The 288,358-nt window shown below is 36.4% G+C and overlaps 1 protein-coding gene across 7 annotated transcripts; it reads left to right on the top strand.

Annotated features, from left to right (window-relative positions):
• Positions 1 to 156,430: 156,430 nt before the first annotated feature.
• PRKD1 (protein kinase D1) lies at positions 156,431 to 272,611 on the top strand. 7 transcript variants are annotated; one of them, XM_030950542.1, is made up of 20 exons: positions 161,241 to 164,035; positions 164,937 to 165,009; positions 214,066 to 214,204; positions 229,837 to 229,968; positions 230,673 to 230,833; positions 233,539 to 233,562; positions 242,740 to 242,950; positions 244,619 to 244,696; positions 247,442 to 247,646; positions 250,101 to 250,224; positions 250,991 to 251,068; positions 251,641 to 251,920; positions 254,227 to 254,279; positions 255,351 to 255,423; positions 256,345 to 256,451; positions 256,879 to 257,040; positions 258,387 to 258,485; positions 259,522 to 259,789; positions 269,333 to 269,418; positions 271,618 to 272,611. In XM_030950542.1, exons 3-20 carry the CDS (start codon positions 214,090 to 214,092, stop codon positions 271,834 to 271,836), a joined length of 2,475 nt encoding a protein of 824 aa, XP_030806402.1. In that variant the 5' UTR covers positions 161,241 to 164,035; positions 164,937 to 165,009; positions 214,066 to 214,089; the 3' UTR covers positions 271,837 to 272,611. The 7 variants fall into 7 exon arrangements, with proteins under 7 accessions (XP_030806399.1, XP_030806400.1, XP_030806402.1 ...); XM_030950543.1 differs by lacking the exon at positions 161,241 to 164,035 and adding an exon at positions 164,084 to 164,150; XM_030950539.1 differs by lacking the exons at positions 161,241 to 164,035; positions 164,937 to 165,009 and adding an exon at positions 156,431 to 156,811.
• Positions 272,612 to 288,358: the final 15,747 nt, after the last annotated feature.

Here is a 288,358-nt window from a genome sequence, read left to right as displayed (position 1 = left end):
CTGTAGACCTCTAAAAGGTCTGAGATTTTGTTGCTCTTCCCGTTTGTGTAAATGGGATTAAAGACAATCCCTGTCACCTACCTAGGCTTTAACAGTCTTTGACTGCATAGCAGGCTTACTCATGGACTTTTGGAAAATAGGATAAGATCATAAGTCTATGGTGGATAGTGCTGCAAGCCCTGTGAGGGCAATATAAATTAACTCTCTTATTATATTTGCATATAAACAAGTTTACACATTTTAAATATGCATTAGTGTGGATATATTCAAGCAACGTATTTTTTCTGTAACAGAAGTTACAGAATGTAAATTAATACAAATATTTCAGATTAATAAGCATTACTTTGCTCAAAAGTACAGTTAAATTCATGTTTATCTCTTGATACTAGAAAGGCTTCTCAGGAAAAAAAAGTGTATGAAAATCTCCATTGAAATCATCTTCAGTGCCTTAACAGTCCATAGATAACCAAATAGGCCTCAAGGTTTCTGACAGAAAATGGCAAGTTTTCCACCTCTCCAGCTGGTTTTCTCTATGGCATTGCTATTTTTCTTTGCACCTTCAGCTCATGAAGATATGAGTGCTGAAATCCCTTGAGTCTGTTACTCTTCTAGAACTGACTGACCCAAAATAATTTATTTAGACGGGCAGCAAAATTTCAATCCTGGATGTAAGGAACCAGCTGTGGTCCTGACTTTAACAAAAATGATTTCTGTCCTTAATGACTGTGTGATGCATTGTGCAGTGTCATTCATTCTAAAAGGTTTGCTAAAAAGTTCTGCAGTCAGATAATCATCAAAAATGAAATATTTGAATTGATTTGAGCAGATAGCTAAAGGACATCTTCCTATGTCTATGAAAGAACACTGATGATGAAAATATATAGCAGACTAAATACCTTTGTAAGTCACTCTGTCTGGGATTATTCAGTGATTTTGCTTTTGAAATCTTTGTAATTCCTATGACCTATACAGTTAAAAAACCCCACCAATTCACAGTTATAGTTTTCCAAAAGCAGAACAAAGAGAAGAAATTACATACTTTTCACAAGGGACTTGGTATTATCTGAAACCCTATAATAAAAATCTCATTCTGTTTCTTCAATTAGTTGATTGATTTCAGTAGGCGTGCCTGCAATCCAACCAATTTTAAAACTGCTGTAAAAATAGATTTCATTCTTTGAAGGATATCCTACTCATGGATCAACAGCAAAGTTAGTAAACATAAAAGAGAATGTGATGAATTAAAAATCTTCTGGTAGTACCATGCAATTTACCCCAAGACTGTGATTTGTCAGTGATATTTGGGGTAACTGCTCCTTTGGAAACCACCAGTATAGCTGAGGAATAATATATATTAAAAATCTTGCTTTATCTAGCAGAAGATAGAGGTTTCTTGGCAAAAAAGATCTTGTGAAACACCATAATAACTGGTTAACACTCATCCGTAAGTTTTAAAGGGGTGTTTACATAAATAAAATATAATAATTTTAGACATACAGAATGTTATAGTTGAGATCAGCTATGGTAGCCTTGCTAATACTTTGATCTATGTGTGTGTTCTTGGGAATAAAGGATGTTTTTGTTGAAACTAGTTCTCAGAATATGAGAGACAACTGAATGGCAACAGCAGTTATTCACGGTGCCATATTAATAATAAGAAGAATGTTGCCATAAGAATGTTGTTTCTGATGACAATAAATTACATTTCTCACCTTTAAGGCATGGTGATTATGAAAGGGTTGAGAGTGGGGGAGGCCCAACACGAAACACCCAAAGAGAAGCACTGAAGTGTTTTGCAGCACATTTCCATTTTCAATAACAAAATATTAGTATTTATCTCCGTGTTACAGTGAACACAGAAAAAGCAGTACCTAAAGAGGAAAAAAATTGCCAAGCAGGAAAATTCAGCAAATTTCTTGATTTCATGTTTCCAAAGGCAGAGAGATCAGAAACAGAGAGGATGCAAAAAGACTTCCACTTTGCAAACAAATTCCCTGGGACTGTTCTCTCCTTCTTCCTTAGTCTAAATATGCATAAGAGGTTACCTATAAATCCTCAGGCAATTATAAGAAACTTCTGCTTCTATTTGTGATAATAGGTAACAGTTTTAGGAACCACTTATTGCAATTGATGATGTTCTAATCCCAAGTATCACAAGATACAGGGGGAATTGTCCTTATATCTGCCACAGGGTTAGTTACTGTTACTACTCAAACCCATACCGAAGGTCCAGCAACTTCTTGTCTGCACTGCTCTGAGAATGATGTGTTCTGAGGATACTTGCAGAATCCTTTCTAATATAGCCTACTTGTAGAATGCATTATGTTATGCTCCTCTGCTTACTCAAATGAGCACAGAGAAATGATGGCTGTTGGGGGATGTTTGTTCTAGGCCCATCACAAATGCCATCCCCTACTTAAAGGTCCCTTGCCTTTGACCAGAGGAGCACAGGGGCTCAAAACCAGGTGAAAAATGCAAATCAAAGATGGGAAGGAAGAAGCATTCTATCAAACCTGTTCTGGGACAGACTGAGCCTCATTTTCCAGGTATGAAACCCATCAAGAAGAGTCAGTGCTGGAGCACCTCATATTTACTGCCTAAAGGTAGGGGACATATTATGAGATGAAGCAGAAGTACATTTCAGGATTGGACAGGATTTACTATCGGATGTTTAGGGGAGGAACTAACAGCAGAAAAAGGGAAGAATTTGGGTTATTTGAGGAAGTGTGGGAAAAAAGGATGAATAAGGGGATAAAAAGGGCCTGTAACATGAACAATTACTTGTGGGTATGCTTGTGTGGGTATGCCTTGTACCTGAAAAAAACCAGTTTTTTATTAAATCCCTTCCCTACTCTTCCTCGGATGAGGGACTCTATTCTGTGTGCATGTGTGTGTGCATGGGGTCTGGGTGCACCAACGGGAGGCAGACTGTGGGTTGGAGGTCTGTGGGCCTGTGGTGCCAATAACTGGAGGACGTGCAGCCACCAGAAGAGCGTGTGAGCAGTAGCAAAGGCCACCCCAGACTGACCTGCCAGAGAGCCACGTGTGTGCATGTCTGCCTGTTTGTCTGTCTGAGGGGGAGATCACAGGAGGAGGGAGCAGGGGACTTTAACCTGATCCAGAGAATAACCAGAAAGACTGAGGGGTCTGCTGGTCTCCAGAAGCGAGAGCTGATGTTTGTGTAATGCATGGGGGGCTGTGAACAGTGTCATTACTCATGGAAACTCTACTAAAATATTCCACTGCCCCTCTTCTGACTTCCCCCCTAATCACAGACAATGAACATTTCACTTAAAAGGTCACTTTATGTCTTTCCAGTACATAAGCTGATGAAATAAAGTATTCTGCATCAGTATAATTTCAAGTCCCAGGCTAATGAAGGAAAAAATATTACCAGATATATGCACAAGCATGCCTCTGTCTTGCAAATGGAAACCAGACGCAATTCTGCTGAAAATAAACATATAATAAATAACAGACATATGTTATCAATTATATCCTATATATAATCTACAGTTGGCTCACAATTCAGAGAATGATTTTTTTCTTCACAATTGTTTCTGCAGAGTTACAGCAGGCTGAAGATACAGGGAACTGTCAGTAGAATGGCTATTGCTTTGACAGACACTGAAGACTTTCTCATGTGAGGGTGATGATGGAAAAGCTAAACCTGTAGCCAATTACAGGATCACCTTTACATTCACGGCTGTCTGCAAACAAATGGCTTTTCCTTTATGCACTCTCTACATTCAGTCGCTGTTAGAGTGCGGGTAATTAAAGTGATTAAAAATAACCTTAAAAGCTATTTATTAATTTCCAATACTTTTGTGGGTCATTTTCAAAGTGTTTGATACAGACAGTCTGAGATTTCATTCAGGTTTTGAAATTAGAGACTTGCCTAGCAACAACAAAGTATCAGTGCTTTCTTGGCAATGCTGGTATCAGAGCATTAATGTTGTTTTAAGACTCTGCCTGTGAGTATAGCATATAGTTTATATTTAGAAAGAAAATCCTACAGGGATTCTGTAAATCTGCAAAATGGTTAGACTTTCATGCTCTTAACAGTCCACTGCACAGCAGCATTTTTGTGTATGACTCAGGAATAAAAAATGCTAGGTCAACAAGCCAGAAACGTTAACAAGCCAGAAATTTACTTTAAATGTGGGTTTTTTTCTTTATTATGGATGAATTTTTAATTTTTGATACTGCTTATTGATCTACCTTAATTTGTTCTTTTTTATGATAGCGACTTTTACATAGTAACAAAGGAAAATCACCCTGCTTTTCTTTTAATGAAAAAATTATTCAGCATACAGGCACATATGTACATGCACAGAGCCAGAGAGGAGAGTCTTGATATCTTGGTTGAAAGGCATCTTGATCATTTGGGTAGCTTTTGTTATAATTATTTATGCTATTCTGCAACACCAGCCTGCTAACCACAAAGGAATTCAGGTGCATGCATAACAAGCATGCGTAAACAATCCGCTGCTGCCATCTAGAAAGTGCAGACCTTGCACTCTTTTGAAACAGAACACCAGCATTCTGTTCTCTTACTGTGTTCTTGAACATATTCTGGGGCTTTAGAAACCCAGAAAAGAACTGTCCTGTCCTTAGATAAGACCCATCTTTTTGCAGTCTTCAAGTGTTAAATGAATTTTTTTCAAAGTATTTGATTCATTAATATATGCATATATACTTATTTTATATATACTGCATATATCTGTTATTCCTGGTTTCAGTTAGAAACAACATTCTGAAAAACTGCATCAGAAAAATCTATATGCTTGGATTTGGTACTCCTTACTTTCAAAACAATTTTTCCGATTTAAATTTATTTACTGACTGACTAAGCTGAATGGAAAATGCAAACTGGGCTGCTTCAGTATGACACAAATCTCAATGTGTCTTTCATGTTCCAATATCACATTTAGAGAGTTTGTATTCATCTAACCGATGAATACAACTGATTTACAAAGTCCACAAATGATACAGAGCAGTATGAGCATAAAAACTACTTACTGTATTTCTTAGAAGTTTGCAGGATCTGAAAACTAGATTGCAACTTTTAAAATTGCATTTCATGACACTAGCTATAGTATCTGTATCTGAGTTTTGGTTTTGGCTTTTTATTATGATAGGTATACAAAAAATGGAAAGGCCATTCATGAAAATGCAGTTTAATTTTAGGTAAAGAGGAAATTCACAAACTGCAAAAAAATAATGGCTGCAGAGATAAATTAAACACAATTTTGGGCAAAATGGTAATCTTACTTTCATATAGGTAATCTCCCCTGTATTAAAACATTCTTAGATATGGGATTCTGAATGATGAGAAACAAAACCTCTCATACACTTAATAGAGTGTGCTTGAGGTTTGTGCCAAAGCTTGCTTTAATTTAAAAGTCTCAGCTTATTTCTATGTACATGGAGCAAGCTAGGACATAAACAGTATGAATGAGGATGTCCATTTTGCTCTACTGCAGTTCTGTGACTCTAAGCTAAGCTTCTATAGCAAGAATCAAGACACTGTTCATGCTACGTCAATATTACTTGCTCTGATTTACATGTATGATGAGATAGAGAAAATGCACCTTCGCTGCTACTACCCTGTCTAGAAATGTATTATTTGCACTCAGAGGTTTACTCTTATATATTTAATTTCAAATAAATCTATTTAAATGAGAGTAAAAGCATATGAAAAGACTAGGATGTCAAAGTAGTTAGAGTTTCACCTGAGTCTCATTAAAAGCACTATTTACGAACATCTCCATTCATGGGGCTGCAAAATTTTAATGGCACTAATGGCACAAAAGAAATGCATATCACAAAGGAAACCCTGTGTTCCACAGAAGCTGAACACTAAGGCTAAACAGGGTTATCATCTTCAGATTGTTTCCTTATTCCAGCAGCCGTCAAATTCATACTGGGCTCTGAGAGAGAAGGAGCAGCAGCAGGATGCTGTTCTCAGGTGTGGTGAGCCAGGCCAAGGGCAGCAGGGCTATGGCCTGACAGACACATCCTGCACTACCTGAACAAGGAGGGCAGAGCAGCCTGGGGACTGTCAGCTGAGCTGGACAGCAGGCAAGTACAGAAACACTAAGGCTGGTGTAAGGTCAAGCCAGGCAGTGCTGGCCAGTGGGTCAGGTTCAGATCAGTGAGCTATGGATGCAGTGTGCCCCAGAAAGGGGACAAGGGCAATTGCTCAGATTAAATGCAGCTCCTGAGTACAAGGGAATGGCCTCTGCTAAGGCTTCCCACAGCTCCTCCTCAAACAGCTCTCTGAATCCAGGCTGCACAGCTGCGCTGCTGTCAGTGCTGGCCCTGAGTCCAAGCAGCCAAAACCCCACGAAGGGGCTCTGGCACCAGCTTCCTCCAGTTCATCTTTTCTCATTCCCTGATTGCAGCCAGGAAGTGGGAAACCACAGATCTTGCAGATTTGGGCACTGTTCAGAGAGTGACTTGTTGCCCCATTGAAGCGAGCATTCACACTGTCGTTTTTTCCCTTAGTGACCTCACATACCTATCAAATAGGATGCAACACTTGATGGGGTCTGTGCACGTGCATCACATAGCATGAGAATATATTTTAGTCTCTTTATTATCTCTCTATGAATGTCTAGCGGTTGTGCTGGTTTTGGCTGACATAGAGTTAATTTTCTTCATGATGGCAATGTTTTGGATTTGTGCTGAACACTGTGAAGATAATATAGAGATGTATTTGTTATTGCTGTGCAGAGCTTACACAGAGCCAATTTTCTGCTTTTTGTACTGCCAGGCTGGAGAGGAAGTTGGGGGTGCCTGGAAGGTTGGGAGGAGATACAGCAGGGACAGGTGATCCCAACTGATCAAATGGATATTCCAGACCATGTGACATCATGCTCAGATTATAAGGTGACGGGAAGAAGCAGGAAAGGGGGGACATTCGGAGTGACAGTGTTTGTTTTCCCAAGTCACCATTACATGCGATGGGGCCCCATTCTCCCAGAGATGGCTGACCACCTGCCTGCCCACGGAAAACGGGGAACTTGTTCTGCTTTTGCTTTTTGTGTGTGCAGCTTTTGCTTCCCCTCTTAATCAGTCTTTAACTCAACCTATGAGTTTTCTAGGTTTTACCCTTCAGATTTGCTTCCCAATACCACTGGTGGGGGAGTGAGTGAGCAGCTGCTTGAGGCTTGGTTCCTGGCAGGGTTAAACCACAACACTATTGAACTGGCTATCTCTAGACCAAAGGTTCAACTTCATTTCAAGCTGAGAGATGGCATTAGCTGCATACAAATCCTGTGCTCACTTTTGTCAGTCTTATTTCCCTCCTAAAGTGTACATAAATTAAAAAAAAAGGTAAATATGTGTAATACCCACCTATTTCTTTAGTGCTCAGTATTTTTTAAGAATAGGTGTGTAGTCTGTGCATCCTAAAAGCTCTTATTTTAAATGTGGTGTGCACATTGGTAAAATGTTATGATGAATTTGTATATAGCCTATTCTGTAAAATCTACACTGTCTCTAAAATTCGAGAAGTCCTATATTAATATTTCAGTCATGACAAAGTTACTACAGCCAGTCTCTTAATTTCTGTATGAGATACTGAAACTCTGGAGTAATTATGATTTTATTGTAAGTGTTCCTATATAAGTAATTTCACTCCTCTCTGCAGCCTATTAATAGTATCTAGATTTTACAAATCAGTAAAACACTAAGTGTACTAGGGTCAAATTCACCTGAAAAAGGCAGATATAAGTATCACATAAATCTTGTAAATTTGAAGTGACACCCATAGCTCAGGGCATTAGCACTGGATTAGAGTTACTATACAATATAAATGTTTATGCTGTTTTGCACTGTAATGCAGACAAGAGAACACAATCAAAGCTTTCACAGACATAAACAGACATCACACACTGTAATTATATTTGTCTGCAAGATTATAATAATCATAGATGGCAGGTATTATAAGGCAGTTCTTTTTTTTCTGGTTAACCCATTCAGTATACTCATCCTACTCCAAAAGAAATTACCATAAATGGTATATTATGTATATTTATATTTATAATTATATTTATATATTGGAAGTTTGGGGTAGGGAAGCCATTGTCTACTTGTCCCCTTTTCCAACCTCCATGCAAAAGACAAGATGGTGAAAAGAATCACAAGGCATTCATGCAGTAGTCAGTGTGTATTTATGTCCTTGCCAGCCCGGACTGCTTCCATCATGCTGCTGAATATGGGGCAGATCCTCATCACCTGAATCCCTGTGAGAGGAATGTCTCTAGCAGAGGACATGATACACAGAAGAGCTTGTTTCCCCTTCCAGTTCATATTGAAGATTAATCATCTCTCCAAACTTAATGTCAGAGGTTGGCTATTTTGTTTGAGCAGCAAATTAGTCAGGAGACTGATTAAAGCCTCTGTTTGTTGTGGATGAATTGTTAAAAGGCAAATCAGTGTCTTTTAAAGGCCATTTCCTGCCCTGAGTCATTTACATAGGACTCACATTGAATTCAAGGAGAATTCAACACACTCCTCCAAGGGCAGAATTCATCCTGCAGCTTAAAGACTGTGAACCTTGTATAACCTTAAAAACAGCTTATATGCAGAAGGAACTGTACTCACCTCAATATAATGCCTACAGTCTTACACATTAGTCTATGAATCTTACATGTTGAATTTTGATTGAAAACTTAGAAAAAAGAAATTTACATTTTAAGTTTTACTGATGTATAAATAGAGCATTAAAAAAAACTTTTTCAAAAAAGGAATTCTTAACAATAGTCAAGTGCTAATACTAAAAATTTTTGAGTATAATGAAAGGCATTTGTTTTTGTCACTGATAAAGTATGCAGAAAGTTTCAACAGGACATGTTATGTTATCAAAGTTATCAGGTTGAACAAGTATACATAATATTATTTTATTTTGGATGTGCAAGACTGGTTACTTGTCATCCTGAAAAGGAAAACAAAACATATATTTTCCTGAGCATAACAGCCAGGGCTCAGTGCATACTTTTAAGACAAAACAGATTGTTTACTCCATGTACATGAAGCAGAGAACATAATTATCATTGCAAGTATTAATACGGCTTCATACTTTAAAAAGTGGGTAACAAATACTTCTTCAAAATTGTTTCATCACTCAGTGATTTAACACAGTGCTATTATTAAGGAACTTCAATTTTTTATATTTTCCAATTGATCTGTTTCTTTTCATGTCCTTAGTTCACACTGAGGCATAACAAGAACACAAGAACTTGTCTATAGACATGTCTGTAGACATGCTCTTTTCAAGAGATTATTTTTACGGGTTTCAGGTGAAAAGGGATTCCGTATCAAGAAACATATGTATCAAGATACGAGTGGAAAACAGCAGAAGTAGCTCTTAAGGTCGGGAAGTAGTGGTTAAGATTTCTCTTAGTCAGTCTTTCTCTTAGAACCAAGTCCAATTGTGTGCCAGTATGAAAGGCTTCTTAGAGATCACTCCTGTTAAAATCCCTTTCAGAGCAAATAACTTGCCATCTGAGCCAAGCTGTATTCCTTTCTTGCACTGCTGGCCTCCCTGGCAGTCCTTACATTGAGGGCAGGCAGCTGCTATTATCTGTTCAACTCATGGAGGACAAGTTAACCCTGTCCTCATTCGGCATTTACAAATTATCACAGAATGAAAAGAAAGACTGGATCTCAGCTATTGCTCCATTGTGAGGTTCTGAGATCACCACCCAAAGCGAATATCCCATGCTTCTCTGAAAACTCAGTATTATGTAACTGATTACCCCTTGGTAAAAATATGTGGATGATTCATATCCATACATAATTGAAATTTATCTGAGTTCCAAATATGTGATCCTGTGTTTCAGAACTACTGCAAGGATAGAGATCAGCTGTGCTGAAACTCTGAATCTGAAATTTTCACAAATCTAACTTTGATTTGAGTTGTTATTCTAAGCAATCTTTCTGCGTTACTCACTTGTCTGTACTCTCCACCCTAGTGGTTGAATGTCAGCCCTCTTTCTGCTTGTGTTCTGTACAGAAGTAAAGTGGTGCTTCTGGTTACCTTCTACAGTTATGGTATAGAAAACTGTAAGAAACACACTGCTAGGAAAAATAGAATTTTCATTCTATTCCATTTCCATTCCACTTCTATCATTTCTGCTTATGGAATTGCACTTATTACCACTGTTGTAATGTTTTATTTACATCTAAAACTTGCAGATCTTGTATGCACTAATATTTGCCAGACTTCTATTTCATCCATGTTGTTTATTTGCATAATCATAGTATTTTACAGCACATGAACTACTTAACTGTGTTTTAATGGAAGTATTTAACTGTACAGAAGAGCTTCTCATAACTATGCCTGAACATAAGATAACATTGAAAAATTATAAGAATATTTCAAAATAGCAAAGAAAATTTCACTTTCAGCTAAAATACAAGATGCTTAAATTAATATTTGTCCTTCTGCTTAATTTTCTCTTATATTATGACAGTTTGTGATAAGTAAATACAGGTATTTTCTCTCAAACCTAAGGCTTTGATCCTTAAAGAAATGAAGTATTGTCAGGTACAAAGATTATAAAAACAGAGTACAGTTTTCTGCTCTTGAGATAGACCTGCCTACCAAGAATAAATATCTGTGCAGTAGAAATTGGACCAGACAATAAAAAGGTGCAGTGACCCTGAAAAATATTTAGCAAACTGCAACTGTAAGTAAAACATGCCACACATTCATCAAGTCAGTAAATACAAAATAAGCTTTTATGATTCAGCCTTATTTCACTGCAAAAGAGACTGATAAGAATGAACAGACCTTGAAAAAACTAAGAAGAATCTTATGAAGTTCAACAAGGACAGATGTAAGTTCTTAAGCCTGGGGAAACATAATCCAGAAGTGCAGCACAGGCTGGGATCTACTGGTCTGGGAAGCAGCTCAGTGAAAAACGTTCAGTGTTCTGGCGGGCAACAAATTCAATGTGAGTGAACAGTGAGCTGCTCTGTAAAAGAAAGCCAACGGGATGCTGGGTTGAATCAAAAAGTACACCACCATCAGAGATAAAGAAGTAGTTATCCCCTTCTGCTCAGTGATTTTCATGCCACATTTGGAATACTGAGTTTAGTTTTGGTCCCTGCTATATAAAAAACGTGTGGACTGGCTGGAGATGTTCAGGAGAAGGGCCACAAAGATGGGGAGCCTGTCATGAGGAAAAGGCTGAGAGAAGTGAAGTTGTTCAGCCTCGAGAAGAGGCACAGGGAAGACTTTATCACCATGTTTCAGTATTTAAGAGGTGGCTAAAAAGAAGACAGAGACTCCTTTTTTTTTTACAAGGAGTTGAATGGAAAAGTCATGGAAGTTACTCCTAGGGAGATCTCCATTTCACACAAGCAAAATTTTTCACCATGAGAAAATTCAGTCATTAGAATAATCTCCCCAGGGAAGTGATGGATTCCCTGGCACTGGACAGTTTTAAAATTTCCCTGGGCAAGATGTTGGGCCATCTTGTCTACACTGCAGCTCTGTCAAGAAAGGCTGGACCATATGATCCTCAATGTTCATTCCAACCTGGTATTCTATGATTCTTTTAATGAGTTACAGATGTGTATGGAAAAGCTGCATAATATTTCTTTCTAAGTAATTCCAAGAGCTACTGCTGAAATACCCTTCCAACCAGAAAAGCCTGGACGGAGATTGTGGAAGAAGCAACTGGATTTCTGAACAGCAAATTATGAGTTTTCTCAGAAAAGTATAAAGGCCTCAACACCAAAATTCTGGTTGGTATACAACACTTTGCAACTTATTTCTGAAAATGAAAATAGCATGTTTGATTTATTTCTCAAGGTATTAAAGGAGACATTCTCACAACATTCAGTAATGTACTTCCCGGTTCATCATATTTTTGGCTATAATCCTAATTTGCATCTGTTTAACCTAGATCATGGGTTTAGCCTTCCAAGTCCTGAAAAATGCAACATGACATGAATAGGAGAGACTCCAAATTGAATATATATCAATGTTTATCATAATCATACGTAATTTGATGAAAACATCTTGATATTATTACATATATTATTTCATTGCTAATAAAAATGTATTTCTGACTTGTTTGTAAAAAAATAAAAATGAATGCAAGTGCAGTGGAAGGCAGTGTTAGCTACACCTAAATTAATGAAAAACAGAACACAAGGCTATTATTGTATTTGTCTTGGATGTTGCTACATGACTTCTGATTAAGTTACACTACTCAAAACAAGGCAAAACATCAAAACATCTAAATGCTTGAATATATCCAATGACATTTAATAAGGCTTTCAAGGATGCAGCTAACTTTAGCACACTACACAAAGCCAAGAAGACTGGAGTAGCAAAACAAGACTTGGTTAGACAACACTTGAGGGATTCAATGGGACCTGAGAATAATGCACTATCTATATTTTCAGCTGTGTTTTGATATCCCTCCTATCTTACTCAGATATTAGTCCTTCAAGAAAAATGTTTTTATCCTGTCATTACAAATTCTAACAATCCCTCTGAAGCAGGCCCCAGCGGAGACATACAAATTTAAAGTCTCTCATGTCTCCCTGCTGATGCATTTAGGGAGAAAGAATGTCTGTGGGGCAAAATATGAAGATATGGTGGTAGCAATAGATGGACAGACCAAGAAATGGGGGAATGGTCATCAAAAAGATCTAGAACCATCCTCTGTCTTCTGCTTATATAAGAATGATATTAACAAATTCCTGTTACAAAGTTGCAGACTCTGAGGCAGTAAGGGGCACATATAACCAGTATTTTGATATCTGGCTTTATGCTGAAAGGGCATTTCCTGAAGCTGCTGGTCAGTAGAAATCTGTTGACCATGGTCTCAGTTTGTTCTTTCTCCAGTGACAAAGGATGCATGGCTTGTATAGCTGAACCTCTAATGTAACCCCACTAAAACCCAAACTTAATAAAACATTCCTTGTTTTATTAGAACTGGTGCCTCCAATTTTGAGGTCTCTGTACCAGATTCCCTTCCAGCAGCAATCATTACGTGAACAGCTGTTTACTCCACTGCGGCCTGAGTACTTGGCCTGCATGTTCTGTCCTGACTGAAGCGTCAGTTCTAGGAAGAAGTTTCATGCAAAACCTAAAACAGAGATGCAGTTAAAATACATTGGAATATTTTCCATACTATCATCTTGCTAGGTAGCAAAACAAATTCCCACCAAGAACAAACATACAAATTAAATCGCAAAATTGGGGCACACAATTACAAACAGAAAATACATTAAAATAAAAGAATAAATAAAGAATTTTAAATCCAAAGAAACAGAAATATGGTGAAGAAAGAGAAATGGTAGTTTGTGTGAGTGGCTCTAAGAAGCAGCAAAAAAAAGTTTATACCCATGGATGTTCTGATTGCAGGAAAAGCAAGTCCCAATGCACAAAGCAAAACTCTCCATGAACTGATGATTTCCCAACAGCCTTGGGATGAAAGCAGGATGTAACCTTAGGAGTCATTCTTGAAATGGAGATAGCCAACATGCAAACATGTAGTTGATCCATACAAGATAATAATTTTTGTAGCTTTAGTACACTAGATTTACAAAACACAGCAACGGTTTTACATTCCCATTTTAAAACTTAATGCCCTGAAACATTAGAAAATATGTTTGTTTTCTCTTTGTGAAGAAAAGAGATAATTTTTTGCCTGACAGATCCTAGCTTTCCTTCTCATCCCTTCACTAGTGTCTTTCAAGCAGAACAAATGCTGAAGTCAGAGCTGACTGACACTCAAGATTTGCCCCTAAATGATGAAGACAGCATTGCAACTGAACTATATGGCTATAGCATTGTTGAGGTAATCACTGTGTTTAAATTTATCTTTGCTAATGAATAAAGACAATAGCATGGCAGATGGAACAAATCCACTTCATCATTTAATGAGAAAATGCACATATATATATATATATATACATAACCCGATGTTAAAAATGCTGAAATGCATCCACATGTGTATTACTGAAGCATGTCTAGGAAAAGCTGGTCAAATAATTCAAAAGACCCTCTATAAGCCTTTGGTTAATTTTTGAACAGCTACCCGGATAAACTGTGCTTATGCGCCTCATTATGCACTGTTTATGAGAGCTCATGTTCCTACCAACATCCTGGAAGTTCTACTCTTGAGAAAAGTATAAAGAAAAGAAGGGCGAATAGCTAGTGGTTTAATGTACTTTCTTTTAAGTTATTTCTGTTAAAAATGTAGGTATTCAATAGTAGCCTAGAAACAAGTTATTTTTAAAGTATTTTTGCCACACACCCCAAAGTATAAACAATTCATTAGTAGCCTTAGCCTGAACTTTGCTAGCATATATTGTTTTCCAAGTCTTTTTAATGGCAAATAAATTTGAACACCTTAATATGCAGTCTAAAGAACTGTCTAGGCTGTGCTCAGTTGAGCAACAAGAAAAAAATAGCAAGAATAACTACGCCACTATTGTGCTAACAAAGCCCTCGGGTTAATAGAGACTATTTTGACCTTATGGCACAAATTAACACTACCTTAGGGTTCCTTTAATTTAGGCCACCCTGCAATAGCCTCTGGCAGTCAGGGATTATTGGATGAAAGCAAACTGGTTTGTTGTGAACAGAGGTTCAGGACACTTTCATTCAATTCTTGATGACACCATAGACTTTTTGGGTGATATTAGGAAGTATTAAACTTTCTGTGTCTCCAGCAGCTGCATGATGAAGTAGCAGTAGCATTTACATACTTTATAAATGTGCTACTTAATTAATTTAACACATTTTTGGAAACTTTGTGCACAAATCCCTAGAAGTCCACTAACAGCTTTGTCAGTCTTTGGTTATCTGTGGTGGAACAGTCCCTAAATGACATCTGACTGCTTGGGCTTCAGTACATGAAGGGTTTTTTTTGTTTCTACATGTTTTTTTAGCATGCAAAATATAAGAAGACACCCACAACCACCCATAAAAACCAGCTTTGTTAAAAACCCCTGGAGCATATGCTTTCTTGAAATAATACATATACTTGAATAATAGCAAAAAAAAATTTCTGTGAATGGATTTGCATGTATGCATGGATTTTTGTGGAATGAGACATCTCCAAAGTCCAGCTTTTCAGATGTGTTGTAATCAATACCCTGTTCAAGGAAAATTTCTGTATGAAAGAACTTTGATATAATGGGTTGTGTGCAAATTCTGAAATCTGTATTTGAACAGTTTTGTCATTCAGATATTTATTTGGCTACAAAACTGTCAGTTTTAGCATACGGAATTTTGTATTACTCTGTAGAGAACTAATTGTTTTACTTCTAGTAATACAATAATTAATTACAAAGTTTCAAATTTCATTGTTCTTCATTGAGTTTCAAAGCAAATCCTCACTGATATTTCATCACACCTTGTAGGCATGAATTCCATAAAAACTGAATGAAAAATTAGCTAACTGCTGTTTTTTTTCTACGGATCAAGAAGTTATCCTTACTTAATTAGCACATACCCTATTAAATATTCTGAAGATAATATAAATTAGCAATTTTCTTACTATCTATATTGTCTGAGTTTAGTAGCACATCATAGTATGTAGAGAGAGAAGTATTATCTGAGTTCTAAATAAATTAGAGAAGATACATTGTATACCTAATGCAAAGGAAACAGAAGAGGTGGTGTTCTCAGGTATATCAAATATTTATGGACTGATTCTAACATTGGCAATAGCGAGAGGTTGCACTCAAAATGCTTTAGACTTCCTTTGATTATTTCGTTGACAAATGTCCAGAATTCTGTTCACTGGCATCCAGTGTGGAAATTTTAACTTTAACATAACATTGGGAATCCTGTTGTCTTTTTATTTTGGTGAGAAATACATAAATCATTTGCTGGGGCTATTTCCACACAGTGTCTCTCTCATGGTTAAGAAGTAGGAGAATGGATGCCAAAGGAAAAATTGAAATCTTGAAATATTAGAGTTTGATTTGCAGATTTTGAGCCTGTTATCAGTTTATGAATACTTATGCAAATAATTACACAAAATAATGACCTTGTCTATCCAAAGTCATGTTTGCCGGATTTCACCAAAAATAGTCTAATCTCCAGTACAAATAGGAAGGGTAGATATGCGCATACCTGCATTCACATGAAAGTTGCTTTCAGTTTTATGTTTCAAATTTCCTCCCTGCAACAACTGAAATCACGGATGTTGCTTTGTAGCAACCACTCCCTCTTTCTTCAGTTACTAAAGCTCAGCAATATTATTTATGAACTCTCGCAGATTTTACACTGGAATGACGTATATTTTATGAAAATAGCTTAAAACAAACCTCAAACTGTCATATATACCCTAAGCAGAGCAATAAAACAAATGAAAAAGCTTGATAGCGCAGCTACATGAATAATGTTCTATAAGCAGCCATATATGCTCTATATCAAGAATAACAACCTCTTTATTATTTATATGTTGCCATAAGTGTACATAGGCATCAAAGTCAAGGCTTGTAGAATAACTAATGAACCAAACAATAAATATTTTCAAAATGCTCAGAAGACCTAAGCTAACTCAGGTCCCAGCTGAGGAGGAAGGCAAGATCAGAGCAACTGGGGAGCAATGAGAAATCAAACATGCTATGAATGGGGCAGATATAGCCTAAGTACACAGCTGTTCCATGTGCTCACAAAAAGCTAATGCATTAAATAGTTAATCTTTCATTAAGAGTGTGTAATCAGTTGGCATGATTTGCTCAACACACAAGAAAACTGGTCTGTTCCCTTGAGAGTGTAATTCCAAGCTTCAGCACTATCAGTCTTTGAGGAAACCTCACCTCCCAGTTTTAGATACAAAATATGGCGAGTGCAATTTTGTTCAAAAGCATCAAGTAAAACATGGAAAGACAGAAAAAAGGGACAACATTGAGACAAACTCTTCACCTTTGTTGGGATTGAGTGAGGATCAATACTGAGTTATGAAAAGACTTTGCAGATTAATCTGTAGATTAATACACTCCATCAGCAGCACCTGCCATTTCAAAGGAGCAATAAGAGGTTAAGGGAACAAGATCAAGCAAGATTATTCTTCAGCTGTGATTCCTCCTTTGGAAAGATGCCTTTATTTGCTCACTAAAGGAGTGGAGTCCAGCTTCTGGTGTTGGTGTTGATGGTAAAAGGAGGAACAAGGAGGAGTGAGGTGGGGGATGGGACTCCAGGAAGTCTCTTCCACTAGTTACAGCCACTGGGGTTTAATGCGATCTATAAACTCATCTGTCTGTTTACATACCAGCAAATGATACGTCTCTCTGATCCACTTACATTTTCAAGCCTAATGTATACACAGGGCACTGACGTTGTGTATACAAGACACAGAGATAGCTGGGGGCTGTGTGCTATCCCTGCTTTCACAGCACACTGTCACTCTTATAAATAAAGCATTCGCTCGGGAAAAGAGTCTGAGAGCTGGAGAGCCACATTGCGTGCAAATCCAGCTCACTGCCTGAGCTTCCTCGAGGTTGAAGCTAATCCTAACTGACATGTTACAGTAAAAGTACTTTATAAAATCAATATTAAATTCACAGCCTTTGACATCCTGGGACATCAAAGATAAAGGGGAAATAAGCTGTGGAGTAAACAGTCCTGCAGCTATGCCAGTTGCTCAAGGAGAGAGGCAAAGGAAGACACAGGAGACCATGGGGTAAATTAGTACAGTGCTAGTCTTGTTTTCATACCAAGGTCTTGACATCAATGAAAACATTATAAAAACAGCACGCGAACTCTTACAAACAAGAAAAAAAAATATTAGCAAAGACTCCCTCAGTTACAAATTCATACAGCCTTTTCAGGTTAAAGGGATATTATGCCCCCTATGCAAGACATATTTTTAGCTTTCTCTTTCAATAAATTATACCTGAGAGTGATAGGATAATAAAAATCTAATAATAAAACAATGTACCACAGAACTAAAGAACTGGGCTAGAACTTGACTGCACAGTCCTAACATGATATGATCATTCCAGCTTTCTGTGATGTACACCCGTGTATATTCTACAGTCATCTAGGCTGACATACAGTCAGCCATCACAGTGTTTGTACTATGGGTGTGAAGTGCAAATTCTATTGAGTCAAGGGGAGAGGAGCTTGAATGATGGTGGAGCTACTTGCCTACTTGCCTGCTCAATCCCAAATTCTGTCTTTCATATGCAGAACGACAGCCAAAATTTATACTTTAAATGGTAACACTGGTCTTGATCAAGGGTAAAAGAAAGACCTGAATCAGCTCAAAAGTGGAAAATCTCCCTTCTTCACCCCTCACTATACTCCTCAAGCCTTTTCATATCGATGAACAAAAACAGTATGTACTCTTGATGCAAGGTAGTAGTGTAAGTCAAGGTGGTGAGTTGACAAGTCCTTACTGGAGATTTGCATTGTGTGAATTAATAATATTCCTTGACATTTTGTGGTTCTTGTGTAGTAAAGTTTGTAGCTCTAATGGCTCTTGGTGGTACCTGCGTCAGTCTTAAGAACAGACATTTGATATACAAACACTTCCACTAAGAATAGGCATTGAAAGAGTAGAAAAATTAAATCTTTTGCACAATGAAATTTGCTAAAACTGTAATTAAAAAACAACAATACTTGATTTTTCTCAGGAAACCACTAATGAATTTCTACTCATAATAAACTAAGACACGAGCTTGCTGTACCACATAATATTGCTACCAACCATTACCCTCGTGTTAGTATTTACGATGAGATAACTGTTATGGTTTAGGCAAGAGAAAATTAATATGTTTGCTAAAATTGAATATGGAAGAGAAGGCACAGTAACAACTGTTTTTATTTAGTTAATGTGTCTTCAAGAAGGAAATTTCTCTCCTGATGCTTAGGAAAATGTAATTTCAACAGTGTTCAACCCTAAAGTTAGCAAGCACTAGATACCTAAAATTATTCTGAATAGCCTGATTGCAAATATTTGAGGGCAACAGACTAAACTTAAGGGGAAAGGACTGAAGGAGTGATGCAGGGAAATTGATAGATCTGATAGGACTGATAAAGGAAGAAGACACCTCACCTCTCTACAGAACACACACATTTTCAGATATGCAAATGAATATGTTTTTCTAGCCTTTAGACTGACATCAACATTTAGGAAATGATAATTAGGGGGTGAGGTGTGATGTAGTGTGGGAATCCTATTAGAACCAAAAGAAAAAAAAAGAAAAAAATCAAAAAAAGAAAACACATCCAAACAAAACCCAATCCAAAACAAAAACACTCATAGTAAAGAAAATACCAGAAAGGTCAATTCTAACATCTTTTTTTAGCACATGTCTCTGATGCACAACTGATTTTACTAGGATGAATAAAATCTTTGTCAGCAAACAGGATGGAACCATTTTAACAGCCATTATAAAGACCAAACCAACATTTAGCCTAAGGCTAGTGTCTTCATTTGGGAAATAAAGAAACCCTCTCTACCTCTTCTAAATATACTACTGGGTTTCAGTGACCAACAACTGGTAATGGCATCTATGGCTGCCCTTTTGGAGTGTTCATTTGCTTGGCAGCATGCCAATTTTAGAGTTAGGCAAGTCAAAAGCTGAGTTAAACAATTCCTTTATGCATTATTTTATCCTTGTAGAATAAAAAAGCAAATATACTGATTGTCAGAAACCAATGCTTTTCAGCTTGCTTTTTTCAAGGACATAGAGGATTTGGTTCAAAGCAACTTGATACTTCAGAAGGCAGTGAATACATCTGGCCCTGTAGAAGACCCATGATGAGAGATTTGAGGATGACACATAACTTGAAAAGTACTCTTCACATCAAAAGGAAACAAGCAAAAAAAAGGAATTTTTGACAACAGAAATGAAAGTAGGTATTTATTAAACCAGTTCAAGATTCAATGAAGTAATCTGAGTTTTGAGAAAGATTTTCTTCATGTTTCTTAATGTAACTACTCTCCACATGAAAAAGCATTCCTACTGTTGTATTAAGGACTCAGCTTTTTTTGAATTCTATGTGATGTTTTGTGTGTTGTTATAGAAATGAAAAACCCAATTATTTTCGTGTAAAAAAATAATATAAAATGTATGAGACATTTGATTTTCTTGAGGTGTCAGCACTGTTTATCTTACTGAGTGCTATAGCTTATATAAGAAATATTTTTATCATGTTCTGTATATATTTGCACACTGCACCAATAATTACATCTTAACAGCTCAGAGCAATGTACTAAGCAACAAGAGTATCATCCATTACAGATTATTTGCATTTTCATTCCCCCAAAAGAGGAAGCATATACAGTCAGTACCTCATTTTTGTAAGGCGGATTGGAGACTTTTTGGTGTTTTTTTTGCTAGGATATTTTTGGATGAATCTTTTTGTTGGATATATTTGCTTTCTTTTACAAATTTCCATTGTGCTGTACACTTAGGTTAGAGATGGAAGTGTAAGAATCATAGATCTTCTCTTTGGATGGAAGTTTTCTACAGCTACTGGTTTTTTTCCTTTTTCAATCATTCCATGACAGATCAACTCTTTAGGATATTTTGGTAGTTTTGATGAAGATACATTGATGGTAATTTAATAGATTGCAGCATGCCCAAGTGGTTGAAGGTTAAATATTTCCCCACAGTGAAGAATAGTTTGTATAAGGTAAGCTCTAACAGCCCTGTTTTACAGTCATTCTGAGGCAAATGTGATGTAGAAGTCTGTTCTTTTAGGTCCAGGGTCAGATTTGATCAATATACAATCATACTCCCTACCTGTACTTTGAAGACTGTAAAACAATGATTGTGTGTCAGAGAAAACATTTTAAATACAAAGTACTTACACCATCACTAGCTGGAGTTACCACATTCATGCCTGATAAGAGTTTGATTTTAATTGGGCAAATGGTTGTCTAGAAAACATCTTTGACTATGTAGCAGAGAGGGCTACCATTACATGCTGAAGTAATAGAGTAGAATTATACTTCTGCTTGTTCCTTTAGGAAGTAACACTTCAAATTAAATATCTTGCAAAATATCCTGGAGGGTATAACAATATGCTCAACTTAAAATAGATATGAAATAAATATTCAAAACATTACACAACATTACGAATTCATATCATCACAAATGCTTAATTGAATGGTTCACAAATAATTTATTATGGCTTCTGAAACTGTTTTTGTTAGACTTAGGTAAAACCTTAAGACAGTAAATCCATAAAATAAAGACTATAACACAAAATGCTAAACGTGCTTAATATGATATTTCATTATTCCTTCTGTAATATTCAAATGTGCTGGGCTCTGTCTCCTATCTTACAAACAAGTTTTGAATTAATATCTTAAAGTAATCTCTTTACCAGCAGGAAATTATCAAATTTAAAATTCCTGTAGCAGAAAAATCATATCTGCTTCTGCTTTGCATGCCCACTTCCTTGTCTGTACTAGTAACAAAAGAGGAGACAAGAGATTCAAATAAAGGATTTTGCTTTATATTGCATATTGCTGTTTTTAGCTCACCAAGCCATGGTTATTTATGGTTCATTTCCAGGTAGTCATGCGTAAGAATCTCAGCTATAAAGTCTATGAACTGCAGCGGACTATTGTGCTAACATAATTCTTCAAATTCCAATAAGAACACAGATAGAACCAAAGTGTAATTTTTCATTACTACAAATTGATACACAGAAGCGGCCCAAATTAGGTGACACATTATGACAGCAGTTATTAAAATGTCAAAATTTGCATATCATCATTACACATCCGTTATTCAAAAATATGTAAGATAGTGAGGCTATACATAGGGCATCACAACTGTACTTCACTATTACTGAGTTCTAATTAAATAATGGGGATTTGAACAGAAATTCTTTGCTTGAGCTGTGTGTAGAACGCCCATATTAACAATTATAATCTTAAATAACAGTTATCTACTTCTACTTATAGAAAAGCTTGTTTCTTCCTGCAAGGGATGAAATAAATACAAATAAGAAAACATTTTTTCTTTTTGACTGAAATAGCCTCTGTTTTTATCATGCTATTTTTTTAAATAGCACGTTTTCTGACTGTAAGGGAAATATTATCGCTTCATCACTGATGACTGGTTAAGTCATAAGTCTCTACTCTGCAGATTGTTAATTGATGAAATATTAATGTGACCTCAAATATACTGGAAAATTTAATCTATTTGTGAATGGCTAACAATGAATCTCATTCTAAATAACATAGTCTCTATGGTATCTGTACTTCTATAAACCACAAATTAGCTAACAGTCAACTTTTTTGGTCTAATAATCATAATCAAATATGTCAAATGCAGCTATGCCATAGCATCTTGCCTATTTCAGTCTGATATTCAATTAATAAAATAAATAAATCAAACATATATGCTCACTCTGTGTTTAAAAAGTGTTCACAGCTTCAGATCACAAAATCACTGTTTAATCCATTTTCCTCTCCATGTTTCTTTTTTCATTTCAGGATTCCTTCCGCATAACCAAAGAATATGAAGTGGAGAAGTCTAGAAAGCTCCTTTCACAATGCACATCATTGTGAGCATATTGTAGCAGTGAATGCTGTTCACTCACATGGGCAGCATGATCAAAAACATTTGCTGGAGCAAGTGCTGTTGAATTTGCATGAAGGCTGTAACTTCCTTCTAAAAAATTAATGCTTTTGAAACAGTACAAAGATGAAGGGTTTTTTAAACAAAAACTCAAAAGCATTATGGAAATATTAAGTCTAAACTATAAAGGTCAAAATGTCCTCCATGCAAGTAGTACAGTTTTTTTCTTTCATTTGCTTTCATAAAAAAAACACAAAAACACAACACAGAAAGCAAAATAGTCTGCCCTCCCATAATTATCTCAAAAGCAAAAGAAATATAAATACTTTTAAGGAGGCAAGTTCTAAGAAACCTAGGCATGGATTGCAGCCTCCAGAATTAGCAAATGCCAGTCTTGGGTTGCAATCCAGCCTGCATCAGCAGATGAAGCGAACTACTGCTTTACCTCTGTCTAGTGAAGATGGTTTCCATGCAGTTTGTTAGAAAATGATGGTCACAAAGAATACTGATTAGGCCTCATATTTGCTTAACACCCTCCCCCCTCAACCCCAGTTTTTCTTAAATGTTTTGTTAAGCACTATAATGTAAACTGTACTGGAGAAAGATGCAACCCCCTCGAACTCTCCAAATCTGAATCACCCAGGGTCATGTTGAAACCTGCACTGACATTTCCTTTGCTTTCACTGTTACGCATACAAACCTTGCTGGTTTTAGATGCTTTTAGAGCTGTCTGTATGATGTTCTCATACTCATCAATCCCTAACTGGACTAAAGTCTCATATGGGTATGTACACCTGCAGACAGCCTAGTCTTTTGTACCACATCCCCTTGTTTATGAGTGTTATTTTGATTTTGCTTGAAATAGATTGTTACACTTTTCAGTGGTAATCAAACTTTACTCATTTTAGTGCAATAAAAATGCTGAGAAAATAGTTTTAAGGAGTAGAATTAGTCCTGCCTTATTCATGGACCACCAGGAAACATCATGTAAAGACTGAACTATGGACCGGTCTTCCCTACTCAGACTACCACTGTGCCAGTTTCACAAAGGAGCTTTCTCATTTGGTTTCTTAGTCACTGTCTTAAGGAGAAAGGGAGATCAAAGCACTTCCTCAGAAGAAGCTTCCTACATAAGTATTTCAAGGTCTTTATAATTTTCCAGAAAAAAAATTGGTACAGCTGACCTCCAGTAAAATATTTGTCTGGAAGCATTACTGAGTACCAGAGTTTAAGTGAATAGTCTTAAACTAAATCAATACCAAATAGTTCTGAATCCTGATGAATTTTTACACAGGAGTCTTAATCAACAGAAAATTTGAGTCTCGGGAAGCTTGGATCTTACTTCTGTGTCGTGGGTTTACAGGAAGCAGGTTTTCTGGGAATGGAGTGGCCAGAGGCCAATAGGTGTTCAGATTTTAAATTGACACCAGGCTTGGCCACTGAGGGTGGATGTGCCTCTGAGAACACAGGGGTTAGAAGCAGAGCACTCCCTTGGGCTCCCTCTTTGATTTCCGGCCAGCAAAGAGGCAAGGCCTCCCCTGCCCGGCTTCGAGCTGGGCGGGGGAGGGCAAAACCTGCGGCCCGGCAGAGGTAGGCCTGACCCCTCAGGATGGAAGGGTGGTGGGGGCACCAGGAGGCGTTCGGCAGCCCCCCCCCAGGAGAGACAGAGGGAGAGAGGCCCCGAGAAGATTTGGGCAGCCCCCGCCCCCAGCTAGAAGATGAGAGAGAGAAAGCTGGTACAGGCCTGTGGCCTTGAAGTGATATCGGCCTGCGAAGAAGGAGGGGGAAGGGGGGAGTGCAGCAGGGAAGGAGCCTGGCCGCGTGCAGAAGTTTGTTAACCCCTTTCTGGACAATGAAGACCTCACAGAGCATTTGGACCTTTCCCGGAGGGGAGATGGAGTGGATGATAAAGAGGAAATGGGCAAGTGAATGACAGTCGGAGCAGTGAGTGAGGCTGGGAGAGTAAAGAAGAGGCCGGAAAGAGATGATGGAGTAGCTGGTTGCTGGACTCTTTTTGGTACAGCCATGGACAGAACCATGCTTCCTCGCGACACAGAGGCTGCATGCAGGGGGGAGGCGATGGCTCAGAACTGAGAGGGTTCAGTTTTGGCGACCCCCCGGCCCCAGGGGGTAGACAAGTATGGGGGGGGACAAGAGGTCCCGAGATGAGAGAAAACTGTGCTTTTTTTGGAACTGGTCAAAGCACCCTTAAAAGGATAACCCTTGAAGCAGCTCTGTTCCTTGTCCAGTGGTGGGAGCGCTGGGCATGCAAGGAAGAGGTCACCATGGCCCCAAGAAGGACTCCTCTCCTCTTGATGGACTGGAATTGAGTATTTACAGGGTGATGGATGGAGACTTGAAATTTGGAAGATGTATTGGAAATGTGGTGGGGGGAGGAGGAAATGCTTTTTGTGGAGTTTTCATTTTCCAGGTGTGTGTGTGCGTGTGTGTGTGTGTGTTTTTTTCTTTTTTGTAGTTTAGTTAATAAACTTTTTTTCTAAGGTAGAGGCCTGCTTTGCTTATTTCCTGGTCACATCTCACAGCAAACACCAGGGAAGTATATTTTCATGGGGCACTGGCATTGTGCCAGTGTCAAACCATGACACTTCTGTCTCTGCCATTTATCTGCTCAGTTTGATTCCAAGTCACTTTGCATCTCTTGTGAATTCTCATATGTGTGGCCTACCTTGTCTGTTTAAATGGAAAGATCTTTGGGAAGAGATCTTGCTAAATTTCAGTTCTGTGGCTAAGCCAGCAAGGCTTTATGTTCAACTGCGATTTCTAATCTCTCTTGACATAAGAAAATGTAAAAATGCAATGCTTGCCAGAACGAGGAAGTTGAATGTTAGCCTCAGATTTATTCCTTTAAGAAGAACTCTACTGCAAAGAGCAATTATTTTAATTAAAATTCAATCTTAATATTATTATTTTTGACACATAGACTTAAATCAGCTATTAACTGGTGGAAATACTCTGTGAGGTGTCAAGCGCATTATTGCCAAAGAATCATTTAGGTTGAAAAAGAACTCTGAGATAACTAAGTCCAACCTTAGACCATATCAACTAGACCATGGCACTAAGCGCTACGTCCAGTCATTTTTTGAACTCCTCCAGAGATGGCGGCTCCACCATCTTCCTTCGGCAGTCCATTCCTGAGTTTAACAACCCTTTCCACGATGAAATTCCTCCTGACGCCCAATCTACATCTCCCTTGGCACAGCTTGTGACTATGCCTTCTTGTCCTGTTAGCAGTTGCCTGGGAGAAGAGGCCGACCCTCACATCTCATTTCAGGCAGTTGTAGGGAGTGCTAAGGTCATGCCTCAGCCTCCTCTTCTCCAGGCTAAACAGCCCCAGCCCCCTCAGCTGCTCCTCCTCTGACTTACCCTCTAAATCTTAATCTTATTATTTAATTTGAAATATTGATATCATGTCATCTTCATTTGTAATATTTCTGTTCTCATCTGTTTTTTCTTGTGGCAACTTACAGTAAACTCTTCCACCATCAGCTTTTAAAACATTAAATACAGAAAATCATTAGAATTACTGCCATTCCAGGTAATTAACTGAAGAACAACTTATTTGTTTTATTTGGTTTAAAACCACATCAGTAATGTATTAATTTAGAATTTGGACATTAAGAAAGGCAGTTATGCATATAAAAAGGACAAAATCTCTTCTATTAGCATTATATGATAGAATCTCTCTTCACATATGCAGGTGTCGATTATTTATGTAGGTAATTAACAACAGGTGTTATTAAACAGCTGTATCTGCAGGAAACAAACCCACAGATTTAACCCTACCTACAGACTGATGCAATTTTGATTTAATACTGATAATATTTTGATATAATAGTAGCTTGTAGTCTTCAGAAACAGAAAAAAAACCTGCCAAGGCACTTTAGGGTATTTTAACACAGACATTCCTTTTTGAGAAGTACTTGCAGCAATTTAATTTAGAATGTGTTGATATTATGCATAAAATCATCTTTGCTATTTGAAGAACAACTTCAAAGTATTTCGGTTCACTAGAAAAGAAGGACAGTCCATTGTAATTCCTGCAGTGCATCAGAAAGAGCATTGCCAGCAGATCAAGGGGGGCAATCCTTCCCCTTTACTCAGTTCTCTTCAGGTAAAGAGAGACATGGAGGTCATGGAGCAGGTCCAATGGAGGGCAACAAAGGTGATTAAGGGACTGGAGCATCTCTGCTGTGTGGAAAGGCTGAGGGAGCTGGGCCTATTCAGCCTCAGAAGAGACACTGAGAGGGGACCTCATCAATGTCTCTGAGTATCTAAAGGGAGGTGCCAAGAGGACAGATCCAGGCTCTTCTCAGTGTGGCCAACCAGTAGGACAAGAGGCAACTGGCAGAAACTGATGCACAGGAAGTTCCACCTGAATGTGAGGAAAAGCTTTACTGGGTGACCATGCACTGGAAAAGGTTGCCCAGAGAGGCTGTCAAATCTCCCTCCATGGAGATATCCAAGAACCATCTCAACACAAACCCGTGCCATGTGCTCTAGGACAACCCCGACTGAGCAGAGAGGTTGGACCACATGACCCACTGTGGTCCCTTTCAACCCTACCTACTCTGTGATTCTGTATAGATTTTAGTGTTCAAGATCTTTCTAATCTTTATTGATCATATAATTTAGTTTCTGGGTTTTTCAATTATTTTTCAGATCTCAGGTATATTAAAGTTTTCTATGAATTTGTGTAGCATTGAATTCTAAGTGGCAGGCTTACCTATTATGTGAATTTCCTGAAACTTCACATTATAATACAATTTCTCCATGGCTAATCACTCTGAATCTCTATTTGTCTTTGAGCTACATTTTTTATATGAATGGAGTTTGTATTGTGATATTTTGTTTAATTTTATTTTAAAATTTAATCACTAGATGAAATTAGAATGATGATGAATAGAACACTAAAACTTTGTAAGAAAGAGCCTATCTGTTATATGTAGCTGTTGTATTTTAGAGCTCCTCATTTACGCAATGCCATTTGTTGAATAATACTCCTTCTGCTACCCCTACAAATATCTGCCCAAATGTGACACTGTTATAAAAGACTCAAATAAACTTGCCTGTTGTCTGTAATGTTAATAGAACTAAATTTCTACTATTTTACAATTGATGTTCACTGAACATGCAGCATGTTGGGAACATGGTGTATAGCACTTGCTGCAATTGCTATCATTAATTGCTTAATGGAGGAATGGGGTTAAGCTCTGGTACAATATAGACATTATTTTATTTGTGCTTCAGCGAATTACCTAACCACATGGATGACAAAGAGGTAGAGATAAAGGTCAGACAAAGTACTAAATAAGAAACCTGAGGAGCTGGTGCTGAAGAAGCTTAAAACTGCTAAGGGAAGTGAAAGTGACCAAATAGGCATACTGAGGTTAGAAACTATAAAGATGTCTAAGAATTAAGCTATTCAGAGCAAAGAAAAACTGACAAGAAAAATATAATAATGTACACCATACAAAGCCCAGTCCCTGAAGCCTCTTCTTGGAACTGGTGCTCTTCCAGACATTTGACAATGTAGACAGTGGAATTAAGTACACCCTCAGCAACATTGCAGATGACACAAAGCTCAGTGGATACCCAATCAAGGCCAGGTAGTGTGAGGCCCTGAGCAAACTCGTCTAGTAGGTGGCATCCCTGCTCGTGGCAAGGAGACTGGAATTAGATGATCTTTAAGGTCCTTTCCAACACAAAACATTCTATGATTCTATGATACAATATCATTATAACAGCATATTATAATGGCTAGAAACTGGAGAGCAGGGGACGAGTAAGGTCTGGAGGATATAGGAAGAAATATAGAACAAATATAATTTTCAGAGTGTGCAATTAAATTAATTGTTAGTCTGCATACTGTATAGTATGTTGATAAGCATGTCTTGTGTGCTGTCAGTCTTTGGAGTAGTTCAGTTACTTCAATGGCTTAAGTAGCCAACAAATTTTCAGGGGATTAAAAAGAAGAGATTTATCTTCATCCTAGGAGACTGATCTGCTTGAATAGCAAGTATTTACATTTGCAGTAGAAGAATTTGGGCAATAAAAATATAAATTATACTATAAATAATTCTATACAACAAATTACATATACCATATATACTATAATAAATATAAATTATTATACAGATGAGAATTGAATATGAGTTCCTCCGATTTGGGACTTTTATTTTAAAAGATGAATTTCCGTTTTCTCTCTGCCCCTGCCAATTTCCCACCTGCAAAATGAGGACTTGACCCCCAGGGTCAAAAGGACCAAATGAATATAAATTAACTACTGCATGAAATAGCCAAACAGCACAGTAATGAATGCTACAGAAAAGAAGTTAATGAATTCTGTCTTCTAAGTAAAGTTTAAATAATGAAGAGTAAGAGAGTCATAAGGCCACACCTTGAACAATGAACAGAAAACAAAATCCTAAATAAGTGCTCATTAAGAGAGTATTGTCCATCCTCTGCAGGGAATGTGACAAGAATCCTGTGAAAATCCTGTTTGTGAGCTTTAATTAAGCAAAATATTACCATGAGATGCAAGGAGAATGATGGTCAAGAATTAGGTTTCTTCAGGCACCTATACAGCAGCCATATTAAAAGTTTTGACTGCCTGAGTTTGAATCTCCATGTATTTTGAAATATTTTTTATAGTTTAATATTACAGGGTATCAACGTAAAAGATAATAGATGATGGGAAATTGCCTTAAATAGCACAGTTCCATTTCAACTTAAAATACATGTTTTGATAATTGTAAACATATTCTGTTGTTTGTATACTGTTATATTAAGTAAAATTGGCAAGCATCAGTACTAAAAGGTCTTTTTTTTTTTTCCCAAAAATGTCTGTGTTAGAGTGTTTTAGAGTGCCAAGAAGAGACTACATCCTCTGTGGCGGCTTCCAGCTCAATTTCCTGAACATCTATTGGAACTCATCTTTGGGCCCTTTCTTAAGCTACCAATGCATGTGATAGCTGACCTACTTTTGGGAATTTTCTAAGACATGGAACCCTTCAAGACTCACAAAATACTTAAAAGCTCTAATTCTAATATAATCACAAATCTCAAAGAAATGCCAGTAAAAGGATTCAGCTCAGGTCTTGCTTTGAAACAGAGCTGCAGACAGGGGCAAGAAGCAGCAGTGATCTGCACATATCATCTGTTCAGCATTCACATTGTTTGGCATTTAAAATGTGTAGACTACTGCAGACGCACTGACCTGGAGGTTAGTGTATAGCACAGGGATGTGGAAAGAAAGAAAGAAAAATCTCCATATAGAATCAATTATAAGGCAACTGGAATTTTATATGCAATACTAGCTGCTTGCTTGTGTTAACACAATGGCTAAAATATGATAATTTAGCAGTATCTAAAAGTAATAATGAAGAAAATGACTCATCTACATATTCCAGTGTTATTTTTATTACTGGTTCTATATAGAGGAAAGATATTACAAAAAAAATTCTGAATAGCAGATCTGTTATTTCAATAAATTCCAGGTGCTCCAGATGTTAATTATAATTTAATTTTCACAAATAGCGTTACTTAAGTTTGAATGTATTTTCTGAGTACTATTTATTCTTTCTAAAAAATATATCATGAACATTTAATCCACAAATGTTCTGGATAAATAATTTGAATTTTGGAAGACTGAATATTTGCCCTTTAATTTTGACTGGTGAAAACTATGTGTTTTGTGATTTTTGTGAGGATGGATCACCTAATACGATTCATAAAAAGAGTGATCACATTTGAAAGGATTGAAGATATATTTGAAAAAGAATAGTCACTGTTATGTGGTAAGATACCGACTTAAAAATAAAAGCATATTTACTCCACAATGTCCACCTTTAACTCAGAAAATAATACCCTAATGAATAAATGTATCAAAATTGGGCTCTATGGGATTTCTTGCAATCTCCTGTTAAGCATCTGTTACTAGCCATTACAGGAAACGGGATACTGAACCAGATGGACCATCAGTCTGTTTTGAGGGAATTGGTTTCTGATGCAATACCAACACTTAAAGTAAGTACACCAGCACAAATTTGCTCTGCAGACCCAGTAAAAAAAAAAAAAAATTAAATACATAAGTATATGCTTATTAGGAAAAAAAGGCAGGAAGATAATTACACAGAAAATCAGAAAATGAGAAAAGAAACTGTAAAAAAATCTTAAAATGAACAAACAAATGCAGAGAGTAGCATATTTTCCCCTTACTCTGCTGCTGGGCAAAATAATTACACCTCTTCTACAAAAGGACCACCCAAAAAAAATTCCTTTAACAAGTGACTTTTCCTCAGAAATAACAACCCAGATTAAAATGTAACTTTTGTTTTCATAATTTTGTCATGTTTCTGAGAAGACTTAGTGGAAGTGAGCTTTACTCATGTTAGCTATGGTCTCCACACAGATCTTAAAGTGGGATCTTGCTTATTTGAGGCCCATGTTATTGAGCTTATTGCAAGACTGCTATCTTAAACCATGGTATTTATTAAGAAAATAAGAAGAAAACTGCATATTAATTTGAAGATGAATTGCAGTGTCTCATAAAAATTGAACTGTTAGCATCTTAATTGCAAGCCTTCTCTTTGAGTTCATTTTTCTGTGCTCAAGGCCAGCTTGCTGATAAAACACAATATGAGGAAACAGGTGGAAGGAGCCTCTGTCAAAGGGCTCCCCAAAAGAATTCTAAAGAGTTTCAGCAGGGCTCTCTGCTGAGTTTCTCACTGTCTGCTTAGGTTACCCTGGAGTGGGGTAGAAGTTATGCCCATGTCTATACCCAGAGGTACCCCATTAAGCCAAATCTTAATCCTGACCTGTGGTCTGACTTCCTGGCTTGACCTGTGAGTTCTGCAGACTTGGCTGGAGGCACTGACCTGTGTCTAACTGAGGACAATGTATATGGATCTGATCACCTCCCCAGACTGACCTTGGACCTGCTTCATCATCAAGAACTTTGAGATTTGGATCCTTAGTTGCAACTGATTACTCTTGCCAGAGCTTCTCTGCTTATCTTGTTTCGGTGCTGTGAGACCCTTGTCTGTGAGACCCCTGCCTGCCTTGTTATTACTCTCACTTCTGACTTCCCTGTCCTTGCAGGCAGGGCAGCCTCCTCTTGCTGCTCCCTGATATGGAGTTTCTAATAATTTCCTGTAACAGATATGTTAACGGAATCTGGAGAAAGGAGAACAATGCTAAATACAACAGAAGTCTGACCAACACTTATCTGGAATGGACACAGTCTCCTTGACAACTGGATACACAAGAAAGTCTAATATGTAAGCAGTATCTGTTTATTTACATATGGGGGAATATTTGCAGGCACACCAGAGCTTATTCCATCAACACTGCTCTAGCCAGATGTGAGCTGTTTGCTCTGAAAAGTGACAATAGCTTTAGCTTTTTAACCCATTAAGCCCAGATTGAAAGCAAAACGTATTTTCTTCAGCACTGTACTATGCTAAGTCATCCAGGACCATAATAGAGCAAGCTTTAGTCTGTCCACAAAACATATGTAAACATATTAATAAAAAGTCTTGACCTCTGGGCTTAAATCTGATGAAGGAGACAAAAGTAAAGTTACAAATTCTACTCTATTCTACTCTAGAGAGACTCTATTCTCTGCCCATAGCACTAGCCTTGTCTTGCTTGCATTCAGATCCAGTTACATGTTCTGTTTAGTCTGAACATCGGATCACAGTGGAAACAAGGTGTATGCATGATGTGGTGGTAGGCAAGTAGATCTGTATATTATTTTCACATCAGTCTTGTACCTACTGGCTGCAACATTGTGCTGACAAGAGCTGGTGAAAGTATTGATCTCAGGGAGACCTGACATTGAGATATCATTGAGATGAAATTATCAGTGAAACAAGGATGTTTCCCCTGAAGGCAAACCATGCCTTATCAACCCAGTGGCTTTCTATGATAGAGTGACTGCAGTGGTTGACCAGGGAAGACCAAACAAAATCACCTAGAGAAATTGTGGATACCCCATCCTTCAAAAGTGTTCAAGGCCAGGTTTGACGGGGCACTGAGCAACTGATCTAGCAAGCGGCATGTCTACCCATAGGAAATGGATTTGAACTAGATGATCTTTAAGGTCCCTTCCAAACCATTCTGTGATTCTATGATTTTATTTTACTGATCCAAATACGGAAGGTATAAAGTCTATTTCCAATACTTCTGAAAAGTAGTAGTACTGCTTTTATACCTGTAAATTTTAGTAAAAGGAAGCTTAAATAGGATATGAAAACCACCATGAAACTTTTCATTAGCAAGTTTCTGCTGATGAACACTGTTAATATTTGTTTGCATGACAGGTTCCCCACGCCTTAGAACTAATTGAATTTCAAAATGGTATTAAAAAGCCCCAGTAGTCTAAAGGAGTTTTGCAGATAATGATCTACAAGCATCTGTGTCTGCAAACATCCTGTTTTCTTGTGACATCCTGGCATCTTTAATGGATTCAGCTAAGGTTATTATAAATCTGCTAATGAATCCTTTGCCCATCTTCCAAGGTCATTACCATGTTTGTCAATGTATCTAATTCATTCTACTGATTATTGGTATCAAGTTAACGTTTACAGAAAAATCTTGAAATTGTATGTTTCCCTAGAAATACAAGTTATGATTAAGTTCATTTGCCTGAGATTTGCCATTTTCCCATAAACTGTAGCTCATGATATTTACTGTACAACATTCTTACAGCAACAGTGCAGCATTAATACAAAATAAGACCTCAGCTTTCAAGATTAAATAAACTTTCCATGGTAATATCAGTCCTGTGCATGCAATAAGTGTTCATAAAAGTCCTGTGAACTTTTATTCTATACTCATATTTAACACAATAAAACTTTCACATCTATTTTACACTTATAAATGATTCACAGAAATATTTAAGATGTAAAATGAGAAAAAATAATATATGAGAACATATATGAACGGATGGATTTCCCTGTCTTATGTGCTGGTGTTAACACTAGCAGTTAATAAACTCCAAATAAGCCACTCCCCTTCCTCAGTCCCTTCCATTAAAAGACCCTTATGGGTTGAAATAACAACTTACTAAAAGCACAAAGCAATGGAATAAGACATGCACAATAGCAATATTAATAGCAGTATTAACAGCAAAAGTATGTAAAAGGAAAAGGTGTTTTACCCCCAAAAAGAATGATGATAGAATGAAGATGATTACATCATCTTAGAGGAACTTATTCCTGGATTGTAGATGCTAAGGGAAATTGAAATCATAAACCCCATTTTTTCAGGTCAGAAAGCAGCAGGAGTAGGCTGCTCTGCAAGGAAAGGTGAGCTGAGATTGGTAGCAGGTACAGGACTGCGACTTCTGTCACAGGGGCTGCAGTTACCCCTGTAGCTGAGCCAAAACAGCAGAGCAGATCTGGTGATGTTATCCAGAGTTCGTCAACAGTTGAGTGACAAATCCCATTATGATGAAGAGGGTTTAATGTCAAGCCAAAAATTAAAGTCTTCCACGTGCAGGCTTACCGCAATGTAGTGCTGCAAAATCCAAGTGGGAAGTCCTCACTTAAATGTAGCTCTTAAGCAAAGTGGGAGGATGAGGCTTCTCACAACTCTTTCTCATATTGCACTTTTCCCAGCAGGTTGTTCCAAGGCCATACAGCTGCATTGCATCAAAGATGATGTTGAATGCAGGCAATTAAACCTCTGAGCTGGGCACAGGGCAGGGGTAAGTAATTGTCATTTTTTGGTGCACACAGGACCCTGACATTTCTGGACCTAACTTTGTCTCACCAGTACTCTGAACATTGGTCAGTGATTCTGGTTGCTTTCTTTCTCAGTCAGTCTCTTGATACTGTCTTAGTATCATAACAATTGTATGATCTTAGAATGAGAAAGAATGAAGAACTACTGTAACACTGGGGACCTAATTCTTCCTGCTCTTCTTTTTCTCTCCTAATCTTCATTAGACATTGAGTAATTGAAACATTGAGAAAAATTTCTGCAGGTTAAGAAAAGTTCAAAGGTAGAAAAGCAAACTGTTTAGAAATAAACATTTTCTAGGCTATACATTAGTAAATTGGCATAATAATAAATGGTGTGGAATATTGATTTTGAAATATTTATATGTGCTCTTTAAGGCTATTCAGATCTATTTAGTTCTTAATAGTGAGTGTTTCATGTACTTTGTCATTTTGTAGTAATTTTTTTTTTACTTTATTCTGTGCCAGTCTGACATCTCACATAGCCTTTCTATCTTGAAACTACTCCTGAGGGTTTCAAGAGGTCTCAAATTAGCCATGTAATTACCATGGATATGGGCACAACTAGCTTTGTTTGAGCGACTTATTAATTTTTTCCCTATATTTGCTTGTTTCCATATATTTTCTTGATTTTCCCTTATATTCCATTTTTAAAGCCACTTTATTATTTTTATGAAGTTAGGGGGTTAACACTGCTACTGACCAACATCGGTTTCTTTTCTTCATACAGTACTACTATTTTTCAGCTAAACGTAGCCTTGTGAATTGGAATTCACTGCACATGAGGTAGATCTTAAGTATACTAAGCAATTTCATATTTAAAGAACATCCTCCTTAGTTTTTGGAGGAAAACTGAAATTATGCAGCAGAGATAAGTAAGTTTTTATTTTTATAAATCCACTAAATCTTCCTTCTTCAAGTTTGTAATTGGAACAATTACACCAAAACAGAACATGGGAATGTCTAAGAACTCAACACGTGTCAGACTAATGTCCAGCTGGTGTCAGAGCAATGGCCTCCTTGGAAGTCAAAATCTGTCTTTTTCTTTTTCCACCTCCAGTTTTTATTGCTGAATGTGAGGTTGTATTGTAAGAGATATATTTGTTTGGCCAATTTGGGTCAGCTGTCCCAGCCACGTCTCCTTCCAACTTCTTGCCCATTCCTATTTGTAGACAAGCAGAATGCTGCACTGTTCAGCCAAAACATTGACATATTACTAACACTGTTTTACCCACAAATCCAAAAAACAGCACCAAAGAGCTGCTCTGAAGAAAGCTAACTCTACCCCAACCAGATACAGTACAGATAGGAGTTAAAATAAAGTTTATTTAAAAATCTTTAAAAGATCTCTTACACAGAAAGGCCCCTTTCACCATTAAGCTACAGGTTATATTTCAACCTTAAACTGCCACAATGCATGCTAGAATGGGGCAAGAAATTGTCAGTGATGAGCAATGTAGCGAGACAGAGCAAAATAGTTTGTGGAATAGGAGCCCTTAGAAAAGATCTGTTGAAATTGGTTTGGAGCAGTAGCTGCAACAATGTGGGAGGTAATAACTTTCCTATTTAAATGATATTTTGTGCTTAATGAGATATCCATTAATGGAATTTGATACATTTTTGAAGCTGCTTTTTTTAGGATAAGCCTTTATTTAACAAACTGAACAATTTGTTTATTTTAAAATATTGATGTTGTCATTATTTCCACAAAATGCTGAGTAATAATTCACACATAGAAAGTGATATTTGAATGTGCCAGTTTACTATCAATTACCACAAGAAGTATCTCAGTTTGATAGGTTAAAGAGAAAGATGTGAAAAAAAGTGGCATCATGGTCTGAATATAGGCCTTAGAGCAAGAAATTGCATCTCACTTCAAAATACAGGCTCCTTCAACTATCTCAGGGAGATCACAACTTTCTTCTTTGTTTCCCCACACCTAACAGAGGATAACACTGCCTACTAATCTGTATGGATGTGCGTTTATTTTCAATAATGCTGATCCTGATGGTAACTCTCTCTGGGACTACTACTTGCAAAGCAATAAACAGAGCAGCAGCAGATACTCTAGGAGCCAGCCAAAAACTATGTTACAGAGCTTTCTGAACAGTGGTAAAGGAAACTCATTAAGATACATTAACATGGATACCTCCTCAGAAGATGTAAATTTCTAAGTCAAGGTCAAGACAAAGTTTTAAAGCAAAGACTCTGAATCTGAAGTTACTGGAATGTTGAACAGATTTTAATATTCAAGGTAAATAAAGCATGAATATTTGTACAGAATTGCTTCTGTAATCTCCACCCTTTTTTTTTCTGTTGCATGCCATATGACAGCCAATCCCACTTCATTCTTTAAAGTTTGAGAGTAATTTTAATTACGTGCTTTGGAGTCCCCAGATCAGTCTGAAAACAGGCATTCTTATGACATCGCTCTCTTACCCATCACTCACTGCTCTACTACATCTTGAAGCCCTACCACCAGACACTGCAAAACAGAGAAAAGCAAGGCACTACTTTTGGACCATGTAGTTGGCATGAAAACAGTTTGGGTGGGTCTATTCCCATTGTAGAAGGCAATGAAGGTTGTGCCCTTGGAATAGTGTTCAATGACAAAAACAGTACTCAGTTTCTCAGTTCCCATGTCAAAAGTATTTCCATGGATAATGGAAATGAATTATGAATAATATGAGTTAGATGGGAAAAACCATTTAGATAAATACCCATCAGTTATCTGCTGTAATGGCAACCAGTTAAATAGGTACATTCCTCTTATCTAGTCTTTCCTTTCTTATTAGCTCATCACCCAACTAACTCCGCTCTAAATATAGAATTGATACCTGCACAAAATGTACCCTATAATCTGCCTTGTGTTATTACTGATTTTAGCTCCTTAATTAGTGCTATTGCCTCCTAGGTTTTGCATGCACCAAGTAAAATAGTATTAACTGAAAATTCATACTAGACTTTCTGTTAAAATCATTTGATCTTTAAATTCCACATTTTAAAAAATAATCCCTCCAGATAAATAAATTGCTTTATACATACTACATTGTTTTTGTTTTTTTTTTTTTGTTTCCTATCATATTTATAACATTTGCTCTTGGAAATCATAATGCCATCTGTATATATAACGACATGCTGCAAATCCTTCATTTGGGAGTATCAATAGCTAATTTAAGACCTAAACCCTATTTCTTTTCCTGCGTTTTTGCTGCAGAATTCTAACAAGGGTCATTACATACCTAATAAGATTTCATGCAGAATTTTGCATTTAATAAATGGTTTAATGACAGTAAAAACATATAGATTCAACTGAAATATCTTTAATATTAGATAGATTAGAATATCTTAATATTTTTAGCCAAATATCATTATTTGGCTAAAAAAGCAGTTAAGTTAGAAATAATTTGCTTTGAGAAAATGAATTCTTTATATTGCTTGTAGTTCAATTAGCAATTGAAATATTTTTTTGAATACTTGATTTTTATTATAAATTAGCATAATACTCAATTATTTCTGGCAATTACTGCCAGGATTACTGTTTGTTTCCAAACAGGATTACTGTTTGTTTCCAAACCCACTCTATAGCAGAAATTAGCGAAAGGGATTAACAGAGACCAAAAGTTATATTCTTTTCCATGCATTTGGAAGACAATTTTTTGTTAACACGTCTGGTCTGTGAAATCTAGTCACTTTTCTGAAAGTATGTAGATCATGAAGCCTTCAGAATCTGTGAAAAATAACTGACTAACCGAATTCACTTACTACTTCAGACCACTCCACCTTCCTAGACAGCCCAATTTTCCGTCTCTTGCATTTTTCCAGCATCTTAATGACTTGTTGGCTCTTTTGATCTTGTAAACAAATCCAGTAGAACACTTAAAGGCCCAGAAACTTTCAAGCCCAACCTAATTTATTAGTAGATTTACTTCTGTATTACATCCTTCTCTGTGGTATATTTGCAGTAACTCTTTATATCCTTTAAAGCTCAATTAATTCCACTTTGAGGTATGATAGGAGAAAATGAAGCAGATATTTACAGAAATAAAGCAAGCTTCATAATTCTGATTCTGCTTTGGATAATACCCCTAAGGGAAAAACTGAAATGGGAAGGGAATGGGAAGTGAAAGAGAGAAAAGGAAGGTAAAGGAGAAGAGAACAGAGAAAGGAGAGGAAGAAAATAAAGAAGAGCAGGGATGAGAAGAGAAATGCAGAGTTCTATAATTCTAGCAAATGTTCTTCTTCCTATGCCACCAATTAAAGTGACATCATCATCACTTGTTTCTATACCATCCAATAAAGTGAAATTTGTTGCAATACTTACTGTGATCAGTCACATTAGTAGAGCATTAAACCTTGCTTTGGACAGAGTTTGGGCCATACAGGAGTAACTACAGAAAAAAATGTACCTGTAAGGTAGCATGGATTGAGCCAACTACTTTCACATTATGCTAGCTAGGATGGGAAACAGTAGTGAAAATCAGGTACACCAGGGAAAGCCCCTCAGCAGGATCTAGCTACAGAAAAGAACTCTGGAAATCTACAGTGCATACTACAATATCTTCTTTGCTCTTTATTCCCTATGTTGATTAGATGAAACAAGCACCTATATGTTAACTACTTCTACTTTTTCTCCATTCATGTGTACAAAGGCTATGGCTCTCATACTGCAGTCCAATCCACAGCACTTGCTTCTACTACTACAGCAGAGATAACCTTTTCCTATTGAATCAGTTTTGTTCATCTTATGGGAGAATGATCTGCAGGAAAAATGAATTGTGACAGGCATTCAGACCACATAGCTATGAAATGTGAAAGAGAAAATTCATACAATCAACATTGCAAAGAGGCATCACAGGTTTTTGGATTAAGTACCCACATAGCTTGTTCTGTAAGGACAGGTTAGTCTGTTTCCTCTGTTCTGTTGCTCAGGTTACATGCAAGAACATTCTTAGAACTAGAACTGAACAAGTGCTAGAAATAGAATGGTCTAATATTACTTTTCATTTTAGAACATTCTCAAAATGACTGCATACTGACACGTTAAGTATAGGAAACTTTAGGAAATTATTCCAGTGAGTCATCAGTACTGTACTGCTTACCATATGAGCTCCTCTTGTCTGTTAAGCCTACTTGCTAGATAGCTTTAGAAACCAAATTAGATAGTTCATTTCACTTGTATTACTGCAAGGTTTGATCTTGAACCCTGTTTTCCAAATGCTGTGCCTCAACTTTGATTTCCTGACTTTTCATCATTGTCTACACATATTCCATGGCTGCACTTTCTTAAACTTTTCAATCTCAACAGAATTGCATGTAGTCTACTGAAGAAGCCACACCCAACAGTCCAATGGACAGGGCAACTGACAGTCTCTGAGACATCAGGATTTAATCTTCCACAGTACTAAAGACTGCCTGTGTGCCAGACCTATATTTGACAGAGACCTTTGGGGTCCCACACCACTCTGCAGAATTCAGTGTTGCTAGTTCTAATTAATTCCATCTAGTTGATGAAATCTTCATTAGGAGAGAAGCTAGTTTGGAAATTATGTGAGAAACTTCAGCTTTCTCCTCAGTTTTAGACAGACTTGTAAGAAAATTCTTTCTGAGTGTCTTCTAGCCATGCTTGTTTTTCTATGGGACTTTAATGATGGAGACTTTGAGTATGATGTGAGAATTCTAGGAACCTAAATGTTAAGTTTAGTTGCCTAAAGACTCCTTGTGACTAATACTTTACCTGCCTGTCCATCATTTACTTTGTCTGAAAAATAATAGATTTCAAAATAATTTTATTTTTATGAAGTGTCCTGTGAATTATAATTAAAGCAAAAAGAAAAGGTAATCATACATATGATTGTTTCAATACAGAGACTCTTAGATCCCCTTTCATGTCGCTGGATCCCAACACCTTGAGCATAGAAAGTATCTGTACAGAATGAATGTCTAAGAAAGCTAGGCTGAAGTCTATGTCACTATTTAATAGACTGTTATTATTGTAACATATGGCGGCTAGAACAACATATTTGAAATGAAAATACTAAGGGATGGGAGGGGGCTCCTTATTTGAAAATATTAGTGCCTTTATGTTGTATTTCTAAAGCTGAGCAAATGTTATATTTAGACCTAAGAAGAACAGGGCATGAATTATTGCACACTAATTCACAACTAATGTGTTGCTGCGAATGAAGCTAAAGGCTGAGTGCAATCAACTCCATTCCATCAGTACAACATTAATTCGCACACTAGAAGATCTTATTGCACTTATAAAAATATTATTCCAAAAGGTCACAGAATCTAAAAATAAATGGTAATGTAACCAGGGTCAAGTTCCAAGAATTATTATCAAGCACCAGTTTGATCTATATATTTTAAAAATAAACACATGTATTACAGAGAACTTGCATGCACATTAGCCAAACCTAAGCATACTCCTGATTTCAGAAATAAAATTGCATGTAAAATCACTGAATATGGAGTTCATGGCCATACATGGAAAATAAAATATGTCTGCTGCATCTGTTCAGAAAAACTGGTATAATCAAATGGATACAACACAGCATTTTATTAAGATGTGGTATTTGTGAAGGACACATCTGGATGTACTTCATTATGGACTACTCAACTTGCACATGTCTAGGCCTAAGGAAAATCCTGGTTTTGTCTGGTATTCCATATTCCATCTACAGTTTTGGAGTTTAAATACCTGGTGACTTTTTCAGAAAAGTGTTTTGTTGTATTTTATATATTTATGTATTTTATGTATGTTTGTTTATGCTGTATTAATTAGGCTACACAAACTAAATATTTTATGAGGATTAAGTGTGGTTTTAGGGAACTTAATGTAACATTCTTGTAATGTTTAAATAGAATGTATTGATTATGGCATTTTCTAGTATTTACATATTTTTAAATAGGATTGAAGAATATTTTCAGGTCTTTATTTGACCATGTAATGGTTTCTGTTATGGAATAGACCAGGAATAGGTTAAAAACAAGCTGTGAGGGACCTTTTACCAAAGGGTAACTGGGCTTATGACTTTCCTGTGGCTGGAGAGGCTGTCTTGTCTTTCTTCTTTTATTGGGACTGACAAGAAACAGAGCAACAGAGAAAGGCTGTGCATTTGTTCCATTTGGAGATCCATCCTAAGAAATGATAGCTTTAAAAAATCGCCTATAGGGAGAGAAATTTTTGAATAAGCTTAGGGTCTTCAGGTTAGTGCTGAAGAAAACAAAGATTTGAAAAAGTACAATTCAGCAATTAAAAGGAGATTTCAGATTCTAGAATTTAGCTTTGCCTGGGAAAGAAAATTAGTTACTCCAGAACTCATGTTAAGATTTCTATACATTCCACTTCAATATATTTGCACTTCAATATATCTTCATTGCACACTGATGTGAATCTAAATACTAATCCAAAGACTAATCCAATTTTTAATATTTCATTCTAAGGCCAAATGTCTCCCAATGATATTTTATTTTTCATTAATAAAACTATATCTGCTGAGAAGTATTTGAAAAATTTTGTGTGTGCTGGAATTTCATTAAGAATATTAGGATAATTACACTGATTTAAAATTAATCAGATTTATCCTATCAGAGGAAAATGTTAAATTTTAAGCAGTTCTTAAAAGGAATTTTGATTTATCAAAATAAAGTTTATACCCTACATCCTCACCACCAAGATTCACACAATGTAAAATGAAAATTACTTTTCTATGGACATTAGATTTACACTGAAATTCATCTACACAATATTTGATTTATTTCATTACATTTCTTTAATAAGATTAAACAAATTAATGCCAAACATAAATAATTTAAGAAATTTATGTACTCTTTTAAGAGTGAGATAGGGTAGTAGGAAATAACATAATACTCTTGCGGTAATTCGGCTATTGTACTAATATTTGTGAAAGGTTTCTTATGAGTCATTTAGTGTGATAGAGAAACCAACTGTTGTACTCATTTAAAACACATCTCTTATGTAGAGACTAACTATATCCATTCTCCATTAAAAATGTTTTGTTGTGTACTATTAAATAGGAAAGAAATTCCTAAAGAGAAAATACAGACAAAATATTATTGGTATTACCCTAAAGAAAATGACTGTATTCCTGACAAGAGAAAGATATGTCAGAAGATGGCAGAGCTGTGCCACATGAGTCAAAGGGCTGAAATGTTGTCTAGGGCCCTCAGGGAGCTAATATCAGGTCTCTTCAGAGATGAAAAATAATAATTAAACACTGCTTATCAATTAATGCCAACTTATAGAAAAGTCCTACACTTAGATTAAGTGAGGAGATTGGGTTGCTTGAAAACAGCAAGAAAGGAGAAAGAAAAGGACTATGGAATAATGAAAGATGCAAGGAAAAAGCAAAAATAATTAAACAGACGTGCATTTACACAGAGTTGGAGCACTCATATTTCTAATTAGAATTCCAGTGCAGGAGCCCAATTTAACCTTAGGGACCCTTACAGTGATGCACGTCACTCAATCTAATATTGATATACCAGCTTAAATTTTCATAATACATTTAGAAGGAAGATGTAATTTATACACATAATATATTTCAATTTTAGGGGCATTGTAGCGGCTGTCTATAATATCTGCTTGTGAGAAGGGTTTTTTATTGAAAACCTCTAAACTGACAGTTAATTGCTTTTTTCTCATTCTTACATCATTATAAATGCATGTGTTTGGTTCCATTATCACTTGAATTGACAAAGATCTCATATTTTTGAGGTATTACACAGTATTGTCATTATTTCAGAGGCAAGTTTTTTTCAATATATAACATATCCAGAGGAAGTACAAAACCACTTAAGCATTTAACAGGTGAAGAATGTGCCCCAGTGAAATGGCCATAATGATACTACAAAACTTGCATCCTCTACCAGTTTCCAACCTTGGATGAAGCCTGTAAATTGAATGTTTTAAAGAGCAGTCAGTAGATCAGGAAGATAATTAGACAAATGAAAAAGTTCTGGAAAATATTCTATTCCACAGAATATTTCCTCAGAAATTGTAGCTAAAAACAGGAGCTGAAATATTTTAAATATAGCTGAAAATGTAAATTTCACAAACAATGTTTGGGTTTTATCTCAATTTAGATTGACAACATCTTTACTTCCTCTTGTATTGTCTAAACTGTCATGTATATATAACTCCCTTTGAGCAAAATTCCTCCTAGTTACTTCACTACTTAGGCAAATTTTAGTCAAGTTTCATGGATGGCAAGTAGGGTTGTGCTGGAAGGGTTAATTTTCCATTTCCCCACCACCAATGCTCAATGGGGCATATGTGCTGCTGGTCATGTGATGCAATTACAGCTGACAGCCTGTCCTGTCCCCTGAACAGCTGGGTCTGATCCTCAGATTAATGTATTTAAAGCCGTAAAATCTCGGTAAGTTGTAATGATCAAGAATGACAACACTTTTTAGAGTATCTCCCATATTCCTATTGACCAATGCTTTTCATGGGAAATTACTGGCTTATGCTCAAACAAAACAGAGAAAAGTAACTATTCAATTGCTTATTACCTGTGAATTTTATAAAAATATTTGGTTTGCAATTTCATGTGTCTTTATTCCTACTGATGAATTTTTAAAATTACCCTTCTTTAAGCCCCCAGAATGTTTACACGGTCCTTGCACACTAACATCTGCTAAGCTTTTTTTTGTTCAAGAGGAATAATTCATGCCTCTTGAGTTTGCACACGTTTCCCATATGTCTAGAAAATCATATGCTATCACTCCTTTCTTGTCAAAGGTTTTAATTCTCCATACATTTATCATGGAAGAAAAACTGCAAACGCACTTTATTTTCACAAGTTTTTCACCAACCACTTTACATTTTGAATCCCTATACATTTACAAAACTGTTCCCATGGAAACCAGAAGGAAATTTTCTCTACAATATTCTTGATGGATGAAATGCAAGTAAAAATGTACTTAATAATTTTAGTGAAAACTTTCAGTGTTTCAGTTCTAGCTCAGATTTTTAAGAATATATTTTGAGTGTGATGTGGGGATTTGAGTGTGGTGTAGGGAGCTCTTTCAACATCCATGAAAAGATTCAGATGCTAGCATACTTCTGCGGGCTCAACACAACCTCACCATGACTTTTCTGCCAGTGGTATGGTGGTGACAATAAAACTTCAGAAGTTCTGGTTTAGACCATAGACCTTATGTTTTTGAAACAAGAGCTGCCTTCTACATTGCTAGCTTGGATCAGAGGAAAATTCATACAGTTTGCTTTACAGGAGAAACTCTAGTGACATCATGTAGGCCCTTACTCATGAGAAAGAAGTGGCATCCTATCACTTTTGATTTTTTCAACTTTCAAGTTCTATGGACTCAAGAAGTTACATATGACTAGCATGGTAGGTGGGGCGAGAGCAATAGAGGTTTTACATAGACTTCAGCAATACTTTTGGCACTATCTCCCACAGGATTCTCCTTGAGACACTGGTGAAGTATAGGCTGGATAAGCAGATAGAGAAGTGGATTAAAAACTGACTGAACGAGTTCAGAGACACAACATCTTGTGTGAGGCCAGTATCTAGTGGTGTACCCCATGGATCTATACTAGACCTGATTTTTTCAGCATCTTTGCCAATAAGCTGGATGATGGAGTAGAGTCTACCCTCAGAAAGTGCGCTGATGATACAGAATTGGGAAGAACGGCTGATACACCAGAGCTGTGCTGCTATTCAGAGGGACGTTCACAGGCTGGAGAAATGGGCTGATAGAAAGTCACTGACCTTGTGCAGTTCAACAAAGGGAAATGCTGTGAGGAGCAACCCCATGCACCAGTATTATGCTGGGGACCAATTAACTGAAAAGCAGCTGCGTGGAAAACGACATCCAAGACCCAGTGAATACAACACTGAATTGTGAGGCAGCAATGCACCCTTGAGGCAAAGATGGTATCATGGTTAATGGTATTATGGACTGCATGAGGACAACTGTCATTACCAGGTTGAGGCAGGTAATCTTTCCTCTTAATTCAATACTGTTGAGGGCTTCTCTGAAGTGTTGTATCCGTTTCTAGGCTACTCAGTACAACAGAGACCTGGAGCTACTAGAGAGCATCAGTGCAGGGCCATTAAGATGGTTAAGGCACTGGAGCATCTCTTCTAAGACACAAAGCTGAGCAAGATGAGACTCTTTAGCTGGAGAAGAGATGGCTTGGGGGGATCTTATAAATGTATTTAAATACTTGAAGGAGGGTTCAAAGAAAACAGATCCAGGCTCTATTCAGTAGTGCCTGGTGACAGGAAAGTGGGCACAAACTGAAACACAGGATGTTCCATATGAGTACAACAGCACATCTGTTTGTTTGTTTGTTTGTTTTTTACTGTGGGGGTGACTGAACAATGGGACAGTTTGCCCATGGACATTGTGGAATCTCCATTCCTGAATGTGGTCAAAAATCAAAAAAAACAAAAAAAAAAAAAAGCAAAAGCATTTTGGGCGTGGTCCTGGGCATCCTGTTCTTGTTGGCCCATCTCAAGCAGGGCAGTTAGACCAGATGACCTCTATAGATCCCTTCCAAAATCATTTGTCCTCTGATTCCGTAAATGTGACCTTAATTACTAAAACCTGCCTTTTGGCTTTTGCGAGTGTACATACAACTTGGTTCAGAAATAGCTTTAACAAAAACTTTCTATTAAGAAGTCAACTCTACCTAACTTTTGCTCCTAAGATCCCATTCTTCAAAATAGGTCAACCTAGATACATGATAGAAAGGTACTGGTATGACATGATATGTGAACATGTAGTCAAGAGAAGATGCTAATTTTATATGTATTTTACATATGTAAAGTATAACTAAGTCTGACCTCTCTGTAGATTTTTTTAAAGGTACAAACCATAAATGGCTTCTGATAAAAAAAAGGCAAGAGTAGGAGATCAGAAGGAAGCGTAAGATATGTAAAAGAGTACTCATTTATAAAAGAAAAAAGCAATGTCAGTAACATATTCTATCAAAAAGGCTTTTGAAAAGCTTCATCCTCTATTGTAACATTTCTTTTTTCCCAACAAATCTATGATTTCTCAGGTTGCAATGAGTCATGTCATGTAACTGAATGTGTCACATCCAACTGCGATATGATGAGAAACAACATAGCAAAAAGTGACAAGATTTAACATGACAAGTAAGAATGAGATGCTACAGTGGTAAACACCAGTTTTCAGCAATTTGGTATGTCATGTTTTTTAAAAAGGACACCTAACAGTATGGTTCTCATAAAATAATCACAGCTCCTGACAAACAGAATTACTTTGTTTTCCATGATTCATGTTTTCACACACCCCAATGGTGATTATATTTTGATATGTAGTCGAAAGATGGATTTTTGGCTCAATTAACACTGATATACCCAAGAAAATTAACCATCATTATGAGCTAAAAACAAAGGTGTTTACTGTAATCAGCTGAAATGGGACAAACTTGTTTAACCAATAATTGCAATTTATATTATTGATAAGGAGAACTGCTTAGAAGAATAATGTCACTGCTCATTTCACAGTAGCTTGTAACAGCATATGATTTCCTAGTGATATCAGCTATCATCTGCTGGGCAAATTTCCAGGTAAAGAAAAAGTAAAAATAATTTCAAATTCATCAGTGCAGAGATTGAAAATTTAAAATTTTAATTTAGACTGGAACTGAAAAGACAAAACCATTAAATCTGGGAGGCAGAAAGGGAAAAACCAAATTGGGAAGAATCAACAAACTTATAGGAAAGAAGAAGATAAGTCTTACCATAGAAATTTTTATTTTGAAAAGTTTCAAAATAATGCTTTAAAATTAGTATTTCTTATTTTTGTAGCATAAAAGTATATGAAATATAGGTTACATAGTAAACAACAATATTTCTGCTGATATGTCATAGCATGAAACTGTAGTTGAAATAAAGAAGGAAGTTTGTTAGTGCTCTGAATTAAACGTTTTCTGGATCACAGTGTCCTTGTTTTAGTGAGACAATTTCTTTTATGACATTGAAAGTATAAGACAAAGACTTTGTTATTAGAAACAGAGGACTAAGTAATTCCCTCAAAATGGTTGGAAATATTTTAAGTCATCTAGTTAATGATACAGAAATCTACGTAAACACTCTCTATCCCAAGCTTGTTCTGCAATTTTTTTTTTCATTCTTAAGGACTTGATATTCTAAAAATAAACAATGATTTTCACTACAGGGTACTTAGTAGATTGCAAGAAGCAAATATATCTTAAAATGTAAGTAGGTCTAGTTCTCCTCTGATTGTTTCAAGATCAAGTTTTCAACCTCTGGTGTTTAGCAAAGTTTGTTATAAATAGATGTAGTAATTTCAAGGATTTCTGATTTTCAAAATCCTGAAAAGAATATTCTTTCTTTCTTTCTTGATTTTTAAATTTTATTTAATAGTAAACTCACTTGAAACTACCAAAACTTCTGTATTCTGTAAACTTTTTTGCTACCAAATGGTAGAGGCAAAGAAGCTAGAAAAATACCCAAGAATCACTACTGCAATTTAATTGCATCCTTGGTGTCTCTGGGTATGATGCATGTATCACCCTCAGTGAACAAGCATCTGTCTGGTTTTTTTTCTATTTTGCAGTTGCAATCAATGATATGGAAGTCTACAAAAGTTTTCATCGCAGTGTAATAACTTATTTGAGTATGGTCACTGGTGAAATGTGCAAAAACAAATTCACAAATAAAAAGGGAATTGATTCAAACTTCAGATCATCATAATGAAGTTTACATCCACTACCAGAAAGGAGCTAATGAAGCCTTTGAACATCAAGAATTATCAGGACACAAACAATTTTACTTATATCCTGACTATGATTTTTCCCGTAGATGATCACAAAATACTGCAACTGTGTGCCTAATTTACAACAGAACAACGTTACACAAACCATAGGGACAGGAACTTTGGCCAAAGTGCCTAATGACAGTCTTAGTAGAGAAAAGTGAGCAGATGTCCCTTGGGAATCTAAACATTAGTAAATTGAGACAATAATTTCCATTGTGTGTGGCTTTTAAAGTTCTGACATTACACCCTTTGTCTGGAAAGAAAATAAATGCAGACTAGAAGTTTGCCAGACTTAGACAGAAGTAAATACAAACCACTACTCCTTCCTTCTATTACACATTTAGGATTGCAGAAGCTCCCTTAGGCTTACTGAAGGTAAAGTGTGTCAGAATTATCAACCAGAGCTCTCACATTTTGAGAAATGCCTGTGTTTTACAGCTAGGCAGTCACACTTGCAGGCAACAGTATTACTGCTGTGATTACAATACACTGCAGTGTTACAGGTCACTAAGCCAAAAGGTATTCAAGCTTTTTTCCCTTCAGTTTGATTGTATATATCTAGGAGAGACACATGCTGGAATTAAATCTAATTCTGATCCACCAGTCTGTGAGCAATGTTTAGGTCTAAAAAAGATGTTCCATTTAGGTGCCATAATTGTCAAGTACTGATAGCGCCTACCACAGATGGGGAGCTGGTATGGCCATAGCTCCTATCAGCTGCAGCCTTCGGTGCTGCTTCCCCATGCTCATTGCCAGGATTGCCTCTGCTGACGCACCACAGTTGTGTTGTTACTGCTGCTTTTCAGACTCTGCGTTTGGAGCAAGAGCTCACATCGGAGCACTTATCTGGTTCTCTTCTTGAGAAAAGGTCTAGCATGTGTTGTCAGTATCTGTTCATTTCTTAGAGGTTTTCCAAAGAATTATGGTTAAGTTCCTCTATCTATCCATAATTTCCTTGAGCTGCCAGAAAGTTTTTGGCACTCCCCCAGAAATATGCTTCCACAAGTTCTGCTAAGATTCTCAGAGCAGATTTGCCTACCTAGAGCAGAATATCAGAAGATGAGCTGAAGCTGTACAGCTAATGTGGAAACAGTGTACCACTGGCTCCTAAATACGAAAGCACACCAATGTTAAAGGCTCTGCAACACAAGTCCAAGGCAGCTTAGCTTTTGATCATATCTTTCAGGGAATATTTCCCAACTTTTCCTAAAGCCATGCTGCCATACAGGAAAGATTACAAAATTAAATGTATCTAGAAGAACAGGAAAATAGGAATGCGGTTCTTTGCCCCAGAGTTTGCTTTTGTGGGAAGAAGGACTTTTGGACTCTGACATCTATAGTTAGGCTCTTGTATTTTCCATGGACTTGTCATTAATTAAAATGTACGGAGGAAAGGGGAGGTAGCAGACTATTTAAATTAATTTTTAAATGTGAATTGAAGTTTCAACATTAGTGTGCTCATCATGAAAAGTATTATTTTGATACTCGGTAGCAAATTAATAACAGAGTTTAAAAAATTGTATGTATTTTAACTTTTGAATCTCCAGACATGTTTTACTGTCTTGGAATTTGAAATTTGATGTAGACTACAGAAGTATAAGGCCATGAAATGGTCAGTTCTTTGATGGAATGGTCAGTTCTTTGATGGATTTTTGCTTGGGTTTTCAGCATTCTTTTAATAGTTCTCAAAAAAAAAAAAAAAAAAGCAAAAAAGCACTTTCAAGGGGCTTAGAAGGACACTTCATAGAAGGCTTCATTTATCATTATCCTTTTCTGTCTAGCACTTTCCATGCAGATAGGAAGGTAATGCAGAATGGAGATGAGATCATTCTACTAAGTAGTCATACCGTATTGCATGAAAACTTTTTATTGCCTGTATTTGCTCAATTCCGACAGTAAAAGTAAAGCAGTGATCAATAGAATTTCTAAGCTTAACCCAGCCATATGAGATTCAGAAAGAGTTCCTCAGGCAAGCCTGTTCTAAATGAAAATTCTATGCAGGCAAGGGTAGCATAATTAGCATGCTGCATATGTACCTATAAAATAATTTACTTCTTAGGATTTATGAATTAGAATTCCTAATCATAAATTTCTCAGCAATATCTGTAAATGTAGTGTTTTATTAGAAGAAGGTATGTTGATTCTTTTTCTGATGTGGATGTTAATTTGGAATTGAAATGCTGTAAAACATGAAAACTATGATCTCAGAAGTACCAAAAAAGTACCAATGAAAACATTCCCAAATGACTGAAGAAAATTAAAGTGAACCTTCTTGTTAACTGTGCACACTTTTGATCCCTTTATTTATCCTTCAGCAACAGATTTGCAAAATGAGGATACCAAGTGATGTTCATTACAGGTTAGATTATTCTTTTTTCTATGTAGGCTGATTCTGAGACCCACATTTTATAAGCCCACTGTCACACAAAAAGGAAAAACAATTTTAATGACTCAAATTCAATACTGATTGTTTGAAATGCCAATTATAATGCATAAGATATGGGCATGATTTCTAGTTGTTTGAATAGTATTTTGGGTTCTTCTAGATCGCTAATCCTCCTGTCCTATATACTTGAATAGTGCTTAGAAAAATACGAATCTGTGAGAATTTATTTTTCTTTTTTTCATCTTATAACCTCTATTGACAAGAATGCTTTTAAATAATAAAAAATACAAAAAATTCTTAATTGCTTTTATTTTGATATCTCATTAAACGCTTTAAACAATTGGGCTACTTTCAAAAAAATGTTTGAAGTGGCTAAAGCTCATGTAATACATATAATACATTTTTTTCCCCAAGATGTTTCTTCTCATCTCTATTTCATGAGGTTTTTTTTTTTAGTTTTATACTGGTGATCTGAACACATTCACACTGTTGGGTAACTTATGTCTGATTCATGGACAGGGAGAAAACTAGAAAATTCCAAGTCATAATTCTGGCTTAAAACAGTTACAAAAATATATCTATATTTTTTGTCCTTTTATATATTGTAATAACTATAAAATGAAATATATATATTTTTATTAATCTTTATTGTTTATACATCAAGTCCACAGGACCTTAACAAGAGAGAATATAAATCTAATTTTGTTCAGTCCTTTAATTATGACAACGCTTTCATATTTTGTGTCTCAACTGGACTGCCTAAGCATTTTTTATGATTATTTAAAACTTGAACTTTTCTTTTTGAGTCACGCACATAATTTTTAATCACTAACTGTAGCTCATGCAAAAAAAGTAACAGCTTGCTACTTGTATGAGTCAGAATCTAAACAGAGCTATTTAAAAATCATTTGGAAAATGTGTTATTAGCTAATTAGCATAATGTAGTTATAGAGAAGATATACAATCTAACATGTTTCACTGAATCAGTTCATAAACAAAAACTGCAATTAGCTACCATTTCCTTTGCATTATTATTTTCCATGAGATCCTATCATATGGCCAAGCGAACTTAACAGTGTTGTCAAACAGATTTCAGATCTGAAATGCCATGCTGCAGCAAGAGCACACCTTTCATTTTTCATGTATTACATTCCAACACTTTCTACTGAAACGTTTGCACCAAATTTATGCTTCATGTCTTAATATCTTTATAATTACTTATATGCATAAGAAAAGATATCTTATTCTAGCTTACTATTTCCACCTAAATTGCCTAGGTTAAAAATCTGAAACAGTAGAACTGAGCAAGAAAGAACAATTTTTTTTTTTCTAGACTCAATGTTGAGTTGAATTTCTGTTGAATTAAAAACACACTGAAACAGGATAATTAACTGACTTTTTACGGCTATTTTAATTAGTTGTTAGAATTTTGCTCCAAAACGGATTCGTTGTAACCATTTGATCATCATATGGACTCCATGTGAAGTAATAAAAGATAACAGTCCATAACTCAGGCCTGACTGGTCTCTGAAATTTTCATTCATCTGTGAACTTTAGCATATCTTACAAAGCTGGGCCACATTCTTCTTGAAGTCAGCAGAGATTGCAAGGTATGCACCTTCTACTAGAATCCCTAAGCTCACCTGTAAAACAGTAAGGCCTGAGAGATTTCTGGGATCATTTCTTGACATTCATAGACTATCTCTACATCCTAGTTACACTATGTTTCCTGGGCCCCTAGAGAAAAAGAATGAAAGGCTTTTAGCCACCATCTAAAATTTCCCTGATTTACGCAGACTTCTGATATAGTCACATAAGAACCAGCACAGAAACCAGGACAGGGGAGGAAAATGAAAGAAACGATAGTTACATTATAAATGTAAAATAATTTTGGATTTTGAAAAGAAATTTTATAACAGTGTAAAAAAGTGATACCATCTGTGTTCAGAGGGAATATCATATTTATTTCCAAGAAAAAGGACAAATTTATATTTAAAAAACTCTTGAGGCCACACTGACTGATGTGTTAGTGATACTTAATATGCTACTGGTGAGGCCAAATTTTAAATGATTTTAGACTATAGAAGCATCAGGAACATCAAACAACATTTGTCTGAGCTTTGTAAAGCAAAAAGCAGTATTTTTCAAAAAATGTAGTATAATTGTAAAGTTATTTTAGAGGAGAATACTACCTGTCACTGGGCATCTGTGGTTATTAAACTGTTCCCAACATGTCATCTTTTGCAACTCTGGCTTATGAAGACAGAAAATAATTAGGGCTTTTTTTTATCAGAGTTCCCAAGTATTTAATCTTGCAAATATCTAGATTTCCTGGTCTTGTGCCTTGTGTTCAGTGACAGTGCTACAGATGGTCTGGGTAACCTCAGAGACAATCTTCTAACTGAGATCTTATCCTGATTCTTCAGATTCCTTCCCAAGGCACATGCTAATGGTTTTTCATGACTGCCTTTCAATATTTTCTAGCAGACAGACAACATCCTGCATTAAGTTGATTGCAGTAAAAATGAAACTCAAGATTCATTTTCCTTGCTGCTTAGGTTAAGTTTTAAGATGAAATGATGAAACCTTAGACATTAGTAGTAATGGACATTATAAACAAGAAGAAAAATGCGGAATGTACATCCAATTAAAATAAACAAATGTATTTAATTAAAAAAAAATCAAAAAAACCAACAAGCCATATAGGCAAAGGAAAATACCAACAGCTGTTTAGGAGGACTCAAAATTGTAAATTGAACTGAGAGGGAAGGATTGAGGGAATATTAGGGTAAACTCCAAGACTAGTGTTTAATACTCATCATCATCATCTTCCTTTTGCAATGTTGAAATAAACATTCTGAAGAAGGAAGATCTCATTCATCAGTGGATACTCTGCTCTTGTCAGTACCTGACCTTCAAATTTGGTCTGCATGGTCATGCACTAGTTCAGAGAACTGCACAGGACTTTGGTTTGCTGGTATGAAAGGCCAATTGGACAGTTCCTTGGCAAAATCATGGACATTCTTATGTTGCTCCAAACAGTATTCCCCCAAGGGGTGCTACAGAACTTTCACTGGTAAAGCACTAGTACTGTCAAAATCAAACTTACTGTTATCCAAAAGGCCATCTTCCTCTGAGACAAAAATACTGGATCTGAGGAGATGAATATGTAAATCACCTTATTAGTAACATACTAGTTATAGTGAACATCCCCAAACTATATACAAAGTTAATAAAAATGTTACTACAGTTTTTCTGGGATATTCAGAGTTTCAGCTTGGACACACCATCAGTTTTACCTCTTTCATAGCACAGAAACTTTATCTCCAACAGGAATCACCTTCTAGGTTTAGTCTGCCAACCTAGCCACACAATGTATTTTTTTCATAGTCTCTTTGTGAGGAACAGATTTTAAATGATTTAATGAGTAAGGCTATGTTGTGCACATGACTGGAAACATAGATTCCCTCAGCAATTTCCATCAAAATGCAAAGAATCACTGCTTTCTCACCCAGTTCCTGTGTAATTACCAATTCATTTGGCATCATTGTAATAATTATCACAGTAATTAAAAAATTGGAATTTGTATGAAGACCACAAATCCATGCACCTAATCCTATAAAATTATCAACAGTCCAAATGAAACATACCAGACAAACTAGTTTCCAGGTAATACTGTGTTTTGAAGATCCTCATGATACCATAACAATATAAATATATTTTCTAAGAGAGGAAGACATCACTTTTTAAAATACCAATTGAATACTATGTAAAAATGTATATGAAAGAAACATCAAACTCTGCTTGATGTCTAGAAACTCTTGCTTATGTCCTAAAAAATCATTAAAATTATTGATTATATTCTGAAAGATGAACAGAAGGTCATACTTTGCACCTCAAATCATCAAAATTAGGAAGCCAGTCTCCATCAATTTCCTTGTATAGGCAATGGAGAGAGCTTGTCCCCTGTGAGAATTCCTAACAGTTCTCTGAGATATACTTTGAAAGAATCTCTCCTACATTTGCAATTGCACAGAACATATGGAAACTGTCCTACTAAAGCAGGAACTGTAAGTAGTAATTTTGTCATCAGATAGAATAGCCCACTTGCCTGTTTCCAGATAAGTAAATCCCTCAGCAGTATGTTATGAAGAAATCACTGGCAGTGATGATTTTTAATTATTGGTTTCTTCCACTTTTATCTGCAACCATGTTGCACAATTGTATTTCACTGAGAGGGCGTGGATGGGACACTACTGCTATTACTGCTGTAACTGCTCTTCAGGAGCTCATTACCTCCACGTGCAAGGAAAACCAGTCTCAAAGCCCAGTTTGTGACCCATGGAAGACTGGTATTATCTGCACCCACAGCTTCAGAAAAAGTTAATTTCAATGTGATCCCTCCAGCCCTTCAGATCCTGTGTTCCACTGGACCTGAGAATCAGGACTTTATATAAACTGAAGATGTACTTGAAGAGGTGTTGGGGTTTAGGATTCTTCCTTTTGTTTCCTTCTCTCAGGGAATTTTCTCCCATATGTGTTTGCAGGAGACAATAATGACTGGGTACTTGAGAGAGACAAAAGAAGCTGCCAAGCTCAGGGGTGGAGGGCACTTAGCTGCACTCCTCTTATCTGAGGATTCCTCTCAGAGAGTGGAGATGCTGTGGGAATTGGGCTGGGAAAAAAGGGGCTGGGGCAGCTGCTCCCTCCTTCTTGCTCACTTGGCATTTGGAAGGGAAGGAGGTTGTAATTGCTGTGGGAAGAATTCACCACCACTGCGGGGTTCTGTCTCCTGCTGCCTTCTACGGTGAGTGGAGCTCTGCTTGTAAGAGCGGCCCTTGCACTGGGACCTTATTAACACCCTATCTCACCAAACAAAGGACTCACCATCTGCTACAGCTGTGGGGTTTCTGCTACCTCTTGCCTGCTACCCCGGGCGAGTTCCCCATGCTGCTCCAAGGCTCCTGCTGCAGCCTATTTCCGCCCTTCGGCCCGCCCGCCATGACCGCGCGCTCCCTCAGCTCCCGCCGCAGCGCCCCCTGCAGGCGCGGGGGAATCACCGCACCTGCCCCGCCCACCGGGAGCCAGCAGCGCCCCTGCTGGCCGGGCCCGGGAACTGCACCAATGGGAAAAGCTCCTGTTGGGCTTGAGTTCTGTTTGGGGTTAATGCCAGAGCTGCTGTTGTTTGTTTGCTTTATCATACATACGAGTAAAGAACTGTTTTCCCTATTCTTATATCTTTGCCCTCAATTTCAAAGCTATAGTTACTTGGAGGGAAAGGGGTTATATTTTCCATCCCAAGGGAGGCTTCTGCTTTCCTCAGCAGACATCTGTCTTTCAAACCAAGACAAGAGGAAATACTTTCTCACAATCTAGGAAACCAAAGTAAGAGCTCTTTACTCTTTGCAAATGTTTAAAAATAATTCAGACCTAAATTACTGTGTGGGTCAAGTTATTTTGCACAGGAGCTCTCCAGCTCCATATGGCTAATGCTTTTCAAATACAGCTGCTTTTGAATCTGAATTGATTATGACTGGATATGTTCCTTATCCAAATTAAAAATTTTTAATGCTTCATTTTTGCTTAGAGAAGGAAATAAAAAAGAGTTACAGCAATAAAAATAATTAGTGGAAAATTTCAAATATCTATGACCTAGAAAAGATGAAGCCATTTTGACATTAGGGAAGTATGAGACCTGACAAGATAATGGGAATAGATATTCTCACCACCTACACAACAGGAGATGAGGATGGAGTGGCTGATAGCAGAAATACTGAAATATATTTTGTAGCATGTTTGCTTCCTTCCAAGTTAGTAAAATCATCACAAAAATAGAAGAATACTTATAGCAGATAGGTAAGCAAGACTGAAGTATAACAATGATGAGAAAAAATAATTAGGTTCAGACTGCCCTTTATGGATCAGAAATAAGGTAATTTGATTAGTAGTTTTTTTCTTTAGACCGCATTTATTCATTGCATATATATTGACTTCTCTGATTATGTTGAAGGGCTGTAAAGAAGAAGCAAACAATAAAAATATAAATTGGGAGTTCTTTGGAAGGTATTTGTTGGGGGGATGCTGTGCCATTCAGGAAGAAAGTTACACTTTGGAAGAAGCGTTAATTAGCTTTTTCTATAACTCACCTGAGATCATTCTGTCTAAACTCACTAAATACATATTGCCTTGCCTACAATCTACAAAGCTTCTTTCCTGTTCTAGTCCATTAATTTCTGTTAAGGATTGGGACTGGGTTTTTTTTCATTAACTGCATGAGGGGCCCCAAATCTGTTATCCAGGTTTTTCAGGTGGAAAAGCCATGTTCCTCTGTCAATGTTGCCAACAAACCTGCTCACACACACAAACTCAGGCCTGAGTGTGTTACTGGGAGAAGTCTGTCTACTCATTCCTAAATTATTCAAGAACATCTTAGTTCTGTTTCTGGTAGCTGCTTAGAGGGTGACCCCTTCATACTCCTGGCCTGCAGCATTAGCAAGTACAAGAGAAGAAGGAAGCTTAAAGGACCATTTTTTAATCTTGGTGAAAGAGCACCTGATGGAAGAGGCAATGAAGGACTTAACTGCAGGATTTCTATCTCGTAATAGGGTAAAATAAGATATTCTCAAATAGATACTACCTTGTCTAGTAGTAAAATCTTAGACACTATTCCGTACACATGAAACAAGAACTATTATTGCAGAAAATCCTCTAGATTTGGAAATCTGAGGAAATAATTGCTTAAGTTTAGATATGACTTCAAGGGAAAGGATTATACACACTTCAGTGAAGTTTTTGACTACACATTTCTGTCTGGAAAATAAATCATGTTTTGCTTTTCTCAACAACACACATTTGTTTATTTTCCTCTTTGCACTTTCACATCTAGAGGTTATTTTTCTTGGATATCTTTTGAAATGAAACTAATATTTTGCAAAAGAAATTCCCAGTTTCCTAAGGATTTTCATTTCTTGATGAAGGCAGTCATACTGGATATGTTGCATAATAAATGGCAATGCTGTGACAAGAAGATGTAATCAGGGTCAAACAATCATGTCTAAGTTCATACATGCACATAAATATATGCATTAATAATATTTACTTGCATACATAAACAAAGCTTTTATAAAGTAGTGTGCTTATTGAATTGCACATTGAATCTGAACTTGCAAGTGTAATGCAAACAATGGATCAAAACTCTGCTTGAAAATACATAATGGAGGGTGAAAAAATAAGCTGAGCCTAAAAAAAAATCCTGCTATTTTAATTATTATATAAGACATAAATTGGGATTTAGATTATGCTCTACACATTGATTCAACATAGCCTGAAACTAAAGTTTTTGAGATTTAATTTTCCGTTGCTGTTAATGAATATTACAACAGTAGCTGCCCCCTGTGGCTTGGTATAAACAGCAGTGTATATACCTAGCACAACATTTGCAGACCTCCTCAGTTTTCTGTTTTTAATGTGATGAAAAATTGTACAAGTAACAAAGGAAAATGTCATGGTAACTAAAACATTTCCTATACATGTATTTTAGAGGGAAGCTAAATCAAAGGTCTTCAAAGAATTACTAGGGTTCTTTCTAGGAGGTTATTGACAAATATGTAGTTTGTCTTCTGAGTTTGTGCCTCTTTCACAGATTGGTGTATTTGTGATCCCACAGGCAGGAATAAGTGTCTGTAATTCATTTCTCCTTGTTAACTAGTGTGCTTTTGTGTGTAGGATGATTGACAGCAAACTCGGCTTAGTCCCAACGATGAGCTTGTTAGCAAAACCCTAGCATCCTATCTCTAATAAAGCATATCAGCAGTACATTTTGTCCTATCTATTAGCCTCTCTGTTTCTTTTTTGTGAAAAGCTGAGTGTCCCTTTGAAGCAATGACAAATAAACCCCTGAACTGAAGTGCTAGGCTGCCTTATGGACAGCTGGATAGTAAATGTCACACCGTGTATAGAATGCCTATTATCAGAGTGAGCCATTTGTTCCATTCCTTTCAGTATCTTAATGTAATACAAAATTGCTAAATCAAGCCCCATGTCTGTGACAGAACATAATTAATGAGAAAGCAGGAGCCAATTCAACACTCTTTATTGGGACCTAATTGGCTCAGGCAACAGAGTTGTCACTCAACAAGAGACTTCCTTTAAAGCAATTTTGTTCTTGGTTGTATTACAGAGCCTATTAAATTGTCCCCTCCTTGATCACACAAAGAAGTATCTGCATGCAATAATTAGCTTTTCCAAGGGGATTTTTTTTAACTCTTTCAATAATAGCACATTTTCAAGCACTGCTGGAGGAAACACAGCACAGGGATATGTGCAGCCTCTGGACTGAATAATTGTAATGCATTCATTTTGGGAAAGCCTGTGAGGATTGCATCAAAGCTCTGGCCGTAATGGGGTGGCCTGATTTCAGAGAAGGTTGCAGGTCAAGCTGGACATCTGATATTGCACTCTGTGCAAACTGTTCAGCTAAAGGAGCAAGTGAAAATGTAGAGGTATGGATTGTTTAACTGAGTGCCTGCTTTCTGACAAAGTATTAAGCCACCATGAGAAACGAGAGGTCCTATTTCCCAGTGCCAGTATCTGCAGATTCTAATACCACCATCAGCAGCCATTTATTTTGAGTAAGAATCAAAGTCTGTGAATCTTTTTTCAGTAATTATGCATCAGAATTTCCTATTTCCTGGGCTTTGTCTCTTAATCAGTAGATTATGGGGGCATAAACTGGGAAATCTGTTAGTTTTAAGAGAGATTATTTTTCTGCCACCCAAAGAACAAATTGGAATCACGCTTTGGAGTAAAGCAATACATAAATTGTGCCTGAGGAAGAAGGAATTCTAGAGCCTGGTTCTGTAAACTCCAAAAGCATAGATTTCTACAACTAGTCAAAAGGCAACTTACTCAAACACAAAATATATCACTGATTAAAGTTCAGTGATTTAACCACCATCAAAAATGTTCAGAAATGTTCACTATGTCTGTAGAAAAATTGAACATATTTTCCAGAAAATTTCAGCTGCAGCTACTAAGCCTCGTAAGAACTTATTTGAAAACCAGACAACAAAATGGGAGGGATCCTGAATCAGTTGAATATCTATGTGTTTAGAAAGGCTTATCTTAAGTTGAACTTCACATTTTCTGTTCAGTTTGGATTTAAAGATAGTATTGAAGTGGAGGGCATGGCCTATGTTTTTTCTCAAAACTGTCACATAACATCCTGCATAACATATTAATAGATATGCAAATTGCTATATTAGTTGTTAGTCCTGGAGAAATCTAAGTACAAGAAATCAGTGTATTTGGAGTTCAGCAATCAGGACATTTTAGTTCTTCCCTCTTATGTCTCCCAAAGACTAGAATGATGTGACTAATCCTATAAATAATAGTGTATTATCACTTCTTATTTTCTTCAGGGTAAAAATTCCAGGGATTTCAAAGGGAATTACAAACACAGAATTAAAAGAATGCAAGATGTTGTTTAATTCCCAAAGAAATGTGTGTTTAATGTTTAATGTTTTATCTGCAGTTATATTAAGCAATTGTGATGAACATGTTTTGATTTGCACATTTTATGTAGCTTTTTTAGTGGTAGGAGTTAATTTACATCTGCTCTAATATGCAAACTACAACATAGCCACTGCTTTGAAGGCTCAGCTAGAAGACAATACATGAATATATTACAAAATAATTTTTTTCAAATTTAATAATGCGCAAGACAAGATCCTAAACGCAAATGCTAATCAGCAATGTCCTTTCACAGGTGATTCATGAAGTCTCTGAAACCATATATTCTGAGTACAGTTTTATTAGCTTATTCTAGTAACAACTAAAAATGATTACAAAGATTTACAAGATCTAATTTTCTTTAATTAATCACATTCAATCAATATTATAAAAATAACATTGTATGTTATGATTAATTCTACATGGTATAGAATACTAATGGGTACTGAAGAATTAAAAAAATTACAGCTTGGGCATCTACTGAGAAGAATTTGACAAGTCAAATTAGAATGTTAAAAAATAAACATTTAAATTGAAATATTTTACCACACAAATATTATGTGGAAAAATAGTCATGGAAAAGATATTTTGGGAATATATTCAAAACAGCACTGATTGAAATATTTTATCTAATGAAACAGTTCTCTGGTGTTTAATTTTCATTCAAAAAGTACTTGAGCTCCTAAGTGAATTGCCAAGCTTCTGTAGTTTTGGGCATCATAACTGTATAACATGAGTTGGATGCCATGCTGTTTGAATATAACACAAGACCAAAAGGCTGTTTCTCATTTCAGAAAATCCTGGGATCCAGATATTAGTAACAGTCTCCTGACAACACATAGGCTCAAGTTAGATATCTCCGCATGTCTGTGCTTGAAAGGTCATTGTCACTGATGACATAAAAATGAGGTCTAATCAAGAGAGAAATATGACATCATTTGGTTGTCAGTGCAAACAGAACTAGGATGTGTGATTCCAGGACTGGTGGTTATTAATACTTCAACAACTGAAAAAAAGACAATCCATATTAGTATTGTGTCTCTATTGAATGCATAAGGACAACATCTTGCATCTACATTAGCTGACAGTGGCTAAGAATAGACCAGAATTAGATGTGTGTTTTTGTGAATTATATAAACAAAGTTATTATGATGCATAAAAACCTATTGTTTAGGTCTGTAAGTTTTTCCTCCTTACATATGCGAGGACCTCACAACAGATGTCTCAATAAGGACTGGTTTACATAGTGGCTTTGAACTGTTTCCTTGTTTAGATAAACAAAGCATTGTTGTAATTAGTAAATTAGGCAAGAAAGTCTGAGTCAGGACAGAAATCCTTCCATCATTTTTTGTGTCTACTATTATCCTGTAATAGTCCACAACGTTACCCTAGGAAAATGATGACAAATTCCTTAGCATACAGTTTTCCAGAATATTAAGAAAATGTCATCTTTTTCATGTAAATACTGTCTTCTTTCTTCATCTCATATTAATACTTGTCCTAGTATCTTGGTCCCCAGTTGCATAATTTTACATAGGTCATTATATTTCAGGAACAAAAATATTGAACACTCTAAGCAGTCTTGGATTTCCAGGCACTAACTCTGAGGGAGTCTGCAACCTCTGAATCTGTCATGTAACCAGACTTTTCTTCAGCACAAAGTATGATTAAAAGTAATAACACATGTCATACCACTGTGGCAATGCCAACACAGAGGATGCGTTTCTACAGAACAGATGGTACTTGCAATGCTAAGAAGTCTATTCTCTTCATTTTACCTCATTGTTTCTTGGCTTCTGTGCCTTCTCACACACGTCACACATTTGAAAGTGTGCACAATGTCCTCTTTCTAAAGGGCGTGAACATATGAACTCATATAAACAAGATCAGAATGCAGATTAATTTATCACGAGCATAATTCAATATAGATTTAAAAACAATATTTTAGCAGCTGAACCCTATAGCTATTATTTTAATATCTAAGGAATTTATAATTTTGCAAAACTGGAAAAGGTAGTACTCATTAAAAAAAACTAGCAGGAATCAGTTCACCTACTATATACAGATACTAGTGTGAAATGTAGCAGTTTCAAGAAGTGCTGAGTAAACTACATTACAATTTAAGACTGAGCATTATGAAAAATAATTTGAACAACAAAAGAGGTGTGAGGCATGCAGAATTCTGTCAGACCTTCATCCAAAATTGATACTCTTGTGAAAAAATCGTGGGACAAAATGACTGTAAGAGTTTTTTAAGTATCATTCACAAATTGGCATATCTGGTATTTCAGTAACTGAGAGTAAGATAGCAAGGCAAAAGTTCCACCTATAAGGGACCTAAGGACATAGCACCATATATTATATGATCAGTAAAATATCTTCAAGGCCTTCAATTTCCTTTGGAGATATGTAAAACCTCCAAATTCATGTTTTTGCAGATTTTGCAGATCACAAACTGAGGAAGAAAGACTTCAATGTGTACAGAAGGAAGGTACTGTTCTGGGTTATGACTCAGTAAGTCTGTGTCCTGCTCCAGCAGTTGTTCTGCTTGTTTATTTCTCAGCACACAAAGTGATGTTCAGTCCATGAGTCTAATACTCTCAGATATTGTATGAAGAATCAGGAAGAGTTAGAACTACTTCAGGGAGCAAGCAGCAATGGTCTGCTGTGTATGCACCAAAACAAGGTCTATTAGGGAGTGAATCTGTATATGGTGTAATAATAAAATGTGGTTCCTTTCTTGATCAGCAAGGGTGTGAATAATGGCTCTGAAAGCCAGTTTATGCGTACTTTTGGCAGACTGAAAATTACATAAATGACCTGAAAATAGGGCAAAATTAATTGCCATGATCTATCTGCGTGTTATCTGAAAAATTCTGACACCCTGCTTAATCCTCTTCTATGGCTGCCTGTGGGGTCCCCTGTACTAAGAGATATGTGATATTCAGCCTGAATAAGTATTGGAAAAATGCTAGCATATGTAGCATCTATATTTTAATGCCATCTTCAACATTCTCCATAATTTTTTCTGCAATCAGTCTAGTCTAAAGAGACCTGTTATAATAAAGTGGTCAGCCTGTTACATCTGCTTATCTTGATGGCTAGACAGAGAAAGCCTGTTACATCTGCTTATCTGATGGCTAGACAGAGAATATTGTTAATTGTATGGTATATGATTGAGTTTTCACAATGGCTGGTGCAGCATAGTGACTCACAAATTATCCAAATATTTTCCTTCATTTTTTTTCCTGCCAATTGACTTTGTTTTCTTTCTCTTTGACTCATATTCTCAGGAAGAAAACATCTTGTAAATCACTGGCCTTTATTGTATTATGTCTGAAATTTAGGCAGGACACAAAAAGTGGGCCAAAAATATTATTCTGCCCTTTTTTATCTACTCACTCAAGGGATCTTGACTTTTTTGAATGTTGCTTCTGTTGTAAAGGCAAGACTTGCTAAGAGAATAAGTAGCAATTTGTATGAATATTTCAGGGTAAAAGAATAACTTCTTTTTAGTCTCAAGCCCTTGGATCATTCAAAGTTGCAGCAGCAGAAATCCTTGAGGTTTACTATGGTCTATCTCAGTGTTGAACCTGTATATTACAAGTTATGATCCCTGTAAACAGAAGGCACTTTGTCATGTTCTCCCCAATTGTTTTTCTTACTATGACATTCTAAACAGACTTCTGGGATCTCTTGGAAAATTCAGTGCATTATTGGTGATCTCTTTCTGGTAGACACTTCCTGTCAGCCCAGGGAACAAAAAAAAAAAATATTATGAGGAACATGAATAAAACTCCTTCAAAAGCTGACATAGGCATTGACTGTGGGTTAAAGTTCTTCACACAGCTCATCAGTGGGGAAGAAAATGACGTAAGCATTGCACTTCTTTCGACCTTTGGGTACATTTTTCATTTTGGCTAGGAATTCTATGTGAAAAGTATTTTATCATCTCAACAGTTTTTAAAATAACTATAAAAACAGTTCGCCCTCAGACAACACATAAGGCTTTATTTGGGAAAGAGAATTAGTACGATAAAGCTGACAGTCACTCTTTATTCAGGAGAGATTCAGCAAGCTGTTACTACTTCTGTTTTGAACAAGAAAGATTAAAAAATTGTTATTTCACTGAAATACAAAGTTACAAGGTAGACATTGAAGAGTAAGGAGTTTCTATGGTGCTAATAAGTGAATGTGAGCATATCTGTGTGCAAATCACCTGGCAAAAGACAAACAAAGTCAGAGAAACAGTCAAAATGCCATAGAGACAATAAGGTAAAATGACCCTGAAGAAAGACTGAAAATGCATCTGAGGAGAGGAATCCTGGGAAAATGCTGAGAAATGTGAGAAGACAAATTGTCTCCAGCTATTTGATTCACGCTGTGTTCTTAGAAAGAAGGTTTTGTGAATTCTTTGTAAATGAACGTGGTCTAGCAAATAATTTCTCTCTCCTCTAATGGAAATAGTTCAAAGCATTTCACTGGTTATGTGTTAATATCAAAGGGATGCAACTGCTATTGGATTCTGTATTGCTCTTCCAGAAAAGCCACACATGAAACTGTTTAGTGAAAACAGCTTGAGGGTAGAGCCTCAGCTAATCCCATTTACACAGATATTTAAAAAGGAATTTACATTATAAGACTCTGAACATTTCAATGCTCACTAAATGATATTTGTCCATGAAGATGTAATAAAGGGTATGTAAATTTCTAGGCCAAACTCTCAAATAGTTGTGGACTGAGGAGGCATTGTGACAAAAAATTCATATGACACAAAGAAAAATGTTAGAAAATTATATTTCCTATAATTTCTGATTAATATTTAGGAAAAAAGCCCTCTGATTACGTATTTTTAAGAGGTTTAAGTTGCCTTAGAATTCCCACTAAGTTTTATCACTTCTCCAGACAAGAGTAAGAAATAAATTGATTTGTAGAAAATAAATTTAAAAAAACCCCTCAGTCACAGCAATATTTTGATTTATATGGGAATGGAATCCCCAGACAGCCGTCATGCTATATACAGATATGTACTTTATTATTCTGTATACATTACCGAGATTTATTGACCTGACATATTTTTGTATTTATTTTTAAAAACCATGCTATTTTATTAAAATTAATTAGATCTACTGAGCTATTAAATATGGAACATAGACCATCATATAATGTCATATAGCTAGAGTATTTTAGGTTCTCAGATGTGGTTAGTGAGTAATATAGCACATGGAATTTATGAAATAACAAAGTTGAGCTGTACGTTTATAACAGGATCCTGTCCACCAACTTTTCATCCCATTCTCTATGATGACTGCTGAAGAAAAAAATTATCTTCAACATTTTGTAAAATCCAGGCTCTTTATTAAACACTATTACATGTGTGTGAATTAAATTTTGAGTACTGAAAATTCTTCAAATGAAGAGTCTTAAGACACAGAGAAAAACGGAAGAACCTTAGTCCAGGACTTGAAACTGCTGTAATAAGAGCACCAAGAATTCCAAATGCTGTTATGTTCATTAGAGAGGGATTGAGAGATGTTTATAGTTTAGATAAAATAAGATAATATAATTAGTAGACTAACGAATCTAATGTAGATATGACACACATGTTATCAATGTCAAATACATAAAGTCTTACAAAGAATTAAGCAATCTTAGTAGTCCATTTTGCTAATGCAAGGCTAAAACACTTCCAAGTTTATTCAAGAAGCAGCCAAAAAATTAAATATTTTTTTTCAAATGCTGTGTCCTTCACATTTTTCTATCCTAGCATTTGTGATAACTGGAACTGAAACCTGCGGATTTCTTGGTATTTCAGAGTATTAGTACAAAGGAGAACATGACTGTGTTATGACTAAGAAAAATTGTCATTTGATCAGGGAAAAGTTTATACAAAGAAGAGAAACATGAAATTTTTAAATTATACTGGATAGTCTACTCTTAAGTGTCTTAGTATAAATCAGGGTATTAAAAATACTTACATAATTTTAATGTGCAGTTATATTGACAATTATTATTTAAGCAGGCATTAGAACAAAAAGAATTCAGAAAATTCACAAGGAACATGAAATATGCCCATATAAAACTGGTGATTAAGAAATCAACAAAGCCACTGACTTCAGTTTCTCATTAATTTCTTACTCTGTTTCCCTCAAATTGTGCTTCTTTTATTTTATGTTGGCCACTCCTTTTATACATACTGTCTTTATCTTCAAACTAAATTAATTTTAGGATTTTAAAAATCTCATTGACATGTAGTTATTGCAAAGATGTACTTCCAAATACCACTTAGGGACCCTGATGGCAAATACAGCGATCCAAATAACTATTATGGCATTACAGCATTGCCATTCCAAACTGCATCAAGGCACACAGTTTCCCATCTTTCTTAGTATGTATTAGTAATAGTATTATTAATCTCAAAGACTTGTGGTTTGCTATAGTGTCTTTTAATCTATTTCTAGACTTTAAATTAGAATTTTCAAAGTAGTATTTTTTTTTGTACCTTCTCATTTGAATGCATTGCATCCACAGACATTTGAAAAAGGACACAAGCCCTTTTCAACAACTTATATCAAAACCAGTATATGGCAGCGTAACTTTCAAATGAGCCCTAGAATGACACATTTGTCAATGGCACCTCTTGAGACACCGTTTAGTCTTTCTCATACCACTAATTTACACAGCCATTATGACTTGAGACATGCAAATTAGCAGCCAAGAAAGAATGGAGATTAACTGCTGAGATTGCAAGTAATATCCTCTAAAAATTAATTAGTATTTTGGCTTAACTTTATTCTTAAATTCAAAAAAGTCAAGATCAAAATGTTTACTATCTTTTTTCAAGTGAAAGTCAATACTTGACATAAACAGCCAAATTTTCATAAAAGTTTGATTTCCTCTGAAAATCAGACCACCTTGTTGTAATGCACCTTCATTGGGTCCTGATTTAATGGCAAATGAGCCATTTGAGCCACGAGCTTTTTGCCTCTTGCTTTTTCCCTTCATGTTAGGATTGCTTTCTCCCTTATTGGGAACTTGCATCCATTGTCCTATTGTTTCTACCAGTATCTATTGTACTGCTCCTTGCATTTTTATGCATTTCCTACAATGAAGCATAGTGGCATTTCAGAATTTTTCTAAAATAAAAATTAAGTAGTAGATACCATCTTTCAATTTTTACATTGTCAGCTAAATAAGGCTTCAAAATTAAAAACCTGAAAATCCAATATTATGTCCTAATTTATAAAAATAAATATTACATATATATAAGTAAAAAATACACAGTTTATGACCGTCAGTATACAAACATGGAACAAGTTTCTTAAATAAAAATACCAAGAACATTTTTATGTAAACATGTGAGTCTTCAATGAGGATCATCAGTTATCTGTTATAATGACATAATAAGGGAATTACTTCTATTGTTATTTTCACAGTGCAATGCAAAGTGCACTGTGAAAAGCTGTCCTTTCTTCTGGAGAGCTTCCCATGGAAAAACAGACTCAAAAGTGCAATATCCATACTGCCTGAATTTGGAGTAAAGTATTAATGCATTTCTGCCAGTCTACAATAGCGATAATCACTCTCTAGAAAGCTTGCAGGGCTGAGTTGTAGGACTGAAAATGTGCTTTCTTACCTGGTCTAGTCACCAGTACAGTCTTACATACATAATCACCTTCATCTTAATATCTTTACTTCCAAAGAGCTTTTCTATAGTCAAACCCACTTCTGACTTCCACGTTATTTCCTGAACCTGATTTTTCTTTGAATCAGTCAAGTGCCTTATAGAATCTAATTCAGACTTTGCCAAACTGTACATCGAGGGCTACAATCTATGTTTACTTTTAAGAGCTATTACATAGGCTTTTAAGCAAATTGCCAGGTGGAAAAAAATGAAAGTATAAGGTACAATATACAGTTTTATCGCAAAGATTTTTTAATTTGATGAAAAAAGAAAAAGCATAGATCTTGAACAGGAACAATTATGTTAGATGATTGCTCTCACAGTATTACTATCATGTTGTGTGATGAAATCTTACCACTGAATCTTCAGTGGTTGCTGCAGTTCTATTTAGGAAATAGTAACACAACTGTCTAATCTACTGTAAGTCTTAGATCCTTATGTAATTTTCATTTCTCTGAGGACAACACTGTGTAAACATAGGTGAAATAACATCAATAAAGTCTTCTGTGAAGTACTTAGTGCTCAGAGAATTAACAGAAAATTAGCTAATGATAGTGAAAGCGGAAGTCAGTGAAGAATCATAAGGTATTCAGAACAAAACTAGGGTTACATTCTGATAACTATTTTATTTCTAGATGTATGTATTATGAAATATTTTTATTGGAATCACTTTGAGGTAATAGAGTTTACCTTGTTTCTTCTTTCTGATTGGCCCAGAATGCGTGACATTAACCCATTTTTTCTGATCAAATGACACTGCTTAAAAACCCCATCATTGATTGTGTGCCATCACTGAGGAGATCAGAAAAAAATCATGTGGATGAGTCATAAAATACAAAAGCATATGTAAAAATACTTCAATGAACCATCAACCATCATACTTTAATAGCATATTATTCTGTGTGTTATCTGGAAATGACTGAAGAAAAATCCCATGAAGTAAACTGCCCACCATTTGACAAAAACATTTTCACCTTCTGATTGTGGAGGTTAGTCAAAACTGCAAGAATAAATTGGCTTGTGTGGTTTATGCATGTGATAAAACACTATTTTATAACATTAGGAATGATAAATCATACAGATTTTCCAAGGTCAATTCTCCACAGTATTAAGCAGAATTACTGGACCCTCTCAAAACTTTATGTCAACTTTCATGGAAAAACTTTCAAATTAGTTGATATTTATTCTTTTTTTGCTCTTTTGTACTGCTTTTACAGACCATGAAATTATTTGCTGAGGGGTTTCTTTAAATACATGATTAAGTCATCTTTTCTGATCTTTTACCAGCATTATCAATGAATTCTGGAACAATCCTGTAACAACAAATTTACTGGATTTGCATGATGAATAGTAATAACATACTACAGAAAATGTCAGACTTTTTACAGACTTCCACTAAGTGGACAAAAACATTACAATTACAGCGGCTTTCATAAACTCAGCTATTTCAGCAAATAATATTAAAAAAATAGAATCTAGTTGCTTCCTAAAGTCGTTCCTACTGCAAGTCCATCTGAAAGACACAGACCTCTTCTCTTTGGAGACTAGTGATGGCTCAAGTGAATGGCATGAAGCCGTTTCAGAGGGGGTTTAGGTCGGATACCAGCATAAGATGCTTCCCTCAGAGGGTGGCTGGGCACTGGAACAGGGTCCCCAGGGAAGGGGTCACAGCACCAGCCTGACAGAGTTCAAGAAGTGTTTGAACAGTGCTCTCAGGCACAGGGTGTGACTCTTGGGGTGTCCTGTGCAGGGCCAGGAGTTGGACTCGATGATCCTTTTAGGTGCCTTCCAACTCAGAATATTTTATGATTCAGTGATTATATGAAAGATGCTGCACTGAAACACACAGGCAGAAATAAATTGAATCAGATGATTTACTAAAATACATTTAGAAGAGTCCCTGTCACAGTTCCCATTCCTGGGAATTTCAGGTTCTGAGACCTGTTGTATTTTCTAATATGGCACCTCATTTTAAAAAGAAAAAAAAAGCCCTTTCTGAAAACTGATTAGTAGAAAACACTGACATCCTAAGTTGAAAAATTCTTTCAACAATAAAAACTGAAGATTGCTCAAATAAGTGAGCTGTATTTTTAAAGCATACATTTTTGTTGAAAAAATTCTTACTATGCAAATAGAGAAGCAGGTTAAAATCAAAATATGGTAAATTTCAAAGCTGCTGTTCTGGAGTAGAAGAAGACAGATCTTTCTCTGCCAAGAAAAATGTGCAGTAATCTATGCATCAGCTTTCACAGACCTTCCATCTTCATAAGAAAAGTTCTGCAGACACCAGTTCAAACTCTGACCTAAATTTTGAGGGAGCTGTACTGAAATCCACCATGGATCAATCCATAAATTTCTAACTGTTTTGAAGAACAATGTATGGCCACTGTGTACTGTATACAAATAGACTCCACTTTCTAGCTCTGTAATCTGAGCTATTGAAAAATTATTTATATTGCTCAAGAAAAGTAGAATCCATGCTCACAGTTTGAGAGGATGTCAGTAACAGCTTGTCTTGAATTTCAATGCTGTTTGGACAAAGCCTTAAGCACTTTTCTGAAGAAAGCACAAAAATTTTTTTGTTTCAATTTATAATTTTTTTTAAATTCAAGCTGTAACTTCAGTGACCTTAATCTTGAATTTAGCAATATAAGTGTCTTATAGGGAAGTTCCAGCTAAAAAGAAATCAATGTTCCAGGATAATAGAGTTATTTCTAACTCCTGTTCTCTGATAAAATGCCATCTTTCTGACAGCCAGTCATCTATATTACATCTGCTATCAAGAGCTAGAATTAGCATCTTGCTGGGAATATCAAGGCAAGCCTTCACTGACACAAAGGTAAGCAGATCATACATGCTAGATAATATTTACCCACATTCAAACATGAATTTGGTTTATCTCTATTTGATTTCCTATTGGGCCTGTTTTCTGTGAATACATAGGTATTCTAGATACACTGTGTAAAACCTTCTTGGCACAGCTTATATCTGAAAGGAACCTCACCATAAAGCCATTTTACAACCAACTAAACAAGATTAAGATATCAGCAAGAACTTTTATCTTCCCCTTATTGGTCTACACAATGTTATGAAATCTTAAACTTGGTCATAAGGTAGGAAAAAATGTTCCTGAAAATTAAGTTTACTGTAATGCTGACATGACGTATTAATCACAAATCAAGAGATTAATTTATTACTGAGTACTATGCATTATACAGGTATTGTCACCAAAAATTTGTGCACAGAACTAGAGTCAGAAAATTTGAATGAGAAATTTGAGGATACTTTGAGATTATTTTGTCAGATGTTTCATTCCATAGAAATCATGCAGACTCAGAATCTTAGAATAACCCAGGCTGGGAGGTATCTCTGGAGGTCATGTATTCCAGTCCTCTATGCAAAGCAGGGTCAACTTTGAAGTCAGAGCCAAATTCTAAAGTAAACTTCCAGTTGAATTTTTAAATATATGCGAGCATGGACATGTCACAATTTCTCTGCCAACTTTGCATGCCATAATTCTGATGTGGCAGCTATCAGCCATTTGCATGAAAAGTAGCATTGAGTGATCTTATAAATGTTCACCTCCTCAGCTCAGTGAGTAGAAAGAAAAAGAAAGACTGCTCTGACAATGGACAGCTCTCTGTGGACATAAAATTATTTTTCTTATAAATTATGCTTTTGGAATCTCCCCTGATACAGGAAATATACCTTTGACAGTTACTGAAAACTCAAAACAGAAATGATGATTAAAAATGGGCTATAGCTGCTGCTGATTTTAAGCTGTGTTTTATCAGAAATAGCTGTCCTTTGGTGAATTTCTGTAACGGGAGTCGGCAATTAGATTATTGACTCTTTGAAATGCACAGAATTTAATAGTTTAAATTATGTCTTCTTTTTTTTTATTCTATATTCTCTAGGCTACAGATGCCTTCCTTTATGAAAATCATGTCAACATCAAATAGGCCCTTTATCCTTTCACTGTTCCCACTGTAAAATAAACTATAGGAGCTTATCCCCCTGGCCAAAACTGATTTAACATATGTGCTACCATAACAAGCACTTCTCATCACCTGTTAAAAAATTGAAAATTATTCAATAAAAACACTTTTAAAAAGTCCACAGAAATGAAAGCTATTATTTCTTGTTTTCTTCAAATTCGATGCAAATGTAACCGTGGAAAACTCCTCAGCTTCTTACTGAAAATTAACTGTGAATTCATCCCTAAATAGATGCCACGATTTTCCTCTTTGGCCTCATATGACTGTCCCAAAGTGCTCTTTTTAGAGCACACCTGTGTTGCAGTAATGATATACATCGTATATAAAATTCAAAATGGGATCTGTAATAAAATACATTTAAACATCTGCCTTTGCACTTTGCTTGCACTGTTTTACTGCATCTCTTTACAAGCACTTCAGAGAAAACATTCAAAATCACATTGTACTAGTACTGTCAATCTTGTAAATTATCTTTGGTTTCAATTTGAAAAAATGTTGGTGGTGGACTCTGAGTCATTTTCTGTATCATCAGTAGAGATAAAATTAAAGGGAATGAAGCAGAATCATGAACAAAATTTAGCAAGAGCTATAAAGAAATAGGACCTACCCTTAGGTATATTGCAATATTAGAATGCAAAAGATCTTATTATAACACAGGTAAATGAGTCACACAAAACTGTAAGCTTATAACTATAGTTGAAACTTAGAATCATGTGGATATACATCAAAGACTGAATGTGTGGTTACTAAGAAAGTCCAAAGGAGTAAGAGACTCTATTATATTTCTGATAATAATTTTTAAAATGAAAAATTGCAGAAAAGCAATTCCAAACTAATCTATTAGAGGAAAAGAAGGAAAACAAAGGTTGTTACTAACAAAAATTACCAACAGAAAGCTTGAACAAAATTTTCCTCTATACATAGCTTTCAGAAATGTGCAAACAAAATTAGTCCAAAGCAGGTTTGACACATGAAGAAAATAATAAACCTCCAACATATATATGTAGATTTGCTCTAGAGTGGTCACAGTCTCTACAGATGGAGAAAAATTAGGATAATCATGAAACATCAGCTGTAAATCCAAGAGTGTTCCAACTTTTGTTTTCAACATATGCTTGTAAAGTGCCAGTAAATTTTAGTGGAAAAGACAAACCATGATACTTAGGTCTTTGTCCTGTATAAAAGCTAATTTGGTTTAATAAAAATTCATTGCTTCAAGAACAGGATTTAAAAATAAATATATTCACACACTACCCAGTAATCTTAAAAAATGCTACCCTAGATTTTTGGTTGTGACATCAGTAATCCTGTCTATATTTTCCCTGGCAAATGGCAGGCTAAAAGCCCAAACTTTTTTGCATTCATTTAAACATTCTGTAGCATTTGAAAATTGGCAGACTGCAACTCACCTTGAATTTTGGTGATTATGAATCAAGGCAATACACTGTTGTATTGGCTAAGCTGATATAAGAAAGGATAGAATCACAGAAATTCTTCAGATTCTATGAGCCATTGCTAGACAGTCGCTGGGTACAGTGCCTGAGTGGCACTATATTAAAGACTGAGGCTGGCTATATTTTACCTAAGCCAAGAAATAGAAAGAAAGTATTAAAGGTAATCTGGCTACCAAAATTATTCCATCTATTACCTTTGAGAAGGGCACAACTCAAAAAAGGGTATACTAAGAGAGAAGTCATCCTCAGTGAGAAAATGCTAAGCAATATGAGGAGCAAAAGTAGTGGAGGAACTTACAGTGAAATCCAATTCAAGAACAGAATTTCAGTGCTCAAACATCTGGGGAAAGGTATTTCTACCTAAAAAGGAGTAGGATGCTAAATGGTTTGGGCTGAGAGGCCAAGTACCAAATGCTTGGCTTTCTGGATAACTGCCAAGAAAATGCTTTTCTTAGAATAATTACCAGGCTTGTCCTAGTACCGTGAATTTATTAAAGGCTCAAGTATATTGTCATAACTGAGATTTTAAAAGGATGCATAGGCAGTAATTCCAAAATGGGTAAGATTACCAAAGAAATGGTAATAGTAGCTGTTCTTTCTCCTAAAGAGTATTTGGATTAAAAAATGCAATTGGGCCTCAATAATGGTGTCAGTTCAGAAGTGAATCTGATGTATTAGATCAAGGAATGCAACCGGGGCTTCAGAAATGTCCTTGCTTTTATTTCAGACTGTAGTATAAATTCTGAGATATTTTCATTGCCATTCATCTATACTCCTACTAAAAAATTTCTGGTGAAGTCAAGCCTTTAATTTAACTTTCATGACTGCATGATTAACATACTTGAAATGATCTTATTCTTGTGCTAATAAAAGTAGAGTAGCACACAGTACTGGGAAGAATGTAGGTCATGGTAGAAGAACCTGGAGTTCTTCCACAAAGGAGGAACAAGAGATGATATAGGTACCAACATAATACTTTGAAACTATATTCAAATGATTTCTAAGGTGACACTTATACTAATTTCCAAAAGTTCTTATCACAAACCCACTACTCAGCTGGCATGAGTCCTTGTTGACAAACCTGGGACTGACTAGGAGGGATAACACAACTATCCTTGCAGAACTAGTATTGAGAAGTATTGGCAGAATTGAGGAAGTCTGCCTGCAACTGTCTCGAGACAGTGCTTCTCTTTATTTTATTATCACATTATCTAGCATGATTATATAACCTAAAGAAAATCCCATACAGCTTTGTAGTAGCACAACCCAAATGAGTAAAACTGAAAATATGCCAACCTGCTATTAATAACTGACAGACTTGGATAGTAACTGCTGTTAGTAGTTTCTCAGATTGTTTTGGGAAGAAGACAGCATGTCACCAAGCTTCTAGGTAAGGCTAGTTTACAAGACAAGCTAAACAGAAGGCTTGTTCTGTAGAAGCAATACACAACACTGTCATTACAAAAGCTTCATGTTTGGCAGAACAATCATTCTCCCCTTTGATCCTGGGATCTGTAAGACCCTGCAATTTTCAGACAGCAATGGCACAAGATCAAGGTCAATAGTATTTTTTTAAGATAACATTTTCTAACAAAAGGATAGAAGCACAGAAACAGCCAGGCAGCAGTTGCACATGTGGCATTCATGTTTTGTAATAATTTCAGTTTGAATCTTGCCAATATCACTTCATCTCAAGCCACTTGCTGGGACGCTGAGCACATCCATCCTCTCCTGTAGGCGTTATTTCTACCCAACAAAGAGGCTGTGCTTGGCTCCAGAGACTGTTAGTCTTCAGTTTCATGGGCACAAAAACAATCTAAAATGTACTATGAATAGTGAATAGGAAAAAACAAACCCTTAGCTCTCAGTAGCAGGCACAGCATCATGGAGGGCCTCTCCATTAGTAGATAGCTGTCTTGTAAAAAAAATCCTTGACAGAAACAGGACTTGGAGCACGTTCAAGGAAGTAAATTTTCTAGAAAGATTTCATGGTTTTTCAGAGACTATACTGAGATTTTTACCTAATCTCCAATCATTTTTGGTGGGCTCACTTACATTTTACAAAATTTCATAGACTTTCTACCAGCAGCTTTGGTGGTATAATGGTTATCATCATAAACATTTATAAAACACAAGATAGTATTTCTGAGTAGGCAAGTACACTGGATAAACCAGCTTCTGTTCTTAAAAAAACAAACTCTGTATGCATAAAGAAATGCAGATTTTAAAAAGTCTATAATAAAAATGCAGCTAAATGAGAGTGGGAAAATATTTTGGAATATATCTTAACTACACTTTTTGCTTCACATTTGTATAGCACAGGGTTCATGCCTAATGCTGCTGTGGCTGATATTGCTGTAACACAATTGCAGAGCTTGCAGAACATTGTGTGTCATGGAAGATCTACATGGGCCTTCATGTACACAGATCACTCAAATGCTCAATCTTACACTGTGTGCATCAGATATCCTATTTTTTTCTGAGATCATGTGTAATTTAAGAATTGTTTTTAGCCTTTTAAAGAGCAGTCTGCATGTTCCCCGTACCTAGGGACCAGCATATGACATGATACCCTTCTGGAAACTCCCTCAGCACAGGTAGGAAGAGGAGGAGCCTCTGCAGCACCCTGAGTGCACTGACAAGTCTCGATGGCCCTGAGGAGACGACTCTGCCTCCACCACCCAAAGCCCCTCCCATGTCCCAGGGGCCCTGTTCAAACCCCGAGTGCTCTCACTCCCCGCAGCTGGGCGGTTCCTGACCGCGGTTATCCTGGCCAGCCCTCGTCCTGGCCTGCGGATTGCCATCCCAGCTTGGCCTTGCGCCTGCCCTGCCTGTGGGCATGGCCTGGCCTCTGGCTGCCGCTCTGCCACCGCGGGTCTGGGCCCTGCCGCCTGTGGCTGTGCGTGGCCACGTGTCGCACAGGTGGTGTGGCGGGACCTCCAATATGCCTCTGAAACCATAGAAAACAAACAACAAACTGTTTTAAAAGTACAGTTTCAGCTGTTTGGGGATTCTTTGATTTTTAAGAACCACCACATAACACCTGTTCCTTCTAAGTATAATGAACTGGAGCAGCAGGTTGTACTTCCCAGAGACAAAATATTCCTTTGTCTGATGTGAAGCTTAACGTAAATTGTGAAGAAAGATTTCTCTCTCTCCAAAAAACAGCATGGAGGGGGCAATGTTTTTCAATTTGAACAGAAGCTTGTCTTCATCTTTATTACTTGTATTTCACTGTATTCCTGGGAAGAACACACAGGAGAAAAACACCTGAAAAGAAGCCATATAGCAGCATGTGATAGGCTATGTCTCCAGAATATATGATGTGTGTCAGTTTAGGGGCAGGGTGTGCATTGAGGCAACAAAAAAAAAATCACTTCAAGACTGATCATTGCACCTCTGCTTGTACTCAACATTTGGTAAATTGAGAGGACAACCACAATGTCCTATGAGCTACTACAGCAACAGATGTCCTAAGTACTGCACTCTCAGTACAATCTGGATACAAAGGACTGAGATAGCTTTCAGCACTGTAGAAAAGAAAAGGTTATACATTTGTTTAAATTTATTCTCAGATCCACAAATAATATATTGTTGGCATACACTTCATCAATATGCATATCCTTCTACAGAAGAAATCCTTCCAAGGACTTTTGACAATATATATCTTGCTGATGGATTACTTGGTCAAAAACCTGATATTACTTTTCTGCGCAGTGATACAATGCAGTATGCTCAATATAATAATGGGCCATTATCTCTTGTTTTCTAAAAGATGCCTTGAACTGCAGATAGAAACTTACATCTGATTAGAGCCTTTGCTATGTTAATGTAAAATCCAAAACACTGCTGCCTCTGCTGGAAAGTGGATTTTTCATTTTAGGTTTTTACACTTTGTAAAGCACTACTAAAAGCAAACATTTTTTTTGTTTAAAGGAGATCTACTGACATGGTTGACAGATTATACCTAAGCTTCTACCAATGAAGGTGTCATATCTTATATACAAGTACCATCCATGCACTTGTGTCCCAGTAACACTGAATTTCCTTCTAGATTTTAGGTTTCTTCCCATGCTGCCCACTGATTATCCAAATTATTGAGTAGTTAACAGTGAACTGAACTGTTCTAGCAATAATGGTGCATTTTACTTCTAGTCTGAGATAAAAAACTTGTGAACAAGAGAATTTTTAAATGAAGGGGTTAACGAGGAACATATGTCAAATCCAAAATAATTCAGCCAGTAATTCTGTGACATTGGTTTGGGTATTTATTCTATTGTTTAGTCAATTCCTTTGGCATGCAAACCAGGAAATCAAAATGACATGTCTACATAGAGTATTATAGGGCAACTCATGAAGATGTGGCTTTTTACAGCATGTAGGAAGTGAGCTTTTTCTCCTACAGGTATCACCATTGAGAACCTTTCTTACTCCATTTTTGTTAGAAGGTGTGGTTATCAGATGGTGATTATATTAAAAACCCCTAAGTCCTCCTTTTAAATTGGTATAAGCCATTGCTCTGGGCTAAGCTGGCATACTGATGCATAAATTATAAGGAAGAAGACTTATATATAGCCAATCCTGTCTGTAAGTACTGAATTTGATTCCTCTGTTAAGAATATCTGAGTCACTCAAGTAGATGTATTTGATGGGCATGTGATCTAATTGTGTTACTGCTAAACCTCAAACAGTTGCTATTAGAAGCAAATTAGCAAGAGACCTTTGGATAATTCTACCACTCAAATCAAACCCTCAGTCAATTAGCTATCTTAATAAATAACAGTTCCCTAAAATGAGACCGGAAAAAGAGACTAAATAAATATGCAAAAACCCTATAAGGTGAAAAATTTAACAATTTTCCAAAGGTCAGGAAGGAAGCCAGGATCTAAATTAGATTAAAGGTTTGATTTTTCTACTCTTGTCTTTATTCAGGCATATTAAAACCAAAATAAAATTCTTTTCATTGTGATCACAGGCCATACCTTTGCAAAGAATTCAGTTAAGCTGCATGTTATGAGAGTCAGGAGGGTAGCTTAGAGCAAACAGTTTAGTCAAAAGTAATCACCGGGTAACTGGAGGCTTTTGGCTTTTTGTGGCCCTTTAGCTGTCTTGACTGTCATGAAATGAGAATTGGTGTTCTAAACAGAAACAGTTTTCTTCTCCACAGCATTTGTGCTTCTCTATGCAGAGAATACACATTTTCACATCCATGCATATATAGTACATCTCTCTGTTCCCTGCCTTGATTTTGCCTGTGTTGTCCCAGCAATTTGCATCATGTAATTTTCTGTAGGTCTTGAAGTCAGTCCAGCCAAAAGGTTGTTAATGGAGAAAACTAACTATATATTCTATTGCTCTAGAGCATTTCTAAGCAAGATTCATGTCTAAGCATGATTCTAAGCAAGTGTTTTGGGAGATATGATGCTGCATATAAATATTCTTATACTATTTTTTAGGGCAAGATGTATAGAATAATTTGAAGGATAACTTGAAATAACATACTAGCCTGTAAAAAAAAAAATAGAGATGAGGAAAAATATGCCTTGCAATTGTGCAAGTGATAGAATTGATGATACTGTTTGGTACAGGTTCTCATGATTTGGAATTAAATCCATATGAAGCTCCCTCATATGCAGAGAAGAAACAACACTTAGCCCAGTGTTGCTGCTGAATAATGCATTTCATACTTGCATTTTAGAAATCTACATTTAAAATACTGACTTGGCTGACAAAAAATGCCCAGCATAGAGTGACTCCATTTCAGCAAAAGAGAGCTTTGTGAGTACAGACCAAATAAGGGGGATCATGTCATAAATCACTATATATATGGTTACTGGCAGCGACAATTTGTAGGAATTAACTCACCTGATAGCCTAATTGTGCTTCTGTTAAAGACAACAGTAAACTCCTTCTGTCTAACATAGAAACAAAACTGAACTTGTAATATGCTCAGGAATTGATAGCTCTGTACTCTACAAATTATAATGCTGCATCCCCTTTCTTCTTAGCTGAACACACTTTAACACTGTGATTAAATAAATTGAAATAAATAAAAATTTTTCAACAAAACAGTCACAAACTTAGTGATCTTTTCATCTGAATATATATTTGTGTACCCTCATTTATTACACATAAATGCTCAGTCTTTACTCATAACAGTTTTTCTGCATATGTAGAATATTGTTAATAATGTATGCTTCATTCATATTACAACATAAACAAGATATATATAAAAGAATTAAATTAATTTAAAGTTCCATTTTAATATACTTATATTACAGTTGGTTTAAGTCTATAAAGCGCTACCTATTAAAAAGTCTTGAGTCAATTCTATAAAAAGAAGTTAGATTTATGATGTTTAGTATTACACATTATACAGTTCCTTTATTTTTTGCTCACTTGATCATGCTGTGAAAAATTCATGCATATTTAGCTATTAAATGAAATGCAAAATTTTCATTACCATTTTATTGAAAACTTGACATCTTAAAATACCATACATACCATTAGTATTCTAGTGCATTGTCACCTTATTGAAAAATGCTGCTAAAAAACAATACCACCATTCAGAGAAAAAAAAATTGTCCGCCCAAGGCTATTAACTATAGTTCTACACATACATTAGTGACAAATAAGTGAAGCAGCCAATGCTCACAAAAGATGTCACTAAAATGCTAGGAAACAACTGTAACCATAGAAACCATCTCACACTGCAATCTGAACATCTTTTGTCAGTGTTTGACTAGAAATGAGATGCTTAAAATCATTAGGCTATCAAAAAATCTGAAGTCTCTTCATTGAAATTTACATATTTAAATATTTTGAAACCTGCAAAAACTTCAACATGATACTTTCATAAAATATTGTTTCAGCTCTTAGTCCTCAACTATCACTTTTGATATAATAACAAGGATTATAGAGAAAATTGCTCCCTCCCCCAAAGTCTCCCCCGCCAGACCCTATCGTTACTGCATATACCATAGAAGAAGACAACCTAGGCATTTAAGAATCCCCAAAACAACCCACCATGAAAAACTGAGATGAGAAGTAAGGACAATTTACTCAGCTCTCTTTAATCAAAATATTCATAGGCATGGCATTCACTATCTCTGCCTAGTGCTTTGATATTTTTAAAAATATCTTCATGGACACCATCCTCCCTACTAAGAGGATTAGAAGTATTGTATAACCTTCATGACATTATGCACAAAATATTCTACAGTCAACAAAATATTTGGATGAGAAATTTTTTTATCTGACTTTCAAAAGTTTGAGAACTTTTGAGGATTAAGTATCTCTCCATTAGGCTAATGGCTTATTATTAGCTAAAAAAATGGCCTGTACTTCTGGCCTATAGAACAATAGTACAGCCCAGCCTTTTTGTACAGTGACTGATCCTGTTATGTTGGGCTGGGGGAAGTACAGGAAGGCAGCCTTAGTTCATTTTGCAGTCAAAATCAGTGTTGCAGTAAATCTGTTATAGTCTGAAAGTCCACTGTGAAGAAACAAAACAGGAGCATAAATGGTGATTAGCCCTTTAATATAACAAATTTCAGTGGTACAAAGGACAGCCAATAATGGACATGCTTTTGTTTGCAAAGAAGTCTTGCAGATATTTAAGAGAAAAAAAAATCCAATTGTGTGTGTTCATTAATTTACCATTTATGAACTATGAAATTTTGGAGATTACAGAGTGAAAATATTTAATGGAAAATCAAAGGACTGAAATAACTTGTAGAGTTTCCTTCCATTATTTTTTCAATAGGTCCTTAACTTTCAATAGGTCCCAGGTGTGTATGGGCAGTACTACTTAACCAAGTCTCTGTTATGTAACGTGTTGCTCAATTTCTGTTTTTGTGGCTTTAAGCAAAGTTCAGTGGCCTTATTAAAAAGTTTTGAGCTGGTCCTTTAAAGCACTCTTTGCCAATGTATTGTGATCTAACTCTTGTAAAGGAATGTGGAGAATTTCAAATTCCGCCTCTTCTCACCACCCCCACCCTCTGGTGGCAGAAAAGGTCGGATTTCAAGGTCATCAATCTCATGCTCTTGAAAGTACTGTAAGACATATTAGAATTGGCAAGAATGTTTTTCTTCTGGTTGGCAAACAAAGGTGGTACAATTTACAAACTAGGAATCTACTATTTTTATCAGCAAACTAGATTGTAAACTAAAAAAGGCAGAAGAGGTAGAAATGAAGAAATAAATTTATACAATTCTTTACAGTGTTTTTATTATGTGAATTTTACCAATAAGCTTCACAGAATTAAACAGACAAGAACTGATATATCTTAAATGCCATCTAACTCGTTCTGTAATTTGTGATTGACTTAACATATACTTCAGGAGCTTGTGTATATATAGATATTATGTTGCAGAACTTAAAAGAAATAAGAGTAATAGAAAATTCAAGAGGATATTTTCTAGAGGGAATATCATAAACATAAGCACAGAGGTAAAAAAAATGCTTCATCGGTTTTCTGAAAAAGGATGGCTCACAGTACTCTAATGATGATTAAATAATCTTTTTGGGATGAACTATTGTATGCAACTACACAATCAATTTCATCTAAAGTTATAATGAGTTTTAATTTCTGAAACCAAATTTGTCCTACATCATGTCCACACGTATATTTAAAGTCTATGTTAATACTACTCTGTTTCTTGCAGTTCATTGTCTTATCACACAAAGATGTTCTAAGATAATGCCTTGCAGAAGACAAAAAAAGAGGAAAAATTATGAACAAGTATCACAACTGTTCTAGTAGCGTTTACTGGTTCTGTTGTTCTGATGGTGAAATAGCAAGTATCTTGATTTTACCAAATCAGATTCAAAACTGCTTCTTTGAATGCCTGATTCATTTGTCAGACATGTTTTTCTACTTCATGCTTTACAGAAAGATTATACAAGTAGGAACCATTTGAGTTATCCTCGCTAGTAAGTGTTGGTTTAGTTTTATCAATATATAAGGATAAAGCACACACCATAAGAAAATAACATCTATCACTATATAAATACAGACATAATATAAATATATATTATTAACAAAGTCAACAACTTCTGCAATGCTGCCAAAAAAATTGACAACTTATCACCTTCAAAACCCTTAGCATTACAGGGGTATTAACACATCCAAAACTGGAAGTTAGTTTGTTCTACATCCAGTGCTTGTGACATCTGTATTAATTCTTCTGTTTTTAACTATCTCAAAAGATTTTCTGTCCTGAAAAAAATTTGACACAAAATTATGGAAAAGCAGCTCTGTTCCAATGGCACAAGAGGGTCTTTGTCTGATTCACAGACATATGCTATTACTTACAGTCATATCTGATAGGAATCGAAAAATAAAATAATATTTAAACAATCTCTAAATTTATCAGAATTTTCCGGCAGCTGACTGAAAGGTATTTATTGATTATACTGATTTGTTTTACTAAGGAGAACAATTTTAAAAACTGGAGCTGTGAGTTGTAAAATAAATAAATTGTGCTTCTTGCTTTTTTGACCTACCTTGAATCATACTTTGTCACCTATACTAATATTTTTCATCAAACAGAATTCCATAGTCAGTCAATCACCCAGGAAGGAGATATTACTAGTGGGCCTTTTTTCTTATATACCTGTGTATCAGTGCTCCAGTATTTTTCCATGGGTATTTAGTATAAGGTTGTAAATAATCTTCAGTGTTGCTAGGCCCCTACAAATCCCTTTTTCAACTGCAAAGTGCAACAGTATACCATTCTCTCATGGTTCTGGATTATTACAGGTTTTTGTTCTAGCAACGTAGTAGATACACCTTTGCTGATGTGATAAATGCAGTGGTTTCCTATTTGTTTTCAGGTACAATTTAATAATTTATTTTTTAAGTTACTCAGTAATTATTACGCAGTAACAAGGTACGCAATATTTGACTTTGGTTAGATGACTTTGTTCTTTCTTTTTGCAGAAATGGAAATCTGCTGAGTTAACATGAAGTGGCTTGATGTTGTGGGTTGACCTTGGCTGTATGCCAGGTGGCTCATCAAGCCTCTCTACCATTTGCTTTTTCAGCAGAACAGGTGGAATAAAGGTGGAAGACAACTCATAGGTTGAGATAAGCAGTTTACTAAAGCAAAAGCTAAGGGCTGCATTTTCACAAACAATGAGGAAAAATAAAATTCTCTACTTTCCATTGACGAGTGCTGTTTGGCCACTTCCCAGGAAACAGGACTCAGGCTGCGTAGTGGTTGCTCTGCAATGTTAGCACAGTAAATAACAAGTGCACCTTTTTCTTAGCATTTATAGCTGAGGTGGTGTCATGTGGTTTGGAATATCCCTTTGGTTAACTTGGTCAGCTGGCCTGGTTTTGTCCTCTCCAAGGATCTTGCCCATCCCCAGCCCACTGGTGAGGGGCAGAACTTTAGAGAGGCAGTGTTGATGCTGTGCCCGGGATCCTCACCAGTAGCTAAAACACTGTTTTATTATCAATGCCTTTCTTGCTACCAATGCAAAGTACAGCACTGTAAGGGGCTGCCGTAGGGAAAACGAACTGGACTCTAGGACATGTCCAGGCACACTTACTTTCAGTAAAAATCATCTCTTATTGCTGTTATCAGAGACAGAACCGTTCCAGATGGCCAAACTTATTAGTCCAGCCCCAGCAGGGCATGGCTTGGTTATGTCTTGATGAATTGGAGGCCTCCTGTCTTGGCTCATAAAGCTAATTTCAAAGTCTATTTATTTATTTATTCATTCATTCATTCATTCATTCATTCACTAAAGTTTGGCTAAAACAGATTGAACATTAGGAAGAATATCATGGGCTTATTGGATTCAGTTATACGTTTGTAATGCATTATTTACTTCATTTATACACTTGAATATTCAGTAATCTAAATGATAATTCAGTTCTTTCAGTAACTGATCAATGACATTGCCTCATACAGTAAATTCTGTATACCCACAACTGTCAAATAATATGTGGATTTCTATTCTATAAATATTTCATATTTCAAGATTTTTCAGCAAAATGTAACAATAGATATTTTTCAAGAAAATTGATGCTAGCATACCTAATATTTTAATATAAAGAAGTATCATTCACAGGTTGGTTACTTAATTTTATTTCTTTGTTCATAGTTTTGATTTGAAAAGATAAATTAGATCATAAATTCATACTATCTTAATGCTTTTATGTTTATATTTGCAATAAATAGGTATTTCACATATTTCTGTTTTAAGATGAAATTAAACACTTTACATAAAGATTAATGCTGTCTTGATTGATTATGTGTACAGTAACAGTTCAGAACTGTGCATAATCATAATAGTTTGATGTTTTGGACTTAAAACTTTATATGCTCTTGTATAATTACATTACAACATTTTCATATACCTGACAACTACACTGACATGAAACAGTATTTTCCAACCTTTGTGGGTGGCCTGTCTTGACATTCACAATCATGAGGCACATTTGTAGACACAGTTGTTGGTAAGCTGGAAGAACACATCTACCCCTCATTTTCTGTAGTAGGAAATTTATAGGAATGCTGTCTGATGTACAATAAAGGTTGTTGCAATTTCTCTGCAGTCAACCTTTTTAATTGCTGTTACTCTTCTGCTCTATTCTACCACACTCACACTTCATTTTTTTTTTGTTTCACTAGGATAAAATGTCATTATCTAGATACCAAACATTTCAGACATGTACTGTTATTCCCAAAGTAAGGAGAGAAGACTTTAGGTAAAATCTCAATCCAATCAAGATTAGTATAAAAGTGCCCCACTTTCCTTTATTAGACATATTTATTAGTATCAATCAGTTGAATCTGTATTTCTTGAATCTGTTAAACAGAGTTTTGGTATTAGAGTCATTAACTGTATTTCCACTTCATACTTTGGTTTCATAAATGCTTAAGCCAAAAAGATTGTTAGAGGACGTAACAACAATGTCTCTGCCTAGACAGATCTGGTCTTTAGAAAATGAAACCTACACCTGAGCTTTAATAACACATGATGAAGGAATGCAGCTGAAGATACATATCAAATCATGCACATAGACAGACATTAGTCTGCGTAGAAATAACTTATATTGCAAGTAAAAAGACTCCACACAATTCATGAAAGAATTCATGAATGAAAGAAACAATTTCCCATTTTTACCAAGCAGTTCTTGAAACATTCACATCAACAAGTTGCAGAAAGGTGACTGATTGTAGTAGGTGATGAAGTAGGGAGCTTGGCTACATTGCATATCTACCTTTCAAGCCTTCTCATATTTAATATTTTTTATTGTTGATACCAAACAGTTAAGGAAACACCAAAATCATACTCTTATCCTTTTTTTACAAAATCAGTCTAGATTTTAGGGTGAAGGAAGATGTAAGATTGACATTTTTGTCAAGTTTTGATGTCACCATTAGTGCAGTATCTTCATTTACACTTTAAAAAAAAATCACTGCCTAATGACTTAATATAACCACAGGCATACCCTGACTATTGTAATAGTGGCAATTTCTGATTTGAAACCCAAAGTGGATGTAAATATCCATTATTTATACCTTCACAGTCTATCAAGTACATTTACATCCAGCATTTGTGCTCCTTGACTACATGTACTGGTGCTAATGCTAAATAGGTTAAAATATTTATATAATACTCCATTATTAACAGTCTTTTTTCAAGACAATTACATCAGCAAATTTTGTTAATCATGCTTGTATAGAGACTGAACTTTGACAGTGGATCACCAGACAGCCTACCAGGTTATCTTGGTGGCTAACTAGAAAATATTGAAATGGGATTCCAGGGCTCAGCAATATAACATATTCCTTACATATAGAAAATGTTCATAATTTCATTGTTAATGACAAGATTGCGTTCTGACATAGATATTACATTCAGTGCACCACTGGGTAGACAAAGATATTTCATAGAATTTATAAATAATAATCTTATTTCAGTTTCAGCTGTTGTTTATTGTCAAGCTCACAATAATGGATTCAAAGCTTGACTACAAATATAAGGAAAAATGCTGAAACACAAGCGTAATTATCTGAGATTTTCACTGAAAGGTATTTTCACTGATTTTTTTTTTGATTACATAAAATGAGCTAAACAAATTTGATCTCGAAGGAATTTGATGTTTCAGTGGCAGATTGCAATCTCTTGCAAACATCATAAAGAGCAACCTGTTCCATGTTAGATATTAATATGCTTTCACTTCTGTAGTAAATCAAGAGCAGGCCTGTGTATAATCTCTGATGTAAGTGTGTTGGTTTCAGCTAGAGTAGAGTTAATTTTCTTCACAGTGGCTAGTGTGGGGCTAGATTTTGGATTTGTGTTGATACTATAAAGATGCTTTTATTATTGCTGAATTTACAGAGTCCCGGCCTTTCCTGTTCTTTGTACAGTCACACTGGAGGCGAACCTGGGGGCACATGGGAGGCTGGGAGGAGACACAGCCAGGACAGGTGACCCCAGCTGAGCAAAGGGATATTTCAGACCATGTGACATCACACTCAGTGTACGAGGTGAGGGGTTGAAGGAGGAATGGGGGGGGGATGTTTTGAATGATGGTGTTTGTCTTCCCTGTCACTGTTGCATGTGATGGGGCCCTGCTCTCCCAGAAGTGGCTGAACACCTGCCTGCCCATAGGCAGCACTGAATGGTCTTTTTTTGCTTTGCTTGTGTCTACAGCTTTTGCTTCCCCCGTTAAACTGTCTTTATCTCAGCCCATGAGTTTTCTAGGTTTAACCCTTCTCATTTTCTCCCCAATTCCACTTGGTGAGGGAGTGAGCAAGCAGCTGCCCAGGGCTTGGTTCCTGGCTGGAGTTAAACCACCAGTTCAGGACTTCAGTCTGGCACTCTCCTGTGATCATCCATATTGTTTAGCTGTTCGTTGTGGTTTTGGCCTGGAGCAGCTGGCATTCTGTTTGCCAGGAGCAAGCATGGTGTGCAATCTAGGCAGGGAACATTTGGTGAAGATTTTAGCCAGTGGCCTAGACAGAAAACTGCTGTCCTTGGTGTGGCATGTTCTGAGTAGGTAAAAAAGTCCCTGTGTCACAAATGAAATGAAATGAAACCAAACCAAGCCAAACTAAACCAAACTAATCTGATGGATTAATCTATTTGCAAAGGTTTAAGTGTTACAGTGATTGGGGACCTCAAGATGTGAGCGATCTTTTGTGTTTCTGGGTGTTCAGCAGAATATTTGGAATTTAGATTATTTAAAGCTGATGAAATAATGAGTGGAGATGAAGAAATGAGTGGGAGATGAAGCAATGTTCTTAAATGTTGGAGCTGCTGTTTAAGTATATTTGGGGAATCTCATCCTAAATGTTTTTACTATAAGCATAATCTGAAGGACCCCATGGCTGAATGCCAGGAAGTTCTTGGAATGGTATTTTCAGAAACAGTGAGGCATAATGACAAATAGACCACTGCAAATGTAGCTTCAGCATCTGATAGAGACCTTCATATTACACCACAAGTATACTTGAATTCATTATTTTTTTATAAGTGCTCTGGATCCAGCCCTCCTGCTACTAGTTTAAAAAGCAGTTTCTCAAAGTGAAATCGAATTCCATCATTAGGGGACAGATTGTTCTAACAAGCTGGATTAGAGCAGCATCAGCATGAATTTCAAAAACTTGCATGGAGCTATAAATATAATGTGCAATATTTTTGCAAGATCTAATGTGTTTTGGTCTAATGTTGAACATGCCCCATTGTTAAAACCAGCTGTGTTCTTTCACTTTTCATTCCTATAAAGCTATGATAAAGGCTGTCAAAGCAAACCCTGCAGCACCAGCCTTTCTTGATAAAAGTTCTGTGTACACAGTGCACAGTAATCTCAAGATGGAACTTTGTTTCAAACCAGAACAAAATCTTCAGCTAATTATAAGTGAACTATATTAAGCACAAAAGGCAATTTCAATTTATACTGAACAAAGTTGCATTTTACTCTTTCAAAATGCATTTGTTGAGGTTTCTGGAATTAATTGAAAATTCATTTTGCTTAATTTTCTAAGGTTATTTCTTTTATTGCTGTAAAGTAGACTGTGTAATACTGTAACATCTAAATCCCCCACAAAGAAGATTAGTGGGTTTTTTTCTTTGTGTTAATTTGTATTTAAAGCTTTAGAATAAGAAATGAATCATTCTTTTCATTCCTTACATCACATTAGTGCAGCAATCACTAAACTAACGGTCTTATTATGAACACATTCAAAGCACTTGGAGGAAAATTGCCAACAGAAGTTCTACACAAAAATAGGTCTGCTGTTTAAACAGAAGAGGATTAAAAATAAAATTGTAGTTTATAGGTGACTGGTTTAAGTAAAAAAAATATTTGTGCACTTCTATTTGTTTTGACTTTCCTGTATATGGTATAAAGAAAAGCTGTAGATTTTTTTAAAATTCTCTTAGCTATTTTTTGGGCAGGATTTAATGGAAATACCATATAATTGGCTCTTCTCATTTTCCTGAAAGATTTATGACCAGGGGTAATTCTCACATCCCTTTGTAATACAGGATTTGGCTGGACCCAGGCAAAGACATAAGGGCTAAAATGTCCTACATATATTACCTTGCCTCTACATTGTCAAAGAACTTTTGAGTGCCTATTTTTTTGTCTCAGATATGTCAACAGTAAAATCCATGAGCCAGAATTCAATTCACATTTTTGGCAGGATTGATCATGTCAACAAGAAGGACATTGTTAACTCCTTACAGAAACTGTAGGGTGGCATGTGCCTTTCTCTGGATGCAGAATTAATTTGCCAGTCATCTAGCATTTCATGAAGTGGCATCAACCCAGGATGTGATCAGAGTTTTCTATGAGCCTCTTGAGACTAGGACTGAGTTCTTTATATTCCCTGGTTTGTTTACTGTGGGTAGGAGCTGCTCTAATCCAACAACAAGCTCTCCTGTACCTCTCCCAGGTACAGGAGGCAAAGTTGATGAGCAATTCAAAGTTCCAGAAATTTCCTCTTGCTTTTCAGATCAGAGGAAAATTTGTGAAGAAACATTTTGAAACCAAGTTAGGAAAAAAGCAAAAAGACTGGAGGAGCAAAGGAAATTTATTTTAAATACATCACATCATCATTGCAGTTTCATCTGCCTACTCTGGGGTCTGCAATGCTTCTAAAAAAATAGGCTTACTTTCAGTGAGGAACTGCTGAACAGAATTCAGAGGCTGGCAGAAGTGACTCAGAGACAGCTCAAGTCTTCTCAGCAGTGATTTTAGTTTCCTAATGCTAAAGATAAAACTATCTCTGAGGCTATAATATAGGATGAGGCATAGAGAGTAGTAATTTGTCTTTCTAGTATTAAAGAGTACAAGAGATGTTTGGTTTTGATGATTACTTCATATTCAGGGGCTAATGAACAGCCATATTGACATCATCTGAATGTACAGGCAGAAATCAATAGGCTGGTTTGGTACTTTTGGCAAATGTGAACCAGAATGTGGAGTCCTAGGCAAATCTGAAATACCTAAACCTATCTCCAGTTTGGCATTTCCAGTATATTATTAAAGGAATGCTATCAATTGTGTGAGAAAAGAGAGAAGCAAGAATCAGGTAGAACCCAGGGCAGGCAGGGATCAGCTGTCTCCCTGCACATAGTTATCAATCTTCCTGTTGTTTAGTGGTTATTAAGCTTTTTTAAAAATTCATATGGTGTATATAGCTAGAAGACAGACAAAAATATGTAATTGTTATCAAGGTATATTAAGAGAAAACTCTAGATCCGAGATGCATGGAACTCAGACCCATAATGCAAATGAAATGTATGAACCTGTGGTTAACCTTATCATGGTGTACTGCAGACTCGCTAATAGGTGGCTGCCAGTGTGCCTGGTGAGTAGGAACCAGTGCTCTACCAGACAGGAGTTTCATTTCACTACAAAGCCATAAGGTATTAGGACCTCCTAACACACCCTTCCTGTTCTAGAAGTTTAGGACCACAGGGAGGTTCTTGCTGTGTTCAGAGGTGACCAACTCAAGATGCATGAGTCTTCTCCATTGGTTTGATGGTTAAAAATTGCCAGAACAATATAGGCTGATTTTTGTCTCCCTAGTAATTTACTATTTCGTAAATGTTGCAAGTGTTGCGCACCAGTGTTATTTTATTAATTCTATTTGATCATGAACAATGTCTGGTCTGCTGTGTCTTATGAAGTGTCATATTTAGTCCTCTTTCTCCAGTTTCAATGTGTAAAGTTACAGGTTTATGGGTCAATGCTTTTCTGATCAGGTTGTTATTTTCCATTTTTATTTCAATATCTCAATGGCATAGCACAATGCTGAAAGAGGCTGAGTCTGGCAAGCTGGTAGTCACAGGTAATTAATGACCTTGACAGATTCCTGTTTGTAGGCAAGCCTGAGACTAGCAAGTATGATATTTTTCAGCTGTATTTCTGGCTATGAGAGTTATATTAGGAAAAGGAGGATTTTTAATCTCCTTCCAGAATAAGGACAAAAGTAAAATCAGAGACTAGCTTGGGTGAATCCTATCTTTGGTAGAATAAGATATAATCTTAGAGCCATGACCTTGGAAGCAGAATTAGATAGAAAAATATTAATTGGGATTTTAAATGTTCTTCTGTAACCTTGTACCTGGCAAAGGTACCTTCTAGGGCATTTTGTAACATATGGTTTTGGCATCTTTACTATATCAGAATGATGAAGGTGATGAGGATGATTCTGAGCAATAGTACTACTTCCTGTATTAATTTAAAGGGTTTTTATTTTGGCATTTAGGTTTAAGCAAGCAGAAAAAACAGAAAGTGCTCTCAGATACACCAGAAAGGGCATTTTTCATTTCTATGAGCATTTACAAGCATAGCACTGTGTCCAGAGGTTCCCAAGGCAATAGCAAGCATGGACATTGCTGAGAAGGAAGGTTTACTAAAAGCCAGATTCAATTTTCTATGTGACAACAACTAGAGAACCTTCTTGGTCCTTCAGTCAGCTAGAGCTTTTGTGATTCTCACCTTGCACATTCTTTTCTTGTATGGCATGACAGCGCAGCAGGGACTCTGTCAGTAAATTCTCACACAGGCTGCGGAGAAGTACCTGGGGAAGTAAGAGCTAATGAAGGAGAACCAGCATTTTTGTCAAAGATGTTGAAGATCTATAAGTCTGATCTCTAGGTGTTCCAGACTGTGTACAGGTAGATGTCTCCACTCTTAGGGATGGCATGTTACACATGGCCATGTTACACAATTCTAGGGGATGGCTGCATTCATCTTTTTGAGCAGATTAATTCACCTAAGCTTTGGCTGGGTTGAACAAGGATTTTGGATATGTACCAGGACAATAAAGGAAAAAAATTTAGTTGAAACGGTCAAACTGAGGGTGGAAATATACTGGTAGAACTTTAAAGACCCTTGCTATTTAATTCAACTCTGCTGGCATTTATTATAAATGTCTAAAAAACAGTTGAAAGAAAAATATTTTTGTTGAATTCTTCACATTCTCTGATGCTGAAAGAAGGGTTTATACTTTGGTCCTCTTGAGAGAATGTTATAGTCTCCCCCTTATCGGTACTATAACGTATTTAAAAGAAAAAGTAGCCATGCTGATATCAATTTAACTATTTACATACTCAACTCCATGCAGGCATAAAGGCTGTTTGGGTTGCGTTTTGCAACAGAAGGAGTTGGTCTTTAAAACCCAGCTTTGTAAACCTCGTGATTCTACAAGTAATACAGTATATTAAAAAATCCAACTGATATATTCATCACCTGGTCCCTCCTCTCTCCCTCACCCCCCCCTCCATGCTCCTAATTTCCCCCCAGGATTAATTTAAAAAACAAAACATGCATGCTAAAAATTTCAGGCTTTCTTAATGCAAAGAAATTTTTGGGCCCTAAATTCTTTGCTTTTCATTTTTTGGCAAATTCTTCCTTAGTACAAAGGTAGTAGACATGGCGTTTTGCAATTGTATTTTGAAGACATTCCATGGTGTTTATCCTCATTTAAAAGATCGTGAAGGGAATGTAGAACTGCATTTTAATTGTATTTGTGGTTGATTTCTTAGGGAGTAGTACACCCTAATATGTTTAATGCAAAATTGGTATGTGTTCCCTCAATCCTTATGTGCAACATCTAAAATGGACAAGATAATCTTCTGCCCCTGTCTGGTAACATTTATCTGTATAGTCATCATCTATTTGTTAACTGTGTGCTGCTTTGTGATGGACTTATTTTATGTATTTTAAGTAATTTGTTTTGTTTGCTTTATTTTTAAAATAAATTCAGTTAAGCGGGATGTTCCTGTCTTATTATTTTCAATGGAAAAATATGAGATGGTTTAACAAAGGACATAATGTAACACTTGTGAAATCTGTGGATGCCATTTCTCTTTCCTTAGGTTCTGAGAAGAAATGTTGTCTCCTTTCAATTTCACAGAAAAGCTAAAGAATTGGAATACCATAGCAAAACACTAGTAAAAATGAGAGAGGACACACACACACGCATACTCACACACACACACACACACACACACTTATACACATGAAATTGCTCTTGTAATTAATGAAATTGTTATTGCTACAAATTCAGCGCTGTTCCAAAGTGCACATTAAGATCAACAATATTGTCTCTCAATATAGTATTGGTGAATTTTTCTGTCTCTTAAACAAAAAGAACATTGAATTGCATGTGGCCATTGATGCTATTGAAAATGAACTGGAAAAGCTTCAGAATGGATGCCCTTCTTTGGATGCTGCATTTTTAAAATATTCGGATACATTTGATTACAGGTTGAGAACCACAACTTATTGGTATATGCCTAATTTTAAGCACATGGATAATTTCACTCATTATAATGGGATAGTTCAAATATTTATTAAAATTATTTTGTTGAAATGGCAAAATTAATAAATTTAACTATACATGTGAGATAAAAGAACCTTTATCAATGTTTTCCTTTTCTACTTTAGATCTACCTCTAGTCTCAAGGTATTCAAAACCAAAATATTTTTCATGGTTTCTTAAGGTTCTAAAGTCTACTGAAAATGAGATCTTATATTCCAAGTTCTTTACCTATTTTTAAAAAAAATCTAATAATATGAATTTTTTCCTCCTAAGGAAATTCTTTCTATGAGGTTGAAAATATATTCCTTTCTCCCAGGAAATAAGCATCATCTTCATCTCTGAAGGCACTAGTATTGCCATCTTCTTTCACTTATATATTCGTTCACTGGAGAGAAAATACACATTTCATTTTCCTCTCCAGCTGTTTCACTTCTGTTTGTGTCTTCTTTGAATGTATAAGGAAAATATCATAACTGTAGCTTCCCATTACATGTAATCTAATTTGAGCCTGATGACACATTTTATTAAGACTTCTAGATGATTGCTTAGATCTTAAAAGACATTTATATTTTTATTAAATCTGTAGAAGTCATAAATGCTAATCATCAATTCGTATACCCAATCTTTAGCCCTGCTAGTAAAAAATGTGTTCTTTAGATAAATCTTGCTTCAAATATTCCATTACATCTTTCAAAAATGTTACAAAAATGTGGTATGCAAAATAAATTTATCTAAAATATATTTAAAACACTTGGGTCAATTGTACCACTTTTAAATATGGAAGGTACAAATTCACTAAGGGAGTCATAGTAAGATAAATAGGTACTAGTAAAATTATGGTTCATGATTCAGTAAGATATGGCTTAAAACTGGAGATGCAATTGTCCATCCAGGTGAGATAGCTCATATTAAGAGTCGCTTCATGGAACAAATGTGCCCATACAAATCTTTGACAAGAGAAGAAGCACACAAAACCAACCAGGTCCATGAAGGGCAAATAAAAAAGAGAAAAAATCTGCCAGTCATACTGCTTTCACAACAGACTTCTCCTTTTAGCCTTGCATTGTTCCCATTTAGATGAAGATCTACTGTATTTCCAGGTCTATAATGAATAGCTTGTACATATATGCATAAAGGACTTACTATTTCCACAGTGAGTCAAATATATCATGAATAGGTCAAATCTACAGCACGTGCACAGTAAGTTCCACTGTGGCTGGGCTGAATTTTTCCCAGGATGCTCAAATACACAATACATTTACATGGCAAGTTCACATATGTGCATCCCTGTATTTCCAGAGTTAGGGTTTGGAGGACAGACTTACAGTTTGGGCAGTGTGGTACCACAGCCCTGAGTATGAACACGGCATTATTGCCCAGTGGCAGCACAGGTGTGCCCTGTCTCCTCAGAGTGTTCTCTGGGCACCAATGAATTCCTGCACAGGACAATGGAGGTTCCCTCTGGCCTTTCCTCGCTTCAATCTGACAACTTTAACACTTGGCACATCAAGAATCCTGCCTGAGGTTTTAAGCCTCCATGAGTGATGCCATGACACAGAAGAAGCACCACAACTTCCTTTTAACTTGAGGCCCTATATGCCCTGATGTAGCTCCTGCCAAGAGTTATATTCAGAGTAGGAAAACCTGGAGAGATGCTGTGGCACCATACAGCCAGAAAACTGCATATGCGGCATTCAGAATGCCCCACTTTCATCCCAGAACTCTCAGACAGTTTTCTACTAAGAAGGTGGGTCAGGTGCTCTTTCTCCAAATACTGTGTATGGCACCTCACTAGTGGGAAACAGGAAAATTAAGAAGTTTATGCCTCTCAAAAGTTGCAACTTCTGGAAGCTGAAGATAAAAATTATTTTCTTGGCTAATCTTTCTCATGAGCTGACACTTTCATGGTATTTAGTCTAGAGAAGTATATTAATTAAAACAGCCTGAATGCATAAGGCCACAACGCTGCTAGCTGAGTGACAAAATCCGTGGAAAGGTGGCTAAGGCTAATCAGCCAAATGAAAAATAAAAATATGTAGGTTACTAATGAGAAAAGTTCCCTGTCAAAATGATATGCTCTTCAGCGGAGTGCTTTCCTGAGGGAAATGATGGAAATGCCATCAAAAGAGCATTTTTAAACTGAAGTTGACAAAAAAATGTGCTTCAGGAAAAATCCTGTATATATCTTCTGCCAAAGAAATGTGCTGAGTTTATTTCTATTTCTTAGATTTCTCTGATTCCACATACGTTTATGCCATGTAATAGAAAAAAACACTACTTTAAAGATATCGGCTGACTATGCAAACCCAAACAAAATTACTTTCATCATTCTTAGATAATCTTTCTGAATCATCCCTAATAGCAAGAAAGAAGCAGGGAATCTGTTCAAGATAGTGGCAGACATTTTCTAGTGTTTTTTGTCTTAATGATATAGATTTAATATACATACCTGACTCTTAAATTAATTTGATTTTCTATTCCTTTCCAAATAAGAGTCCTTACTTTAACTTACTTCAACTAAAGGCTTTCTTACTTTAACTTACTTTTTCTAAATCTCAAAAAACCTTTTAATTCCACAAGATACATTATAACATGATTCCCATATTTTGAAAGCTATTAAAATCAATAATGTGACGAGAAGTTCCATTTCTCAGACTAATTCAGAACCAAATAAAAGGCAGACCAAAGATACCACAGCACACGTGTCCCAGCACAAGGGCTAATTTTCTGTCTCAGACTGTGTTGAAAGACCTCACCACAAAAAAGCTGAACCAAAACTGTTCAGGAGTGATTATATTGCTTCTCTCCATCTTGTTGATGTTGTCCATGTATTTCCCTTTTCATTTGTTATTTAAAAATCATCTGTGCTCTAGTGGAAATAAAATCTCAATGTAATTAGATTGTCAAATTCATGGGAAATTTCTGAGACTCTGCTTAATTCTCCACAATTCATTGCTATTCTGTGAAGTGGAATAACACTTCAAGATCCTTGGTGGTGAAGGTAATTTGAGTTTAAAGAAAATTCCCATGGTTTCCCATGGTGGATGCTGAAAAGATAAATGTAACCCTAGATTATTTTTCAGGTATGTTATAAATCTCTGCTCAGTTAGTTCTGCTGCAGTGTGAGGAGAATGTCTGTCACAGAAAAATATCTGCTGTAGAGCAGTTCATAAAAATGAAAACCTTTTCATTTTGCAATGCAATATTACAGAAACAAAATGACAATTTCTTCATATTTAGCAGACACTGTTTTACAAGTATACTGAATAACAAACAAATCTCCAGAGAGCCAAGTACAGCATTCAGGAATACATATGGGAAGAGGCCAAGATATGTATTTTTAGAAAATTGCAACGTAGGTAATCAGCTACAATAGTTTTTACAGACAGGATGATGCCTGACACTAACAGGCTTAATTTTGTTAAGCAAAGGAAAGGCTTATTTGTTCATGTTCCTATCAGCCTGTTCTGCATTACAGTAGTTTGTGTGTTTTAAAGAGATTTTCTCCAGGGAATCGCCTTACTCTGTGGAAAGAGGGTGAAAGGAAAATGATGCAAAATAAAGGCTCTTCCTCACATGAATAATCTGCCTAGTGTGAGGTGGAATTGTGTTAAACCTGTGAGTTTTAGAAGCCCATAGATTCTACATCTTCTTCTGGGAGGTAGCAAAGTGTGAGACCCAAATCCAGAATCATACTTTATGAACAAAGCATCAAAGGCGAGCAACCTACTTTGGGCTGCTGGTTAAAAATAAAAAATTACTTAAACCTGAGCTAATGTAGATTGCAATTTGTTGTTGTTGTTGTTGTTGTTGTTAGAGTTAGATCTGAACGTTGCTCATGTAGAGTAAAAGCGACGTATAGAAATAACTTTTAAAACCAGCTATTTATTGATGAGCTGCAGCGCGGGAGGCGCAGCCCCACTAGATGTCACTGCAGGCTGCGGTGACAGAGCGGCCCCGGGCTGGAGCCGCCGCTGCGAGCGCGGGGACAGCGGGGAAGCAGCGAGCTCAGCCAGCCCCGCATCCTCTCTGCGCTCACACCGACCGCACTGCCTGCAGCTGGTCCTGGCTCAGAGCACCAGGCCAAGCACAATCATATTCGCTATAGTATGGGCAACTAGATACCTTTTATTCGGAACTGGGAAAATAATAGTTTGCAAATGCTAAGCAGTAGGAAAGTTTGCACCATTTTTTATCTGGGATATTGGGAGTGTGTGGGTAACCAGTGGTAGAAAAAATACGAGGTTTTTTCTCTATGAAAAAAAATCATGTTTTAGGATTACTTTACAAGTTAATAAACAACTGAATAAATGGAGGATGATATATATGGAAAAATACTTGATTATTTTGGTGTTCAAGCTTCCAAACTGGACATTTAGATGGCACAGTTTTATCTCAGTGGTCTGCAAATATAATCAAAATAGTTTTATGGGCATGTTGTTCATGAATGTATACACTGATTATTTAACCTTCTCTAATGTTGTCTCAAAAGTTATTTAAATTATTATTTGAGTAGTATTTTGTACTTTTATTACAAATACAACATTTATTGGATAGTGTTTTCATAAAAGCAATCAAATTTAGAATTTTTCGTGTTGAGAGTTATTTCTGCTTTATTCTTTCACCAAGCTATGGTACATTTGTGGAATGTATCCATGTGCAGGAAAAGGCTGCACTAGGGGTAAGCAAACACAGCACTCCATATGCGTACAGAGAGGAACTAAAGAGAAGACAGCAATGATTTGTGGCATAAAGAGAAAAGTTGAAGATTTTTTTTTTTTTGTTTCTGAACACATTGGGAACACTTAATCTTACGCATTCATCTGTGCTAAAGCATGTCTGGACTAAGTGTAAGCAGCATGTGTAACCAGTAACTGTAAGGGACATGTGTACCCATGAGGACAGAGTGGGATATGAAAATGTACCAGCAGCATGACAGCAAAATGTGTGTACAGAAAGGAAGGATACACTGGAGTAAGGGAAAGAGAAAGCTGGTTACAATTGTAGGGATTGTAGGGATACCTGAAAAAAGTAACTCAGACTAGTGTATCTTGGAAGATTAATAGAATCCTAGAAGCATTTAGGTTTGAAAAGACCCTTAAGGTCATTGAGTCCAACCATTAATGTGTCCTAACCATTACAGTGTACTAAGGTACACTAAGCCATGCCCCTGAGCACCACATCTACACATCTTTTAAATACTTCCATGTATAGTGACTCCACCTTTTCCTTGGACAGCCTATTCCAATGCTTCACAACCCTTTAGGTGAAGATATACTTCCTAATAACCAATTAAAACTTCCTCTGGTGCAACTTTAGACCATTTCCTCTTGTCCTAGGGCTTGTTAGTTGGGATACCAAGACTCACCCCACTAACTCCTCCTTTCAGGTAGCTGTAGAGAACAATAAGGTCCCCTTGAGCCTTCTTTTCTCTAGGCTAGACAACCCCATTTTCTTCAAGTGCTCCTCATAAGACTGTGTCTCTCACCCTTTCATAGCTGGAATATCATGTATGGTTTGAGTTCTTTGAATAAAAGCAGTACTTAAGATTTAGTAGAGTAGACAGATTTCTGTGTCAGAACTTTATGGAAATTGTAGCAAATGGTTTGCCATGCAAAATAATACAAAAAAATTGGTTTAAATTACTACTGTGTCAGCATGGTCATATGTTTGGGGTTACATCTTAGTAATATGAAGTCTACAATTCTTTAATCTGACTTTTTCTAGGTATTTATTTTAATGCAAATGCAAAAGGTATAGTCAAATTTAAATATTATCAAGTTGGGCTTGTTTTGGAGACCAGTAGCAGATATTTGGTGATATGCCATACCACATGTCATTCAATGGTAATTGCCATCACTTTGTCCCCTCATCCATTATATAATTTTTTACTGAAGTCTGTTTAGAGACAATGTCAGCCTAAATTGAAATGATCATCTATAAGAATCCAGGACTATGTGTCCTCTATAAATCTAAGCAGATGCTTATTAAGGTGTTGCTAAGAAATATTAATTACCAAATATTCTACCCATAACTGTACATGATACCCATTACAATTAATAGGCGCTGCACTTGCATACTGAAGAGAAATAAAATAACAAGTATTTAAATAATTTAACTTGGCTCCTTACAGGAATCCTCTAAGTGTGGAGAAGAATATTAAAAAGGGAGAACACAGAATCATAGAATCTTCAACTTTGGAAGAGACCTTTAAGATAATCAAGTCAACCCAGCACTACCACTGTAATCCTTAAACCACGAAACCATCACCCAGCACCAGATCCAGATTCCTCCTAAATACCTCTAGAAGTGGTGACTTCCGACCTCCTTAGGCAACCTATTCCACGTCTGATCACCCTAACAAAATTTTTTTTCCAATATGTAATCTGAATCTTCTCTGTCCTCTTAAGCTCATTTCCTCTGGTCTTCTCGCTGCAGGCATGTCAGGAGAGACCAGCCCCATGTCACTACAGCCTCCTTTCAGTTGTAAAAAGTGATGAGATTCCCCCTGAGCCTCCTCAAGACTAAAATAGCCATTACTCATAAGACATAATCTCTAGTCACTTCATGAGTCTTGTTGCTTTGTAATTTCAGTTGGTTTTAGTAAGGTTTTCTAGCAGTTGGGACAGTGCATCTTGGATAAATGTGCAGCTATCTAAAGTTAATGTGTTGAAAAAAAATTGCAAAGTGAGCCCTGGAGGAGACATGAAAATGTTTCCAGTACCTCTAAAACATGCATGTTGTTTACATTTAGCAGCAGCAAAATACACTACAAGATGCAAAGATTTCAGTGGCATGGGACCTCCCACAATGGGAGCTGTTCTCCAGCTCAAGGATTGCTAACAACCATTTGAAAGGCAAGATGACACTGTGGGTATAGGGACAAGCCAAACTGCTACTTGGCATCCAAGCTTTCATTTTTAACAAGTCTTTTGAAAAAACAGTTGTGAAGGAAACTGAGAAAGTGTGCCTCAGTACAAATCACAGAACAATGCCTTTCTGAGTTAGCACAGAGGTGAAGCAATAGCTGTGATATGTGAAGAGCCCATATTTATTTAGTAAAGAAAACAAGCCCTGGAATTATGGTAAGTGACACTGACTCTCAGAGATGAGCTGTTATTGTTCAGAATCCTGCAGCTGTTCCAGCTAACAGTTTCCAATTAGAATGAAATTACTCATAATCAAAACATGGGCCAAAGTAAACTGAAATCCCTAGCTTTCAATATAACATGAAAAGAAAGTAAAGGAAACCGAAATAAATTTTAAAACCCTAGCATAAAAAAAAAAAAAAAAAACACATAGAAAGAAATTCACTTCAGCTCACAAAAAAGGCAATCTATCTTTCCTGCAAAGAGGACCGAGTTCAGTATGGCATTCTCCCATAGACTAAGGATAACCAGTTCTGCCTCTAAATGCTTGGCAATACATGGCCAATGTGAGAAGAATTTGGCTGTTAGAATTCATTTGCTATTTTAAGCTGTTCCTTTATACCTCAGACTCAAAGATAGTAGACAGATGGAGTCGACCTGTAGGCTACATGCAGTGAACTGTTCCCCACCCCTGTTATAAGAAGGAGAATGAACTCCACAATCAGATATAACCAGAGTGTACTCATGGCAACTCATGTAATTCCTTTCCTTTTTATTACTATTATTACTATTACTATTTATGAATAAAAAATTCCAGGTTAATGAAACTTTGCATGCTGCAGATGGAAGCAGAGTCTTCTTGAACCTATGGTTGCAGAAGGCTATTGGAATAATATGTTTGCTTCAGACTGCTGAAGAGATTGCTCTTTTCAATCAACATTGCTGGAATGTTGACATTCCCAATAAAACCACAAAAAATATGTACAATGTCTGCTTTCTAGCATTGTTACAGAAGCTAGAATTAGAGATAGCTCTGGAGTCTATTGAATTACACCCAGCTTGACAAAGAGAGCATTTCCAAGGTTATGTCCGGTTAAAAAATGTGTGAGCCATGTTCCCTGGGAGACTTGTCCAATATGTAATTACCATAACTGAGGGCTTAAATCAAGAGAAAGTGACTACATTACTATTCTGTATGGGTATGCCAGAATTTTCTCCCTACTTAGGCAGGTTCTAATTAACAATGTTAGAATTTGTAAGTAGTACTAACTGCTGTGGGTTAAATGGTATTTCTCCTCTCAGATATCAAAACAACCTAATAACAAGGGAGAATTTTAAATGTAATTCAAGACTTAAGGAGCACATTTACCCCTTCTTAGTAGAACGGATGGAAGTTATCTTTAAAAACTGGCAAAATGCTACAGAGCTCACCTAGGGAAAAGCGTTTAATCAAAGAGAAGAGCAGCTTTCTGTAGCATTTCATATACTCTCTCAGAGATACCCTCAAGCAACCACTCAATTCAGAGGCTTGACAGGTGATATTATTTGTGGGAAGGAATACATGATGGCTGTATGCTTTACTTTTTGCCATGCAGGTACAGCATCTTTGTCTTACAAGACAGTAAACATGGGAAGTCCAAAACTACTGAGTAGAGAGGAGAAATACCTGATAGCGAAAAAGACATTTTTGCAAAGGACGTTGGCTGCCTCCTTTATTCTTTTGTTTTGCCTTCTGTCTGCCTGAGAAAAAGGGGGAGGTGGGAGTCCGTTAAATTTTTTGATCTTGTGTCAGTAGGTATGAACAGTAAAGTTCTTGAAAAATAGAACCTATACATGCTTTATTGATATAAACAGTAATACATCATCTGTTCTCCTGGCTTTACTATGGCAAGATGTTGTTTGCATTGGGGTTGCCATTCTAAAAAACCCTCTAACTAAAAGACCCTCTAAGAAAGCAACTGTAATAATAAGGAACCAAGCAAAACATTATCAATTTTTTCAGTAAGTAAATGAAGTAGATTTGTTTTTCCTGTCACTAAAAATAATTTCATCTAGTAAGACATTTTACTGATTTTCTCCATCATAATTTCTTCCATGGTTTGGCTGATGTATGCAATGTCATGTTTCAACTGAGCTTAAAGAGTATTTATGCATGAAATTACACAATGTTATATAAAAACCTGCTTTAATTCTTATTTTCTCTGGAAGCAGCATAAGCTCAAAATAAGTTTCTTTCCTCAGTGACAGGACAATGAGTTCATGCTCCAGTATTATCCACCTTTTCTCAAGTTTTGATGACCTGAGTTGTGTTGACATCCAGGAGAGATGGAATTTACAATGTGAAAAGATATTTTTTATTGTAGTTTAATATAACCTACATTTAAAATAATCATAGTATCCTTCTGAAGAAAACGTCCAGCATTCAACTGAAATGTGTGACCAGCTGGATCACAGAGGTATAAAGCGTTGCCATGAATGGGGTGGCATCAGACTGGTGACCTATCACTAAAGGGGTTCTGCAGGGCTCTGTCCTCAGCCCTGTGCTCTTCAACATTCTCGTAAGTGATTGGGACACAGGACTGGAAAGGACAAGTGAGCGAGTCTGCCACTAATACAAAACTGGGAGGAGCTGTTGACTCCCTGGGGAGCAGGGAGGCCCTGCAGAGTGACCTTGACAAGGGCAGTCACCAACCTCAACAAGGGAAAGTGCAAGTTCAGCAAGGGAACGTGCTGGATTCTGCACCTGGGACAGGGTAATCCTGGATGTATGAACAGAATGGGGAAAGAGGTGCTGGGGAGCAGTGCCATGGAAAGGGACCTGGAGGCTCTGGTTGACAGAAAGCTGAATCTGAGCCAGCAGCACCCTGGCTGCCAGGAAGGCCAACCCTGTCCTGGGGTGCATCAGGCACAGCATGGCCAGCCAGGCAAGGGAGGGGATTGTCCTGCTCTGCTCTGAGCTGGGGTGGCCTCACCTCGAGTGCTTGGGGCAATTTTGGGTGCTGCAATACAATAAAGATATAAAGCTATTGGAGAGTGTCCAAAGGAAGGCAACAAAGATTGTGAAGGGCCTTGAGGGGAAGCTACATGAGGAGTAGTTGAGGTCACTTGGTCTCTTCAGCCTGAAGAAGAGGAGACTGAAGGGAGACCTCACTGTGGTCTATAACTTCCTCATGAGGGGAAGAGGAGGGACAGACACTGAACTCTGTGTGGTGAGCAGTGACAGGACCCGAGGGAATGGTCTCAAGTTGTCAGGGGAGGTTTAGGTTGGATATTAGGGAAAGGTTCTTCACCGAAGTATCTGGACACTGAAACAGGATCCCCAAGGAAGTGGTCACAGCACCAGCCTGGGAGAGTTCAAGAAGCATTTGGATGATACTCTCAAGCACACGGTGTGACTCTTAGGCTGGGAGTTGGCCTTGATGATCCTTGTGGGTCCCTTTCAACTCAGCATATTCAGTGATTCTGTAATTAAAAACTTGTATTGTTCTATTTGTTTTACCATGTAATTATTTAAGTTATTCTGAATCCATTTTCTTATAAATCCTTGGTTAGTGTAAGAATGTTTGGAGAAACTTCATTAAAATGCCAGGACATGTACTGGGGGAGTAGTGATTGCTGCCTGTCTAATACCAGTTGCCTTTTGCTGACTTTTAGAGAAATCAGAAAATATCTATGTCAAGCATTGGCAGTCAGCAGATAATGAATGTCTATCATATTCTGATACTTTTCCTTCCTTGGCAAACCAACTTTTACGCTCACATAATACTCATATAATGCTCAAATAACACAGTCTACACTCTCTCCTGAATGGTCCTGTGTCATTTAAGTGAAAGACATGAAGTAGTTCAAAACATGACATCAGAAATAAGTCTTAAAAAGAGGCATTTGTGTTCTCTCTTTCCAAACGTACAATATAATGAAGCATAATTTCATGAACTGTATACAGTAGTGACATGGAATCAGACTTCTAGAAAAGACTAAAAAGGAAGTAAAAGTTGCAATTCAGATCAACCTATGAAAAAGGAAGGAATAAATCAAGAATCTACCTGTCAAGAGGACTTTTTTCAGAAGGTAAGTGGGAACTGAGAATGAGACGATGGGAGGCCAGAGGCAGAGGTACAAGAGGCACTTGAATCAGTGCTATTCCAGACCTTGTAAGTGCATGTTGAGCAACTGAAGGGCTTTACTTATACTGCTAATGGATGGTCCATTACCAGTTAGACTTACAGTCAGTTGCAGATAAACTGCTCTTAACTCTGAAGAGATTCAGTGTAATCAGTTTCCCAGTCAGCCTTCTCTAGGTGGCCTATTTTTTCCTTACTAGGCGACACAAATTTTCTTGAGCATGTCAGAATATTTCACATGGACTGTGGTCTTTGCAGGCAACTAAATAGAAAGAGTTTACTGAAATTTTCTCACAGTCTATGCAATGCAATCTTTCTCTGAACAAACTGAAGGGATGGAGGCGCGTGAGTGATGCATCCTTGTCCATATAAGGCTTAAACTAAGACATGAGAAATGGTGGTAATGTAGTGTAGTTGCTGTGTAAATTGGTGCAATCTTTCACAAGAACAGCTGGTGCATCCAAAGTATCCCTACTCCAGCCAATGAGACAACAGGACAGTTCAGTTCAGTGGGAACTCACTGGGTTCACTAGGTACTTTCAGCATCACAGTAGACTTTTTTTTTAAAGTGTACAAAACTCTCTAAGCACATGAGGGACAAGAAGACAATAGAAAAAAAGACATTTCCTCAAACAAAAAAGTTCCTTTGTAATTTTTTGCCTGCAATAATGCTTGACAAGTGCTGTGAGAGAATAGATTTGGCTAGTTGAAGAAATCAAACCATTTGATGCAATATTTCACAAAAATGATAAAGTTTATATTATGATGGGACCCAGCCTGGAGCACTTCTTGGCAAATGCTACACGTTTCTTGCCTAATACAGTCTCATTTTTTTTTATTCTTCAATTTGCTCTTCAAAGGAAAATGTTTAAGGGAAAGGGAAGGGAAACACATTCATGAGACTGAATAGAAGATTTGTCTTCTTGGTAAGGGTTCACCTGTCCTGTTCCCCTGCTGAGAGTCCTGACAGGCACAATTCACGATATTTACAGAGATAATATATTCTTTCTAAAAATTTTAATGGAATGAAATTGTTCTTGATTACGTATCTTTTACATTACTCTATGCACAATATCTATATTTTTGATGGATATTTAAAAAGTTGTTTGTACTTTGTACAAATGTCCTAAAGTTTTTAATATTCATGTTGTTCTCCCTAAGTTATTTGGCTCCTACCATTTAGATGTTGGTGCATTTTAATGTTTCTGCTCCTGTTCAGCTTGCAAACATTTTGAGGAAAGCAGTCCTGATGAGAGAAGCTGTACACTAGTAAATGTCAAGTATTTATAAAAAAGCAGCTCTTCAACTTTAATTATATTTCAAAATTAGATGCTAGTATGTAAGATCTCTGAAAAAAGCAAAAGTTTTTTCACTGCTATACTTTGAGATGCTGGTTTTGTGCCACAGAAGTAGTTTTGAGCTAGCTCTCATACACTCATCTTTCTAAACTGACCTACCTGTATTTCATGTGAGCAGAAATAAATACCTGATCTTCTCAATTAACCAATATTTTCCCAATTCCCCAGCAACAGTGCTACCACTAGGAAGTGGGTTTGTTATTCTACAAAGTTCCTTTTTTTTTTTAAAAGATCAAGAACAGATATTTTGTATGTATGTTTATATATTAAATATGTTCTAGTGTGCTATCCACACCATGCATAAATTTTCTGTGGGAATGCAATGTAGATGCAAGTGCCAATTTTTCACCCTTTCAGACCTCACAATGCATCAGAAAGTTAAGGAGAAGATTGCTTTCTGTACTAACCACACTTATTGATTCCACATGAAAAGTAAAAATTGTATTGAAAGTCTAGATTTTAAAGATGATGTTTAAACTTTTAAAAATTAAAATGTCTGTGCAGCACTCCTTGTTACTCTCAAAATTACTTATAGTCCTATTCTCTCCTAGAAGAATTGTTTCACAGATGAATATCATCAAAAGGCTATGCTCTATACCATTTTAAACTAAGTGCCTCCCTTTCTAGCTTTTTTCACATAAATTTCAAAATTAAATGACAGGTAGAGTTTTGATGTGGAAAGTAGTCCCAATTTATGTCATTCCTTATCCCATTAGTTTTTTCAAGTATGAATATCCTACCAAGATGAAAATTAATTAGTCCTACCTAGAGTATTTAGACAGAAGTAAAATATCAGTAGTGACTCTTACACCCCTATAAAATCTCAGCTCCCAAAGAGCCATATTTCTCAATACAAAAGTAAAAGCTGTTCATTGTCATGGTCATTAGTAACTACAATTGCTAATGGTGGCTGCTGTACACAAAAGAATTTCAGAGTTTTTCTCTAAAGTCTCTCCTTATCATGAAGGAAATATTTTTAGTTCTAGAATTCTAGAGACTATTTCTTTATTACAAAATGTTTAGAATTATCATAGGTTTCTTCAAATAAATTATTTGAAAATTACTAAATGAAAGCTGCACCAGGTATAAGTTACGTGAGAGATTCATTACTACATAACTAGAAAAGTTGCACTTTAAGTTTAACAAAATCATTTACTTATGCATGTAAAATGCCATATTCGTAGTAGATTGTTATATTAATTGGAAAGCTATCTGGTAATCTAGTACACTTCATTGGTTTCTTTACAAATCCACTAAATGCAAAGGAAATTTTCCGAAGTTTTCTAAGGAGATTTCATACAAGACCATCCTAACCATTTTTCTAAAATATTTTCCTCTTTACCTTTGGGGAGGTCATGGAAGAAACTCTAATTTAGGTGTTAAAACTAGAAGAGAGAATGCCACTGAATGATATACACAGAGAGAAGAAACAATGGGCTGTTCTTTTGTAGAACACTTATTTCATATTAGGTTTCATATTAGATAAGTTCTTCAGAAAACTTAAAATAATGTGTTAGCTCCATACCTTTAGTGTCCCTGAAGATCTCTGTGAAATAACTAGTGGATTCAAAGACATCAGTAGTATTGCATACCTGAAATGCAGTAGAGGGGAAAAAAAGACCACGTAAATTTGATCCAAATTACTGATTTTAGCTTCATTGTGAGCAAATCAAGATGATAAGGTACTGTCAATTCATTTTAAAAGGTCATTGTTTTGACAGGTTTAATTCAACCTACAGTAATCTGATCAGCCTTCAGAGTGTAGGAAATCTGAAGCTGACTTGGCTTTATCTGTTTTGGCGCTTAAACTCTTTGTTAATTAATGATGTGAACTTTGAACATATAAGGCCGTTTTCATCATATGCTCGCAAGCAATCTCATAATGTCTCCTTGTCAATACTAGTTCCATATTTTGCTTCCACAACTTTTCCAAGTATTTTAAAATGACACCCTAGGTTCTTAATCCTTCTCCAAATGAATGTTTTTGTCCCACTAGAACTTGCAACAAATGAAAAAAAAGAATAATTAGGAGTTTTTGTCATTGTTGACAAATTTGTAATGCTTAAAAATTTAAAGGCTTCTAGCAGTAGGATAAATTTATTAATTTTCAAAATCAGTACCATTCAAAGGAAATGAAAAGTCACACAAAATGCATTGCCTCAAAATCCTCTTGTATTAAGTTTATAATGAGCCTACATTGTGGTTCACATTTTTTCCCATTTACATATTGCATCTTAACTGCAAAATCTCTACCTGTCTTTTAACTCTGCACAGAATAAAACAGTGAGAATCTAATTGCTTTCTAACAGGGTTCTGACTGCTGTAACATATTGATGTGTTTAGATGATTGCACCTGTGTAGACAGTCTGTCCTGTCTTTCATAACTGTTGTGTAAGCAGAAACATGAAAATCTTCAGAGTTCATCTTCAGAACTGAAAATGTAAAAACATTCTTTTTCTAATAGAAAAATGAATGTTTTTCTTCAGTGTCTGATAGAGAATACAGAGCAGCATAGGAAATGAAGGTCTGTTGAAGCAAGGTTTGTCCAGGTTATGGCCAATAAATCTCTTTTACAGTGTTCAATATTATGACAGCTGCACTTCATACAAGAGTCATTCAGTGTTTTCAGTTGTGCCCTGACAGTGACAAGGTTTTGGTGGTAGATTTGGAACTCAGAATATTTCTAAAATATTTGATTGGAATATCCACCTCCTCGAAGTATTTAAGCCAAATGTAAAAGTCATTCCTCTGACATCACTTTTTTGTATCTGAAAAACATCAGTAGTTACAATCCTCCTGAATGCCGTTGCATGGACTGTCACCAAGTTGCTGATCCTTGTCCTAAAATGAGTGAACCTTAGCAACGCTCAAGATCTTAAATTTCTAGCTGTATGGCCACAGTTGTAAAACCATGCCTCATGCAGGACACTGTAAGCTCCAAAACTGTCCAGAAGCTTAATGTGCATGCCAGACTACAGATGATACTATTTTATGGTTGGTGAAGAAGCTAGCATCACAAAGATAAAAAAAAATCAATAATATAAAGCTTTAGAAACTAAGACAGGCAAAGAAATATTTTAGTCGTTGTGCAAGTAGAGAAGAGTAGACCTCAAGCCTACTAGACTGGGTCACCCAAGCCACATAGAGATTTTAGAACTTGGCTCTTTTATTCTTCCTATTCTGTCTAGTTAAATTTTTCATTTGTCAGAAAATGCTTTCCTCTATACATTTTTTTCTTCTGGTATTTTGTATTAACAGAGCATGCCTTGTGGTTTCTAACAGCAGTGGGACAATGTTACTGTTTCTAAAAAAACAGTTTAATCAAATATTCCTGACACCTTTACTAATTAAGCCCTTATCCTGCTTTTTGATCATGAAGTCCCAGAAAATTTATTGTTCTATTATATTTTTATGTAAATGACATTTGACTGGCTGACTGTATTCTATTTATGATGTTATCTTTTAAAATGGGTTCAAACCCATGGGTTTTAGGTTTTTCAGAAATGCCAAGACTTAAACAACGGTGCTGCCTGTATTCCCTTGACCTGAATCACAATAGCATCACTGATTATTTTACTGAAGAGAAGAAACTAGAAAGATGAGGCAAGGCAGTCCTCTGAACAAAAAAACCACAGCCTATCCCCTTGAATTCCAACATCCTCTGTTCAGATTTGTTGTTTGGTTACACAAAGGACTTAGTTTAGAAAAAATCAGTTTGTTATTTTCAAATAGTAAAAAGTTTCTTAAGATGTACATTCTGTTCAATTTTTCAGATGACTAGGATAAAAACCAAAGTTCCACCACAACAAGTATTTCCAGCCAGATAGAACCACCGCTTTCAAGAACTGGCTGAAGTGGTTCCATCTGCATTGAGAGCTGCACCTGAAGCCAGTGTTGGAGGTTTTATCCTGCCAACATTTATATGCTGATTACTTCTTTAAAACTTGAGAGTCATTTCCCCAGCAGCACCTGGAATAATTGCAGAGTGACTGGCAAATGAGTCATGAAGGCACTGTTAAGTGTGCCAGTTGCTGTTCAGCTACTAATTCTCCAGAATCAACACGAAACATCAGCACATGACCTTTTGCTTCACTGCAGCCCTGATTCTGTATCCCTCTTTCTTGATTTGTTTGTTGATGCTTGTAACAATGACAACAAAAGAAAGACCTATCCAAACAAGATTATTTTTTTCTGAAAAGGAACTAGTTCATTAAAATGAAGAACGAGAGAAAATGCTGCTAAATCCAAAAAGGTTTTATTGAAATAGATAACTACTTATTGGCTGAAAATACCTTTTACATTGACTTGCACCAATTATGCTTTAGTTCTTCTGCTGAACAGCCACTTAGTTAAAGGTGTAACTTTTAAACAGGGAATAATAACTTATTGTATAAAATATGGATTTTAAGCTCTCAAAGAACAGCATTTACATAACACACTCGCCAGATGATTTTCTGATTAAATTTTTAAAAATATGTCAGTGTTAGTATTGCATTGTAGATGGCTTTTTTAATCTGAGAATGATAAGTTTCAAAGCTATCTTTATATCACTTAATGCAAAAATCTCTCTTTTAAAAGAAAAATTGGGCTGCTTAATCAGTTGAAGAGGCTAGCAGTTTGTGAGAGTTTACTTTTATATTGGATTTGTGTGGCAAGGTTTTGGAAGCAGGGGGCTCCTGGGTGGTTTCTGTGAGAAGCTCCCAGAAACTTCCCTTGTGTTTGATAGAGCCCATGCCAAGGGCCAGCAGCAGCCAAGGGTGAGCCCATCAGCAGCATCTGCAGTGCCTCTGGGATAACCAAACCAAGGGGGAACCTGATCCACAGCAGCAGCCAAAGAGCAGCAGCCCTGCAACCCCCAGGTCAGAGGAGAAGGAGGGGGAGTAGGGGCTTCTGACCCCGGTGCAGAGACCTCCCTGCAGCCCATGGAAGACCGTGGTGGAGCAGGTGGGTGCCTGAAGGAGGCTGTGACCGTGTAGGAAGCCTGTGCTGGAGCTGGTTGCCTGCAGGACCTGTGGCCCCATGCAGAGAGGAGCCTACACTGGAGTAGGTTTGCTGGTGGGATGTGTGACTCCATGGAGAAACCAAGCCTGGAGCAGCCTGTTCCTGAAGACTGCTGCCCTGGGATGAAAGCCAAAGGAATAGTGTAAGGAGTCCTCCTCCTGAGGAGGAAGTAGCAGCAGAGAACATTTGAAGAACTGACCATAACTCTCATTCCTCATTCTCCTAAGCCAGAAGGTGGGAAGAAGGTTGAGAAAACCAAAAGTGAAGTCTGCCCAAGAAGAAGGTTGTCTCAACCCACAAGTCTTTCATTATATTTTCTGTTCTCTCTCCAGATGAGGAACAGAGTGACAGAGTCAATTTAGTGGGCGCCTGGCAGCCAGCCAGGGTCAACTCACCATGTTAGGTGTAATAATGTCTAACAAGTTCAGGACAATCGCTTGATACAAGGAAGTCCTAACCAGGGGTGTACTGGAATAATTCAAAACCATGTTTATCATCAGAGAAATGTGTGTCAGTGAAAAAAGCTTCAAATTAAAAAAGATAATTTTAATATGCACAAATACATAATATGCAATATGAAAATTACATCTTTTTGTATATATATAATTTCTACAGGAGAATTAAGTAGGAGATTTTCAATTAGGATTCCTATATCCTGATAGATGCCCTAAATTCTAGTCTTCTCATTTCTTTGCATTATACCTCTTCTGCTCAGATCACATTTTTCATGCTATTTCTGAAAGGGTTTTGTTTCTCTCTAATGCAGGATGACATAGTTTTACAAGCATCTGAAAGATACTGATTTTCTGCCAGGTCCTCACTTAAAACAATATTACAGAAACTGCCAAGAAAATCTCTTGTGATGACCAGAAAAAGAAATGACGATGATTATTCATCCCTAGTCTAGTTTTATTTTAATGAAAATAAAGGCAAAGAGTTTGGGGATCAGGATAATATATAGCCAATATTAGATTAGGATACAATTGCATGCTATTCAAGAGAATGGTCCCCACCTATTCTCTTATTTGTAATGGGACTTGGTGGCTTCAGAATATGTATAGCATACAATTCTATTGCAAATGCAGGATAATTAAATTAGGAAAATGCAAAATTTGTAGAATGTTGGGGTTTTTAATTCACCTTGTTAATCCTCATTTTAAATGATGCTTCAGAACAGTGCAATTACCACAGTGATAATTAAGTGATCTTTCTTTGGTTTACTTGACAGACAAAACATAAAGAAAATAACAAATATTCTGAAAAACCCTGAATTCTGGGAACCTCAGTAGGCTGGTATTCCAGCTATTTTCACCACTATATTTCAAAATACCTTCTTGCTCCTTCTTTTTTGACATGACCACTTCCTGATGTTCTTCCATTTTCTCGTCACTCACCATAAGATCCTTTGGAAAAATCCTGTCCCAGGCTGCACCTGAAGTATTCCTGCTGCCTAACATCCCTGACTGATAAGCAGCTACAGTGGGACAAGCAGCCACTGGTAGGCAAGTCCTACTTTCCAGGGAGGGAACGGTGTCACTCATTGTGTCACTACAAAGGCACCTCACCACTATTCTGGAGCTAGTTTTGAAAATATGTAAATGTAATTGTCCAGTGAGTACTCATGATAGTCTCTGCTTTAATGCGGTAGTGCTTCTGGCTTCCTAAGTCTTGGACCAGCAGGATTAAACCCAAAACTAAGAAGAAAGAGACATTTGTGTATGCCAGTTTAGCTGAATAAATGCTTGTGTTGTTTGAAGTTATACAGAGAAGTTCTCACATGTTAAAGAATAGATACTTTCACAGCTTTATATGTCCTTACAGAAACACCTTGGAAATTGCAGCTACTATTTTTTATTCTACTACTACCACATTATTTAAATCAATTTTGTAAGGTCCATTAAATATGCTGTAGTTTAGGAGCTGCTGCTGTAGTGCTTGCCTTTTTAGCTTTCTGAGAGACAAGTCAGATCTTTCGGATAAATGTTTGTTTCCCCTTTGAATGCTTTCTCTCTCAGCAACATCAAAAATTGTCCCATGAGAAAAATGGTTCTAATTATGTGTTGTGTCAAAACTTTCCTGAACCAGACAGAGTAAAAGGAAGAAAGTCTGAACTTCATTGGTAAAAATGGGGAGAGAAAATGGGTGGCCTTTTGACCAACATGAACAGATTCAGTATAAATAATAAAGCAACTCAGAAAACAGAGGAAGATGTACTCAGAACGACAGGGGACAAATGTTTACAGTTTACTGTATATGTAAGACTGGAGGTAAGAAAAGGGAAGCTCATACCCCCTACCTATCCCTCTGAGTCTAAAGCAGACCTTCCCATCTGAAAACTCATCTGCAGGCACTTGGATGGGACATACAGGCTATGTTTGGCATTCAGGTTGTTTTGTTAAAAATCTCCCTGAGCAATAAGTTCTTGTTTTCTTTTAACTGATACACTATATACACCTCTAAAAACTCTCATATGACTAATTTATCACTTTGCTACCAAGACCATAACCCTTCTCCTTCATAATTAAATATTTTCAATCTATATAAATAAGGTTTACTGTTAGAAAAAACCTGAGGATGAATAGCAAGGTGTGCATTTCCTTTCTTAGTGCATCAAGTACAATATTTATATATTCATGTAGTTGCCTAGTTTAAGAGGCTGTCATAAATGGGCTGAAGATACTTATGAGAGGCAGTCATTCAAGGAAGTTATAGAAGCTCCTCCATCTTCCAAGAACAACCTCCCAATTAACTGCTTCAACATGAAATTGTGAAATTCTTAACGTGATAATACCAAGAAGCACAACATTTGGTGAAGATATTTTGATATGAACAGAGCTGGTAGCAGTAATACAGCAATAATTGCTAGCTCATTTACGGCCTATTTAGCTCGTGCAGTGAACCAGATGAGAAGAGCTAATGAGCACAGCTTCTTGCTGTAATTAGTAGAACAGTAGTGGCTCGCAGATGATTTACAGTTTGCAAAAGTCAGTGTATTTACTGAAAAGCTTGTGTTCTCTGTGAAGCTGTGCCATATGAGGAACTGAGGATGCCATGTTTTACTTTCTAATAAGCCTTAAGATTTGGTTTATAATAACCTCAGAATTCATGTCAATGTAACAGAAGTACAACACTGAAGATTTCTGTGTGCTGTTTCTTAGTCTGCAGTCGAATCTATCAGAAATTATTTAGCCAGTTGATGTATTTTCTTTCCTTTCTCTTGTTGCAGAAATAATTTTTTTAAAAATGGCGTAATTCTTGCCCTACTGGCAGATTAAAGACCATTTTATGTTGTGGTAATTCACTGACATATGTGCTGTGCAAAGCTAGAATAAAAATAGGTTAAAGAAGGGACAATAAAATATGGGAGGAAAATGTTTGCAAAAGATCAGTACTGTTATTTATGGACCCCAAATTCAAAAATAGATAATTTTAAGAAAGGATAAGTTCTCTTCCTTTCCTTGACTATTGAATGGACTGCTTATAGACAAGAACGCAATTAGAAATGTCAGACAACTACAGCCAAATGATATGTACTAAATCTTTGCAGAAATATTAAATATTCTTATGAAATGTCCAGTTCAGTGTTTCAGATTCACAGAACTCAACCAGAACCAAGACCAATCTTGGGTTTCTAGAGTTTTGTCTTCGTTATTATTTTTTACACTGTGAGTGCTTGAGTGCTACTTTTGTTCTTGAAGGATAGCAACTGAAACTTTGAAACTACTAAGGCCTAGTAAAACAGTAAAGCAGAGGCTTTCCTTTAGACAAGATCTGTACACTTAAAATCATACCTCTAAGAGCAACCAAAAAATAATGCAGGTGGGAAATAGCAATACCTCATGATGGTATGTAATTTAAAAAACACATGAATAAATTTTTTAATTAAAGAATGATATGACTTCTAAGTAAAATGTACTACTGTTTCAAAACACAATGAAGGCAATGACATTATTCAGCAAATTCAATTCCAAAAGGAAACAGAAGTAACCCTGTTTTAAATTAAACACAAGCAAATGATCTTTTTAAACATCTCATATTCAGTGTCATAAGCATCTCATGATAGTTTGTTTTACTGATGATAGTTTGTCATTCATTTAAGCTTCCAATTGTTGTATCTTATATGCAACATGAAAACCTCAGGTCCTTCCTGAGGGTTTCCAAGTCGTCATCAATGTGTCCTGTCCACTATATTGCACTGTAAGGACTGTTTATCATATTCCTCATGCTGACCCGTTTGCTTTATCTTGCTGGCACTACTTCATTTTTTAATGATTTAAAGGAATTCAAATGGAGACATTTAACATACTAGCAGCATACTAGGTTCACTACCTTAATAATTTATACTTAATAGCTCGACAAAATCTTAACAGTGGTCAAAAGATCACTCAGTCCATATGACACTGGTAATGTCCCCAGGTTAAATCCAGCTGCCTACAGTACTGCTCTTGTAAGTCAGTGAAATGGGTTTGAACACCTTTATGAAGGGAGAGCAGAATGTGTTCTTCCAGACTTCTGCCTGAATGGGGAAAATGGGGAGGTCAGGCAAGAGGATCTCTTTCAACCTCAACCATTCTGTGATTCTCGGCTTATATATTGTTGGGATTTATTATTATTGTTTTTATTTTTTAGCGTGTTGCAAAATGGAAAAAGTATTTACTTGCAAAACTCTGACACACAATGTATAAATTGTCCACTTGCTGGCTGGACAATTAAAAATCAACTATGTAAGAAAATACCCAAAATAGACTAAGTAAAATTAAGTAGTGTATATTCTCATGTTCTCTTTACATTTCCTACTCATTCTTTTTCATTACTTTAATGTTTTCATTGTACTGCATGCTAGATGGGAATTTTGAAACATGATAAAAAGTCCTTAAAATGTTTAACAGCAACCCTTCAGCAAAACAGCAAGTACAAAGTAATGATATCTGCAAGGTTCGCACATGGTAGAGAGGCATTATCAGTCCCCATTTGTATGCTAATACAAATCTGCTTTAGATAATATGGCACCTGCCCATTTCTAGTTGGAAAGAGTTTTCAGCAAATTTAGCAATATTTGATGCAGAGATGTTGAATACTTTGGCCAGTGAAACAGCCATAGAATCCCAGGGATTCATCCTGCTTTTAAATATTGTTTGACCAGTTTCATTTTCTTTCCTTTATTGCCTAATCACCATAGCTTCTTTCTTACTTCTGTGTCATTTAAGAAGAGGAACAGAATATTTGCCTTTCTTTGTACAATTATTTCCCATTCCTATTTGGAATCGTGGGTTGCTTTGCAACTCTATAATGAAAAAAACCTGTTATGGTCAAAACGCAGAAGTCTCCCTTTTAGCTACTGCAAACAACCCTCTCAGTCCCAAACACTACTGAAAATTTTAGCTACAGAGTGTGACTAGTCTGTCATGTTTGACTTAGTGCACCAAGAAGCATTGATTATGTGCTTAACAGCAAACAAGGGAGAACAGTAATTTTGCAGGAAATCTGCATAAAGGCAGCTTCCTGTTTACCAGTAAACCTCCTAGATCTTCTCTGGGTTTGTTTTGTCAGTTTTTCTTTTTCTGTCACGTCTTTAAATTTGTCTTCAGGAATGTCATAAAATGGTCCACAAGAAAGTGAATAAAAATGTTTTCCTTGTACATACAAACTTTAAGAACTTTTCTCTGTGGGTTTATATGAACAGAGGTTTTTTACAGATATAGCCACTGCCTGGATACAAGTGGAATTATATGTGCTTGGTGCAAGTCACTTGGCTTTTGTCACTCTGACCTTCACCACAAAACTACATGTAAATATAGCAAAACTGTGAAGAAGATCTAGATTTTCTCAGAAAATTATGTTTAAGAGATTAACAAAATTACTTTCTCTGTTTTTTTTTTTTCCAAACCTTATGCAGGGTTACTGTTCAGGAAATTCAGAAAAAAGTTACAGTCTGACATTTATTGGAAAAGTAAACACTATCACATGCACATATTATACTATTATTGTATGTTTTTTTTCTTCAAATATATAATTATGAAAAGGCAAAAGGCTTTAAGTTGATGCTGATAAACTATACCTTGAATTACTTCTACTCTGATGTACATAGGTGAATGTTACATTTAATTTACCCAGAGGAAAATTTAAATTACATTGTATAATATCATACTGAGAGACTATTTAAACTATAAATTAGTACTAACCTGCAGGGGTAGGATGCAAAATAAAGTGCAATCCATTAAAAATGAAGGGTTTTCCCTTGGAACTTCCAAATTTGTAAATGCAAAAATAAGCTTTCTCTTTTGGCATTTGTCTCTTTATGTATTGGTTTTGCAGAGTTCTTTGTTCCAGCAACACTATCACAGACACCTCCACAAACTTTTATTATCAGTATGTTCTGTAAAGGACAAACCACACCACAGTGGTATCATGCTCAGGAAATTCCCTAGGACTTCAGCCTGGGACACAGTAAGAAGAGAGATTTGAGGATGCATCCTGTTGTTTTTCCATAAACACCCCTTTAGCCAGTCCTCTTTTCCTGTTCAGATGAGTGAACTGATAGCAGCAGACAACAGGGACCTTTGGTCTGAAGACTCCGAACCTGCTCCCGGAGGAGCAGCCAACCAGCTCAGACTCCTCGTGTTGTTGATGTTGACTGCTCAGAGCTTTTGGTAAGTGATGGAGAACTCTCAGACTGGCCTGGACTCAGCAGCAGGCTCTGCTGGAACCCCAGTTGCAGTGCAGATCCAGGAAAAAGCAGGTAAAGAGAACTAGAAACTTTGGTCTGAGTCAGTATGACTGGTCTGTCAACATTTTGATCCCTGTCATTTAGTTATCTGCATTTAAAAAAAACCCCTTTTGCCTCAGAAAGTACATGAGAGATAAAAAATAATTGTCTAATATATCAGGATGTGTATCACAAATGAGATCTCACATGGAGGTTTCTTTCATACTAGGACATAATTTTGAAATGTGGAATATTAAAGAATATTAGTCTTTCAAATAATTGTAGGATTGTTTTCCAATTCACCACTGAAATGAAATTACATTGTCAAAAACTTACTGTCATAAAAATAAAAATTAATACATAGTCAAATTATTAATTTTTTCTGAATGTGAAGTGATGTGTAATACCTCTCATATTGTCAAATGGTTATATATGATAAAATGTAAGGCTATTATTGAGTGCAATTCTTGTATCTCTTTAAATACATAGGTCACCAGTATGTCTGTTATTTAGATTATTTTAAACGAAATTATATATTAAAAGGTTTATGTAATCCCTAGTTAGAGCTGTACAATTACACTTTAAAAAAATCTTGATGTAATTGCTGAATATGAAATGAAAACCAAATGGCTATACCATTTTTGCATATTTCCAATACTACAGGTTTTCTTTAAGTTAAGGATTCATTTTAAAGAAATTTCTGCAAGGAAACAAGACCTTAGAGGCAAGAAAATATTTTCTTCACACTTTGGAACCTGAATACCATTTCAATATGATTCAACTTATGTTTTTCAGATGTTATTTAAGTAATGGTCTTTATAGCGCTGGGAAGGGACAATTAAAAAGATTCTATATACAGAAGTATCACTACTGACTCTTAATTTTAAGACTTTCATTCATCTAATAAAAGTAGGCAAGAAGAGTAGTTGCTCTTAACAAAATGTTCTTTTCAAGAGGGCAAGAGTCTCTCACAGAGGAATTCCCATGAACTCCTTGGTCTTTCTATCATAATCATTGAAATAGACACTGTAGAATAAAGTATGTATACTTAAAGACTTAATTTTACCCATTTTTTGCGAATGAAAAAAAATCGGTAGGATTCAAAGTATAATTTAAAACAAAGAAAAAATGTAAGCTAGGGATCAACATGATGCACTGCTAGTGAAGAACCATAGTTCTCTACCTATGAGATAGCAGTAACAGTGCTCTAGTAGCAGACTTGTCTGAATTTCTTTCTCAATATTTAGTATATATTATGTTTATAATGCATCAGTGGGAAAACTATTTTTATAACATTGGAAAAAAGGCTTAAATATATTATGTGAATGTTAAATTTCATGTCTGCATACTATTCTTCTTGGTCATGATCAATGAAGTTTCTAGTATCAATGCCATGTCCTTTTTGGACTTTCTTAGATCACTATTTTATTTGGGCAATATGACTCTTAGAATGTTGCAATTGAGTCATTTTCAGAGAGATGAATGAGTAATGGCTTGAAAAAAAACCTGTTTTCTAAGTTGTGTGACAAGACACACTTGCTCAAATGGAAGAATTTTCCTCCTAGAAATGTGCTTGCTAACACTTGGATTTCAAATCTAAATAGAGATACCCAAACCCTAAAATTGGTACCTTTGGTATTTCTTACTTGAGTTGGAAACAAAAGCGAAGAAAGAAGCTGGCAGAACTTTAAGAAAAAGCTTTCATGCCTGGAGTTGCTAAATAATGTACATAATGATTTCTCCAGTGTTGCACAGTGTGCCTCTTTGAGAATACATGAGTCCACCCAACTTCAAGTCACACACGCACAGCAAAACAAGTAATGAATAATGAGATGGTGAAACTCAACTGTCACTGAGCTTGTAATTCTCTGTGTCTCACTTTTGCTTCAGTGACTCTTTTCTTTTAGCCTGAGACACAAGCAGAACAAACAATTAGTGCAATAATTGATGAACGGTGCCTTCAAAGCTTGTGGTGGCCATGCTCATGTTTTATAAGTCTACTAATGCAAACAGCTCTTGTGATTAGCATGCTGCCTTTTGTTCAATGACAGTGCTTGGGAGGTACACCTGTATCAGACAAAAGATTTTTATCTGAACTTTGTGGTCGGTGAATAAACGATAGTTTATTTCTTTTTTAGACTCCAATAACACTTATATCTGCAATTGATGACAAACCTCACCTTGCCTTCTCACTGGGCTGAGTTTTACTTGAGATGTTGTAAAATAATGCTGCAAGTATTAAAAAAACCCTCAAAGTTTATGTATCTGGTTTTGCTTTCCTGGAGTTATTCAAACATTGATTTTTTTTGAGTCAGATATTATCCACAATAGTCAAGTAAACTTTCATTTATTATTAAAAAAAAATCCTAGCTTCTTTAAAAGCCAGCAAAAATCAAAGATCTGTAATCTTATTCTTCATCATTAAGTTCTAGGTTAGGATAAAATGAAATTATATGAAAGAAGACTAATTAAACTGATAAATAGCATGCCATCTTTCATAGTACATTCAATTCCTTGATTTAGAGGTTAGGATCAGATAGGAATAAGTCTGGAAAAAGTTTTACCATGGTCTGAAACCATTCCACAATAAATAAAAGTGTAATGAATGGTGTGCACATTCATCATTGATTTTAAGCCTCTCTAGCACAGACACATTTCTCTAAGGCTGCTTGTCAATACTTCTATACTAACTTGCTTTCCTGTTTTAGCTAATAGGTAAAATAAACCTTAATTTTGGTCCACATTGTCAAATAAGGAAATGGAACTGCCATAAGAATCTTATTAAAATATTCTGGAATCTATAAAATAAAGATACTTACAGGAACCTCTTTCACATGGATCAGCTTTGATCTTTTCCTGTATGATTAATTTTAAAGAAAAAAAAAAAACAAACAAAAAACCCCTGTCCTTTTGCAATAATGGGGGAATCCCCCCACTGAAGGAAATCCTTAAAAAATTATTGATTGATTTATTTGCAGATATCTATTTTTTTCATACTACTATACATGTAGAAAGACCCAAGAAGTTTAAAGGGCCAACAACTGAGATTCTGTAGTATCCCATTTTCAATTCTGCAAGATTTCATTCTTATACAAAGTGTCACAGACTTGAATATTCTATGTTAATGGTGCTAACACAGGCAATTCATATATTTAGAGCTCTCAACACTTGTGTCAAAACACAACGCACCGTGTTAACAAAGCACTCTGCAGTTCTTGGGTAGACAACACTAAGTGCAGTTACCCACTGTAGGAACAGTGACTTCAGATCTGTGACTTTTGGATATCAAGGGATCCTTACTGGAGGTTAATTGTCTTCCCTCTGTCATTTACCATTCAGAACTTCATCCTCCTTTATCTACTTGCACACCATAAATTCCAATTCTTAACACATTTGGTGTCCTCATTCATCATCACTTAGAAGACTGTTCTAAAGATATGCTGCTATGTATTCAGAGAAGCTAAAATCTTAAAATCATCAGATTACTGATTCATTAAATGACAGCTAATCTGAGATAAAATGTATAGCCACATTAAGGCCAACTCTGACAAGAAAACCACCCACACAAACATAGGTGTGTCTTGAGTGGGAAACACAGCATAAAAATGTTACTTACAACATTTTGATGGTCTTTCTATTGGTAGCGAAAATCTTATGCAGCATCATATTAAATTAAAGGGAAAAGTTGAAGGGAAATTTAGGAAACAGAAAACTAGATGCCTGAACTAAACCTGAACTTATCTTTCAAATGTTGCTATTAACAATTTTTTTAGCATTTATACATGAAAGAAGAACATTATTCAAGATAAGGTTTACACAGCAATGTCTGTCATGATACCCAAGTACTTACAGTTGTGTCAGAACTCAGTTAAATACATGAGCCTCTATTGCTTTTATTCTTTTCAATGTTGTTTGTTTACAGTGAATTTATCTATTACCACCTTCGGAATATTTTGCCTTTTTTTCACATAGCTGAATATTTTTCTATATAAATTGATGTAGAAAAATTCTCATTGTTCAGTTTAACCAGAAAAGCAGATAACTTATGCCCTGATGCATTTCCATTTCAACTCCAGTTGTTCTCATTTTTTATTTGATTTACATACCTATTAAAAAGAAGTCTTTGTGATCCAGAACTGCAAATTAAGTTTCAACAGATTGAGTCTGGTCAAAAAATCTCAAAGGTTGTTTGGCCATAGATGGTCAGTCAGATAATTCTCATACTCAAAGAAAAACAATATTTAGTTTATTAAAAAATCTTTAAAAATCTGTGCAGGATTCAAAGGCAAATCCAGCATATTACTACACACAATTATATATGACAATATTGGGTTCATACTGGCTGTGATAAGAATGATAATTGGTAAACAATAGCTTAACAAATGTGTCAGCTTAATGCAATGTCAGAGGTCCTGCTGTTTTCCATGACTCACAACAGCAAACATGAAACAGTCTATACAGTTTTAGAGAATTCTCAGTGATTATTCATAACAACATATACTCATTATCAAGCTTGCAATGTGTTTTGTTTGGTCTCAAATCGTTTGTTTTGATGGATTCACTTTGGCCTCATCATTTTGAAATCTCAGCTCAAATTTTCTCATGTCCCAACTATGGTTCCCATTGTGTGTGGCTGGAAGAGGAGAAAAAGTAGGTGACAAAAGAAGAAAAACTGAACAGATCTCAGGATGTGACACTTGGAATTCAGAGATCTTTTTTAAGCACAAAGTTTTGACCAAAAACTTCTTAATGCTCTTTCAAGGCCAAGGTGAGATTCATCTCTTTCTGCTAACAAACTGAAAGCATCCTTGAAAACCATCAGGCCTAAAGCTTCTTACATTAATTCAATTTGAACCTCTCTATTAGCATTTGACAAAAGTGAATATTCAATAGAGCAGAAGTAATTTTATCATGCTTGGTGCATGGTTACAGAAGAGCAGTCAAAAAAAAATCCCATCGGCAAACTCTAACTGCATCATTAAAAATTTTGCTACAAAAATTAAATATCCTAAGACTCTCATTTTTCTTATATCTAAGAATACATTGTATCCAAATTTCATTTTTTACTCCTTTGTGGAGAAGTTTACTTAAAAAAGGTTTTAGATAAAGTAAGCACAAAACAAAACTTGTAGAGATTGGTTGCAGAGTTGACATAATTTACTAGCTTGTTATTCTTATTCGCAGACACATAATATCTAACTTCAATCAGAACATTCAAATTATGTAGCAAGATTTTTTTTGTACCACTGCCCTTTTTTCTGAAAGTCTACTGTAATTACTTTTTTGTAATGCATATGGAACACTAAAAGACAGCATAAGAGGTAGGTGATGAGTTTTCATGTTTTGCCTAGTGGTCAAAAGTTAAAGACCTACCTATGACACTGCTTGCTTGCATACCCTTAAATGACTTCCTGAGGAAGCCAACATATAGTATTTAGTGTTTCCATTAAATCTTATCCTGCACTGCATCCAAAGCAGTGTGGCCAGCAGGGTGAGGGATGGGATTTTTCCCCTCCACTCTGGGGTCCCCAGCATGAGAAGACTGTGGACCCACAGCAGTGGGTCCAGAGAGGGTCACAAAAATGATCAGAGGGCTGGAGCACTTCTGCTATGTGGAAAGGCTGAAAAAGCTGGGGTTGTCCAACCTGGAGAAGAGAGGGGTCTGGGGACACCTTATAGCAGACTTTCAATGTTTAAATTGGGCTTCCAAGAAAGGTGGGGACAGTACTTTAAGCAGGGTCGGTAGTGATAGGGCAATGGGTAATGCTTCTAAAATTTAGAAGAGTACAGATTTAGAAGTTACTATTTTTACTATGAGGGTGTTGAAGCAATGGCACAAGTTGCCCAGAGATGTGGCAGATGCCCCATCCCAGGGAGAATCCAAGGTCAGGTTTGACAAGGCTCTGAACAACCTGATCTAAGATAATATGTCCCTGTCCATTACAGGTGAGTAGGACAAGATGATCTTTAGAGGTTCCTTTCAACCTAAATTATATGATTCTATGAACCTACAAACTGGGGCTGTTTTAATGGTGCTGACCTAAGGGGGTTTCATGTCTTGCCTGGAAAGAAATGCCTCAGAAAACCCCAAAAAATTCTAGTTCTTGGCTCACCTGGCAGATTAAAATTTTGTAGAATAACCACAAATAAAGTAAAAGGACAGTAAGTGGAAACTAGAATAAAGAAAGGTGTTAAACCGGACAAAAACAAAGTAACTTAATTAGCTTTTATCTGTCAGGGAAAAAAGTTATTAGTGGTAACTTAAATGCAGTTCTTATCCTGCAAACTAACAGGCGTCCCTACAAATGCCAGACTGCTTTTTGCTTCAGTTACAATTAAGGTTTGTCTTGTCTTATTTGCCAGTCTTGCAATTTCTGTGGTCTCCAGGACAGCCTCTTTCCTGAAGACAAGAATCACTGAACCACACAGATCTAGTCTTTAGCTGGAAAAAATTCATGTTCCTTCCTATCTGATAAACTGTGAGATTCAGCTGCTACACACATCTAACAGGGCTGTAATATAATTCTGTAAAGTACTATAAAATATGATGGAGTTTTTAATTAAAATAATTTCTGAGAAAACAAAAGGCAGTTGTGTTCTTAGGGGAAGAAATATTCTTTTTCATTTATTATTGTTAATTAATGATAACTGAAAAAAGTATCAATTATATCTATTTAAAAATCTCTTCTGGTGATAAAATCCAGTTATTGAACTATGTAATCCAAAACTTGACAAGACCAAGGAAATTCCTGGTTGTAACGTGTTCTGAATTAATAACGTATGGTCACATAAGAGCTGTTGAGTGCTAAATGGAAATGAACATTATAATTTATGTTCTTCACTTTTTTATGAAAGACAGCCCCATATCTTCCAGCAGACCCACTGTGGTGGCTAGCAATTGTAAATAAAGGGATACCTTTAATTTTCACATTTCAGATTGATTTAGTGGTAAAAGATAATCTCACCTATTTGACAGCAGTTTCCTTGTCACAGCATATGTCATAGTCTAGACTGCCACAAGACAGAGTATCACCACACAATTCCAGAAGGCTTTAGGCACTCACCCATACACAGTAACACCATACCTCACCAGAGGGCTTCAGGCACCTGCCCATACAGAATAACATCCTCTCACTTCAGAAGGCTGCAAGCATCTGCCCTTCTTGTTCTTTAGCCCAACCTTTTATACCCCTGATGTTGGTGCATTGCACCTGTGTGCCCTCTGTTCCCTTTGGTGGTTGGTCAGTGCCCCTGGGCACTCCATGGCTCATTGCTGTCAGTGCTGCTCACAGCTGTACCCATTGGGGATGAGGCTCGGCCCCAGCCCCACTCCCAATCACCACAAACTGTGTACCTACATTTCCTGACTTCAAACCAAGAAATTTAAATTACAAAGAGAACATAGAGCCATAACATAAATTACAACAAGGAAAAGAATTATATATTTTCCTGAAGGACAGTTCATGTGCTGAATGCCTAATTGCAGCAGTGAATATCCCATTAAAACTTGTAGAGCAGAATGATTCATTTGCTGGACTAGTACCTGTTGCTCATTGTCAGCTCTGTCCTCGTTCTGCAACAGCAACAGAGCTTGTGCAGCCAGCTGGGGCAGCATGGACACAAGGAAGATAAGCCAGCCACACGGGGAGGATTTGTGTCACACTGTGTTTTGGTTTTGAATTTCTTACAGGTCCCACCTAGCGAATCTGAGTCCTCTCGGTGTCAAAATTAGATCTAACAATCTAATAAAACGTGGCTTTACAAAGCTGAGCATCCCAGTGGGCTGAGCAGTTTAAAGTAAATGTGTGACAGAATATCCAGACCAGAGTCTGTTTGGGATCCTGTCACAAGTTGCATAGTTGAAGCTGCAAAAGCAAACAATGAGCACGCAAGGTTCTCACTTTTGTCCCAAGTAACAATTCCTTAAATAGACACTAAATAAATCTTCACAGAATGTTTAGCATATATCTGCAGTTTCCTGATTTGAATGTCTTTTTCAAGCAGTCAATTTAGATACAGATATTTATATAATTATATTTATTTAGTAAGTTCAAGGGCATCTTAATTGGCTGAAGAGGCAGGAAGGGAGAAGGAGAGACAAGTGAGGAAGGGTTTCACGATGTCTGATCTGATTTTTCCTTTCTCCAATAATAGTGTGACAGCGTCATGTTAGAGACTTATCACTTAGCTGCTGAAATGCACAGGCACAGGAACCAACACATAAAGTACATCTCAATACAAGTTATTAAAAGAACAGAGGCTTTCAATTATCGTCATTAAATCAGTTTAGTGAGAAGGTGTTAGAAAAATGCATGTAATTTATCTGATTGTGTACCCTTGTTCCTACAGTACTTTGAAAGCAGACATCTTTGTTGGCAAGTTATCCACTAGAAGTTGGAATCAAAAAGTGTTCAAAGTGATATTTGAAGTAAAGACTCAGATTTCTTAGTCACACCTTTATTACCGTTTGTCTTCCCCCATTTTTTTTCCTGCCTTATGTGTATTGCAAAAAGAAGCTGTGATGCTAGTCAGTAAAATTAAAAACCTTCCCCCTGTTTTGTGAAAAATCCGTCCAATAAAAAAATTGCAATGAAAATTGATCACTTTATCACTGTGTTATCAAAGCACTGTGTATTCTTAGTCATACTTGCGGCTGATACACCTGAAAATGGATGGATATCCATTATTTGTGTTCTCATCTGGGTAAATGGGTATCTAGGGGTCATTACAAAGAAAACAGAAAATGTCTCATGAAAAAAGGAAAATCACAGAACTCCACAAAATAGGATAGAATAGACTATTTCAGTTGGAAGGGTTGCGCAGCATCATCTAGCCCACATGCCTGACCAGATCAGGACTCACCAACAGTTAAAGCGCATCATTAAAGGCCTGGATGTCTCTTAAACACTGACAGACTTGGGGCATCAACCACCTGTCTTAGAGGCCTCTTTCAGTGCCTGACCACTCTCTCAATAAAGTAATGGTTTCTATTATTCAGACCTCCCTTGGCTCAGCTTTGAATCATTTTCACATTTCCTGTCACTGGATCCTAGGGAGAAGAGATCAGTGCCTCCCTCTCCACTTCCCATCCTGAAGAAGTTGAAGAGAGATAAAAGGAGGCACTTTCCCCTCACTTCCTAAGCTTTCTTCAGTGCCTTTTCTCTAATACTTTTGCTCAGGTGGGTAGAATTCCAAGAGTGAATGGCAGGTCTCTCCTGCGTGGATAAAAAACCTGATAAATATATCTTCTGCACCTTCCACCACATGAGCAATTTAATAGTGTTAGCATCTGACTAATCAAAATCAGAGTTCACAGACTACCACATTAGTTTATATGGGAGAAACTTAAGACTTGCAGTGTTATTGTTTCAGATAGACTAGGACAAGAATGTTAAATGTTCTCTAAGGGCATAGTTGATTTTCCTGTGAACTACAGATGAATTCAGGTTTGTTCTCAGTTCCTAGTGAAACACTTCACGATATCAACAACAAGCCTAGTGATTAAGGAAAATATCAGACTAATTTTTTATTATTACCTTTGTGCAGTGCCTTTATGTGACATGCAAGATCCCTGTGAGAAAAGGGTGATTTTAAAAGTTATAGTTTTATTTATTTTTTCTTTTTCTGCTATTATATTTTCTCAATTAATTAATGCTTGTTTCTTTCCTAATTCATTCCTTCCCTCTGTATTTTATTCAATGAAAAAATCTTCATATCTCCCAACAGTTTTGCCTCATTTCCTTCTGTGGTATGTACACTAAAATAATCACTCCTAAGACAGTGAATATGGTTGCTAACAGAACATCATCGGGCTTTAGAGCTAAATATCACAATGAGGTTAATGACAGATGGGAAATGCTCATACATTGCAGTCATGGTTTCAGTCTGTCTGCAAACACAGTTTGCATTACTTTATGTTTTGCTTTGAAAGAACCTCAACAGCTTGGGTTTCTTTTTAAGGTTAAGGTTAAAACCTATGAAATCTGAATATACCATTGCGTCAGTACTGAAGCAAAGCAAAGCACGTATGTCCTGTTGTATGGGTGTCTGATTTTCCTCAGCTGAAAGCTCAAGCCAAAAGAAGAGATGTAGATTGTTTTTTGGTTTTGTTATTGATTTTTGAGTTTGTTTTTTTTTCACAGTCAGTAATAGTCCAAAATTCTTGGTTTATCACATTCTTGTCAGATATATAACCCTCCTATTTTTCTGAAAAACTGTCATTTTCCATCAGAGGGAGACCTGCACTCCATTAAAATACTTAATCTACAGTGTCTAGGGGGAGATGTCAGGTGTCCTGCCTGGCAGCAGGAGGACAGGTCCTCAGGGATGGCTTTGGCACTCTTGCATTCAAAGCCACCCATATCATGTGGCCCAGCTTGCCTAATGAAGATTTTATGCCATGCAGAAGAATGACCACACTGCCTTCAAGCCACCTCCACATGGGTAATAATTTCTTTCTGCTCTCTGCTGATATACCTCTCCACCTCTGTCTCTATTGTCCCAGACCTCCTAGCCTGGGTGAGAAAGATTTCTCTTGCACTTTCCTGGTTCTGTCAGCAGGTTTTATAGTAGGCAGCCTACTAAGGCCGAATCCTCATTTCGCTATAACAGCTAGTCTTAAAACATTCAGACCTCAAGCATTTCCACTCTCAGTAAGTGGAGTTAAAAAAACCCAAACTAGTACACCAATTCTTGGAAGTGTTTGATGGCATGATATGCCTGTTAACACATGATGTACTGCACTGCTGTTCAGAAAGCGATGTGTGTGACACACAACAGATGCCCCATAGCCAACCCTGAGTAAACTTTGCAAATGGCTGAGTGACTGCCTAAGCCCAGTTATATCTATTGCTTTGCAGCCCTAGAGATGAATTAGCAAAAGAGGTCCAAGATGACATAGCAGCTACTGGCAAGTATATGTGGGCTTAAGTTAGAAGGCAGAGCCTTGAGATCAGTGCTCCTATTCCTGTAGAACTCTAATGGACTGTAGGAAAATAGAGTTCTAGTGAGTTCTGGTGAGATGAAGAGGAAAAGGAGAAGCCAACCTGCCTCCTTTAGTAAGCTGTTAAAACGTCTTCCTTTCTGGGTGGGGCTGATAGAGTTTTGTTCTTATAATATTCCGCAAGGAATGGGCATATGGATTTAATACTCTTAGAAATAAGATCTCTCCAAACCCACACAAAGAGGTCCTTTAAGGGTAGCTAGCATGTCTTACATTCTTGGTGCACATAGAGGGGTTAAGAAATCAGCATACTCCATGGCCACAGGGATCACATGGGTAGGATTTCCCCTCAAGAGAAATATTTCATTCATCCCAGAAGGGAGCTTGCATGCACATTAACATCTCTGCAGCATGAACAATAGTAGATTAGGACCCTGGCAATAACCAAGGAGTGGGCCAATGCAACAGTGTAAACATCTTTTAAGTCTGCAATGTCCAGTAACAGTCCGCAGTTCTTCTCTTCCATCTTGTCCAAATGAGCTTCTTTTGGCTTTAGGCCATTTCTCCACGATAATGTCAATGGCTTTAGCAATGCTAAACAGGCTGCGCCTGTTATCTTCACATCTTTTTTTTCTTTTTGCATTTTTTCATTGTTACAGCTGCTCAGCCAAACCATCAACAATTTATTTCCCACAAACTAAATTGAGCCAATAACATTATAATCCAGTATAAACAGAGAAGCAGTTGATTCCAATTAGGCAAAAGTTTCAGTGTTTCCAGGCTTGCAGCCAGTTTGTGGTTTATGAAATTTAACTAAGTTAAAGCTTAATCAGTTTGCTACTAAAAAAAAAGTATAGCCAACAATATCCTGATGATAAAGGATTGTCATGAGGAATGGATAAAAAGATCTTAGTGATGATTTTTTACAATAGCTGTCCCCAACCACTGACAGTAGGGAATTGCAAAAATAACAACGTTACCATTTTACAGGTGAGCCAAGTTGCATAACAGCAAGCAGCAGGAACAAACGTACAAAGAAGTCTGTCTTGCTGTTACTTTGCAGTTACCTCAATGTGGAAAAGAAAGCAGCCAGGTAGACAATTCTCACAAAAATATGCCCCAAGGCTGGTGCTGTAGTTAAGGGAATGAATACATTTAGAAAGCTATGCTGATAATTCAAATCCTGAAAGACAGGATGAGAGCTGGAAAATCTGAGAAAAAATATAATAGTCGAAGTGTTTTAGAATCAACACACAAACATGTAAATGAAGGTTTAATGTTAATGAAGTTAGGAAAGACTGAATAACTCCTGATGATACTCTTGAAGACTCACACTGTATATGTTAATGTTTACTCCATTACAGAATACCAACAATGTTTTTGGATTGTAATATGGGCAATGCTGTTGGCATAACAGCTGGAAAACAATTAAAAAGTGTGGGGTTTATTCTCATGCAAAATTCGTCACTGTAATATTGCTAACAGAGAAAAATCCAAATGAGAGTCCTCTTCCTTTATAGCTTTTATTTTTTTGGCAGCACTATTCTGACAATTATATAAAGATGCACTGAATATGTTGTGCTAAGTTTAGAAGGACTACTCTAACAACCAGTACAATATGGAGAGTTTGAGAGTGGTTCAGTCCAGTCAACCCATCTTTCCTTATTTTTTCCTAGCTGTCCATTTGAAACAGATTTTCCAGAGAAATTGTGGAGTCTCCCTCATGGGAGTTATTCCAGAACTGCCTGGAGGCAATCCTGTGCTCTAGGATGACCTTGCTTGTGGACCCACAGAAGCAGGAGTGGACCCATTCTAATTCTCTGGTTTGTCCAGGGCTTAATATTTCTGTCTTTCTGTTCCCAGTAATCTCCAAAAGATACAGAGAGGTTGGACCCAAAGAGGAACTTGACACTTAAAGTTACATTTAGGGACATTTTCAAAATGCAACACAGAATGAGACTTTAAAGCCCAAAGACAAGATTTGTGACAGCAATAAGGTTGTCCTGCTTTACTCAGTGGATGGTCAGGGCTTTCATTTATCACAGAGACCTGTGAGATCAGAATTTGCATATAAGCAGCACACTTTCATTTCTGTTATTCTGTGCACATACAGGATATTGACTGAGATATTTTTGGGTCAAACTGTCATTGTTTTACCTGTGTTGCAATCTCATTATATTGATGTAGCTATAGAAGGGTTATTGCACAGCAGTGACCCACATTGCTTTTAAGTAAATTTCCTCCAAGTCTCCAGATTCAATGTGAAAGTACAGGGAAGAAAAAACTTATAGGCAATGCTGGTATGAATTCTTATTGTTTTAATCCCATTCAGAGACCCTGTTAAGAAAGGCTGCCATATTCAGCAAGAACATCTACAGCAGTCACTTTTTCAACTACTGTAATGTAATATCTAATTTATCTAGCTGAAATGCCTGAGGTAAGGGTTAATGTAGGGCTTCCTGATTCTTCCATAAAAGATGTTATGAAAGTAATGTACCATAAATGAAAGCCTGTATATATACTTTAATTTAAAGTTTGTGCCTGTGTAATTGCTCCAACAGTGCACCAACAAATCTGCAAAAGCATTTTGAGTAAATGTTATAAACCTAAACACAGCAGCTGTTAAATCTCTTAACATCTGTAAAGCTTCTTTCGAACACTGGGAAACCTGCTCTCTCTCATGATTAACTCCTTGTTGGGCAATGTAATATAGCATGGATACACCAACTGGTGGGACTTTTTTGATTTCAGGATTTATTTTCCCACTTTAGCTGGAAACTTGTTTTTTCCTTTTGTGAGGCAGTAACCTAGCAGGATTAGAAGTAGTGTACACATTTTATTTTCTGAGGGAAGTTAAAACCATGCTTCTGATATATGCTTTGCCTTATTTATAAATAATCACAATTGTTCTAAATGTTCTAAAAAAAGATCTAGGGAACTAGGGAATATATGGAAATGATAAACAGGATGATATCATTTTATTAATATTATTTTTACTAAGGCTTTAGATAAAATTACTGTTTATTTCCAAACAAAAATCTGTGTACCTTGAGAAACAGAAAATCAGAATCCTTTTTGGCACAGTAAGTCAACACCAGAGTCAATAGCTTTGTTCTTCATTTATAGAGATCTACCTCTCAACAGTGAATTATGAGACAATATAATAAATCTACATCAAACTGTCTTTACTTTTATACAAACTGAGTCTTACTGTGTCAGTCTTGTCAACACTGCTGAATATTAATGGGAATAAAGTTAATTGCTGGGTGTATAAAGGTCTGATGCAGTCAAAGTGAAAGAAAGCACCTAACAGAAATCTGTCAATTTTGACAAGCTGTAATTTATTTCTACTTCATGATATGTGCTGACACATTTCAAACCTTACTCTAGTCTTTACCATAAATTGCAATTATTATAATTCACAGCGACATTTGACACAGAGGTTGGGACCTGGTTTACCATATATAAAAGAGTTTACATTTTAGGGAATTCACTTGCTAACTCCAGCATGTATTTCTCATTGTAAATCCAATTGTTTCCACTCACAGTGAACATGCACAGTAAATTTTGTGACTTGCATGGATTAAGAAAAGAAATAGCACATTGCCTTAGCTGAAATAAAAAGTGTTTATGACAAAATATTTACAGATATTTAAAAACTAAGATTACATTTCAGTGTGACTGTACAATTAAGTAAGTTTTATAATATTAGACACTGGTGACTGGTGGATTTTTTGGAGTATTTTTATAACCAATCAGCATTGGTATTAATAAGTGTTGTTAGTGGTACCGTCATCAGCATAATGGAAGTAACTCAGTTTAGTCCCTGAACTTTTGCTCCTCTGTTACTTAGTATAGTTTATAAGAAAGTTGTTGATGAGTATTCAGTTCTTGGACAGAAGAAAAATTCCCAAGATGACTGAGTTTATGGTGAATGTCTCTGGATCTATAACCCTAGTTTTGAAGTCTGGGTTTATTATGAGCCTCGTCATTTCTAATGCTTAATAACTGTAACTTGCAAATACAAATATCTCTGTTTAAAATTATATCAATCTAGAAAGAGTCAAAAATATTGTAAAGGTCATGAGATGATGCAGGCTATAAGAAAAAATGCGCTACCTTTAAATCATCAGTCTTTTCAAAAGATTTAAAATTCTTCAGAAGACCCTATAATTTTAATAGTAGCACCAGTGAGTTATGATCACTGGGTATACTTTTAATTAGCTACACAGCTTTATTTGTCTTGACTGTACCTTTGCCTTCTCAGGCCAACAGCTTGTCGCCAAGCAACTATCAGTGTTCTTCCTACCATAAAAGTACCTTTTAAGAGAAACATAATCTGCATTTTCACAAAAGCTCCAAATTCCAATTTAATTCACTGAGATCAGAGTCAGTATTTTCTTCCTGCTTCTCAACACAATTGCACTAACACTGTAGAGACATTTAGAGAACCATAAACAGACAAAACAACAACAATAATAATAGTAATGATAATAATAATCATTTAACAGGGAATAACAGAAAGACCTATGTAAGATATCCACTTATTTTCTCTCAACAGAGCACATTTTCAGCTGCTTCTAAACCATCAACTGACTTTACTGAGAAACTGGTAGAGCCATCCACAGCATCACACCAGGGAAATCATACATGGAGGACTAGATTAAGCTGAGATATTGCACCTTTTTTTTTTTTGTTAGGAAGACTTTGGGCTTTCTGTGGATTCTTATAATGGCAGAGCACAGAATAGTAAGCTGAAACCATCACTGTGTGTCTATTTACATAGATAAATGATGGATGTTAAGGAATGGTGCTAGAGGAGAGAGGAGTAGGAATGTTTTCTATCAACCACAAGGACTGAATCTAGAAAAGCAGGGATTTCCTTAGGGTCACCAGAGGAAGGGAGAAGTGCAGAATAGTTTACAATATTTTAGATATAATTTACTGGTGTGCTTTTTTCAGTAAAAACTGTAAAGGGAAAGTTTATGAAGCTAGTATTGTTTGAGTCTTACATATGCTTGTTAGCCAGAGCCCCTTCTGTCTTCCGTTCCTTTTGCAGCCATTTGTTTTTTGTCAATACAAGTAAACAGAAAAAAAATATGTTTTAAGTACTGCAATTCTCTACAAATATTTAATTATATACAGGAAGAGGGTCTTGACTTGTTTTCATGATAAAGGACACTAGTTTTTGACAGAAATATAATGGAATAAAACTGTGGCAAAATCATGTTGCCTTAGTGCACATCTCTATTGTGCATTTCTCTGTGAATTTTATTTGAAATACTGAAACTGTCTTACAATGAAGGGATTTGAATGCTTTTTGCCCCACATCTTTTTCAAGGGTTGCTAGAACTATTAAGATTTAAAAGTTGCATATCGAAGTTTTCAGTGGTTTACGTCATTATTTTTAGGCTTATAGACAACAATAAGAAGAAAGAAATACTGTAAAAAAGACATCTGAATCTGAAATTTCAGATTCATGTATGCATTAAAAAAAAAAATTGGGTATTCCAGAGAGGATTCTCCATTTCATTATTTGCAGTACTGCACTAGAACTTCAGTTGAAATAGATGAAAAGCAGTGACTTGGGTCACTATATGAGAACAGTAATATCTAAAAGCATTTTTTTGGTCTTTACAGAATAATAAACATTAAAACATGGAAAATATTAACCCTTCAATTTAGAACTGAAGCAAATCTTTAGTGCAAGTTGCATTATAACCTCTCCATTATATCATTCTGAGTATCCCTAGTGCCAAGTACCCATTTAACCATGTGATTAGGCCAAGGTGAGAAAATGCAATGCATTGCAGGATTAATACATTTCACATGTCCTCCCCTTCTGAATTATTTCACTTGAACACACATATACTTACTGAAATCCAGATTGCTGAGAATGTAAGTCCCTGAAGTATTGTTCTTCTTAGCTAAAAGGATCTGGATGGAACATTTTAGAGCTGATCCTGGTTTAATTACCATGATCTAAAATAATTTCAACAGACACTTGTAATAAATCCCTGCATATAACAAAGCTAGTTATAGCAGCGACTTGTCTGGAATTCATGATCTTATCCCACTGCCTACTGAGCATACGTCAGAATAAAAAATAGTGATGAATTATATGTTCACTAGAGCAATAGTGTGTCAAAGTTTGGAGTGACGTAGCACATGATGCTTTTCCTCACTGGCTGGCCCTTCCAGCTGTGGTTGTGAAACATGCTTACTGTTATAAGGTAAAAGCTCCATCTTTTTTGATCCTGAAGAGCATTGTTACTGAGAATTCAATTTTTTTATTACCAAGAAACTCTTTTAGTCATAATTTCTAACACTTAGGGAATTAAGCAAAGAATTCAGCATTTGTCCATGGGATCAAATCTACTATAAATAAACACCTTGTAAATCTGCCAGAAGGCATACATCTGAACAGCAAAACCTTTTTTTTTTTTTTTTGCTAGACATGCTAGGAAATGTTATGCTTTTAATAAGGACCTGGCTTGTTTTCAGGCTCATCTTTTTGTTAAGGGAGAACTGAAAGCAAAAGCCTTGGAAGTAGTTAGAAAAACAGCATAATCACCAAGATACCATTATCCTGTCCCTTGTAGCTTTTATATTTGTGCTTCTCAAAGCTATGGACAGCAAATTACTCATGTGATACCTGAGCTGCATAAAGAAGATTGAATCCTAGCTGTTAATGATCTTTTCACTCTGTTAAGGTGTTTCTCTGTAAAAAGCTCACATGTAGCTCAGATGCTGGGTGTCTGTATTACTCCTAGGTACCCAACAAAATACAGAGATGGAAAGTGTCCTTCATTTCAGATACAGTACTGCTGAAAGAAATCTTATTTCTGTATGATTTTTTTTTTGAAGAAGGAGTTGGTTTTCTAGGACACCAGATACAACTTGCAGAAAAACATTAGGTTCCTCTTTATTTTTTGGTAGTAAGTGACACACTTATTACTACTACTTATTACTAAATACCTCAAATGAATTATCAACTCGATTGCAACAGAAATTTTGGCTAGCAATTAGGTGGTGATTAATGAGAGTATAGACGGACAAATTATTTACTCAATACATTATTATCCAGTTAGTATTTTTATGCTTAATTAAAAAAATACTTTAGACAGAAATGAAATGTATAAGATAAAAGATCACTACTTATTATTTGGCTGAAGATACAAAGAATTTTTTTTTTGGTAATGTCCATATAGAACTTTTTACCGCAAACTTCTCCCAGGAACTCCAGAGAGATAGGAAAAATCATCATCACTGATAGAAAAAAGCCAGAGCTTACAAAAGATTAATGGGTGTGCTCAAAGTTGGGGCATGCAGGCTTCATGCTGTGATCAACCATAACCATCTGACTTCTTCTCACTTCTCTTCCTGTGCCCTTTTATTAACCAGGTAAATGCAGCTGTTCCAGGATGACATTGCTAATTCAAAAAATTTTATAGCAATCATTAATTTTCTTTGATCCTTTATCAACTACTCCAGCTGGTGAAATGTGTGCATGTAGTCAGTATGATTTTACCCTTTTACCACCTTATAGATAGCACATATCAGACAGAAGTGCATCTGGTTCTGAATGGCCTCAACTGGAGGAAATCAAAGACAAGGCTGATTACATTCTGCTGGGTACCTCAAGAAAACTCTTTTCTGTAGAGCCACTCCAGAATGCTTATTCTACAGGCATAATTGTGAGGCTGAGATCTGACTTAATCGACTATAGTATCCTTTAATCACTTTATCACATCTGTAACACAGAAATTTCTCACCAATTTATGACTTTGAAATGCTTACCGAATTGTTTAGGCAATATTTTAGAAGTAGTGTTTCTTTTGTGGAGTTTTGTTGGATTGTGTTTTCTTTTTCTTTTTAAGTTGATCAATCTCTGTTTTGAGTAGCTTTTTGTATTTTCTTAACTTTTAGAGGAGTTTTCAGATCTTCAGCCAGGGGTGAGGGAAGAAGTCATGCAGTGCAGTGTGCTCTTAAGGCTCCACCAGGCATTTCAATTTATAAAATAGTGTCATCATATATCCCAGCAAATACAGAGTTCATTCTAGTAGAACACCTTGATGAATAAATAAATTTTAAATTTTAACTTCTTCTGTTAAAAAAGATACTAACAATCTCTTCTTTCTATCCTGGGAAGGTTTAACACAGGAAACCTCTGCAAAAGGAAAAAAAAAGAGGTGGATTATCACTAACTGACATGGTTGTAGGAAACTGTCCCACTGCCCCAAATTCTCTCTCATGAAAACAAGATAAACATTGAAGATCTTCATACTGTTTTGATAGTATATTAAGTAATAAAAATATATATTTAGGAAATATTATTAGACAACTCCTTGAAACAAAAAGAAATTTTTAAAAAGAGTTCATCTATGGCAACCTCAAGAAATCATTTTTTTTTTCTTTTTAATTAATAGGCTAAATAACTTAGCAAAACCCATTGAGAATTACAGTGTTATAGGTAGACAGCATAAAACTAAAATTGTACTTTTTTCTACTGATTTTTTTTCCTGGGATCCAACCCCAAAGGACAACTTAGAATTCTGAAAGGAAAGGAAAAAAACTATTCACTCCATGAAAAGACACACAGCTTAACTTAGTTCAGTTTATTTTAGTTCAGAAGAAATAAACATTTGCATGCATGGAGGTAATGGAAGCATTTTATTTTGCTTTTCCTCTGATTTCAATAAATCTAACTGCATGCTTGCATGCTTCCTTGCATTCTTGGAAACATCTCACACAGTAGATCTCCATGATGAAAAAGTAACTGCAGACATGTATAGAACAAAGAACATTTACACAGTATTTGTGGGGAATCACTTGAACAGATCGTGGTGATCCCTTTTTCTAGTGGGTGACAGAAGATGCACATCTGTAGGGAAGACAACAGCACAGAAATCTGCCTGACATAAAGTAAAAGAGCATTCTGATTGGGAAGTCTAGAACAAGCAAATGTCTGCTCCACATTGATATTAAACTTGGGATGATATTTGCCTTAAAAAAGAAAACAGTATTTTAATATTTCCTCTTTTGCTGTGGACTACTCGCATCACTGCTTGGAATAATGTGCAAAACATCCTTCAGGCAGCATTTAACCTATCTAAATGCAGAAAGATGAATTTGGAATGCTATCAAAGCACATAAAGAATAAAAGAACCATTCTGTTTCAGCAGCAATGCAAGAGACCTGTTTTTCATTATGCATGTGAAGTGTTTAATTTAAACTGGTAATGGTTAACCAGGTCTAGCCTGGAGCTATGGAGATCTGGGGGAAACATCCATAAACAAAATCTCTTTTATCACCCTTCAGTTTTTTCTTCTCCAAAGTCAAAGAGAGAGAGAGAAAGAAACACATGTCTGGAAAATATGAAGATTGCTTCTGTGATCTGTATTTCTCCCTGAATGTGCAGAGAAAAAAGTTAAAAAGTGGATTGCTCCTACTGAGAAGCCTTGCAGCCTTAGGGTTACCTGTACTAAAATTGTAAGGAATACCTTCCAATGGAGCTTGGAGTCAGAGGTCATCAGGGGAGTATACACAAAGCATTCATGCAAAAGGTATCTTGGATGTCTATGGTTTACAGATGTTCAGGTGCATGTGGTTAGCTTTGCACAGAGCAATCCCAGCCTCAGCATGGGGCCTAACTGCATCTCTCAGATGAAGGGAGTTTGCCACTATTCAAAAGAGGGTTCGCATATTTTATCAATAAATGACACTATTAAAGTGCATTTATAATTCACAATAAATGAGTTTATTTTAATAAATAAACAAATATTACTTCAATAAGAAAATAACTAATATAGAATCCGTGCCCTGTGTATGCTTCCAAAATTAAACTAGCATATATACAGTTCAAACAGAACGCAAAAGTTCAAGATCTTCTTTGCCTAAAGCATTTATATTTTCCAGTGAGATTAACTATTGTCCAACTCTGTCTGTTAGTGTCATAGAAATTTCAAATATTTCCTATCCCAGTGTGAGAAAGAAGAAATTTAATTTTCAAGAGATGAAACAATTTTACTGCTTATTCATAGTTTCTCTGGTAAAGTAAATTATACAGTAATTTACTTTTAAACAGTAAATTATACTGTTATAGGTAACTAAACGAAAAGAAAGCAAACATAGAAGAATAAACATATATAACTTCTTCGTTAGCAAGACTCTAGAAAAGCATGACAATTTTAGTCATAAATTATTCAGAATGTAATGCTCTCAGAGTACCTTAATAATGGGCAATAAAAGTGAGTATTATTACCCAAAATTAAATGGTATTCAGTATTATAGTCTTATAAAAGAACCTTCCCAGGGCTGAAAATTATATTCCACAATAATCTTTTAGGAATTCAGCAAAACTTCCTCAATGACAACTGGTGACCTTCTTTGTTTTCCTTTCAGGCCTGTCATGGTTTGTTTAACTGTAGATTTAGAAAAAATAAATAGACAATTATTTATTTTCCTTTTTGCAGTTTGATCTGATGGAAACTTAGCTTGCCAAACAATTGATATTAGACTTTCTTGTTAATATGCAGGCAAAATATGCTTCTCATATCAAAATGGATCTTGGGAAGTCTTATTTCTTGAAAGCTGCAACTAATTCTTTTTTTCTTTCTGTTCCAAGTACTTTGGAATTAGTAAACCACATCAAATGGTGTTTTAGTCAGACTGTCCCAAATCCAAAGGCAACAAAAGACTAATACACATATTTACATTTTAATGACTTTTTCTGATTTTAAGCAACCCCAGTGACCGTACTGGAAAGAAATTACTGTGATTTATGGGACCAGAACTAAAAGTCAAGAAGAGATGAAAATGGACCTAATGTAATTTACCAGTGTCTTAAAGATGAGACCTCCATCAGAATAAAATCACAAGACCACTAGTTTATGTAAGTGTAATTTTAAAATACTGTAACTATTCTTCTCTAAAGAAGTATAAAAATAAAGACAAAATTATTTGTCTGCCTTCAGTTGTACACATTGTACATATCATGAAATGGATGGTCATGTGGAATGGGTCAGGAAAGCTGGCAAAGGTTTTTCTTACACTTGATTCTTAATACTTTTTTTGATTAATTTAAAATTAATTAACAATCTGAAATTTTAGGAGTTGAAAACCTGAGTTGAATGTTAAGGCTTCTATTTCTAAATAAAAACAATACATGAAATAATGCATGTTGAATTTAATTTAAAAATTTTTTACTGAAAAAAGTTAAGTAATAGAGTAGTAGAATGATATATGTATCGGCTGAACAGTTAGCATGATAAAACTTATATGCATTGTCCTTGTACTTCCAGTAGATGGCAGGTATAGTACTTCAAACTTTTTAAAAGTCATAAAACTCTAACTTTTTAAACAATAATATGCTATTATCTGGGAAATTTTACTTATAATACAGCCCTTTCCATATGCATGTATTTTAACATTTAATATCATTATGGAAGATATGCCAAGATGAAAATAAATGTTTAATACAAACACATTAAGTACTGAAAACAAATTATAAAATAATAAAAATAGAACACACTGGACAACATGCATAGAGAACTGGAATGCTCAGAATAATATTCACAATAAAATAAAAGCCACAATGTCAATCTTAAATAGGAACTTCAAAGCCTTTGTTTTTGTTTTTGTTTTTCATAAATCTTCTTCTTTCTAAAGCAATGGTTGTATCTTTTTCCATAACAGAACTTTCCATTTTCTGTTATGTGTTACTGCAAAACTAAGACCCATGTTATGACAGTAGAGCATTTATAAGTTCAGAGATTCAAGCAGTAAGGTTGTTGGTTAAACCAAGATAAACATACACAAGAAATGATAACTCTTTTTTTTACTGCAAGACTGAGTTATAAAACTGTGCTTGAAGCAGAGGAGTTCCTCCTCTCTCAGAGCACAGAACTGCTAATATTCAGTTACAGATTAGGGACAAAACTTTTAATTTTCTTTCCATTTCCAGTGTATGACTTTCATTGTTCCAGTGTATGACTCCATGTCTTGTTCATTGCACATTGCTACAACTTCAAACTACTCTGAAGCCTATCCTGTGAGTGCTTTTCTGTGTGCTATTCGACTTCATAGTGTCATCAATGCCACTTTTTCTGACCAAGTTTTGGTTAGTTGGCTTTCTGATATCACCTTTGTTTTAGAAAGGGGGAAACAGAGATGCTTTGAAATTAAGGTCAAAAGTACTTGGAAATGTTCCTTGGATTGTCTGATGGTTTTTGGTAGTGGTGATACATGTTATGCATTGCAATGGGACAAATATGTCAAAAATATATTTTATTAATTTTTTTCAATCATGAGTGCAAGTTGAATGAAACCAAGATACTTGTACACCTAGTGAGAATTTATGAGATGGATGGTTTAAAGGAAAAGACTAACACACAAACTGACACAAAAATCATCACCTAAACAGAAATTTTCAGGCAAGTCTCCCCATTATCATAACGAAACCATATCTTGTGTTCTTTCTATTCCATGCCTCATTCCATCTTCTGCACAAAAGAGAGCAGCACCTACTTTTTAGTCATTTTCTGTAGTTGTCTACTGTTTGGTCACACAGCATTGAAAGAAGGAGTAGAGTAATAATAGCAGCATGTTTACTGCCCTTGGTTTCCCATCTCAGACTCACCATGTGAATATTAATTATGCTGTCTATTTCCTGTTTTGGACCTCATGTCCTCCAGCCACCTCTCATGAAATTTCAGACAGTTTATCTTTGTATTTAGTAAACTCTTCTGTCCTCTAACCAATATTGGCATTCATTGTTTTTCCTCTTAGTTTTCTTTCCATCCAACCTTCTCCCTGGCTTCTTATGTCCAGCTATCTGCTACACTATTTCACTTCTTCCCCCACATTCTGCGTCAGGCCAAATCATCTTCTGTAGTTCTTATCCCTCCTCCAACCTTCCCTGAAAACAATGTACTGCTATCTCATTTCAATATTCCTACGTAATCAAATTTGACTTTGATTTTGACTTTGTTTTTGTTTCAGCAATTCATTGCCTGTCTTTAATGTCCCGCAGTTTAGACACCTGTGTCCTTTCTCCTGCCTATACTGTTTCTTCTGGGTTCAGGAGCTCTGAGTCCCTTCACTTCAGTTTTAAGATGCCAGACTTGAATGAGATGCCTTCCTTACTTTTGTTGCCTGAAAATCACAAAACAAGGCAGGCACCATATAATGAAATAAACCAGTAACAGATGATCATGAACACATCAATACTTGTAATACTCTTCAGCCCAGAGCCTAATATTGACTTTCTAAATGAAGAAGCTCATGCAAGGAAACCTGGCTTTTGTCATGTACTCTAAAGTTTGCCTGCTCAGTTCCAGGGTGAAGATGGCAAAAGCCCCATCTTGTCAGTAATAAGAGGTGTGAGAGACATAAGCAATGATGGCATCAACAATCATGAAACATCTAGTGAGCATGCACAAAGTGACATTCCCTAAAATCCTGTTACTTTAACAATTTTCCTATTTAAAAGAAATGGGAAGAATTTTTTAATTAATAAAATGCTGTCAAATCTCCTCTTCTGTTTATAAATATGTGAGTTGCAAATTTTTTCAAGGAAAAGTTTTTTTTCCTTGGCTTCATTCTTGGAAACCATGCAAGTAGTTTTGGTTGAATAACAAAATAAATTCTCATGCAGGTAGGTGCCAAACATGAAAGACTTCAGTGAAATGAATAAATTAAATAAAGTTGTATGACACAAATAACAGAGAAGTAACCTTAGTAAAAAGTAGAAAATTTTGATGATAACCAGGCCTGCATTTAATATGTGTTCACAGAAAGCACAAGGTAGCCACAGCTTACAAAAACTCCCACTGCTCATACCTTTCCCAGTGGTTCATCTGCACTCTGGCTAATTCCTGCCTTGGTGTTGCACTGAGGTCATAACTTGGATCACAAGGGTTGTTTTGATTTCAGTAGGAGAGTGATTTCTAGTGAAGACAATTACAACTTTAATGCAACCTTATTTATTTACCAAGAGTACAAAAATTTTCTCCTTTGTAGTTAGGAGTTACAATATTTGTCTGGGCTGAGATGCCCCAGTTGACAATCAGAACAAAAAGCTGCTTCCAAGCTTGAAATTCTGCAGCATTTCATTCAATTTTTGCAATATATTTTGCTGTCCCCTCACACACAGACATAACATGCAATATAATCACTTAATTAATCCACATTCAGATACAATTTTTAAAAAACGTTGAGAGGTTTCCTCTAATTATAAATACCATAAAAAATACAGGTACCAATTATACATCCACTGCAACTGCTTAAGTCCTTGGACAGTAGCCACTTGTACAACAATGTGAAACCAATACTAGCTTTTTAAAAGTGGAACTTCTTTAAATAAAATGTAGTGAGTTTGCACATATAATAAGAAATTCTAGCGAATCAGTTTTTATTTAAATGGGTTACTGCATATACATGTTACATACAGGCTATGCAAAATAACAAAAGGGCACCATTCAAATGTGAAAAGGACAATTTTCTTTTTGGATAATAAAGATGCTCAATGATGATGAAAGGGCAGCATTTTTTATTACAACTAAGTAGCAGTATTAACCTCAGCCTTCTTCCAGGTTTTTTTTGGTCACTTGACTTCACTTGGGAAAAATAATCTAACCCTGAAAAAATAGAAAGAAAAGGTGAGAAATAAAAGAACAAAAGACTTCAGGAAGTAGGCCAAAACAAACAATGTTCACTACCTAATAACATTGCAAGACTTTGTCAGCCTGATCCAGTCCAGAGCCTTGAATCTATTCCCTGTGAACATATTACTGTTAAAAAAAGAGAGAATGGAGCTTTAACATGGCACTCTGTAGTCAGTTTATTTCACAAGTGTTGAAGGCTAGTTGAGAAAGTGGAAAATTTTTTAAGATCTTGTCACATGCTCTAAATATGTCAAACAGATCTAGAACTAAAGTTTTGAATGTGTATTTAGGGATAACACAATACAACAATAACTTTTTTTTTACACTGCTCTTGCAGCATGGTAGCAGTGAATGTATCCTGAATGCTTGGCCTTTGTTTGATTATCAACTGCAAAATATTTCTGAGGAATTAATTTCCATCACATTTTCCTTCTTTTTTGTATTACCATACAGCAGCAGCACAAAAACACAGAAAATTGCAAAATTCTCCTGTAATGCAAATCTTAAATATGTCACAAGCACATAAAGCAGTAAGCCCCACAGAAGATGCACAGTAACACATGACAAAGACTAATGCAAAAGAGAACAATATCTGAAGCCAAATTAATTTATGTAATATCCTGTGTACTTCAATGTGAATATACTGCCATGTAAATTTTCAGAAAATATTATGAGATTTTAAAATTCCTAAAAATTTAAAAAACCTCTCGACCCAACAGTGAAAAAACTCAGAAATTACCTTGTTCGTGTAGTTTCAATAAACTGCAATGGGATACTGTTCAGTGTTACTAGCAATCTGGGGATAAAAAAACCCCAAACAACCACAACCCCCACAAAAACAGATGCAAAAGCCAAATCCTAAGTAACCTACAAATTGTGGTTGTCAGGACTTTGAGTCCTTTTACTGGAAAACTGCACCAACAGTTTTACTATCTTCTTTCCCCTGAAATACTAAGTTCAGTCTTTTGTCACCTGTTCTGTCAGCAGGGCATAATAAAGATATTCTTTCCTCTCCAAACAAAGATCTTTAACTGAAATGTTCCAGGCTGCTACATACGTGTGGTGGAAATGGGCCTGGCCTAATCATTTTTCCTCCCTGCCCTGTGACAAATGGAGCAGAGAGTATCACTACCTCTAGAAGCTCTGCCCAGACAGAGCTGTCAGGCAGCCCAGGGCTTCTTGTTTACATGTAGATGTCAAAACCAAGTTTCCTGTTCTCTAGAGGTTTAGGCCAAAAATCTAATCACAAACAGATGCATGGAAGTGGTAGCCATCAGTCTTAGGAAATTAGGTCATTGAATTATAAGGAAAAAAGGTTCTGAAGCAGACATGTACTGGGATTTTCAAAATCATTATTTAAAAAACAGCAGCTAGCTCTCTCTGAAACTAAGAGTGTGACCAGACTAACAAGGCCATTTTGAAAACACTAAAATTCTTTTAAAAAAGCATGAATGAGTGCTGGCAGAAATTCCCCAAACAATGACAGCAGAATACAGGACTGGAGAACATGTTTATTCAACGTGCCTGTGTAGACAATGGAGAGAGACAAGAAGCCCCAGAGGCTGAGTTAGTTCATAAAACAGAGAGTGCCTCTCTCACCACTGACTGTATAAGACACCTAAAATAATTCACTTACAGGAGCCTCTGCTAAGTGCATTGAAAAACATGGTATTCATCTGAACTAATGGACAAATGGATCTCTAATTTGATGAGTTCAAAAAATTAAAGGGGAAGGATGTAAAGTTGTTCAGTAGTAGTGTTGACAAGATACAGGATTTTGGATAACTTTTCAATAGCACTGAAACAGAGAAGGAGTCCTGAAGCAAGAAATCAGATATAAACTAACTTAATGTGCACGGCCTTAAATATCTGGGATCCTATTAATTCAATTGTTTCTGAAGTCACTGTCAAACTTTTCCAGAACAGAGATGCTATTAAGAGGGAGTAAAGAGAAATAATAATTTTCTTGATATTACAAAGATGGAAATTTTATATATGAACAACAAATGAGGACAAATATTTTCAGTCCTGAAAGGTTTCAATGCGGAAAAAAGATAGCTGAATGAAGAAAAGAGGCATTTGAAGGGTGTGGTGAACTGACCCTAGCTAGACACCAGATGCCCACCAAAGCTTCTCTATCACTTCCCTCCTCAGCTGCTCAGAGAAGAGAGAATATAAAGGAAGACTTGTGTGTCACGATAAGGACAGTGAGAGACAGCTACTATCACAGGCAAAACAGGTTTGACTTCGGGGGATCAGTGCCTACTTTGGTGACATCCACCTGTTTCAGAATGGGGTCCTCCATGATCAACAGGTGGATTTCTTCTCACTGTGGCCCCCATGGGTTGCAGAGGCACAGCCTGACTCATCATGGTCTTCACCATGGACTGCAGGGGAGTCACTGCTTTGGCACTTGGGGCATCTTCTCCCTCTCCTTCACTCATCTGGGTGCCTGCAGAGCTGTTCCTCAAATATTCTCACTCCTCTCTTCTGACTTCTGTTGGTGTGTGCAGGTTTTGCCCTCCCTTAATTATGTTTTCTCAGAGGTGCTTCCACCATCGCTGCAGGGCTTGGCCTTGGCCAGCGGTGGCTCTGTCCTGGAGCCACCTGGCATTCCTTCCTCCAGGAGCTTCCCACAGAAGCAATGCCTGCAGACCCCTCACTACCAGAACCTTGCCACAGAAACTCAATATGAAGGCATGAGGTTACCATCACCACAGATGATCCTGGCCATGCATTTATTCTTTGAGATTATAAAACCTATTTGCCTTAATCATCATATCACCATGGATTTTGCTGTGAAACACACATTGGTTTAACAGTCTCTTCAGTACTGAGTAACACTCCTCTAACTTAGGGAAGTGATTGTGTTAAAATGGCTTGGAGCAAATGAAAGAGAAAATAATAGACTTAATTTTGAATAAATTGCTTGGAAACTATAGTCAAAGAAACTATTTCTCTTCTTACATTAAAGTGTAGTTAATTGTCTGTAGGTCATAGTACTCTTGCATAAACCTGGAATCTGCAGATTTTGCACATAAACTAACCTATTAATTTTGTCTTCACCTCACTGTAACTAATTAAAATTTCAAAATTTCCAGGATAACTATAACCAGCTGCCATTACGTTAAGGCAATTCTTGCTGTGAGCCATGCTAACAAATTTTTCTGTGTCTATTATAGAGTCTCAAGTGTCACAGGCTGGAATGTGACATAGTTGAATATTTCTATTACAATGATTTTTCAGTCCACGTGTTTCAACGCTGGTTTTTTAATTATGCTTCAGAACTGGGCCAGATCACAGTTGTCTGTTTTGTTCAGGGCATAGTAAAAAAAGAATTAAATATATCTCTGCTCATTTAGTTAAGAATTGCATGTAAAAATGATATGAGTGAGTGTTACAAAACAGATAATTTATATGCCTTCATCATAATTTATTCTTATTTCTAACCACCATTTCCCCCAAGGCAGAACAATACCAGTATTATGGAGGTTTTTGATGCAAAGCAACCCATGTACTAACCTTTGATCATGAAATATGGTGGTTCTTAATCTTATTCTGTATCTCTACAGTTTCATTCACTGCAAGTGAATTTATAGAACAAACTGCCAGACAAATGCTACCCTGAGTAGCTGTTCTTTGCAAAATGTATATTTGAATTAGAAAGGTCAACTGCATCCAGAAAGAATGCTTAGAACTTTCGAAATCTTTAGTATCAAAAGTGTACAATGTACATAAACACCAGAATCTCATATAAGAAGAGTCATATTGGTATAAAAGCTACAGTTTTCAAGTGTAGAATATTTATAGGCTCTCAAAGAAGTATGAATTTTTTTTTCCTTTGCAGAAAGATTTTTGTCTGTAGAAATGTCTTTAAGCAGACTACAGTTAAGTCCAATCTATTCTTTAGACAACATCATCTAATGGTTCTTTTCAAACTACTTTTTAAACATCTGTTTATCATGAACAGACATTAAAATTTGCTATCCATACTTCTTGCTTAAGAGTGATACCTAAGATAAACCCTAACTGGATGAATTTATTGTAGGTTTTATTACAAGCACATATGACTGTAGTTGTTGAAGATTATTGACTGTCTGCAAATATTTTTGTCATTAAAATACATAGTACTGTGGAAAAAGAACAGAATAGGTATGCATATCAATGAAAATTTTTTTAAAGTTTAAAATAAATTTAAGAAATATTTTTGAAATCCCTTTTAAAATTTATGTAAAGCTTTCAAGGCAGTGGGACTTCAAAAGAAAATATAGGTCTATAGACCCAGATAAAACTTTGAAACTACATTTTCAACATGGTAAGAAAACCCCGTCTCTCTTCTGCAAATAACAATCTGTTGGATAATGATTGTGAACATCATGTGATTCTTATCCCTTCAAACATTTGTTATTGTATTCATGAAAGGAATAAGGGAAGTAGTCACAGACCTTTGCAATGAAACATTTCTGTGACAACAGCTGGACTTTATCCCAGGCAGAATAAACTTTTGACAAAGAGCTCTGGAGGAAATGTTGAACATCTATCTTCATGAACAGCATACAGGATAAATAATCCAAGTGATATTATTACAAGAAGCACTTTGTGAGTGTTAACTAGAGAATTCAGAGCTTAATCCAGTTTATTACCATATATTCAACATAAAGATTTAATTTAATCTAGTGTTATAGATGAAAATTTAAATATGCCAGACTCAGGAAATATAAAATTGAAGTTCTCAAAGCCATTGGCATTGAGCCCCTTTGCAGAGGCATTGAATTTTATTAGATCAATGCTGGAAGGATATGCTGCTGGCTACAATGCAGTTAAGTGACAGGTGCTGTGAAAAACATAACATTCAAGTTCCCAGCTTCCCCACACTTTCCATATCCTCTTGAATTAACATAAATATTTGTAATGAATATAATATATGGCATTCCACACTGAATTATTTTGGCTTTTGGAAAAAAAGATAATTTTTCATTGGAAAGTACCTCTGTAATCTACCAACTACTGACTAAATTTAATGAGGTGCTACATACTAAATGTACTTCAAATCTTTATATTAATAGCTGATATTTTCAGTTCCTGGTTTGTATGGGTTGTCTATTGCAAAATGCCTTAAAAGGTAATGTATTCTAAACTTTTATTGAAACCCATGAGGTAAGGAGATTTGGGTTGATGGAAATGAGAAAAAAAAATTCTGATAATTTGCTTCTCTCTTTTTCCTTCAAGGTCTCTAGAGTTTCCAGCAGAGCTTTGTACCTGTATGATTTATATTTGCTTACTTTGAGATACCATGTTGCCGGTTGAAGATTCACGTAATTTATGAAATGTAGCTGAATGTATTTAGGTGTTGTGGAAAATACAGAGAAGGAACCCTATGACGGCAAACAGCTGCAAGGGTCTACAGTGCACAAAGATCAACCATCCTAATATTAAAGATGTGAGTCACTAAAAAATATAATTAACTATTTCCTACACCACATCACCTGAGATTAGGTCAAAGTAATACAGACCAGTTGTTTCATGATCCCCTGACCCCAAACATCACTGCTGCAATTAATATGGACCAGCCAGACAGGACCACCTAGAATCCTAATGAACCAAGCCTTAGACAAGTGCCTGCTCTTTGCTAGGTCTGTGAGGACTTTCCCATCTCAGTGTCTTAAAGAAGGAAGACACAAATTATCTAAAACTATTATTTCACCACATTTCTTTAATCAGGTTTATTATAAAATGCTGACTTGTAACACACGCATTCAGACATTTGTAAAGAGCTCTCTGCAATGCTGTGTGCTCAAGCCTGAATGGAAAGCAGCAGCTAAAGTTTTGCCCCAACACACACACATGCACAGTCTCCTCCTCAGAGGACAGCATTTTCTTTCTTTCTAGGTAGGAGGCAGGTGTGGGGCAAGTGGTTATTGAGTTAATTTGATACTGGTCATACCTAAATTCAATTCCCTGCTCTATTACAGAAAAATGGGGTCCATAATTTATGAGAAATTTTCTCAGCTGTAAAGCACAGACCATTGGTATGAGATTAGCTTTAAATAAATTAATTTGCATCTCTGTAGCTGGCTAACTGCAAAAGTATAACTCTTACATGTATACGATGTTTTAATCAAGACTGCAGACCTTTGTTTTCACAAAGTATCGTGAATTAAAAATATGCTCCATTCCATGGCACTCAATATGGAAATAATAGTCTTGTTCTGCTTTGCAAAGCTGCTGTAAAAATATACCTCAGAAACAGTGGTATATTGACGTGTCATAGGATGAACATATGGAACTCATGTTTGGAAGACATTCACATACATATTTTCCACTTTATGAAATTCAAAGGGAAAAACAAAAAAAAAGTGACTTATTTTCTATGTTTGATTTCCTTGTGCAATTTTTGAAATTTTTTTTTCCTAAAAAATCCTTTATTCTGGATAATATAAACCATGATCAAGATCAGATTAATGATGTAATTTTTTAAATATTCTTCTCTTTGTCTATCTTTTCTTCTAATTTCACACTGCTACATTCTTTTGTATCCCCAAAAACCATTATTCTAATCAAGTTACTTTTAAGACTCTCTTCACATGCTTCATTGTGTCAAGATCCATTAAATTTAAGCGTAATCAAACACAGTTAGAAATCTGTTTGAAATGTCTTTCTACTGTATCTTATGATTTCCTTGTTTATTTAACCCTGGGTGACAATGCTCCAGCATTGTTTAGAGCTTCATGTTGAGATGTTTGTCTATTATGACAGGGAAAAGATACACGTTTTTCTCCCTGTGATTAAACCTAAATTATGGTTTAAATGAAGGGGCCTTTTATTACTTGAAGAAGTTCACCAACTAAGTCTTTTTTACATTTATATGGTGTTTTTTATGTTGGAGTAAGATACAAGAACAGAGGTTTTGTTTTCTGAGTGTATTTAGTTCTATGCGGTTATCCTAAATAAACGTGATGCAAATGGTGTAAGAGTGAACTTTTATTATTTACAAGACTTGTATGGAACAACTTTTAGTGTTCATACAGTACGTAGTGTGTTTATCAGTCTTTTATTAGTTGAAAATCAAATGAAATGTTTCTTAATTTGAACCCCAATTTGAAAAGCTACAATAAGGTAAAGTTAATACTGCAAGGCAGTGACTGTAAATGAAGGGAAACTATTGTTTTAGTTATCATAAAACAGAGTCTGCTGAACTGTTAGGGTCAAATTTTAAAATCTGAATATTTTCAAGTAAGAAACTATGATGTATGACTGTAGTACTCCTTGCAATGAATTTTTCTTTTCTGTGAATCTTCTCTCTTTCCATTTTTCCATTTTTACCTTCCCCTTTTCTGCAGTTTCCTTGTGATCCCCTGCATCATTCCATTCCTTCATCCTCTCTCCTCCTGTGTAAAATACTAGGTTTCCCCATAATGTTGTTCTTATCTCTGGCTTTTCAGTGTCATGCAGTGAAACCAAAGCAGCAGCAGTGAAACCAACATCAATAAATATTAAAAGATCAATGATAATTTAGGTAAGAAAGCTATTGATTCTCTGTTCCTATACACAGTCTCCCTTAAGTCATTAAATCATCATAGGTGAGGAAACTTGCACTTAAGAACACAGGAGCAGAGTTTATTGACTGTATTATATCTTTGTCTCAACAATCCCACCTGTTTTACCTGGACCTGTGTGTGGTCTTATTATTCATGCAACAATCATTATATAATTTAGGTTAACCACAGTTTTATTTATTCAAATTATATTGGACAACAACGTTGTTGTTATGTAAATATAAAATAAAAATATCAAACCACATAAAAGTATGTTAAAACTGGTCATAGAGAGACTAATCAACCTGGCAAGATCAGTTAGCATATTTTTCAATATCAGAGCAGAAATTCAGTAAACATTTCAGGCATATCTAGCAGTTAGATAAATTTCTATCTCAGTTTTAAAACTGCTTGTAACCCTATGTCCTTTCTGTACTATCAGACATTGCTCAGCTCACAAATAAGACTCTGTAATCCTTACTTTCTCTTGGCCACTCTGCTTGTTCTCTACTTTGTCTCCATAAGCTTTGGACACAGTTGTTGATGGACAGTTAACAGACTCTTTTTTCAGGCTGTATCCACTCACAGAAATACTAGGACAATGAGACCTATTCCTACAGGTCAAAATCATGGATCAATTACAGCACACATATCTGATTCTGCAATGGCAGTATTTTCATTCTCAGGACCTGATGAAGGTCCCTTTTGAACTGATGAAGAGCTTCAAAGATAATGAGAAGGAGATCTGGACAGTAGTCACAAAAATATTAGTGTTGAGTAACAGTACAATACCCTCTTGATGTGTAAAAGAACAAAGTTTATAAATTTGTTATGTTCGTATGTACTAATTAGAGAATAGTGCTTCAAGAAATCTGCTATTATAATTTAAAAATAACTAAAATTCTGTATAATTGATTTTCAATTGCATACATCTTTTACTAATGGGGTTATCAATCTAGTTTCAAGAAAATTACCAAAATGCAGCAAACACACTAACTGGTTATTGAAAATTATGCCCAGCTAAAAAGTGAAAATCATGCAATGATTTCTGAAGAGGGAATACATATTAAGTATTATTAGAAAGTATAAAGCTCTTGGACCCAGAGATTTCAAGTCACTGTAGAATTGTAAGATGGTACTGTTCAGGACTGTTTAGTGAAATGGCAGTACGCAAATGACAGAAAAGTGTCCTTCACACAGGATACTCTGTTCAGAAATCACCTAAGAAGTAGCATTAAGAAATTACTGAATTAAACCTGTGCTTTGTCTTCCTTTAGGCACAACGACTACCTCACTTCATTTTCCCCAGAATGGGAAAAGTGCTTCAGCAGTTTCAAGCAGCAGTGACCATATTGTTCCAGGCATACTGTGCTCCTCAGAACCAGAGAGCCAGTGAGCACAATTTGTACAAATTTGCACAAACAATGCCAAGATACTCATGCTTATCTTAATGCATCAGTTATTCTATCATCAATCCATAACAAACACCCTCAGTTCATACTTTGGGATAAACAGAGCCTGCCCCATGCCAAAATTTTTCAAGTATTGTGAGATCAGTTTGGTACACAGAGTGTAAAGAAAACCAAAGAAACCTTTTCCCTCTCAAAGCAGCACACATTTGCTCAAAAAAAACCCCAGAATATGCAGATATTTGACATAAAAATGCTTTATCCTGCAATATTTCAGATTTTATATTAATTTTATCTACCTTTTATGTCCATGAACAGTTTGGTTGAGGCTGGCAAAACTGTTTGCTGACTATGGAAGCCTATCACTGGGGCAGAGTTTAACTTTAATTTCCAAGAGATAAAAAGAGAAAAAAATCAGAATTTTTTGTGATCCGTTTATAAAAACCACTACTTTGAGTTGTATCAGATTATTGAACTTGAATTCTAAATTATTAGACTATTTTTAAATGTTTTGCACCAATTATCTACAACATTTACTAGAAAGCTTTTAGAAATGATGAAGCATTTTCAACAATTGGAAACATTCTTTTTAAAAAAACCAACAGAACCAAAACAACAAACAAAAATTTGGAAGATTTACTGTATTCACAACAACCACTTAGATCCTCAAATGTTATCATTTTCTCATGGACATAAGTAGCTTATCGGAAAATCCCTAACCAGTTGTACAGCTAACATCTGCTTCTCTCCAAATAAATACCCAGGAGCTTATCTGTGAAACTATGCTGTCACTATTTCAGATATCAGCTCCATTTTACTTACCCGTTCATCCCTAACACAATAGCAATCCCAGATTCAGTGACATTTGCATTTCCAACCACAGTATCCTTTTACTTTCCATCACAGTCTACACAGTTCTTCCCAAATTTCATTCCATTGTATTTACCAGTCAGTTTTTCTCTTTTTTCCTTGATTAATTAGTTTTCAATGCTTTGCTTTTGTTTCAGGAGAGAAATTATAGGAGCATGCAGTTCACTTTAAATATCATTTCAGCATCTCAAAACAGCAAAAAGAAAAAATGTTTTCACTTTTGTAGACCTGTCTTTAATAAAGCACATTTTGCTGCTTAGTAAGAATGCAAATAACACAGTCTGTATTCAACTGTAGAAACAGGATATGTTCACTTATTCTTAACGTAAACAGATTTGGCTGCATATTCAATGTTAAAATCTTAGTCTATATAAAGAACATGTAACCCACCTCTAGACACGAGAGCTACTCCTCATAAAATTTGAGGTTTCTGCTCTAGCATAGAGGTGTTTGAGTAGATTGGGAATAAGTAAGATGAACGAAGCGAAAAAATTTAGGGGCAGAATGCAAAAATGGGTATTGGCCTGATTCAGCAATGAAGTGTCTTTGCCCACTTAAACATTTGATCTGTTGTTGCATGCTGAAGAGATAAGTTTTCAAGGATGAAAAATGGTTATCTTCAGTAGTGGCTTGGAAAGTAAACTCTTCCACAGGCTCCTGCTCTGCGTTGAACTGCATATGGAGTCCAGCAGAAGTGCACAAGTGAAAGTGACCTGAGGCACAAAGGATTTATGCCAAATCACTTTCTTCCTAGACAGGTGATGATTTCCTTCTGAGAAAAGATACATTTCTTACAAGGGAGAAAGAAAAATAACTATCTTTACATCCTTGAATTCATGTTGTCTGTCTTTTCTGCATCCCATTAGGAACATAACAAACAGCTAAAGGCAAATATCTTCCACTATGACCTTGGGAAACCAAAGAAGTTACCACAGCACTGAGCCCAAAAAGCTTGTGAATAAATATTCAGTCTAAACTTGCAAACATCATTAAAGGTTACCTGTCACTTTCATGGTCTATTTATTCTAATGACTACTTGCTTGGTTTCACAGTGAAAATTTGAACTTTATTTTCAGTTGCACTATCCAGTGACTACTTCTTTTTGCTCTTTTTTTTCCTTTTTTCTATTCTTTTCTCCTTGCCAAGGTACACTATACTATTGAGCATGTTGCCAAGCAATCTATTTTTCAAAATTCTGATCATAGAATGAGATATGATATTCCACTACCTGCCTCACAAAACCAGCAGTAAACATCTCATTGTAATCACCTGTGTTCTACTCTCCTTGTAAACATACAGGAACTAAATTTTAGGTCAACAACTTTAAACTAGAAACTACCACCATCTAAGTCAAACAGACTTACAGAATATTCTCCATTGTTTAGGCATATTTTGCATTAATCTTTGCTGGCTGTTTGATATTTTTTAGAAATTAAAACATATATGCCATAAAATTGTTTCTGTTGAAAAGATGAAAGATAAATGGACTGTTCAAAAAATGACCAGTTACATCACAGACAGAGAAAAGTAGAAAGAAATAAAAACTTTATGAAGGGGATGTTACTCATTCCTGATGAATAGAACAGAATACCATCCATGCAATGCAGAAAGCTGAAAGAAGATCACAGGTTCAGAAACACAACAAAGTGGAGGGTCAACTATACAGTGCATGAAAACATACAAGGACCACTATTCACTCGTCATAGTCTGGCAAGGTAGAACAATTGGAAGTAATATTACAGCCACTGTACCTTGAGGGCAGCTTGGAGATGCTTTCATAATGTGATGTTACAGTGACATCCTCTGCTGACTGCTCTGTTCCTTTACATAGCCAGTTGCATAAACTGCGTAGCTGTGTCTGGCAAATTAATTTTTCCCCTGCAAGCTTGAGCGGTTCATGTACTGCTGAATTGATTTGTACAGGTGCAGTAAAACCCAAGCTTCGAGTGTTTTTTCCACCTGTGCATGTACAGATTAGCAACCAGGCATGCATTCTGTATAAGGTCAGATACTGCTATGAATGATTTTTTCCCTTCCCTGGCATCAGCACAATAATTCCCCAATCTGGAAGGATCATGAAATAGATGACATTTCAGTTAGTACAACAGGCCAGGTTGTACTCAGGATCACATCATGTGGTTCCACTGAATCCTTTTATAAATGGCATTTGTATATATGACTGGCTGACACAACGCTGGAGAAATCCTGCCCTCATCGATTCTCATTACAAAGGTGTATTCAACACAGCTGACCCACTAAACAAACAACTCAGCAACCTACAGCTTTTAAAAAATACTGTAACCTTTCTTTTTGAAAAAATAGTTGTATCTGTACGGATGATGTGAAGCTGCAGGTAAGCCATGACATATAAGCTCTATCACTTGATTTCACACACATGAGAAAACCAAGGACATGTAATTCACAATATTGTTACTGCTACCCCTGCCCTGGTTATCTGAGGAATTGCAAAAGAGCAGTGTCGTGAATGAGTGGTTTAAGTTGCTCAAAGAATTGCCATCAAATACATCAGCGAAAGTAGGTTTGATATGAATTTGTAAAAGCACAACTTTAAGTCTGATGGCAAGGTTCACTATATTACTTACAATATGGAAATACACAAAAGAAAATAAATTTCTAATTAAGCCTTCCTAGAAGACCCATGAGGGAAAGGGAGACCTTCCCATTCAGTGCTTTAGGTATTATTTTATATCCTTTAAGATATGAGTCGTTGACTATGTCTGAGTCAAAGATTCGAACTAGCCACGTCAAAGCTCTCATTGGGAGTGTAGGAAGTAAGAGGGTCCACTCTGAGCCTCAGATTCACTGATGATGCAGGACTGCAGGATCTTCTGGTATGTTTCTCCCACGTTGACTCCTGTATAGAAAAGCTGGCTGGGCCATGAGGTCACGGGAAGTTTGCAATACTTCCCAGGCTGGAAATAAGCTGACAACAGTAAAATGGGTCCTACTAACAAGATCAAAATAAAAAAACGCTGCAGATGTAAATTTTGGGCAAAAAAGAGTAATTTGCAATGAAACAAGTTGTAAATCAGATCAACTGCTGAATTTTCAAATGTACATGTATTATTTTTACACTACCTGTAGTAGTTCAAACAAACCTACAGGTACCACATATACCTAGCTTAAGAGTCTTTCCGTTGGCGTTTCAAACATTTACAGCTCACATTTCCACGGCCTTTGCACATCTTCAAGGGGAGGTTTTTAAGATTAAATATTGCCCTGCTATGAATGCTGCTTGTGCAAACGGGTGGGGCTTGCACTGATCCCAAAAGCTGGGAAAAGTAACTCATCCTGGTTTTGGGCGGTAGGGTGCTCCTCCTTAACACACACTGTATTTAAAACAGAAGCTGGTTTAGAAAAGGGACGGGTGCAACCTGTCCCTTGCTTCTTCCCAAAAGGCGCGGGGACTGCAGGAAGCGGCGGCACGATGCTGACCGGAGATGCTGGCCGAGGCCAGGCAGAAGAGCCGGACTCAGACAGGAGATCCCGCTTCCCTGGCACTGCTTTCCGTCCTCGGGGGCAGCTGCCGCCCTGCCCGGGAAAGGGCACCGTGCTGCCTGCCAGCAAGGGAATCTCCGACTCTCCCCGGGCTCTGCCTCCACCTGCCCCTTGAGGTGTTGCCCAACGGGGATCGCGGGGCAGGAGGAGGCTCTCAGCCCCGCCAGCACCGCAGCCTGGCCAGGTAGGGGGACAGAGCCGGCTCAGCCGAGCTCCGCCGCGGGGAACCAGCCGACGGCGCCACTCTCGCTCCTGCCCGGGCCGCCCGGCAGTGCACGGCCGCCGTTTGGCGGCGGAGCGGCGGCCGGCCCGGCCCGGCCCGGCCCGGCCCAGCGGGGCACGGGCCCGTCCCGGCGGAGGGCGCGTCCCGTCCCGCCCCCGCGCCGCGCACGGCGCCAGCAGCCCGAGCGGCGGCACCACCTCGGCGGCGCTGGGCTGGGCTCCCCCCGCGCGTCTTTCTCGCCGCCTTTTCCTGTCTGCATCCTCCCCGGTCCTCCCCCCCCCCCCCGCCATTTTCACCCGGGAGGAGCTCGGCGGGACTTTCCTGAAACTTCGCGGGGAAACTCGCCCGGCGCCTCCGGGGCGGCCGCAAACTTTTCGCGGCGGTGCCCGACTCTGTCCCTCCGTCCGTGACCCCTCGGCTCCGGCGGCGGCTTCGGCGGGAAGTTTCCGATGAGTGCCCCTCCGCTGATCCGGCCGCCCAGCCCGCTGCCGCCGCCGGGCGCTGCTGCCGGCGGCGGCGTCGCCTTCCACCTCCAGATCGGGCTGAGCCGGGAGCCCGTGCTGCTGCTGCAGGACTCCTCGGGGGACTTCAGCCTCGCCCACGTCCGGGAAATGGCTTGCTCCATTGTAGACCAGAAGGTAAGAAGAAGGCCCCAAAGCGAGCCCCCTCCCCGCCACCCCGGACCCGCTGCCCGCGGGCGCTGTTATTGGCTGTGAACTTTCCTTTCCCGATGGCTCTGCTCCGGGATAAACGAAACCCATCCCAAGTTCCCTGCACCGGCCCCACTTCCTTCCCCCCGGCGCCCCACTTGTCTCTCTGCCGTGCCCCCCACGACCCCGGTGCGGAGGAGGTTCTGTGCGGGATGCTCGCATGCGAGCTTGACTTTTATTGTGCTGCCAGGGGATGTAAGTGCCTGTGCGAACTAAAAGCCGTTATTAAAAACAAACTCCGGCCGGATCTATCCGCTGCTTTTTAATGCTGCGGAAGGGGGGGCGCGGGGGGCAGAGGGCTGTCAGCTGTGATGGCAGCGCGGCGCCCGGGGGCAGTTCACGCTGTCCCGGCCTCTCCTGGGAAAGGAAAGTTTCCACTAAAAAAAAAAAAAAAAAAAAAAACAGTAACAAGGAAAAACCAAGCCCGACAGCCCAGGATTCAAAGCGGCGCGCAGCCTTTCCTTGTGCCGGGCAGCCCGGCGGGGGCCCCGCGGTGCTGCCCGGCCGGTGCCGGCGCTGGGGCGGGCGCTGGCCGGGGCTGCGCGGTGCGGGTGGCGCCGGGGGCAGCCCCCGCAGCTGGCAGGTGGCCGCAGCGCGGGAGGGGACTGAGTCAGCCCCGGCTGGCGGCTCTGGGTCACCGGGCCGGCGGGTGGGGAGCCCCGCTGCCCGCGGGGGTGGCGCTCACCGCAGCCCCTCCGGAGCGGCACCGTCGTCAGGCGCGGTTCACCTGCGCTTCGGGGAAACTCGCGCTGTGCGCTGAAATCCACCGGGCTTCTGCCTGAGCCACCGCTGCCTTTGTCTTCTCTGATTTCTCTGTTTTAACAATCCTGTTGTATAATAAAGTTTTACTTTATACATGTTTGTTGTGTGAAAAGCCCATAGGTAAAAGTATCATAGTGATTGCAAAGGAGAAAAAAGCCAGCCTAAATATTCAGGATTATTATAATGGAAAATAATTCTTCCTTTTCCCCCTTTGTTTTTACCAAGGTAAAAAAAAATTCAGACAGGGATTGATTTTTTTTTTTTTGATTAAGTTGATAGCTTTGCCGTACATCTCTCTGTAGATCATCAACCTGAACTTCACCCAATTAGGGAACTCCTTTTTTGTTGAAGAGCAACTAATGAAGCGTTTTCAAAAAAGTATAAAATATGCGTCCATTTTTCTAAATTCTGCATTCTTCATAGTTTAAGAAATGGCTACCTGCTTTTTAAAATTAAGTTTTGGAGAAAGGCGTACCCTTTCACGTTACTATATTTGTTTTTAAAGCTAGACCAACGCTTGCTTCTTGGTCACATATACATCTGAAACAGCTTAAATACATTCCATATTTCACCATTCAGAAGTTATTGTGCTAGCAATAATGGAAAAGCTGAGATTGTTGTTTCATTGTTTCTATTTACTGTTCTTGAATAGTTAATTAGTTAATGGGCTTACTGTAAGCTTGATTTTAAACCTCATCTCCTAACAATATGCCATTGTGTAAAGAAAATTAAATATGCTGCCCTGTGCTCAAACAGTCAAACTTACTTGAGTGAGTACTGTCATAAAAATTTTGAGCACTAGTTTGTTGCAGTTTCTTAATTGCATAAAGGAGAGCATCATGTAGCTGCTTCTCTGCAGGGCACACTTGAATGAGGAACTTTCTTCTAGTTGCAGTTTCTCATAGCTGAAGTATCTGCTTTCCCAAGGCTGTCGAGAGGGAAGTGGCTCAAAGAAAGGGAAAACTGGAAGAAAGGCTTTGGTGTGTTTGTTTTTATTTTCTTTTCTTGTTAAATTGTGGCCTCTACCTCCTCCACCCTGCAGAGCAATTCATATGTTATTTAGTCCTTAGAGCCTCCATTTTCAGCTTAAGACTGCAAGTGTGTATACACTATATACATGATTTTATTGTTTCACTAATCCTGATGGGATTGTTTGCGTATTCAAAGTTACTTGGCATACTGGCAGAGACTTAAAAAAAGTTATGTGATATCTAAAACTGTTACGAGATAACTATTTGTGTGTTGTAGGTTCATGATTTTATCTTTTCCTGGAATGATTTGCAATGGTGTCTACTCTTGATTTTATAACAAAGATGTATTTGCTTATCACAATCAAGCAGAGACTAACTGTGAAGAATTTTATGTTGAAATCTCATGCTATTTTGGAAGTTTCTCTGGGTCTGTAGAGTAGTGGTCAACTAGACAACAATTTCCTTCAAAACTTCCTATTTGGTCTGGAAAATTGAAGCAGTATATAAGGATGAGTAATTGTGGTTTTGTTTTTCTCGATGGTTGTCATCTTAGACTGCTAAAATCAACACTGTGTCTGTAGTGTGCTGTGTAGTGTTAAATATTTAAGCAGTCCTCTTGCACAAGCTTTACTTTTAGGATTGTGCTGACTTTTCTTCAGTATCAGAGTCAGATGATCTGTTTATAGGAAGCCTCTTCCACGGTGATGTGGGCATAGCATCATTTCAGGTGATTATGACCCTTACTCTGCTCAGGTTTATGCACCCATTTAATTTACTCCTGCTCAAAATTTATGTTAAATTGAAATAAACCTCTCAAAGTGTGCAGAATGGAGCATATGTAAGCCTGAGTAGGATGTTAATACAGTGTGTGTGTATATGGATACATTTATGGGTGTATATACATATAGACACTCTATTTCTATATCTTTATATGGTGTTTTTGTATATAAATAATATACATGTGAGTTCACATGTATATTATTAAATTATAAAACTTAATGCTATGTATAATTTAGAAGTTTACATTTCCTTATAGACATGTATTTGCATTTACTTACATTAGAGTAACTTCTGTACTTCAGATGCTGTCTTGCTTTTAATTTTGGTAGAGAGTATAATTACATTGATGATCTGATGTACATGACGTGTAAAACGGAATGAGAAAAGTGTGGCTTTTCCTCTATTTTCCATGAGAGGAATTCCTTCAGAAGTTTTATCCTGAGATAACTGTAAAGACACTTCCTATAGAAATCTGAAGATGAAATGGTACATACCGATTTCTGGCATAAATTCAAACACATTTCAGTCTGTTAAGTGTTCTGAAGACAACAAAATTTGATTCCTTTGCGTTTGTGTGTTTTGCTTGTCTTGCTTAGAACCAGTGACATGAAAACCTTGAGACTTATCAATGTGGGATTATTTTTTCTTCAGTTAAAATGGATCTTTAGCATTTAAATGATGATATAGTTGACAAGAAATGAGGATCAACTTTAAAATATATGCCAGTCTTTGACTTCTAGGCTGACGTCCCGCAAGAACAGTGGGAGGATATTGTAAAATACAATCTTTGTTTTCTGAAGACAATTAGTATGAATTATTGTCCTTTTTGTGTTAACTGCCCACAGTAAAACCACTTGTCCAGGACAAAAGTGTAGTGCAAAGTGCACTTTAATTGTATGGAATTACCATGTTACCAAAGACTTTTTATTCTAAAAAGACAAAGAAAGTAATCTTTAGGCAACTTTTTAATACAAATTCATGCAAGTTTAATTTGAAGGAGATATTATTATTTGTGTTTTGTGTTTCTTGAAATTCTTTGTCATCGTTATAGCTCACATATGATGAGTTGGGGTATGTAGTGGCATTGCCAAGTTTTGGGAACTTTGACTTCTCAAGTAAATACATAAGGCAGTGTTATATTACTTGAGAATGTGTATTTTATAAAATAGCTCTTAGGTCAGCTGTTAAGATCATATGCTGGCTTAGGCCTTCAGCACTTGAAGACTTAGAAGTTGTGAGGAATACAAAAATCATAAATACAAGAAAAAAATGTGATCAGAAACAGGGAAATAAAATCTGAGCTGCGCAGGCGGTATAGTTCAGACTGATTTATTAAAGTGGTGTTGTGGACGGTTCAGTGGTTTGAATAATTCTGCAATTTTACAGTGGGGAAAAAAGTAATAAGGAGAGAGGCTATTTTGGGAAAGGGAAAGGACAAAAAGAAAAGTACTTGCTTCAAGTAGCATACTGCAACTGGAATACTGTGCCCAGGTTCATCTTTATGTAGGGTTATCTGGTGTTAAATTAGGAGATTTGCTACAAATCAAATCAAAAACCATTTTAAGAGTATTCCTGAGAATTGAACCAAACACATTCAGGAGCAGGTATGCATTCATTTTTGCTTCTAGTTGTCATTATAAGGAAAATATAACTTATTCTTAAATAAATAAAAAAAGGAAAACAAAAATTAACTCAGTTTTGTTTTCTCAGGCTGGAATCTCCTGTGGCCTGAGCAGAGAAAGAATAAAACCTCTTCCAAAGGTTGATATGAAAATATATTTACCTTTTTCTGCAGTGTTTTTAAACAGTCGTGGAAAACTTGTGGGGTTTGTTTGTATGAATGATGGGGGGTTTGTTTGTTTGTGGGTGTTTTTGTTTGGGTGGGCTTTTTTGTTTGTTTTCCCCCAAAACCTTCACATTCTCCTAAAATAAACATAGCCCGGTGGTAATGAAATCAATTTCCTTAGAGTTGGATAGGGACTCAGCAGACATGAGGTACTATAGAGATTTTTAGCTTCAGGATAAACAGAGAAACTGACAGGTTTTTACAATGCTGACCAAGAGTCATATATCTTCATCCAAACATACAAATGTAAACATTTCATGTATTCACAACAATGTTGTCTATGTTCTAGAAAAGTTTTTACAGGTGTGGTGTTTATTTGTGATAGTTAAATTCTCATGGTGTCTTTGCTGGTGTACACTGGTAACAAAGTGTTAATTTTTTTTTTCCATGAAGTGAGTTTTTCTCAGCACCGGATGTTTTCCTCTGCCTGTGTTGTGGAAGTATCAAGTTGTTAAATTGAATTTAAAAATGCAAGGTGCCTTGTTACTGTGCACATAAACATCTTCCAAACTCATGGGAGACTTTTGATGTTTACAGTTTAATCCTTTATTGACTTAACATTTATTGTTCTCCACTCTGAAAACTGTAAGTCGCTGTATGTAACATTAGTTTGTAGCTTAGTTATAGTTACCTTTGAACCATATCTGAGAAGATGGTAGTGAACTATAACTTCAGTGAAAGGGAGTCAGTCTGAATTACTTTAAAGGAACTGGAGTTTTTAAGAAATGTTAACTCTGTTATGTAATCCATCATGCATCCAGATGAGGAAAATGGATTTAATACCACAAACTGTGTAGAGCATTTGAGAACTTCCTATCTAATGATTAAAGACTATTGAATGCATTGTCATAGAATAAAAAATAAGATGTAGCTTTGGATAGAGGACAGCCTTGTAACCAAAGCACTTTACATATTAATTTTTAAAGGAATTACAGAAGGAATGTGTTGATCTTGTGTTATTTCCACTGATGCTTTCCCCAGGAAATACATAATTTCCATAATGATTTAAAGGAAGTAGAAGATGAATAGGCATTTGAGATACTTCTCTCACTGCTGATGAGATTCAGCTCTGTTGCCGGAGAAAGGATGGAATTTATTGAATGAAGTTGCAACATTTCCCAGACAGAGGTGCCATGTGGAAATAGTATGGCATGTGCTCAATGAATTTGAAATACCCAAGGTCTGACTGTCCCATAGAAGACTTACTGGGTGTAAACCACATGATGACCTGAGAATGCGCAGAAAGCCTAGTGTGTCCTGAAAGTGTGGTGGGGTTTATGAGATCTCTGCTGTGGATCATGTGAAACACCCTGGCATATGTCAAATCCCTGGAAGGATTTGCTTGGACTTTGTGACTATAGGTGTTTTCCTGTCATTTCTGGAAATCTTTCACAAACATCTGCAATTAACTTGTTCTTCTTACCTAGGTTTTCTTTTCCCTCCTGTGTTTGGAGAAATCTGCCTGTATGGTTACCATATGTTCATACTGTCTTTACTTGCAAGGAAACAAACACGCTTAGTGAAGTCTGCATATTGTTACTTTTGGTGTCTTATTTTTACTGTATTTTGTATATGAAACTATTTCAGTTAAAAACTTCTGTCAAATGTGTGTTTGCCTTTTTTTAGTGATTTTGCTAGCAATTATTTTTAAGATACAAAAATGTAAAATTAAAAATTAGAGTAGAGACAATTGTCGATCTCAATGTACTCAGTGTATATCTCAAGCAACCTGTGATAAGCACATGCATTGTTTGTGGATTTTTTTAAATTACAGTTGTGTAGGTCATCTCTGGCTTCTTGACTGGTTGACATCAGACATGTTTATGTTGATGTTGTGTAATATGGTTGCAGTTACATAGTTGCAATCAAGTGTATAATTAAAATGTCTCTTTCAAGTGTTTATCTGAAGTGAGGGTGAACTGTTCTCTAAAATTGTTGATTAATCTTCCCTGTAGATATACGCTGTATATAAGGTATATCTTTATGTATCTCTTTAGTCAGTGCTAGCAGTTGACTTGTATATGTTTCTTGCTGCTTGGAGGAAGACTTCCCTTTCTTCTGGAGCTATTACATACCGTTTGCATGCTGTCAAATTGTCATTTGTAAAGTCTTCCTTATGGTGTGTTCTGCTAAAATCATAGAATGGTTAGTGATTGGAAGGCACCTTAATGATCACACAATCACAGAATGGGTAAGGTTGCTCAGAGCTGGCCTCTGGGCTGCAAGTGTACATTGACAGCTCATGTTGAGTTTTTTGATCCACAAACATCCTGAAGTCTCTCCCCAGGCCTAGTCTTGATCCCTTCTGTACCCAGGCTGTATTTATGCGGGGATTGCCTCGATCCAGGTGCAGGACCTTGCACTTGGCCTCTTTGAACTTCCTGAGGTTTGCACAAGCCCCCATTTAAAGCCTGTCAGGGACCCTCTGGATGGCTTCCCTTCCCTCCAGCTCATCAACTGCGCCACACGGCTTGGTGTCAGCAGCAAACTTGCTGGGGTGCTCTCAGTCCTACCCCCAGTAAAGATGTTAAAAATTTCCATTTCAGTGCCGCTGCCTGAGGAGAATCCACTCCTCACTGCTTTCTGTTGGATATTGAGCTGGTCACCACAACTCTGAGTCTTACCATCCAGCCAAATTTTATCTACTGAAAGGTCCATCCATTAAATCCACATCTCTCTACCTTACAGGACAGTGTCAACTGCTTTGCACAAGTCCGTGTATATAACGTCCTGTGCTCTTCCCTCATACACTGCTGCTGTAACCCCATTGTAGAAGGCCACCAAATTTCTCAGGTATGATTTGCCTTTAGTGAAGCCATGGTATCTGTCACCAATCACCTTATTATTTTCCATGTGCTTTAGCATAGTGTCCAAGAGGAGCTGCTCCATGATTTTGCCAGGTACTGAGGTGAGAAAATAGTTGTTTCATTTTTCCATATCAGACTTGAGTGTCACTTTTGCAGGGTTGATGGTAGAGGTTCTGCTAGAAAGGCTGCCTCAATTCTGTAATCCTGTCTCACTTGCTACAAAATAACCTGCTCTGCTGTGGCATGCCTTTTGTTTACATTTTCCTTGCTTGTGGTTTTGGCATGAACATTCAGGATTTTGCAGACCAAAACAGATTTCTTTCACAGGCTTTCAACTTTTTCCTTCTTCATACACTTTTAGTACTGCTAAATGAGCTCTTCCTTTTTAAGACTTTTTTCTTTTTAAATATTTCTATCCAGGAAATGGTCTAAAATGATGGCAGACTTGTTGTCACTCAAAAACTATGTTTATGATTAAAATGAATTGTGCATATCAGCTTTTAGTCGTTGAAAGTATAGAATATTGAGGTATGCACTTCATGAAAGTCAGCTACTTCATGAAGCAGATTTTTGCTTTCTAAATGCTCTTCTAGTTTTATCTGCTGAAACCCCGTGTAAGGTTGGCAGGGTAGTGTAGTGCATCACACTATGTTGAGATAGTACTGTGGATATATTGCAGTGATTTATGCATAGACATAAAATTAGGCATAAATTACAGTGTATATCTCTGTCGTCTGCTTTCTCTTCCTCCACCTATTTGTGGCTTCCTTTTTCTTGTTCCTTGTATGTGTTTTCTTCAGCTGAGGAAAATTTTGTCAAGAGGTAAGCTTTCACTTCTGCAACTATACAATGTTTATATTCGTGTTGTGATTGTATCTCTTATGCAGTCTGTTGTGTGTGCCTCTTCTGGAGACAGAACTGCATCAGGAACCGTATTATGACATTCAAGATAAAGCATAGGTAATTATTTTGATAAAAAATTATCAATTTTTTTTTTAATTAAGAAGCATGAATGTACATCTGGTTCTTGGCTGTTTTCTAAGAGAGGAAAATAGGCATTTAGAGACTTTCATTACTGATTGGCATAAAAAGGTCTTCCCAATGTGACTTTAGGCCCAAGGTGTATACTAAGATTTAAATAAAGGTCTATTCTAAAGATCTACTAAGAGAAGCTGCAAACTATGACCATGGTTGCCAGCTCTAAGCCTCTACCTTGTACATTTTAAAAGAGCTGTGTCTGAACATGTCGTGTGTAGTCGGAAAGAATCTTCTATTTCTTCTTTCTTCAAATTATTTTTTAAAAAGTCAACATTGAGACATAATTTTTTCCCAAGTGTTAGAAGGAGTTTTTATTGACAGCTTGTCAGATGCAAAAGCACAGGCAAGACACAGCTGTGTCTGGGAGAAACATTCTGGCTATGAGGCCATTTGCCTGAAAGATGCTTGTGCTTAAAAACATCAAATTACCTATTGTCTGATCTTTCCCTCTGAGACCTCCCTTTTCATAACAATAGAAATACAAATGTATGTGGGCCACAGTGATCAAGCATACCCTGCTCTCCCTGTCAGCAGTGCTGTATATCCTTATGTAATTTATGGGTCCTAGCCTAGGGTCTGATTCAGGATGAAACATTTCTTAAAGCCCCTTAGAACCCTGGACCACAAAGGGTTAAACTTCTTAAATTGTGTTATTAATCCATGGAGTGGGGGTCTGTGACATGAAGGAAACCTCACTTATAAGGAGATGACAGTATGAGCTGATGTTTTCTGTTAAGCTGTAATAATTTTCCCATTTTGCTCTGAGGTTCAGCCCCCTTTTGGATCAGCTTTTGAGGGCTGGATTACAGGTTTGCTGTCTATGTGACAGGACTCCAGGTGTGCTGATCATGCTGTCTAATGTTGTAAGTGCTGTTCTTACCTCTCTGAGGATTGTGTTGCCACCCAAAATCAAGTCTAGGAAAATGTGAAAATACCAGAATAATAAAAACACACATACTGTAGATAGCTGAAAGGTTGAACTCATGCCTTTGTTCTGTTATATTTATTGTACTTACCTCTAAATAGAAGGAATGCAGCAAAATATGTAGAATATGAGTAGGAGTCTGTTCAATTCCAAACCCACATGGTTTTCACTGCATTTTTTCCTAAAGAGTTGGCTGTCCTACACTTAAAAAAAAAGTTGAGTGAAAATTGAAATAATCTGGTCATAGTCTGTGTGCACTTATATGGATGGAGGGAATTAAGTTAGGGAAAAAGATCTCTTGGTTTTAGACTATGTGATTTCCTGATTTCTGGAGGAAAATTAAACATTGCTGTCTGTATGCTGTCTTTCTCATGTAACAGTATACCTACAGGCCATTTTGTCACAAGGCAAATCATCACAGCAGCAAGAGTTCAGGTAACTGTAACAGATTGTCTGGCAGAAAATATAGTCAAATAGTTCAGAAAATAAAAATACTTGTCCTCTACATCTAGAAATACCTCTCTGGTATATCTTTACTCTGTGTTTATGATTATGTATCATGCCATGTGGACTTGACCCAGGGATTGACATGTTTTTCAAACCTTACAAAGAAATGCCAGTGTCCTGACTTTCAGTTCTTAAACTAGTGTAAATGAACATCTAATGTAAACCTCCTCTTTCTTTCTTTCATTTGATTACTTTTATTTAGCAACTCCCACAAAAGTGGGGAGGTTCTGAGCTGTATTCTGGTGCTAAATTGGCTCTTGATGTGAACTCTTAAGAGGAGTTTACAAAGCTGATAGAGCTAAACTCTTCCAGCTGGTGACAGAGGTTGAAACCAAGAACTGAGAGTTATGGTTTGAAAGAGATTCAGATTGGACACTAGGTTAAAATTTCTTTGATAGGTGAGCAGTGCAATATTGCAACAGGTACCCAGAGATGGTGGAGATTTCATCCTTCGTTTTTGCACTTGGGTAAACAAAACCTTGTGTCGATGATAGTTCAGCTATAAGAGAGAAGTCAGACTAGATAACTTTCAGAGGTTCTGATGTTTCTGTGATTCTCAGAGTATGCAGTGAATCTTTGTTTATATTTGTCCATTTGTTACATTAATGCCTAGTAGATATTAGGTGGCCTGTAGTATAACAGAATTTTATTATATATTGCTATATTTTTGTGTACAGAGAGTAAGTCCCTTCCTCCCTTCAGTACTTTGCTTCAAGGTGTAGTGGACTGGTGGTGATTACACCACATCTTAAACTGCATTGAACGATATCTCAGCATACAAAGCCAGCAGTTTATTGGCAGTATCTTTGAAAAAAACTTCTATGAGAAATCCATCTTAGGTGGTGGGCAAAAGCACAGTAATTCCTTAAGGAAAATTATTGATAAAAACTACACCAATCTTTTCCATATGAAATAAAGACCTCAAATCTTACAGATTAGACATAAAGAATAGTTACAGGAATGGCCTGCTGAGTTATCTATTGTTATGGAATGGTGGTGGGTTGGTCTGTGCAGAGATGAAAGGAAGGATTGATACAATGAAGTAACACACCCATCTGTTGCAAAATTTGTTTCAAATCGAACAATGTACAACTTTTCAAGGAAGGAAGATGATACAGTGCTTGAGAAGTGAACTGAAGAGTACGTGTTTGATTTATCTGTCTTTGCGAGGAGGACACGTGCATGTTAGAGGTGTTTTGCAGGGCAGAAGATGCAGGGCAGGTTATTTATTAGGGCTTGGTGGGAAGACCAAGGTAACAGCCCAGCTAAAATTGGTGTTTGTTGTATTGCTTCTTGGTCTAACTCTTCTTTCACCTGTGATTGTTTTTCCTGTGCTTCTTAACAGGCTCTTATTGACTGGTGACGTTATGTAATCTAGGCATCTAAAATTAATGTCCTGGACTGGTAGACAGTTGAGTAAACTAAGGGCATGCAGTTCAACCTAAAATTTGGCTGCTGATTTTTCAACATATTTTAATGTGCTGTGTATTCCCAATTAGCACATACGTGCAATTGTATGTTTAAACTGAAGAATGTTAACAACACTTGGTAACATTCAGAGCACTGTTTCATACTGCAGTCACATAATTTTGTTAAATACCTTAGTCTACCCAGAAGCAAATAATTTATGTTGTTTAAAAAGGGAAAAATAAATTTGTGTCAGTTTTACTAACAGTTGAGCAAGTCTCATTTTCTTGGGTATAATATAGTGAAGAGAGTATAGTCCTTTTGAAGACTGATATGTGAAACAAGAATTTCTAAACATTTTTTAAAGATACTGAACATCACACCTGTTTGTTCAAAGGTGGCCTAAGAACAAAAAATTTAATCTCTTCAATTTAAAAGGTCAGCAAATATCTGCTTCCTTATTTGAGAGGTAAATAATCCCTATGTAAAAACTTGCCTCAGGAAAAGATCTGAAGGGAAAAATAACTTGTTAGTCTCAGTGATATTCAGAGTGTATCTCCATCAATTGATACAGAGTACATCTCCATCAATTGCTGATGCGTGAAGCTACACTGCTTAATTTAGATAGCAAATTTTTTTCTGTTAACTGAATTTTTGAGTAATAATGTCACTGTTTCCCCCCTCTATGTAGCAGTACAAGAGTTTCTGAAAACACCAAAAAATCGTTACATAACAAGAGGGGCTTTCCGAAAGAGCAAGTCAAAGCTTAACTTCCATCTTTTGAATAGGAATACATAAAAATCTTTCACTAGTATGACTTGATTATCCCCCTCTTTTCCTTATGTGGTTCAAACAAAAAATGAATGTTGAATGTCACTTGCCATGTTGAAAACATGCTTAAATAAGTATGGATAAACTATAGGACAAGAGTTAAAAAAAAAAATTGAATCTGTACCTTATGATAACTACATTTCTAAATATTACTATTTCCTTTTAATCCAAGAACTATGCTATTTTTTTATTCCAAAGTTTGCATTCAGATTCTTATAAAATGATAATCAACCAGCTCTGTGACAATTTGAAAATGCATGAAGCTTTAAATTAGAATAATCTGTATTTTTGTTCTTTCTTTGGACATCAGTGGGGGAATGGGAACAAATGACAGGTGAATTGAGTGGACACTGCTGAAAGAACTAAATCTTGTTTTTTATGAGAATTAAGTTGCTTTTTATTCTTTAATCCCTGCCCTCTCATGCCCAGGCTTTTTGGGTTTTTTTGGTTTTTTTTGGGGCGGGGGGGGTGTTCATATTTATCAAGTTCAGTTACATTTGATGAAAAACTAGTAATAGCAAAGAAAACTTAGTTCTGTTTTTTTTCAAAGTGGGTGACATTTGGGTAGAACAAGGGGCCAAGTGATGTTACTGAAGGTGGGCTGCCTTGGACTTCAGGTTTTTAGTTAGGAGGGAATTCATATGGGATTCAAATATTTCAGCAGGCTTAAGCATAGAAAAATTTGTGTCAGGATTCACAAACTATTGTGAGACAAATACTTTGGAAATCAAACTTTATTATTACCAGATTAAATGGATGCAAATCATTGAGCATCCTTGGATTTAGTTTTGCCTTCTAGTTTGCCTCAGCAGATGACACTAAAGAAGCTTGTTACTGGGTTCTCTAGTTATATCTGAATTCTTAAATATTGATAGAATATTAATATGCTTTCCTAAAGTAGTTGTTTATTATAAAGGCTTTTCATCCCTGCACTGCAGGGCGGCTGTGCTGCTGTTGTAGCCAACACTGCATGTTTTCTCAGCTTACAGGATTGGCTCCATGGAGAGCAGACTGATGTGAAGATGAAATTTAACTTCTTGCAGGTTTTGATAGCATTTGAGCTTTCCGGTGGTACCTGCAGTGTTCAAAAGTTTAATTCTGAAATCAATTTGGACCAACTAGAGTAGTCTTTCACGTTAATAAACAATCTAAGAGTTCTAATTAAGATCTAAGTGATCTGTTCTAGGCAGTATTCTGAGTTTTTACTCTCTTACTTTTAGACTTCCCCCTTTCCCTGTCTGGTCCCTAAGAGTGTATTTGGTACCTACACTCTTATGTTTTCAGTTTTGATCACTTGGGTTATGTATGATGTCGAGGATTTCTGAGTAGTGTTGAAGTCATTTACAGGGCTGCCAAGTGCAAATGAGGTCTGGTGCACTCAGCCCAAGAAGGCTCTGGGTAGCAATTGTGTGGAGAAAGGTAGAGAAATGGCCATTGGAGATTTCCCTGGTTAGGTGTTTTACTGTCACTGAGCAGTATATTGGCAACTCTTGTCCCTGATTTTAGGTAATGATCAACTTATAGTGTTTGTTAATTATAAAATAGAAACCAAAAAGCCTTTACACTGAAGTAAATTGTTGTGAGGGGAGGAAGTTTTTAAATTTTTTTGGTTGAATTTTTATTCAGGAAAAAAAGTGAAGCACACTTGTTCTTTGTGTAATATGTATTCTATCTGTTCTGTCTTCAGTTGTGTGCCAGTTTGTAGTACAGCCAGGTAAGCAAGCTGCTATTGCTACAAAGAAAAATTTCAGCTAGCAGCTCTAGAAACAGAGGCATGATTTGAAAGTGATTGTTTGTCTTAGTAGGTATTTGTTTTCTTCTGACAGGAGGGGGAAAAAAGATCTTTCCACCACTTTATCTGTATTTATTTTCACATTTCTGTTTCCTTGTGTGCAGACTTGCTTATGTCACACAGTTTCAAACACTGTTTATCTTCTACCCTCTGCTTTCTGAAACTACATTGATGTGTCTCAGCTGTCTTTTCTTCTGCCAAATCCCTAACTAATGACAAAATGGTGTTTAAAAATTAATCAGACCGTTTCTGGGGGAATGAAAGAGTGATCTGCATGTAATCACTTTATCCAAAGAGAAGAAAAATAGTCAAACACATAAATTAATAGTACATAAAAAAGCTTAAGACTTAGAAATGTGTACACTGCTGTATTTTGTTAAAAGTTCCTACAGCTCCTCAATTTCATTTTTCAACCCATTTCTAAAATGTATTACTACAAGTGAATCAAATGTCACTCATAAATCTGAAGGCATATTGGATGTAGTTGTGTTAGAGTACTCAAAAATTTCTTGAAATTCAAATTTTGAATTTTGAAGTGTTTATAAAGCTGTGTAGCATCATGGTTTTCAAAGCAAAATGTTCTAATTTTCCACTTTTTTTGTTCCTACTTAACGATTTGTAAATTAATTATGTATTGTCATCTCTTACCAGCTTGCTGCAGGTAGGAAATAAATGACTAGTTTATCTTGTGTTATTTTTCCTACTGAAATATATGTTGCAATTTTTTCAAGTGTCATTATGACTATGCTGACCCCTTTTCTTGATAAAAAATAATAATCAAGAAAGTCTCAATTTCACTGTAACTGACCAAGAAAAGATCCTGAGAGAGTTAAGAAAAGATGATGAATTCTGTATTTTTCCTCATGTGTTTCCACTACTTGGTTTTATATATGGTTTTGAATGAAGTTATGGATCATCTGAGACAGTAGTTTATCTTGTCCGGGTTACGTGGAAATCAGTTGTATTTTCCCTGAAGAATGCCTCAACCTTACAGTTTTTTCGGCAAAATCTGGCCGAACTTTTTGCTGATGAAATGTGAAAATGTGCTAATTTTGCATGCTTTCTCAATTGATATTTTGTACAATCTCTCTAGAGGCCTTTTAAAAATACATGTAGTATAATTAGGATTTATCAACAGAAATCCATCCGTACATATGAAAATTATAATGTGATCTCTTTTTGCCAAAATCAAGAAAGTGAAAATCAGTTTAATGAACCCAAGGGCTACATGAAGACATTTCAGTGACTTCTTATCCATCAGTTATATTCTCTGTAGGACTTAAGTAAGTGGCATGGTTGTTGAACAATGCCTATTCAGTCTGCTTGCCATCTATGGCCTAAAACAATCAAATCTGTCTCTCAATATCTTAAGTGGTCTCCTTTTTCCTATTGGAGAAGATTCAGAAAAGTGCAGCCTTGACTTTTGCTAAAATATTTAGGATGTCTCCAAGATCAGTTAGACTTTGCAAATGGTAGCAGGTGCAGATATGTTGCATATGGTAAGGTATACTCTATTTCAGTTGTAAACTGATTTAAGTTTTTTGTATTTGTGAGGTTGCTTCTTAAAAGGTTGGGAAATTTTTCTGGTTGAAAGCAGCAAGCTGGAGTAATTTTCCAGAATCTTCTGGTCTAAACTGACCAGCATGTCTAAAAACATGCAGAAAATTGCCATGCTTTAATAGGATAAATTGGTTCATGCTTCACATATGTTGGGCCCTTTGTGATACAGCGGTAAAATGTATATTTAAAACCTTTGGTCATATTATTTCTGCTTGTAGCTATATATCTGACAAAAACTAGATCCTCTGAAGTTATCTTCAGTTTGAGCATTTTGTTGTATGATATTAGTATGCATGAATGCTTATGAAAAAGGGTGTGCAGCTGAATGGGTGTACTCTTGCTCATCATATACTAAACCTAATTTGTTTGGTCTTTGTCTCATGAAATGTGGAGGAAATCTGAACTAGAGTTCTAATAATTTCTGATTGCATCCATTGTTTTCCTCTCTCTCCAATAAAAAATGGAATTACATTTTGTGTGACCTGCTTGGGATAATCGTGAAACAGATTCACGATTGAATCCGCTGTGTTGTCATGACATAAGAAACCAGTTGAGTAAGCATTGACCAATGCAATTAGAATAGGTAACTCAATTTGCAAAGTAGGGGGCAAGGTGAGAAAAAGTAGCTGGAAATGTGTTTATGTTTTGGGAATGTTTGAGAGCAAGTACAATTTGTTTTGAACTACAGAAACCACAAAAATACAGGTCTAGGTTAGATACGTAGCATTTTGGAGGATTTTGGTTTGTCCTTATGGAGAGGGGATTGTAGAGGAAGAATCCTGCAACAAAATTAAAGATTTGGCTTACCAAATTAATATAGTTCAAAAAGCCTTTACAACTCAGTCTGAGGAGCATAACTGAAGAGTATCAGTAACATTTTTATTTCCAGCTTTTTGTTAAGACAATGTAATTTATTCCTACAGACAAGCATAAATATTACATTTCATGCAATGGACAATGTATAATTAAACTCAGAGATAGTATGCTAAAAAATATACAAGGAAATGCTGTGCACAGTTTTAGCCCAGAATGAATCTTGTGTTTTAATCTTGACTGTGTTCTTCCAAGGAGAACAAATTTGATTTAAACTGACTTGGAAAAACACTGCAGTTTTACTTTGGTTAGAGTTTGAAGCTGTAAAACTTTATTGTGATTTGACTTTACATCTTAAGAATATAATTATATTTAAAAGCAAGACTTTTACTGAATATGAAGGTAGTAATGTCCTTAATGCTCTCTGTAGCTGCCACAGATTTTCTTTCTGTCAAGATGAGGATAGTCACCTGCATTCCTTAAAGTAAGTTAAGCAACAGTAAAATAAATACTTGAGCCTGGATGGAAGTGGTCATTTAGATCTGATCTCAAAGCCTTGAGAAATAGTTGCCCGTGAACTTTTAAATTTCCATACACTTCCAGTGTTAGGTTGTTTTGTGTTTGTTTTTCCATCAACTGTTTCCACATGCATGCTTCTTGCATAGCTCCCTGAATGTCAGCCAGCACTTGAGGGCACTTGAGATTGTGTATCTACAAAAGGAATCTGTTTCCTGGGGAGCCTGAAGTTTTTTTTCTTTTAGGTTTAGAATTCTTTTTGTGCAAGCCCAACAATTCTTTCAGAGCTGTAGAAATACTTAGATACCAGTTTTAGGAGACACAAGTAATATGTGAGTGAGTTCTTACTAGTCAGTGCATGTGCTACTGTAGCTGCAAGAAATAGCCCTTGGAAGAAACACATTTTCAGAGCCTCTCCCCAAAATTACATGAGTGAATAGGATTTTTGGAATGAAAACTAGGGAACAAAAACATAGTGGAATTTACTGACTGAAATAATGCATGAAGAAGTGTACCCATTTACAAAAAAATTAATAATATCTATTAATTTTTTTTTAACCTGAGAATAAGATGCTCTGTAAAATGTGCAAACTGAGGTTGACCTTTGAAAAAGTAGAAGACAATTAGGGCAGAGCTGTAAAACTGTTGACATCTGGTTCTTTATGCAACATCTGTATCTGGAACCACTTACATGCTATGTTCTAATTTATTTGCAATAGTAGAGCAGGAAATCATGTTTGTACAGCTCACTGCACAAATACATTGAAGCAGTGAATATCTGGTAGATTTAAAGTGATAGGTCCATGTAACAGAAGGCCAACATGAAAGCATAGAATCACAGAATGTTAAGGGGTTAGAAGGGAACTTAAAGATCATCTAGTCCCACCCTGCTGCCATGGGCAGGGACATCTCCCACTAGACCAAGCCTTGTCCACTCTGGCCTTGAACACTGCCAGGGCTGGGGCACCCACAGCCTCCCTGGGTAACCTGTGGGTTGTCTAACCACCCTCACAGTGAAAAAAGTCTTTCTAATATCACACTCAAGTTTCCCCTCTTTCAATGTGTGCCCATTGCTCCTTGTCCTATCAGTAGGGTTCCTTAGGGAGTCCCTCTCCAGCTTTCCTGTAGGTGCCCTTGAGATACTGAAAGGTTGCTGTGAGCTCTCCATGCAACCATCTCTTTTTCAGTCTGATTTGTTGCAGATTTTGAAGTGTATCTGGTGAATAAGGCAGGGAGAAAACTGGTAAGAGAGAAGAGATAATGGCATAGTTTATTAAGTTGATTGCGATTTTTTGTGTTTGTATTTCTCCCCATACCTGCTGCCAAATTGCTTTGTGGAGCAAGTCAAGTAATTAATAACAGCACTTTTGCTTTCTCTCTGCTCAATCCATGAGACCTGACTTGCTAAAGCATCAGAGCCTGCAACTGCTACTTCAAGAAGTGCTTCATTTTGAATGAATTAAACATGATATAAAAAATACAGACTTATTTTGGGTGTAGGGAAGGAGCACAAGGGAAGAAGGTATTGTGGTTTTATTTTCTCAATTACCTTCCATCACCCTTCATGTCTATAACCAGATATATTTACATAACTGTATGTATTTTTATAACTGTATATATTTTTATAACTGTATATATAACTGCATATATTTATGTAACTGTATAAAAAAGTGTTTTTATGCTGTGGCTCTAACCACATCCCTTCCTTATATTTTGTGACACAGAGGGTGTGCCACCTTCATTTCTTGGTTTGCATTTGCTGCATATAATGGGAAGTGCTTTGGAAGGCAGACAAACATGTAAGATCAAATTGGGCACAGGCACTTTTGGCTTACTCTTCCTCGGACTAAGTTCCTGACAATTCACAGACCTAATCATATTTCTCATTTCATGTGCCTGTTAACACAACAATATTTTAAAAAATATTAATATATTCTAGCAAACAGTATCACACAAAAGCAATTAAGAAAATTTTTCTCAATTGTTATTTACAAAAATGATCAGCATCTTCAAGTAAGTTGCTCCATACTGTATCCAAACAGTAATGGGAAAACAAACCAATTAATTCCAGGCATGGATTGATGGAGGCATCATGAGTAGTATAATTATAAGTGTAGTGACTCAGTGGTATGGTCCTGCAGAGCAGATGGAGTTTTCACAGACAGCCTTAATTTGGCACTTTGAATTTTTAAATGCCTGGCTTTGCAAACTTAAACATCTTTTTGTGTATATTCAGATACATGTACTGTTACACTGATTCAGAAACATACAAAGAAAATGGAAGTTATTTGTACCAATGTTCATGTGCTTTATCACTGGGTTTGAAAAACTGAAATGCTTCTTACAGTTTGCCAATTGACCTAATAATCCAGAGAAATATGTGTAATATTTTTGTTTTCATCCTGCAGCTGGTCATATCATCACATTCAGTGATGAAATATTCTATGTTTAGAAAATATCTGTAAATGCTTCACATTTAGAGAAATTCTGAGATAGTCTTGTAGTTAAATACTTTTGCCAAATTGGTTTTGGGTAAGTAGTTCAGGTGATCAAACTTTGTTTCTCTTTTACTGGGTCATTTGTTGAACAGTATAGCAGAAGAAAATCAGTGCCAGAAAAAAGACTCTTTGATCAAGTCATGTGGTTCTTATGTAGTGAATTGCACTATTTGTACGTTAGCAGATTCATACTCAGAAACAATTCTAATTTGTGCTTGGGTTCTCTAATAAAAAAGTATATTGCATGCATTTGGTTTAAGAGCACTAGTATCTTAAATGAATGTATTTTATATAGAATTTTCTCCCAGTATATGGTATCCAGTGCTGATGAGTGGCACAGTAAATTGAATCCAGCCTCATCATCTTAGGTCAAGTCCAACCATCAGTCATTCCAATGACTTGGAACTACATGGTGCAGTTAACTTTGCATCTTCTGTGAGATTAGATGTGTCAGCTGTCCCTTCTGCAAATCTGTGCAGGCCTTCAAAGGTCCTTTAAAATGGATACCCTGAGGCAACTACTTTCTGTACTAGGAATAAGGTTTAAAGAATTGCCTGCCTTGTGAAGGACGTTAAGTGTTGATACTATTACTGACATTCTTCTACTTAGAACATCTGCAGCACAAATTCTGTTCCCTTTCCTCAGTTGCCTTCATTTATTTTTGCTTAAGGGAGGAACACAGGAAATGGATTGAAGTGACCATCGCATATGTAGCTCTGGTGATGAACAATTAAAATGTTTCTTTGGGGTTTTTAAATTTTATTAAATGATACTTTTGTTTTTCTTCTGGTCTCCATGCTGCACCAATTTGCCTCTTGGATCTAAGTTTTTCAGTACATCAAAAATCTCACAAGTCAGACTGGCTGTTTGTCTACCCCAGTACATTGGTTCCCAGCAGTAATAGTTAGGTCATTAAGGAGGTGTCTCATGCCTGACCCCCTCTTATAAGCTTATTTTTCATGCTGCCCCCCAAGTTCCTCTTATTTATTGGGGATTTTAAAGAGCATATCCATATTTATTTCACCTTTGGACCCGTGGTCCATTTATTTTGTAATGTGTTCTTGATTCTGTTGATACTTCTGCTTCCACACTTTTTCATATAATTTCCAGAAGATCCCTATATGATCTATAAAAAGAGCTTAGAAATTTTCTCTTAAGTCTTGTGTGCTCTCTGTGTAAGGAACTGAACCTTTCTTGCTAGAGTGGTATTTCCAGTTAGAGGGAGAGAGATGTCAGTACTTGTTAGATGGAACATTCTGAGAGCAGTGTGTGTAAACCTTTTCCTCCCATTTCTCATATCTCATATTCCTCTTAAGTATTTTGCACTGTATTCTGGGAATGCAGTAGAAGGTTTTGGAACTATGGGCCTGAATAAAGTGAATGATCAATGCAGCCAAATCAGTTGGTCTGTTGTGTCACAGCTGTGCCTTGCACCCTGTTTCATGAGTTCCTTGCAGGTTATTCAAGAGTTGTGTGTACAGTTTTAAAGTGGAGAAAAGAGCAGTCATCCTCTGCCTTGTGATGGATAATCTGCTTAGGTTCATTTGGTATGAGCTAGCTGGAGAGTTAATGAAGCATGGTTAAATTATCTTAGCCACATTTGATGCTGTTTCTTTTTGGCTCATCTCAGTTTCAAAGTGAAACATGTTGTTTTAGCCATAATGTGAGCATCAATCATTTGTTTGTCCATCAATCAAAATTCATCATGACTTGGGTTCTTTGGTCCTGAATTGAATATTGCAAAAATACTAGATTTTTCAGTGTTTTGTTCTGTTTTTTTTTCCCCAGCAAGCATGAAAAACTCAATACATGTAATGCCTCACTGTGATAATGTATCTAGAAGCCTCCTATATATTTACCATAATTGTTGCTTCTGAACAAATTATGACAAGTCTCCTTACATTTTTGGCTAGGTGAGGTTATCATACAGGAAAACAGTTTCCAATTTGATATTTGTCGTGCCTTTTTTTCTAAGGTTTGTTCTTCCTTTTATTTTGTATTTCTTCTGGCTGTAAATTAAATGTTTCTTTAAATTTTGGAGTTTCCTTATGCATCTCTTAGGCATCCTAATTCAGAAAAAGATGTAGAAAGAGATATAACTGAATGTATACACTAGCAAATATGTTTGCTTTAAAATTATGTTTATTGATGTAGGTAAAGAATGGAGACTGAATTGTTCAGATAGAAAAGTTTCTGGATGAAGCAATAATCTGCAGCATTTTTTGTATCCTGATGTATTTGAAGTTTGCATTATTTTTGCAACTCAGTTGATCAGCTGTTAAAAAAACAGTGACTTGGACAATTACAGCTTTTCCATATGAGGAAATAAAGGGAATGTCTGCACTGCAGTCGTGTAGAGATTTGCCTACTGAAGGCCAATGAGGATATGTGCTGCTCACAAGGTGGTAGGATGACTGTACACTCTAAGTGGCAATGGACAGGCTATCAAGATTTTTTTGCATTTTTCTTTCCCCTCATCTCCCAAAAAAGGTCACCAATTAATTTTGGCATCTCTGTCATCAGACTTAATACTTTGTGAGATGTGCTGTACAGATATGGTTCCACAGCTGAAAAAGACAATCTGGCAAGTTGTTTTGGTTTTTCAGCTGTTTGACTAATTGTTTATGTATGTAAAAAACAGTAAGTGGAAATAGAAGTACAACATATGAATTTTCATTGTACTGAAATAAAAGTCCCTACTCAAACATTGTTTTTTAGAAAAAAACAAAAAAAAAAGATTTTACCTACTGATAGAGTGATATTTTTTTTTCATGGTGTAGATTACATTCTTTCTTTGTATATTTAATGTGGAGTTAGTGTCATGTGGTTCAAAAACTGAAAGGTCATCATTACTTGCTTGAAAATGTGTTTCAAAGTGTGTCTAAAACCTGTAAAAATTTTAAAACATAAACCTTTCTTCCCTAAGTCTTTGATCTCTCTTTTTTGACATACTGCTGTAGATAGAACTGGCCTTACATATGGACTGTGATGTCAAATGTGGCATGAAAGTGCTGACATTAAGTTGCTATTACTTTCAATATTTTGTCTCTGTTGTGAAAATTTTACTCTTCGATGCTTTCATGTAAGTGACAGAGTCATTACATCACTCAGTGCCTTGTTTGGAAAGGACAATTATATTTCAGTCTTTTTTCAGTTATGTATTTTGAGATCAATGGGCAAAGCTTACAGGAACATTACTGATAATAGTACTATTTTTAATTAGCTATTAAAATTATTTATATTCAGAATAAGAATGGCTGATTAATAAAGGGTGTAGAAACAACTAGTGCTATGAGGGCAAAGTTTATATGTGAAATATGGGTGTTTTAAAGATGTATGTTTAATCATTCTTATAGGAATACAATTAATTTGTTATAGTGCACATCAAGAAAAAAAACTTTGAATTTTAGTTCATATCAGTTCTGAAATCATAAAAGATAAAGATTGATGCTTCAGGCTTTGCTATAAAGAAGTGACATTTCTGTTTAGAGTTTGGAATGCTAACATGTATCTTTGTGCTATGGTGTCTCTTTTTGTCATAGGTCATGTACTTGTCTCCTTGCATTCACACCTCTTTCAGTGATGCACAATTGAGTGTTTATGTAAATTCAACTGGAGGCCAATGTCACGGTTTTTGCTTGTTTGCCGTGGTGTATTGCTAAGCAACATGTGTACAAACAACAGTCTTTGCTTTCATTTTATCTTTTCCCTGTCCCCCTTCACCCCCCACTTCACTAAATAGTGACACAGGTTTGAAAGGTATGTATTACCTTGTCAGGCAAAACAGGAGTTTTAGTTTGTAGTCTGTGAAAAATGAAAGATGCAGTAGATAGTGAGGATTTTGGATGTTGGATGCTCTTCAGTTTCACTACTTAAATATTGATCATATTCCCAGCAATTACTTTATTTTCCTTGCAATCACCTTTTTTCCTTTTTTTTTTTCTTCTGGAAGCAATGACTCATTAGGATGTTTTTACACATCCTCAGCCATATTCACTGAGGAAAATAGTTTTGGAATACTGTTGTTCTCATGTACACACCTGTTATATTGTACCTGTACAAGGTATGGGTAAATTATAGATGTGTTTATTTTTGATATTGTGAAGACATTTTATTGCACTTTTCTAGATTCCTGAAGTGTAAGTGGTAGAACATGATACAAATGTGTGTGTGTGTGTATGTAAAGAGAGAGACAGGATTTCCTATAACTAGAGCTTATGGTGTATGGCATTTTACATTCATATATAGCAAATTAGATTCTGGTGAGAGAATTGAGGAGGGAAACCTCAATAGTCAAGTGAATTGAAAAACAAGTCATAGTCAACAGAGCTGAGAAAAATTGGAAGTAAAGGACATGTTTTCTTGCCTGAGCTATCACTAAAGGAAGGGGATATATTCAAAGATGTTTGATCAATTTCATTTTTATTTTCTGAGCAATAACTTTATTTTTCAGTATTAATTTTACTTGCATAGGGAAAAGAATGTGTGAGATTTCCCCCACTGTGTGCACTTCCCTGCTTATGTATTGCTAGGTTTTTATGTGGTGGTGTGTTCTGACTACCTTATCTTGTTTTTCCTAGTTTTCTAGAAGGAACAGTTTCAGAATTTCTGAATATGAGCTGTCATTGCTTGTCCTGCTTGGACTAGGAACAGTTGAGTATGTTGTTTACTGATGGCTTGCTTTGTAACTGTACTGGATTTCAAATCTGGTATTCAAAATCTGAACTGCTTTCTCAGATTTTGCCATTAAAGTTATCTTACAGAACTGAGATCTTGCACATATTTGATACTATCATTTGCATGTAACATATAGCTGAAGGCGATCACTAGTATACTTAATTGATTTACAGTCTCTACTTTTATTGGAAGACTGATGGTAGTCTTGTTCCTATTTTGCCTTTCCTTTTATTTTTCCAATTTCTGAGGAGAAAAAGAATGTCTTTCCCAGAATGTTTGATTGTACAAAGGTGAACTCCATTATTCTTCTCATTTGATATTCATCAATTTGCATGTTAATGTTTTCAGTGGAGACTAAATATGCTAATTTCACAGCTTCTTAGCAGATTCCTTAATCATGAAGATATTTATTTGTATGTCTAAAAAGAAATGAGGTAAACTGCCAACATTGCTTCATAAAATTATGCTACAGGTCAATCTGAAAATTGTGACTGCTGCAGGGACCTTGTCTCCATAGGGACTAGAACCAGCTATCACTGAAGTTGAAGTTAACTGTAAGATTTGGGCTGATTCTGGGCTGCTTGATTCCTCTGTCTTTTAACTATGCTTTATGTAAACAGTTAAGTAAATGTTTCAGTCAGCAAGTCAGTCAACAGGTCTTCCAATCTTTTTTGTGTATGTTCTTCAAAAATATGTTTGTACACATAGTAAATATAGGTAGCTTCTTTACATTCAGTTGTGATTAGATGGATAAGGACTTCAATATTTTTGTCTGTTGTAAAATGGAGTTAGCATGATGAAAGCCAAGAAGCAATGTTTTAGAATTAATATATGTTGGAAAAACTAAAAAGGTTTTGGTAGGACTTTCAAAGCTTCTCTTATGAGGCTAACTGAATTTTTTGCTTAGCATGAAGTTAATCCCTTCCATGTCTGCAGAGATGAGACTGTAATGTCAAGGTGCAATAAGCTAAAATACATTAAAATGGTGGTACAATTAACAGGTTTACTGTCCTGGTAGCACTGTAAGCAGGGCCACTGTAGGTTTGGGAGGATATTTGAGATATGCCTAAAATACATTGGGCTCTTCCGCATATTGATGGGGGGAAGTAAGTTTCTGAAAACAGTTTAGAGTACCTCTGTTAGGAGTTGGCCTGTATTACCTCTAATAGAGTCACCCTCCTGGGCAGATGGCAGTGGTGGGACTGAGTCCTATCGAATGACTGGGAGCTCTTTTAAATATATTGAGAATCTTTTCAATAATATTAGATCACAGAACAGTTTAATTTGAACTGCTTGCAGGATATTATTTCTAACTTGCTGGATATCATTTGTGCCGCATTATCATTGTATTTAAACTTGATTAATATGTCTCCTGACTTAATTTTCTTATACTGTATGGTAAATGCTGAATAATTATGTCTGTAAATTCATGCAGTTTAGAGCTTATTCATTGCATTTCATAGTCAGATTTTACAATCGTCATTCAAATGTCCTCATTTAAATGAGATATGCATCTCATGAAGCTATCCCAATAAGAAAAATTTAAATAAAATGTATGTTGTCTTGTCATTATGATCTCTATGAAGAGGTTTTTTTCTTCAGCTGTGTTTCAGTGTTAACCCAATTCACCATAGTAATTCCAGTAACATTGTTGTTTCAAAGGAATAATTATATGCTTTTTCTTTAAAATGTACTCCAGCCTTTAAATATTCTATCTATAATATGTATTAAACACTGTTACTATTTTAGTAATAACTAGTTGAACCTTGACTATAGGCTGATGTCTGGAAATTGATATTTTGGTGCCCCTTAAATTAATAATTGGTGCCCCTTGTTGCAAAAAGATTACAAAGGCAGACTGATACCATACAATCTCTTGGAGCTATGTTAATATTTAAAAATCACATATTTTAAATAATTTCTTAACAGGAATAATTTGGTAACTTTCAAAAAGTAGATTTGAAGAGGTGAATGCCTTTTCCAGACTAGATTTCAAATAAGACAAAGTAAAATCAATACTTTAAAAAAATGTGTTCAGCAGAAAGAAGTGCAGTTTGCAACAAAAATACTGTTTCAAACAATTTCTATGAACAGACTAAGACAGATTTTTATTCTCTAATCATATGTTTAGGGGGTCGGCTATTTAGCAGATTTTTAGCTTTCCAGATGCTCAAACAATGCACTCTTAAGTACAGTATCCATAGATTATCCCCAGAATGCTGTAGATTAGCTATTTTAAGATTTGAATTGTGACTAAAAGCTGAGAAAAAGCAACAGCAGTTGCAGTTGCAAAAGTGTTGTCTCCATTAGCTCATTTAAAATGTATTTATCAGGGAAAGAGACAAAGTAGGCTGTGTCTGCATGTAACAGTGGTACTTCATTAATATTTTACATACATATGTGTGTATCTATAAATAAAACCTTTATGTGAATTCTGTCAACAACAAAGAGTATCCAAATGAGAGGCAGGTTTTGTTTGTTTATTTCACTAGGAGGGCAGTACAAGTTGTGATCACCAAGGACTGATTAGCAAATTTTGGACAATAATGAACATAGTTAAATTTTAAGTAGAGCTTCTTTCTGTTTGTTTAGATGCTCAGAATTTTACAGTTTTGGCAGATAGGTTATTTTACTGAACAGTGAAATACAGTACTTTTAATTTGCGTTAATTTAGTAATTGTAACTCTTGCAAAAATATATTTTCATTGAATAGTTTGCAACATGTAATTTTTAATCCTTAAAATTAAGGATAACATATGTTTAATTTAAGATAATTTGCTTTAAATGTTTTTGTTACTAACAAACCATACTTGCTGGATCTGTCTTGCTGGGCTACCTGATTTAGTCAACTTAAGGCAAATCAAGTTTGAAGCTCTGCTTCTTAAAATATTTAGGTTGAGAAAATCTCTCATGAGGTGGCAGCTTCCTCCCAAGCATCCACTTGGTCCAGCATGGGGCTTTTCCTCCACAGGCTGCAGGCTGATCCTTGCATCATTGTGGACCTCTCTGGGAACAGCCAGCTTCACCGTGGTCTGCACTACGGGCTGCAGAGGAATGAATCTCTGCTCCTTTTCCACTGATCTGGGTGTCTGCATGTTGTTCTGCTCACATATTCTCAATCTACTCTTCTCTGACTGGAAATGAAAACTGTGCAACATTCGTTATGATTTCTTCTTAAATGTGTTGTCAGAGGCATCACCACCATCTCTGATTGACCAGCCTTGTCCAGCGGTGTGTCCATCTTCGGAGCCATCCGGGGTTGGCTCTGCCAGACATGAAGGAGGCCTCTGGAAGCTTCTCACAGAAGCCACCACTGTAGCCCCCCAGTTCCAAAAAACAGACCATCAGAGCACTTAGATTGAGGTTCCTCATGCAGCTTCTACCTCTTGCCCATATTTTTCTGCATGGCTCCTTGTGAAGAGGGAGGTTTCTGTCCTCATTGTACCCACCCTTTAAGTACTCAAATATGAGTATGAATGGGTTAGTACTGTTAATGTTTTTGCCTCTATTAGGGAATTTTCACCCAAGTATCTGGGACACTGCAAAATATAAATTAAAAAATATATCTCCAAGCAAAAAAAATATGATAATTAAGACATTTTTTGCACTTCTTCTGAATTTAAGATTATGTAATATCAGCATGCTGAAAGCTAAGCTTCACTGTTTGTCGAGCAGTCCAGCTGCAGTTCCTGAAAACAATGGTTCAGATACATCAGATTTGTCTTGTCAGCCTATAAGGTGGTCTTATTACCAGCTGTATCTCGCATCCAGTACTGACCATGAGTTAAATGCACAGAGGAGTTGGAGGCAGCAAAGTGTCAGCTATCAGTGAAGCACTGATAACCATCTGAAGAGTATCTAAAAAAAAAGGATTGTGTCATTTTTTCCATACCTCACATTCTCTAATATGAAAACATTTTTTGCTCTCTATTATTTGCTCAGAATAACACTGTAAGCACTACCGGGACTATAGGACTGTTCTTGCTGCAGATAACTCACTTGAGATGCGCGTGGATTGATTAAAGTGCTGAAGTGCCCTGAGCACTGACTCCCAGCTGTGCTCGTTCTGATTGCTGCTCACGGTGTGTGCGGGGAACTCTGCTCATGGAGAACTGGCAGGCATTTTGTATAACCCTGCTCAGTACGCATTGTGTAATAAAACTGGGAATAGGGAAAAATGGGCTTAATATCCTCAGGTATGAATGGCCTTCTGAAAGAAAAGGAAAAACCTGGCATTACCACATAACTCAGTGTGGAGATGTTGAATTTTCATATACTTTCTACATATAAATGCTAGCTGTGTAACTAATAGCACAAACTAGATGGTTTACTGAATCCTGTTGTCATGGCTGAATTTTTCCTCAATTTTGCCTATCATGGCTAATTTTTGTAAGATCTTGTGAGATATTTTTTATTTTTACTGGACTGATCTTACTTGCATTCTTGTTTACTGAAAAATACTGAAGGCAACATGACAGCAGTTTCTGAAGGAGGAACATTAATTATTTTTTAGTATTAATCATTACTATGAAATTGGAAATTGCAGAAGGAATCTTGTTACAGATTATCATGTTTTATTATTAAGGTGCAAACTATGTTGCTGGTATTTAAGATGGGCAGGTGACTGTCAGTGATACCAGATCATCACATTGTGAGACTTAGGAGGTCAAAAAGACTGTAGTGAAGCCATTGTGTTAATTGTTGGAGTTACTAAATTTGATCTGCTGGTGACTGAGCTCTTCATCTTGGACATAATGAATATTTAGCACTAAACAACTATATATTATTTATTCAAACCTTTCATCCAGAAAACTAGATCATTTTCTGGGCTGATGGGAGAAGAGTGACTGTGAGTGTAATCCATGAGCTAGATACTAGTAGAAGCAGAGACAAGGAATAAAATATCCTTAAATATACAGAGAATTGGATTCACTGAATTTTCAGCACTAGTTCACAGTTATTGATTACAAGTATGTACTTGTTGTGTAAGTACACTGATTCTGACAATAAATTGGTGTGAGATGTGAGTGAAAAAAGCTAAGACTCGTCCTTTATTTTATGGTCTGTTTTTTTGTTTGTACCTATGGTTTGGTTCTGGCTAAGAATTTTCTGGCTTGTTATTTTTTATTGTACAGACATATTTCAGATTTTTCTCCACAAAGAGAGAAATTTTATGCAAACTGAATAGGCTTTTTTTCTTTTAGAAAATCTAGCTATTGGCTAGAGTCACTGTTTTGAAATGTGAAAGATTTCTCACCAACAATGGGTTGGATTTTTCACTTAAATAAGCTTCTCAGTGTTATTACTGAATGAATAGTAAACTTACAGTCTAAAATCTGGTAACTGTTCAATGACTTTATTTTTACTTCTACATGCATTTAACATTGAAGTTAAAGTAGTTAAAATTAATGTTATAGTCAAGAACTGTTTAGCCAACCCTCTTGCTAGAAAATGGCTGGCAGTAATAGTTCTACTTTCTTCATTAGCTCTTAAGGGAATTAGATTTCAAATAAAGTTAGTAATAAGATTGAAGCCCCAGATTTTTCCTAGAATGATCATATATGACTTAAAATTCTCGTACTTAAAAATGGGTCTGAGACTAGCAGTAAAATTGCTTGCAGTTTCCTGATTAGAAGATGAACTTTTTGGAGATCACCATTTAGTACTGTCTCCAGTAGGCCTAAAACTGCAGAATGAAAGATGGCTCTTATTTCACTGAAGCTTTGCTGTCGTACCTTTCAACTTTCGAGCCTGCCAGTGTGTGTGATAGAAGGCATCAAAATGTGTGAGAAGTGACCCAAATGCAGAGCTGTTATTTGCAGTTATCAATACAAACTGTTATTTTGCCATAATTGACAGATGGTTATGCACTCTAATATCTGTTTTTAAGGATATTTTTACACTGATTTAGACAGAGTTGTGTTGCAGGTTGTGGGGGGTTTTGTGTGTTTTTGTGTGTTGGGTTTTTTTGGTTTTGTTTTGTTTTTGTTGTGGGAGGGTATTTTTTTTTTGTTTTGTTCTTTTTCCCCCTAATGCAACAGACACAAACCCCACGAATTAATGGTACTCAGCAAGTAATTAATGGTACTCAGCACTGTAAAAAAATTGGGGGCATATAGGAACAAATTCAAATTTGTTATTTGAGCTGGGGAGCACAAAGGCCAAAACACACTCTGAACCTTCCTAAAAGTTCTGGTGAATAGCTGGATGTTCTAGTTTGAAATATATTTTTTTCTTTCTGTAAAACTCTATAAGATCTGAAATTTATTTTCCTGCAGAGAGGAAAAAATACTTGAGAATTTATAAAGCTGGATAAAATGAAAACTGATTTGTTTATAGTTCCTTGGCAGGCTCATTTTGCTGAAGCAGTGACAAAGTCTACTGTTAAAGTGACTTCACCCAGTTCTTCCCTCCTGTCCAGTTATTTCCTTGGAGTGAACAAATGGTAATTGTAGCTCTGCTTGAACACTGGCATTAAAATTAATGTGTTCTTAGAAAGTTCTTTTTTTCATACAGGGCATGTCTTGTTTTCGTTAGGTGTACCATTTCAAAACTAGTATCAGGAGCAAGAATAGATTTCTCCAATTTGATGTAATTTCCACTTGAATTTTCTCAGAATGTTAAACTGTATATTTTAAAACTAAATTAAAATTTTATTGATTGAAAATCAACAGTTTGCAGTTCATTGCTTGAGAACATAAGTAACCAGATGTTTGTAATATAGAAAAGCATTGCAGTTATTAGGGAGGTGGATGTTAGGGTTTGCTGGCCTGTTATGAATATTTCCGTGTTTCAGTGGAGAGTGTTGCTTTTTGGAGAGCTGTAGAAAAACCCACATGGTTTCTGATTATGTTCTATTACAGAGAGTTTTGTAACTTCCATTGTGCTCCTTGGATAGATTTATCTGATGATCCTTTTGGCTCATGTCTTAACTGTTGATGGATAAGAAGACATTGGTGAGCAGTAGAGCTATATTTCTGCAACACCATAAAATTTCCATAGATCCTTTAGTGGTGTTAATTACAGCAGAATTCTCCTATGAGAAAAATTTAAGTGACTGGTTTGAAACATCTTCAACCTCTCTGTCAGCAAGGTTTTCTTCTAAAGGTTACTTCTGCAAAGTAGAAATACAGGAAGCTGTGGAAGCTGTGGTGTTGCTGTGGCTCTTGGGTGAAATGGTGGTGGAATTAAAGAACCTACTGATAGTCTGAGGATCTACCTAAATCTGGAGCTTGGTGTTTCCACCTGAAATGGTTTTTTTTTTGTGGAGAATAGAAGAAAGTTGATCTTAAGAGACATTTAAGTGAGGTAAAGTGATAGGGTCCAGATCAGGGAGGCAGCTGTTTGAAAGAAATCTGAGAGGAGAAGTAGAAGCAGAAAGGAAGAGTCATGTAAGATGAGAATAAGATGGTAAGGAATGTTAAGCTGGTGTACAACTACAGGAAGTACAAAAGACTGCTCTGAAATGTTTTATTTTTGTCTATGAAACAAGCCATATTAGGTATTGTGCAGAAGAAGAGACAAAGCCCACAAAGAAACCCCAGAAGTAGAGGGAGATAAGAAGCACGAAGACAGAGCATTTGGGAATACTGACTTGTCACCATTACTTCATACTGCACATGCTCACAACTCTTGTTCCCTAATGTGGCCTTCTTGTATAATTGCTAGTCCAAAGTTGTTTATATGCAGATCTCTCCTCAGGCCCTTCTGTGTGTCAGTAAAACCATTTCTGGTATTTAAAAGTCCAGAAAACTAATTTCTTACTACACCAATCCATCTGTCCATATTCAAAGTCTGCAGCTTTGCTTACTCCCAGTGGGTTTTAGGGGTTTTCCTCAGCATTTGCTGAAGGTAATTGTTAGTGTGTATCAGTGACAGCTGCATGGAATGTGTTCATAGCAGCCACCTTTAAGCACTATTTGAAATTGCTAGATGCATTTCCTGAAATTTTAGTAGAAAACTGTCACCCAATATGTTTAGTTTCATACACACGTGCATAAATATACATGTATATAGTTTTTCTCTTTGTGTTTTTATTGCCTTTAACCCATTGAAGATCTAATGCTTGGAGCTGTCACAGGAGGTTGCTTTGTCTCCTGTCTGTTGCTATAAATATTTCTGTCATAATCTTAACAACAGTCTGTAATGATACAAAATTTGCCAGTTTGCAAAAGTATTCTCAGAGCTACATTTGTGGGCTAACAATGAGTTTGGTATTAAAAGAATAAAGAATGAGCTCCAGAAATAGCTTGTTTGTGATCTAGTATCACTTCCTACCCTAGCCTGCATGCATGGCTTTTTTTTTTATACTGTGGGTTGTTTTCTTTTCTTCTCTGTTTTATATACCTTCTGGGTGACTCCTGGAACCTTTGTACAGGGATTAAAAAAGTGATAAAAGCAAATGTCAAATATGTTGGTGCTTTATGTAAACCAGAGTTTTAGTATGATGAACAGCAACACCTAGCCTTTAGGCATGAATGTTCAGCTGCTGAGAGCTTCAGCACTAGGTACTAATGTGGGCATTCATACCCACTGCCCCTTGCTGTAGTAATTCCCTGTAACTTATTTACGTTATCAAAGACACCAACTCTAATCTGACAGCATTTGCAATCTGCCAAAGTGTAAAACTGTCACAAGATGCATTTACATATATAGCAGAATCTGCATAGCTGTACAGGAGGTGAAAATCAGTCGATATAAACCTGTGTCAGTGAAGATGGGATTTTGTGTACAAAATCTGGCAAAACAGTTTATCAAATTTTGAGCTGTCCTTGGTGCCGGATGAGAAATGGAAAATTTTATGAGGAAACAAATGACAAAATTTTGTATCAGTTTATTATAGGCCAAAGTACAAACAGTAAACTAGCCATTCGAGTATTGAAAGCTCACAGTACGTGGATATTAATCACTGCCTACAACATGTTGCTAATTTATAATTCTCTTTCAGAGGCTAGCTATTTTTCAAGGTGACCATGCTTTTGTTCAAAGCTTTGACTTTATTTTAGGGTTTGATATCTTGATATAGTTGTTGAAATGTTCAAAGAAGATAAAAATAAAGCAAGTGAGAAATCCCAAACAATTTTATGTAACATGAGGATCAGACTAATGGTCTTGATTTTTGTTTTGGTACTTTTTTTTTTCTTTTGTGTATGTTTAGTGTTGTGAGTTTTTTGGTGGTTTTTCTTTTTTTATGTTTTCTGATATCTTCTCTAAAGATGAAATTTGGATTTCTGTCACATGTGCAGATAAATGAGTCTATTAGCAACACATGTACCTCAAAATAAAGTTTAGTGCTATGAGCTCTTTGTGCTTACTTTTATATAAGTTTCTTCTGTAAAACAATATATCAGGACAAAAAAGTTGAGGACATCTGAAATGTTGCACCCCTCTTTGCAGTAGAGGAGTTAAAGTAAGGACAACTTCATGATATGCCTTATCACAGGCAGTTTGTTACCTTTCCAGCTGTTTGTTATTTGCTCCACGAGGATTAACAAATATGGAAGAGCCTTGCTCTGGATTTTAGTGCACCTTCTCTGCGTGTATTTGGGAAGATGCTGCCCTTTAATATTAGTTTATATCCTGAAATATCCCAGTGATACTCACAATACAGGTTGGTGTCATGAAGATAACTGAAATTTAAACCCCAGGAAACTAAGAAATGAAACATTATTTTATGTGTATATACATGGTCTATGCTGTTACTGGAATATAATGTAGTAGAAGCTTTGGCAGAGCAGCTGGTGGGTCAAGGCACATGGCAGCACAGTGCTGGCCCATCCCATTGGGGAGGCAGATGAAGCCAATGCTCAACATGTGATAGAAGCTATGTAGAGGAATGCAGTTCAGGTAAACTCTGTCATTACACATGGAAGGAGCAGCTCTGTCTAATTGCTAATGAATTGGTAGTGGACTAATAAGAATGAAAATGTTGGGGGATATAGAAATAGCCTGAAGCTGCCGTTTGGACGATGCAAGGCGAGGCACAGGCTGCCTATCACAGATGTAAAATTGTTAAAATTGTGCAATAAAATGCTTCAGATATTAAAATACAAGGCATGTCTGTGAATCCTCTGTCTGGTAACATTAGCAAGTGAAAAATGAATGTTGCATGGTGGGACTATAAATACACATCTATTGTGTTAAATTATCCTGGATGGAGGAGTAATGTGGAATTGCATAGCATCACATAGCTTTTTAAATGCAAACTTGTGAAAATTGTAACGAATAGAATCATCATTAGTTTCTAAAATTTCTGTTTCTATTAAAAGATGTAGAATTCTGTGACACTTTTTTTGTCAAAATGTAGCTGTTTTTGCTAGACAAAATTGTGAGTTCTTGCAGAAAGTGGAGTGTCAGGAAACTGAAACTTTGGAAAACAGGAGATGAAGCATTAACCACCATGCTGACATAGGAAGGTCAAACCCTTAATTTACTCACAGTTAGCTTTACTTAGAGGGTGGAAATACATGTGCTTTATATTGTAATGAGAATTCATGTAGATTTGTTCCAGACTCACTAATTAAGTACCACTTGAAATTAATGATTGTTTTATGCTGAAAGCATATTTATATTTTTCCTTTTTGTTGTGGCAAGGGATAGTCCAACATGAATATTTATTATAACTTTTCAATTTTTTCAACATTTTGCACAGTGCTTCTTTATTAGTGCTTCTTTTAGCAGTTTGTTTTTCCCATATCAGTTTTAGAGCAGGAATGCAAGAAGAGATTTTTGTTGAGATACTGAAATTGAGCAAGAAGTTTATTCCTTGTCCCCCTTGAGAAAACAATGTGAAGTTATGCACTTGGGTTTTTTGTTTGCTTTGATGTATTTTGATGTTTATAGATTACATGCATAATTTTTTTAGTAGATGTCAGATCACATGCCTTGAAAGCATCTTGTTTTTTGTTATATAGCTGGATAACACATCATGTATTCACACCTTCAAGTTAGTAGTATTTAACCTTTCAATTTCCAGTACTTCTCATTACAAGAGACATTTAATGGCATATGCATTACTCATGGGGATTTTGAATGTATGTTCTTCAGGTGTACCCTGTCTTTGCATAAAAGTACTCAGAAATTGCTTCTAATTTTTCAATAAGAGATATCTAAGAAGGGGGATGATTGATCATAAAACATTCCTGTTTAATGGCCACCTTAAATTTAATAAACCTGAAAATTTAGGTAAGTTCTAGATTTGGTAATGTAATATGCTTACAAATATGCTATAGTTTTTTCCAAGACTGCTACAGAGATTTGATTTCTGTCCATTACTTTAGAGTAAACATCTTTCTGATACTTTTAGGCACTTGATTTTGCAAGAATACTAGGTTAAAATTTGTAAGCGAGGAATACAGAGGAAGAACTTACAGGAGAAGTAGTCAGTATAATGCATAATTTATGTTGGACTGTGTTTTTAAAAACAAAAAGATAATACTTTAGTATTTGTCAGACCATTGAGAGGGGACTTTGGTAAGTAAAGGAAATAATAATTTTTCTTTTCTTCGTAATTACATTGTGTTGCGTGTGTATTCAGGTTCAAAATCTTGTGCTTTGACAGTCCATGTTTTCTGCTCTTGGCTAGTAGAACTGACTTTATTCTTCCAAGCTCTTTTGTACTGTTGTGAGACTCAAAATCTGTTTCACAGGTGAGGTGTGCAACCTGTATCATTGACACAAAAAATGAGAGATGGATGCTTTCCCCAGCTACCAATACAAACAGAAATGTTATAGTGCAATGATGACTTACAGTGAAATCTAGTATTGTGCAAATATGTCTTTGTCTTGTCTTAGCTAAATGAATCTTAAAAAGGTGATAGATTTCTGTTTTAAAATTCTGCTGCACTGGTTTTGGACCAGGTGGTCCAACAGGTAATGAAATTAGTTTGTTCATTCCATCATGCTTAGTGTTCTTTTTTTGTATCTCAGTCACACTGTTAAAAGATGCCTCTGATAAGTGCCAAGCAATGTAAGCCCCTGTGGAGACTTAGATATATTACAGAAGGTTATGATGTGAGGTTGTGGACATTATAAGCTTGGATCATGAGCTCTTGTATGGCTTTAGATTTAAAAGACTATCTATTTTCATGTAATAGATTTGAAGGACAATCTATTTTCATGTAATAACATGAAAAACAGGTGATCTGACTGTCCAAGTATTTATCATTGTGCGTAAAGCATAACTTCAGTGAGTCTTTATGGTGGGCACTGGGTGGATGAAACAGGTGAGAAAGGACTGGACTACCAAGATGTACACTGACTGATGCTGTGGTCTCTCAGAAGCTGGTAGATGGGTCATCAGCAAAATATTCTGCCCAGATAAAACAAGTGCTTTCCCACAAACTTTACCCTTCTCCTTCCTCCTGTCTTTGATGAGGTGTGAGAGTGCTGGTCCATTTTCATTACGAAGATATGGCAAACAAGAGGCATCAGAAAGTGCCTTCATTGTGGTGTTTTTATACAGCAAAGACAGAATGACCAGAGTTGGTGCTTTCCTTCAGTATTCTGTGGCTAAAGAACCCTTACTTTTCCTTTTTCTCAAGCTTAAGCTGCAGGCTGCAGCCTGTCTTCTAGGTGGGACTCTGCTACTGCTCCATCCTTCTGCTCTTAAGGAGACTTGTTTGAACTTTCTGTCTTGGACTTCTTGGCATTTTTATTTCTATTCACTGTAAATTTTTATGTTGATGTGTGAAGTAAGACCTAAGTGTTGGCATACCAGAAAGATACCAGTGTCCTGGAGAGGTTGGACTGTGCATTGTGTTCTGGTTTGTAGTGGTTTGCCAAAGGAAAATACTAGTCCTGTGCTAATGGGATCTCTTTCATCCCTCTCTTCATGCTTACAAATACTAAGCCTCAACATATTTTATTTTGTGTATACGAGCATGCATTCAGATGTAAATACATACATATATGTCTATATGTGTATATAACAATGTTTAAACTTTTGTCATCCACAAGAGAGGGCTGGGGAGAATGATGGTAAAACTTGTCACATCTATTCCTCTGGGAATGATTGCTGTTGGAAAGTCTGTTGGGTGAAATCACGTAGTCAATCAGCTAAAGTTCTTACTAAATTATTTTTACTTTTCCTATAACTCTTAGTGTCTGATGGTACTTTAATTTTTTGATGTAGTGTCAATGAGCTCTGCTTTGCAATGGCACACATCCACTGATGGTGTTAGCTGTTGGATAGATGTTCACTTGTTGCTGTTCTGAGGAGCAGGAGAATGAACGGGGAGAACTTTGTGTAACCATGGTTTCCTTGTGATGCTGACTATGTACAAAGCAAAATTAATATTCCTTAAACCACCATGGATGTTTTAGATATCATATTCATTTAAAAGAGAAATGGGGGAGTTGACTTTATAGAAATTCAAACTCGATTTTGGTTTTAGTCTCTTAGACTGAAATGCAACATTGCTTTGCCTTTTGTTTGCTTCCAGGCTGAAGTTCCCACAGGGAGGAATTTCTGGCAGTAAGTGATTAGGTATTGTGTCATGTAGCTTTAGCAGGCAAAGAAATACACCGTTTATTCAGAGGGCAATCAAAAGTTATGTGATGTTACTGTAGCCTCTTTAGTCTGAGGTGCTTAAAACGCAAAAGTATTAACTGAATTCCCATAGAGAAGTGTAAACCCCTCAAAGATTGATTGAAACCCCTTATTGTTTCTCAAGCTGTGACAAAATGCTGCTTCTTGTTTCTGTGCAGTGGTATTGCTAAGCATGTCTGCATACATTGTGGTGTAAATACAGGATGTGGTTGTGCTACTGTAGCCTCTTTCTCTAAGTTTGATTTGACTGTTTTCAGAGGTATGACTAAGATGGTGTTAATGCAGAAAACTGCCTTTAAAAAAGTAAACAGTAGATCATTCTTTAACACTGTATACTTTTTTCAAGTATAAAGTTAAGACCAGATACCTGGAACTAAATGCAGTGATGCAGCTCTGTCAACTCTCAGTCCCAATTAATTTGCTTCATATTTACTTTGAGTCTCTTTAGATTAAAATTGATAAGCATGTGGGGGGAGTTGTCAGTAGACTTGATGGAGATGAAAGATGTGAGGTTATGAAAATAATTAGATAGGAATGAATTATTTTAAAATACTAAATAAATGTGTGTTATAGAATTTAAAATTGCTACAATTATAATAAAATCAAAAGAAACTATAAAACCACAAAAATTGTATAAGCAAATTTAATAATTCTCGTATGAGGAATGCAGAAAACATTAATCAGAATTTTGTAACAGTTGCCCATTGGTATGGGAAATTGCAATATCCAGCCCACTGAAAAAAACATACTATCACACTAGAAGAGAATAAAACTTAAAGCAGGAAGTAATGATAATTTGAATGATATTTGAAATACCACAGAAGGAATGGATGTCAGTGGTAGCAATGGAGCTTTATTGAAAGTAAGTACTTAAGCCTGGTGAAGATAGCACCTCTGTTGTAAATGAGAGAAGATTTATGTTGTTTCATTATGAAATTTTAAAAAGGACAGAAAACTATGGTCTTTAACTTCTGTGGTAGGAAGTGGTAACATTTTTGTGCATGCATTAATTGATATATTTGGTAACATCATGCCAGCCCTTCATTAGGGTTAAAACTTCTCAGTGGCTGTACAGCTAAGTAGAACTGAGAGCATCTGCTCTGAACTTTTGTTAGTTATGTTAATCTAGTTTTCAGTGAAAAGAAGCTTGGAACCTGTGGGCAGAGAGAAATAATAGCAAAGGGAGTGGCAGTAAGTTTTTCAGCCTGTGTAAAAAAGGGGAGCAAGACAAGTAATTATTGCTTGTACAACACTAAGAACTGTTTGAACTTCTACATCATCACAACTGTAGCACTAATTTATTTTTCGTCGCTTCTTTCTGCCAGTAGCTCATTTGCTAGCTGACTGATAAGTCAGTCCAGTTTGGGATTCCAGTTCATCTGGTGAGACGGCACCTCAGGAATAAATTATCCGTGTACAAAAAACTCACTTGAACATTACTATTAACAGAAGTAGCTTTTTGTAAAAATGCCTAAACAAAATTTTAATTTAGTGTCTAGATAGTGAAACAACAGAGAGAATATAATAGACATATTTTATATATATTATATATTACTATGATGTAATGCAGCTAGGTATATAGAAGAAGGTTACAAAAGTTCTCAGGTCAATAGGAAAGAGTTTCTGGGCTGATGAAAGCAGAATTAATGAGTTTGGTTTTATATTTCTATTAATCTTTAAGAACTTTCTGGAGGAAAGCTGCATTATTTGATTTATTATTGTACATATTAAAACTTAGCAAAAGTTAATGCTTTCTACATTATTTCTTTGTCATAAACCAGTATGAAATGTGAAAATTTAGCTCGGGGACATTTCAGCTTTAGTATTGGCATGGTTCAAAAGATTTTACATTGCTTCAGCAGCTTATTCTTTATGCCTTCTAAGAGGATAAAGCTGATTAACAGATTAGTAATAATTTAGTATTTTGGTAAGATTAATGGCAGTGTGGATGTCTTGGGGTTTTTTGGGTTTTTCTCCTTCTTAAACTCTAAATAGGATTCTAGAACTGGCAAGGATCTCCTGTGTTAGTGTCTGCCATTGCAGACAGTCATATCATTTAACTTTTGTCATAAAATTGTCAAACTTGACTTTTAAGGAGATTTGGGTTTCTACTCCTGGGGCTTTACTTGGAAAAACTGTCCGAAAGATGAATTTCTTTGGGCTATGGAATTATTTTTAAATATGCAGCATGATTCTCTTCCTAGTCACCTGATAGGCACTTCTGTTGGCTGTATCTTGGGTTTTGTTGTTATTTTTCTTCTTTTCTAGATCCCTATATCTGGAAGCTTGTCTTACTTTCTTTTCAAGTTCATTCAGACAGATTAACCAAGCAAAACTTTGTCTCACCCCATAAGATACATTATGTATTTCCTTAATTCTCTTAATTTTACCTTATTTCCAAATAATCTAGTTAATATTTTATTTATTTATTTATTGGCAGAGGAGTACAGGGATTATGCATCATACCTACATTGAATTCTACCAGTGCTTTTTACTAAAGCATGAACAGATCACTCTACTGAATATAATTATAGTTGAAGGTACAGATTTTCATTTCTAGAGGCACATCTCCATTCTCATATTTAGCTTCTGTTGAAGGTGAGGTTAGCTGGCCATTGTTTAACAATAAATTTCTGCCGTATACTAGGCCAAATGCTGATATCTAATTTAGTAAGGGATTGTGAACACGAAAGTTGTTTCTGAAGGAGTTTATGATGTGTTCAAAAGGGGGTTAAAGAGGTTAGTTGACCTGACCTGACACTTTTTTGATTTGCCAGTCTAAATCAGAATTTTATAACTTCTGTTTCCTGATAGAGGAGGCAGCAGTGTCTCTGCAATGTACTGCTAACACGTGGAATATCTGAGATGACAACAAGAATAAGGTGAAGAAGAGCTTTCCACTGCATTTCACAAATTATAAAAATTATAAAACTTACAAAACCCTAATGGTAGAAATAAAAAATTATATATGGCATGTATCAGAAGTCAGGGTACAGGTACTGGAAGTCATTGGGTTTTGTCTGTGTGTATGTCTGTCCCAGTTTCTAGCCTAGCATTTTATTTCCTTCTGAGCAGTCTATAACAGCACTAGATCGTCTTGTACTTTAATGTCTCATTTTATGTACATTTTGTGTCTCCTTAATTCCTAGAATATTTGCTACACCTTGTAGCTGCTAGTAGCCATACAAAAGATACCACTGCCTAGTCAGGTGTGGTGTGCTAGGATTTTATCAGTCTTATTAAAAAACAATCAAAGAGCATTTTTGTGTCTTATTGGGGAAAGGATAGATTGGCTCATATAGTAGGTAGTGATGTGTAAAGGAAATCACTAATATATTAAAAAAGAGTAAGCATGGCATAAATGAAACAGCTAAACAAAAGTATCAACCTTAGAAGTTTTTGAATTTGAACTATCAGTGGCCTTTGATATAATAGAATTGTGGATAGAAATGTGAAATACATGCCCTTTTACATTGTCAGGCCTTGCAAAGAACCCCAGTCAGATGACAGAGTCTGAAATGTTTCTTTCTCCTTTTCTTTAGGGGTAGGAGAGGGATAGTTGTTGAATATGAGATTAAGATCTTCATTGTAATTCTGAAATCTGTGTTCAAGGAATTTTGTGCCCTGTTCTCCTTGTATCACGCTCATTCACTGGCATTGACCAAACTTAATGTTCTTGTTGTTTAAATGAATCTTCAATATTCCTTTGTTTTTCTTCTTCCTCTAATCATAATTGTGGTGGTTAAACAATCAGAATCAATTAGTGAAATTAATCTATGTAGAAAGTTTGCTTTTTTTTATTAGGGAAAAAGCTCTTTGAGCTGATTACCTGCTCAAGCCACTGTAAAGAGATGCATTGTATGCTTGTATGATGACACAAACTCACCTTTTTTAGTAAAGAACAATTTGTTGTTAAAAGATAGATTTTAAAATTTTCTCATATAATTTCAGTGATCATTTTGCTGTATGCATTTTTATTTATTTCAAAATCTCAAGGGAATACATTTGTGTAAAATGCTGCTGATACATGGCGAGTCATTCAGCCATTGTGGTTGGGAGGCATGGCACCCTGTGGTTTAGTGGCTTCTTATATCTTTGTGCAGGCACAGACTTTGGAGGAAGGAGAAGGGGGGAAGGGAAAGGTTCATTTGTTTCCTTATGATTATGTTTTTATTCAAAAAAAGTTGATAAGTTTTGTTTTTTTACTAATTTGCTTCTTGCTATTTTGAAATTCTCTTCAAGAGCTTGTTTCAGAGATGACTGCTGCATTCGAAATACAGGATTGGGTGTCTCTTTGAAATGCCATTCTGTTTTGAAAGAACACCTACCATTTAAGTAAAATTATAGTGCTCTGAAAGCAAAAAAATAGTCTTTTGTCACTCCTGTATATTTATGCATATTTCGTTTTAAACAAAAAGTATTTTTTTTCTAGCTTGGCAGAAGTAATCATTGGCAAATTTTATTTATTTTTTTTTACTTTTTCATATACCAGTGTGAAGACTTCTCTTTCTGTTTCATAATTAATCCTAACAGCACAGATTTTTAAATTTTTTTTTTTTAGCTTCAGCTTTTTCATAAACACAACCAGCTCCATTCAGGATTGGATGATTCCATTGTTTTGGTTGTGTGGGCTTTTGGGTGAAATTAAATGCTTTTCTCTTGGATCCAGCTGTCGTTCAGGGGAAAGGAGGAGGAGGCTGATGTGGTGTGGGGAAGTTGGCATGGACTCTTTGGTTGTTATACCGAGTGGGCAGAGTAGCTATGAGTGATTTGGCCAGCCTTTTTGCTTTTTTTTTTTCATGAGGCAACCACTGCAAAGTGGTCACTTTCCTCCACTTGCATGGTTATAAAAGCTTTAGAACAAAAAAGAAACTGGACTGTATTTAGGATAAGATTTAGCAAAATATAGGTAAGTTTGCAAATTTGAAGCATCCTGAGTGATGGTGGGGTATGCATTATTGCACTAAATAATATTAAGCATTTTGTCTTCTTCCTTTTACAAGTAAATAAAAATACATGGTTGCAAAGAATATTTCTAGATTATTTCTAGACTACTCAAACCTTTTTATATCTATATTTTCAACTGTATCATTGTAAGCATCGAGTTATTACAGTTTTCTCTGTAATTTACCTTTTTCTGTGGTGTATTTTTTGCATGTTGAGGGAGATTATCTGCGCAGACTTCCGTAGGGTGTAAACAGAACTTTTTGCTGCAACCAGGTTTGTGGCTGTGGGCTGAGATGATCTTCAGTCTCTAATCAGATCAGTCCAAAGAGGGAGCAGTGGGCAGGAAGGGCAGGAGTGGTCAGAAAACAAGAAGCACAATGTTCATGTGCCTGTAATTTAAATATGCACCTGCCCATGGTGCCACGTCTGTGCATGCAGAATTGTTCCTGGCCCTAGAAATTGGTCTATATTCAGCTTTGGCTTTACGTGACTTCTTTTTGCTACTTGTTAATTTTTGTTCATTTTTTACTGGATTTTGAATGTGAATAATTAAAATCACTTTCTCCTCCGTGCATAATTGTCAATGGTAGAAATGATGATACTAGTGAATCATTTGGTGTGGAAAATGTGATGCAATATACGTAGAACCTTTGCTTATATGCATCCATTTAATGGACAGGTTTGACTATTTTTAGCTTTCTTATTGCATTTTAAGTTTTAGTGTGGTACAGGTTACAAATGCTCTGCACAGCAATAAGAAATAAATGTAAACCAAATTAATCTAGTTCCTAAAGGTCAATTTTCACTTACATACACAGGAGCAATGACCAGATGCTTTTAAAAATCATGGCCTCAGCTGTTATTTTACCTTGCTGAAAATTCCAGAAATTCAAACTGGTATGTCAGTGCATTGTATTCAGTTTCAAGTGCTCATTTACCTTATTGGAGCATAGTAATTAATGACCACTGTATGTTTCTAATGGTACTTTGCATAAAGTGAATCAAAGGTGACATATCCCATGAAGCATTCTTCAGTGACTGCTTTAGGGTTTTGAAATGTCATTTGTTGTTGCTGAAGCCATACATGTTGGCAATTCAGCTCAGCATGCTGGATCACTGCAGTCAGATCAGTGCTTATTTGAAATGTTTATAGCTTTGTTCTCACACAGTTGTCTACTTGCTGGGTTTAAAGGCAAAAAATAATTGAGGCAAAATTACCTGCTGATAATATGTTATTAGTTGAGTAAAAGTACTTGTAGGTGTGAGGAAAAAAAAGAGAAGCCATTCATGAAGAACAAATATTACCTCTACAGTACGTTGGTAAACATTGCAAGGACAACCCGCCCCCCTCAAATTTTCTTTATGCAGGTACAGAAGATCTGATGCAGTGAAACAGATCTGTTTGCCATGATGACACATCCATCCATTATTTCATGCTTTGATTGTGCATAGTAAGAATGCTGCCACTTACAGAGAATCAGAACAGTTGAACAAGTCATGGGAAACTACATCGCTTTATGCTTCCAAATGATTATTAAAATGTTTTTATGATAATAGTGACCCTTTCAGTGCTTGTGGAGAGAGTAAAGTATTGGAGCTGGTTGGCATGAAGGGTGTTAGGTAGCATGTGGCAGTAGGTGTTTTTGTATGGAGAACCTTGAATTCAGTATTGGGAAACGCTGGTGGGTTTCACACAGACAGAGTGTGGAGCAGAAGCACCCAGCTGCAGCCAGGCTGGCTTGGTTTGGACTCTGGCATATTGTCAGAATCTGTGGGCCAGGAGTCTCCTTGTGAGGGGCGCTGAGAATTTGTGGCTTGCTGCCACACAAGTACAATGCATGTGGTCAGTACTAAATGGATTAACCACCACTGTTTTTGAATTAAAAAATGGCATTACTTTTTTTTTAACTTGTCACTTTACTTGTTGCTCTTTCTGCAGTAACGGGGAAAAAATTTGAAAGTTCAGACAACAAAGCTCAATTTTTGGTTTTTTTGTCTTGCCAGGAAAGATGTGTGTCTCAACTAAGAGAGGAAAATTCAAGCAGCTTAACTGAGGTACTAGATTTTAAAATGGTATTGAATGAGGCTAGCTGTGTTGGTCCCTCTGTTTTCCTTTCATCAGAAGTTAATGTCCTAATGTTTTTACTCACATTTGTAAGGTCACACAGCTTATGGGACGTACGGGTGTCTGCCCCCTTTGACTATGAACTGCCCATCTTCCTACCTCTGATCTATTCCAAAAGACAAAGGTGGCCCATGAACACATAATTTTGTATATTCCTTCTCAGTGTATGAGATCTTGATCACTCAGCTGCTGGCAATACAATCCCCTGCTCCCTGCAGACTACTAGTTGCTAGGATCTTTGTATATTGTCTGTCTTTCCACCCTGGCTGGCTGGGTGCCAAGTGGCCAGGACTTCAAGCACATAAGATTATTTTACAATGACTCGTTTGTTTTTGGAACTTAGAAGGGTTTCTTTATATGTTAAATGAAGGTCTAAAAAGTTTTCTTACTTTATGACAGCTGCTTTTTCCCTGGCAGGAATAGAATTTTGACTTTGCTTGTAGCACTCTTCAAATACTGTGGTTAATGCCAAAGACTTCAATTTCTCTGTGAAAGGCAGGAAGCCGTAATTTCCTTGCTCTAAGTGATATATTTTTAATATAGTATTCTGTATGAAAATACCCTGTGAACAAGATGCTTTTTGTTCTCAGTGCAAATTTCTTCTCTGCATCATTTATAAGTTAGCTGTTCTGATTTTAAGTAAGAAAAAAAATGTTTATTTTATGGCCTTATTTAAACAATTGTTAGGAAGATGGCTATAAAAGAAGAAAAAAGAGGCTTTCTTAAAAAGTTCTAGCATCAGTTGTGGAACATAGTTCCACAAATGAAAATTGTAACACTGCTCAATGAAGGGATAGTGCATTAAAAAATACTTTTTTAAAGTAGAGTTTTCAGGAAGGCAGGAGCCAACAGTTGAAATTAAATATTCAGAGGCATGATTAAGTCAATGTCTTTTCACAAAAGCATTTATAATTTTTTTAGCAGCAGAAGAACTTCTATCTCTTCAAAAACAATAGGGAGGAAGCTACCTAAAGTCTAAAATTAGAGGGAAAGAGCCACGGGAAAAGTTCCAGTCCCTTGTTGTGCCTGAGAACAATAGTGTCAAATATCTTCTTTATGGTAGCAAAAGAAGTGAAATTTAATGAGTGTGAAATTCTGCACTCAAAAATTAAGTACTTAAGTAGGGCAATATGGAAGTGGATATTTGTACAACCAAACCCATGCAGGAGTTTAGGGTTGACAGTGTGCTCATTTCATGTGTTAGATACATGTTTTCAAAGATGCACATCCCAGACACATTAAACTCCAAGACAACTTTTGTCTTGATGTTTAAAAATATTCTTGAGGCAGATAGGTCTGACTGAAACTAAACTGTCAAATAATCTGTCAGTACTAGTTGGATGGGGGTGGACATGTATTCACCCACGCTGAGATGCAAATACTTCCCTTGTGAAATGTGGCAGCTATTTAGAAGCTCTGCACAACCGTTCAGAGTAAAAAAATGGGGAAGTATTTATCCAGTTGAACTTACAATGGGAATTTTAGATAATCAGAAAGGAAAGTCACTGGAATGTGATTTGCAGAAAGGAACATTAAACCATAGGAATGTGTATTTCATAGTTTCCTTACTTTGCACTGAAAGTTGGGAGTTTTTTTATGTCTTACAGGAGAGATATAGACTTTCAAAGACCCAAAAGGATTTCTTCCTATTTCAAGTCAGAGTGAGCTCTGTCTGCACCTATCTTTGTCTAAGGGACAGACAGAGCTCTGTCTGGGAACATCCAGTGATGGAAATACCACACGCACCCTCCAAAAGATATTGCTGATGTTTAAACTATCCTTTTCTCTTATTATTGAACTTTAATTCACTTTATATGCATTACTGCCTATCTAGAAGCAGAAGTAAGGACTGTCAAAGTTTCCTTCTGTCTATCTTCTTTCACCTCATCTTTACATCTTGCCTTTTGTAGCACATTCTGCAAAATTTTTTCTGCTGATCCTTGGACTGTCTTTGGACACACAGAACTAGACTGTGGGTTACATTTGAGGTGTCATCAATGCCAAAATGAGGGTCAGGATAATTTCAGATCCTGTATTAAATATTAAATAAATATTAAATAAAGATGTATTAAATACCTCTTTTTGCCCTGCGACTGAAAGAAAATGATGTTCTGAGAAGAGTCCCAAGAAATCTGTTAGCCAATCTCTCTAATTTAGCCTTACACTGAGTGTTGTTGCAGAATATGACATTATAGTAATTTGTTCCAATACCTTTTTGTATAAGAAAGCCATAGGAGTTGTCGAAATTAACTCCTTTTTAAATAGAGCGTCTCTCTTAGAAACAAAAATCCTATAATGTGGAAATAGCACAGCCATATCTGTTTTCCAGTGAGCATTTGTTTTAGATACTTAAATTAAGCAAGAAAAGAAGTTGGACCAGCAAAATAATTGTTGTGTAATCTAATTCTACATAGCCTCAGCTGCTAGAAATTGCAACTTGCAGTTTCTTTGTCTGCTAGGCAGATGAATCAATAGAAAATCAGATTTCACTTTCTAGGACTGATGCTTATCAAAGATGATCAAATCCTGACCTGCCTTTAGAAATTAAACAGTTTAGTCCCCTGCTGCCATGGATGGGAGAGTATATCTTTCAGTTCCTTAATTATTCTATTTGTCCTTCCTGAATCGTTTTGCCAATGGCCTAGTTTTTTAAATATTAAATGCTAGGTATGAGAAGATTTCTGATTGCATTTATATCACTGCCAAAAGCAGAGCTAGTAAATCCATAAGCTTTTGATATTCCCCAATTTATGGCAAAACCTATGTTCACTTCATGTGTTCAAGGACATGTTCACCTAATGATCTATTACACTGGCTAAATTTCATTGTTGCTTTTTAGAATAGAGTCCCTTTTACATCAGAGCAGTTTATATTCCATGTTTCCATGTGTCTGCAATAATATTTTGCAAAGACTGAATCTGTGTCAGTGTAAAGCTATGCTTGCATTTTCTTCGGTACATAACCAAGTTACCTAGTTCTGCATAACCAAAGGTAGTTAAATAGTGATAGTGTCTGTCATGTTTTCATTTGCTCTATTCGTTTGAGGAGGCTACAGCTCTGTGCCCCTTTATGAAGAGGAGCAAATAAGTTTTCTTCATCTTGATTACTCTAGAACCCAATCACTGACTTTTCAGCTATATCAGTTTTGCCTTTTTGGACTTGAAAATGTGCGTGCAGCTTTTGTGAGTCCTCTTCAGCATCCATATCAACTGATGTTAGGGTACAAAGTGTTTAATCATTAATACTCAGTAATATCTTTTCCCCAAATGGGAAAGTGATTGATAAATCTATGTGGGTGGTAGAATTGTTAAAGTTCTTTTTGTTCCTAAAGTATTAGCAAAATTTTTAGTGTGCTTTAAGTGTGCTGACAGTGATATTTCCACATGACTTTGGGCCTCTTCCTTGGTTTTCTACAACTCTGAACATTTTCTATTTATATCTGTTGCTATCAAGTTTCTGTTTTGAACATTATAGTTCTATATATGTATATAGATATATGGAGGACATACCTTAAAAGCTCCTTTTTGTGACCTGGCAGTGTCTGTGTTTAATGCAGTTATTTTTTTGAAAGCAATTAAAAAAAAAGATAAAATTATCCTTAAGGTTTATTCATATACTTGTCTTTTGTGTGTTTCTAGATTAACAGAAGGCTTAAACATATGTTGAAGCTTTATGCCTCTTTGTGCTGTGTGTTCCTGCAATGAATACATACAACTAAAGGAAGCACTGGGTGCGAATGGTCCCATTACAGAGGCAGAAACTTTGTTGTGATCTGCTTGTGATCCCATTCTCCTTTCAGTGGTTTCCATTTCTTTACTGACAGTGTCCTAGTATCGTGATTAGGAGTCCATTCAAAAAGTTGTACACTCCACCTTTGAAACATTAAGGTAGGAAAGTGTGGAACCCAAATGGCCTCTTCCCAAGTGATTCACTCTCTAGAAGCCTATATATAGATTTTGTATTACTATATAAAAGCTGCCATTTTTTGTCATGTTAAAAAAAGAAAAAACTCATGTTGTTTTCCTATCCCTAAACAGTTGTTTGGCAAGGGAAATCCTTTTGGGTGTTGGAGACAATGAAACTCAAACTTCCTATGACATGGCTTACTCAGAGCTACAAAGCAATGCTAAGTCTGCATAAAAGAATAATTTACAGGCACTTCTGTCCTAATGTTTTTTACTAGCTCTTATGGACAGCTTCCTTGTAATGTTTTGGAATGGGGAATTAGTGTGTATAGCCTGGCAGCATGAGTTGTTGATTCTGAGTTAGTCATCTGATGCCCAATACAGACCTCGTTATAGGTATGTGTGCTCATGCTTAAACTGGTGTCCAACATGGGTGCCCTCAGCCTTCTCTTCTGCTAGAATTCCCTCCTGACTATAATCCTTACAGAATTAGGGAGCCCAGTAATCCTGTTACTTGGTGATGTCACTTTATGCTTTATTAAAAAGGATACTAGTTCCTAATAAATGGAAGTTTTGTCCTTTATTAATAAGGATCCTAATTATTAGTAATAAATGGAAGCCAAACTGACAACTAAGGAGCAAACTAATTATTAATATTAAAAACAGAACCAATATGATCGTTAAACATTCACGTTTCTATCACATTCAGTATGAGAATGCCCTTTACAAGTATTTTTCAAATGACTCTTAGTGTAATTCCTGAAATATAGAATTAATATTGGGAGTGGATGAAAGAGTAACTAATTTTCAGATTCTCTCTTAATATTTGACTTCAAGTGTGTGGGAATTCTGCTTTTTCAGGAGTAAACCACATACTTGGGAATACTTTATTTAAAATAGTACTCTTGATCAGAGATATTTTGTTTTCTGTTTCTGTGCAAAACAAAATTATTTTTAAGCCGTGATGTAGACTGGCATTTATCTGGAAGGAAATGGAGTTGATTTTGAAAGTACAGCAGAGGTATAAGGAAGTGAAAGGTCTCTTACCTTCATTAGATCTTTTGAGATCTCTTACCTCAGAAACAGAAGCTTTGACTGCATGTAAGCAGTTTGTGTTGTGCAATCTGTAAAAAGATCAAAGACACTTGTTCTACATCTGTGTAGTCTGTTGAGTGAGGTACGTGACTGGTGACTGAGTCTCCTGAATTGATGTAATGCATCAATGAAGCTGGAACACATCTGGTGGTAGACTCTCACAGAAATGGGAGGTTTGGGGATTGTTTTGGTTTGGTTTGGTTATTTTATTAATAGTGTATGGAATTGGCTCTTGAATTGTTTTCTTAATCTTTCTTAAATTAGGAATCCCAGACGTAGTATATGGCATAGAACTGGTAAGACTACAGTTCAGAAGCAGTCAATACTTGTGAGCAAGGGGCTCTTTAGATGTTTTTATGTTAATGGAACTAGAAAAAAACACTTGATTTTTTTAGTGATTCATCATCCTTTTTCTGCCTGTTTGCTGAAGGGCATGAAAGTTTCTGCTCCATTTCTCAACCTCCTTGGTGAGAAATGCAATCTGTTCGTGAAGTGCCTACATAAATGGATGCCTGTCAACAATCTGGCACTTGTTGTCACGTTCTTCTCCTAAACATTTCACAGGAAGCTCCTTGATTCTACACTGGGGTGGACAGTGTTGAGCTGCACAGAGAACGTGTACAGGAACTGTGGGAGCCTTTCTGCTGAGGTCTCCCTGTTGTCTTGGAGAAATGTGGATTAGTGGATCAGTGTAGATCTCAAACTCTCAGTGCGAAACAACTGAGAAGACAGAAACTCAAAGTGGTCTCCCTCAGTGCTTCTGCCCATGAAATTGAATTTCAATTGAATTTTTCAATTCAATAATGCTGTATATGCAGGTGTGGTAGGTGTGGTAATATTTTTGCCACCAACAGGATGCAAAGACCAGTTTATATTCTGAGTCTCTTTGTGATTTAATTACTATTATTTCTCTAAATGTTTCTGTTGAATTACCCTCTTAATCTACATGACAGAGCAGTCAGCTATGCAAGTGTGTTTTGATTTGCATGGCACATTGACTTTTAGGATTTTTATGTGACAAAATTGAGTGTTTTCTCAATTTCTGAGTTATTGAACTTATTCTTTCTTTACAGCTTCTTGACTCTGCATTGTCTCCATTGCATTTGAAGTTTTAATAGAATATTCACAAAATACCAAGGAAATAATAGTAAAAAAGATTAGTCTTAGAGAAGACACATTATATCTGAGAGACAAAGGCTATTTTAAATTAAGGTAGCCTTTGTGTGCTATCAATGAAAATCAACTTCCAACAATAATCAACATATTTTTGGTAATCCATTGCAGGTGGTAATTCAGAATAAAGTACTTCCATAGAAGTTTCAGTGAAAAATATATCCAATATTTTCAATGGAAATGAAGATGTATTTGTATCTTGTGATAGAATGAATAGAGTAACACTAATTATGCTAAAGTTCTCTTTGTTTGAGAGAAAAGTGTTATTATTTTAGATTTTTCATGTTCAGTTGCCATGGTGGATTGACCCCAGCCAGCAGCCACTTGCCAGACACAGTTCAGGAGCAGTGAGAGGAGACTCAGGTCTGGTTGCCCTGAACTGGGAGTTCTTAAATCTGCGCGGAAGTAGCATGAGTAATGTGGTGTATACTCTGTAATTTTGGCAGTGAGCAATTTGTGTGACAGAAGGCAAACTGACATACAGTGACAGGAAGCATAGGTAGCAAGAGAACCTGTTTGTTTGAAGAAATACAAAGGAAACAACTCCTACCCTGAATGGGCAGGGTAGGAAACACATGTACTAAAAAAGGCTAACGAATAGATTGTTCCGAGTTCAGGCTCTCTCCAGAAAAATCATATTTTTATTTTTCATCATGGCCATATTTTTCTTTTTCATGAGTAGTTCTGTGAAGGAGCTCAGCTGTGTTTTAACTCTGTTGATCTTCATTGTTCCACAGCCAGTCCAAGTCAGTGTGTGTGTGGGCAACATACTCTGTTCCTGCTCTAAGAGAGATGAAAGAATCTGATTTCTGCAGCAGATCACTGCTGCAGAGATAGAAAAATGTTTGTATGTATGTATTTGTTATCTAAAATACTGTTTACACCATAAAGCAGTCAATAAGAAGTTTGGTGTTTGCAGATGGCCCATTTGGAAGCTGCTTACTAACTGGTATTCCACAGGTAACGAGTCCTTTATAAAGCATGTTTGTACATCAATCATTGTAGTAAAAATGTAAAAGGAATAATGAATACTGTAAATAAGGAATGATGCTGCCCACAGTAAAGCATTAGGAAGCTTAACTGATGTTTGGAATGTACCACATGGTGATAGCTCTCTGGGGTTATATCTAAAAATATATTTATAAATAAACTGAAATGAGGATACAGGCTCAAGTATTGGCCCAAAATCACGTAAACTTTTCAGTTGTTTAATTGCATGCTTCCTGATATGGTTTGAACTGTGCCAAATCGCATTCCTTCAGATGATGCTCAGAGAGTTTGGGTCCTAGCATGTGTAAGAGCCTGTTTTAAAATATGGAGTGGCAATGTCATCTCCCTGCTTCTGGGGAAAGAGGTCATCTGTGTGGCAGTGAGCCACTTCCATGCCACATAGCTGTGGATCCAGAGAATGGTTCCTGGCTGGTATAGTCAGTATATTCTTAGTAACTTGTCTGTTTCACTTAGCAGTTAGATTGGAAGGAAATTGCTAATACATTTTTAGGAATGCCAAGGCAAAAAGCGATCAAAGACCTATATTGCTGTTCCCATTTAGCACTTTAACCCTTGTGAATCTTGGCTCTTGGCGATCCTCAAGGGTCATGAGACAATCAAGGTCTTTCCTGTGTCTCTCTTCTAAGTGTATTTTCCTTGCTCTGGTCATCTCTTCCTCACCTTTCCAGATTTCTTCAGTTACCCCTTTGCCTTTCCAAATCAAGATATTTGTTCTTGATTTGGAAAGGCATAGGCATAGACATACATTTGTCTGTTTTTCTGAACCTGTGACAAATGGGTTTGACCTGAGCCTGTCTTGGGTACTACTGCAACATAGGCAGCATCAAGTTGATTAATACTACTCCTTATATTTTCCTTTTCCTCCCTATATAACTGAAGACTGATTGCCTGGAAAAAATAAAAAAAGAAGGAAAAAAAGATAAGGAAATAATTTGTTGCTTGTCCTTGCTGTTTGTCTGCGTGGCTAGTGCAAATGAAGTTACTGGAAAGGTCTAGGGTGAGTCACCATTTCTGAGATGTCTTAAGCATGGAATGTGACATCCTGGATTGAGGTGGAGATGCCGCTGCTGCTGGAACAAGCTCCACCTCCTGTTTGTACTCAGATGTTGCTACATATATTCTGTATAGCGTCCTGTAAACTTCTGTTTAACCTCGAGAGTTTGTGTTCCTTTGTAGTAACTGTAGTGGTGTAAATGTGGAGAGTGTCTTTGAACACTAACTGATGTTTCTTGCAACAAAACCACGAAGTCATGTGTTTTTTCTTAATGCATAAGACTAATATTTTCATGATAGCATTGGTAAATAGTGCCTTTAAAAAATCTCGAGTTTTGCTAGAGAGTTAATAATGACTGCCACAACCAGGTGAAAATTTAGGCAGTCCTCTTAATGAAACATTGGCTTTTCAGTGTCATGATTTTGCTGTGTTCTGACCTCTGTAGAGAAAAGAAATTCTGATTTCTAAAAATAAAATGCACTCTTATTTTAAGAATATGAAAGAAAAATGTTTCAGTTTGGTTGATATGATTGTTGAAGTTTTGTATGTGTCTATCTTTATACTAAAACAGGAATATTGATGTAAGACTATTTATTTACTTATTTATTTATGTATGTATGTATGTATGTATTTATGTATGTTAGGGTCACATCAACAGTCTTGTTTAAGTTAGATCAAGGTTACTTGTGTTTTAGCCAGTTAAGTTAACAAACATTCAGTGTGACTCAGCTTCTCCACATGCTGTGAAGACGTTGTTCAGCCCACAGCCCTTATGTGTGCTGGATCAATATCTTGGTGCTGTAAAGGACTTCCAGGTTTTATCAAAGTTTTTGTTGCAGGTGCTGATATGAAAATCACTAAGGGCTTCTAAAAACCTAACTAATCTAGAAGAAAAAAACAGTCATCACTAAAAGAGACAGTTAAACTTAATTTTAAGGAAAAGTAAAATGATGACTGAAAAAAGTAAAAAAGCAACTGTCATGACTTCCTAGAATAAAGCAACAGAAACTAACCCTTACAGAAGATGTGCAAAATTGTAGTAACATATAAAAAGACAAAAACAGGAAGATGACTTTTTTTTTTCATTTTTATCAGTGAGAATGTGTCTGCCTGTATGTTTCAATTTTATTATATCAAAAGAAGTATTTTTGCAAAATTATCACAGCAACAGACTTTTTTGACTATTGGAATACATTATTAATTGAAATGAATCATCGTCATTGTTTAGAGTATATGTTTTCCAGTTTTTCCAGGTTAAGTTCTTCAGTGGAAGAAATTTATTTTTCATGTGGTTTTCATTTGACATAGCTACCATGCTAATCTTTCTAATACATATTTATTAAACCAAACTGGTGAAGTGTTGTCTCACGTTAGAGAGTCTTATCTTTCTTTGAAGTTAATTTCCATTCTAAATTGTGGTTTACCAGAAAAGAAGGAGGCAGAGTAGGTTTCCATTCAGATAACCGTGTATATGATTTGTGATTATTAATTAATTTTTGAAAGCTTCACAATTCAATTTGGAAATATGTTAGCATTTAGATATATCAGGTCTTGTAAAGTTTCTCTAATAATAAAAATAAATAATAATAATAAATAAGTCTCTAATAATAAAACCATTTGATTGTCACAATAAATAGAGTTTTAAATATAACCAACATTTTCTTCTGTCAGCCTCTCTTTGATCCTTATTTTGAGAAAAACTGTTAATAACAGCACAGTTATGGCTGTACATAGTTCAGCTCATATTTGCATGTGGAGGGACCAATGCCATTGAAATTACTGACTGATGTGATGGATAGTGGATTAAATGAATTATTGAATATTTAAAATTAGATGTTCTAGTTATTGAAATTTGAGTCTACCTTTTTTTTTTTTAGTAACACTTGAAGGCTTTTTAATTGAAAATCCAGAATTTGCATATTCACTTGTCTTCTATATGGTTATTGGTAAAATATTTTGGTGTATTTTCTTGAGATTTGCAGTTACTAAGGGTGAAAACGCTTCATTGCTTGCTTCTGTGTTGTATCTGCTGAGGAAAGATTAGTGCTGAGGCTCCTTTTACCCTGTGTTTTGTGGATGATCTGCTGCCAAAGTGCCCACAATCTGGGCAATAAAAAATTGACTTATAATAACTTGAGATCCTGATCAGCAGTCTTCATCTAAAAACATAATTTTATTTTGTATTTCCTTAAAGTCTTATGGGTAGATAATCGTGATGTAATATTTTTAGAAAATGAAAGAAGCACACAGTTTCAGTGTGCTTATTACGTACGGGTGACTTCAAATGCTATTAGCACTTCCTCTTTTTACCATAAAAGCTACTACAATATCATGTAAGATATGTTCTATACGAGTGTTTAGACAGCATTTCTTTTAATGCTCAGTGTTTGGAATAGAAGTCTGTTATTTGCCTGTTGCAGTTTTACTTGTTAGTAAATTTATTTTTTCACTTATATTTGTTCATATTTTGTTTCTGCTTATTGGTGGAAAGGAATTGGTTAAAACAAAGGGGGAGAACTCATTTTAGAGTGTTTCCCTTCACATTTTCTCAAACCAAGACAGGAGTGTATCTAATAAATAACACTGGGGATAGACTTGAGTTGATTTAGAAATTTTGCTAAATTTTAAATCTGGAACCTAGAATTTCTGGTAAATGATCACGTTAAAAATCTGATATTTCTGTTTCTAGAAAGGGGAAGGCCAGAGATGTTTGAAATACACAGCTAAACTGTGGCAGTTAAGCAAGTTATTATGCTGTAAAGGTAATTTACCCAGTTACACTTGTAAACTAAAGCACCTTGGACTGAAGCACACTGAAAGCCCATTAAAGTGATTCATTTTACTTCACACTTGGAGCAGGCAAACAAGGTGTTTATGGACAGCTCTGATATCTTAATTGTTAAGCAACCAGAAATACATCCTGTTTCTGAACCCCGTGTAAGCAAGTCTTCCACTCCTGATTCTCACAGATGTACTGTATTTCCTCACTGTGGCCATTATAATGACCATTTAACTCTGATACTTCTGCTTTAAGCAGCTGTTATACTGAAAGAAGGCCTTCTGTTGGTATTGGGGAGTTTAGCTCCAATCCCATAAATCCCCTGCTTTGTGTTGTGTTTAGCAGAACTGAATGCTGTTTGTGGTGGTGTAATACCAAGCATCTTGGCTTCTTTTTGTTTGCTTTGGTCTGTGCGTATCAGCATTATTGTTGGTAAGAGTAAGTTTAGCTGAGGGAATTTTTGTCACTGTTGCTACAGTTGGTCCTTATACAATGTTTGAGAATCACACCATCAAAATGACTGTTTTGACACGAGAGTAGTGTATCTGGGGAAAACGAATTCAAACAGAAGATTTCTTGTATGTAATTTATCAAAAATGCTGTGGTTGAATTTACTTTTTTCTACAGAATATAATAACTTGTACCTCATGATACGTGTATTTCTACATACATACATAGTATGTGTAATATTGCAAATACTTTTTTAGGTAGAAAAAGTAGAGCTATTTGAAAAAAAGCAAATGGAATGGGAATATAAAGAGACAGCAAGCAATTTAAATCATAATAAATTTAGAGGGAAGTGCCTCTGGTATTTCTGAAATCCAGTGAAATGAGAAAAAATTTTGTAGTTTTTGAAAAGGATCAGCAGTTCCCATTTTGAAGAATAATATTTCACTGCCTCTATAAAAGAAAATTCTTAGGAATGCCACTGTGTTTGTGTATAACCTCAAAACATACCAGTTCATTTCTCTGGCTGTACTTGTCGTGTTTTTTTAGTTGCCAAAACGTGGAGTAGTGCATTGATTTAAAATTGAGTGGATTCTTTTGTAACATAGAAAGGGTTACTTGGTTTTGTTTTCAGAAGAGAGTCTTAGTTCTTTAGGCTGGGAACATGAAACAAACACAATTTTTTTGCTTCAGAAATCAAATAAAAAGGAAAAAAGTTACCTAGATGATAATCTCCAGTGTATAACCTCAAAGTTTTTAAAAAACCTTTTTTAGTTTAAACAGGATTTAATCTGATTTTGAAGCTCCAATTTCTCTGCATTGAAACAAATGATTATGATTAAATTTTGAAATATTGTTTTGAAACATTGTTTTATGTGCCTGGTAACTTCAGTCTCAAAAAATAGATATTTCATATTGAGTTGTCATTTAAGCATTGCATCTTAAGCAGAGCTAAAATATATTTCTTTTGGCTTCAAAGCATCTTTTAGGCAGACATCTGGGGAGAGATCATAGAATAATGGAATAATATAATATAATATAGACTAGAAGGGCACTCCAAAGAACATCTAGTCCAAACAGCTGCTCCAGGTCTAATTAAATCATCTTACTCAGGAACTCGTGTGAGGAAAAGTTACCAGCAGTGGCTGCAAGATACATTTACTTCTCTCTCATTTCCTAGTGGATACTGCATTGTTCACAGGAAGAGAAAGGCAAATCAGCTTATTTGCTTGGTGGTAAAAACATTTCAGAATATAGTGATAAATATTTTCATAGATGAAAAAATATATATCCTATTTGATAATAGTCTGAGAAGTGGTCCAGTCTGCCCTCAAAATTTCATTATACATTCATTGTGTTTTACAGTTTTGTATTTTACAGTTATGTGTTTTACAGCATAGTGAATTCTCATGGGTTTGTGTTTGCAGTTTCCCGAATGTGGTTTTTATGGAATGTACGACAAAATCTTGCTCTTCCGCCATGACCCTACCTCTGAAAACATTCTCCAGTTGGTGAAATCAGCTGCAGATATCCAAGAAGGAGACCTAGTTGAAGTTGTCTTATCAGGTAACTAAAAACCAATGAAAATTACTGTCATTCTTTGCAAATGAAAATATCCAGAGTAGTTTTCTCCCAATTGGATTTTAACCCAGCACAGGTGAGAGTCCATACAACCAAAAATTTCGTTTTTCTTGTTTCCTTTCTCAGACATATATTAGGCATATTATGCCTTTTACTTTTTTTTCTGTTGCCTTTTACTTTTTTTTCTGTTGCTCTTTTTTTTTCTGTGTATTTTGTAACAACTCCTTTCATCCATATTACTAGTTAAGCAACAGGTTAACTAGTTAATAGTGTTAATAAGCTAGTTAACGAGTTAATATTAATATTAATAAGCTTTTTGCTCAAGTCCTATGAAAGTGTCCACTGGAAATAGAGCTTTTTCAAAGCCCTGCATAATTTTGCTTGCCAAGACTGCTCTGATTCTTTACATGATCTATTTTTTAAAATTATGAGAGGAAGGGGAAAGCACAATCATGTGACTAATACAGAAGAAGTCTGAGGATGTCATTAGCTGTCAATAGGACTTGTCAAAAGCTTAGATGTAAGATATGAGCTTTGTGACTTGGAATGGTGCAGAGTTTGCATGGGTTTGCAGTAGAGTGGATGCTGGAACCTTAAAGGTGTAAAGGTGCTATTTGGCAGGTAAAACTTGGAAGATGGTTGAAGGGCTGAATTTTTGCAGTTGGAACATACAGTTAGAGCATCTGGAAAGATGCTAAAGTACAGAGAAATGCATGCCATATGAAAGTAAAAATTGCAACTGTAGAAGGGTGTAGGATAGTGAAGAGGAAGGCCAAGTCCTAATGGATGCTGAAAAGAGTGGAAGTTAGGTCATACAATCTAAGCGAACTGAGCTTTTAAACATAGTTTTCTTGTGTAGGACCCTATTCCATATTCTTTGTTTAGAATAGGAAAGAGTGAATAAGGAATAATGCATGTCATTCCTGTAAGTCATCATTCACCTTTTCCATATCAGGAAATAAGCTTTTCACTTTCAAAAAGATACCAGTAATTTGAACTTAATATTTTCTACAGAACATAATCACTCCACATCAGTAATTTTGATGCAGTGAAAAAAGTTAACAAGGGCTTTAGTGCTTTATTTGAAATATTGTTTATATGAAGTGTAGATCACATACCTTCTAGTTTGCCAAAATCAGGCAAGTAGCTATTTAAATCTTTAGGAGCAAAGGACAGCAAATGAAACTTCTAATATGTCATGGCCTGACTGATGGCACTATTACAAGTTAAACCTTCAGTTAGATGTCTCAAATTAAGCACATTTCCTCAATAAACACTTAAAAGTATTGGTGTCCTCCCTCAAATGAGCTTAAACTAAATGCAGCAATTCATTTTTGCAGACAATTCCTGTGTCATGTAAAGGGGGGGGAAGTATTCCCAGTTCTGCAACACTGAAAATGAGAAAGAAATGTACAAAAAATCTGTAATGTTTAAGGAATTATTCAAACGAATGCAGGCAGCTTTTTATTGAAAAATATTCAGACATGGTTTAAAGTTATCATGGATTTTGACAATAGTGCATATCAAAGTAGCTGTAGATGGGTTATCTCCTTTTTAATTAAAGGACAAAGTCTATCTAAATACAGAGCCATAAGAAGTCTTTTTCAGGATGTTTAATAATATGCACTGAAAATTTATTTTGAAGGGATTAAAAAAACCTTCTGGAAACAGACGAGATTGGTCTTCAGTGCTACAGTGTTTGATATTGAGTGCTTGAGTGGTGGAAGGACAAATGAAATACAATATGTGTTCAGATGCATTGCTGAACTGATCGAAGTGTTTTATTTCTAGCCTTCATTATAGAGAACTAAACAGAATATGCATTCTAAAGTTCTGTAAATTCAAGGTATATTATGGTAATTGTTTTTGAATGTCATGTCCAAAATGGCAGTAGAGCACATTGTTACTGCTATGGCTTTGCTGCTTAAAACGCCTTGTGCTTTGGGTCAGCATCCCCTGAGGCGCTGGTATCTGATGTCAAAAGCTGTACTGATCCACTGCATTCATTTTTTATTGCTCAGGTCAATACTGTTCAGAGTACAGAAAGCTGAACTGTCAGTCCTTGTATTCAGGATTATACATTCATTAGTATGCATTTTTTTTCATTGTAGTTTACTTAAACTTTATTAAAAAAGCTGGACCACCCATGATTTTTTTCCTACTGCATATGTTCTTGGCAGTTTGAGGATTAGTAAACATAATTGTTTTCTGGTTTACAGCTTATATTACAAGTTCTTGAAAGAGCTGAAAATTATCTACAGAAACTTAGAGGTGTTGCTCACTGTAGCTGAAGCACCTTAGTCTGTTTTAGTGAAGAAAATTGTACCTATAGATGTCATGCAATGTAACTGAAACAGTTTGTGTTAGAGCAAAAAATTGCTGGTGAAACACGAGAAATTTACTCAGCTCATATTGCAGCACCTGCTGTGCTTTTTTATTCCTAATGAAAATTATAATTTGCATTTTGCATGGGTGCAATACAATGTAGTATTTTAATGGACTGCAAGAATCATGTAATGTGCTGAACAAATGCTGTGTGTCTGTCAACTGACTCCTCCAGAGGAGATAAGCACAGGCTGTTGCAGTCAGCCAGATGAATTGTGGTTCAGTGCCAGTATAGATTCTGGCATTTTGGAACTGAAAGGTCAAACATTGTTATAAGGGTGGAAGCAGAAGTGTATGTTGAGTGTATGAGATTTGGTTAGCTGCACACTAAAAGAGGAAAATGGAAACTTTATTATGAATGTAGTAGCCCTAATAAATAAATAGTTTTACTTCTATTATTTTTTCCTTTTATTTTACGTATTTTTAAAAATATCCGTTTGAACACTTTATTTATGGGATTCTGATAGTATTTGTGTAGGAATATGGGAACACTTCAGAAATGTATTAGAACCAGAAATGTTGAATACCTTTGGTTTATTAGGCTGCACTCCTGGGCATTCATTGAACAACATCACTAATACCCTTCTGGCTGTAACTTACAACTCGCCATGTTTCCATTTTCTTAGCTGTGTATTTTCTATATTATTTTTTCTTAAAATATTGGAACGTTCATCTTTTCTTCAGATGCCCAAAGGAAGAAAATTCTTTACTACCTCTGTGGAAATCTCCGCTAATGTGTTCATTGAATCCAATATATACTTAGTTCTATGCATTTCAGACTGAAAAGGATCTGAATCTTTGGAGAAAGGATTTTATCAAAGTGTATTTGTAGGAAGGGTTCCTTTTATTAGAATACCATCAAAAATTACTAGGTAGCCCAGAATCGGGAAGCAAGGTACAGAAGTGGCAGTTTAAATTATAGTCAAAAGATGGCTGGAAATGAGTAGTCAGTCATTCAAAAACACTTAAAGGAATAGAAACCAGAAGTTACATCTTTTTAGATCTCTTTCTCTCTCTCTAAAATGTAGTTTTCCTGTTTGCTCAAGAAAAGTAAGCATATTTATGTAAAGTGAGTTTAAGCTGAAAAATGTCCTTCAATCTTGATGTGATCAAGTAGTGTTTGCTGAAATCTTCGACTGGACCTCTGAGAAGTTAACTTTCGTGTTCCACTCATGAAATAAAGGATGCAAACATTAATTACCAAAATAGCATAATGTAAAATTCACAATAAATTTGAATAGAACGGATTATTTTTGCTGTGATAAACTCACTTCTTTAAGTTAACTCCTAGGATTTTGGAGATCTTCAGTGTCATTTTGACTAGCTTATAAAAATAACTTATTTCAACTGCAATTTGTTGATGCTAATGAATTGATATTAATGATAGCTGCCCTATGTACCCTTTCTTTGCAGAGAAGGTAAATAGTTAACAAGTTCTTAATTTAAGTTGTTACATGAGATCTGGAAAATAGATCAGTTAGCCCCTTTCTTAAATGAATGATGTTGAAGATATTATTTAAAGCTGTCTGTAAATGCAATTTCCACCCTCCATCTTTGTATCTGTGACTTTTTTCAGAATAACTGTATTTGTTGTTTTTTTTAAATGGAGGCACAGACTCTATAGAAGAAGCTGACAGATGAGAATTGCTATGCTTCTGTGCATCTGTATTCTCTTTTTGAGTTCTGATTTTGAGGGCTTCAAGGAAACAATTACTTTAGATGTCTTTAGACTTTTTTTGTCAGCATAGTTTATCCTCTTCTGTACCTTGTTCATGAAGTTTATTAAAAACTGCTGTGTAAATTTGCCAGGTCTATTCATGATATAGAGAGAAAAAATTGTATATTTACAGTTTTAATATGGGTTTGTTTATAAAAATTCTATCTTGTTTTTACTGGGCAAAGTTCCATTGAGATGTAAGAGGTTTTGGCCTGCTGCTGGGAAGCAGACAGGGAAACGTTAGCGTCTTGTGTGAATTAGTGGAATGTACTTCATCTGCTTGCTGTGACCAGTTGTGCTCAACTTGGCAGGATTCCTGAAGCAAGAAAGTCAAATAGCAGCTATTTTACGTTCCCTTGCTGAGCTGATGAGGGCAGGAATTGATCCAGTGCTTTTGTTAAGAAGCTGTTTCTGTTGTAATACCACATAGATGGTAGATCACCTGGTTGTTAGATGTGGACCTTTTATTTTGATTCAGTACAGTATATACTGTCTATGATAAAATATACTGGGCTGAATAAAAGCTGTGGATAGCTGTACAATTACAGTAAATGCCATTTATCATAACAGGATTGTTGTGTTAGTTCAGCTTGAGATTAAACACTATGATATTGTATCTCTGAACATAATGTTATAGTACTTATATAGTTGGTCACAGTTTGTGATTTTGCTTTGTTATGATTGAAGATCATCCTTCTCTTTGTGCCTTCATGGCTATCTTAGCATGCAGTTTTCTGGTGTCTTGAGAAATACAAATATCTTTATTCTGTCTAAGATGAAATCTTTAGCAATTATTCTTCCTTTGTGTCCTTTCAATTTTTCTATGTGTCATTTTTCTTATTTCTGTAGAGATAAGGCTCATTTGTGATTAGGTTAAAGTTGATTGATTTTGTATCCCTCACTGTTCATTAGTCTAATACTGTTCTTGGGTCATGAATTTCAGATAGATGGATGTTTGAAGTTGTCAGAACTGAAAGATTCTTTCCCTTTTTTTGTTTATGTTTTTGTCATTGTCTTTTTTTCCATATATAACTGTGTTAATTGTTAGTTTCTGGACAGTGCCTGTATATGAGAGGTCACTGTTCCACTGCTACCTAATAGATCAAACATCCAACCTCATACATCTCTAATTGTCTGATCTTTTGAGAGAATACATTTTTGGTTTGTGCGGTCTTTAATGAAATTGTCAGTTCATTTGAGATATTTCACTTGGTTTTCCAGATTTAATGCAAACACTTTCAGTCCAAATGCTCATAAAGAAATGATGTTTTCACGAGAGAACAGGGTGAATGCTCAAATGGATAAATAACTGTTTATGACTTAGGAAGCGAAGGGTAGAAGTGCATGGTATTTTCACAGTGGAAGTAGGTTACCAGCAAGGCACTTAAGTCTGTGCTGTTAAATACATTAATGAACGATCTGGAAAGCATTACTAGTAAAGTGTCAGGTGCAGCAATGGAACAGAAAATGGCTTGTAATGTCACTGCCCTTGTGTCATCTACCTTTGTCACCTTCTCTGCTTCAGAGTATGATGATGTTGCTTTGAGAACTCCTCTTTCAAAATAGGATTCCAGATTTTGTCTGATCCAGTAATTCTTACGCTTTGTATTCCTATCACGTGACTTCACTGAAAAGAGACATAATTCATGTCACACCACTTCAACAGGCCTCACCTCAATAAGTTGTACAGCTGGCTTTTCAAGAAAGGTGGAATTGAAGCTGATTAGCCACATTAATTGCACTTAATGTGTTAAAAAAATGCCAGTCAACTTCCAAAGTGGACCAAATTAAATCTTGATTTTATTTGTATATTATCTTTATTTCAAAGGCTGTGGAGTTTAAAAAAACCCTTTATTCTCCTTAAAGTATTCTTAGTTCAGTGAGGCAATTTTTTTACCTTTCTTATTAATTTTTTCTCAGTTTTCTTAATATGATATATATCACATTCACCCGTTTAAAAAAGATTTTAGATACTAAAATTTTGACTGAGTTTAGCACAATCCACTTTGTAACAGTAGCTCAATATGTTATTCATGATTAATACTTCGGCAGCCCCCATGTCAGCTGATCCTTTCTCAAAAGACTTGAGGTGATGAATGAAACCTGGAGTCTGCAAAAGTTGCCAAATGTTTTAATGGATATTTGTGTGCTCATTTAGACTTACAATGCAATGCTATAATCTGATTAGCATTCGGAAGGCTTATAATTAGAAAGGCATTGGTGGAAAAAAGTGCATGATAATAAAAACCATATTTTCATCAAAGGACTCTGTTTATTTAAACAGTTTTATAAATTTATTTACTATTTAGTCTTTTGTTACATCTGTGGTATGTAAAACTCGCATATAACTATAAATTATTTTACTGGATATGTCTTTAATAGCATTTGAACTTTTCTTAAACATACAGTTGCAAAGTCCAGATTTCTTTTTGTGCACCTCATCACTAAAAATCTTCAAGCATATACCTTCAATATGTGTGTGTTGATTTATTTAAAGTTTATATATGTAGCTGAAGTTATAAGATTTTCTTTCTGTACCCTAATGGGTTGTCTTTTGCACACCCAGAGGTGTGTACACCTTGCTTTGGAGACCACTGCTATATGTTCAGTTGAAGTTGTATATAAGGAAAAAAAATTCATCTCTTTTTGAAATTTTTTAAACTATTTGCGTAAGAAACCTTCAATTAGTTTTTTTTCTCCTTTTCACAGTTCTTCATATTCTGCCAGTTGTTTTTGCTATTAACACAGATTTTAATTATAAAACTGCCACTATTCAAAGAATTCTCTTTTCGTCACCAGCCACCATCCCCTTTCATCAAATAATTACCTCCCCAGTAGGTAATTCTCACTAGCTACTAATTTAATGGGGAGCAAGGTTTGCTTCAGCTAAACAGAAAACTCTTTGATTTGTCATAAAGGGTTTTGTCTGATTGATTTGTTCAGTAGTTTGTTTGACCAGTATGTGCTTGATGAAACATTTGTATCAGTCTGTTTGTTAAATGACAGTAGTGGTCCTGAAGAGAGAGTAGCTATAAATGATTCAGCACATTGAAAAATAATGGGTAACCCACTTGGAATAACTTGCCTGCTTGGAATAGCATCAGACAACTTAGATACGTGGTCACCAGTGTATTCTACACTGCTCAGATGTATGTCAGGAAAAAAAATCTAGTGTTTGGAGGATCTCTCTGCTTTTTTTAGTTTTTATGAAGTTGTTGTCTCAATAACTCAGTACTTCAGTAGGCTTCAAATCAAATATGGCTTATGTAAAAAATATATCTTTCAATATCACTATTGAACTCATTGAATTTATTTCCATTGGCTCACTGCTGGCTTTGATTTTGAAAGAGCAAATAGAAATATGCAGTCTCATAGTAATTTCCAAAAAATTGTGTTTGCAGTCCTTTGTGCTAAGATACACATCTTCTTCTAGGAAGTGCTTGAGGTTTGTAGCTAAAAGTGGCCTGAGTACAAACAACCAATCGTCCTTCCCTTGGGGAATATAACAATTTGAAGTGGGAGCCAAGGAGTAGGAACTCAGGAACTGCCACAGATTGCAGTCTGTAGGTTTTTATATCTTGATGGTAGTTGTGACTCAAGCCTGAAGATATTGTCATTCCAGCTGAAATCTGGCTCTCTCTGACTTTCAAAGAGGCCCCAAGAATGTTTCTGTTAACATAGCTAAGATGTGACTTGTTGCCAAAAAGGAGGTTGGAGAGCTTTCCTGCTTCTTAGGACGTGAAAACTCCTATCACTGTAGTTTGGTAGTGCAGAAAGTTATTCTGCAGCAGTTATGCTTGTTTCCTGGTTTGTTGTTTTTTGTTTTGTTTTGGGGATTTTTGTTTGTTTGTTTTTGTTTGGATTTTTTTTGTTTGGGGTTTTTTTTTTTTTTTTGCTTCCTCTGTTTCTTGAGTCCAGTAAACTCTTACTCATTTCCTCTCCAAACAAAACAATTCCAGTCTTCCAGTCTTTTAATCTCTCTTTATATGTAGGTCTCTTCCATGCCTCTAGAGGTTTTCCTCATCTGTCACAGCTGTTTAAAGCAATTGAACACAGAATGTCATATGGGGAATATTAGTATCACCATTTCCTAGTGTTAATTTCTAGTTATTTTTGTGCATGGGCAAAATATTGGGTAAACGTGTTGTGAGTAGAACACTTTTGTCGTCTTCAGTGAGGAACTAAACATTTTACTTATGTAATTTTGACCTTCTGATCTACCTGGCTAGGCACTGGAGGTGTTTCTAGGATGAGTCATTATTGAAGTTTTGTAAACAATTTTAAAAAATCAACCACAATTCAGAACAATGATTAATTTATTTCTTCCAGGTTATGTCGTCTTGTACATTTATCATTTTTAATTTCCCTTTTTCCTTTTCTAGTGTTATCCTAGAAAAATTCAAGTGGGGCTGAGAAAACTGGATGGTTATATACAGTCATACTTCTGTTCCACATCTCTGATGGTCTCATCAAAGATCTGAGACCTTAAGAAAGCATTATTAATCAGACAGACGCTAAAGCATATTTCAGAAGTGGTCATAGTAGGATTTGTTGTTTCATCACCTTTCAGAGGCTTCAGGTGAGGCTGTCTGGCATTTAGTTCCTTTGGGTCTTCTTTCTCACTCTTCTTGAAGGTGGAAATGACATTTGCTTTCCTCCAGGATTTGGGCATTTCTCCCAATCACCATGATTATTCAAAGATTGTTGAGATTGGCCTCACAAGGACATCAGCCAGTTCCCTCAGTACTGCTGGGTGCATCCCATCAGGGCATCCAATAAAACAGTGCAAAAAAAACCCCCGAAACAATCCACTTGTATTTGTTCTGTAACGGTATATGTTTATAAATTCTTGGGGTGATTCTAAAAGATACCTAAACCTTTGCAGATAGGTAACAGTATAGTTAAAAATAATTTAATGTATGCAGAGGTGGTTCTTTCATTCCTTACTGAGTTCAACATAAGATTGTACTTTAAATTCCATAATACTTTTAGCCAGTAGCATTTATTCACCATATAATAAAAAAAATCTTAACCTTTTATGAAAGAAATTTGTGGGACTTAAATATGTTTTACAAGTGCTATGAATTCTTTTTGAGCACCTCTTCTTTTTGAGCTTTATTTAAAAATCCTTGGAAAATAACTGTGAAGATCATTAAAAAAAAGTCAGAGGAAATAAAAATGTAAAGGACTCACAGCATTTACTTTAAGATAATAATTTAGATTAGTCAGAGCATGGAAAAGGAGCAAGAGCCTTTTTTTTTTTTTCATTTGGTTGTTGCTCCTTAATGCCAGTAGTCAGAATCAAGTTTGAACACTGCATCAATAGCTCCAGTAAACCTGCAGAGTATTTAATTTTGTTTCCTATGCTAAATTGATACCTTTGCAGTGTTCTGTGATTAACAGGGCCTGAAGCTGTGAAGTAAGGTATTGCTGTTTTTTCCACTTGGGTGAGAAATGGGTAAATCCATAATGAAAGAATTGTGTGATGGGATTTCAAATGAACTTAAACCTAGTGAGCTATATAGTTTGTAGATTTGAAACTGTGAAATCATTCACAAACAAATAGAAGTACATAAAAATCGAACTTTAAAAATTCAGAGTGTACAGATGAATCACATTGACTCATAAATGTTAATCTTTTATTATCCTTCCTTTAAATTCTGAGCTAGCACTGGACAAATGCTTGCAAATTGTTTATTGTCCCCTTCAGTTTATTAGTTAAATCTCATGTCACTGATGTGACAGTGTAAACAACAGCCCATAGTGAATCTGGATACTGGGGCTTAAGAAGGAAGGAGATAAGAGCCTTACTTAGATGCCTCCCTTGCTGGCTCATTTGCTCCCTTCTCAGCCTTACATTTGCCAGCTTCCCACTGCCCCTCTCAGTAAGGAGGTAGCTGCTGGCCAGGAAAGGCTGGGCACAAATTCTTCTTTGTTCATGCTGTGCCACCACTTGCAGCTACCAACCATGGGCGTCATTGATCAAAACTATGGTGGAAGTTCTCTGGCCTCCATCTCTCTCTGATCTGTGGGATCTTCCCCTATTTCCAGCATCTTCCCCTTCTTTCTGTCATTACTGTTTCTTTCTGGGACCTTTCTTTTCCTTTTCCATGGCTTTCTGGACACCCAAGCTCATGTTTCCAAATTAAATGGTCCAGGTGCAGCAGCACAGCATGTTATCAGCCTTGTAGCAGGTGATTCAGTTTCTTGTATCTCTGTCACTGGAGGACTGAGGACATGCAGCTTTTTATAAGTCTGGGTATTATAAAAAAATTGTGGGTAGCCTGTACCAGTTGCATTTAGAAAGTAGCAGGCTTCTGCTCAAGAGTTCCAAATTCAGTTCTGAAAATGTATCTCTCTCCCTCTGTCCCCACCTTTATAGAACTGTTTTTACCTAAAGCATTGGGATAAAGCAATAATAGGTAAAGAAAACAAAATGAAATTTATTGTATTAGAAGGATTTTCCCTGTATATAAAATCTAGAGCGGTAAAATACTCACATTCATATCCAGAAAGGATTCAAATTTTCCATATTAAAGTTACCCTACTTCAAAGCAGAACAAATAAAGAAACAGAATGATTATAAATGTACACATGTATAGAATTTAGGAAGTAGTTAGTTTAGTTTTTAATTCACATTTTAGGATGGAGATCAGATATGGAGTCTTTGGCTTGTATGAACTGCCAGAACTCTGCAAACTTAAATGAGACTCTAGAAACTCAAACTGTATTTGATTGCCAGGATTGGAACATTGAAACGAATAAAATGGTTTCCTTTCTCTTAGTCCAGCTGAGCTGTATACTCAGTCATTAATTGTTATTGTTTAACCAGTGCCTGAAGTTTAGTAGTGTATAGTTGTGAGTTATATTAATTTTTTAAGTGATGGATGCCAGCAGTTGTAAGGACTCAAGTTACAAATGCCTGCGGGAACTCAACAGAATACATTACTCTTAAATGCATTCCAAATGGGAGAAGGTAGCAGGAGAATGCCTGCTTTTTCTAGATACAAGATATTGCTAGTCTTGTGATTGATGGTTTCTTCTGCCATGAGAGGCAGGGATGCAAGATCACAGTGGCCATTATGTGAAGCTCTGTTACTGATAATAGCAGAATCTCACCTCTGCTTATAGTTAAGAGTGCTTTTGGACTTGGAACACGAAATGGTGAAGTAAATAATTTGCCTCTTTCTGAATGCAAGACCTTGCCTCTCTGACTTGCAATGTTTTATATTCCAGCTGTGCTGAATGTTAGGTCTGCTACTGAGCCCAGAACAAGGAGTACTAGCCATTAACAGCCAAGTCATTAATAGACCTGATGAAATAGTCTTGTCAAAACTGCTGCAGTTTCAATGCCTGTGTTTTGGTGATACTAGGAAAGCTTAAATCGATGATGATAAGGTAATCTGAGAGTTAACAGTGCAGCAGTGTCATATTAAGGACATAAAATTGCAAACTTTTCTGCAGAGTAATTAAGTTTTTTAGGATGTGCTTATAGCCATATTTGGAGGCCTCCCTTTTTTACAGCATAATTTTACATACCGCCACAAAATTGTCTTCACCCCATCAATACACCGTCAAAGCAAAAGGGTAGCCTGATTACAGATGGTTTTTACCAAGAAAAGCCTTAATTTAATTTGGAAAAACCCCCCATATCTTCCTCTTCATCAGCAGGGCTTTGATTTTGGGTTTTTTTCAGTGATTTACAGGATATATTCTGAAGGTTAAAGCTTTGAACATTAATGGCATTATGAAAGGCTTCCTAGACATGTAATTTAAAAAAAGTTGACTGACTAGATGATAGGAAGAAGTTTGAAAAAAGGACCTAATTTATAAATCACTTCCTAAGGCAAAACTACTCATAGGAGATTTTGATTTCAAGTTTGCTTCTACAGGGGAAAGTATGTATACTTCTCACAATCCCCAGTTTTTAAAGCTATTTCAAGATAATATATTTTTAATCCGTTATCTAAATTATTAAACTAATTGAAGTTAACTGAGTTACTGATTTTTATCAGACTTTTTGTGGGTTTGGTGCACTGTTCATACTATTTGTAAAACTACCCAGTAAATCAATGTACAACTCCTCTCCAGTCTTCCAATTTAGTATGTATCGTTGATTCAAAATAGAACTTGAATACAGGCATAACGTTAGGTTATTCAATGCAATTGTCATGAACTTAGATACATAAATCCTTTGCTAGATTGAGATGTGGACTATTTTTATTGTACATATCTCTTGTTTTAATAGTGGTTTGGTTGTTACTTTTATGTTTCTAGAAACAACCTCAGGAAAATCTGTTTTTATAAACAAAAAGTTCACATCTCTAAAATTCACATATATGTTACCAAAATTCATAGCTATCATGTCTTGAGGGTGTTAATAGTACAGTCTTCCTTGCCTTCTCCTAGGAGAGCAGTGCACACTCACTGAGTATCTTGTTTCCATCAGCTTCTTGATTTTATATTTCCGCATGTAAATTTAAGGTAGAGACACAGTAGCAAAGAAGGGTACATTGCAGTTCTGTTGGAAGCTGGTAGGGCATAGTGTTCTTGTTTTGCTCCATCTCCTTGAAAAAGCTCCTACCTACATGTATACATATCTTTTCTATGATCATTTCATTTGCAAATAATCAGAGATGTAAATCACAATATTCTTCATAAAGCTGTAGGTAAATATGCCATGCAATATCCATGAACAAAAGTCTGGAACAGAAGAGATGAGGCTCAAAACTCCAGATGGAAAGTCTGAAGGAGACAAGTGGAGAGATTGGAAGGCTTAGTGATATGTTTATAGTTGAGTTCCTGAGCAGATGTCATAACATGTTGTAGTGTGTTGTGTGACTGGAGTTTCCAAAATGCTGAAGACCATGTCTTCATCACATACATGTTGTGATTTCATAGACCAGACTAGAGAAGAGGAAGTGAATTATCCAGGGTCAGTATGATTTGCATCTATAATTTGATCTTATGCAGCTGCTGATCTATCACAGCTCAGTTGGTACCCATATGTGGTAGGACCAGAGAGGTGTCTGCTGCCTGACTGTGACAACTTTTCCTCCTGTGGCTGCATGCTGGTGATAATAGAGGCCCCAAAAAGAAATACTTCTTGAACTTCACAGATCAGTGATCTACTAGGAAGGTGTTGTCTGAATTCCTATCTTCAATATGAAATTAAAGAGGGAAGTTAATATGCCTGTATTTTGTTTTCTTTGTACAGATGAAGTATACAAATGTATATTTGTATTTTAATAACATAAAAATATATTTTGAAGCTTTGAGTGCTTGACCCTTCCAACATACTCTTTGATTTGGTTGGAAGTGCAGAAAAACATCTGTCAGTGTCCACAAAAAGACGATTCACTCTAAGTCCTAAAGTCAAATCACAAGAAATCTGTTCAACATCTAAAATATGTTCTGAAGGGAGGGTGTCAAGAAGCTGGAGCCAGGCTCTTTTAGGTGGTGCCAAGCATTAGGACAAGAGGTGATGCACAAAAACTGATGCATGGGAAGTTCCACCTGAATATAAGGAAGAACTTCTTTACTGTGCAGGTGACCGAGCGCTGGAACAGATTGCACAAGACTGAGAAGTCTCCCACACTAAAGATATTCAAGAACCATCTGGAGCAATCCTGTGCCATGTGCTCTAGGATGACCCTGCTTGAGCAGGGAAGTCGGACCCGCTGTGGTGTCTTCCAGACCCAACCCATTCTGTGATGAGCTGTGTTTTCTAGTAGATCACTGTAGTATGGAAAAAAATGGAAAAATAATATATTTGAACAAATGTTTGAAAGCCCTTGAGTGGAAAATATGCCTTACCTAACATTTTTAGATAAATACAAAACTATTTCATTTAGTTTCAGGATATTTCTAATATGTTGGACTATTTTATGAGGTCCTAGTGTTATGAATAAAGTAAAATTTTGTAATATAGCTTTTTATGATATAATGCCGAGAGAAAAAAGGGAAATCCTGAAATAAACAAACTGTTAAATGATTTGCATTGTTCTAGTAAAAACATTTTGAAAAAGTGAAGTTTGATATGATTGCAATCATTAGATCCTACTTTTGGGGTGGTATTCTAAATACTTTTATTAATAGATCTTAAGACTGGTTCAGACTAGAAACTTATTTTTCTGTGGACAGTTTTGGAAAAGAGTAGCAGGTTTTTGCAGAGAAGCAACTGAGACCAGATGTATGTCTTTATTGATACTCTCCTCTTGTCAGTTAAAAATGTTTTCTTGATCAATATGCAGATTTTTGGTTCTCTTTTCATTAGTAGACAAAGAGCAAGCCAGGGTATTTGGATCTTTTAGGAATTCCTCTGAATTGAACCATTAAAAACAGGGGCTGGGTGGGGGAGGGGTTGTTTTGGTTTTTGGGTGGGTGTTTTTTTTTTTTTTTGAGTGTGTTTTGGTTTTTGTTGTTTTTTGTTAGTTTGGTTGGGGTTTTTTCTCTCTTTCTTTCTGTTAGGTGCAAATCAGGAATGTATTTCTGTTGAAAGACAAAGTATTTCTGTTAAATGCCTACATACCTATTGCATTCACTCTGATATCAGTGAAGAGTAAGCACGCCAGTAACTTGTTTAAATGGCAATCTGAATGAGATCAAATGTTTACATATGTGATTAGTATTTACAACATTTGACAGATATTTCTTTAGACTATCTGACATATGTTTAAGGTAATAAGAAAAGGAAAATATTTCATTTAAGTCTGTTTTTCAAAGTGTTGTGGTACTGTCTCTGTGTTATAAATAGTTAAGAAAAAAAATTAATTAGTTATTTTTAAAGCTTGCACTAGTGCTTTTAACAAGCCCCTCTAACATTTGGAGCTGTAACACCAGTTGCAGGCTCATGTCACTTTGTAAGAAATGCACGGCCATCTTCCATGTTGCCCTGCAAGGTTTTTTTTCTCTATTGAAATTTGGGTATATCATTACATGTTTTGTTCTTAAGCTCTAATATATATTTTTAACTTGTGTGATCAGTTCACTGATACCAGCATGGGCTGCTGAATTAATTATACCAAGTGATCAGCAGAAACAGACTGTTTTAGATGCACTTCCATTTGTCAAAAAAACCTTGAAGTATTTTTTTACTGGATGTTTTCAGTTTATTTTATGTACATACACCTTGAAAGTGTAGTGAGTAAAGCCTGTAAAAGAGTGTTTTCAAACATTTCTGACATTAGATTGAACTGTGACAATTTTTGGTAAATGTTGATATGCGGTTATACTCCTGTGTTTGATTGGAAAAATGTTGTCAGAGACGTCATTGCTGCAGGTTTGTAAATACAGCTTTATGCTTTTTCCACTGGTCATTGTAGTATGAAGGCATATCATCACTCTTTTTATCTTCAAAATATTATGCAGTAAACAATTCCAAATCCAAGGTTCAGCATCATAGTGGCCAAAAGGAGTTTTGCATTGTTCTGTGGTGAAATACCTAATAAGTGAAGAACAGTACTTATGTTACTTTTTATTTATGTTAATTTTGTGTATGATCTTACTGCTATAGCTTCTGCTACATTTGAAGACTTCCAAATCCGGCCCCATGCTCTGTTTGTTCATTCATATCGGGCTCCAGCCTTCTGTGACCATTGTGGGGAGATGCTCTGGGGGCTGGTGCGTCAGGGACTCAAATGTGAAGGTAAGCTGCAGTGACATGTAATTTTTCACTCTAAAGAAGAGACTTTCCCATTCTACTTCTGTGTGTTGTGTCTAATGCTGCTTTTAAATTAGTTGGAGACAGTAAGACCTGTCAAAGGAATTAACTGATTAAAGAACTTATCTTTTTGACTGCTCTGAGGCATCTTGGATATGGGCCTGTAACCTTGAGTGTAAAAAACTTTGGTTGATATGTAGTTTTAAGAAAAGGCTGCATGTCTTACCCTTCCCTTACAATTTTTAACGAGCCTGTGTCTTGCAGTAATTCAGATTATTTAACTGATATTACTGTCAATCCATATGAAGTTGTAATAGCTAAGTTTTCTCACTTTGCCACACCTGTTTGACTTCTGGTAGACTAAATCCAATAGACTATACCATTTGCAGTGAGACTTTCTTACCTTCCAACTGCTGGTCATGGAAATTTCCTGCACTTTGAGACCATAGATTTTGAAAAATCAGAGAAAAACCACTGGTTGTAGATGTATCTATTTGGAGCTGATAACATTGTCTCTCTAACAATTTGCTAGAATAAAAGAGCAGGGTAAAGGGAAAAGGGTAGAGGGAAAAGTTTCATCAAATTTAAGGCTAATGGTTTTGAATTTGTGTTGTTTTTGAAAAATCCAAAATTACTTGCTTTTTTGACTAGTAAACCATAATCGGATGGCTTTAAATTTCTCTTTTTAGGATGTGGTCTGAACTACCATAAGAGATGTGCATTTAAAATTCCCAACAACTGCAGTGGTGTACGGAAAAGACGCCTGTCAAATGTATCCCTGACAGGAGTCAGCACCATTCGGACGGTTTCTGCAGAGCCCTCACCCAGCGTCTCAGATGAAGCCCTTCTGGTATGGGATTGCCTAGCGGTAGAGGCCGTGGGAGGAGCTGAGAAACAAAGATATTTAGTGCTATAGGATCTGGTTTTGCTTGTTACAGACTACAGAGGAGGTGGTATGTAAATTATAAATTAAGGGAAGGCATCTTGACGTAAAAGGGAGGTCACCAGTTTAAGGTATGTGGGATTAAGGTGTGTGTCACTTCTGATACTCCCAGGAGTCTCCTCATTTGTCAAGAATTAGGTTATTTTAAAGGCCTAAAGCTGCCATCCATGCTAAATAAGTAGCTGGATCTTGAAGAATCTCTTCTGGAACTAGATGTTGAATTTCTTCTGTATCGGACCATTATTTCTCTTGGCTTATTGAATAGGAAAGGTTTGCCTCATTAGAGCACGGTGACCCAGACACCACAGCACTAAACTGAGTGTCTGTCACAGTCAGGTCTTGTTAATTGGAGCCTGTGTGTTTGGCATATTTCTGGGTGTTCAGAAGAAAGTAGGAGAAATCTCCATTAGATGTTAAATGGCTCTTTGTGGTGAATGTATTTATATGTCTGTATTTAGATGTGTAGAGGTATATGTAAATGTACAGTATACACAAAAGCATGTTAATATATAGTATACTTGTATATTCATTTATATATTAGTTTTCTGAAATGAAAGCAAGATGTTGATTGGAGTAAATGACCTATTTTTTATTTTTAGCATGTTTGTTCTTTTTAGCACTCGTGGTCATAATATACTTAAATAGTTAAGATTCTACACAGTATATAAATGAATCTACTACTAAGTGAAGGTTTTGAAAACCTTAAGGCTTAAAAGAGAGGAAAGAATTTATAAGTACACACAACAATTATCATGTTTTCCTCTCAATTAGAATATTAAACTTATTAAACTTGACATACTAAAAGGACACTATTGCAAATTATGTAGACATGGTGTTAGATGCAGTACCATCTATGAACCATAATTATGTACTTATGCTACTGATTATCATTAGTCTAAAGCTACTTGGAAATTAAGGTTAACATTATGAATCTGTATTTTTAATTGAAAAGCTGCATAAATGAGTAAGGTGCTTAAGTTCTGCAAACTACAGCAACAAATGTTTACGGATTAATCATAATTCTCAGCAGGTTGTTTCAGAAATTACTTAGGCCAGGACAGAAAAGTCTGAGGAAGACTGGCCCTAATTCTTATCTCATTTAAAAAAAAAAATTCTTAAAAATATTGTACAAGTGAGCATCCTGGTATACCATCTATAAATATTCACTTCACTGTACAGTTAAAATGTAGCAAAACTTTTTCAGTTTGAAAACATTTTAAATTGTATGACTGTTTTGTTTGCTGACACATTCTTATACAAAACACCTGTTTTGCAAAGCTGTATATTTCAAAATGTTTGACAGCATTAAAATTGTCAGTGGAGAGATGCAGTGTTGTCTATACTGCAGGCTGTACTTCTCTGAGACCTTGTAAACACTGGAGTCCCTGTATTGATGATTCAGAACATCACACATGCTCACACATGTGCACGCCCAAAGAAAATATATTTGCAGTAGGTAAAGGGATGGGCCTGGAGAAATCAAATAGTTTTCTTATCTCACTTTTATTTCATGAAATCCTAGTATAATTTACCAGGTTTTTGGAAATGTTCTCATACATGGCTTCTATATGTCTTTTGTTCTGTTTAGTTTTTTTTCCTTTAAATGTGTTTCCATTCCTGCCCTCCCACCCTGCTTTTTTTAAGTGGCATAAGCTTTGTCAGTTCTCATGTACCAGATCTGTCCTTTGGACTCATTTCTTCTGCAGTGCTTATGAGATAAGTTTTATGGCAGTTTATATGGTGATGCCAATCAAGCCATGCACTTTGGAATGTCTTTCATTTTTCTACAGTCTGTGTGAATATACTGAAAAACATCAACTTTGTTCATAAAAGTATGGCATTAATTAATAATATTGATGTGTTACTTGAATAACTGCTAACAAAATATAATCTCTGTTATAGCTATCAGTTCTTCAAATAGGACTAAAATAAATGTATTTTAACCCCTAATTACCATGTAGAGTCAGAGCAGTTGAGAAAGAATAACTTCTGGAGATCTTTGATAGATGTAATTATCAAACTGAGTTGTTTCTTATTTTTTTGTTCATGTTGTGTGCACCTGGTAGGAGACACAGCATGTAAACCTGCCTTCTGGAAAAATGGCATGTATAAAGTGAATAAGTTATGTCCTGTCTTTTGAAATTTTGTAATCTAAAAATCTTTGAGGCAGGATAATGTGGAATAATGCAAAATGTACCTATACTTAATTATCCTTGCATAGGGAACCACAGAAACAGTTTCAGTTTGGGTATAAATGTTTTCATTAGCCAATAAAACATTTCGTTTGAGCTGAAAATTGAATGGGGACTATATTTGAGTACAGCTTTAAAAATCTACCTCCAAAGAATAAAATCTTCTTTTGATTCTTAACTTAGTAGTGTAAAGCTCATCAACAGAAATACTAAAAACTAAGTAGAACTAGGAGGATACAATGCAACCCACATTTTTATGTCTCAGCTCAAATGCAGTTTTAAGCATTTATTCTATAAAAAAGAATGAGAGTATAATATGATCCCACATTCATGCTTGCTTCTAAAATAACATTATTTTCTGTCTTTTTCTCCCCCTTATTTCTTTGTTCTGTTTTTTTCTTCTTTCCAATTACTTGTCAGTCTCCTGTCAGCCCTGGCTATGAGGTATGTACTGAATTTACTCCCTACCATGCTATTAGCAACATCCTCCTTTATGATTATCAGTATGAATTTGAAGGCATGCAGGAATTAAATCAGATTTCTTAAGTCCAGATTCCAAGGTGAAGATCATAATTCTTATGCTAAACAGTAACATTAGTAAACATTAAAATATTTCAATACAAAAGTGACTTTTGCATTTGGTAGGCATCAAAGAGGTCATTGGTTAGACTGAAGCCCTATTTTATACTGGTAGTAACACATGGGGAAAAAAATTACCTTCACTTTCAGGACTTGGTAATTTGCTGGAGTAGAAAATAAATATTTTATTTTTAAGCTGAACAAACCTCACATTCAAATGCTCACCAGCATACACCATACTACCATTGGGGTAGCTCTTTCTTTCAGACTGTGGTGGAATTAAAAAAATTTATCAAAGAATTTAAAAAAATCCCCAAACAGTCCAGGATTCTATATTTCTGTGGAAATAGCCATGAACATTGTACAAATAAGTTACAGCTCTATATAAAAAGAGTATCAAGTCTAAATAAAAAAGAAAAAAAAAAGAAATTTAAGTGGGTGATTAATTTCAAAGGTTGTTCTCTTTGACTTTCAGTATGGATTTTCTAAAGAAGTTTGGTTTGTGTTTAAAGTTTCAAAAGCTTTTGAAACTAAGAAGTGTTGGCATCTTTCCCTTGCAGCATGTATTTGGGATGCATGTGTTAAAAATACTAACATTTTAGAGATATGACATAGTTAGTCTGAGGAATATTTTGTTGTGCTAAAATGAAGATTTCCATGGCCAAACATTTATTTCTTTGAAATAAATAACTTTATTTCCTGTAATCATAGGATGGCTTAGGTTGGAAGGGACCTTAAATATCATATGTTTCCAACTCCCTACAATGGTTCGGATCATCTTCCACTAGAGCAGTTCCTCAAAGCCCCACTGAACACTTGCAGGGATGAGGTTTCTATTTCTTCCTAAAACACATTCTTACTGTGTGGCCCAGAATTCCAGCTCCACAGAATATCCATAAAGCAATACAAACATGTATATATAAACCACAGGATTTGTAACATCTAAGATAATTGTGTTCTAAATACAGTCTGATCAATGATGAGTCCACCAATCTGGATGATGGTGGTTTACCCTAAAGTAGCAGTAATTAAATGTAGGTGTGGAAAAAAAAAGGCATTTGGAAGAAAAACAAAATTGTATTCCTCTTGTGAAAAGATGTTCGTTATCTATGGTTCTGCTTCAAAATATATTTATATGACACAATAGTATTTTATTTCTATTTTTTAATATATGTTTCCATTATTTTGGGAAGGTTTATTTGTTTTCTAGAAGTAACAAATATAGTAAGGTCATTTTATAAACTCACTTGAAGTGATTTCTCAGAAAAAGTCTAGTTTTTAAAATAGGAATGATGTGTCTTGTGTGGCATAGGTAAGTGGAATGTTACATATTATCTTTGCTTTTTGATGAAGAATCAGGATTTACAGTTCTTTTTTGCTAAATAATTTAAAATTTAAAATGTATGTAGTTTTAGTTGAAAAGACTATTTATGTATCACTGACAGAATACAAAGCACCAGGTGTTGCTTGCCTCTGTAGATTTGTTATAAGCAGAACTGGCTTGAGGCTTTTTAGCTATATATAGAAGAGTGATTCTGCAGAACTAGGACAGTAGATGCTCTGGGAGGGAATTGTCTTGAGTCGTGGGTGGCCATTTTCTCTTTCTTCCCTCACACCCAACACTTAATACAGATGCCCTTTTGTCTTAGCCCACTGAAATAAGGAGTCCTTGTTTCCAGTGACTCAGAAATAGCCACTCTAAGAAGCCTTTGTTTTCCACTCTCCTACAGAAGATGCATCTCCTTTTCCCAGTTCCAATCCCTACACTGAACTGGATAAAAAGGCCCTTGAGGGAGGGAATAAGAAAGAGCTGGGGTGTTACAGCTGAGAGCATCTTGGTGTCTTAAACCACCTCTAATTACAAGTCCTTTTCTAATGGCTGAAGTAGAGGTCATTAGACCAAAGATCTTCAAAGGCAAAATTAATATTTTCTTTTGAAGGCACTTGAGTTAACTGTGAATCAGTAGTGTTCTGTTTATTCTTGTCACCCTCAAGTTATCTTTCCATGCTCTGGTGATACACACTGCACATTCCTCTCTGTCTGAATGGGAATTTGCTTTCAGTGTGCCCATATATTTAATAAAAACCCCTACGGATAGAGCTCCTGGAGTTTCCTCCAAAATCTGGAGTTTATTTAAAAATAATAAAAGGTGAAATAGAGGCTTTGAGTAATTAAACTGATTAGTGCCAGATGCATCAAGTCAATATAGGGTCATGCACTAAACAGAACTAAGAATTGAGAACTCAGTGGATCAGACACTGAAAGTTGAATATAGGAATTTGAATTAATTCCACAATCTTTTATGTATTTTTTAATTTTCTTGCCTTTTTACAATAATTTAAAATAGTTAAACAAATTAAAAGTCAAAACCAAAAAGTGTTTCAAATGTCGTTCTCTTGAAGTTGCATATCTATGATATTCAAAGCAGTACATCTAAGGAAAATTAGGAGCTAGGTTCTTGTAGTTTCTAAGTACTAGGAAAAGGGTTTGCACATATTGAAAATTGCCAAATGCTGCAGCACACATTTTACTTCCCTGTAATATCTATGATGCATCATTCATGATCATTTGGGTTATTGTGGATTGGTACACGATCCCAAAACGTTATTTTGAGGAATATGGGAATCAACACAACCTTTTATCGCCCATTATGTGGCCTAGGTGTGTTCAGTGGTGCTTTCCCTCCCTTATAATATATAACTTGTTTTTCTGTATTGGTAACATAGTACTGTCCCCAAACTTAGTGCAGGCCTCTCCTAGTAGATTTGTCTATATCTCCTCTGTCCAGAGCCAAAACTTTCCAAACCAGTGTCTGTGGTTAAGCCTAAAGACCTGTCAGTTATCCCTGATTTGGTAAGGATGGAATGTAGACAGTGACAGATGGGACACATTTATACAGGCATTGGGGGGGAAAAAACCCCAAGATTTTATATGATAGGATGAATCAGAGTAGTGCAAAGACTATCTTAAGGGTTTTGTATTGAACTATAATTTGGCTATGATACCTTTGTGTCATCATTTGTGCTTTTTCTCCCCTTCTTATTAGCTTTATTCAGCAGGCATACCCAAGCTGCCAGGTCTGGCTTCTAATGTGGGCATTCTAATACTGCATGATACTTCCATGAAAAAAACTTATTAATTAATAGACTTAAAATTATCAAGTACATGATACAAGATCAAACTAAACCTAATATTTTTTAATGAACTTGTGTCTGTAAGATGCTGGAAAAAAAGCTTTGTGCTATGTAAGTCTTACTATGGCTGCTGGTACTAGCAAATCCAAAAAGAAAGGGCTTTTGTTTTGGGAATTCTCTGATTCTGAGGAGTCAGCATAGTCCTACAATGCCTCCTGAAACCCAGTAATCTTCTATTGGTACTTTCCAAAATAAGACAGGTTATAGACAGAGCATTCAAACCACTGTCTGCTGCTATTGATGTCTGAGTAGAAGAATGGTGCATATAATAATAGCCATCTGTGGATAGTTTAATATTAAACAGCTTGTACTGAAGTCAGTTCTTTGATGTGTTTACACATGGGAAAGTGAAATGTTTTTCAGACCATAGCTATCTAACTGTGGTGCTTGTGGGATTAAATCATACACTTGACTTGGAGAGGAGTGCAAGAAGCCTTGAAAGACAACACAGTTGATTGCAGTCTAAGTGTGGTATTTCAGTATATTTAACTGAAGATTTGTTTCTTTGAATTCACTTAATTGCAGTCACATAGTTTAATTTGTAAAAGAAAGTCAACATTTGCATTGCATTAAAAACAGAGTTCCTGTGGTTACATAGATATCTAACATCTCACTTGACAGTAGCTTCCTGTGAGGAAATTGTGTGTGAACATATTAAGGCTTTATCCTCTGCCTTTAATATGGGAAGGAAATGCATGTTTCAACAAGTCTGTTTCAACGCTAAAAATGAAACTTCATCTAAACAGTTACTGCTGTTTGTTTTTTTAAAATAGACATCACTTTTCTCTGTTGTCCAAGTAAATAAAAATCCCTAGATTGTAGAAGTTTATTCTTTTGTTGAGGCAAACATTTCAATGTTGTAGGAATACATTTGTTATTTCTGATTGAATATCTCGGTGTAAACTACAGGAATAATGTTGCAACACTTCTTAGATGTTGAGCTTGCAAAAGGTTAGCACTTCTTTGGGTAAGTTTTGAAAAAACCCAAATATTTAGTAGAGTATAGGTTGTGTAGCCTGTTCTCTTCTGAGTGAAGGTTACTGACTTGAGCATGTTTCCATAAGCATGATTGCCAAAATGGAAGTAGTTGCTTTCTGACTCTTACAGAACATGAAGGTTTTGGTAAAGCTTTTCAGAATCCCTGGGATGTGTTTAGTGTGACTGTCAAAACCTTTTAAAATGGGTGAGGCAAACAGCAGTCTCTCTTACGTTTTAGACTAGCCCATGCAACTGGATTGCAGAGCTGGTCTTTTTCTTTGTTCCCAAGAGCCCATTGGGTCCAAGCAGTCAGATTTTATTGCTTCCCATTAGTCCCTTCAGCATCTCCCTACAGTTTCTTTCACTTCTGTGCCTGGAAGGAATAGATGTGAATGCTGCATGATGGTCAAACTCATCCAGGTGATAGGAGCAGCTTAATCCATTGGTGGGGAAATCAGTATTTATTTCAGTTTCTTAATTGCAGTGTAATTTTGCAGTGTATTTGGACAAGGTAGAAAAGACAGGAAAGATCTGCTGGGCTATTTTTACCTTTGGGGGACTGTCTTCTTCCTGCAATGACTGTACAATGATTTTATGCTTCTGGCTAATGTAGACAAATCGTTGTGTCTTCTAGTAGCTTTCAACAAAGCTCACCAGAACTCACATGAGGTGCTTCAATATATTCCAAAAATTCAAAGAAATTGAACAAGAAGATGACGAAGCAAGCCATCAGTTAAATAAAAGTCATGGGGAATGCCCCATGTTGGGGAAAAGATTGGCACATCTGCCTTCTTGGAATTAAAAAACCAAAAAAACCCTAAACGTTTTCTTTTTTTTTCCCCGAAGTAAGAGTAAGCAAACTGGATTCTATTAGGTATTGTCACAGTTAAAACATTATGGAAGTGTCTGGATGTGATCAGTGTCACTGGCTTAGTCGGACAGTCCAGTATTCAGTATATGCACACATTTCTTGGTGTTTGTTGTCACTTAAAAAATCATACTCTTGAGCTCTTAAAGTATAGATTACCTTGCTGGGATGATTGTTCTAAAGGACTATTTAGTATTTGGAACTGTGCAGGCTGTTAGTTTCCATGGTGTAATCTGGTTAAGCAATCATTTCCTGGGAAGTTTCCAGACTTGCTGAGTCAGTAGTCTGGCTGGCTACCAGGAAAAACTCATTTATCTTTCTAACAAACCAGGTACACCAGCTGAAGGAGGAGGTGCTTTGTGGAGGAGATTCTTGCTTTTCCAGTGACAATAGTATAGTTCCTGGTTTCCTATGTTTTCAGGGGCTTAAAATTGTGGCATCTGATGCTGGGAGTGCTAGAAGTTAGAGTTGAGGGATCTTGATAGGACTTTTGGACAATATTGGGAGGAGAAGCTTATCTGGCAAGAGAGAGGAGGTTCTCCTCCTAATCAGTCAGTCATCAGAGGGTGTGGAAGATGCTCCAGCTGCTGCTGCCATGAGTTATCTGTCACCACCTTCCCTTCCCCTGCTACCTTTGAGCGGGACCCAGCAGGCACATTGCCTCTGGCTGCAAGAGGGAGGGAATGGAGTCAGACATATCAGGACTGGGCATACAGGAGTGAGACCAGATCTGTGAATTCTGATGTCTTTTCTAGCATGGGAGAAGGTGAAACTTGGCTTTACCTCTTGACCTTAAGTCACTGTAAGTTGAGAATTGCTGGTGCCTTACATGGTGTGCTGCGGTGCTGGCACGTAGCAGCCCAGCGCTTGTGGAATGGCGAAGAAAAGCTGAAATACTTTTCTCTATAAATTTGACTTGAAGACTGATGTCTAGCAGTAGGTTTTCCAGTGTTTTATCTTTTGTTTAGTATGCATTACTGCTTGAGCTTTAGAGAACACTTATGAATTACTAACAAAAGCTTAGTTAATTGTCTGTTCAGGAACACAGCTTTGCAGCCATGTGAAATGACACTTGAAGTAATTATTTCAGAAATTATAACTGTGCATTGACTAATACAAATTTTGAGAAAAAAACCCTACCAAACAACACAACAAAAGCTTTATTAATGATAACTCTATTTGATCAAGGCTGATGGTATGATGAGTAACTGTTTCAGAATTATCTCAGAAACAATCAACTCAATGTAGAGCATCTAGAATTCACTTTTTGTTCAACCTGACATTTTCGCAGAAACATACACTAGCACATTGAAACTGAAAAATTTGCCATCAACCTGAGCAAAAAAAAGCAAATAATTTTTCCTATACTTGTACTGTACCACACCTGAGATTTGATCAGACATCTAGGTCAGAGCCAAAGCTGTAGGGAAGACCATCTCTCTCTGCTAATCATAACTGCCCAAGATTAGTCTCAGTACATTTCAGCAACACTGCTGAAGTTTCTAAAATCTGCAAGGCATTTGGTGAGGAAAACAGCCAAACCAGTTTTCTAAAATCCTTTAAGCATGAAGTCACCTAGGTATAAATAATTTGGACTTTGCAGTATTTGGTTGCCAAAATAATTTTTGATTAGGCAGTAATTTGGAAAATGAGGGCAAAGAGTGATTATAGAAAATAGGTTTAATTTAGATTATATTAGTCGGGATTCTAAGAGAGATGATGACATTAGGAGATATTTGGATTGCTTTTACTGCAGGCAAGGGTAAGTTTGTCAAGAAATAGCTCTAGTGATAAGAATGGTAAACTGAAATATTAGTTTGTTGCAGTGACATAATGAAAGCAAGCACTAGAACTCTTTTCCTTACATAGTCTCACTCCTTTTCAGTTAAACTTCATTTTAAGAGACTAGCATCACCAAATGTCCAGATTCAAGAAAGAGAGAGCAAAGTGTTGTGACTAATGCATTGCAAGCAGTGATTAGAAGTAAGAACCCTTTAGGATTTTTTTATTCAAAAAGAAAATATGTACATTAAATTGTAGTATGTCACAAGTAAAACTCTTCTTGTGGACACTGAAGAGCAAACTCAGGGCTAACTTTCTGGTCATAGGGTAGGGTTGAGGCTGTAACTTGTAAGGCACTGAACTAGGACTATGAGGTAGCATCAGTCTGGACCAAAACTATTTCTATTCTACACAGGCATAAAACTGTGAGAACTGCATTTCTGTTTCTCACTGCTCCTTGTGAGCTTTGCCCTGTCCACAGACACTGAGGGCTGTAATTTCCAGGTGGCTCCTACTAGCTGAGCAATGCAGTTTGTGCAGAATATGTGACTCATTCTTCTGTCCTGATGATCTTCTGCCTTCCATTTTGCCGACCTGTCCATGTTGACTTCATAAAACTTAGTGCAATCTGCCTTAGAAATATTAGGCGAATTTTACTATTAGGTAATAAATATGGAAGAAATTTAATCTCAAATTGAGACTAATTAATTGTTTGGGTTTTTTAAATATGCACAAGTGCTTTGCAGAGCATGAAGATTTAAACCTCAGGAAGTAATAAACCCATAATATCAGAGTATGTACTCAGAGTTTTTCCAATTTTATTTGTGATAAAGAAAAGACAGATGCTTTCTTCTTTCAATCTAGTTTCTTTGTGGTGGCCATATGTACCTGGCTCATACAATGTATTTTGCATATTTTTCCTTTATTTGAAAGGACTGTGTTAGTACAGTGGATCTTTATGCCTCTTGGGAAAGACTCCTAATTCTACAGTATAATCAAAGAGTTCATCTTTGCAGCAAGAAATCTTTATGAACTTTGTAAGGAAGAAATTTTTTTTTTCCCCACGGCAAATACACTGTGAAGGCAAAGCCAGAAAAGAATTCCTTAGGTTCTTCTGCTATTAAAATGGCTTCTCAGTTCCTCTTTACTGCAGAAGATAGAAGCATACAAAAATGTATTTTTCTATATTTTCATGACTGGGAAATAGTAATCAGATGGAAGAATTTCTATAGTATTATGTGTTTGAATCTGAGCAGTGTTTCAAGTTAATGTCTACATGAAGCTTCAGCTACTAAAGTTTTTGAACAGTGCAGGCTCACTCTGAGTGATTTGTTTTCTGGTGTTCAGTTATCTGATTATTTGTGGATGATAATGAGAAGGTGTTTTAAATAATCAAGCTGCATTTTCTCACTTTGTTTTTCTCCTTTCAGTGTTAATTGTGTGTGTAGTTTGGTTGTTTCTCAACAGCAAGTATTAGGAGAAAGCAGTTTTCTAGGCGAGTTGTTTTCTAGGTTAATTATCATAAGTACATCTAAATTTAATAGAGAAAATATGGTAACTCATTTATTCCAGAAATTCTTTGGATTTCATGCCTTAAACTGTGTGTCTCACAAATATATATATATATATCCACATAGACACACATATATATCTATACATATACATAATAGGTATTTAAAAGGGTGTGTGTATATATATATACACACACACCCTTTAAATACCTGTTGCGATCTATTGTGCATAATCTAAATGTAGTAAGGTTAGCAATAGCAACAATTATAAAGAAGCAGTTTTTCTATCATTAATCTACATGCACACAGAATAACGTAATAATTTTTTAATGTTTATACAAAAAATACAGCCTTTAAAAGTTACTTCTGATGTAAAATAGAAAATAAGAGGTAAAAATGGTTTTTATCAGAATGTAAAATGCTTTTCTGAGAAATTTGATGAGCATTTGAATTTTGATTAATTTTTTTTATAAAAACCTGTTTCAGTCACAACACAAAGTATATGACAGTAGTGTTGGCAAAGGTGTTCAATACCATCCAAATTTTTCAAAAGCAGTCTGAGGAGGGGCATGATGCATGTTCTATTAGTGTTTAAAGGTGCTTACATGACTTTTTATGACATTTGACAGTATTATTGAAGAAAGGGAATATATGAATATGATATTCCTTAAAAAATGAATACAAAACTCCTTTTTATGTATTTTACAGCAAAAGACACCATCAGAATCATACACTGGGCGAGAGAAGAGGTCAAATTCACAGTCCTACATTGGACGGCCTATTCAACTAGACAAGATTTTACTGTCGAAAGTTAAAGTGCCTCATACTTTTGTCATCCATTCCTACACACGTCCAACAGTTTGCCAGTACTGCAAGAAGCTTCTCAAAGGGCTTTTTAGACAGGGTTTGCAGTGCAAAGGTAAGTAAATGTCCTTTAGGAACATAAAAGCTAAGCATAATAAAATTAATAAATTAGTGTTTGAGTGGTTACTATGTAGCCTTATTAATGATTTCCTCAATAAACTGTCTACGTGTAGGCACATGTACAATTACACTGAATTAAGCTGCAGTCAGAATTACAGTAATTGGTGTTCTGTAGGAGCTGGCTGCGTGGCTGTTCATTCTAAACCTTTGGTGTATGTGCAGTAGCTCACATTTTTCATTCAGGTGTAAATGATCTTGTATTTGGCAAAGGGGAACCTGTGCTTACAGCAGAATAGTTAACATAATGTACTATATTCTTATCTTCATTGTTGTTTATCTACAAGGTCCTGTGTGTAAATTGAAGAAGCCTATGCCTGAGCCTCAGCAGCTCAGTGTTTTGGGGAAGTTGTAATGGAAGTAAAATATGATGGGGTTATATGAGAATTTAAACCCACATTTTTTCAGTGTGACTAATGTGCTCTCAAGTGTCATAGCATTGTATACCTTAGTAGGTGCTGAAGTGAGTCAGGCCCCTTGGATTGTAGCCTAGGATTGCTGGCTCGCCTTAGCCAGCCTTAACCTGTAAATACGAAGCATTGTGCATGCTATGGGGTTGGAATGGTGGCTAATGGAGGCTTAAAATCACCTTCCTTCTATTACAATAAATAATAACTATTAAAAATTAAATCAGTATACTTTGTGTTACTTCTTTAAACCCTGCAAAATTCAAAGTTGCATTAATTTAACTTAAGGTGTGATTCTGATGCAATTTAACTAAAGTAAAATATCTATCAAAACATCACCTATTTCAGTTCATTTTGAATCCTGGTGACCTAAGCAAATATTAACCTAATTAAAAAAAAATTAATATTTATCTGTACTTTGGCACTCCTGTACCTCTAGTTGGTACAGGAGGTACCAACTAGATTTAAGTTTGGATCAATCTTAAATAATTATAAAGTATAGACAGCCTTAGAATATTTTTTTCTTTCTGTCTCTGGTTTTCCTGGTGTGTTAGTAACTTACAACTCTTAGTTTAAGTAAAATGTGTTCATAAGCCAAAAGAAAACAATTCCCATGACATATAATGAAGTGCTACTTACACATATGAAAGAAGTAAAAAAAAATAATTTGAAAAATAGGGAAAGGACTGAAGGAACCCATAGTTGGAAGCTGTCCAGAAGTTGACTTGTGATGTAAAAAACAAATATTTTCTCAGTTAAAATTGTTGGCTAGGGTTCTCCTGTTTCAATTTTCAGTCATCAGTATTTCCTATGTAGTCAGTCCCTTAAACTGCAGCTGATGCACTGCAGCCCATTCTGCTTCTGTCACTGGAAAGGCAGCTCTGGCTTTGGAGCCAGGCACTTGTGTCTCCTCATCACTCGCCTAGATGAGCTGAGCACCACTTTGGCTGCTGTAGTGCTGCTCCACCCAGCTACCCTTGGAAAGGCATTTTTTCCCCTCAGAAATGTGCTTCTAGCATCTTCATCCTGTCCCTTCCACTGACAGGCAGCATGGAGCCAGGCTAGTGCACACTCTCTGAACATATGACTTGTATTAATGAAATGGTAGGGCTTAATAGCTATAGGCTGGATAGCAGGGAAAATATAATTGTGTCACAGAAGAAGAAATAATTTGGCTGTATCCTTTTTTCACTTATCAGACTGTAGATTTAACTGTCACAAACGCTGTGCTCCGAAAGTGCCAAATAACTGCCTGGGGGAAGTTGCCATTAACGGAGGTAAGTTGCATTAACAATTGTTCCTGTCATTGTTTAAACCATCAGTTAAATAAAAGAAATGTAAAACTGTGAGTGTACAAACACGCATTTTTCCATTGCTTGGGAGTGGCCTTTCCTCTGCAATATTTCTGTTGTATGTCGAAGATGAAGTGTGGCAGGAATGCTGCGAGTAGCTCATACACCATCCTTTAGGAGGGTTTCTTCCAAATAGGTAACACTGGCAGACAGGCTAAGCTCTGCCACAGAGGTGATGTCAGCAGCAAAATGGCCCTGTGGTAACACCTGGTAAATGCAGAATGCCAGAGGAAAGCCAAAAGCTGTGCGTGAGAAGTTGGCACTCACCTGTCAGCTAGAAGCACAACATTTTCTTTTATTGTGAGGGGAGAAAAAAGTGGTTATGGATGATTTTCCTGAGAAGGAAAAACATGCCTAGAAGAACTAGGAATGCCCTTCAGAAAAAAATTCCACCATTCACTGATGGTATAAAACTAATCGTACCAGTTGCCACAAATCAGGTCTTGACTCTCTGCTGATTTTCCCATGCATGTGCTGCTGGTGTTTGAGTTAAAGGGCATATGGGTAGGCTTGACAGACAGTACTGGAGAAAAAAAGAGTGGCTGTAGGTGAGTTGTTGATTGCCTTGGAAATGCCACTTTCCTGTGTGATAAGGGAATGAGGAGTGTGGTGAAGTGCTCACTTCCTAATGTATATTACTGTGTTGTCAGTCTAAACTGCTTCTGAGGTTAATTAAGTATTACCTTATGATGCCTTCTTTTTCCTTTAAATCAGTACTTTATTGAAGACATATCAAGAAATTACAAAATTAGGAACATTAACTAATATTTTTCACAGTATTTCTCATAGTAGTGTTACTGTATCACTATGAAGTTTTTATATTTGATAGGAAAATTCCTACAGGTACTAAGTATTCCACTTAACCATTAACCATCCCACAACACAACTATTTCTTCAGGAGTGCAAGTAATGTTGCTAATGGAAATTTGTGGGTTGGTTTTCAAAAACTAAAATATACACTATGGAGTGTTAATTCCATTGATAGGAGTGAAAAGTTTTCCCTGAGATTTGTCGTCAGAGTTATAAATGATAAGCATTTATCCTGCTTAGATGCAGTTTAGAGAAGAGTGATTGATCTAAAGCGCTGTGAAGAGACAGGAAGGAACATAAACTTCATTTCTGCACAATTGAACTGAATGAACAAAATTTGTATTTGTTTCTGAATTACTCTTCCAAATTCCCTCTTTCCATTTGAGGCAGGTGTATTTCATCGCTACAACACACCGCCTCTGCCCTCTCCCCACCTTTGCTTCAGAAGCAACACACTACTTTTGTTTGGACTTTCCTGCTGACACGTGAATCTGGTGCTGAGCTGATGAGAAGTGGTAGTTTGTCTCAGGAAAGCTTGTGCAGAGTCACTTGGGGTTAGAACACATATTCTGGGCTTACTCCAAGTATATTCCTTGAAGATTGCAATCTTAAAATTTATAGAACTTGGCTTTTATGCACCAAATAATATTCTTAGTATGGTATACATAGAATCTTTATAGAACTCTGAATTGTGTGTCCTGAATGATTGATACAGAGTCCCTGGGATTAGCAAAGGCAATTTTATCTTGAATCCCATTTGTATTTTCACAGTCATTTGGTTCACATTATTTTCGAACTTAATAAACAAAATACAGTATCTGTCATTTTGTCCATCTGCTGTGTGATGCATCTTCCCTAAAATAGTAAGTGAAAGAAGAGTTGAGTAATGAAATTCGAAGTGTGGTGTCATCAGTAAATGCATTATATACAAAATGTAAGGAGTTATTTTTAACTGATTGTAGGTTTATTAAAAATAGATATTTTAAAAATGTTATAGGAATAGCAAAGAGAGAGAGCTTTGCACTGTGAAGTATCATTCATGACTGAATGACTGGTTCTGCTAGAGATGAAGTATGTGTCTCTTAATCACACATCAGTGATTTATATCCAAATATCTTAAGAATACTGTACATGAAAACAAACTTTTCAGATGTACGCTTCTAATTTCAGTGAAATGCCATCAATTCCAAACATTTTGCTGTCAGACAATTCAGTGTGCTTCTTCTTGTGTTACATTGCCTACACTGGCTGTCAAGAACCTTCCTCCACACAATTAGGCAAAAGTTGCTAGGAGAAACTGTTTGATGTGTTCCATGTGATTTTAACCTTACTTCAAATTTCTGAAACATTGCAACATCCCAGAGGAACCAATGCTGTCTTTACCCTCTGACTGGACCAATGATTTTATATTCCAAATAAATCTGTTCACAAGCAACAATGCAACAAAAAGTTGTTTCTTACTCTGATCTTGCTTAGACGTATTTAATTTGGAAAGTTTAATATAATTTAAATGTAAGATGGATGGTGCTATTAATGCTATGCCATAGTCAGATCAGTTAAACCTGAAGACTTAAGTTTTGGTGCTTGTTTAGTATTTCTTTTCTAGTGGCAGGGAGCATTGTTTCAGTGGTATTGAATATTGTGCTGTTTTGTGCAGGCTTCACAAAAAAACCACTGTTCCTGTGCAAAGGAATATACAGTTCACATTATAAATAATTGTCTACTTATATTGTAGGCAATATATGCAGGCAATAGACTTCCAAAGAGAACTTGAGTTTTTTGGAAGCTTAAAATGTGCCAGGATGTTGTAGTTGGAGTATCACGTGTTTTTAGATAATAACTTGAGAAATGGTATTCCAGACCTTCTTAGTCCTGGGGCTGAGTCTGATGTGGTCATGGAAGAAGGGAGTGATGACAATGACAGTGAAAGAAACAGTGGCTTTATAGATGACATGGAAGAATCTATGGCTCATGATTCAGAGATGTCAATGACAGGATGCCATAGTGACAATGGAGAAATGCAGGATGCTGATCTGGATCACGATGAATCTAACAGGATGATCAGGTGAGCTGGGCAATGAGTGTACCTTCCATCTTCCTTTGCATTTATTTGTACAAATCGTGTCTGGGGGTGAAGGGGGAATGTACATGGTCACTAGTCTCACTCATTTAGAATGGGGAATGCTGGTGAAACGTTATGCATTTGAAATTGCAGTGCTGATTATATGCATTTGTAATTTAAGAGAAGCTTTATTGTCAAGTTGAAGTAGCATTTGAAAACTTATGCAAAAGTAGTTCTTACATGTCTGTTCTCATATCAAAATTATGTGAAACTATTTGTGCATAATTACTAGTAAAATATTTATTGTTTACTTGATTTCCAAGGCATTCTTTCCCTGGTTTAACAGTGCAGTGCCTTGACATTTAGATAAATAAACAAAATGTGTAAGTGGCTATGGTATAATTGGATCTAGAGTGTTTGTATTTTTAGATGCCTTTATTAAAAAGGAAAGTTTGACAAACTTAAAGTAGTAATTTGAAGTAAGTTAGAAAATAGATTAGTGTTTTGAAATCACTGTTCAGGAAAGAAAACAGGAACTGAGTTGTGCAATGTACCTCAGAAGTGAATTAAGAGAAGAAACATTCACTTATTGGAACTGTCCAAATAGTATGGAAAAAATAGGATTATTCCTTATAATTAATGAGGAACCTAAATGAGGAAATTTAGGGAACCTAAAATGAATTAAGGAAATATCTACTGTAATTTCCTTGATGCAAGGGATGTATACCTTTAAGGGATCTATACCTTATATAACATTTTTCTTTCATGTCTGTTTGACCTGCAATTTCCTCTTCTATTTTGCTTGTTGGGAGCCTATCTCAGTAATATGTTCTTATTTCTTATATATGTTCCCTTATTTCTGTGTTACTGTCATACACCTGTTGCACTAATAGAAGGCAATCCATTTCAACAATATGCAGTTTTACTTCATACAGCAGTAAACTACTGTCATATTTATGTGCATAGATAGGTATGATATATGTATCATGTATAGACACCTTGTATCATTGGAATATGAGCCTGTGCTTAGATCACTAAATCATTGTCACAGAACATCTTAAATTCCCAAGTTTTATGAAGCAGACAGCATTGCAAATTTTCAAAATAAAAATACCCAATTGTGCTAATAAGACATTTGTAACTAAGGTACATGTTTTACTTATGTAAGAGAGATTCCTCCAGTAATACCTCTCTGCACTTACTTCTAAGGGTAGTTTCTGTATCCATGGATATTTTTAAAGTGATCTATATAAGGCAAATAAAAAATAAACCTCTTGTCAGCACAGAAAAGAATAGCTAAATAGAAACTGCAGATGGTTAAATCATTTTTAGGCAGAAAAGAGATATTAACTATATATTATATACTTAATTAAACTTTCAGACAGCGCTTTCTGTATTTTGATGGGAAACTACCAATTCATAAAGCTTATTTCTAGGATGCATTACAGTGAAGCAGGGCCATCTGCAGACATCTACAGTCACAACAACTTTGGGAACTTAACATATTATTCTTTTCCTAAACACTATCAGCCCTTTTTTATTGGAGTTGTTGCACCAATAGCTTTGCTAGCAGGGCATAATACAAAAGCAGTGCTCTGTTTTCACAATGCAGCATCACTGTTTTAAATTTCTTCCAGGAATAGCCAAGTATTCATGTCTAGGACTCAACAGATTGAGTCCATATTCAATTACACAGAATCTGCTTTAGGAGTTGTTAACTTAACAGCAAGGATGATGGGCTAGGTTGCTTCTGGTTACTACCAGATTTTATCTGCTGGTGCTATCAGGCATGCTGTCACATTCCCATGGCTTCCCAGCTTACTGTGTGTTGACTGAATGGTAGAAAGTTGCAGTGTGCATACCCCACCAGGCAATAGGGTTTCACCTTAAGTCTTTGAGTGCAGAGTAGCTTAAATCTCTTTCTCTGAGAAGTTGCAGCAGATTCTCTGCTGTGCCTGGCCAGGCTGTGTGCAGCTGACATGTTTTCTACTCTGTAAAGTGGCCTCACTCCATTGTGTGTTTGAGCCCAAGCAAGATCACAGGACAGTAATCTGATGGACACTCTCTGCGTAGGTTATGAGAGATTCAAGATCAAGTACTGCTCTGAATCATGCATAGCACCAGCTTGAGCAGTGCTCCCACAGCCTAGCTAAGGCCCTAGTCATTTTTCCATTTTCTTAGCTCATCTTTAGAAATATTTTTGGAATAGTGCATGTAAGCCTTCAGAAGGTCTCTGACATTCCCTTGGTGTAGCATTACAGCCTTTTTTCTTTGTAATCTCAAGATACTTGGAATGACAAAACAAAATAGTTTACAAACCAGGTCTGCTAACAATGATAAAAATAAATGTGGGTATTTTCTATGTGTGTGTATACATGTATTCTGATTTTAAAGATTTTTTTTCTTTCTGTCCAAAGTTATCTTCTTTTTAAAAGCCTTTAATGATTTATTCTTAAGCCCTTCAACCAGCAACAATATTCCATTAATGAGAGTGGTACAGTCTGTGAAGCACACGAAAAGGAGAAGTAGCACAGTAATGAAGGAGGGTTGGGTGGTTCATTATACAAGCAAGGACACACTGGTAAGAATTGTTGCAGAAGACCTGTCTTCCAGTAAATGTTATGTTATAGTATAGAATTAAATTCTAACAATACTCAGATAATTTACAGTCACTCATGTAAGGCATTTTTTGCAATTTTTATAATTCCTAAAGTCCCAATACTTACAATAACTGGGACTGGCAGTGCTTGTAAGAACAGGAGACAGTTAAAACATGCAAAAACCATCTGAATATATCTGTTGCATTATCATAGACAGCCAAATGTAAAATCATTCTTAAGGAAGTGAAACATGATGTTAAGGGGTTCTGTAAATTAGCTTTACTTTCCAGCTGCACTTTCTCTGATACCTTACTGCCGGTTGAATTGAGACTTTTGTAAAGTAGGTTTAGTGTAGAAAAAGGCTATTTTCATTCTAACCTGCTAAAAATCAATAAAGCCTTCAGTATGTGACCTTCAAAAGTGAACTGGGTTGTTAGAAGGGATACAAAAAAGAAATTTCAATTGCTTTAGGATCATGTATATCAGCAAATTGTGCTGAATATAATGCAGAGATCAGAATGAATTTTAAATTTTTAAACTTGTACAATTTTAACAGAGCTATTCCTGAAATTACAGAGCATAATAAGACATCTATAAATTCTAAATTAAATCAGAAAATTTTCATTAAATCTTGTACTAGTAATTGGATCTTTATAGTTCGCAGTACATCTCTTCAAACTAAGGAAACATTTTGGTGGTGCTTTTGCAAAATGAACATTTCATTAATTTACTTGTTTTTCACTGCAGAGAAAGCGACACTACTGGAGGCTGGACAGCAAATGCATTACACTTTTTCAAAATGATACTGGAAGCAAATATTACAAAGTAAGGAATATTTTTCAACCTCTTTTCATACCAATATAAGGACTAAATTGCTAAATTGATGCTTACTAGAAGTACAATAATAGTGTAACTTCTATCTAGGTTTTGGTTGTTTGGTTTGGTTTTTTTTCATTATTTCAGCTGTGTGTGTGTGTTCTGCTTTTCAAAAACAAGTCTCTGATCAGAAAGGTGTCAGGTCACACGGACCTATAAGGTGTGTGTTGTGGAAATGAAAAGTTTTTATATGAGAAGTCAACAAAATTTTATTTTCTAAAGGAGTTTTCTTAATATATGAATGGCCCTGCTTTTTCTCTGAAGGTACCTCACCACTCTCTTTGATAAGTTCAGTTAAATAATTAAAGTTCTATTTAGTCTTGGAGAGAAACATTTAGTATTTTACCATCAACAATTGTCCATGTCACAGAGTTTCAGATTACAAGAGGCTTTTTGTTTGTACAAGAAGCATGTGGTGAAAGGCAACAACTGATATCATAAACTAATCAAATAAAGCTCATGCTGAAGTTCTTTATGTTGATAATCTTTGCACAGAAAGTAAAATATTTTTTTCATTTTAGGAAATCCCATTGTCAGAAATTTTGTCTCTGGAACCTGCAAAAACTTTCACTTTGCTGCCTCAAGGAGCCAATCCTCATTGTTTTGAAATAAGCACAGCAAATATAGTCTATTATGTTGGAGAAAACATAGACAACCTCTCAAGTGTTCCACTGAATAACAGTGTTATCAGCAGTGGTGTCGGCATTGATGTGGCGCGAATGTGGGAGATGGCCATACAGCACGCCCTGATGCCTGTCATCCCCAAAGGGGCATCCACTGGGTCAGGAGCCAGCCTGCACAGTAAGTCTGCTCATTTCCTCCATTTCTGATGAGGAGAATCACCTCTCAAATGGCATTGCTCAGTCCTCTGCACACATTGAAAGGATGTATTGCGCAGCTGGTAAAGGCTATTCTGTCATGGGTTGTCACTTGTCTTCCATATTATTTTAAACACCACCGTTTCTCGTCCATGTGTTTTCTGTAGGACGTCTGTATTGATATACAGGATGTAGATATTTTAGTAAGCAAATAGTTATGGAATTAGTCAAGCTTCTAATTCAAGTTTACGTTGCTGGTGTGAGGAATAGCCTCCTTGTGCAGAGGGATGAAATTTTCTGAGCTCCACTTCAGAACTGATAGATTTTTTTGCTCATCCTAACTGTAATTTATGGTTCTAGCTGTCTGCAGAAGCAGCTCTTCAGTCTTTAGGTCACTGCAGCACAGATGATAAGCTCCCTTTCATCATATTTGGCTGTACAGCTGCCTCAAACATTGTCCCATGTTGAGACAAAAAGAGCTCAAGTGTGAAGAACAGCTATTCTAGGCACAACAAGGCATGTGTGTTATCCAGGACCAAAAGAACTGAATATATCTTAGCTTCCAATTTACATACCTTTGTGTAATTCTCTAGCAATGGTGACAGCTTATGTAAACCAAATATGAGACCTGTTTAAATCTGTCTTGGGTACTGATAATAAAGTAGCACAGAGCAAACAATTCCTCACTACTTGCCGTGTGCTGCTGTGGTTGCTCTGTGTTTCTGTTCAGCCTAGTGAGTGTAAAGAGAATTTGGGTATGTCTACATAATTTGGATTAGACCTTTTGTTGCAATATACACCCACTTTAGCACTTGACATCTGGACGCTGTTAATGCAGCACAAATGCTAATGAGACCACAAGCCCTTCAGGAATCAAGTAATACAACAGGCTGTGGCATTGCTTCTCCAGGCACAAAAGCTTACACATCAGATTAGATCAGTGATGTCCTTTGCTTTCTCAAATGGGATCTTGCATGAAATAGTGTCAAATTCTGGATGTCATTTCTGTCAGACTAGTTGCCTAGTGCCCCTGGTTTGAGTCCAGTGTAGCTAAACAAATCACCTAAAATACTGTACTGGGCATGACAGCTGTCTTATCTCCCTCTTGGGAAGTTTGAAAAATTTCTTTACAAGTTAGTAGCTATCTTTGCGTTATATGTGCAAAAATTAAGGTTGTTTGAGACCTTTAGAGCAATTTCTTGTGGACAATGAGAATAATAGCAGCCTTCTTTCTTTTGCTCAAAGTCTAAGACTTGTCTTTTTCCATGCTTTTTTTCCATGTAAACACAGCAGTACATATATTTGAAGACAAATTGGCAATGATTAAAAACCTCTCCATAACTGAAACATTCTATGCCAAAAGCAGTCCTCCTAAGGAAAGGGAATAGGCCATGTTACTCATGTTACTTACAGCAGCTGAGATTAGTGCTGATGGGTAGTAGCAAGTGTCTTCAGTGTGTAGTATAGGCCTTATAGCAGGGGACACTGTTCCGAAATTTTTACTTAAACAAATGGAAAGTCAGCATGAATGGGATTCTACAGAGAAGTAGGAGACAGAAGTCACTGTGCTCCAGAGAAGCATGATTTCCTTCCCAAAGTACTGTCTTTGTGTGTTGCAGTTAGCGCTAGGCATATGCTGAATTTTGCCTCAGTAAGTTTGCAGTTCAGATGCTTATGACTTGCTTATAACATCCTCAGGTCTACATTGATAGAAGTTGGATCTGGTGTTTCTTGTATTACAGTGCAGGTGCAAAGTTTTGTTTCCATTATGTCTGTTTTAATTTTTAAGTTTTAATAATGTCTGTTAAGCCAGTTGAAATGTGTATTACTTGTAACAGTATGCACTCTAATTTGAATGTGTGTTTGCCTTCATCTGAATATCATCAAATATGTTGTAGGTGACTAAATAAATCAAAATTATTATTAAATCCCTAAATTAAATCACTAAATAAGAACAGTTTAGTTGCAGTTGTTACTTGGGTGAGATTCAAAGCCTCAAAATAGAATGGGAAAAAGCAATAAGAAGCTTACTATGAGACTTCACTATTAAAAAAATCATTAATGGATTGTATAATTCTGGTTTTTCCCTACACTGCAAAGCTGTTGTTAAATTAATGTGTTTGTGGGCTGGTATAATTTTATATTAGCTGGTAGACGAACGAGCTGACCTAATTGGTCCAATTTTAGAGCTGTCAGTGGATACTGAGGTAATATGAATGTCATTTCCTATTACTACATGTTTGAACTAAAAGCACAGCAATCTAAAGTATACTTTGCTTTCTTCCCCAGGGGATATATCCATCAGTATTTCTGTGTCAAACTGCCAAGTCCAAGAAAACGTGGTGAGTGTTCTCTTGATGCTGGTGCTAGACATGCTATGATTAAGCTGGCAAAGTCATTGATCTGCTTTTCAAGAGGAGCGTTAGGGGAGTTCCCATCAGCCATTTCTCACTGACTTTGAAGAAATTAACAAACAATTCGCTTTCTTAACTTTTGACAAAAGCCATCTTCATGGCACCTTTTCTCGAGATGCAAGGATTATGTATGGGTAATTTCACAGGCTTTAACTGTGGGTCTGTGTAGGATGTTAATTACCAAATGGAAAAGGGAGGTGTAGAAATTACTGGTTCATGGAATTTGTCAACTGAACTTTGTAAAACTGACCACAAAATTTGATAAATATACCATTTCCTGTCATAACTGAGAGATCAGATATTCTTTGTTGTACAAAGATGAAACTGTTTGTATGCAAAGGAAGAGTTGCATATATCAAAACACATACATAGAGAATTCTGGGTTTCTTTTACTCTAGGATAGTTAGACATGGGTCATGTAGTCAAGTTAAGCAGCCACACTGCTTGTTTTCTATCTCATGGCAGATGGAACAAATAGATACTCCCTGCAGCCAGCTAAAGCTTTGGGACAGCTCTGGTAGTTGTCAGAAAAAGATTGCCTGCTAGGGATGTGTCCATTTGTTTCCTAACAAAAAGTAAGACAGCCTTTATTATGAATTAGACACTCTTTTACTCTGTTGTATATGCTGCTGGTTAAATACCAGGAAAATAAAGCTGAGCTGCAAGATTTGATGTTTGTTTGAGTCTCCCAAATGAACCTGCTAACAGCTTGTACTTTAGCCTGTGTTACAGCACTGAGAAATAGTGAGACATGAGACTGCCTCTCTGGCACAAATGGAATATTTTACCCCTCTCAGTGAACCTGTTGAAGATTCATCAGCTTTTACAGCAATTACAGTTACTATGGCTTGTAAGAAAACACACCGGAAATTCTTGGCAAATAAAATATTTTAAATGTACTGTACTAAAAGGATGCTACTTCTCACTAGAAAAAGCAAATGAAATGCAAATTTTCTTTCCATATTCTTAGGGCTTAATATCTGTTGTTTGTATAAACAGGATATTAGCACTGTATACCAGATCTTCCCAGATGAAGTTTTGGGATCAGGACAGTTTGGAATTGTTTATGGAGGTAAGGCTTTGGTGTGTTGTACAATTGTGCTTAAGATAAAAATTTTCTTGAATGGGGAAAATATTTGGACTCTGAAATGTTTTGTTGCAGAAATTAGCTGTCTGTTGTCTCATTTAAGACATATACGTTCAACAAAATATATGTTTATATTTTATGTTAATGAAGTAATTTTGTAGATTGAAGTTTTCTGCCCAGTGGTGGGTCAATGTCTATCAATAGCTTCATGTTCTCTGTAAGTTCTAATAAAGCTGTTCTTTTTGAGAACTGTAATGCATGAAAAACATATTCTTCTCCCTCTGTGTTTCTTTACATATTTCAGTGAGGCATTTTTTTTGTTTCTTCAGTAGCTTGTTAGAATTGTTTATCTTTTTATTTTCTTATTAATTTTTCCTCTCTCTTTTCTCCTTTTTTTCCTGCAGTTTTTTGGGGGATGTATTTAGGTACAGCTGTTATTTGAGACAGTGTGAAGTTAGAACTAAAAACAAATTTCTCACTGAGGTATCTCTGACTCTCTGATAAACCTGGGACAGGCACTAACATGCCTAAAGGCTATCACATATTTCATTATTTGCTAGTGTGGAGCTACCAGCGAAGGACTAAGCCTACAACCAGCCAGTTGCACGGAATGCAGCTGCAGCTTACACATATATGAGAAAATTACTTTGCATCTATACTGTTGAAATGTAGAGCTAACTTTCTCATATGTTTGTTTCCTACATGTTTAAATGGCTTTGTCAGGTGATAGTAAGTTCTATGTCAAAGGGTGGGAAGAAGAGAAATGACAGAAAACTTTTAATATCTTATCTGCAAGCCAGCTCTGAGGATTACTTGGTTATGGCCATTTGTACAACCCATGAAAAGGGAACACTTTTCATAACTAATCATGTTAATTGATAGAGAGCTTTTGTTTTATTAATGCAGGAAAGCATCGCAAAACTGGAAGAGATGTTGCCATTAAAATAATTGATAAACTAAGATTTCCAACTAAACAGGAAAGTCAACTTCGTAATGAAGTTGCCATTTTACAGGTACTTTTCTGTTCTTTTTTACTGTATTAGCTCCATTATTTATTTCTGTAAACACCAGATAATAATATAATGATTTTAATTTATAATCACTAGTGTCTTTGCAAAAATATTAGTATTTTTTCTGTATATTATCCATAAAAAGCCAAAACCAAATGTGTCAGCAATGTCACATGAGGAGTTACAATTTCTGCGGTTTTAAGCACCAGACACAATAAAGAAAATGTATGTTAAACTAATTTGAAATTCATACATTCTCCTGTACTTCCCCTAGAAATTTTGTCCCTGTGGCCTTCAGGTTAGGCACACAGTTTAAATTACGGAATACTGAAACATTGTCTGGTTTAGGTGGCAGTGTGAAGTCTGAGTATGCAATGATAAAAGCTACTGATCATATTGAGAAATCCAGTGCTGTGTTTATATTTAATAGAATCTTCATCATCCTGGGGTTGTAAATCTGGAGTGTATGTTTGAGACACCAGAGAGAGTCTTTGTTGTTATGGAAAAACTCCATGGAGACATGCTGGAGATGATCTTGTCAAGTGAAAAGGGCAGATTGCCAGAGAGAATAACTAAGTTTTTAATTACTCAGGTAAGAAATTAATTATAGACCTGGAAAGACATTTGAGGTCAATTATTATCACTATTAACATTATGTTTCTTCTGTTTTTCTTTTGACATAATTTACCTGGCTGGTTTATAAAAGTCTGAGTAAAACAGGGGTGGTAGAACAGCTTTCTTTACATGACTCAATGTTACTATCTACATTATAGATAGTAAACCATTAAGAGGGCTTAAAACTGGACACGTACAGAGCTGTTGGCTGCTGGATGGAGGGGCCATCAACCTACAGTTTCTCATATGATGGAAGAATTAAGCACAAGAAAGGAAAGCACTAAAAGCAAACTGTTGGAGAACTACAAAAAGAAATTTGAGCCTCTTGAACTGCCTGATATCAAACCACTGCAGTTCATACTATACACTGTTAAATCTATTTTCTGTGCTGAGATTGGATCTCAGTGCTACCTGTGTCTGAGTCTGGATTCCATTATTACTTCTATTAACAATTTAGTATGGGATTTATTTGAGCTTCCTGTTGTTATATTCCTGTAATAGTATCATACTGCTTCTTTGGCTGCCCAAAATACTGTTTTAAATTTAGATACACACTTTGGTAGTGAACCGCCTCACAGTCAGAGAGACCCATGTTTCAGCAGTCAGGAAAAAAGAATGTAGCAGGAGCAACAGTGTTATGGTGTTTATTGTTATAAATTCCTTATTTGATGTAGAATTTAACAGGTTTCCTAGTTTCCAGGCTTTAATGGACAAAACTGCCACCAGCTTTAGAATTTGATTTCTTCTGTTCACAGGTTCATTCAGCCTCCTCACTGTTCACTGCTCTAATGCAGTGTTAAATTCTGTCAGCCCCTGACCAAACACAAGGAGTTAAAGCCACACAAAAAGGATGGATGTCTGTGACACTATCACTATATTTATGTGTTTGTAACAGAACAGAAATACATACAGCACTCTCCATTCTTTCTGCCATCAATAAAACACTTCAATTGGATTATGTAATATTTCTGTGAAATGTTTTTAGTTGAGTCTAGATATGAAAGGTCATTCTGCAAATGTTACTACATTTAAAGATTTCATGCACAAAAAAGTAAATAAATACTTAGAACCCAGTTTTTAAAAGATGTTTATAGTGTAAACTCTTGGAGAGGGAAAAATATGTGATGCAGTGAAACATCAAGAAAACTTGAGGCACAGCATTTTGGTTTTTGTTAAGTTTTTTTTTTTTCATTGTTGATATTCTTGTAAAAGGTACATTCTTGTTGATTTGTTTTTCTTCACACCAGTCCTTGCTTCTCTGGTCACTGATACTGTTCAAACATTATAAAACAACCAACCATAATTTGATTTGTTTATTCACAGATCCTTGTTGCTTTAAGACATCTTCATTTCAAAAATATTGTTCATTGTGACCTCAAACCAGAAAATGTGTTATTGGCATCAGCTGATCCTTTCCCACAGGCAAGTAGAAAATACCCTTTCTTAAGATAAATTGTTGTAATTAATAAGTATTTATGTAACCTGTCTGCACAGAATTTTCAGGTAAGAAAAAGTTGATCACTTATTCAAGCTACTTCATAAAGAAGTTATGTTTGAAAATCCTTGATTCTTGTCATTTGTTGAACTAGATATAATTAAAATATTGAACTAGATTTTCAAGTGTGACATGGCTACTTGTGTGATCATTTCTAATTTGCTCACCATTAAGCACAAATTACTTGGCTGGTTGATTTGCTCCATAAAGTTATTTTTCTGAAAGTTCGAATAGGGCTCATGAAGAACAAGAGCTTCTTCTTTAATTCTATACATTTAAATGCCATGTAGATCACAGGATATTTAAATACACATTCTGACTTGTTATATTTCTCATTAAAAGGTGTTTTTATCAGCTCTGTTACCTTCAGTCTACAGAGTTCATCTATAATTTCCCTCAATCACCCATTTTCAAAATGAGTACTATTGATAATTTTTAGATAATATCAGTATCAATAATTGGTAGGGAAGGATCTGTACTGAGTTGTTTTAAGCGAGAATTTTCAAGCTGCTTAATCTGTTACTTTTTAGAACTCAGACAAGGAAGTTTGCAGAGAGTCAGAGTATAACTAGATCCATAATAAAATAAAAGTGGAAGTTTAAGAACTAACTTGTTTTAGGAGAAAGCCATAGGTAAAACATTTTTTCTGTTTGCTGTGTTCTTATGCTATGAATGAAAAGTATTATTATCTATTACTACTTTCATCACAAACCTGAGCTGTTGGGCCTATCCACAACTGTGTTTTATTCATGAAGGAATGAAGGAACAGAAGAGATACTATGGACTGGTCTTCCAGTCAACTGTTTCAGAGGAATAAGAACATTCCTCTCAAAGAGGAGTTTATAAAAAAGTACCCTTGAAGGAACAGTAGAGATGCATCTTGCAACTAATTGATGATTCCCCAACTATGTATTTGATAATAAAAATAATGTATGTCTTACTATAGGATTTTTCATTAAACAGGTAAAACTTTGTGACTTTGGCTTTGCCCGAATCATTGGAGAGAAATCATTTAGGCGTTCAGTTGTAGGAACACCAGCCTACCTTGCTCCAGAGGTTCTGAGAAACAAAGGCTATAACAGATCTCTGGATATGTGGTCAGTGGGTGTCATCATTTATGTAAGCCTCAGTGGGACCTTTCCATTCAATGAAGATGAAGACATACATGACCAAATCCAGAATGCTGCTTTCATGTATCCACCTAATCCATGGAAGGAAATTTCTCTTGAAGGTAATACCTATTTGTGACTCTTCTTATTTAAGTACTCAAAAGAGTAGATGTATTTTGCTTTTATATTTTTTCCTGTATGTAACAGAATTAAAAAAAAATTCCAGTAATGCAATGTGTTTGTTTTGTGCTATCAGTTGCTTTAGACATTTCCTACAGAGCACGTGTAGACTGCATATGGCATAATCTCCTAGCATGGGATCGCTCCAGGAGGTGTTGAAGGAGGCACATAACCACCTACAGATGAGATTGCTATAGAATCTGTGGGGAGCTTAAGCTGCTGTAATTGGTTTTGTGTATATTCATTTATGTACCTCATCATTCAGCTCTATTGCATCTGCAGTCTGTTTCTTGTTCTACTTGTTTCAGTAATTGAGTTTGGTTTCAATTGGATGCTGTACTCTGATATCTTTGTGTGAAGATAAAAGTGAACAATTCCGTAGATGAGAGTTCAGGAACAGTGTGAGAAAATGTCATACAAGAGACTTCATGCAGGGGGAAAAGGCTTGGAGATAACTGTGAGACCTTTGAAACTCGAGTTCTGGTCAATGGCATCAAAGACTTTTGATAAAAAACAAAAGAATAATGTGACTAGTTCACTAGGAACATCTTTAAAGAAGGTAAATTAGTTCTATTAAAAATGGGTCTAAACACAACTCAGTAGGCCATTTAAAAAAACAGGCACTTCTGGTTTCACTAACATTTTCACATACATAGCATTTTCAGGCAATTTGATTTTCTTTGGGATTTGTTTTTTTTTAGTCCAGAGTTCTGCAGGAGTGTAAGTCTTAAAGCAAAGAAACATTATAAGCATTGGATCTTATATCCTTTTCTGAATTGTAATATGTGCCAAACTGAAGCACAATATTAGCATTTATAATTTCTGGTATTTACAGTACCATTTTACTGCTTTTCAGGTGATGTGTTTAACATACTGGTTAAGCATAGTTTAGAGTAGTGTGCCTAATGCTTATTACTAAATATTGCAGCCATGTGAGATTCTCTTCTGAAAATGCTCTGAGATCATTGTTTGTTATTTTGTCTCAGTGGCAGATGAAGTTTGAAATCTGTTGGAGAAAAAAAAAGCTATGAATCTGCACAATTACACACTGAAGTTCTCCTGAACCTCCACACACTTTGATATGTAAGCTGACAGAATCTGTTGGCAGCAAAGCTTTATCTGTCGCTAGAGATAAGCAAACAGCAATCAACACAGGGGAAGCTGCAAGAAATTGTCTCCCACAAGTTTCTACTGTGGTAGACAGAAGATCAATTTTTACACTCAGAGGTGAAGATTCAGTAGAGCACCTACAGAAAACTCACCTACTTGGGTGTTATCTCTCCATTTGTAGAATCACAGCCTTCATTAAGAGTTGATGGATACCAGGCTGCAAGCATGCAGAAGGGAGGGAAACCCACTTTAACAAATTACTAAATTAAAATCTGCTTATACATTGTGATTTTATTACATATCTTGGATTGCTAGGTGATGAACCACTCTAAATGTGGTTGTGCTAAATGAAAACCTGGAAAATGTCTGAAGAGATTCCGTTACATCAGGGAGTTGGAAGTCTGGATCTCTGTCCAAGTATTACTTGAAAAGGCTGATTTTTAGAGCTCAATTTTGAACTCAAATTCCATATCACTTAGGGAAAATAAAAGAATGTTTTTCTCATGTCCTGCTTCACTCTCTTGCACAGATTGTGAGAGGGCAGGAGCCGCCCCTGTGGACCTGCTGGCTCCATCCAGTTTCTGTTACCTCTGACAGTGCAGCATGGTTAAAATGCAAATCTGTCCTGGTGTCCTAACACATCTAATCTGTATTAGAGTTCTGAACAGTGCCATGTTTATTAATACCACAAATATGGGATTTGGATCATTTAGGGGACAGACACAGATTATTTTAAAGTTTTTATGAAGGAACTTCTGCATGCCTATTGCAGAGATTCATGCTAAGGAAAGGCGAACAGCAGTTAAACCTTTTGTGTCATGTCCATGATTATTGCTGTGACTCAGAGAGCCAAATGTCTAAAACTTCTTGCAACTGTAGCTATTCCAGTGCTCTCTTCAGACCACTGCTCATGTAAAAAGTTTAAGAATGGATAAATTTAGTTATTCCCATCTTCTATTTTTATTGTAATCAGAGAGGGAAAAGCATATATTTCTTTGAATTCAATAGATAGCGCAGCAGTTAGAGTGAATTATGCTGTCTTTAGTACCACTTTGGCTTTAGTGCACATCACATGCTTTTCCTGATACTTCCTAAACAACAGCATATTAATTTGTGAGCTAGAAGGCAGAGAGGGTAGTGAAACTTTAAAAGAAAAGAAAATGACGCTGATCATATGTAAACAATGTGTCTGGAAAAGTAACAGCAATGGTAAAGTAGCTTTCATATTCCCAATATATGTTACTTAGTCAATCACTGGTCTTTAGGTAAAATTCGATTTTCAAATTTTAAATTGCACTGCTGAGGTGATAGATTAATCAAAAACACATGACCCATAACAATTTAAACTGCATGGTAATATAAATAATATACTTAAAGTCTAATGGATTCAGAGGAAAAGCACATGGAGATAAGTTGTGTTTTGGAGGAAAAGTGTGTCATATTGGGTAATATTCTGGTCAGTATTAATTTTCTTGATAGTAACTTTTTCTGTAGCATTTTATAACAATTCTTAAAATCTGCAATCACAAGCCAAGAAGAAAGAACTTATTTGAAGATAATATTTTCTGAATGCTTAATGTTTTTAAGTCACCATCAGCAGTTGTCTTCTCTGCCAGTCATTTATATGGTCTAGTAATTCACTGAGTCCTCTTTTTCCTTAATGTGTCTGTCTGATGTCATAACTCCTAGATTAATTTCACCAACTCTTCCTGATGGGAAATTTAGCTTTTTTGTGTAATGCTTTGTCCTTCCTTTTATCCATTTAAGATATTCTTTTATCCAACTTAAGAAAATGAAGACTTTTCAGTTTTGTAGGTTTCTCCATAGGGACTTCTGGTTTTTACCTAAGTGGCTGCATTTTTCCATATTTTTCTAGTAACTTCACTCTTTCAAAAGAACACATCCCAAAATCTGATTCTGTTTTAGGATGTCTAAATAAGATTGTAACACATTACTAGAGGTAGGTAGTTTTTGTGGTAGATGTTTGGTATGTTTTAGAAAACCAGGTTTTGTCAGAGCCATTCAGCAATTCATTGCCCAGTCTATTTCTGCTCTCTCTTCAATGTTTGTCAAGCCAGGCTGCATTTCCAAATTCACTGAATTGCTGCATGACAATTTGAACTTAATTCAGTCCTCATTGTGGCATTTTGCTAGATACTGATATAGAGGAATCTGCTTGCAGAATTCCTATCTATTTTATAGCTTTAAATTTCACATGTCTCAAACATGGAACCTGTTTTCAACAGCTTTACTGTTTGTTTCCAGTTTTGACCTTCCAGTCTACCAAATTTGCATCATCTCAAGAGATTTATTTTTACTTCACTACATGACACAAGAAATAAATACTGCTAAATATAAAGATAGAACTCCATGATGGATTTTTTTCTCTCTATCTGTTAGTATATTTTATGTGCTATGTCTTCACTGTGGTAGCTATTCTTTTGAAGTGTATGGTCCTAAAATGTGCTGTATCAAGATTGGAATTATTCATAGTGTTTTTCATTCCGCTGTCCTATTTTCATAAAACATTGTATTCATAATTCTTTTTTCATCAGCTACCTCCAGCACAGCTATTGCTACTAACCTGATGGGCTGTGTTGTGTACATCACACATTGTCGATTAGGTGCTTCACATCACTTAATATTATTAAAATAACTTGGGAAGAAACAATGCCATTCCTATCATGCATTAAATTTGGTCATGGTGTCCCTGTTACAACGCTTTGCAGTCATATATAAATACCATGGCTGCCTTTGGGTCAGTATTTATTTACACTTCTTGCAGCATAATGTGAATATAAACTTCAGTGCTTCACACATTAATGAGAAAGTCACATGAATGAGTGAGCATTGAGTATCAGGAGGTCAATGCATGTTATAGCTCAGAGATGCTCTCTGCCTCTGTAAATGTTTAGCTAGCTGTTAAAAAAGAGGTCTTGGCTCTTCTTACACATTTGCTTGGATAAATTAGTATTAGGAAACCTCTCTTGCAGGGAACAGCTTAGAATTGCCAGGCTTAGGATTTCTTTTGAGGGTTCAACTGAATCTATGTGCCTGAAAATCTCAGCCAGCTGAAGACCATTTTATGCTAAAATAACTGCATGTACACTGGAGCATTTGTCAACAAAGCTGTATTGACTAGCAGCAGGAAAGGGATTTGTGTATATGAAAAAATTATAATAATGATGACCTCTAGTCAATTACCCTATTCTTAGAAAAATCCAGGGTCTAGGAAGTCCTGGACCTCCTGTATTAGTGGAAGCAGCTTAAATTTGTACAAATGATGGCAGTAAGAGTAGGTAGTTTTCTAGGTGTACTTTTAAAATTCTTAATCAATTATAAATTTATCATTAATTTAGGACTGCTTTTTTTTATATATCCTTAAGGTGATTTCTTGTTTATAACTTATGTAAAAAGTTTAAATCTGTGGGGAAGGACTAAATGAATGATATGTTTGTAATAGGGCTTTTCAGATATTTGGTAAACTTTTGCATTTATGTGCAGGGCACATCCTAGCTGAGTTAAACCAGTCATTCTTGTGAAAAGCAATTATTGTGTTAATTTGATACTTAGAGTGAAAATTGTGACTTTTTCCATACTACAATTAATTATTTGCCATATTAATAAACTTGCATAAGCAGTATAGAGTCACGAACCTCCTGGCTGGAGGTTCTTTCCAGTGAATTGAAACTAAACAGCTGTCTTCCCTAAAATCAAAGGGATACAGAGCTTTCTAAAGTTTGCATTTGAATTTTTCTGTTGGGGATTCTGCTGAATGATCACCTGTCTAAAAGGCCAGTACTCATTCTACTGGAGCAGTTGGCTAGTTTATTCCCTTTAACAGTCTCCAGCTCCTGGAACTTTATAAGTCTTCAACTGACTGTTTACACTATCATGGAAGGTAAGCAGGAGCCCATAAAAAGGTAAATAGGAGTCCATAAAAGTATTATAAAAAGCACTTCCAAAATCCTCTCAGAACTTTCACTCAGGTTGCCTTCTTGGTAATAACCTGGTGCATTCCCCTAGATTGTGTGCAGAGCAGAGGTGGTCTTTCTTAATGCTCTGAATTTATTTAATTATAGATTTTACAGAGGAATACTATAAAATTTTATAAAGCTCCTAAAATGTCTGATAAGGATTATTTTAAAACCTGATTTAAAGAAAAAAATCCGTGAAAATTCATGAAAATACTTAAAAATACTATGTAGTTACTGCCCTCTCCTCAAAACTGCTTCATCTTCCTAGACAGAATATTTAATTTTGTAACAGATGATGCCCAGATTTGGCTCCCTGAAGTTGTATGTTGAAAATAAATGTAATGCCTTTCAAGTTTTTATCTTCAGTGTTTTTAAGCAGTACAACTCAAAATTTAATAGTCAAACAATTATGTGTATTTTTTTTAATTCAGAAATTGAGTCAACATGCATCTTACTGTTCATTCATTTTACATGAATTGAAGCCAGACTAAGCTTTATAATATAATGGCTGTCAGGATGCTGTCAGAACAGGATGGGGGTTTTGTGAGTTTAAACACGTGAACTTTCCACAAGTCTTTAAAAAGCAGCAGCAGTCTTTTAAAAATTCCAGCACTCACAATGTCGTTATTAAACTTCCTAGATTCTTCTTTGCTTTGCCCTGCACTGTTCTTTTGTTGCCCTGCCTGTATCTATCATTTGCATCTTGGCTTCTGTTACTCAGACAGAACTCCTACAGGTTCAACAAGTGGCATTTCTTGAATTGCATGATTTCCTGATAAAAAGTAGCAAAGACTTTGCTGTTGAAGCCTGTATTTTCTTCCTTCACCTAAGTTTGAAAACTTTGAGTAATAAAGCAAATAAAATTGTATCAGATAGTTTGAGTTTCTACTTCAGGTGGACTTCTAGTAGGCATGTTGAATTTCTTCTTATTTATTTATTCATGCTTATTTCTTAAGAGGCAAGGGATAGACAAAACTTTCCTGGCAAAAAGAACTCTAGATAAAAAACAAAAAACAGCAAAACTGGTTACAGAGACAGCAATATTGCAGTGGTGAAACAAGCAGACTGTCTGTGTAAACTGTTCTGACTGCTTGATACTGAGAATTGTAACCATCCAAGGAAACTGCCTTTTCACCCTCATCATAGTTTTCTTCCCTGTCTGTTTTTGTGCACCTGCTCTAGTGATTTTTTTCTAGACCAGTCCCTTTGTGGTCTGCTCAACAAGCCATTGGTAATTTCCCCCAAGAATAAAGAGAAATATGTTATTACATGTAATACATCCTTGTCCTGATGTGAAAAAAGGGGCAAAGGGGCCCCTCGTCCTGTTGCAACTTGAGGAAAGTTGAATAGCTAAATATGATATCATCACTTGTGAGGCTCACGGTCATATCTGCTTCCAGTGGGTTGCACAGAAGGAATGTAATAGAGACATTATCAACCCTCGGTGGGTACTTGACAGTTACCGAGGCACATGCTGGGATATGTGCACCTACATCACAGCAGTTACCAGGACAGTCAACCCTCTCATCAAGTTCTTGACCTATTTTTTAAACTGAAATTTATCGTAAATGATTGAAAAATGAACTCTGAAGATCATATGTACCCAAATGCCACTGAAAATAATAAAGAAATGGTAGCCCTACTAAATTCACATTCAGCACTGGCTTATATATCAAAAGACTGAAGTCTTACTTCAATACTGCTGAATTTAAGGGTAAGTTGGACAGTGTTGCAGAAGATGCTGATGTTTGATGATACCCAGATCTTCTGCAGTGGGAAAGGGACTATGTTTTCCTCTTTGAAACATCAGATGGAAGCAATGGTCACTAGTTTTTCATATGTAGTATCAAAACCGTCATGTATGACAGACTTCCTAATCTCTTCCCCATAGTTTGGAACCTGAGAATGTCTCCTGTGAATAAAGAGGAAGAAGATTACCTGACTAGTTTGGAAAACAAATTAGTTTTAAGAATGATGCCATCTGTCAGTAATGGTCTTACTGGATATCCACTTTTTAATCCTACATACAGTTCACCAGCATTTTGAAAGGGAACAAAATAAACACGAGTTAGAGAATTTAGCATTAACTGTTCTTGATGCTAAAAGAGTCAGTAGATAACCATCTGTTTGTCCACAATAGAAAAGTAAAATTAGGATCATCTGTTCCAGGAAAAGAATGGCTCAGAGCCTCTGGCAATGCTTTCTTTGTCAAAAGTCCTGAGATTTATTTTCTATCATTCCCATGATTGCTTTGATTTCCAAGACAGTATTCATCACCAGGAAGTCAAGGCTGCTTTAGTGATAGTCTCCTATTGCCAATAATAAACTTGTCTGTCAAATTAACTGCATAAATTCAGATAGACTGCCATGTGCATTCCCATTTTCCTGGATATTGTTTTCATTGTTTTCTGCCCCGTGGCATACGCACACATAAAGCCCTAGATGGCAAATCAAGCCTGCAGAGAGGAAGTCTCTGTTAAAAAAGAAAAGCTTTTCCATATTGTTGTACAAAATACAGCCTCAGAGATAATTGGTTTAAAGAATTTTGTCCCATCTCAGACTCTTAAAACAGACAAGATGATTATTCAGCTCCTTTAATACCCAGCTGGCAACAATATTCATCTGACGTGTTTCAGACCTGGTGCCCCTCAGTGATGCCATGAGTTTGTGTTACTTTCTAGACTATCTTTCCCTGTCACCACGATATAAACAGGGAAATAAAGATGTAAACCAGCATACTTTGGACATGCCAAGGGATAATGTGATGAAATGGAAAAATTGCAGGAATATTATCATTCCTTGTGGCTAGTCAGTTATTCTGGAGTAACTTTCCACCAGAACTCATGCTGAACATTTAGCACCACCTAATAGGATTTAACCTTTCATGATAGCCTCTTTTTTTTTTTTTAATGTTTTTCTGTAATTGCATTCAAAGCTCAGCAGTCTCATTACAGAGATTTTTCCAAATGGGTCACTCATTGCACTTCCATGCACTGGTCATTGGCTCATGGGTCTCATCCCTTCAGGCACCACAGCACACATACCTACAGGGTGAAAGAGTTGGCTTTGTTCAGCCTGGAGAGGAGAAGTTTCCAGGGGAGTCCATATAGCACCTTGAACTACCTAAAGGAGGCTACAAGAGACCTTTTACAAGGGCGTGTAGTGATAGGACATGGGGTAATTGCTTTTAACTGAAAGAGGGCAGGTTTATGTTGGTTATTAGGAAAGGGTTGGGTATTAGGAGAAAATTCTTGACTGTGAGGGTGATGATACAGTGGGACAGGTTGCTCAGAGAGGTTCTGTATGCCCTGTCTGTGGAAGTGTTCAAGATCAATTGAGCAGTCCAGTCTAGTAGAAGGTCTCCCTACCCATGGTAGTAGAGTTGGATCTCTAAGGACCTTTCCAACCTAAGCTATTCTGTGATTCTGTGAACCTCAGTGAATCATTGACTCCAAAACCACAGAAGTCATGAAATTGTTAATGACACCCTTCTCACTTTTCTGACACTGCTGACTGTTGACTAGCAAGTAGAAGCAATGCTCAGTTCGAAAGAATAGGATTGAAAGACTTGATGACTTACAAAACCTAATTTCTCCATTTAGGGACTGGGAAGGTGCTGCTGTCAGTTGTAAGTGACACTGAAAGTCTGAGAAATATATATACATATATATTGTTTACTGTGGTACCTGAAGAATACTATTCTTGGGAGGAAAATCTTAAAGCTAGAAGATTTGACAATGAGGGAATATTTTTACTCAAAGTGACCATGCACCTTGATGCTAAAAATGTTGGTATAGGAAAACTCCATTTATTATGCCTAGTGTTGCTCATCCTCTGCCTTTTCTGAGAAGTAGAATTTGCATGTAGAGATAACACTCTCACAGACAGACAGACACTCGTGCTGGGAGAGAGATCACAGAAGCACAGCCTTGAGATGAACTGTGGGTGCACACAGCCCTTTGATATATTGGGGCAGCCAGTGCCCCCCTTCTGTCAGGATGAGCTGAGCCTAGCAGAGCTGGTATCCCTGTGCCTGTGCAATGGAATAAACCTTCTCCTTGCATTTCAGCTGTGGCTTGGTGCTTGCCTTGGTTGCCTCCATGTGTCAAATCACACAACTGTAGACATTACTAACATGAGGTTTTTTTCTCTTGAGCAGGATATGTGTGAGAATTATTTTCAGGCAACTGTTCAGTAAAGCAGTTGTAATCCCATTAGGAAGAGTTGCATGGGTGCCTTCAGGTACATCAGCATTGATTGCAATTTGTAAGAAGCTGGAGTAAAAAGGGATAACTGCTCTCTTTTTACATCCACCATGTCTGTGTAGCTCTCTGTTTGCATGTCCTAGTTGAAACAAATACATGTGAACTAATATTTTCCCATATTATTTCTTTTCAGCTATTGATCTCATAAATAATTTATTGCAAGTGAAAATGAGAAAGCGCTACAGTGTGGACAAGACATTAAGCCACCCATGGTTACAGGTACTTCTCCAAATTCCATGTTTTTACTTTTGTGTTTGGACTCTAAACATATAAAAATCTTCATCTTTAAGCGTAGTAGAATCTAAGAAAATCTATTAACCTGATTATGATTTTATGTCCTTAGAACCTCATGCTTGTTCACCAGTTTACCTATGGTTTCTCATTAATTTCTGAAGTATTAGATTCCAATACTAAACAGCCTTATGCTGCCGGAATACATTAAAAAATATTTTATCATTTTTGTCTACTTAGAAAATTACGTATATTAAAAAACTCCTTGTAGTCATTTGACTTACATTATTTCATTGCCTGCAGTTTACAATGATTCACTTCTTATTAAAATTATTCAATGGGCTTTCACTTCACAGTCATCACAAAAACTAATGAAATTGTGTGCTTGCCAAGAAAATATATTAACCACATTCAACTGAATTCTTCAAGTAAAAACTGAGATGTAAGGAATTTTTAAGATGCTAGCAGTCACTGTCTTGTGCTCACCATATGATATAGTAATTTTTTTTATCCTGGCAGCAGTGTTTACTGCAAGTTTAAGGCCTAAGACAAAGCAGTGAGGAGCCAGGGCCTGTTCCAGCATCCCCAGCCAAGGAGCAGGGAGGCCTGGGGACAGCCCAGGCCAGGGCATTGTGTCCCTCCCTGGAGATGAGGACCGGCTGAGGCCAGACAGATGCATCAGCCTGTTGGATCTCCCAAGGGAGCTTTGTTTGCATCTAGGAAAGTAATCATGGCACAGGCATGGCACAGACCAGATGCATAATCCCCAATCCCAAAGGAATCTTTATCAAACCAGAAAACTGAGTCCTACTTCAGTATGTTATAGCTGATACTGTGTCTCAAAATAGATGGTGATCTTCTGGTATAGGAGGAAAAGGGCTGTAACTGCCCATGCTACACCCCACCTTTCTCAGGGATGTTTATCTGGAGCTTGCTCTCTTACCCTCAGATTTCCTGTCCCTCACTAGTTTTTTTCCCTCCAAGACCACTCCTCTGCCTGGCAACCATTGCAGAATGCATTTACTTGAGTCTGTGGGATCAGAAGTGTCTGGGCTGAGGTCTACAGCAAGGATGCTGGCTGTCTCACGTGGCAGGACAGGGTCCTTCTCCTCTAGATCCACTTTTATTGCGTGTGTAGTAGTGAGTGGAGGTGAACTAAGATGAGGCAGTTCAGCAGCAGCTCTAGTGCCAGGGATGGGATGAGTCCTCTTTCTAAAAGAGTCCTGCCTTCCAGGCTAAGGTAAGATAACAGTGGTTATTTTTCCTTACAGGGCAGTGAGACTTAGTGGTGTTCTCAGAGCATGACTCTAAGAAATAGACCAAAGTATATGTGATATTAAAGATGAAAGCTTTATGCATTTGCTTTGTTTAGGCTTTCTGGTACTTTGGCTATGTGGTTAGGGTTGTGTCTTAGGCTGAGACAAGGGGAAGGAGAAAAAAGAAAACTGGGTACAGGATCATGAGGAGAGGTTAGTTTGCATGGGCTAGGATTGGCTCTATTACTGCAGCTTCATGTGTGCTTTGGGTGGGAATAAGAAAAGAAATTATTAATCTTGCATACTTTGGACAGTTGAGAGGCTGCAGTGCATAATGGTCTAAACAGCATGAGATTCAAACTAACTTCCATCCTTACATTTGACTGTCAACATGGAGTTCCAAACTACCTTAATGTTTAGATGTATGCATTTCTTTGAGGAAACCAGTAATTGCCCAAGTTCAGAAAAGGAGATTTTTCTAGCCCAAGCTGAATTTATGTTCTGCATTATTATACTGAGATACAGACTTAGCTGTCTTGACTGATACAGATCACTAGAACGTATTTGTATGATTTAAAGATGTTTCTTCTTCCTTATTCATCTTGTGACTAGAGGGAGGAATTGCTTTACCACCATGCCTCAGTTAGATATTATGGCAATCTATACATATCCATACATTTTGCAAAACAACCTGTAACCACTCTATACTATAATTGTGACGATTCAATTAAATTAATTTATTAAAAAATCCTCTGGAGATGAAATTTATATCTTTAGGCAGATTTCACATTTATATAAGATTTTTTCCATTCTAGAGCAATAGGGATGATCCTTAGATAGCTGAGTTAATAGCACTTTGAGTGTTATTGATAGCAAAGGGAGTATAATTTATTTTAGGAAATCTAAAAGTAATACTGTTATTCTTTTTCAGGACTACCAAACCTGGTTAGATTTAAGGGAACTGGAATGTAAAATGGGGGAACGTTACATCACCCATGAAAGTGATGACTCCCGGTGGGAACAGTATTCAGAAGAACATGGATTGCAGTATCCAGCACACCTTATCAGTCCAAGTGCTAACCATAACGAAAACACCAAGCTAGAAGAAACAGAAATGAAAGCCCTCAGTGAGCGTGTCAGCATCCTTTAAGTTACATCCCCTATAATCTGTCAAAACACTGTGGAATTAATAAATACATACGGTCAGGTTTAACGTTTGCCTTGCAGAACTGCCATTATTTTCTGTCAGATGGGAACAAAGCTGTTATGCTGTTACACTGTTGATATATCTGAGTTGCCAAGACAAATCAACAGAAACATTTTTGTGTGACCAACTGTGTTGTATTTACAAAAGTTCCCAGAAACACTAAACTTGTTATTGTGAATGATTCATGTTGTATTTAATGTATTAAAACCTGTCTCCACGGTGCCTTTGCAAACTAGTGTTTTTCTTACTTGAGCCTCATTTTGGTAAGAGAGAACTTTCCCCGGGAAGATCTTGGGGGTATTTTGTGCATCGTTAGTATTGTAATTGTAAGCAAACTCTTGAAGAGTAGATTATAACTGCTGTTCTGTGAACAACTTCTACCATTTGGATAAAAGCTTTATTTAGTGTTCTAAAAATAGAAAAGGCAAAAAATAATGAATTGCATAGAATTGTACAGTTTCAGATAACCTGTGTATTTGTATGTTCGTGTATATAGATACACATGCACACAGTATAACTTGCTCTTAAACCTAAATGCCTTAGTAAAATATCAACTGCAGCATGTCAGTTGTATTTCCCCTTTTCTTAAAATATTCTTCTCTATTATGAATATTCTCTAATATGTACATTCAAAAGCTAAATAACGTGTTGACTTTGTGTATGTTTTCAATAAAAGCCTTGTTAAAATAGGTTCATTGATGAAACTGTCTGTTTAAAATAACCCTGGAGTGGCATCAGAAGTATGTGGAATAAATTAATTCATCATCAAGAAGACAGCGTGGAGGTAGGTGGGAAAATGCTGCTGGACAACCTCTGTTCCTTTCACACATATTTTATAAGAACCTAATGGGTCTCATTTTGTTCAGTTTTGAAACACACTGAGGGAGTGTGGAAGTTGATGCATTAAAAGAATTTTAGTTTTTTGAGAAATGCACTGCTTCTGCTTTTCCACTGAGTTCCACTGAACTACAGATCTTCTTGCTCTTCTTCCCCTGAAAACTTTAAAGATGCGAATTTTCATTTCTAGCTATTACTTAGACTACCAATGCTAAGCTGTTTAGTTTTAACAGTGAGAGATGTTCAGGCAGCACTATAAAAACATGTGACAGAGGAATTCACTGAAAAGCTGAAATTTATTCTACGCCATTGTTTATCTTGGCAAAAAAACAGTTAATGTATAGGTTGTAATGTAAGACTGAGGTTAAAAATGTAAAGATGCATGGGGCTAGAGGCAGAAGTACGCAAAGATAAGAGCTAATAGCCGCATATGGTAAAGCTCCACTGCTCAAATATTGACTTTATGTTAGAGTCATGAGCTCTTCATTAGATAAATTCATTCTTTCATTGAAGAAGAGCTTTGTCCTGAGAAAATTTTTGTCAGATACATAACATCACTAAAACCAGAATAATTTTTCCTCTGTATTTTACACGTCTGCTGGACGGTTAGTATGTACTATAGAGGAAATGAAGAAAAGGCACCTCTATTCAAACAGAAAAAATTATATTCTAGAAAACTAAAAAGTATTGTGATAAATTATTTATAAATCTCTTCTCCTTCCTCCCCACTTTCTTTCACTACTTCTGCTTCCAAAAAAACCAAAATCCTTTTCTGCTTAAGGTCTTTCATAATCATGGCCTCTTGACATATTCTGAAGAAGCTCTTGTTGGGCAAGGTCTAACGTGTCGATTATTCTGCCATGCTGTATTTTTCTGCCATATCTATATTTTCTGTCAGGATGTTCCTACAAGACTAAATATTGGCTAATCGTTGGCCTTTGTTTATTTTTCTTTCAGTCTTAAGCTTAATCATCAATTGACTGTAAAGTAAACATGAAAATAGAGTTGGGCTGAGTATCAAATTTTCTGTTAGTAAAAGTGCATGTGCTTGAGTATATTTAAAAGTAAGTCCACTTACAGGTGCACTGATGGACTCATGGATATAGAAAGATTATATCTATTCTATTCTATGAGTACTCCAGGGGTCAAGTCAAAGAAACTAACTTTTCTAAGAGGAAATTAGGAGAATTACAAGAGTAATAAAAACTTTTTTCAGATGCATATATCATGACTGCTCATAAGGAGCCCAGATATCACAGAAGTTGTGTGTTGTGTTGTGTCATTCCCTTGGTATTAACCAGTAACAGATTTACAGTTCTGCTTCCTTATTGATCAATTTAGGTGAATTGGGATTTTAGTAGTTGACTTGGTTTCATTTACAATTAATGTACTAACTCTTGAGCAAAGGTGGTTTTCAACAAAGTATTCTCAGAAATATGAAATAACATTCTGGCACTCTGTTCCTAATCATGGACAGTAGTGTAGAAATTAAGTGAGAAAGCAAAACACTGTAACTTTCAACACCATGTCTAAGAAGGTGGGTGACAAAAACTGCAACTTTCAGTGTAAAATGAAGAACATTGAGTACTTCCACTAAATCCCAGTGTCTGCTGATTTCTTCCATAACAAAGGTTGGCATACACATGAGTTTGCTCAGCGCAGACCTATGTTAATCAACTTTTTCAATCTCATGGAGCACTTTCAATAAACTGTTTGCCAGTGGAGCAGAGACAAAAGTATAAATAAATTTCTTTCCTAAGAAACTTTCTGACTAGTCACTAAACATGGCTTCCAAGAAACTCTTATTACTAGGGGCACATTTCACTTTTTTTCCTCTCCATGTCTGTTTTATTTTTGTGAGGGTTTTTGAATGCTGAAGCTTGCTTCATCACTTTAAGAAACTTGTGCAATATTCATTGCTTTTCAAAAAATAATCTGCCTTTAGCCAATATAATACATTAATTTTTTCCCTGCTGTTGTTCAAAAATATTACAACTGTGAAATTTGAGTTGTTTGCATTTGAGCCAGACAGATGAATTCACTGATTCCTAACTCGTAGCCTAAATGGAACAGACACATCAGCATCAAAGTGTACTGAAGCAAATCTGGGGTTGTGTTGTCCTGCATAATTTTCCTTTGTTTTTTTTTTTTTTTTTTTTTTTTTTTTTTTTTTTTTTTTTTTAACCCAGGAAAAAGGAATGGTGAGCTACTCTGTGGCAATATTTCCATGGTCTTTACCATTTTCCATTCAGCCAACAGTTGCTGCACATGCATCATGGAAGCAAAACCAACAGTGGTTATGCTGCATAGAAGTGTTGACCTGTTGATGGTATTTCCTTTTCTGCTACACCATATCCTATGTATATCAGGCACACGTGTACAGGTAATCATACATCTGAAGACACATTTATTGTGTCAAAACTTAGCAGTGGAGGACAGAGAAGTATCCAACAGATACTTGGAAGTCAGAATTTCTGATTTATGTGGAGTAGCCATTTTAATTTCTACAATCTTTGGAAATTCAGTAACAGTTTATCCAGTGTCTTGTCCAGTTTAACTAAAACAAAGTGAGCAAAAGGATGCCCTTGTGCAATTTGTACAGCTCAACTGTCATGCAGGGACTCAGTCAAGTGTCACCATCCATCCATCCATCCATCCATCCATCCATCCATCCATCCATCCATCCATCCATCCATCCATCCATCCATCCATCCATCCATCCACATCTTCTCATCACAGGATGGAAAGGAATTCCCATCAGTGTCTTTCTCTCCCATTGTCTCACATATGTATCAGACATCCTCGTTCTCATCTTAGCAGGATCTCTTCAAAAGCAGTTGGATACTCTACTTTCTGTGTTTTTCATCCTCCCTACTCTTACCCTTCTTCACCTCACTCCTGAAAAGCCTTCCTAGAGTCTCATCTCTCCAGGAGTTAGTGAACAGCAAATCCTGTTCTCGTGTCAAGGCAGTAGCTGTTTTTTGTCTTAAAAACAGGTAGTTTTTTTTGTTTGAAAGATTATTTGTTTCATATTATGAGATAAACCAACACCTCTTCTGCACACCTGAATTTTTTCTGGACAATGAAGTCATAGACATGATAGGAAAAATGCTAAGCTGATACAAATATTTGGCATCCTTTCAAATAAGGGAGAAAGGAAAAGGAAAAGAAACCTACTAAGCAAATTTTTAATCACTAGGCACGTTAATATATATATTCTTCAGTCTGTAATATCGGGCAAAAGATTAGAGTTGGATAATTATGAATTATGGTTCAGTATTGTTCAGCTAGGTGTACTAAAATATTGGCATCCTGGAAAAGCTCTACTTCATGCAGATACTCCAGAGACTAGCACCCTAAACTTAGCTAAACTTACCACTTTGATGGGGAAACTAGTAAGTTTTTTATTCCCCTAGAAAAATAGACCAAAATGTATTCAACAAAGGAAGTCAGGCACATGCTGCACTGGCGATCTTCTGCCTCACCAGTCCTGTGGCATCTGAACTAAAAACTCATATTACTGGGGTTTTCCATGCATATACCAGGTGGGAAATAACCAAATCAAATGTAAACCAGAGGAACTCTCTTGGTAGATCAAGCACTTTCCAGTGGTGACAAATTTGATGTGTAAGTGGTATGCAATTTCACTTTGCTTTTTGCTTACCTTGTTTCTAGCAACTGGAGGGAGTCAATGTTAAAACTGGAGTCTACTGAGTGAGCTAATATTTGTCTGTGCTTCTTGATGCATCATTCCTTTATTTCAGTGAAGAACAGGGAGCACACATAAGAAGTGTAAACTATTTTGCTGCCTTACTGAGCACATCTACAAGCTTGAGCATCACCTGTTCACAAATGAGAATTTAATAAAAATATACTTCAGTTTCAGACTGAAAACTTGCTCTTTTGAAAGGCTCTATGAAATGAAATGTTTTGCATGGGCATCCAAGCACTAAGGTCCTAAACTAAGGGAGTCTATCTCTTCTGTGAGTCTGGAGAACCTGAGGCCTCACTCTGCAGAAGTCTGCCAGGCAGGGTGCCAACCAGGGGAGTTAAAGGAAAACAGGCATGATGAAAATGTGCCTTTAAGGCAAATGCCAAAATCTGTAAGCATGTGTGTGCTGCCAAAGTTTGACAAAAATTGGCAGATTCTGTTGAGTATTTCTATCAAGACAAACTATTTTTCAATATAAATTTATGATACATTTGCCAACTGTAACTTAAGTAGTTTTCTGTATAACTTCCAAAATGAATAGTGACTTATTGGTAATGACCTCTGACACTTTTAATGGGGACTGTTTTTTCAGAGGGTCCTAATAACTACCCTGTGAAAAGCAAGTAGATGTTATGGTTTCTCTGTTGACTTAGGCATATAAAAACATGAGTTATTTGAGTAGTTAGGTCACTGAATTTAATACATGGAAACTTAACTGACATATTCTTAAAAAAATAAAAATTGACTTGAGGGACCTGGCTCACATTTACCAAGTAAACAGCTGCAGCATTTTAAGATGTTACTGTCTCAGCCTCCAGCTGTTTGTTACTGGCCTTATAACAGAGCAAAAATAGAATATTTCAACTCTTCTGGCTGACACTCAGAAGAATCTAAGCACAGTTTTTGTTTTAATGTTTAAGTTAATTTTTCCAATTGTGAACTAGAGCTGGGATGCTTCATTCTGCCATCTCTGCCATCTACAAAAGGGGCAGGAAGGAGGGTGAGGTGCTGCTGTAGCTGAGATTGCCAGAAGTCACAGGTCAGAGTGCTTAACTGTATTTCTCAAAAGTGAAATATGCTTGCAAGCATGAATCCCTGAGGGTTTCCAGGTGTGTCAGGCTTCGTGATTTCTTCTGAAGTAGGATTTAAGGTCTTCAGAAACTAATTAGGCACTGTTGTGGTTTCTAAGCTTGCCACTTTTGCTCATGGCATTGTACTCTATGCTCACCGCAGATGACCACTATGTGTTATGAATACGAATCTTAATAAAAACAATAACTAAGGTGATTTTAAAAGCCCATGCTCATGTAAAATGTATGTGTTCACAGGCTTTTCTCTGTCATCTGCCAAATGAAAGTACAATCAAGAATATGCAAGAATATGCATGGCACTAAGTGGTGAAAAGGTAGAGTAGGCTTTTGGCTCACAGATCCAGACTGGAAAACCTCTAATATGCAAAATGAGACCTACTTGTAAAACATAGTGGCTGTAGTTTTTCTTAAGGAAATAAGGAGATCTAAATAAGGAACATCTTTAATGTTTCTGGGTTGAACTTGACTTCGCCTTTATCCTAATGGGAAATTTTGCACATCAAAGTTCCATCTGGAGCATGGGCCTGTTGGGGTGCATGTTGCTTTACTATTTGGAAGTTCTAAAGTTGAGTTTTATAAGTTTTATGTTTTATTCCCATTAAGTTATATTACTCAAAGATGGCGACCAGAGCAAGGGGATTTCCAGGGCTCCCTCCCCCTCCCGCGGTGTCAGTTATATGTCATTCATTTGGGTCCTCCTTATTTCATGTTAATTCTGTTGTCCATCAGGGTCTCCCCTCCTTCGTTGTCCGGGCGACCCCCCTGTCCATCACCCCCGTCCCACTCCCCAACTCCAGAAAGTTCCTCGGGGTTCGGGTGGTGATTGAGCTAGGGGGGAAAACCACTCCTCTTGTTTTTTGTTAATTGGCTGTGTTGTGTCACCTCATTTGATGTATCTTCTGCTGATTGGTCATGTTTGTTTCACCCTCCCCCTGGGGTCGGCTTTATAAGGCCTGACCAGGGGGAGGATCTTGGTCAGTTTTTCGTGACCCCTCACCCTCTTGTACCTACCCTTCTCCCAGTAAATCCTTCTCCCACCGCGGAAAACTGACTGACTCGTGTTTCCTCCTTCTACACTCCACCACTTCCTCGAGTTGCCGCTGCCTGTGTCCTTCCATCTTCCCTCGCTAGGACGCCTCCTGTGGCTTTCACCGCCCAGGGGTCCTAGGTGGCTAGGGGCTTGGCTCTGCCGCACGACAGCCTGCCATCCCCCGGCTGGGACAGACTGTGGCCGCTCTGACCCTCCTTTGGAGTCTCAGCTCTGTGGAGCAGCCGGGCCACTTTCAGACGAGCATGGGCCAGTTCAAGATTACCTGCTTTCACTCTGATAATGGCCTTTTCATATTCATTGTGGTCTGAAAACAGCCTCTCCTGGCCAAAATATGCAGATGTATGCGTACATATATATACACTAACATTACATTTAGGAGAGTTCTTACTAAACAAACAAAGTCATCAGAAAGTATTTATTTAAAGCTCAAATATCCCTTCTTGTTCCCAGAGCTCAGTGAAACGTGAAGGAAAAATTCCACACACTGTTGCTTTCAAGATCACTACACTACACAGGAAATTCAGAGAAAGTTTTTAGATTAGGAAGCTGAATGTGTACATTCAAGCAAAACTGCTAGGTATCCAGTATACCTGTTCCCCTCTTTGCAACAATTGAAATGCACAATATTTTTACATATTCTAAAAATTAATGACTATTAACCCCTTGCCTGTGAAGAAGAATACAACTGTTTGAGCTTCAAAGCTGGGGTGACACAGGTTTGCATGCATTAACTGGCTTGCTCTAAACAAGCTCACATTAATAAAAAAATCAATCTCAGTACAAGGCTACCTACACAGATATTATCCTGGCATGTCTTAGTCTTCTTATGGATTACTGACGCTTGGAAAGTGCAATATTTAAAGATATGCAGGAATGTACAATATTCTCAGTCAGCTCCTCATTATGTTTCTATATTTAACTACATTTGTAGATGGCAAACTGACAAAAAAAGTAAATTAATGACTTGGGCAGAGAGACCAGTAACCTTGAACCCAAAGCCAATAAAAGACAGGCACACTAAGTGATATATTCTCACATTTCCAGTTAGCTTAGATTCATCCAAAGACCCTTAGATGAGATGTTCTGTGGGAGGAAAAGGGTATATGCTGTGTCCATAAAATGTGGATTATATTTCATTTACAAAAATCTCTTTGTCACATATTTGAAGTACTTGTAAATACACAGACTCCCTGTAAATACAGCCACAGCTGCCTCAGAGGTCGCAGTGTCTGTAGGCTGCTGAACGAAGGCACAGCTCTTGCAGTCCTAATGACAGGCACTAGTTAGTCACGGCAGATCCATGTATTTCCAGCCTTGTTTAGCACAAATCTCTCAGCACATTGCTAACAAAGTACTGTGACAAAGTAGAATGTAGTGTCAGAGTGTGTTAGATTAAACTCCTGTGCATATCCTGTCTCTGTGCAAAATGTGGAGCTCGAGGTAGTAAAGAACATGCACACAAAGAGACTTGTCTGTCCATGATTGGTGACAGCAGTAAAATCCTTCACAGTTCTATATGGAAAAGAAGCTGTTTGCATGACATAATTTACTCTTTTGATCAAGAGGACAGAGGTGTCAGCGACTATACCAGAAATATAATTTCTTCTGTGTCTTGTTTCCCAGCCTTGCAGTCAAAACTGACCTTATTTGTTCCTGGGAGCATCTTGTGACTGGGCTCCAGTTCCTGGGGCAGCGGGAACTCCCTGCCCTTCCTTTAAAGGCCTCAGGGCTTTGCCCTTGCTCAAGACCCTGCAGTGCCTTTTTCATCTCACAGACCGACTGTTTCCCCATTTACTGCAGATCTACTTTTGCTTGTGAGGAGGCTCAGGCAGCTTTTGGACCGAAGGAAAGAGACTGTCTTCCCGCTCTTCCACTCTTATAGCAGACAGCATATGAAGACAATAACTCCATGGTTCTGAGGAAGAGACAACAGAGTGTAGGCAAGGTACTGCAGAGGATGCAGGACTAGTATTATAAATGCTGCAATAGTCTGCATGCTTAATAACTCTCCTATCACATGCATTTAAAATCTTGATTCACATATTCCCTGTCTAATTGGTTTTGAGCAGACTTATTCATGTATTCATGAGCCTTAAGGGTGATGAAATTAATTTATTACTCTCAATAATCCTCTCTCAATATTTGTACTCTTTTGTTGGCTAAGCTGGGGCTTTTACCAGTAAAATTATATTGGCACAGCTTCTAAAGTAGACATATTTATATGAGCACAAAAGTATCTTATAACTGTAGTGGTTAAATCCCTACTCATACAAAAATAGATATACAAGTATGACTAGGTCCACACAATATTATCACTTGAACTAAATCCTCATAAGTAGCCAAACTTTACTATTCAGACAAAGCCTCAGCCTCCTCTTTCAAATCGCTTTGCCAAGTAGCTGTCATCATTTTATGATGCAAACAACCATGCATTTGCCTGAAACCACCAAAGCAATCTCTTTTGAGCCAAGTGGGTAATGCCACAATTCTAGATTGAACTCAAACCAGTGATCAAAGACAAAAAATGCCAGGGCATTGCAAATTTTCTGAGCCATCCAGTAATTATTAGCTTATGCTGTCTGATTTGCATGATAATTGCAAAACAAGAGGCTGTGTGATTTTACTCCATTACCAATATATTTTCATACTTTGGGGTTTTTGAGGTGTGGGGTTTGGTGGTGTTTTTTTTTTTTTAATTATTATTATTTTTGTTTTGGTTTGGTTTTTTTTTTTTTTGTGGTTTTTTTGTTTGGTTTTTTTTTTTTTTTAGTAGATACGTATTTACAACTTCTTATTCCCAACCCCCTGCAGACTTTAACTTTTAAACTGTAATATTCCGTCAGGAACCATCCTCAGGGAAAGAAGAGAGCGGCGGGTCTGGCCGGGGCGCCCCGGGCGCGGCGCTGGCAGCGGAGCCCCGCGGCCGCCGCGATGCCGGGCGCGCCTCGCCACCTCCTGGCCGGCCCCGGCACCTGCCGCGGGCGGCTCCATCCCAGCGCCGCCCACCGCGCTGCCTCCGCAAAGCCTCGGGCACAGAGGACGGGTGTAAGTGCCAGCCTACCGGGGTATTTTTAACGTGAAAACGCAGTGATTCGCGTTGAGATAGGTACTAAGTCTCCTTCTGTCTGATGCCAGGATCCTTTGGAGTTTCCACTGCTGTTAATTACTCTGTGTATCAGAACAATAAGGTTCCCCCTGCCTTTCATTTGCATAAAAAAAGCTGTGAGTTCTTTTTAAATATAGAAGCAAACGCCAACAGCTAGAAATTGATATAGTACTTCTGGCAGCTTCTAGTCAGCAGAGGTCATGGAGCAGTGCTGCCAAGCAACTTACAGGCAGCCACTTCCAACTAAATTATAAAATAATGCTGCATAGGAAGACAGCTGAATGTCCCACTTTCAGTTCAAAAGCATGAATACATAAGACAATAGTAAGAGACATTCATTGAAATGATTAGCGGTTTAATTGATAATTAATGTTGGGCAAAAAGTGGCCGTGAAATTAAAAGCTTAGCTTGCATGAAAAAATATTTAAACAATTTGAATATAAATAGGGCCCTGAAATCTCCTTAGAAAAGTTGGGCAAAGAAAAAAATGCATTCATGAGTAAAAATTATTCTGGTTTAATTCCATCCAGAGAAGGTGAATACAATATTTTTATCTCTAGATCAAAGTGATTTTTCTTTGAAAGAAAGAAGCATGTTTGGAAAGGCAAGTTGAAAACCACAGCTAAACTGTAATGAGATACACTTGGAAATACAAAAAAGAAATGGGATATTCAGCTACCTACAAGTAGATGGCAGCTGATTATTGCTCTTAGACTTCTTGTACCTGGTTACTTTTTACTTGATATTCTTCCTGTTTGGACCTGCATCTCTTTTGCCTTCAGACTGTCCAGTATCTGGCATCTAATATATATTGAAAATGGTGACAGTTTACTTTGCTATTTACCATTCTAATTGTAATGTGTCCCTAAGTATGTTTTGACGTCTTCAGCTGTTTTTTGCACAACTAGATACTCAACAGTATTAAGTACTTTAATGTGTAGCTCACATCTGTCTGTCATTAAAGTTCCCCAAGTAAAAATTCTGCAACTTACATAATATGACCTTTCCCAGTAGAGGTGCAATTCACTTCCCCATTCCCTTGCAAATTGTTCTGATGTAATCCACACACTATTTGTGGCAGCATTTTCAGTATTTGTTTTACTACCACTTCAGCTTGTCTAGGCATTAGGCATCACATGGTAATAGAAATAGTCTCTTCTTCTGGAATATCTTTCAGCATCATTCTCATGGGACTGCTCCCAAAACTGGCCATGGTTGGGTCCTTTATGAATTTATTGAATAAGACCTATTTCCTTCAAAGCCTTTTTGCTGGAGAGTCTTTACACTTGTCAGGGGAAACTGGAAGTGGTTTGGTTCTGGATTACTCCTTCTGCTCTTTGTTGGGGAAGATTGAGAGGAAGGCAATGGGATGGAAGCCTGGAAAAACCTGACAAAATAGGTGGCAAGTTAAAATTCAAGACTGCTTTCTTCCAGCCAAAAAGACAGAGTTTTTGGCTGATTAAAATGTGGAGTATGATAACACCGTTCAAGTACAGGATAGAGTAAATTTACTGCTGGCTTCTGAGCATAGAAATGTGAAGAAAAACAAATATTGCATCAAAATGGAATCTGCAACAGTGAAGTCCTTACACAGAATACATGTTAATTACTGCTTGTAAGTGGAGGTTACCCACACATTCGGAAGGCTATGTTTCTGCAAAGGTAGCTAACCTGTCATCCTACAGAAATGTGTGTATGAAATCTAAGGACAGTAAAAGCCAAATTCACCTTTGCTAAGAAATTTTCCAGTTTACAGACACTTTAACACAAGTTGCCTACTGCGTGGTTCTGAACATAGTAATATATAAGCCCTTTCCAAACTTTATTTTATTGATCTTTACAGAAGTCATGTGAAGATCAAACTGCCATCATTCCTGATACGTATTCTTTCTGTTTGTTAAAAACATTGAGATGCATCTCAGTTAAGCATCTTTTTCCACAGTAACAGCCTAGCCTGGCAGAACCAGAACAGAAAGAGCACTATAGAAAACAAATTTATGGTATCTTTGCCACAATGCAACTCTACTGATTAAGTACAGGAAAACAGTTTTCCCCAGGGTAGTATAATGGAATTAGATACATTACTTGTATATTTCACTTATTCTGCTGTGATGTCTTAGTATTTCTGAGTTCCACCACTCTTTATTTCTTAGATCTGAAAAGTGAGTCCTTATAAGGCTCTGGACACAGCGTTCAAACATTACTAGTCCCACTCGAAATCTGAAGACATATTCCTTATTGATTTAGGCATGCCATCAGTCTCTTCCAGTGCACAGTACCTTTGTTTGTCGAATTAACCCACTCTGAATTGCACTATTGCTTCCCCAAAGTGTGGGGGCTTAGGACCTGCATTGGTATGCATACTCATTGCTCTCTGTCAGCATCATCTAACTTGATTTTATATTTTTTGATACTTATGGAAGAAATAAATTAAAGCAACTTGAGCAGGGAAAAAGAATCTTTTCCAAAAGCACTGGGTCTATATCCTGAAAGTTCAGTTCTAAAATACACTGTTGTTTAATAAAAGCTTGTTTCCTACTTGAATGTTCCTTATTAAATAAGAAAACAAACATTAGCAGACAAAGCAATCTAAGTTACTTTGTTTACCTCTCTTCAGGGTTATGGCATTAAAATAGAAAGTGTAAGAAATTTGTGGGGGCAAGGATTAGCTTAGCAAATTGCTACCAGGAGATGGCACCATTAACAAAATAATTTGAATGCCACATACAAGTTCCTCTCGACCACATCTATGTCTGAATGCTTTGGCAATTCCAGGTGTTGTCTGAGCGTGATCCTGCATATCATTTATCCAGGCAATCCTCACATGCCAGCAGTCCCAGGAATGGTGAAAGCATCCTGCACACTGCATCACTTGTGACTTTTTTGCTCCTGTTGGCAGATCAGGACTTACCGAACACAGGAAGAGGCTAGGAGATTCTGGACAATGTTTTCCTCTCTGATAAGTATAAACTGATTTGGAAATAGGACTGAGGGGATACAGGGGTATAATATATATCCATATGTAATAGGCTGGGGGCTTTATTTATTTATTTTTAAATTTTATTTTAGTCTGCCATATATAGGCTGCCACTAACTTGCATGAAGACCTGAATGCAGTGTCAGAGAAGGGCTGATGTGAAGTGGACTAGCTCCAATCACAGCTGCAAGAGCCACATGCAAATATTTAAACACTCTTTCCTAGAGGCTGAAGGTATGACATTGTCATCCTTCCAATGTCTCTAAAGAATAGGATTAAATGATTTTATATTTGCAAGTCTGCAGGGAATCCAACTTAAAATGACAAGAATTTAAAGGTTCTGAGACCTTACCCTACCCTGCTCTGAGACCATCCTTGTGGTCAAATTGGCTCTGTGAAAGGTGAGGGAAAGATTTTGGTTGATGACAACAATGTCAGAATTTCACCTGTTAACTGCAGGCAAACTGGAGCTTTGCACTCACACAGCTTGCAGGATCGAATCCCCAGTGTGACAGGAAGCAAAATATTTGCCATGTGTTTCATTTCAGTTTTAAGCACTTCAGGTTTTGAATCCTCTTGGTTAAGTAATTGATGTTTGAATGCCCTGTCTCCTGCTTGGTATTTTAAAATAAACCTTGCTACGGCACAGATTATGAATCAAAACAGCTGCTGAAGCTGAAAGAGTACTTAAGCAGCAAGATGACTCTTTGTGAATCATAGTAACTAGTCTTAGCATCCAGGGAGCTAAATTTCATGCACTTTGGTTTAAAAAATTAATTATATAGATCTGGTGTTTACAGATTTTTTTTCCTTTCTGTTTTTTTTTCCTTAATGTGTCCCCCGTCACTTCCTGCCAAAAAAAAAAGAACTAAAAAGATCGCTTTTTATCAATATCTATTGTCAAACTTGTGTTTTTCATATGCCACACCATATGAGATTATGAATAAATCTTTTGTCTTCTGCAAATACAACCAGAAGCCATCAAAAATCAATTTTTATAAGCATTCCAGTAAGCTGTGCTTTGAGGGGGCTGAATAAAGAAAAGAAAGCAGGGCTCAAAATTTGACTTTTTAATAGGGCTAAGTTAGGGGCTGTGTGTATGTTTCACTGTAGAAAAGCCAGGTCATGAAAACATGTGGAGGTAATCAATTTCTCTGCATTAAAAATTGTGATGAAAAGACTAGATACAATTCTCTTGAAGCATGCAAGTGCCCATGTAAAATCTAGGTACAAAAAACTTCTCTACTTAAACAGAAAGGGAGGTGACTATCCCCTTCTCCCCAGCCCAGCCCTGGTGAGGCCATGTCTGGAGTACTTTGTCCAGTTCTGGGCTACCCTGATCAAAAGACGTGGAGCTCCTAGAGAGGGTCCAGCAGAGGTTACAAAAAACTATTAAGGGACTAGAGCATCTTTGTTATGAAGAAAGGCTGAGGAGGCTGGGCCTGCTCAGCCTGAAGAAGAGAATGCTGAGAAAAGGTCTTATCAATGCATAGGAATATTTCAAGAGCAGGTGTCAAAGAATGGGGGCAGAACCTTTTCAGTGGTGCCCAGCAACAGAACAAGGCGCAATAGGCACAAACTGAAACACAGGAAATTCTGTGTGAACATGAGGAAAATCTTTACATTGAGGGTGACAGAGCACTGGAACAGGTTATCCAGTGGTGTTGTGGAGCCTCCTTCTCGGGACATATTAAAAATCTGCCTGGAAGGTGGTCCTGTGCAACCTGTTCTGTGTGAGTCTTCTGTAGCAGAAGGATTGGACTAGATGACCTCCAGAGCTTCCTTTCAGCCCCAACCATGCTATGATTCTGTAAAATCAGAAAGTATAGAAGCCATTGCTCAAAACATACAAAATCAATCAGAAGGTATCATAAAAGGAGCATAGTAATTGAAAATAAACACTAGGCACTGGAAGAAAATTAATGTAGAGTCATCAGGAGTCCAGGAGGCAAAATTACAGTATGGTAGTATTTTATCCATCAAATAAACAACCTCAATGGATGTAAATGTGCAATGATGTCAAAAATTAAAGAACTGGGACAAAATTCAACAGCTGGAGTAGCAAATGGAGATATGAGCAAAGATGTTCTCAACTTTTTGTTATCTACAGTGAAAAGGGAAATAAAAATTTATGCATGGTCTTTGTAATCAGTCATAACTCAGAATGCATTTTTTGTCCTAGCCAAAAACAGCACACAGAATGGTCCCTGGCTGCTTGGAATCATTAATAAAAGTTATAGTATTAATCAGTCTTTCTGCTGCATAATGATGAGCTACAACAGCCCTTGTCTTTCATAACTTATAGTCTTACTGCTGTAGCTTACTAAACCTTGTTCTCTGAGCCTCAGCAAACCCTCTAAACTACGTTTTGAGAAGCTACGCCCTCTAAAAAGCTATATTTAGTGCAAAATATACCTTACTGCACACATTCATGGCAAAAGACAATGGAGTCACAGCTCTCTGTACATGCACTGGGTTTATCTGCATTTCTGCTTGCACTTCAACATATAGGGAATAATGCTCGAAGACATTTGAAAAATGTATTAGGGGTTTTTTCCTTGCCTATTACTTTTAGTGGAATTATTCTTTGATTATTACATCAATTTAAATGAATAAGAGAGGGTACAAGTTACAGAGTTGAAAGCAGGACCAGCTTTAGTTCTTCATTTCTACTGGCCATTCATCTGAATGTCATGAGGGAATCCAGCCACTGAATGCCTGAATGTTTGGAGTATCTGGAACTGATGGGAAGCCTGACCACAGCCCTTTAACCTTCTGGCCTCTTGGCTTACTCTTAGACTCCCTCAGAAAAGCTGAATCTTGCTGTTCAACTTCCTATCCCAGCAGTAAACTCAAACTCCATTGTTACCTAAAGTCCTAGAATCCCTCTGAAAAGTGAGCTCTCTGCTTTACAATTTAACCCTTCAAGCACTGAATCCATCCAATCAGCTTCCACTGGAGCAAAAGTTTTGTTCTCCTTTTTTAAAATCAGATTGGTTTTTACTTAATACAATGGAGGAGATGATAAAATTCTGGAAAAAAGAACAAATATCCTAAATGTAATGCCTTTTTTTATCTGACTCTATTTATGAAAATCTTGGAAATTCATCTGTCTTCAGAAAGATGGGGAAAGACTCTATGTCTTCCCTCAGCAGAATGCCCCATCAGCTCCATGCCTCTCATTCTACCTGCTGCAGTTTGCAAGCACACTGCTATCAAGTAGGGATTCCACTGCTAGAGCAACTCGAGCTTATAGCTTTAGGTCTGGAGTCCCTAGAATAAAAGTAGAGGAGCAAAATAGGGAAACACAGACTTGAAAACAAGGTGGATTTTGCAATCTAATGTGATTATGTTTACATTCTGGAAACTATGCATTGATAGATTCACACATTATGTGCATTTTTCTGAGGAGAATATAGAATTAATAAAACACTCCATCACAGCAGCAAATAATTATAACTAGACAAGTCAAATTGAATATTGTGTTGCATACTAAAAAAGCTGGAAGGCTTGTGAAACAACTAGGGCAACCTTGCTGTGAGGAGGCTTCACTGTGTTAGCCTGAGTTAATATGGAACAGAGAGACAGTAGTGTGCAGAAAGTGCAAAAGCAGGGAGGTAGATTCTCAATGAGAAATCCAGAAAACAACAGGACAAAAGAACAAGGATGAGGCTTATAGACATGATTGGGG

This window comes from Camarhynchus parvulus, chromosome 5 (assembly GCF_901933205.1).
Source record: "Camarhynchus parvulus chromosome 5, STF_HiC, whole genome shotgun sequence".
Lineage (NCBI taxonomy): Eukaryota > Metazoa > Chordata > Aves > Passeriformes > Thraupidae > Camarhynchus > Camarhynchus parvulus.
Note: the sequence above shows the minus strand (reverse complement) of the source record. Positions and strands in the feature narration are given on the sequence as shown.

What these genes read in the sequence shown, in the direction of transcription:
- PRKD1 (XM_030950539.1), top strand. Translation starts at nt 156,623, where the DNA reads ATGAGTGCCCCTCCGCTGATCCGGCCGCCCAGCCCGCTGCCGCCGCCG. An exon ending in GCTCCATTGTAGACCAGAAG is followed by an intron (nt 156,812 to 214,065) that starts GTAAGAAGAAGG and finishes TTGTGTTTGCAG; the next exon opens with TTTCCCGAATGTGGTTTTTA. An exon ending in GGAAGTTGCCATTAACGGAG is followed by an intron (nt 244,697 to 247,441) that starts GTAAGTTGCATT and finishes ATGGTATTCCAG; the next exon opens with ACCTTCTTAGTCCTGGGGCT.